The sequence below is a fragment of the Balaenoptera musculus genome, chromosome 19 (assembly GCF_009873245.2).
Source record: "Balaenoptera musculus isolate JJ_BM4_2016_0621 chromosome 19, mBalMus1.pri.v3, whole genome shotgun sequence".
Classification (NCBI taxonomy): Eukaryota; Metazoa; Chordata; class Mammalia; order Artiodactyla; family Balaenopteridae; genus Balaenoptera; species Balaenoptera musculus.
In genome coordinates this window covers 18769703-19013495 of record NC_045803.1, presented here as the reverse complement: position 1 = coordinate 19013495, position 243793 = coordinate 18769703, and the positions used below count along the sequence as shown (strand labels likewise).

The 243793-nt window shown below is 49.1% G+C and overlaps 5 protein-coding genes and 1 non-coding gene across 9 annotated transcripts; 4 read left to right on the top strand and 2 right to left on the bottom strand.

The window, feature by feature from the left end:
• The first annotated feature begins 410 nt into the window (after positions 1-410).
• GPATCH1 (G-patch domain containing 1) lies at positions 411-39337 on the top strand. Its single transcript, XM_036834928.1, has 20 exons — positions 411-752; positions 5936-6070; positions 8757-8842; positions 11053-11213; positions 11811-11908; positions 12434-12492; positions 13205-13447; positions 14520-14667; positions 17904-17983; positions 20593-20797; positions 22749-23045; positions 24021-24199; positions 24469-24596; positions 25597-25733; positions 26073-26239; positions 28006-28219; positions 31832-31939; positions 33919-34016; positions 35467-35615; positions 39056-39337. The coding sequence occupies exons 1-20, from the start codon at positions 680-682 to the stop codon at positions 39084-39086; spliced, it is 2796 nt and encodes a 931-aa protein (XP_036690823.1). The 5' UTR covers positions 411-679; the 3' UTR covers positions 39087-39337.
• Positions 39338-40781: 1444 nt separating this feature from the next.
• On the top strand, positions 40782-85212 carry WDR88 (WD repeat domain 88). Its single transcript, XM_036832319.1, has 11 exons — positions 40782-41096; positions 53242-53352; positions 57935-58023; positions 59083-59146; positions 61710-61848; positions 63224-63353; positions 71546-71733; positions 73807-73889; positions 75401-75469; positions 83019-83111; positions 85039-85212. The coding sequence occupies exons 1-11, from the start codon at positions 40782-40784 to the stop codon at positions 85210-85212; spliced, it is 1455 nt and encodes a 484-aa protein (XP_036688214.1).
• A 2072-nt stretch (positions 85213-87284) lies between these two features.
• TRNAT-AGU lies at positions 87285-87358 on the top strand. The gene has a single exon. It is a non-coding gene; the product is annotated as a tRNA-Thr (tRNA).
• A 19115-nt stretch (positions 87359-106473) lies between these two features.
• LRP3 (LDL receptor related protein 3) lies at positions 106474-118619 on the top strand. Of its 2 annotated transcripts, none has more exons than XM_036834753.1 (7): positions 106474-106777; positions 108695-108742; positions 114021-114195; positions 115570-115784; positions 116245-117361; positions 117612-117744; positions 117969-118619. In XM_036834753.1, the coding sequence occupies exons 1-7, from the start codon at positions 106705-106707 to the stop codon at positions 118551-118553; spliced, it is 2346 nt and encodes a 781-aa protein (XP_036690648.1). In that variant the 5' UTR covers positions 106474-106704; the 3' UTR covers positions 118554-118619. The 2 variants fall into 2 exon arrangements, with proteins under 2 accessions (XP_036690648.1, XP_036690649.1); XM_036834754.1 differs by having other exon boundaries at positions 106475-106777; positions 114057-114195.
• A 985-nt stretch (positions 118620-119604) lies between these two features.
• SLC7A10 (solute carrier family 7 member 10) lies at positions 119605-135258 on the bottom strand. Of its 3 annotated transcripts, none has more exons than XM_036834755.1 (11): positions 135005-135258; positions 125837-126041; positions 123584-123735; positions 123198-123323; positions 122966-123119; positions 122083-122206; positions 121897-122000; positions 121450-121546; positions 121099-121248; positions 120303-120480; positions 119605-120010 (listed from the first exon to the last, which is right to left on the bottom strand). In XM_036834755.1, the coding sequence occupies exons 1-11, from the start codon at positions 135153-135155 to the stop codon at positions 119709-119711; spliced, it is 1743 nt and encodes a 580-aa protein (XP_036690650.1). In that variant the 5' UTR covers positions 135156-135258; the 3' UTR covers positions 119605-119708. The 3 variants fall into 3 exon arrangements, with proteins under 3 accessions (XP_036690650.1, XP_036690651.1, XP_036690652.1); XM_036834756.1 differs by having other exon boundaries at positions 119830-120060; XM_036834757.1 differs by lacking the exon at positions 119605-120010 and having other exon boundaries at positions 120395-120480; positions 121099-121264.
• A 59033-nt stretch (positions 135259-194291) lies between these two features.
• Positions 194292-197002, bottom strand: CEBPA (CCAAT enhancer binding protein alpha). Its single transcript, XM_036834596.1, has one exon. The coding sequence runs from the start codon at positions 196747-196749 to the stop codon at positions 195682-195684; it is 1068 nt and encodes a 355-aa protein (XP_036690491.1). The 5' UTR covers positions 196750-197002; the 3' UTR covers positions 194292-195681.
• Between the last annotated feature and the right edge of the window lie 46791 nt (positions 197003-243793).

Genomic DNA, 243793 nt, shown 5'->3' with positions numbered 1-243793 from the left:
ATTTTATTTTTCTCTTTATTCCTGTTTTCCTCTGCCCCCACCACGCTCCCCCCTTTCCTTCTCCTTTTCTTTTAATCTCTTCTTCCTTTATTTTCCTCATTGACCAAGTGTTGTCCCAAGCTACCTTCAACGTGGGCATCAGGGTTCCCCTGTCTGAATCCTTTCAGAGGTGTGGAAGGGGACTCCAGTTACGTCAGCCTAAGGGTGACATATACAGAGTGCGTGTGTCTATCTGGGAGTACAGGCAAGTTCCCGCAGATGGCAGGGGAAGGACTGAGGGGAGCAGGGTCTGCCGGCAGGGGAAGTGGGGGAAGAGCACGGACCGGGTTGGGGAGGGGTGTGGGGTGGGCAGACTTCGCGGAGAACCACCCCTGCAGCTCGACAGCGGAGTGCCTTCCACCTTCTCCCAGGCGCCTCCTCCTGACCGGCACATGGTGGAGCTCGGATGGGATGTCGTGGCAGCCAAAGCCTCCGAGACAACTCCTGCCGGGGTCCGCCTCCCACAGGACGGGTTTGAGAACCACCCGGCGCAGATCCGAGAGAGGCTTGCCGGGCGGGGTGAGCACTTTCCGCCACCTGCGCTTAGAGCTTCGCTGCGGTTCGCGGAGATTAAAGCGCGGAAGGCATTTTGCCCATTGAGGCCTCCGTAGCGAGGGGGCGAGGCCCGGAAGGGAGCAGGATGGCGGCGCTGGATGGGGACAGTGACGAGGATTTGGTCAGCTATGGGACGGGCCTGGAGCTGCTGGAAGAAGGTGCGGGCTACATTCGTCGCCGGGGCCTGTGGAAAACAGGCCGGGGGTCCAGGATTCGGGGCAAAAACGCACAACTCTGTGCCAGACCTTGTCTGGCACCGGGGGAAAGGCTCGCCTGCTACGGGCTCTGGGAACAGCGATCGGAGAGGCGTGCACTGTGCTTGCGGGGTGCTCACGTTTTGCAGGGACGGATGGGAGGCCCGGAGGGATGGGAAGAAGAAAGATGACAAACAGGCTCGTGTGAGAGCGGGGGTAGGGGAAGAGCGGTGGTCAGGCAATGTTTTTCCTAGGAGAGGACGTTTGAGCTCAGCCTTGAAACAGAGAAAGGAAGCAACCGTACGAAGATTTGGGGGAAGAGCATTTCAGGCGAAGCGAACAGCAAGTGCAAAGGCTCTGAAGTCGGAGCCAGTTTGGCAAATTGAGGGACAGGTAGGACTGATGTGGGTGGAGCAGACAGCACCAGGGGGAGGCTGGTAGAAGATGATGTCAGAGGGGGAGGCGGGGGTTGAGCCTTAGTTGGTATGGTCAGGGAGTTTGGATTTTAATACTAAGTGTAGAAGAGTCATGGGGGAGGGGGTTACACAAAGGAGGGGTATATTTTTCAGATTAGTCTGTCCTCGATTTTGAGGGTAGGCGGGTTGGGGGTGGGTAGGAGTGAAGCAGGGAGATTAGCAAAAAGAGGCCAGGCGATGATGGTGGCGGTGGTTAAGTAGTGGTGAGTTGAGATGTGCTTTGAAAGCAGAGCTGACCCGACTCGCTGGTGGAATGTGGGGGTGAGTGCAAGATGAAGCAAGATTCTCCCCTGTGTTTCTGGTCTGATCCACTTAACGACTTGATTTGTTTCGTAAAGCATGTATTAGATGGCTAGTAAGGTCTGATGGCAGTGCTAGCCCTGTGGGAAAGACAAAGGAAGTTTGGTGGGGTAGGAGTTATTTGCAAACTCTCCTTTTTTCCTACCCTGACCACATCGTGTCAGGTTGGTTGTCCTTCTGGGACGTTGCCCCTGATTACCCTCTTATTCCCTACAAACAGGTCTAATCATTAGAAGCTTATGCCAGATGCTGGCCCTGTCCCTACTGTCTGCTTACAAAAGACAGAGAAATGCTAGTCTCCTGAAAGCTTCTTATGTGTTTAACGACACCCCTTGCATTTCCTCTAAGACATCTCTGTACCACACTCAGTTTTCTAATAAATTAAGTTTAAAGTCCCCTCAACCCTAATTTGTTGGAGCTTTCTTCAAGCATGGGACCAGAGTGTGGGTAGACTGGGGCCATTATTAGTATGTCCTTCATTTTAGACTGTATTTCTTTACCACAATCTAAGCTCACATTAGCTTTATTAACAAACACATCATCCCATGGTCTCAAGGAATTGGTTGACAAAGATTCTTAATTTGAGGGGTTTCAAATCTAGTTGAGAACAAAAGTATGAGGTTCACAAGTGCTAAAGTATGTGATGTAGAGAGGAAATAACCTACACAAGCTAACAGGGAAACCTGAGAATGCAGGATGGGACCCCTTGAAAGCTGGTTAGAATTTCGGTATGCAGGAAGAGGACAGGGTTAAACATGCATGGGTGGAGGTTATTACAGCCCTGCCAAGCAGGAGTTTGTGTCATTTCTATATTTCTGGTCTCACAGTTGTTTCCTTGTGAAGTGACATATTGTAAGTCATCAACTATTTGACCTATATTTTTCTAATTCTTCCTGTTTTGATGGTGTATAAAATCTGTGATGAAGCCTAATGGTCTAGCCAGGCTCTTGAAGTAGAATGGACTCCCCCCCCCACCACCCCGGCCTACAATTACCCTTTAACTTCTCAGTACTAGGTGTTTTTGAGGATTGATCCATTGTTTCATAAGCACTTTGAAGTTAAAACACACTCTGACTACATTTTACAATGTAACATACTAGACCAATAATCACTTATACCTCCTACTTTGAAGTTCTAGTGACAGGTTAGACAAACATTGGTAGAGGGGGGACTCCATTACTTAATTAAAGTTGCTGGCCCTGACAGAAAGTTTTATTGGGTAAGAGAGTGGCTGGTCTGTTACACACAGACTCATAGACACATAGGCCCTCTGGCCTGGAAGCAAGGTGCCTCAGTGCTTATCTAGTCTTCCCTTAGATACATTCACTTGGCTGTAGAATTCTCCTCATCGCCTGCTCATCCTGCACTCAGATTAATTTAGGACCATTTACTTCTTCCTTGATGTTGTGACTCGCCCACTTAAAACTATCTGTGGCTCCCAGTCACCCACAGGACATACCCCAGACCCTGCAGCACTGCTCCAGGCCCGCTGCACTATCTGCCCTTTTGGTTCCATCTTCCGTGCCTTCCCTGTCCTCCAGTCAGACTAGACTACTTTCTCAAACATCTGACCTTCCCCTTTTCGACCTCCTGTTTACTGTTTACTGATGGAATTAATGCCTCTGTGGGGAATTGTGTCCCTATGTGCAGCTATCAAATGCTGCTCACGCCTCTGGGTGACTCTGATGTTGTGGACCTTGAACATTGTCAGAACAGTTCCTATACATGCAGGTCTCCTCTGCTGGGCTCGGAGTGCCCTGGGAACAGGGACGGAGTTGTATTCAGTTTTCCACACCCAACATCTAGAACAGGGCTGCTTCCATGGTAAGGCCCTCAGTAAACTAATGGTGGGGAACAAGTAAAGGACAGAATGGGTTGTGTCCCTGACTTGGAGGCAGAGTTGAGATCTGATTTCAGCTTTGTGCTTATTAGCTGTGGACCTTAGGGCACTTACTTAATCAGAGCATCCTTATCGGGGTATGATAAATGAGATAATACTATTAGTAACAGTAATTATAATAGGGCCTGGCTAAAATGCCACTTCCTCCCCGGAGTTTTCCTGTGCTGTGGTTAGAGGCAGCTCCTCCTCCTCAGGAGCCCTGTGGGACCTGGTCAGCCACACCGCTTGGCCCTCATCATCTGCTGTCCGGTTCTATCTAGTTGTCTGCAGATCTTATCTCCCCTTTCAGCTCAGGAGTACCTGGAGAACAGAGCAAGAACAGAACCTCGCATTGGCAGGACCTGTCCTCTCTCCCCTTAACCCAGTGGTTCTCAACCAGGGATGAATTTGCCCCGCTAAGGGACATTTGGCAATGTCTGGAGACATTTTTGGTTGTCATGCTTTTTCGGGATGGGGGCGTTACTGGCATCTGGTGTGACAGGCTAGGGATGCTGCTAACCACTGAACAAGACAGTCCCCCACAACTAAGAATCATCCAGTATAAACTGTCAATAGTGCTGAGGCTGAGGAGCTCCACCTTAGCCAGGAATCGTGCCAGGTGCACGTGCAGTAAAGGAGCATGTGTACTGTATTTTCTAAGAAATGGTGAAAATCTTGGACTGTGGGACCTGAGTTGTAATTCAGTTCTTTAGAATGAAATGAAATTGTAGTGATATTAACCAAGCTTTGCCATGGCCAGGGGCTGTGCTCAGTTCTCTGCGCGTGGTTTTTAATCCTCGGCACCATCCCACAAGGTGACTTCGGTTATTATCCTAATTTTATAGTTGTGGAGACTGGGGCTTAGAGAGATCAAAAAACTTGCCTATAATCACAAAGCTAGCAAGTAGGAGGGTAGGGGGATTTGAACTCAGATCTCCTGTCTTCAGAACCCTCTTGATTACCCTGCTGTGAGTTATATTCTAGAAATGACCTAAAGCCTCCGTAAGCTACAAGTAAGAATTTAGGACTATGAGGCTAGACATTTCTTTACTTTTTGTTCCACTATCCAGAAATAGTAACTGGCTTAATTATTGAAGTAACAGGTATACATGGGCTTTAGGATACATCTTACCTACTATATGTACTACTATTACTATAACAGCAATAGGAGCTAGGGTACTTCCCTGGTGGCCCAGTGGTAAAGAATCCACCTTACAATGCAGGGAACGCAGGTTCGATCCCTGGTCAGGGAACTAAGATCCCACATGCCGCGGGACAACTAAGCCCGAGCGCCACAACTACTGAGCTCGTGCGCCTCAACTAGAGAGCCCGTGTGCCACAAACTGCAGAGCCCACGCACCCTGGAGCCCTGTGCCACAACTAGAGAAGAGAAAGCCCGCACGCCACAACTAGAGAGAAGCCCATGCACCTCAACAAAAGACCCTACGTGCCGCAACGAAGATCCCCGTGTGCTGCAACAAAGACCTGACGCAGCCAAAAAAATAATAAAACATACGTAAATAAAATAAATTAAAAAAAAGAGCAACTAGTACTTTAAATGTGTTTATTGTGGGTCCCTCTTTTTGCTAAGCACTTTACAGGCATTATCTGATCCAATTTGCATAACAACTCTATGAAATAGATATTACTATTAATGTCCCATTTTACAGATGAGGAAATCGAGGCACAGAGAGGCTAAGATGACCAAAGTCCCTAGTATAGGTGACCAAAGTGCTAGTAAAGGTGGGCTTAGCTTTAAAATCCAGAGTGCCATGACTCTCAACCCCAAGCGCTTAACTACTTCTAACTTGCTTTCAGTAGTGAATGTTTGAAAATAACTTGATGGTTACTTTTTGTTTTAAATAGATTCAGAAGTTTTAATTAGAACTGATAAAATTAGGCAGTAATTTGTGTCATGAAACTTGAAACCTAAGGAAATTTTTAGGTGAGCCTAAAATGTTCTAAGTTCCTTTTCGCTGGTGTTATTTAGCACCCCAGCCCTTTTCAGCCAAGTAAGTAAAGGAATAAGCTTAAAGAACAGTAATTACGACATCAGGAAAGTCCCAGAAATAAGGAAACTCAAGATTTGGGGAAAACGGGCAATGCCAATGGAAAAATTCTGGAGTCGGGGATGCTGTGAATTTCCAGAAGAGAAAACCTCTGCACACCATGTGCCACCCCAGCAGCTTGCCTACTTTACTGCCAGCAGATTTCACCTCCATCTCTGAACCCTTCGCCCTATAACTCAGTTTTCATAATGGAATTTAGTGGGAAAAGCAGGCCATTTTTGCTAAAACATATTTCTAATATAAATAAGAGATACTGCTTTCTAAACTACATCAGCTACTAAGGTCTAGGAATAGCAACTTAAACTTGTTATATTTGAAGTTACAAGAAGTGAACAATGCATTCTGTTAAAGAAATGATCTTTTCCTTAAATCCTCTCTAACCCACCATCACCTTCTGTCCCATTCAAAATATTACTTTTTCAGGTGAGAGACCAAAGAAACCAATTCCTCTTCAGGATCAGACTGTCAGAGACGAAAAAGGAAGGTATAAACGATTTCATGGAGCCTTCAGTGGAGGTTTCTCTGCTGGTTACTTCAACACCGTTGGCTCCAAAGAAGGTAGGATTTCCCTACTTGTAGCTACTATATCGCTAAAGCAAATGATTGAAATACCGCAGGAGTTTTGCTCCCCTCCCTCACCTCTCCCTTTTAAAAAAACTTTTAAAAACATTTTAGTACATACGCTGTAGTCTTTTGTGTTCTTTGAATGTTTGCAATGTTTCCAGAGACAACTTGTGTGTTGTTCATTGATTACAACCTGAAGGTGAGAGAGTTTTCTTTGACTTTAAAGAAAAAAAATAGATAACGTCATAACCAAATGATTAAATGATAATAAGGGCTTCTGTTTTATACTGTATCTTGCCACACACTCAGTGCTCTCACACAGATGCACTCAGGTAATCATCGTCTCACATGACTCCGTGCCTAAGGAGGGCAGGTGTCCCAGCTGATTTGTGGCTGAGGACCCTGCGGGTCCCAACACTGGGTTCCACAGCGTCACTTGTCAGTACATGTTCTCCACCTGGAGAAAAGTCAGTCACATTCTTCACATTATGCAATACAATAAATTCTGTATTGTTTAAAGTAATGTATGTTGGGAATTCCCTGGCAGGCTTCCACTGCAGTGGGCACGGGTTCAGTCCCTGGTTGGGGAACTAAGATCCCACATGCTGCGCAGCACAGCAAAAAAAAAAAAAAAAAAAAAAAAAAGGAATGTATGTTTTTAAAAAACATTTTAACACAGAAACTGGAAGAAAATGTCTTATGTATATCAAATACGAATGAAGATGACTGATTAACTCACATAGCAGTTATTAAGAACAAGATGAACCAGATCTTTTGTATATATTTTTAAAAGTAACTCATACATAACGATGATAGTAGGGACTTCCCTGGTGGTCCAGTGGTAAAGAATCCGCCTTACAATGCAGGGGGACGCGGGTTCGATCCCTGGTCAGGAAACTAAGATCCCACATGCCGCGGAGCAACTAAGCCCACGTACCACAACTACAGAGCCCACGCGCCCTGGAGTCCATGCGCCACAACTAGAGAGAAGCCCACGCGCCACAACGAAAGATCCCACATGCGGAAACTAACACCCAATGCAGCCAAAAATAAATAAAATAAATAAATAAATAAAAATAATAAATCTAAGAAAAAACGACGATAGTAAAATAAAGATGAAACACAATACAAGAAAGGGGTGGGGGAAGGCATGTAAGAAAAATAATTAGGATAAATAAGATGGTTAAAGTTCAGTATCCAGAATGTATAAAGATCAGTTCAATGAACAAATGATCAAAGTATTTGAACAGTTTACCCCAGAGGAGATAGAAATGCTACGTGGAATATTCAGCCTTATTATTAAGAAAAGCAAAGTAAGGTAACTAAGGCACTATTAAAGTAGCACACTTATTAAAATGTTAAAAATGGCAGTAGAATTTGTGAAGAAAGAAGTACACGAATACATTGCTGATTGTTATAATTACGGCTGTGCTGTATATTATAATTGAAAAGTAAGACCAGCTCAAATGATTAGTCATCACAAGTAGACTGTGATATGTTAACACACTGGAGTATCTCTTTACCATTAAGAGTGACAGATTCAGGTCCTGTGCAGGTACAGGGCAAAGACTATAGACATCCAAAGTGGAGGAAAGTGCTGGGCCAGGGTATCGCCTGGAAGAGCTGGTCTTCACTGTCCTGGGGTTTCTCCCAAGTTGGCCTACAAGGCTGCTGTACCCACCTACCAAGAATAGGTCTGCCCCATACTCCTCAGCTCCCCAGGACTCTGGTAGGAAGTCAGAAGGAGGTGTGCCACTCTTAGAGAAGACTAAAAAAGTGTATCTTAGGGCTTCCCTGGTGGCGCAGTGGTTGAGAATCTGCCTGCCAATGCAGGGGACACGGGTTCGAGCCCTGGTCTGGGAGGATCCCACATGCCGCGGAGCGGCTGGGCCCGTGAGCCACAATTGCTGAGCCTGCGCGTCTGGAGCCTTTGCTCCGCAACAAGAGAGGCCACGATAGTGAGAGGCCCGCGCACCGCGATGAAGAGTGGCCCTCACTTGCCGCAACTAGAGAAAGCCCTCGCACAGAAACGAAGACCCAACACAGCCATAAATAAATAAATAATTAAAAAAAAAAAAAAGTGTATCTTAGAGGGTTACAGATACATTTGACCTCTGGGGCATTTTCTCTCTGTAGGCACAGCACATGCTTGGTTACCATGGGTGGGGAACAGGGGTGTTAGTTATAGGACTCAGGTATTTGATGGAATTGGGGGCCTGGTATGGTCATCGCCTGCCCTTAGAATAACCAGGTTGAATCCTTTCATGGCTGACTAATGTACCCTGACATACTGTTTCTTTGATGTGTTAGTATGTTGGTGTATATTGCTGTCCTGGTGGTCTCAGAGTGGTCCTGCCTTATAAGGTGACCTTGCATCTTTTTTGCTGAGATCTACTTGTGTTCCTTTCACAGTTTAACTTTCAGTGTATTGTTTTATTTCTCTTGGTTGCAAATTCTTATGGGGAAACCTTACTGTATCCACTAAGTTCTGACAACAGGGCGTATGGGGGTTAATAAGAAGTTTATGTGGCCTAATTGTGTCTATGTGAGCAGTGAGATGAGAAGTAGCTAAGAGTTTGTAGTTATTGGAGGTTTCAGGTCCACATGTGTTACTTAATTATTTGGTTATAAACCAAAATACCATCTGGGATTGTAATGTTCTAACCTCTTTTCTTTCAAGGATGGACACCCTCTTCCTTTGTGTCTTCACGACAGAACAGAGCAGACAAATCTGTTTTTGGTCCCGAAGATTTTATGGATGAAGAGGTGGGTGTGCAGAACTTTAACTGCCAGTTAGCCGGTGAGATGTGGGTGGTTGGTTGCTGTAGCACCTTCTCTCTCCCCAGAAAGTTCAGTGTACGATTTCCTCTTTGTTTGTAAAGACTTTATCTTTTTGGTATTTGGACTCCATAGTGCCCTGTACATCAATGGATTCTTGTTCGTTGGCATAGTGCCTTAACTGGCTGGTGCCAGTTTCTAAAGTCAAGAGTGTAAGGGGGGACTTCCCTGGTGGCACAGTGGTTAAGAATTCACCTGCCAACACAGGGGACACAGGTTCGAGCCCTGGTCCGGGAAGATCCCACATGCTGCGGAGCAACTAAGCCCGTGTGCCACCACTACTGAGCCTGTACTCTAGAGCCTGCGAGCCACAACTACTGAGCCCACATGCCACAACTACTGAAGCCCGTGCGCCTAGAGCCTGTGCTCCGCAACAAGAGAAGCCACCACAATGAGAAGCCCGCACACTGCAATGAAGAGTAGCCCCCGCTCGCCGCAACTAGAGAAAGCCTGCGTGCAGCAATGAAGACCCAACACAGCCAGAAATAAATAAATAAATAAATAAAATTAAAAAAAAAAAAAGAAAAGAGTGTAAGGGGAAGGTCATATACAGGCAAATTTACTTGAAAAAGCCCCAAGTGCCCCAAAAGTGCAGTGTCTGTCAAGCTGAGTCCACAGCCTTCCATGGTGACTCTTTTTCTTTTTTTAATTTTCCACATAATTAAAAAAAATTTTTATTTTATATTGGAGTATAGTTGATTAACAATGTTGTGTTGTGTTAGTTTCAGGTGTACAACAAAGTGATTCAGTTATACATATATGTGTATCTATTCTTTTTCAAGTTCTTTTCCCATTTAGGTTACTACAGAATATTAGATAGCGTTCCCTGTGCTATACAGTAGGTCCTCTTTTAAATATAGCAGTGTGTACACGTCAATCCCAAACTCCCAATCTATCCCTCCCCCTCCCCTTGCCCCTTGGTAATCATAAGTTCGTTCTCTAAGTCACAGTGACTCTTAACGCACACTGCAGTTTAAGGAGGAGTGAGTGACTAGACTAGAGAAAGGAGTGAAAGAAGCCCTGTGCAGGCATCTGGGCACCTCGTTAAAGTGACCATGACCGTCTGCTTCTTAGGGGTAAACGGTGGGGGGTTTCTAAAGTGGTCCTACCGGCCTGCAGCCTGGGCTACATTTTCTGGTAAAATTAAGCCTCTCTTACCTTAAAACCTAGTCATGGGTTCACTTGTGATAAAGATTAAGTAAAATACCTACCTGAGCATGTTTTAGGCTTCAGGTAAGTGGCAAGGGGTGGTCCCCTTCCTGTTTGACTAGCAGAATCTATGAGGAAACATATCTCATGGAACAAGAAGTCCAGATGTCAGCAAGGCCCTAGGCTCTCAGGTATCTTCTGCACGCCAGCTTGTCCTTCCACGATCTCACCTCACTGTTGCAAGGTGGCCACAGTAGTTCCAGGTGGCACATCCAGGATGACATTATCCAGTGGGAAGGAGGACTTTCTTCTTGGAATCTTTCCTTGAGAGCAAAGAAACCATCTGGTGGATTTTCCCTCACATCGGCTCCAATGAATTGTTCTACAAGCCCGTTCTTAAAGCAGTCCCTGGTGAGGAAAATGGGATCAGGATGACTGGCTTAGGCAAGATGTTAGCCCCACTCCCTAACCCTCCCCTGCCCCAACACATCCCCCCCAGGACATCACTCCTGAAAGGCATGGTGGTGCAGAGCCAGGCCGGTGCCTGGACAGCATCAGGGCTCCGTGGGGAGAGCGGAAGGGGCTGTGGCTGCTGGACAGACAGCGGATGGTACTTGGCTCTAAGCCTGGCACAGAGGTGCTCCCGAATGCTTGCTGACTGTGCCTCTAAGACCTTTCCCCCCTTCACACTGACCTTTGAGGTATTGTCCAAGAAGAACAAAGAACAGAACACTTACTTCCTGTTTTCCTAGCTTGGCAGTGCCTGTTGTGGCTTCACTGAGTGGCCACTGTCCTGCCCCTGTCCTCGGGCACTGGCCTTAGCTTATCCAAAGTCAGGGCGTAAAATCAGCTGCTCTGTTGATCCCTAACTCAATTTTGTAGTTTTAACTTTTTTTTTTTTTTAAAGTAATAAAGCTGTGTAATGTATCATGTTTAATCACTTTCCAAATAATGTAAGTCATTCTGTTTGAAATTTTTTTTTTTTTAAGGATCTTAGTGAATTTGGGATAGCACCTAAAGCGATTGTTACCACAGATGATTTTGCTTCTAAAACCAAAGATCGAATACGAGAAAAGGCCAGGCAGTTAGCAGCGGCTACTGCCCCTATTCCTGGCGCCACTTTGCTTGATGACCTCATAACACCAGCGAAGTAAGAAGAATTTAATTCTGGCTTTTCTGATCTTGGCATCACTGCCTTGCATATATGTGATGATCTTACTTAGGGATAGTTGGGTTGCAAGTAGGAGAAGCCCTCTCAGCCTAGCTTGAGTACAAAAGGGGATTTTGCCAAAAGGACCTTGCGCTGTTACCACATGGAGTGCTCTAGAGCTCCAGGCAGTGGCTGTGTTAGTGGGGCTCATGGCAGCTGGAGAGCTATTAGGAACTGGGGTGACTTCCCTCCCAGCCCCTGCCTCACAAGCCTTAAGGGCTCTCTCCTCATTCTGCCCTCTTTCTGCATACTTCCTTGTTCTGCTCCTGGGTATGTGGCCTGTTGTGGCAGCCTCAGACCATCATGGTTTCCCAGGCCACATGCTTGGCATCTATGTGCCCATCCCAAAGGCCTGGGAGAGGGGGCATCTGATCAGCTTCCCCAGGTCCAGTCAGCTGTGGTGGGAACAGCAGGGCCATGCAGTTCTAATAGGGATGGGGGAAAGGGCTGAGGCATGACAAGTATATGAGCTGCTTATTTCCTACTGTTTGTTAGTGTTTTAAAAAGAAGTTCATTTTCAATGCCTTGATATCCTAGGTTATCTGTTGGTTTTGAATTGCTAAGAAAAATGGGTTGGAAGGAAGGACAAGGAATTGGTCCTCGAGTAAAGAGAAGACCACGCCGACAGAAACCTGGTATGTGTACTGATTGTCATTAACTCTACAGCAGACTTTTTGATGACTGCATGTTTCTAGAAGTAAGATTGCTGGGTCAAGCGGTGTGCACGTATTTTAAGGTTTTTTGTGTGTAATGCACAATACCTTTCTGGAAGGATTGTACTAGTTTACCTTCCCACCAGCAGCATATGAAAGTTCTTGTTTCCTACTTTTACCAAAACTGTGTTATAGCTTAACATGATTATTTTCTATTATTCCCGTCCCTTGGTCTCCCCAGCCAGACTGTGAACTCTTGGAGGCAGCAGTACTTTCTTTCGGGTTCTCTGTGGTTCTGGGCAGTAGTGGTTACTCACCATGTGCATCATTGCCAGAGGGCAGGTGGGGCAGGGACTGGTGGAAAACAATCCCTGAGTGTTCAGTGTCCGACTCTAAAGCTGTAGCGTCTTTTACAGGCTCAGCCGTTTACCCCTGAAGAGTGTCAGTGAATCAGGTTTCTGTAATTTTAGTCACCTCTGACTAATGCATTTGAAATCTCTTTTATAGATCCTGGAGTAAAAATCTATGGCTGCGCATTACCCCCTGGAGGCTCTGAAGGATCTGAGGTATTGTATGGGGTGATTGACCTTCAGTTTGGCCCAGTAGCACCTGTTACTTTATGAGCGTGAAATTTAGGTTCGGAAAATTTTAGAAATCAGTCAGATCGCAGTATAGGGAAATACCCATACCCTAAAAATGTCCTCATTATGTCAGAGACTGTATTTAGCAACATCCCAGCCCCGTAGATGTCCCAAGTCTGTTCAGATTCTTAATTTGGAATTGTTTGTCAGAAATAGGCTCACAACTAGAAAACAAACTTATGGTTAGCAAAGGGAATAGCGGTGGGGGCCAAGGGGGAGAGATAAATTGGGACTTTGAGATTAACATATCCATACTACCATATATAAAATAGGTGAACAACAAGGACCTACTGTATAACACAGGGAACTACAGTCAATATCTTGAAATAACCTATAATGGAACAGAATCTGAAAAAGAATATATATATATATAAAACTGAATCACTTTGCTGGGCACCTGAAATTAACACAACATTGTAAATCAACTATACTTCAATTAAAAAAAGTTTAAAAAAAATGGAGTTGTTTGTGTTAGTATCGTTTGTTCAGGGGCTTGATTTAGTCATTTGTAATAGTGGAAACGAAAGTATGATAATTGTTCTGTTTGGAATTAATCACTGCATTTGAAAATAGTATTTTACAGGCTTTAAACCAGGCAGTGACTCACCTTCATTCCATTTTGAAACACTGAAAATAGGAAGAAGATGATGACTACTTGCCAGAAAATGTGACCTTTGCACCCAAAGATGTCACACCTGTGGATTTCACACCTAAAGATAATGTACATGGACTGGCTTACAAGGGCCTGGATCCCCACCAAGCACTGTTTGGAACTTCAGGAGAACATGTTAATCTTTTTAGTGGTGGACCCGAGGGCACCAACAATCTTCTTGGAGATGTTGGAGTGAATAAAGGAAGAAAATTGGGAATTTCAGGCCAGGTAAAAATGTTTCTGTTTTATAAACAGGGAACCGTTGACAAATGAGAATTCTTGCTGTATTATATTAGCCCCATAGTAAGCACTCATTATTCATTGACTAAATGAAGACCTTAAAGTGGTTGTATTGTCCTTAGGGGCTTGTCCGAAGACATGTAAAGCACACTGTCCTAATTTGAATATGTGTTCCTGAGACCCTGTGACCTAACGTGCCTGGTGGAGTTTGTGTGTGAGGAGTGAGAACTGCTTTCCCACACCCCTGCGGGGCTGAGCAGAAAACCACACTCACCTCTTTGATTTAGTTAATATTTGGATTACAATCTGCCTCTCCAAGTTCAGGTCCAAGTTGTACTTCCTCTCCGACTCTTTCCTAGTGCTGCAAGCCCTAAGTCAGGAACCTGGGTGTAAGTTTTACTTTTACCAAAGGACCTTGGTAAAAAGACTTACTTTTTACCTTTGAGGAGATGGAGAGCTTTTCCTGATTGCCTGTCTTCTCAGATTGATTCAGAGTCTATTTCCTAAAATAAGTTCAGAGAATGGTTACTTTGTCATTTCATTTGTACCTTTTCTTTCCTTCACATGTTTTTTTTTCCAATCCTTTTAACAAAAAGTGATATTTGTTCTTCGCCATTTCCCACAAAGATTAGGAGTTCTTCTAGCAGCCGTTAGAGTAGCGGTGGTCTTCAGACCCTGGTCACCAGCGCTGGCACCAGACCATGTTGTTCAGTAGATGAACATTCTGCCTTTCTCCTTTCGGAGGCCCCATTTCTCCCCCTGCACTGCTGCTTGGGTGTCTTCTCCACTCCTCTTCCTGCACTAAGACCCAGACCCGTGGCTGCTGCTGAGTCTGGAGGACAGCTGCAGCGCTGGAGGCATGACATTCACTTCTGGTCATTGTTTTCCAAAAGACTTGGATACGTGTGTTAATCTGGGGCTCCCATTCGCTTCTCTCTTGGTGATCCTGAAGTACTAATGTGGTCTGATCAGGCCCATCCTTATAGTAGCCTTATCCTTCAGTGCAGGCAGGCATATGCTAACACGTATAATGGCTCAGTGTGAAATCTTGGTTTTGAAGGCTTTTGGTGTAGGTGCCCTGGAAGAGGAAGACGATGATATCTACGCCACGGAAACTCTATCCAAGTATGATACCATTTTGAAGGATGAGGAGCCTGGAGACGGACTCTATGGCTGGACAGCACCCAGGCAATATAAAAATCAGAAAGGTAATTCCATGGACCCGCAACTGATGGTAGACCAAGTGTTGGGACATTAGCCTCCGTGGAGCAGGGAGTTGTTGGTCGAAGATGCAGAGTGAGGAACAAGTGGGGATCAGAGAGGCCCATTGTGGGAAGTAAGACAGAAGTGGGATTTAGACCAGTTCAAGGCCAAAGCCAACTGTCAAGACAGAGTCAAGTGGGGAGGAGGGAGGGGCCTGGAATCAGGGAAGGAGCAAGTGTGTGGACACGTGCTTGCTCGTGTTGCAGGTCAGAGCTGACAGTGGGTCAGAGGGACGCACTCCCAGCTCAAGGAACTGGGCAGGTAGCCAAAGCAGGTCAACTGAGGCAGCAGGTCAGGAGGCCAGGCGTGGGAACCAGGTGGTAGGTACACAGAGAACCTGCAGCAAAATGGAGATTGGTGCCCAGCTCATCTCATCACTTAAACTTATCTGGTTCCTAAGGGGCTCTTGTTGAGCTAGGAGATGAACATCTCTTGACACACCTGGAATTTCAAGTCAGAGTCGTATAGTGATTTGGATTCTATGGTTCTAAGTAGAATTTCAGTTTTTCTTTCCAGAAAAGGTATAGGAAGGAGTCAGTAGGTATTAATGGCATGTGATTTTGATTCAGTCAGACCTGGATTTGAGTCTTAGCTCTCAATCAGACCCAGATTTGAATCCCAGCTCTCTACTGCCCAGCTGCATGACCATGGGCAAGGCTTGTAGCCTCTCTGGGCGTCATTTGTAAAGTGAGGATAAAATCCACTCTGGGGGTCATTGTGAGGATTAAATGGCATCACAGGTTTGGCATAGTACCTGCCTCAAAGACTGAATAAATGGCACCTACTGTAACAACCACTTAAAGTAAGGAGGTGAGAGTTCAGATAAAATAATCTATTTAGATGTTTTTAGCTATAGTCAGATCAAGTTTGATCTAACTCTTATAAAATACATCTAAATAATCTAAGCATCACTCCCCAAAATGATGCCAATTTTACATTTCTAGAAGAGAAAAAAGCAGGTGAGAAACAGACTTTAGTTTGCTTAATGGCTGTGAGCACAGACTCTGAAGAGAGATTCCCTGGGCTCCCGTCCTGGCTCTCCCCATTTATCAGCTGTGACCTTAGGCAGGCTGTTCAGCCTCTCTGTGCCTCAGCGTCCTTGCCTGGGCAATGGGCACAGCAATGGCTTACCTATCCCACGGAAATTTAATGTGCGTAAAGGGCTTAGAACGTGCCTGGCACACAGCAAGCACTCTGCAAGTGTGAGCGGCCTCTGTCGTCATCGCCACGAAAAGAACCCAGGGTTTTACACGAGGTGCTGGGCGGGTGTGCACCCAGACGTTAGTAGATGTTACCTCTGGGTGGGAACTAGGCTACTTTTATTTTCTTCCTTTTGCTCACCTATATTTTCAGATTTTTCTACTAAGACTATGTATTGTTTTTATAACTTAAAAGAAGATATATAATATATTAAATTAATGTTATTTTAATTAATATTATAGCTTATATTAACGTGTTAGTTATTACTTACACTAACTATATCAACATATTAACACACATACTATATTACTAATATTAATATAATGTATTAATTTATAATAATTATTAAGCTATAATAAATATACATATTTAAATCTGCCTTCTCAGCCAAATCTTTGGCTTTTCCTTTGTATAACACCTTTGCCCTGGCTGATTAATCCCAGCCCTTCCCCCATCAAGCCTGGGTTGGTGCCTCCCTCTGAGGTCCCCACCCTCTGCTCACGCCCTCTCTGCCACAGTTCCCGCTCCTACCCTTAGGGTCACAACATCTATAGTTTTGACCTTACGGTTTTTCACTGAGTGAATCTATACGTAGCCAGTCTCCATGGCTGATTTTTAAATTGTTCTTGTTTTTTTTCCATGATAAGTAGGGCTATAGTATTCTCATGGCTCTCTCTTTGTAGACATTTGTTTATTTCTTCATAAAGATGAAATTGCTGTTTGTTTTTTTTTTAATTAATTAATTTATTTTTGGCTGCGCTGGGTCTTCGTTGCTGCCTGCAGGCTTTCTCTAGTTGCGGCGAGCAGGGGCTACTCTTCATTGCAGTGCGCGGGCTTCCCATTGCAGTGGCTTCTCTTGTTGCGGAGCACAGGCTGTAGGCGCGAGGGCTTCAGTAGTTGTGGCACACGGGTTTAGTTGCTCCGCGGCATGTGGGATCCTCCCAGACCAGGGAACAAACCCGTGTCCCCTGCATTGGCAGGCGGATTCTTAACCACTGTGCCACCAGGGAAGTCCCAAATTGCTGGGTTTTAAAAGAATACAAAATTCGAAGAATGTAATTTAATCCTATATTACCCTACAGAATTTTAGGGACTTCCAGAAGCTGGTCCAAAAGTTCTACGTCAGTTGAAGTGCAAAGAATGAGATTGTGGGGAGGGTAGTTACAGGGCAGTGCTGCATCTTAAGCGGCTGAAAACCTCAGTGCCACCTGCCCCACGGGCAGCCGTACCTGCTTCAGGGTTCAACACCCAGCTTGTGTAAGTGCTGGTGGTGATGTAGCATGGGCTTTTGGCAACAGAAAATGCAGTTCATGCATATGGATTTTCGACATAACCTCTATGTGCAGAAAATCCTTGAGAATCAAAGGGGTTGTCTCCACGACCAATAGATCATCCCTGGCTGCAAGTTAGAGGGTGTTAGTCATATCCTGAATTAGTGATCTTTATCTCTCGTTAGAATTTCAGTTGAGAAAAAGACAAAAGCACCTTTTAATTGGTCCCACAGTTAGATTACAGGCTGACCTGGTTGTATTGCCTTTTGTGTCTTACTTGGATGGTTGCTAAAGAAATTGGGAGGTCATGTCCCCATGGTTCTTCACCTAGTTTTAGAAATGACTCTTTCAAAGTTATTTTTATTTTTATCTATACTTGTTCTCTTGATGGTTTTTCTTGAGATCTTTTACTCTACAGAGTATATTCTTTGGTGCCCCTTAGCATAGGACCTTACGTACTTTTTCTAAATAACGATGTTGAGGTGCCATTGTTACCTGGACAGCCTAATCAGCCCAGGGCGGTGTGGTCTGGGCTACCAGTCACTGAGTCAACAGAGGTGTGAGGGCTTTACATGCCATTCTTTCCTCCCTTTTACTGATTGCAACTATGACATGTAGTGTTTATATTCTCGAAGATAAAAAACTGAGGTCTTTTGTCTTATTCTAATTTTCTCTGCCTCTGGAATTAATCAAATGACATCATTTTGTAGAATCAGAGAAAGAGCTTCGCTACATTGGCAAAATTTTGGATGGATTCTCCTTGGCTTCTAAACCTTTATCTTCTAAGAAAGTAAGATTTTTCTCTTTCTTTTTTTTTTTTAAACTGATTTAGCACTTAAAATATTTGCTGCTGCGTAATCTGAGTTATTCCATTAACAATTGAAAAGGTAAATAAATTCTGCTAACAGAAAGCAACAGTCTGTTTACTAGTGGTTGTCCAGGGAAACATATTCTGCACTGGAAATGTCAGTTGGTAGCCACATCGTGTTCAAAACATCTAACTGCTAATCTTTTAAATCCCAACTTCAAGTGAGTGGTTATTTCCATTAAGGAAGAATTACATTAGAAGCTGGTGGGAGAATGGAATTGATCTAATCCTAGGGGCAATGTAACTTAAAGAAAATTTCAAAGAGCCGTAACAGCCCACGGTCCCAGCTCCTCCTGGGCACCGTGGAACACATTAGCTGCTGTGGGCAGGGCTCCCTGGGCTCCTTGCCTGTGCCGAGCGGAAGGGAGAGAAGCTGGGAACGTGTGGGTCGAGTCCTGGGGAGAACTCCTCATGCCTTTCCAGGTAGTTTTGTTTCTGTGAGCCTTTCTACAGCTTTGGCCACGTGGCTCTTTAACACCCAGCAGAGTCACGTGTGCTCACAGGTTAGCATGGGTGCTGGTAGCTCAGGAGGGGTGCCTGGCCCTTTGCCTCCTTGGCATCCTTGTTTTAGATTGTTCCACACTTTAATGGGCTTTTTGATTTTAACTCAGCGAACATTTGTTAAGTACCTCTGTGGCTTGGCCTGCGGTTCTCCGGAAGCAGGGAGGCCAGGAGCAGCGCAGCCTGAGAAACCACATACGTTATTACAGCAGCTTTGATTTGTTTAGTCGTGATAGTTAATGTGCTGTAACAGAGAGCAGAATATGTTCAGAACAGTGTTGGGCACATAGTCAGCCGCTGTTATTTACCAGAAATGTCATATTATGTCAAAGGAGAATGTGAGTTTTTTACATGTATGAAAAGGGAGCATAAAAATGGTTAAGTACTCATTCAGCTTAGGACTCAAGGGTAAATAGGACTATTTAAATAAGTCTTGGCCCCCAAGTAGCTCCTGCTTATCGAGGGTGGCAGACAGACAAATGCACTGTCGTGGCAGAGTGTGTAAATGGAGATATGGGCCCTGGAGGTTCCTTGCTGGCATAGGGCTTTGGGTGTGAACGATTCAGAGCACGGCTGTGTTCACTGAGCCTTTCACAGAGAGGCAGGTTTTCTAATATGTGGCTAAAAACCCAGCCTTTGGATCCAGAGGCAAAACAGAGCAGTGATTTAGCAGAGGGATTGAAATGCTTTGAATCCGATGGCGGATATTAAGAAGAGTCGTGTGTATACACCCCTCCTATCTGCCATGCTCCTGTGGGTTTTTTGTGTCATGGTAACACGAGAGTGTTTGCTGGCTGACTTGGGAGTTACGTTTTTCAGAGAAGGCGGTCAGGCTAAGATGATAAAAAAATGAGATTTCCTAACAATGATAATAGCACTCTTTCATGACTTTCATTGGACCAGGTGCTCACCCCAGGCTGCACTTTACAACCACCTGGGAAGCTTGGGAAACTCCGACTGCAGCCGACTTTTCTGTGGGATGGGACACAGGCATCAGCATTGTTAAACCTCTCGAGTGAGCGCTGTGTGGGGCTGAGAACCACAGCCAGAGAGTGTTCAGTGCTTCACTGGTTACAGAGCTCAGAATTCCAGGTAGCTGAAAAATCTAGAAAACAGCTTAAATAGGACTGTCCATAACTATGTGTTTGTTAGACCAAGAGCAAGGGAGACCATTTAGAGCAATAATTTAAAAATATCTAATACTTTCTTTTAGCTTATCTGTTCTACCATCATTAATACCTGAATTTCCCAAATGTATTTCAATTTCACTTCAGTCAGCTTTTGAATGAAAAATACCTTGGACCAAAAAATAAGGCCTGAAACTCCAATTTGGAACTGAAACATAACCAAAAAAAGAATTCTGAATTTATTTATTAAAAAAAAGTTTTTTTTAAAAACCTAATGTGATTTTAAAAAATTAATTAAGTAGTTAATTAAGGCTGTGCCGGGTCTTAGTTGCGGCATGCAGGGTTCTTAGTTGCGACATGCGAACTCTTAGTTGCGGCATGTATGTGGGATCTAGTTCCCCGACCAGGGATCAAACCCGGGCCCCCTGCATTGGGAGCACAGAGTCTTACCCACTGGACCACCAGGGAAGTCCCAAGAATTCTGAGTTTAAAAGTAACTTATTTAAAGTTATTCTTTTTATTTAAGCTGTGAATCATACTTTTCTAAATTTTCTGATTCACAATGGGCCAGTTTTGCACGTGGGCCAGTAGTAGTAACTATAATTATCATTATTGTTCTCATATAAAACATGCGTGTTAGCATCTCTGAGTAGAGTGGTCAGGGGTGATATTTAAAATGTGTGGCCACGAGAACAGTGTGGTTCTGGTGACCCTCCAGATCCAGGACGGATGTTGGCGGGGCACCTGGGCAGGCTGTTCCCGGTGCTGCCTCCCTGCCAGGTGCTAGCCTGGGAAAGGGTGGGGTTAACCACGCTCACAGGTAATGAGTTTTCTTGGTTAAATGAAACATGATCACCTTGCAGCCTGTATGTTCTGAGTTTTGTTTTGTTTTGTTTTTGTAAGATTTATCCACCACCCGAATTGCCAAGAGACTATCGACCAGTGCATTATTTCAGACCTGTTGTGGCTGCAACCTCAGAGAACTCCCACTTACTTCAGGTATTATCAGAGTCAGCTGGAAAGCCAACACATGACCCAGGGACACATAGTAGGCACCAACTGAATGCCTCCAAGCGGGGAGAGTTGCTAGGAGAAACGCCTATTCAAGGTACGTGCCACAGAGAAGATTAAAATCATTACATTTATAATAATCTGAGTTATCCAAATCAAAATGGAAAGTCATTTTCCCACTGAAATTTTTTACATAATTTTGTACTCCCAAACTGTGGAAATAAAATTGTTTATTGTGAACGGCGTAGTTAACAGTGTACACATCCTTTACTTGTTGTTTTCCCACCATCAGTTGAGTTGTGTCATTAAAATTATAAACCCAGTCTTAAGCGCAGCAGTTTTCAGACTTTTGATAATTGTCCGAAGAATGAAGCAAAGACTAGGGCCATGTGTACCTTCACTTTTTCTGCACAGCCTGGGAACGTATTGTTTTTTTTCTCAGGGGAAAAGGGTACTCTTGCTCTTTTCCTGAAAGCCTAAAAGGAATGAGTGTGTCTGAAAGGATGGATAGACGTGGAGAATCCCCCTGTAGGCTGGAACCGAGAGACCCACTATGAGAGGTGGACTTGCCGTTTGGGAGCCTAACAGGTGCCTCAGCTACAACAGACCAAAAGAGAACTCTTGGTTGCCCGCTTCCTTCCCCAGAGTCGCTCTTTCTTCAGCTTTCCGCTTCCCAGTAAATGATACCACCAGTGACCCACTGCCTGGCCCAGAACATAAGAACCCTAATTCTTAGCTCCTTTCTTTCCCTGCCTCCCCCTCCCTACCCAGTCCCTCAGCAAGTCCTCTCAGCTCTACCCTCAACACGCGAGGGGACCCCTTCCACTTCTCTTCATTTCCGCTGCTTCTACCCTGGTCTCGGCGCCCATATTCTCTCACCGGGATCATTGCAGCAGCCCTTCATCGGTCTCCTTAGTTCCCTTCCTTTTTCTCTGCAGCCTGTTCCCTTTAACAGCAGCCAAATGTATCACTCCCCACCTGCCCCCACTAAAACGCTCCAGTACTGCTCACACTAAGGAAGAGTCCAGACTGCCCGCAGGGCCCTGTGGACCCCACCCTGCCTACCTTTCAGACCACAGCTTATACCACTTTCCCTGAACCCCCTGTGGTCCAGCCTCATGATTCTCCCTCCTGCCCTCTGAACCTGCCGACCATGATGCTGCCTCAGGGCCTTCATATTTCCTCTGCCTCTCTTTTCTCTCACATTTTGGCTTTTTTTTTTTTTTTGGCCACGCTGTGTGGCTTGTGGGATCTTAGCTCCCCGACCAGGGATTGAATCTGGGCCCTCGGCAGTGAAAGCGCGGAGTCCTAACCACTGGACCGCCAGGGAATTCCCGGCTCCTTCTTTTTACTTAGAACTTACCTCAGATATTATCTTTTTAGAGGACCTTTCCAGGCTTTCCCTGCCCACTGTTTAAGCTAGTTGTCTCTCCCTCTGCCCCCGTGACCAGCCCTCTCACATAGGTCACCCTGTTTTTTTCTCCCCACAGTCCTCCTCTTGTGCTGGTCCTCTGGTGTTGATTCATGGTTTCTTTAATGTCCGTCTCCCTCACTAGTGAGAGCAAGACCTCATCTGTGTTACTCGCCCAGCCCCAGGCCTGGCAGTGGGTGCTCAGTGAGCATTTCTGACACGCGTGAGTGTTTGATGGGTAGCTGTGCTCTGAGCCAGGGCTTGTGCTGGGCAGGACCATGGAGATGGTGGTTGCCTCAGACTGGAGGTCCGGAGTCTGGGATGTCAGGTTCCTCATTCTAGGACCACTTACTGGCGTTACAAACATCCAAGTACTAACCTCCACTTTTGCCAACTATAAAATAGGTGTGTCATTATTTTATTACTGTCTAGTTCACAGGGATAGTATGAATACAGATGAAACACTAAATGTAAAATACTCCAATTACATAAATTACATAATTACATAAATTTGTCATACTGGGATCAAGACAACAGTTACCTAAATTTGTGATATTGAAAATGTATGTAGAGAGATATGTGAGTATAGATGTCTTATGATACTTTTCATCTCTTGCTATTATTGTTTCTTTTTTAGGGGCACCTACTTCAGTGTTAGAATTTCTGTCCGAAAAAGATAAAGAGAGACTCAAAGAAATGAAGCAGGCAACTGACCTTAAAGCAGCTCAACTCAAGGCCAGGAGTCTGGCCCAGAATGCCTCTAGCAGCAGACCCCAGCCCTCCTCTCCAGACGTCGGACACTGCTCTTGGCACATGGCATTGAGTGGTGGCACAGCCCCCGTAAGAGCCAGCAACTTCAAACCTTTCGCAAAAGAGCCAGAAAAGCAAAAACGATATGAAGAGTTTTTAGTAAATGTGAAACGGGGTCAGAAAGGTGGGTGCTAGGCCTGGGCCTCCCACGTGTCATCAGTGGTAGTGTTCTTGCTGTTCTGACCCTAGACCCAGATTCAGAATTGAGGTATCCTGCTCTGGCAGTGTTTTACTTTGCCCTGCTGTGAACACTGTAAAGATTTCAGGCCCTGGCTCTTGACTTGAGAAAGCAAGAACAATTAGTCTGTGTTTCTCTGTATCTCGGGTCCCAAAGATAGCAGTTTAAGTAGAGAGTGTGCCTTGGCAGTGGCTAATGCTAAATTACAGACCATTTACTGTTTGCAAATGCTTGACTTCTGTGTAAGGGTTGCATTTCCTGCCACGAGAACAAGGTCATTTCCCACTCTATCTTAAGATCCTAACCATCTAGCTCTAAATCATAGTCTAAAATTTAAGTTACAAAGATAGTTGGCTGTTGAACCCTTACATGGGGAAAAAGTCACTCTATGATCTATGAAGTAAATATGGCAAGATTGAGGCAAGAGATTGCTCTTATATGCAGTAGTCCTTGTGAGAGCTTGTCAGCAAATTAGAGGGGTTGGTTTTCAAAAGCAGATCTTTGTGTACTGTGCCTTAACTCCCCACTAAGATTCCACACCCCTAGTGTTTACATGTTAAATTAAAAAAAAAAAGTTAGAGAAAGGAGTGTTTTCTGCTCAAACTTAGGAATATAGTTGGGATGAATTTTCACTGTCTGGGACTGGTTATAAGTTCCTTGCTTTGAAAATTTAATCAAGCATTAATCCCCAAATGTTTTTCTCTGTTATATGCAGTAGACAGAATTCAATAAAAGCATCATTTTGAGGGAGGGAGCAATATTACCTGCCAAGTACCTCCCGCCATGCTCTTAAAAACCAGGATAATGATTATGTGTTTCCTCTGGTGAAAACTACAGGGATACAGTGGTGCCCACTAGATGTTCTCCTTTAAGTTCTCCATTTTTCCTAGGAGTGAAGCAGTTTCTTGTTCTCTACCATAGATGCTCTGGAATGTTGTCTTGATCCCAGTATGACAGAGTGGGAGCGACGCCGTGAGCGGGATGAGTTTGCTCAGGCAGCCCTGCTGTATGTGTCTTCCCATTCGACCTTGTCCTCCCGGTTCACTCACGCCAAGATGGAAGACGATTCAGATCAGGTGGAAGTCCCTCGGGACCAAGAGGTCTGTCGCCATCATTCCCTATGTGGTGAATTTTAAAATTAAAACACTGTATAGCCAAAAACGTTAAATCCCTCATTGAAAAGATCAAAATACACATGGCACTGTAGAATAAGAAATGGCTTTATGCTTTTAGCTTCCAGTGTACTTTAGCAGAAATGTAGCATAAGCTGTTTTGAAATTTTGGAAGATTGTTTGCAAACTTGTAAATGGAAAAGCAGACAGGTCAGTTGTGTGGCCACTTGATGAAACAGACAACTGTCTTTTCCCAGAATGACGTCAGTGACAAGCAGTCAGCTGTGAAGATGAAGCTGTTTGGGAAGCTTACCCGAGACACATTTGAGTGGCACCCTGACAAGCTTCTGTGTAAGAGGTTTAATGTCCCTGACCCATATCCAAGGTAAGTTGGATAAACCTGCCCTTACATCAGTACTTATTCCCCTGTATTAAAGCTAACTCTCCACCTACATATTCATTTAAATTTCCTTTTTCTAGATGAACTTACTTGTAAATGCTTGGAGCTGCAGACTTTGCAGATTTAACTTGTATTAATTTATTACTAAAAAAAAAAAAAGCAGACATCCAGGTAGCAAAGATAGGAAACTCAGATACACCAAGTTACAAAAACATAATGTCTGTCTAATTTGCCACCTTTTTAATCACACACAGAGAGTTTACATTTAAAATGAAACTTATGTTTTCTGATTCTCTATACAAGTTCAGTACCTTCTTATTTGATTGTGAACACCACAAGAAAGCATATACAGTTGAATCAGAGACTTTGTCAGAAAATTGAGGTATATTTTTGGCAGTGGAACTTTTCCTTCATGGAAATCCATTGTCAAAGTTAAATTCTAGGGCTTCCCTGGTGGCACAGTGGTTAAGAATCTGCCTGCCAATGCAGGGGACATGGGTTCAAGCCCTGGTCTGGGAGGATCCCACATACCGTGGAGCAACTAAGCCTGTGCGCCACAACCACTGAGCCCGCGAGCCACAACTACTGAAGTCCATGCGCCTAGAGCCTGTGCTCCGCAACAAGAGAAGCCACGGCAATGAGAAGCCCGCACACCACAATGAAGAGTAGCCCCCACTCACCGCAACTAGAGAAAGCCCGCGCGCAGCAACGAAGACCCAACGCAGCCAAAAATAAATAAATTAAAAAAAAAAAAAGTTAAATTCTAGCTCTTACTATAATAATAAAAAACTCATGGCTCCTAAAGTCAGACGTTCCAAATTCTAAAATTGCTTTGAGAAGCAAAAACATCTTAAGGGACCTTTTCAGCCAAGTAGAAGAGCTACTGGTGAAAAACATGAGATGGACAGCCTTATAGGAACTGGATTTTATCCTCACAAGTTGTTATTAAAATTATTTATATATATGTTTCCTTTTCAACCCCCAGTTCAACTTCAGTTGGCTTACCAAGAGTGAAACGTGACAAATACTCAGTCTTCAACTTTCTGACAGTCCCAGAGACAGCTTCCTCACCTGCAACTCAAGCATCAAGTGAAAACGTTCCGCAGCACCAAGGTCCCGACAGTGAGTAGGCCTTCCCCAGGTCCATGGTCTCAACCCCTAGCCTGTCGGGAAGACAGAAGTAAAGGGTCATCTTGTCATAGGGGTACATGTAGTGTGAACTCTCCTTCCATTAAAAGAATCGTTCATGTGAATACATTAGCTCATGCTGAAGTGGTCCAGATACACACTGTTTTGGGTTGGAGCTCTGCTTCAGCATCTGCCACATTCCCAGCACATTGCACAGTGCCTGGACCATACATAGTAGGCTCGCTGATGTTCCTGAATGAATTAAAGAACCATAATGCAGAGCTTGCCTTTTGCTTGCTAATTCTAATGTTAGGTCTGTGTCCTACCTTTCAGAATCAAGAAAACCATCCAGATGGGATACATCTAAACAAGAAAAGAAAGAAGATTCCATTAGTGAATTTTTAAGTCTGGCTAGATCAAAAGTTGGTCCACCTAAACAAGAGTCCAGTCCATTAGTAAACAAAGAGGAAGAGCATACAATGGAATCAGTCTCAGATAAGGTATTTGGGGCTCTCAAGTTCTCTTTGCCAGGCTGACTGTGGCCTTTGCCTCTCCCTGTGGTGATGAGGTTCTCATCAGGAACCTGTGGCCCCGGCATTGGGAGCACGGAGTCGTGATCTTGATACTTTTGAAGATTACAGGCCAGAATTTTGTAGAATACCCCTCAATTTGGGCTCATCAGGCGTTTCCTCAGGATTAGATTCTGGTTCTGCATTTTTGGCAGGAACACCTCAGAAGGGATGCCGCTGTGCTTTTGTTGTGTCCTGCCAAGTAGAACACGATGATGATTTTTCCCGTTACTGATGTTCACTTTGATTATTCGAGTAGGGTGGTACCTGCCAGACTTCTCCACTGTGAAGTCAGTCTTTTCCCCTTTGTAGTTAAGTACTTTTATTTATTCATTTCTTATTAATTTGTACTTTATCTTTAATACACATCTAAGAGCTTTGAAATATATAAATACCCTGTCCTTCATCAAACTATTTATGTCACTGTGGACCCACAGTTTCCTATTTTATCCAGAGGGATAATTCAGTACTATCATTATTTATTTTAATGCTCCAATTGTGCTAGTTTGGTTAGTTGAAGCCCCTTCAAGTTGGCTTCTGTGTCCCGTTGAAATGTCCCTTTTACGCTCTGAGCATGTCCTCACTTTCTGGGCACAGTAAGATGTTCTGGCCTCATCTTTTTATTTCTCAGCCCCAGCTCTAGAATCAGTCCTTACTCCAAGGTGTCCTGGTTATTTTTAGTGGGCAATGGTATGCTTTTCTTCCTTAATTTTTTTCTATGAAAAGGGTTTACTTTAAAATCATAAATTCCACTGTCTTGTATCGGTTTTCCTCACATGCGTATTTGTAACTCTGCTTCAGAAATTGGAGGTGGTGTGGGACTGGGGAGGGACCCCAGGCTGAGAGCAAGGAGAGCTGGTGGTAGAGTCCAGACCCACCCTGGGCACGTAGCATGCGTGCGTCGTTGACAGAGCCTCTTGTCGCCCCTGACCCACGTTCTTCAGTGGTAAAATGGAAGGACTGGAGTGGGTTCTGATCTAGGCCAGTCCTGGTCTCTCTTGTCGCTGCTGTTCACACTTAGCACGTTAGATCACCCCATGTCTGTCTGGTGATTAGCTGTTAGGATGTGGGAGCCATGTCTTCTTCATACCTTTGCTCCTTGTTTATAGAATGGAGTGTATACAAAGTCACTGCCTCTTTATTGGCGAACCTGACTCTCCACACCTGGGGTGCTTTTAGGAAGGGTGACGTGCAAGTGCAGAGGGGAGCTCCAGGACCATTTTGTTGGCTTGTTCTCGGTGCCCTCCCCATTGTGTGGAGGCCCCCAGTTTTCTCTTCAGCACTTTTATACGAGTACACCGTCTTCACTGCCTTTCACGTGGGACCTCTGAAGGCTCGGATAGACTTTTGAAAACAGGACAGAGGCACTGTGCTAGTCCCTACTGCCTTTTTCTGGGTCCTTTGCAGTTCTGATTAATGACCTATTTCCGTGTGTAGCTTCAGCTGCTTCTACCAGTCAGCACAATCTACAGGTGTTGAGTCAGAAGCACCACAAAAATGATGCCATGTGAGTGATCATTGTTTAGTTAGGCAGTGCGTGGGTGTGGAGACCCACGTTAATGAGCACAAACATAAGTATGTGTGCATATGTATGCGTGCGTGCGTGTGTGTGTGTGCACGGGTGCCATGTTCTAGAACATGTGGCTCCTTTCACCCTTGCTTCTTCATTTCTGACTGTTATTTCACTGTTAATACAGGTAAACAAAGGTGTGGATTCACAGACTGAAGGAGAGGGTAGCCGCCCATCCATGGACTTATTCAAAGCCATCTTTGCCAGCTCCTCAGATGAAAAGTCTTCATCCTCTGAGGATGAGCAAGGCGACAGTGAGGATGATCAGGAGGGTACCCGGGAAGCCGACGTCAAAGGTTCCCAAGAGACTGACTTGGTGGAAACGTCATCTGTGGCACAAGGTATGTCAAATACTTTAGACTTTGGGATCTAAAAAAGAAAACAGTGATGTTTCTAGAGAAGCTGCTTTCTTCATTTAGTGTGTAATTTGGGACCAGGATAATTAGCAATTGATGATTTTTTGATGATGTTTTAATCTTTTGTATTTTTTAAGTTAAAAAAAGTTTTATTTAATTATAGTTAATTTACAATATTATATTAGTTTCAGGTGTACAACATAGTGATTCAAAATTTTTGTAGATTGTATTCCATTTAAAGTTGTTATAAAATATTGGCTATATTCCCTGCGCTGTACGATATATCTTTGTGTCTTATATATTTTATACATAATAGTTTGTATCACTTAGTCCCCTACCCCTCTTTTACCCCTCCCGCCTTCTCTCTCCCCACTGGTAACCACTATTATGTTTTCTATGTCTGTAAGTCTGTTTCTGTTTAGTTATATTCATTCAGTTGTTTTATTTTTTAGATTCCACATGTAAGTGATTACATACAGTATTTGCCTTTCTTTGTCTGAGTTATTTCACTTAGCATAATACCCTCCCAGGTCCATCCATGTTGTTGCAAATGGCAAAATTTCATTCTTTCTTATGGCTGAGTAGGATTCCATGGTGTATATACACCATATCTTCTTCATCCATTCGTCGTCTGTTGATGGACACTTAGGTAGCTTCCATATCTTGCCTATTGTAAATAATGCTGCTGTGAACATTAGGGTGCATGTATCTTTTCAAATTAGAGTTTTCGTTTTTTTTCTGGAAATATACCCAGGAGTGGAATTGCTGGATCACATGATAGTTCTATTTTTAGTTTTTTGAGGAACCTCTATACTATTTTCCACAGTGGCTGCACCAATCTACATTCCCACCAACAATGTACAAGGGTTCTCTTTTCTCTACATCCTCACCGACATTTGTTATTTGTGGTCTGTTTGATGGTAGCCATTCTGACAAGTGTGAGGTGATATCAAAACCAGGATGACGGAAAAAAAAAAACACAACAAGATTTATACAGTGGTTGTCTTTTCATTATGTTGATGGTTTCCTTTGCTATGCAAAAGCTTTTTAGTTTAATTAGGTCTTATTTGTTTTTCAGTTTTTAAAAAATATTTATTTAGTTATATATTTATTTATTTGGTTGCACCAGCTCTTAGTTGCAGCAGGCAGGCTCCTTTGTTGCGGCTCCCTGGCTCTGTAGTTGCAGCATGTGGGCTCCTTAGTTGTGGCATGCGGACTTTTAGTTGCGGCACGCATGCGGGATCTAGTTCCCCAACCAGATACCAAACCCGGGCCCCCTACATTGGGAGTGCAGAGTCTTACCCACTGGACCTCCAGGAAGGTCCCTTATTTATTTACTTTTGCTTTTGTTTCCTTGCCTTAGTAGACGGATCCAAAAAAATATTTCTATGATTTATAATCTTTTGTATCTTTAAATGGGGTGGAGCAGAGTTCTTTTTTTTTTTCTCTATCTGCTATGAATCTCTGGTATATTTTTAGGATGTAAAGATGTGTTTGATAATATTGATTTTCCTACTTATCCTAGTTGAGAAGAATTAAAAAATAGTAAAATTTTCATTTAAAAAATAGCTTCTTTCTTTTTTTAACCTGGTTGCTGATGAGGTGCCAGGACTAGTGGAAGACATTTGGTCATGACATATACAGGGTTTCTTCCTGCTTTTCCTCTCTGTAGGGCAGATTGTATGCTCTGGAACAGCCATCAGATGGGCATTGCCTGGCACATAAGTAGCACTTGGTAGACGGTGTCTGTTCTCGTTACAGTGAGTCTAACACTTGGTTAGTAGCCTGTCCTATTTGTTCTGTTTACCCCAGCCAGGAGTTTGGGCATAGGAAAGGAGGCTGTCTGGTGCTTGCAAGGGTGGGAGACTTTTCAGATGTTTGGGTGGGTGGACAGAATTTCCCGTCTCAGTTTTAGATTGTTCTGCCTGCCCCTTTCAGTCTGTGGTGGACTTGGGTTTAATTTCTGAGGGCCTTTAACCAAAAAGTTACATAGAGATATAAAATATTGTTTGTTCTTAGGTGATTGCAAATGTCAGCCTATTTCTTTCTTTGTGAGAAAAAAACAACTTATTTTTTTATTACAGAGTCATATATTACTTGAAAAGTTTAAAAATATAGAAATATAGGGACTTCCCTGGTGGTCCAGTGGTTAAGAATCCGCCTTCTAATGCAGGGAATGCGGGTTCGATCCCTGGTTGGGGAACTAAGATCCCACGTGCCACGGGACAACTAAGCCCGTACGCTTCAACTACTGAGCCTGCACGTCACAACTAGAGAGCCCAAGTGGTGCAGCTACTGAGCCTGTGCGCTCTGGAGCCCGTGCCACAACTAGAGAGAAGCCCGCACGCCAAAATGGAAGATCCCACACGCCACAACTGAGACCTGACGCAGCCAAAAAAAAAAGAAAAGAAATGTAGAAAGCTTAAATCTCTGGGAATTCCCCCTTCCCCAGAGATAACCACCATTAATGCTTTGATGCATATTTTTTCGGACTTTCCCCATCTTCCTCTCTTCTCTCTGAAAACCTAATCATCTCTTTTTAAAAAACGAGGTTATTGATGTGAACACGATAATTTGTTTGTTTATATTCAATTTTTCTCCTCTTTGATGATTTATTTTGAGTGAAATGAAGCCTTCTGAACTGGGACATAGTCTTACATCCTGTTTTTTTTCCTTAATTAATTAATTTATTTTTGGCTGCGTTGCATCTTCGTTGCTGCACGCGGGCTTTCTCTAGTTGCGGCGAGCGGGGGCTACTCTTGGTTGCAGTGTGCGGGCTTCTCATTGTGGTGGCTTCTCTTGTTGTGGAGCACGGGTTCTAGGCGCACGGGCTTCAGTAGTTGTGGTGCGTGGGCTCAGGAGTTGTGGCTCGCAGGCTCTAGAGCACAGGCTCAGTAGTTGTGACGCACAGGCTTAGTTGCTCCGCGGCATGCGGGATCTTCCCAGACCAGGGCTCAAACCCGTGTCCCCTGCATTGACAGGCGGATTCTTAACCACTGTGCCACCAGGGAAGCCATACATCCTGTTTGTTTGTAAGTCTTTATTCTCCTGAGATGGCCCTTCCTCGAGGTTGTGTTTCTACCTTTTATTTTTATTTATTTGTTTATTTCAGTTTTTGTGATACTGTATTTAGTCATCTTGGCTGGCTTAATCACATTGTTGTTTTTATTTTTTGGCTGTGCCACGCGGCATGTGGGATCTTAGTTCCCTGACCAGGGATCGAACCCGCGCCCCCTGCATTGGAAGCGTGGGGTCATAACCACTGGACTGCCAGGGAAGTCCCGATGGTGTTTCAACCTTTTAGGTCTCAGGTGATGTGGAGTGTGTGCCACAAGTACCCTCGCCACCCCTGTGGTACAGCCTCTGGGGCACCTGCTTGCAGGTGCCCTTGTGTGGCCGACATCCCAGCTCAAATGTCCAGGAGGTCAGAGATTGGGCCCGTGTGTTCACTGCTGTGTCCTCAGCACCTGGTGTGAGCTAGTTATGCGGGGTGCTGACGAAAAGCACATGCTATCTGGTAAAAACAGACATTAATTGAAGACTCAAGCACATTAATATTTGGCATGTATCTAAAATTAATATCCTGGTGTTTTTCAGCTAGCGAGCCAGCACCCCAGGAGCCCGCACCCTTCTTCCCGATTCAGAAGATACAGATAGATGAAAGAGAGGAGTTCGGCCCACAGCTGCCTCCCGTGTTCTGCGCCAGTGAGTCGAGAGCTCCTTATGTCATCTGTTTGCATTGGGGCCAGAGTCTCTCCTAAGATAGGACAACTCTAACCACATTGTTCTCTCTGCCAGCGTAATCCAGCATGAGGCTGACCAAATATATATGTTTGTTTCTAGTTTATCCGTTCTCAGCCACGTTTGGAAAATCAGTGCTTCCACCTCGTGCCTAAATGATAGCTGTTGCTTTTCAGCCTTAGAGTCCTTTAATTTTTTTTTTTAACTTTTTAACAGATAGGGCCCTAAGTATCTCAAATTTTGTCACGTATAGAGATAAAAAAGTAAAAATCTAGGGCACAAAGATGGGATAGGAATTGTAAGGAGAAGGATATTCTGAGACTTCTTTATACTTTGGCTAATGTAGCAAATAAAATAAAACTAATCCTTTCAGAAGGAAGTACAGCTCCTCCTCCTCCCCCGGTATCTGTTACCAACTTCTGTTCAGTCCCAGCTTAAACTGACATTTCATGTTAAAATGTTTAGACTGGTTGGCATCTCTTTGAAAGCTGAGTTAACAAACATCTGATAATAGAGCCCAGATATAGAAATGACATAAAATTCTATTATCTACTTTATAGTTTCCTGTAGTGCCCACATATGCATATTGGCTTGGTTAATTAACCCAGCCTTCAAAGAGATGAAAGCAGAGAGGAGTCAAATGTGTGAAGTTTTGAAAAATTGTGGTGAATGTATTTCTCATTTGTGTAATTATTCAGATCTTTAGTTTAAAATAAGTGTCGGCACTTGAAAGCTAAGTTACTTATGCGCATTTCCCAGACGGTTCTTGATATCCTTGTAATAGTTGATAACTTAATTTGGTCTATGGGCTATTTTCCAAAAACTAGCATCAAAAAAAAAAAAGTTTGGGGAGGTCAACTTGGGAAATATTTGACCAAACTGTAGGACTAGAAAATTGCAGGCATCGGTTAACTGGGTTTGGGAAATAAACCATCCTCCTGAAATACCTTGGAATTTTTCTTTAGGTAGAAAAAAGTTGATTTAATGACTTACACTGTTTCTGCTATAGATAATTTTCTGCTGGTTTGATGACCTGGAAGTTAATGACCTATGAAAATGTTTTGGTTAGAATTTGGAGGTGGAGAAGTGGAGCGCATGCAACTTGTTTAGTCTTTTTTTTTTTTTTTTTAATTTTATTTATTTTTTTATACAGCAGGCTCTTATTAGTTATCCATTTTATACATATTAGTGTATACATGTCAATCCCAGTCTTCCAATTCATCCCACCACCACCACCACCCCGGCCACTTTCCCCCCTTGGTGTCCATACGTTTGTTCTCTACATCTGTGTCTCTATTTCTGCCATGTTTAGTCATTTTTAATGATCATGTACATTATGTTGTTTTGGTGCTAATTTTTTAGTGTTTCTGCTTATAAGACAAACTCACATGAAATGTGCTTTTGTAAAGGGTGGACGGTGTCAGAGGGGTGGACAATTATGTGCCAGATTCTGGGCTATGGGATTCATGTGCACGGTCCCATCTAATCCTCTCTGTGTCCCCAAAAGGATAGGGATTCTTATTTTCCCCATTTTTCAGACAGGAAAACAGACTTGGAGAGGTTTAGCAACATGCCAAAGACCACAGACCTGCTGACAGAGCCAGATTCAGACTCTGGTCTATCTCTGAGTTTACCTGAGGATGTTAAATGACAGAAGGCTTGTAGGCATTCTGGTCTGACTTAATCTTCATCTGGCAGATAAGACTGTGGCCAGACACCAGTTGGATCACTCTGGTCTTAGGTTGAGGTTTCTGGCAGTTTCTAAATATAGATCTACAACGTGATATGCTAATCTGCTTGTTTATCAGTGAGACAGGGCAGGAGTTCTGCCTTAATGGTAAACATTCCGTCTACGGAATCTACGTCAGATTCCTAACTCAGTAATTTAGCCTTCTTTTCCCCTACAGTCTCCAAGTAATGTCTTTATTCCATTCGTGTTTCAGATGCTCGTCAGAAACTTGAGGCACCTCTCAAAGAGAAACATAAAAAGAACAAAGAAAAACACAAGACCAAGAAAGAGCACAGACGGAAGAAAGAGAAGGTGACTTCTGGGTGTACCAGGATCAGTGTGTGGGGTCAGACGCCCCTGCTTCTGTCTTCTAGACCAGCTTCCAGGGGTGACCCATGAAGCCAGTCAGGAAGAGATGGAGGCCACAGGTCTCTCTATACCTTGACAGAAATGTTGATAGTCAATGGAAACCCTCGATTTTCAGAAAAACTTTGTTTTTTTGTTTTGTTTTGGCCACACTGCACGTCATGCGGGATCTTCCCTGACCAGAGATGGAACCTGTGCCCCCTGCCGTGAAGTGCAGAGTCTAACCACTGGACTGCCAGGGAAGTCCTGTTTTTCTTTTAGACAGAATATTTTAATTTATTCAGTTGTACTTAAAATTTTTTTTTTTTATTCATGAACATTAAAAAGTAGGAAAAAAGGACATTTAAATACCTTAGAGTTGAGAATTCCCTGGCAGTCCAGTGGTTAGGACTCTGGGATTTCACTGTGGGGGCCAGGTTCAATCCCTGGTCGGGGAACTAAGATCCCGCAAGTTGCTCGGCCAAAAAAATAAATTAAATAAATAAATATCTTAGAGTAATGGTTGAGTATTAAATAACAGAATAGTTAATTACTGTGTTTAATAAAACAATTGTTTTTAATAAAATAATTATTTAGATAATGAATAAAAGCATTTGATATTGATTATCATTCAATATTAAAGGAAGGTATTAGTTTGAACATTTCTCAACTACTTTGTCATCATTACAAATAGAGATATGGGTCTGTAGCTTGCCATTTGAAGTGATGGACACTTAAAGAACACTGTTGACACCGCTGTCTCAACATCCGTGTCTTCTTTTGAGTTATGGCACAGGCTTTTAATTCAGTTAATGTTAGTGCTGGGTACCCACAGTGATCTGGGTAGTAGTAGAATTGATTAGAAACAGTTCCTCTTTGGGCTACCAGAAAAAAGGATTCTTGAGCATGGAAGGTAAGAGAAGTTCCCCTGGAGTGAAAGGAAAGAAACTGGTGCTGACAGATTTGAAAACCAAACTCAAGTGTTTGTCACTGGCACAGTATGTGCTGTTCTCTGACCTTCTACCAGTTTCTTCTTTGTGCTTTTCCAGGGAGCTTGCCACCCTGATATGTGGTTTGTCACATATGGCTAACAAAATGGAGCAGGCAGGTTCACGGGAGGGGACGGGGTCACCTTGGATGAGATGGGGGCTGAGTGTCATGATGGGGTCCTGCCTGTGCCTGCTTGGTTCTGCTGTGTCTGTCGCCAGAAGATCAATTCTGTGAGCATATGCACGGTGGAGAGTGTGCCCAGTTGTGTGTCCTGGTCTGTCCCACACCAGGCTAAAGCTCCCCCAAGTGAAGTTTTTTGTTTTTGAATGACTCCAGCAACCAGATGCCTCATTAGCCTGCCACTGCGCGGAATTAGGAAGGGAAACGCCCATTTGTTCTCCTTGATTTGTTTATTTATTTATTTCAGAAAAAGAAACACCGGAAGCACAAACACAAAGGCAAGCAAAAGAATAAAAAGTCAGAGAAAAGTAGTAGTTCCGAGAGTACGGACAGCAGTGACAGCCAGAGCGATGAAGAAGGGGCCGCAGACCTGTCACCCCAGGAGCTGCTGAGGCGGTAGGCGACAGGAGACAGTAGGCTTTCAGAAACCCTCAGAGGCTCGTTGAAACCTTGCCGTGTTTGCTTAGAGGGAAATGTCAGAAATGATAAATTTGTGCATTAACTCGGCTTTTTAAAAAGTGAACTTTTAATTGCATAAGTAATATGTAAATATATTATCATTGTGAAAATTCAGATCTTACAGATAAGGCTTGAAGTGGCCCGTGACCAATTCCCCAAATCTCTCTTCTCTCCTCAGTAACCTCTGTCATCTGTTGCTTTGTAACTCTGAAGACTTTTTTGCGCAGCCACACACACACACACACACACACACACACACACAGAGGTACACGTGCATTTTGTTGCACATTTTTAATATAAATAATATAACTTTATGTAGCATAAATCTAGAGGGAATGAACATTTAGAAGGAATAAATATCACCAAATTGTTTCCACAAGTGGCTCTATCCATTTAAATTATGAAACCACCTTGTTATTACATCAGTTACAAACAGCGCAGAGATGTTTGCCAGCCTGGTGGGTGAAGAATGGCATGTCATCTTCATTGCATTTCGTGAATCGGTAATGAGGCTGAGCAGCCTTTCCTGTGTGTCTCAGCCTTTGCCGTGGGCTCTTTTGTGAATAATGTGCTCCTGTCCTTTGCACAATGTTCTGTTTTCTGTTAGATTTTTATACTGGTTTTTAGGTGCTGTTTTCACTGATTTTTAGGAGTTAAAAAATAATTCTGGATATTAATCCTTTGTGTTTTAGAGTGTTACCTGTTACATGACTTTTAACAATCTTTGTTGAACAGAAACTTTAATTTTGGGAACACTCAGTTTTACGAATTTTTGTGTTGTCGTTGGTATGTTTTACATTTTGTCTTTTTAAGGCCTTCCCTAATGTAAGATTTTGTGTATGTATATAGACTGTTCTCATGCTTTTGTAATTTTGTTTGTGTTTAACCTATTTGAATTGTTTTATTTTCCTTTTTTTTTGTGAACAGAGTAGGGCAGGCATCCAACTTACCTTTCTCCAGATAGATGGCCGGTTGTATTAGTAAGAGTGAGTAGGCGAGCTGCGATGAAAAAGAACCCTCTCAATCCAGTGGCACAGCACAATGGAGCATAAATTAAATTGAGAAAGTTACTCAGGATCCCAGTTTGTTCCACTCTAGCATGTGGCCCTCAGAGGAGCCGAGGGGAACGGGTTGGAGGATGGTCTTGGAGGTTGTTATGGTCCTGCCTGGAAGTCGCTGTCTTCCTTCCCCGCCAGCCCACGGGCCGGAGCAGCTGGGTGGCCCTGCCCGACCAGCACAGGACCAGGTAGGGCAAGTCCAGCTGTGGGCCCAGGGTGATGGGGGACACGGCAGGCGTGAGCCCTGGCCACTCGGCCCCACCGGTGCTCTGGGCTGTTAAGGGAGGTGTAGCTTGATCAGATTCTAAATGCCTATGCCCATGTGGATCTGTTCCTGGATTCTCTGTTCTGGTTTCTTAGACATTTTTCTGTTTTTTCATCCGCCCTGTTTTAATTACTCTGGCCTTATAGTATATTTTGCCGTCTGGAAAGACAAGTGCCGCTGCCTTGTTCTTTTTCATTTATTTCTTTAGAATGGACAGGACCTTCTCATGGTTCAGAAACAACAAGGATATGAGCATTTCAGTTTAATCCAGAGCCCCCCTGAAGCGGCTGTGTTGGTTCACGTTTCCCTTTCCTCAGGGCGCGTGCCAGTGGTGATAGGGCCGGGCCAGGCACTGTGAGGCACACCGTGGGTGTGGGCTCGTTTAGTCCTCACACAGGCTGTGACTTGTGTCCCCTCCTCTCACAGGCGGGGAAAGCAAGGCCCAGGGAGGCCCACTGACCCTCACCAACACCTGATATTCTCACCCTTGACCGTTTGGGGCCATGTGATGAGTCATTCCTGCGGGGAGGCATTTGCACTTGCACACGTGGAAGCCCTTCAGTGCCCATCGGGAGGGTGTGGTGGGGTGGGCTGAGCACAGCAGTCAGAAAATGTGGGCAGGTAGCTGTGTGCTGACTGGCATCTAAAACTTACCATTTAGAGACCGGAAGCTGCAGAACAGTGTACATGCCTGGTACTGCTGTCCTCAGGCCTTTGGATTTCCCCGCATGCACATGTGTGTACATCCTTGCGTAGAAGAGGGCTGGAGGGGTTCTTACACCCCTGAGAGCACTTACCTCTGAGGCGGGGACTGGGATAGAGGGAATGCAGCATCGGAGGTGTGAAATGTATTTAAATATTACTCTTGTGGTTGCTAAAGGTATAGTTTCCATAGCCCCTCACCCCTAAGCTTCCTAGGTTCTCCCCAGGGAGCCTGGAGGGGCCCCTCCATCTTTTGTGCCCCACTCCACCCTGTGTATTACCTGTCTGCATCTGTCTCCTGCAAGGGGCATTCTGAGGGTCACGACAACATGGGTCTTACTTGCATCCCCAGCGCCTGGCTGAGGTCTCACTCTTGTCAAGGGCCCCTGCTGCTTTCCTTCAGTGACGGCACAGCCTAGTTCTGGATGGACTTGCAGTCTCCCCCTCCATCCCCTCCCTGGCAGACACTGATCTTCCTCCTGTGCCTGTAAGTTAGCTTTGCCCATTCTAGAATTTCACAGATGTGGAAACATACAGTTAAGTACACTCTTTAGTGCATTCACACTGTAAGTTCCCAGCTCCGTGCATGTTCACTCCCTGAATATACCTAGAGCAAGGAATAAACCAGCACTCCAGAAGCCCCTCCCATTTAGCATCCCCACCCCCGCCCCACAAAGGTAACCACTCTGGCTTCTATCACCACTGATTACTCTTGCCTGTGTTTCAGATTTATTTAAGGGACCCATGTACTATGAACTCCTGCATCTGGCTTGTGAGATTCCTCTGTATTGTCGTAGCAGCAGCTGGTTCGTTCTCATTGCCATAGAGTATTCCTTTATGGGATACACCACAGAGTACTCATCTGTTCCGTTGTTGGGGGCATTTGGTTTTCCACTTTGGGGCTGTAGAGCACGGATCTAGAGTCAGTGTGACCCAGCTCTTCTTGGTGAGTAGAGCCGCCATGAACATTCTTGTGTGCACGAAGCTGAGATTTAAGACTGACGGCTCGGGAGCTTTTGGCCCTGGAGCAAACATGGTTTTGTTTTTTGTGTTTTTAGTTCCTTCCCAAAGGTCATACATGAGATAGGTGTGTGCAACCAGGATTAGAACTTGCTTTTATAAATGGGTCTTAATATGAGATGTGGAGGAGTGAGTCTCTCTGTGTGTTTTGGGGGGAACAGAATCTTAAGAGTGCAGATTAAACGGTACTTTCTTTCATGGTGTGGGTCATCCTCTGTATTTTGTGCCACTTTGCCTCAGGGAGAGGCCTGGCGTTCTTCTCCCGCACTGAACTGTTTGGTTTTTCCGTTTGTATCTAACTTTCCTCCTCTCTCTTTTATTTCCTTTTCTAGGCTGAAGCGTCTTCCTCTAAGGAGGCAGTAACTGAATTCTGCCCTGGCCTGTCCCAGTACCAGATCTCCTCCCAGATGGAAGTTCATTGGTCACTCAGTTAATAGATTGTACAGATTGTATTTATATGTAAATTTTTGCTGTAAAATAATTTTTTTAAAACCTTGACATTTCAAAGCTTGCCTTGGAAGGTTGCTGAAATTGATTTCTATTTTTAACTTAATCTGTTAGTGTCAGAGGAAAAAACTCAGACTGTACAGTTTAATTAAAATGGCATTTTTCTATTTTTTTCTTGAGTTTTCATTTCCTGAAACTTTAAAAAAGAATTGAAAAGCAAAGGCTTTTCTCTGGTTTTGTTGTGAAGAAAGCTAGGTTCAGATAAGGACAGTCTGACTTACTTAAGGACCCGTGTGGGAGGGAGGTGGTCGCTTTCCCATGTTTTCCTGGGGAGTGTGGTTCCTCCCTCATGTGGTTGGTGCTGGTGGCCAGGAGCCAAGTGGGCAGCACAGTACCAGGATCCTGGCAGGTGGCCTCAGCCTCTCGGGGTAGATGCCACCAAAGTGTCTGAGAAAAGCACTGGGACCAAGAGTGGAAGAGTGTGTGCCCACACCCTGGGTCACACAAGCTCCAGGTCTTTGCACTGCAGCCCTGGGTCCCTGCTCTGAGGCTGCCTCATCTGCCCTCATGAGACCTTTAGAAAAAGTAGAGTGCAGAGGTTTTTTTCCATTATCAAAGTAACATCATAGAAAAATCAGAACAATTGTAAAAGGAGAAAGAAGGAAGAAAATCACTTCTACTTCTACCCCCCAGGGTTGACAACCCTTGCTCTTTTGTTATAATTCCATGCAGTCATTTTCTAGCATTGAGTCTGCTCCCGGACAAGAGGTGACTTTTTTTTTTTAAGTGTTTTTAAAAAATAATTAATTAATTAATTAATCTATTTTTGGCTGTGTTGGGTCTTTGTTGCTGTGCGCAGGCTTTCTCTAGTTGCGGCGAGTGGGGGCTACTCTTTGTTGCGGTGCATGGGCTTCTCATTGCGGTGGCTTCTCTTGTTGTGGAGCATGGGCTCTAGGTGCACGGGCTTCAGTAGTTGTGGCACGCAGGCTTCAGTAGTTGTGGCTCATGGGCTCTAGAGCTCAGGCTCAGTAGTTGTGGCGCATGGGCTTAGTTGCTCTGCAGCATGTGGGATCTTCCGGGACCAGGGATTGAACCCATGTCCCCTGCATTGGCAGGCGGATTCTAAACCACTGCACCACCAGGGGAGTCCCAAGAGGTGACATTTTGTTCTTTGGTATTTCATTGGCATTATGACCGGTATTTCCCTCACATGCTTATATATTTTGTGTACCTACCCCTAACAGCTGCATCTTAATTAATCCTGGGCACATTCTATAATTTATGGACTGTTTCTCTGTTGTTGACGGTGAAGTGGGTTGGCCAGGAGACCCCTACAAAGGCAGAAGACACACAGATCATTCCGGGAGGCGGAGCCAGGAAGACCCTAAGCGAGGCCGCGAGGATGGAGCTGCCGGTTTCACACACTTGGCCTCATTCCTTTTACGCCCAGAACTAGAAGTCCATTTTTCTGTGGCTAACCGTGTTGGGCGTTGAGCGGAAGCAGCGAGATGTCCGGGCTCAGGAAGGGCGCGTGGGTCCCAAGGTGGGGGCGCGGGGGCGCGGGGGCGCAGGCGCGCGGCGCCACCGTTCGTGGCCAGGCCCGGCTCCGAGATGGCCTCCCAGCCCCCGGGCGCCCCCAGCTCCGCAAAAGCCCTGGACCAGGATGGGAAGACAGCGCTCCAGAGAAGTAACGTGCAGCTGTCCTCGCTCCACATCCGAGACGGCTCGCACCGGCCCTGCAAGCTGCCCTGGGTAGCCCTGGTCAGGGCCTGCGGCCGCTTCAAACTCTCACTCTTAGAGGCGCGGCGGGGCCGGCTGCTGCCCTCGCTTAACCCCCTGGCCGTGGGCAATGACTTGCCACCGCCGGAGAAGCACTGGATGCCTGAGAAGGCAGCGTTCTGGGGCGACCAGGAACCCCTCTCCAAGGTCAGAACCGCCCCCAAGGGGAGGGGGTGTGGCTTGTTCCCAACGGGTGGGGAGAGCTCAAGAGCCGGCAAGGGGACCTGGGAGGGAGCCACCTGGCTTGCTGGGACTGGGCCCAGTCCCCTGCCCCAGGCACACCTAGTGGGCAAAGTGGCCCACCCAACCCAGACCCTGTGGGCTCCGGCTGAGCCTCCCAAATGTCCCCATGGTGACACTCCCAAGTGCATGCCCTGGGGTCAGTGAGGGAGCCCTGTCACCCATGAAACAGCACTAGAAGCAATAGAAAACTTAGAATAATAATAATACAGAAATAAAACCCCCCAAACACTACTTTGTATTCTAAATGATATTTGAGAGACAATGCATTGATGAAAAGTAGGCCGGTGGCTGGGAAGAAGAAATAATCTGTGAACAGAGAGAAGTCTTGGGGATGAAAAAGAGGATTTCCAAACGAAAATCCTCCATGGAGGCTTTAAAATCAGAGCAGAGAACTGGAACAGGAAATTAGAAAACAAGCTCCTGGGATTCTCTGAGAACTCCGAGAAAAAATATAAAGGAACAATAATTATGAGAGAAAAGAGAAGAGGAAGGCAGGGGAGATGCAGAAGAGCCAGTAAATATATGAGGTATTGGGGTGAGGGGAGAGAGCAGGAGGAGGAAAGAAATACAGAAGGAAACAAGGAAATCTCCCTGGGCTGAAGAAAGACTGGCGTGCGCATGTGGAAGGAGATGGTCAAGTTCACTGCAAGATTGGAGGGAAATAAAACCTACAGGTGGTGAATGCCTGCACCGCAAGATAGGAGCAAGGCTGTCCCTTTTCCAATGCAGATGGAAAAGCCTGCGATCAGACTGAGAGGGAGGCTTCTCCAGCTGTCAGAGGACCTCGCAGCTGAGTCCACAACTGGGCCTGTCGAATGGCTGACTGTCTCGGCCAGTCCACCACAGGGGTGCGTTGGGGTCTCTGTGCTGAAGTCTGTTTGGAGAGAAAGCAGTGTGTGCCAGTGCTTTGCTTGCTTTTATTTGTGACAGTTATTCTGATTTTTAAGTAAAATTAAAGGAGAGCATAGGCGTTGTATTTTATTTCTGTTCTCTATAGAATACCCCCAAGATCCAAATTCAATAGATAAAAAAGGTTTGTGGGCATTTTTTGTTTTTGTTTTTTACAATTAAGTGTCTCCCCACGGACATGGTGTGTTCTCTATGTGGTTGTCAAGGGGGAGGGAGAGTGGGGGAAGGATGGATTAGGAGTTTGGGATTATATATAGAAATGAATCATTTTGCTGTACACCAGAAGCTAACACAACACTGTAAATCAACTATACTTAAATAAAATAAATTTTTAAAAAGAGTCTCCCTAGCACCCCCACCCCCCCGCAACTACCCTCTTTCCCTCTACGGAGGCAACAAATGTTTCTAGTTTCCTCTGCATACTTACAGAATTATTTTATGCACATACCAGCACATACATGTGTATTCTGACCCCTCCGGTTTTTTACATAAATGGAAGCACACCTTAGACCTCTTCTGCACCTGGTTTTTAAATTTGTTTTTTTAATTTATTTTAGAGATCTTTCCATATTTAAAAAAAAATTATTTATTTACTTTGGCTGCACCAGGTTTTAGTTGTGGCACGCAGGATCTTAGTTGTGGTATGCATGAGGAATCTAGTTCCCCCAACCAGGGATCGAACTTGAACCCGGGCCCCCTGCATTGGGACCGTGGAGTCTTACCCACTAGACCACCAGGGAAGTCTCGAGGTCTCTCCATATTAGTAAGGAAACAGCTTCCTTGTTCTTTTTTTGTGGAGAGTATTCCATTGGCTGGCTGCCCCCTGATGGATTTAACCAGTCTTGGGTGCATGCACATTCAGGTGGCTTAACATTGTTTTTGGCCTGAGGTTTTTATGATCCATTAGGTTAACAGAAGTTGAGAAGTTATATAAAACTCTGGGAGAAAAGTTTGTGACCTAAAGTATTCTCTGCCTGGCCAAACTGCTGGTCCCTGATGAAGCCAACAAAAGGACATTTTCTTCAGAGCTGCAAAAACTCAGAAAGGATGCCTCTCGTTGAGGAAAAAGTTACTCAAGGGAATACTCTGGCAAACAACAAAAAAGTCAGAATTAAAAACTGGAGTAAGAAAAAGCAGTTTAGAGTAAACAGAGGGGAGCAGTGATTGAAAACAGTACACCTTGGAAGTGTTTATACAGCAAGGTTAATGCAGTTGTTTAGCTCAGTGAAAATGTTAACAAATGATCTTTTGACGTGAAGGTGCACAATGCAAGAATAATAATGTTCCAGATGATTTCATCCAACAATCTGAGATGGTTTGCTAAAGAACATTCTCAATGATAATTCTTCATTCTTGGCCTGAAAAGGCACACTCACACATGGATGTGTCACAAATTTTAAAAATAATTAGCTCAAAACCTCTCCTTGGCTCCCTGGCACATTTAAGAGGAAGTCAGGAGATCTGACCATGACCTTCCAAGCCACTTCGGCTCTACCTCATCTCTCTCCTCTTCCATCTGACTTGCTGACATTCAAGCCCGTCAGTCCGGCCTCCGGTGTCCTCGTTTTGTCCCCCTCCCCCCGAGGGGGGGTGTGTCTCTCCCTGCCCTCCGTCTAAAGCAGCGCTCACCTGGCTCAGGCCGTAACCTGGCATCGCGTGCCACCTGTCAGTGGCTGCCCCCATCTCCCACCCTGGCCCCTGAGAGCAGGAGCCCGCCAAGCGCACTCCTGGTCTGGGGTCTTTGCTCCCCGGTTCCTGCTGCACCGCGGCACCGCGACCAAGGCCCGGCCAGGGAGGCGCAGGCGGATTTGTAGAACATATTTGTGGGACGCTACATATATCTAAAAAAGAGCTCACATTTTTTGCTTTTACAAACATCGGACTGTCTTCTATATGCTATTTTTGTTAGGGCCTCGGACAATGTACCTAGAGTACAAGAGTGTGGAACTTCTCTGCGTGGCTCCTGGGGCTCCCTCTCCATAATGCACCCCAAAAGTACTCTGCCCAGAAAGGTCCGGAAGGGGGTGGAGGGATTTCCCCGCTCTTGCTCTGTTTTCCCATACCAAAGTTCTGTTTTTGTGATGAGAAAAAGAACGAAGCACCGAGAGCTTTGCCTAGAGGCGGAGACAGCTGCCGAGCAGGGAACCGAGGGTCGGCTGTCTCGACCCCAAGGCGCAGGCTTTGGCGGTGGAGAGTGGAGCAGACCAGTGACCGGGTCTCGTCCTGGGCCCCGCAATCGGCCAGGGCTGCAGGCAGCCTGCTGTCCAGGCCCCGCCCCCTGACCCGCCCCGCCCCGCCCCGCGCCGGCCAGGCCCCACCCCCTGACCGGCCCCACGCCTGCCAGGCCCCGCCCCCTGACCGGCCCCACGCCCGCCGCCTGGCTCAGTTTGCCTGCGCCCCCTGGCGGCCCAGCCCCGACCTGGCGCCTCGCATCTCGTCTCCTGGCGGCCCAGTTCCTGTCCCACCTCTCCCAGCTACCTAGAGCCGAAGGGCCGGCTCACTCCCGCCTTCCCACAGCCCCGTGTTCCCCACAACCCCGAAACCGCTCCCCTACCCTAGACCCCCGCCTCCCCTCATCCCTGCACCTCGGACTTCACTCGCCTCACCCCAACCTTGTCCCGCCATCCAGAGTTCCTGCATCCGTGGGGGCACTGACTGGCGGCAGAGCCTCAGATCCCTCCTCCCAGCACTGTCAACTTAAAGAAAAATGCAGTGTAAAAGTTACCAGTTCACTTTTATTCCTGGACCTTACTGCGGACTGTAGCATGGGAGACAACCTCTCAGATAGCTCTGAGGGACGGCTCCAGAGAGGTAAGGGAGGAGCCAGGGTATATGAACTTTTTGCCGGGAAAAACATATAGTCAAGCATAGAAAGCTTACTGCTAATCACAAAGAACAGACATCTCAAGTTAATGATTTTAGTGCTTTTCTGTGTATGGGAAGAAGACGGAAAAACTGGGATCATTTAAATGTTCCTTAAGTACACGTCTTAACCATGTAGGGGCTATTGTATCCAAAGCACAGAATGCTTCCTGTTTTTCTCTGTCTTGAATTCCCCTCAGGTGCACTGTCTGTGGGCCACTGCAGTAGCTAATGGCTTGATCCTTGTAGAACTGGAAGAGCAGGCAACATTTTTTTTCTTTACAGTACCCCTACATCCTGGACACCTCCCTACCCCCTGTGTTGATATTAGTAATTTGTGTTCTCTCTCTTTTTTTCTTAGCCTGGCTAGAGGCTTATCAATTTTATGGATCTTTTTAAAGAATCAGCTTTTGTATTAATTGATTTTCTCTATTGATTTCCTATTTTCAATTTCACTGAATTATGCTGCAATTCCGAGTATTTTTTTTCTCCTACTTCTTTTGGATTTAATTTGCTCTTCTTTTTCTGTTTTCTTAAGGTGGAAGTTTAGATGATTGATTTTAGATTTTCCTTCTTTTTTCATGTATGCATTCAATGCTATAAATTTCCCTTTAAGCACTACTTTCACTGCATCCCACAAATTTGGTAAGTTGTATTTTCGTTTTTGTCTAGTTCAAAATATGTTACAACTTTTTGAAATTTCATTTATTTATTTTTGGCTGCATTGGATCTTCATTGCGGTGCCTGGGCTTCTCATTGCATTGGCTTCTCTCGTTGCGGAGCTGGGCTCTAGGCGCGCGGGCTTCAGTAGTTGCAGAGCGTGGGCTTAGTAGTTGTGGCTCACTGGCTCTGGAGTGCAGGCTCAGTAGTTGTGGTGCACGGGCTTAGTTGCTCCACGGCATGTGGGATCTTCCCGGACCAGGGCTTGAACCTGTGTCCCCTGCATTGGCAGGCGGATTCTTAACCACTGGTGCCACCAGGGAAGTCCCAAAATACGTTAAAACTTCTCTTGAGATTTCTTCTTTGGCCCGTGTGTCATTTAGAAGTGTTAGTCTCCATGTATTTTGGTATATCCCAACCATCTTTCTGTTATTGAGTTCTTGTTTAATTCCGTTGTATTCTGAGAGCAGACATTGTATGATTTTTGTTCTTTAAAATTTGTTAAGGTGTGTTTTATGGCCTAGAATGTGGTCTATATTGGTGAATATTCCATATGAGTTTGAGGAGAACATGTATTCTGCTGTTGTTGGATGAAGTGGTCCATAAATGTCCATTATATCCAGTTGATTGATATTGTTGAATTCCTCTGTATTCTTACTAATTTTATGCCTGTTGGATCTGTCCATTTCTCATAGAGAGGTGCTGAAATCTCCAACTATGATAGTGGACTCATCAATTTCTCTTTGCAAGTTTAGTAGTTTTTGCCTCACATAGTTTGATGCTCTGGTGTTCTGCACATGCACATTAAGGATTACTATATCTTCTTGGAGAATTGACCTTTTTATCATTATGTGATGTCTCTCTTTAGCCCTGATAAATTTTCTTGCTGTGAAGTCTGCTCTGTCTGAAATTTTTGATAGTGTTAGTATGGTATATTTTTCTTCATCCATTTACTTTTAATCTATATGTGTCTTTATATCTAAAGTGGGTTTCTTGTAGACAACATATTGTTGGGTCTTGTTTTTTGATCCACTCTGACAGTCTCTGTCTTTTAATTGGTGCATTTAGACCATTCAAAGCGATTGTTGATATAGTTAGATTAATAACTACCATATTTGTCACTGTTTTTTATTTGTTGCCCTTGTTTTTTGAATTTTTTTTTTTTTTGGCCATGCCACGTGGCTTGCATGATCTTAGTTCCCTGACCAGAGATTGAACCCATTTCCCCTGCATTGGAAGCACAGAGTCTTAACTGCTGGACCACCAGGGAAGTCCCTGCCCTTTGCAGTTTTAATTGAGTATTTTATGTGATTTCATTTTCTCTCCTTTCTTAGCATATCAGATGTACCTCTATTTTACTTTTTAAAGTGGTTGCCCAAGAGTTTGCATTTATAGTTTACATTTATATTTAATTCAAGTCTACTTTCAATAGCCCTATACTGCTTAATGGGTAGTGTGGGTACCTTAAAGTAACAAAATATTTCTAATTCGTCCCTCCTGTCCCTTTCATTGCTGTCATTTATTTCATATATACATATATATGTAGTTGCTATTATTATTTTGAACAAACTATTATCTGTTAGATCAATTAGGAATAAGAACAATTCAAGTATTTCTTTTACCTTCACTTTTCTCTTTTTTTGATGCTCTTCCTTTCTTTATGAAGATCTGAGTTTCTGACCTATGTCATTTTCCTTCTCGCTAAAGAACTTTTAATGTTTCTCTCAAGGCAGATCTACTGGTAACAAGTTTCCTCAGTTTTTGTTTGTCTGAGGAAGTCTTTATTTCTCCTTTACTTTTTTTTTTTTTTGGCTGTGTTGGGTCTTCGTTTCTATGCGAGGGCTTTCTCTAGTTGTGGCAAGCGGGGGCCACTCTTCATCGATGTGCGTGGGCCTTTCACTGTTGCGGCCTCTCTTGTTGTGAGGCACAGGCTCCAGACGCGCAGGCTCAGTAGTTGTGGCTCACGGACCTAGTTGCTCCGTGGCATGTGGGATCTTCCCAGACCAGGGCTTGAACCCGTGTGCCCTGCATTGGCAAGCAGATTCTCAACCACTGTGCCACCAGGGAAGCCCTCTCCTTTACTTCTGAAGGATAATTTTGCAGGTTACAAATTTCTAGGTTGATGATTTTTTTCTCTCAATACTTAAAATATTTCAGTCTATTATTTTTTTAAAATATATATATTTATTTATTTATTTTTGGCTGCGTTGGGTCTCCGTCGCTGTGTGCAGCGAGCAGGGGCCACTCTTCGTTGTGGTGCACGGGCTTCTCATTGAGGTGGCTTCTCCTGTTGCGGAGCACGGGCCCTAGGCGCGCAGGCTTCAATAGCTGTGGCACGCAGGCTCAGCAGTTGTGGCACACGGGCCTAGTTGCTCCGCAGCATGTGGGATCCTCCCAGACCCGGGCTCGAACCCGTGTCCCCTGCATTTGCAGGCAGACTCTCAACCACTGTGCCACCAGGGAAGTCCCCAGTCTCTTCTTACTTGCATGGTTTCTGAGGAGAAGCTGGATGTCAGGCTTATCTTTGCTCCTCTATAGGTAAGGTGTTTTTTCCTCTGGCTTCTTTCAGGATTTTTTATCTTTAATTTTCTGTAGCTTTAAAATGATATGCGTAGGTGTAGTTCTTTTTTTGCATTTATCCTGTTTGGTGTTCTCGGAGCTTCCTTGATCGATGGTTTAGTGTTTGAAATTAATTTGGGGGAAATTCTCAATCATTATTGCTTCAAATATTTTTTTCTGAAAAAAAAAACTGTTTTCTGCCTCTTAGTATTTCTCGTAATTTTTTTTTTTGATGGGCAGACATGATGTACTAGGTAAAAGGAGCTGCTATAAATAAGCTTTTAATAATGTGGTCGCAAGGTGTGGGGTGTGGAGAAGCATTCTACAATCCTATGATTAGGTCTCTGTCTTTTAGTGAGCCTGTGCCTCTGGATTGTGAACTTCACATGTGCTGTTTAGTCTGCAACCCTCACCCCTCGCTTTCATGTGGAATAGGATGGCTAGAGGGGGCTGGGGTTGGGTGTTTCCCCTTCCCCAGGACAGTTAGTCTCCGATAAAATCCAAGCAGGTTCGGCTCTGGTTAGTTTCTCCTGAGGGCAGAGCTTAAGAAGAACAGGATGTTGTGGCATATTTCAGGATGGTTCCTTTTCCCTTTCCCTGCTGGAAGCACGAGGGGACTTTTCTCCAGCTTTCACTGTGAGGATTAGGACTGTTCCTGGAGGTAACACTCACAGAAGTGGGGGGGACCCAGTAACGCAGCTCTCCGAGTTGTCCACACTCAGCCTTCCGCCATTTGTCAATTACAGTTCAGGTTTCCCTATCCTGCCGTTGGTGCCCATGGAGGTTGCTGCTCCTGGATTTCTGCTCTGGTAACTTGGAATTCTTTGTATTTGCCTGTCTATCTCTCCAATTTGGTGGGCAGCCATTCGCCTTGTGACCTCACTTCTCTTATGGATCTAAGAAGAGTTGTTGATTTTTCAGTTTGTTCTGCTTTTTCCTTGTTGTGACGATGGAGTGGTGACTTCCAAGCTTCTCACATGCCATATCAGAAGAAGTCCTTCATTTCTTTTTTATTGCCTAGTAATATTCTATTGTGTGGATATGCCTCATTTTATTTATTCATTCATCAGTGGATGGTCACGTTTGGATCGTTTCCAGTTCATCTTTTCAATTTTTAAAAAATTGAAGTGTAGTTGATTTACAATGTTGTATTAGTTTCTGGAGTAGAGCAAAGTGATTCAGTATATATATATTCTGAATATATGTTGTATATATTCTTTTTCAGATTCTTTTCCATTAGAGTTTATTACAAGATGTTGAATATAGTTCCCTGTGCTATACCATAGGTCCTTGCTGTTTATTTTATATATAGTAGTGTGTATCTGCTAATCCCAAACTCCTAATTTATCCCTCCCCTCCTTTTCATCTTTGGTAACCATAAGTTTGTTTTCTATGTCTGTGAGTCTGTTTCTGTTTTGTAAATAAGTTCATTTGTATCTTTTCTTTTTTACATTCCACATATAAGTCATATCATATGATATTTGTCATTCTCTGTCTGACTTACTTCACTTAGTATGATAATCTCTAGTTCATCCATGTTGCTGGAAATGGCATTATTTCATTCTTTTTTATGGCTGAGTAATATTTCATTGCATATTTATACCACATCTTCTTTATCCATTCATCTGTCACTGGGCACTTAGGTTGATTTTATGCCTTGGCTATTGTAAATAATGCTGCTATGAACACTGTGGTGCATGTATCTTTTCGAGTTAGAGTTTTCATCTTTTCTGGATATATGCCCAGGAGTGGGATGGCTGGATCATATGGCAGCTCTATTTTTAGTTTTTTGAGGAACATCCATACTGTTCTCCATAGTGGCTGCACCAATTTACATTCCCACCAACAGTGGAGGAGTGTTCACTTTTCTCAACACCCTCTCCAGCACTTATTATTTGTAGATTGTTTGATGATGGCCATTCTGACTGGTATGAAGTGATACCTCATTGTAGTTTTGATTTGCATTTCTCTAATAGCGATGTTGAGCATCTCTTCATGTGCCTGTTGGCCATCTGTATGTCTTCTTTGGAGAAATGTCTGTTTAGGTCTTCTGCCCCTTTTTTTGATTGGGCTGTTTGTTTTGTTGTTGTTGTTGAGTCATGTGAGCTGTTTGTATATTTTGGAAATTAAGCTCTTGTCAGTTGCAGCTTCATTTGCAAATATTTTCTCCTACTCCATAGGTTGTCTTTTCATTTTGTTTATGGTTTTCTTTGCTGTGCAAAAGCTTGTAAGTTTGATTAGGTCCTATTTGGTTATTTTTGCTTTTATTTCTTTTGCCTTGGGAGTCTGACCTAAGAAAACATTGCTATGATTTACACCAGAGAATGTTTTGCCTATGTTCTCTTCTATGAGTTTTATGTTGTCATGTCTTATATTTAAGTCTTTAAGCCATTTTGAGTTTATTTTTTGTGTATGGTGTGAGGGAGTGGTCTAACTTCATTGTTTTACGTGTAGCTGTCCAGCTTCCCCACACTACTTGCTGAAGAGAATGTCTTTTCTCCATTGTATATTCTTGCCTCCTTTGTTGAAGATTAATTGACCATAGGTGTGTGGTGTTTCCAATTTTTGATTATTATGAATAATATTTCTATGAATGCCCATGTTCAAGTTTTTATGTGGACATTTGGTTTCATTTTTCTTAGGTAAACACCTAGGAGTAAAGTTGCTGGATCATAAGTTCACACATATGTTTAAATTTTGAGGAATTGCTGAACTATTTTCCAAAGTGGCTGCACGATTTTACATTCACACCAGCCCTATATGAGAGTTCCGATTTCTCTTGTTATTGTCTGATTTTTTGATTACAGACATTCAACTAGGTATAAAGTGGTATCTCAATATGTTTCTTTGTTTGTTTGGTTTGTTCTGTTTTCTATATTTAGGTACTATAATCGAATGTCTTTTTTCCCCCAGTTTTATCGAGGTATAATTGACATACGGCACTGCATAAGCTTAAGGTGTACAACATAATGTTTTGACTTACATACATCATGAAATGATGACCATAATAGGTTTAGTGAGCATCCATCATCTCATATAGATACAACATGAAAGAAATAGATAATATTTTTTTCCTTGTGATGAGAACTTTTAGGATTTACTCTCTTTACACAATATGGTTTTGATTTACATTTCCCTAATGACTTAAGATGTTGAGCACGTTTCCAAGTGCTTATAGATTATTTACATATCTTTTTTGCAGAAATGCCTGTTCATATCATTTGCCTATTTTTAAATTAGATTGTTTCTTTATTGTTGAGTTTTAAGAGTGTTTTACGTATTCTAGATACAAGTCCCTTACCTGGTATATGATTTGCAAAAATGTTCTTCCGTTGTATGGGTTGTTTTTCACTTTCTTGATTGTGTCCTTTGAAGCACAAAAGTTTTTTATTTTGATAATGTCCAGTTTATCATTGTTGTTGTTTTTGCTGCTGCTGCTTGTGCTTTTGTTGTCATATCTAAGAAACCATTGACTAATGCAAATTCACAAAGATTTACACCCATGTTTTCTTCTAAGAGGCTTGTAATTTTAGCTCTCACATTTAGGTCTTTGATCCATTTTGAGTTAATTTTTGTATATGGTATGAGATAAGGGTCCAACTTCATTCTTTTGCATGTGGATATTCACTTGTCCCAGCACAATTTGTTGAAAAGATTTTTCTTTCCCTTTTTAATTATCTTGGCACCCTTGTTGAAAATCAAGTGACCAAAAATATGAGTGCTTATTTCTGGATTCTTAGTTCTATTTCATCCATCTATATGTCTATCCTTATGCTAATACTACACTGTCTTGATTACTGTCTCTTTGTATGTTTTGAAAAGAGTTTTGAAGTTGGAAATTGTGAGACCTCTACCTTTGTTCCTTTACAAGAATTTTTTGGTTATTCTGCTTCCCTTGAGTTTCTGTGTAAATTTGAGGATTGAGGTAGGAGGTAGATGGGCCCCTGGGCTGAACAGCTGGTTTTTGTCAAGTGGAATACAATCGAAGCTTTGTTTTCCCTGGACACGCCAAGGACGAGGTTAATGGCAGGAGCTGGCAGGAGCTGAGCTCTGCTGGAGTAAAGAGATAAGATGACCACTCCTGAGGTCAAGGAAAACTCCCTGACTGCAAAGGTGCAGAAAGACTCCTTGGGGGTCAAAAAGGAGGGGCCACCACCCCATAACAGGTGACGCCAAGCCTCCACAAGCCTCTACGCTGGAATCCATCTTGACAAAAAGATGTGCACGCATGTTGGGGAGTGTCCTAGAACAAGTCAGATGTGGGAAAAGAAGTAAGAAAATTGGCCAAAGATGTGGAAGAACTGCCCCTATATAAATGACTTAACCACCTCTTTACTGCACTTTTCCTCATTAGGGAGGATGCCCACAGTCTTTCTCTCCAGGTGTGTATTTCTGCCTTGCTTCTGTCTTAAATGAACAAACTGTTTCTCTGTGTGCTTTCCCACTTGTTGCCCTATGTCTCTAATAATAAACTTTGGGCCTGTTTTTACAATTTTTGCCTCTTTGAGAAATTCATTTTTCAAATGGGGCAAGGGCCAGGGGAACTTTGCTTCTAGCCTCTAGCCCCTGGTGGTCTAGCGACTAGTATTCCTGGTTTTCATCCAAGCTGTCCAGGTTCAATTCCTAGGCAGGGAACTAAGATCTCTCTTCAGGACCGCTCACTGCTGTCTCTCCGATACCAGGATCAGCTTGTCAATTTTAGAAAAGAAGTCTGCTGGGATTTTGATGGGATGGTGTTGAATCTGTAGATCACTCCAAATACTTTGGAGGGTATTTTCATAAGAATAGTAAGTCTGCTAATCCATGAACATGGGTTGCTTTTCCATTTATTTAAGTCTTTTAAAATTTATTTTAACAATGTTTTGTAATTTTCAGAGTATAAGTGTTACACTTTTTTGGTTAAATTTATTCCTATTTTGATGCTTTTGTAAATGCAATTTTCTTCTTAATTTTTTTTCTGGAGTGTTCATTGCAAGTGTATAGGAATACTATTGATTTTTAAACTATTGATCTGGTATTCTGCAACCTTCTGAACTCATTCAGTCTATCCTTTTTTCAGATCCCATTTAAAATTATGAGGGGACACCAGCACATTGTGAGTTCCTGCCACTTCTGTGTGGATGACACAAAGGTCCTCAGTGGCTCCTATGACTGCACCGTGAAGCTGTGGGTAGGTGGCCCAGTGTTAGGTGGAACCAAAATGTCCCATAAGCTTATGTCTCCTCTTGTGGAGAGTTCCCCAGTACTGAGTTCCCAGACATTCAAGGATCCCAAAGATTTGGAGAGACATTTCTGAGCAAAGTGCAAGAAGAAGAAGCAAAGTGAGGGCTCACCCTAGTTTCAAGTCACCAGAGAGAGATGAGGTTAATGTGGCAGCTGTCAGCCTGTTAATTTGGAAACAGTGGGAGCAGGGATGGAGACCGCTGGACCAGGAGCTCACCACCTTTTGTTAGAGGCTGTGCCTGAGACCCACCTGGGGTCTCTGAGCTGTGTTATCTCTCTGGGTCTCCTTCTCATTTGGAATATTCAATTCCATCCACAGAGATGGTATTACGGCTAGGCCTAGGTGATCACAAGAGGACAGAAAAGTGGCCAGACCTGGGACCTGTCCATGAAGGGTGATTGGGAGAGGTAGGCCTGAGCACAGGTCAGTGCCACAAGGGGCAGGAAGCAGGGGCAGAGGAACAGGGATGTGATGGTCAGATGAGGTTACAGAGAGGTGGCCACCAAGAACTCTTCCAAAGTCTTCTGGGCGTAGCCAGCAGACCCTAGTGGGCCTGCTTGGGGGCACTGCTGGTCAGTCAGGAGGGGGTGAGGAGGGAGCAGGGCTGGGAGATGGCAATGGCCATCAGGGGCCAGGCCACAGATGACCGTGTGGCTGGGACAGGGCCCACTGGGAAGGACAGTCAGTTCCGAGTTTTGCTGTCTCATCTGGCTTCAGGGGCAGGAGGGGGACAGGGCGGAGTGAGTCAAGGCTGGTTCCTGGGTTCTGGTTTGGGTAACTAGGTGGAGGATAGCTCCTTACCCTCCAGATCACCTTGGAGGAGCATCTTCTGTGTCATCTTCTGGGTCTTGGTGGGTACCAAGCCAGGCAGACTAGGCAGGAGGGTCTGGGGACTATCCAAGTGGTTCAGGCCCCACATCAGTGACCTACCAGCTGTTTGACCCTGGGTGGTTACATGACCTCCTGGGCCTCCCTAAACCTCCCCAGGCCTCACAGGATCAGCTGTGTGCTGGGGCCACCCCAGGGCCTGCCTGGCACATACCAGGTCCCGACAGACATCCACTCTCTCCTATTCTGTGGCCCTTATCCACCCCCCATCCCCCCACCCAGCCCCATGATCTTCTTGTTGGGAAAACCACTGCTTCCTCTGGGAACCCTAAGCCCTATCCCAACCCTCTGGGATGACTGAGAAGGCCTGGGGGTGAGGGGGTCTCTGCTGGTTGTCGTCACCCAGAGGGAGGGGGAATGGTGACTTTCCAAGTGTGCATTTTGCTTTGTCATCTTCAGATGCTTCTCATGTTCTTCTCATCTTTTGAGTCAGTGGAAGGACTCTCAGGTGTTTCTGTCTATTTTGGCCAGAGGGCTTCTGTCTCTATAAGGGGACATCTGCCTGTTTTCTCTCGTTGTCCCAAGATTAGGGACCATCCATCAAGATGTCCTTGGCTCCCCACAGCGGCCTCACTGCCCTTGCTCCCTGCCTACTCCGTGCCCCATCCAGGACACTGTCACTTCAGCCTGCCCAAGCGTCCTCAATACCTGACTTGCTCACAGCCCTACCCCCTGCCACCACCTTCTCCAGCTGCCCCTTCCGTCCCTCTGCCCTCCTTCACACCTCCACCCCTAGTTGCAGAATCACTAGTTCTCTGGTCTCCCTGCCTTGGCTGCCCCTCCAATGGTCCTCTTTCCCCCTCCTGGCTCTCTTTTCCCCATCTTTTTCTCTGCTCCTGCCTCCTCCTGTGGCTCTCCCTGCCCCAGCGGCAGCTCGTGGCGCGAGCCCTCCCTCAGGAGATGACTAAGCCATTACCCCGCGCATCACCTTCTCTGTCACAGTATCTTGGGCAAATGTCTCCTTGCCTCTCCCTTCTCTCCTCCACTATCATCATCTCCCATCTCCAGTCCTTCCTCTCAACCCACCCAAAGCCAAACTTCTGGTTTAATCTTTTAAAAAGGTCCCTTTCCCCTAACTGCAGATCATTGTGAATAATTTAGAAAGACCATAGATGTATGAAGAAGCTGAGAAAAAATTATCCTTAATCCTGTGCCCAACCTCTCTCTAATATGGTACATCTCTTTCCAATCATTGTAAAAAAAAAATCACTGGTAGTTTTTCTCATACCATGACGGTAATATGGTTTTTATCACCAAAATACATAAAGACACAAAGAAGAAAAAAAACCATCATTCCGTGAACCCTGAGTTAACTACCATGAAAATGTTGGAGTGTAGCTTTTCTTTTTCCTGTTCGCACATGTACACACACATTTATGAAATTGAAACCATACAGAAAAACTGTTTATATAATCACAATAAACTTGGGCTACAAATATTGTCACATCTCCTTTATGTTTCTAACCACTTATTAGAACCCCTTCCTCCCCATTCATTCAAAGTCCAACCAACATCCCCCCTTAAATTATCTGAGTCCACAGAAAGAATTCCTGGTTCCAAATGCCCGGTGAAGGGGGAACTGTCTTTGTCTTCTCACACCCCTAGCCAATGGCGCATTTATTTCAAGAAACATTCAATACAAAACAGAGGCATTTCCACTGTCTTTGGAATTCACTAACAACATCTGGCTTGTATTGCCGTATATTGAATATCTCCTGCCAAATCATTCATGACTGTGCACATTTTCCAAGAGAGTTATCTGTCCATGGTTGCTATTCCTCCTCTTGGCCATATGGCAGCACTACTGAATACTGAACCTGCACAGTCCCATGGACATCAGTCCATTCTAGTACTGCCCTTAACTGGCCCGGGGCCCTGCACAGACTGCCGTGGGCCTCAGCCCCAGGCCCCACGATGATCATTTTCTTAGTTCCCGGACAATGTTTGTCCTAGAGCAACACACCAGCCAGGGAGGCTGGATCACAGGCTGTCAGAGCCAGCCCTTTCTTCCCAAGCCATGAGGCTTGTGAGCTGGGCCTCCAGCCTGAATGTGTCCTGCTCCCATGAATTCCTCTTTGGGATCTCTTCCTGTCGGTGGGCTTTGATTAAGGCCTGCTGGGTTCACCCAAACACAACCCCACCGTTTCAAGTTTCATGGAGCAGGGGTTGGGAGACTGGGTCTGTGCAGAAAAGAGTTCGCACAGTAGGCCTGAGACTGCTGTCCTTGGAAAGGCCCACTGGCAAGGCTGGCCTTGGCTGGCATCTGGGAACTTGACTGGTAAACAGTGTTCTATAATCATATGAATCTTTCCCTAAGTGATAAAGGGGGCTCACAGACAGTTTGTGCAAACCACGTGGTTGATGCTGTACACCGGCTCTCCTCCTGGGAGTATGGAATTTTGGTGCATGCTGCAGAGTGTCTGTGTGACCAGACCCCGATAAAAACCTGGGCCCCGAAGTTCAGGTGCGTCTCCCTGGTAGACAGCACCTCACACATGTTGTTACAACTGGTTGCTGCAGGAATTAAGCATGTCCCGTGTGACCCACAGAGAGAGACTCTTGCAAGCAGTGCCTGGTTTCCTCTGGACCTCACCCCATGTACCCTTCCCTTTGCTGATTTTGCTTTGTGTCCTTTGGCTGTAATAAATCTTAGCCGTGAGCACGACTATATTCGGAGTCCTGGAGAATCACCAATCCTGGGGGTGGTCTTGGGGACCCCTGACACAGGGTCCTTTGCCTCCCAGCAGGCTTGGGGTCTTCATGCAAAGTGGTCTCTGCATGTCAGGAAGAATTGTCCCAGGCCTGCCCTGGTCAGGCCAAAAGCTCCCCCAACCGGGCACCATAATTTCATATAACAGTGCAAGGCCTTTCTATGAATTCACTGTCTTACTAATAACATTTGTTTCAAGGGGACTTTCCACCCCTGCTTATCCTGAAAAGCTGTGGACACATTTCTTACTGAAAGTATTTTATCTCTGCCACAGCACATACCCTTCGCTTTGGTACCCCGATTGTTCCCATCATATTGTCAGTTACTACCCTGCTCTGTTCTCATTGTATTCTGCAGTTATCTCCCTTCAGTGTGATCCGTTGCTTGGGCCCCACTGTTGGGTGTGCTCAAATTTGTTTTAACTGCCCCCTTTAGGTGGACACAGACTGTTGCCAGTGTGTTTGCCGTCTGTCCCCTATAACACGTGACAAACCTTTTTCACGCATAAGTCTGACCGCAACTCAGATTATTTCCTTAAGAGAGACCCCTCAGGATAGAATTGCTGGGTCAAACAGTGGGAACTTTTAAAAAGTTCTTGAAAGATCTTGCTAGATTTTGTGGTGCCTCTTTGGCCAGTAGAGAATGAGAAAATTACCTGTTTGCAGCTCTGCCCTCAGAGCCGCCTGTTTCCATCGGCCACTGTGGGATCGAGGACGAGTTTTCCGGGGATGCCGGCAAGGGTGTCCTTCCTGCTTTGGGAGTGGAGGGGAAGTCCTTTTGCCCCTCTGAGCTGGGTGAGAGTCATAGGACAAGGTTCTCAGGTTCTCAAGGTTCTCAGACAAGCCCAGGGCTGATGCTGAACTCAGTCACAGCTTCAGCCGACGCCTCAGTGACCTCTGGCCCTCTCCCCCTCTCTCCCGCTGATCTGAGGATGCCGTGGATGGATCTATTGTTCGGAATTTTGAGCCGGGGCCCGGAGCTCCTGTTTTAGAATGCAGCGTCACGGCTGACAGCAGAAGGTGACTTGCCCTCATTTTACTCTGGTCAGGAAAGTGAGAGGGAAGAGCATGCAGCACACAGCACGCCCGGGACAGTTCACTGTCTTTTAAGCAAATACCCAACCTTACTCCCATATATCGGTCTCACGGTTCCCATCTTTTGCTGTGAGAATCAAGTAGATGTGATAACTCTTTGAAAATTTAAAATGCTAGAAAGGCAAAATTTATTGTGGCTAAAGCCAGTCTGAATGTTCTTCACGGAGTTTATTTCCTGCAGTCACACCTGTGCACTGGGTCAGCTGCAAGGCTCACTAGCGATTCAGTCCAGGACCTCATTTCACAGGGGAAACCGAGACCCAGGAAGCAGAGGCAAGCCCAAGCTGTCACCTGGGGAGCGTCGGGGCTGGGAGGCAGCCTCTGGGATGCACTTGCATTTACCCCTCACGCAGATGTGAGACGGTCCTTTAAAAGGGGATTTGCTTTAAAGTGGATTCACTTTTATCCTGAGCAGCAGCTACAAAATTAGTCTACTAGTGAAAACTAGTGAGGGAATTTAAGTTTCATGAGAATTTATCTTACATAGAGGACAGAGATTGTCACAGAAACATGCAATATAAGAAGACAAGGGTACACATATTATTTTACTAAATGTACAAGAAAGCATTTCAGAATGAGATGAGCTATGAAAGTCTTTTCCTGTAAAAATATAGACAAGTGACCAGAGAAAGAAGTGACTGATCCTTGTGAGTTGTAGCTCCTTCTAGAAGAAGACAATTACAGAACAGAAGAAATGATACCTTTAACGCCCCAGATATAAAAGAACATATTTGTGTGACCGAGGGATTAAGGAAGAGAATGGTGCTGTGGTGCCTTCTGTGTTAGGGGCTCTCTGTTTTCACTGAGAACCTCTGTTCTCCACGGGGCTCATGGAACATCTTTAGGAAGATTCAGGTATTATTTGCAATCTTGGTCCTAAACTATAGAAATTTTCTGTAAAAATTTCCTATTTTTTTTTTCATAGAAACCACAGGCATACTAATCTGGGTCATAAAGACCCTATGTTTGTCATTTTATTTCCAGAATTATTGCAGCATCTTATGACAAAACAGTGAGGGCTTGGGACCTTGAAACAGGCAAGCTGCTGGTACGTATCCTTTGCCCTAGTGGAGATATCACAGCACAGGGTCTTTTTGTAAAATTAATTTTTATGGGAGTATAGTTGCTTTACCATGTTGTGTTAGTTTCTACTGTACAGCAAAATGAGTCAGTTATACATATACATATATCCCCTCTTTTTTGGATTTCCTTCCCATTGAGGTCACCATGGTGCACTCAGCAGAGATCACAGCACAGAGTCTTGACTGGGCCTTAAGTGGCCTTGAGCTGGGCGTGGAGTGTGAAGAGTAACCAATCTTTCAGGGAAGGAAAATTTTCTCAGGGACCCAAAATGATGGAGGGTGGGCTTCAGGGAAGGAAGGCTTTCTGAAGCAGGCAGAAGAGGGCTCTGTTTGAGGGGTGGGGAGCATGTGGAAGAAGGGAAGAAGTGGAGGTGGGGGTGGGAGTGGGCATTCCAGGCTGAGGGAACTGCATGGGAAAAGAGACCCTCCCCTAGGGATGTCTGCTTTTGATGGGGCAAGAAGCAGACCTGAGGCCTTGGGACAAAGGCCATGCACGTGGCCAAAGCACCAGGCTTCTGGGCCCTTCCCAATCTGTTCTCCATCTAAGAAGGTACCACCATCCATCCATCCAAACTGGCCCGAGATCCCCCTCTCTCTCCTGCCTGGTACCCAGGCAGCCCTGACCCTGCTCCAGGGGCGCCTCAGGGTCTCCTGTCCCATCCCCACCGCCCTTCCCCCAGCAGCTTCTCATCACTTCTCCTCTCCCTTCCTCCTCTTTTCTCTCCTTAAAAAAAAATCTTCCTTCCTGGTGTGACGATCAATTTATATTCATTGTAAACAATTTTTGGAAAGACAACATAAGCCAAGTTCAAAAAAACAAACACAAAAACCTTAAAACAACTCCCAGAGATTACAGTTGACACCTTGGTGTCTCTTTTCCTATACACATGTTAAATGTGAACACGGGCAAGTATATTCTGTTGACAACATAGTGTCATTATATACTAGCAGATATACAAGCATCAGTTACTCCTGACTTTGAGCATTTTCCCAAATGTTTATTTCTAATTTATTTATTTGGCTGCACCGGGTCTTATTTGCGGCATGTGGGATCTTGGTTGCCGCGTGTGGCAACAAAGTTGCCACATGTAGGATCTAGTTCCCTGACCAGGGGTCGAACCCCGGCCCCCTGGGCCCCCTGCATTGGGAGTACTGGACCACCAAGGAAGTCCCTATTTTGTTTTTAAATAAGTCCATTTGTATCATTTTTTTAGATTCCACATATAAGTGGTATCATGTGATATTTGTCTTTCTCTGTCTGACTTACTTCACTGAGTACAATAATTTCTAGGTCCAGCCATGTTGCTGCAAATGGCAATAATTCATTCTTTTTTATGGCTGAGTAATATTCCATTGTATATTTATACCACATCTTCTTTATCCATTCATCTGTTAATGGACTTTAGGTTGCTTCCATGTCTTGACTATTGTAAATAGTTCTGCTGTGAACATTGGGGTGCATGTATCTTTTTGAATTAGAGTTTTCATCTTTTCCAGATATATGCCCAGGAGTGGGATGGCTGGATCATATAGTAACTCTATTTTTAGTTTTTTAAGGAGCCTCCACACTGTTTTCCATAGTGGCTGCACCAATTTACACTCCCACCAGCAGTGTAAGAGGGTTCCCTTTTCTCCACACCCTTTCCGTTTATTATTCTGATGATGGCTATTCTGAACAGTGTGAGGTGATACCTCATTATGGTTTTGATTTGCATTTCTCTAATAATTAGCGACATTGAGCATCTTTTCATGTGCTTTTTGGCCATCTGTATATCTTCTTTGGAGAAAGCCCTGGTTTCTTTTATGACCTAGTCACACACTATCACTTCTGCCATACTGTATTCAAAGAAATGAGTCACTAAGTCGAGCCCACACTCTTGGGGCAGGTAATTAAGCTCCAGCTTGTGGAGGGAGGACTATCAAAAATTGGTGGGCATATTTAAAAACCTTCACAAGGGCAATACCATAATTTAGAACGTACAGAGAGATCCTCCTTTCCTAAATATGTTGAGTAGCTCTTCGTCCCAAGGGGCTGAGGCTGTAGGGTCTTGTCCACAGGGCAGACATTCAATAAACACTCACCAAACTGAACAAGAAAAAAGTTGGCCGGGGGAATTCCCTGGTGGTCCAGTGGTTAGGACTCCACGCTTTCACTGCTGGGGGCTCGGGTCCGATCCCTGGTCGGGGAGCTAAGATCCCACAAGCCACTTGGTGCAGCCAAAAAAAAAAAAAAAAAAAGAATAAGGTCGGCCATTACTAGAACCTTCCTGCCAGTTCTGCTAGGTGTTCCCTATCCTTGTTCATCTGTCCTAGACACACATTAATTACATTTATTAATTAAAAATTAATTCATGAAAACTAAACAAACAAAAATTCAGTTCCTTATTTGCGCCAGCCTATTACAAGTACTCCATGGCCACACGTGGCCAGTGGCTGGCATACTGAACAGTGCATAGAGAGAACATTTCAGAAAGTCCTGCTGGGATGCTGGGCTAGAGAGAAAACCTTTGGATTGTCGCCCTATTGCAGTGGAAGCTCAGTCATGAAACCTTCATAGTCTCCTGTAAGTTTTCCCCCGATGGTAAATACGTGGTCTCAGGCTTGGATGTGGACCGTGGAATCTGTATAACAGATGCAGAAGACACCACCACCGTGTCCCACATCAAAGGTGAGTTTGCGTGGGCTCCCTGCTCTGTTCTGTCTGTGGTAACAGCCACTTGTCACTTGACAGACAGTGACTTTCGATTGCTTTATTTGGTGAAACTGCAATACTATGAATCACATCATTAAAGATGGGACATTGATTGATAAATGCACAGGCAGTTAAAACTAAGACTGCTTAAGGCTTTTCCGTTCAGTCTCCTGCTTGTAATAAATGAAGCAGTGCTCTGCTCCAACCTCACATGGACATTTAAAGCCCAATTCTTTATTGAGTGGAGTCCCAGCCTTCTTAACATTTTTATCTGTAATTTTTAAATATAAAAGTAATTATCACAATGATTATTAATAATGCAAGTAAAGTATTTATTGTAGTGCTTTACAATGCTGATGATTTGCAATATTATTATTATTAATTGTCATGTAGAAAGAAACAAATTCAGGCAATTAGAAAAAGAACAGAATGGCATCTACTGAAAAAAAAATCATCGTATGTCAATTTCCTGGTTGTAATCCTGTATAATGATTAGCAAGATGTTATCGCTGGGGGAAACTGGGTGATGGAATCTCTCTGTATTATTCCTTACAACTGCATGTGAGTTAACAGTTATCTCAAAAGAAAAAGTTAAAAAGTACGTAATCATTGTAAAAAAAAAAAATTTGTAAGTGTGTAAAGTAAAAAGTGCAAGGCTGCCATACCTGTTTGCACTCCTTCCTGGAGGTACGTATTATTAACAGTACATTGCTGGGTGGCCTTCCTGTGTGTGTGTGTGTGTGTGTGTGTGTGTGTGTTTGCACACACACAGTACTACTTCCCACATGCATTTAATGTATTTTTATCAACATGGAACCGTGATAGGTGCACTGCCCCACAGCTTGCATATTCCCCTTAATGTATCACCTCACACTCTACCTCTCCTCACGCTCGGAGTTCTAGCTGCACACCATGCCCCTCCATGCTCTGTCCCCACGCCGGGCCTTGGCACATGCTGTTCTTTCTGCCTAGAACACTCTTCCTTTCCTGCTTCCCTTGATGACTTTTAGGTCCCTTCCTCGACCTCTCGGGGCTGGGCCAGGCTTCCTTCTGCTGGCTGGGAGCCATGGCATATGCTGCAGATCATTGCCTGCTCAAGGGTGTCTCCCCATCCACCTGGGAGCTCTGCAGGGGCAGCGGCAGGGGCAGGGGGCAAGGGGCAGTGCTCCTTGTCCAAAGCCTGGTTCACAGCAGGCACTTTGTGTGAGTGCATAGTCCCTTGTGAAAGCCAGAGTTGCATCTCTGTAACATTGTCGCTGTCTAGGGGAGCAGGGTGAGCCTCTGCGTCCCTTGCAGCCTGTGGCCCAGAGTATGGAACGCACGGTAACGAGACACTTTCCCTGTGCCTCAGATCATCATGGGATGTCGGTCACAGCATGCTGCTTTGACCCAGACAGCCAGAAGGTGGCTTCCGTCTCACTGGACAGGAGCATCAAGATCTGGGATGTGACATCCCAGGCCACGCTGCTCACCATCCCCAAGTGAGGAGGCCCTGGGAGGCCGGGCAGCATCCTGCAGCGGGGAGGTGGGTGGGAGTCCCCAGTCATGCCCTCCTGGATTCGGCCTGTGCCCCTTTGGCTCCCCAACTGGTGTCAATGTGGGGCATCTCCAACTATGGTCCACTGGCGCTGTGAGGAGGCTGGAGATGGAGAAAAGGAAGGGGACAGACAGGCAGGGGGAAAACACTAGCTGTGGCCCGTGGGCTGGGATGGCCCTCAGATGCATTCATTTCAGTGTGAGCCAACACTGGTAAACATTGTGCAGTGTCCCACTCCCACCGCAAAATGTGGATTTCCAGCATCCCATGTAAAATGGGAAGATCTGATAATCCAGGGCCTGCAAGGGTCACTTTGTCTGTGGCCACTGGCGCCAGGTGGGTGGCCAGCCCTCTCCAGTGGGCCTCGGAGTCAGGATCCCAGAACGTGCATATGCCCTGTCACCCTGCCCACTTGGCTCAGTTACGAGCCCGGCCGGCTTGGACCAGGCTTTCCCCTGGGGGTCTGGCCCGGGGTTAAGAGAGTGCAGGTTCTCATCCTGGGTGACCTTGGACCTTAGTTTCCTCACCTGCAAACTGAGCCCAGGTAAGGTCTGCACGAGATAACACACAAAGGTCCTTAGCACAGGCTGCATAGTGGGCGCTCAGCACGGGCTCTGTTACCAAGGGTGACTCCCGTGGACACCGGGGTCGGGAGGGGCCGTGGGACACCTGCCCTGCTCCTTAGACCTACTCCGTGGTGGCAGCGAGGAGGGTGACACAGCAGAGGCGGCCGCAGCTCCAGCTGTGGGTGTCACAACCCACTCCACTTTGTTTCCCCAAGGACGGTGGAAAGGGAGCTAAGGAAAATGTCTGTTGGTATATTGGATTGACCCACATTTGTGAATTTTCTGGAAATGTAGCTTTTAGCAAGAAAATATAGAGACAAGGATTCTCAGGGCTACAGGACAGGGCTGGCTTCATCGCATGAACCTCTGAAGTTACACAGGGCCCCCCACACAGAAAGGCTCACTCTTGATTTAATGCTCTGCCGTTGATATCTTGAAATTCTTCATTTTTGAACAAGGGACCTCAATTTTTTATTTCAAAAATATGTAATTTACTTTTTGAAAATGTAAAACACGCAACACAGTACAAAATTTAAAAGGTACAAAAGGATATATAGTGAAAAATCTCTCTCTTACCTGTCTCGTAACCATTGTTTCTCCAGAAGCCGTCACTTTTCCCCCTTCTTTCCTGCCTGCTGCCTGCCTTTCTTAACAGCTTTATTGAGATATAATTCATACACATCATACAATTCACCCATTTCCAGTGTACAATTCAGTGGTTTGGGGGATATTACATTATTATTTTTAAAATTGTGGTAAAATATAGAATTTTAACCATTTTAAACTAATTTCACTGACATTACATGTACAATATTGTGCAACCATCACCACTTTCTATTTCCAAAACCCTTTTATCACCCAAACAGAAACTCGGTACCCATTAATAATAATTCCCCACTCCCCCCAACCCTAGCCCCTAGTAACCTCTATTCTACTTTCTGCCTCTATGAATTTGCTTATACTAGATATTTCATATGAATGGAATCATACATTATTTGTCCTTTTGTGTTGGGCTTACTTCATCTAACATAATGTTTTTGTTTTGTTTTTTTTCACATCTTTATTGGAGTAAAATTGCTTTAAAATGGTGTGTTAGTTTCTGCTTTATAACAAAGTGAATCAGCTATACATATACATATATCCCCATATCTCTTCCCTCTTGCATCTCCCTCCCTCCCACTCTCCCTATCCCACCCCTCTAGGTGATCATAAAGCACCGAGCTGATCTCCCTGTGCTATGCGGCTGCTTCCCACTAGCTATTGATTTTACATTTGGTAGTGTATATATGTCCATGCCACTCTCTCACTTTGTCCCAGCTTACCCTTCCCCCTCCCCATGTCCTCAAGTCCATTCTCTAGTAGGTCTGCGTCTTTATTCCCGTCTTGCCCCTAGGTTCTTCATGACCTTTTATTTATTTATTTTTTTAGATTCCATATATATGTGTTAGCATATGGTATTTGTTTTTCTCTTTCTGACTTACTTCACTCTGTATGACAGACTCTGGGTCCATCCACCTCACTACAAATAACTCAGTTTCGTTTCTTTTTATGGCTGAGTAATATTCCATTGTATATATGTGCCACATCTTCTTTATCCATTCATCTGTCAATGGACACTTAGGTTGCTTCCATGTCCTGGCTATTGTAAATAGAGCTGCAATGAACATTGTGGTACATGACTCTTTTTGAATTATGGTTTTCTCAGGGTATATGCCCAGTAGTGGGATTGCTGGGTCGTATGATTGTTCTATTTTTAGTTTTTTAAGGAACCTCCATACTGTTCTCCATAGTGGCTGTATCAATTTACATTCCCACAACAGTGCAAGAGGGTTCCCTTTTCTCCACATCCTCTCCAGCATTTATTGTTTGTAGATTTTTTGATGATGGCCATTCTGACTGGTGTGAGATGATATCTCATTGTAGTTTTGATTTGCATTTCTCTAACGATTAATGATGTTGAGCATTCTTTCATGTGTTTGTAGGCAATCTGTATATCTTCTTTGGAGACATGTCTATTTAGGCCGTCTGCCTATTTTTGGATTGGGCTGTTTGTTTTTTTGATATTGAACTGTATGAGCTGCTTATAAATTTTGGAGATTAATCCTTTGTCAGTTGCTTCATTTGCGACTATTTTCTCCCATTCTGAGGGTTGTCTTTTCGTCTTGTTTATGGTTTCCTTTGCTGTGCAAAAGCTTTTAAGTTTCATTAGGTCCCATTTGTTTATTTTTATTTTAATTTCCATTTCTTTAGGAGGTGGGTCAAAAAGGATCTTGCTCTGATTTATGTCATAGAGTGTTCTGCCTATGTTTTCCTCTAAGAGTTTGATAGTGTCTGGCCTCTCATTTAGGTCTTTAATCCATTTTGAGTTTATTTTTGTGTATGGTGTTAGGGAGTGTTCTAATTTCATTCTTTTACATGTAGCTATCCAGTTTTCCCAGCACCACTTATTCAAGAGGCTGTCTTTTCTCCATTGTATATTCTTGCCTCCTTCATCAAAGATAAGGTGACCATATGTGCGTGGGTTTATCTCTGGGCTTTCTATCCTGTTCCATTGATCTATATTTCTGTTTTTGTGCCAGTACCATACTGTCTTGATTACTGTAGCTTTGTAGTATAATCTGAAATCAGGGAGCCTGATTCCTCCAGCTCCGTTTTCCTTTCTCAAGATTGCTTTGGCTATTCGGGGTCTTTTGTGTTTCCATACAAATTGTGAAATTTTTTGTTCTAGTTCTGTGAAAAATGCCATTGGTAGTTTGATAGGGATTGCACTGAATATGTAGATTGCTTTGGGTAGTATAGTCATTTTCACAATGTTGATTCTTCCAATCCAAGAACATGATATATCTCTCCATCTGCTTGTATCATCTTTAATTTCTTTCATCAGTGTCTTATAGTTTTCTGCATACAGATCTTTTGTCTCCTTAGGTAGGTTTATTCCTAGGTATTTTATTCTTTTTGTTGCAATGGTAAATGGGAGTGTTTTCTTAATTTCACTTTCAGATTTTTCATCATTAGTGTATGGGAATACAAGAGATTTCTGTGTATTAATTTTGTATCCTGCTACTTTACCAAATTCATTGATTAGCTCTAGTAGTTTTCTGGTAGCGTCTTTAAGATTCTCTATGTATAGTATCATGTCATCTGCAAACAGTGACAGCTTTACTTCTTCTTTTCTGATTTGGATTCCTTTTATTTCTTTTTCTTCTCTGATTGCTGTGGCTAAAACTTCCAAAACAATGTTGAATAATAGTGGTGAGAGTGGGCAACCTTGTCTTGTTCCTGATCTTAGTGGAAATGGTTTCAGTTTTTCACCATTGAGGATGATGTTGGCTGTGGGTTTGTCATATATGGGCTTTATTATGTTGAGGTAAGTTCCCTCTGTGCCTACTTTCTGGAGGGTTTTCATCATAAATGGGTGTTGAATTTTGTCAAAAGCTTCTTCTGCATCTATTGAGATGATCATATGGTTTTTATTCTTCAATTTGTTAATATAGTGTATCACATTGATTGATTTGCGTATATTGAAGAATCCTTGCATTCCTGGGATAAACCCCACTTGATCATGGTGTATGATCCTTTTAATGTGCTGTTGGATTCTGTTTGCTAGTATTTTGTTGAGGATTTTTGCATCTATGTTCATCAGTGATATTGGCCTGTAGTTTTCTTTCTCTGTGACATCTTTGTCTGGTTTTGGTATCAGGGTGATGGTGGCTAACATAATGTTTTTAAGGTTCATATATGTTATAGCATGTATTAGAGTTTCATTCCCTTTTATGACTGAACAATATTCCATTGCATGTATATACCACATTTTGTTTATCTATTTATCTGTTGAGGAACATGAGTTGCTTCTGTCTTTTAGCTGTTGTGAATAATGCTGCAATGAACACTGGTGTACAAATATCTGTTCAAGTCCCTGCTTTCAATTATTTTGGCTATATATCTAGGAGAGGAATTTCTGGATCATGTGGTAATATTATGTAAAGCTTTTTGAGAAACTGGCACCTTGCATTTTAATCTTGCACTGGGCCCTGCAAATTATATAGCTGGTCTTACTAGAGAAGTTTGAAAATTCATAATCTCAACTGATTTTGAAGCTTGCAAGGAATAAACACAAGTACTTTGTTATAATTTTTTTGCATCAGTTGTCAAACATAATTTAGAAAACTCAAGAGGAGAAGGAAAATCTATTGTATTTACCCATACTTTTGCTTACCATGTTCTGTTTTCTGGTATTCCAAGTTTCCTTCTTTCACCATTTTCTTTCTGTTTAGAAAAATTTCCTTTAGCTATTCTTTTAGGGTAGGTCTGAGGGCAACAAGTTCTCTTTGTTTTCCTTCATCTGAAAATGTCTTGATTCCTCCTTCCATCCTGAAGGATATTTTTTGCTGGATATAGAAATCTGGGCTGACAGTTCTTTTCTTTCATCATTTGAAAACTGTCATATCACTTTTTTCTGACCACCGTGGTTTCTGATGAAGAATCCACTGCCGTTCAAATTGTTTTTCCCCTATAAGTAAGGTGTCATTTCTCTTTCGTTGCTTTCAAGATTTTTTTCTTTTTCTCTACTTTTCAAAAGTTTAATTACAATGTGTCTGTGTATAGATTTCTTTGGGTTTATCCTACTTGGGCTTCACTCAGCTTTTTGAATCTGTCCTTTGCCAAATTTGGTAAAATTCTAGACAATTTATTTGATTATTTTTTCAGGTCTATGTTATTTCTCCCTTTCTTCTGAGATGTTGATGACCCAAACGTTAGGTATTTTGTTATAGTCTCACAGGTTTCTGAGGCTCTGTTTTCTTTCAGTCTATTTTTTGGATTGGTTAAGTTATATTGTCTGTCTTCATATTTACTGATTATTTCCTCTATCTTCTCCATTGAGGGTTTTTGTTGTTGTTGTTATTGTATTTTTCAGTTCTAAAATTTCCATTTGGTCATTCTTTTTTTTTTTTTTTTTTTTTAAATTTATTTATTTATTTATGTATTTTTGGCTGTGTTGGGTCTTCGTTTCTGTGCGAGGGCTTTCTCTAGTTGCGGCAAGCGGGAGCCACTCTTCATCGCGGTGCGCGGGCCTCTCACTGTCGCGGCCTCTCTTGTTGCGGAGCACAGGCTCCAGACGCGCAGGCTCAGTAGTTGTGGCTCACGGGCCTAGCTGTTCTACGGCATGTGGGATCTTCCCAGACCAGGGCTCGAACCCGTGTCCCCTGCATTGGCAGGCAGATTCTCAACCACTGCGCCACCAGGGAAGCCCTGGTCATTCTTTATATCTTCTATTTCTTTGCTGAGGCTTTCAATCTTTTTGTTTATTTCAAGCACGATTATAATTGTCCATCAAAGCATTTTTGTGATGGCGACTTAAAAATCCTTGTCAGATAATTCTAACATCTGCGTCATCTCAGTATTGGCGTCTGTTGACTCTCTTTCCCGTCATGTTGAGATTTTCCTGGCTCTTAGTATGATGAGTGAATTTCAGTTGCATCCTGGGCATTTTGAGTGTTGCATTATGAGACACTAAGTCTTACTTAAATCTTCTGTTTTAGCAGGCTACCTCATTAGAGCTTGGCAAGGGTGGCAGTCTAGACTTTGCTGACAGTGGTGGGGATGGGATTGCAGTTTTTCCCAAGATTTTTGGCTGGAGTAAGGCAGACATTGTGTAAAGGTTTTCTGTCTTACTAGGCTATCCCTTTGGCTAGGGAGAACAGGCTTTTCTTGGGAGCTTTTTATCCAGTCCTTATTGTTTTGGGGGTTGCAGACTTTCCCGGTACCCAGTCTAGGATATAAGAAACAAAAAGAAAACTACAGGGACTCAACAGCATGCCATCCTTGGGTCCCAAGATCCTTAGCTGGTCTGCCTTCTCTTCTCCACCTTTTGCAGTCTTCTGTTTGCTTTATAAATGCCCAGGGTTGTTAGCTGTACTTTTTTTTAAAAAAATAAATTTATTTTATTTATTTATTTTTGGCTGCATTGGGTCTTTGTTGCTGTGTGTGGGCTTCTCATTGCGGTGGCTTCTCTTGTTGCAGAGCCAGGCTCTAGGCAGGCGGACTTCAGTAGTTGTGGCACGTGGGCTCAGTAGTTGTGGCACACGGGCTGAGTTGCTCTGCGGGGTTGCTCTGAGGCATGTGGGATCTTCCTGGACCAGGGTTCGAACCTGTGTGCCCTGCATTGGCAGGCGGATTCTTAACCACTATGCCACCAGGGAAGCCCCTGTTAGCTGTACTTAACAGGAGGAAAGGGGAGCAGTACACTGACTCCATCTTATCCAGAACGCTTTCCCCAGACTTTTGTACTAAGTAAAATGGTCTTTTATGATATGTGGAGTTTATCTGAAATGAGAGCCTCATCCTGGAAAAGAGAGAGAGCCTTGGTTTAAACCTCAGTGACAGTCTCTGGATTCAGAGGAGGGCTTGTTATTCATCTCCAGTATATGCTGGGATGGTTCTTGCCCCACCAGGCACTGGGATTTGGACATTTTAAGCCTGGACACCCCTGGGAAGCTGACATTTCTTCTCCTTTGATCCTACTCAGTTTGTGAGCTTCAAAGAACTAAAAGACTCTAAAACTCTGACTTGAACTCTAGAAAACTGTTTTGTTCAAACTTTTCTTCATTTAGATGAATTGATATTATAATCCAGGCTACTCAGAGATGCTCAATTATGTTTATAAGTTTGCTTGAAAACTCTGTTTGTAACAGGAGATGACAGTCACAGGGAAAATACTTTGAAGATCATAACAAAACAAAGAAAAGCAAAATTCTGACAATTTTTTTCTCTAAAAAAATAAGACATTTAAAAATTGAGAATGAATAACCCCAAACTTTATTAATTAAATGCCCAATATTAAAATATGCTTTAGTGACACTGAAGACAGATAAGGAGAAGGGGAAAGGAAAAAAGAGAGCATTTGGGGTGAGGAGAAGTAGGGGGAGTGAGTGAGAGAGGAGTGGGAGAGGAGGATGGGTGGAAGGAGCCATGCGCCCACGTCTGGGAGAGAAACGAGGAGGGAGGGAGAGCAGGAGAGACCCACTTTAAACCTGAAAGGCTGTTAGTCCATTAACTATCAATCACTGACAACTTTTCCAGCTGCTCTTTTTCCTCAAGCCTCAAGCAGCTCTGAATAGGGCAGTGGTTCTCAGCCAGGGGCAATTTTGTCCCCCAGTGGACATTTGGCAATATCTGGGGACATTTTTTGGTCGTCACAACTGCGTGTGGAGGCTACCAGCATATAGTGAGTAGAACCCAGGGATGTTGCTGAACATCCTACAATGCATAGGACAGCCCCCTACCACAAAGAATTATCCAGCAAAAAAAAGTCAATATTGCCATTATTGGGACATCCTGGAACAGTTTGACATAGAGTAATTATTTAGTAATTAATTTTTAGTAATAAATATTTAGTAATTAGTATTTAGTAATAAATATTAGACCATTTAGGCAGTGATCAAAGGAATGATGTCCATGAGGTCACAGGGGATCAGCTCCAATGCCCCCTCCACTCACCTCCCCTTTAGCGTGTCCTCGGATCCTCCAGGAGTGATGTACTAATGTATGCACCCTTCCATATATGTTTCAGAGCACACACCAATGCAATCTCAAACTGCTGTTTTACCTTCAGTGGCCATTTCCTGTGTACAAGCTCTTGGGATAAAACCTTAAAAATATGGAACGTCCATACAGGGGAGTTTCGAAACCGTGGAGCCTGTGTGACTCTGATGCAGGGTCATGAAGGTTCCGTGAGCTCCTGCCACTTTGCCAGAGACAGTGAGTAATTAAATGTGGAAGGATTCCACACCCGTGGGAGTGCTGGGGTAGATTTCCTCACATTCCATTCATGTGGACTTTCCTTAGTATAAAGAGGTGATTTCCAATGATGCCAGTGGAGAGGGTGGACTTATTTTCCACGAGAACAGAAAAGCCAAGAGGGAGATTCATATGCACAAGTTTGCAAATGATGGAAACTCAGTTTGATATAGCTTAAGCAACAAGATAAATCTATTAACTTTTTTTTAAAAAATCTATTTCTTTTATTGTTTTTTTTTCTTTTTAATATCTTTATTGGAGTATAATTGCTTTACAATGGTGTGTTAGTTTCTGCTGTATAACAAAGTGAATCAGCTATACGTATACATATATCCCCATATCCCCTCCCTCTTGCGTCTCCCTCCCTCCCACCCTCCCTATCCCACCCCTCTAGGTGGTCATAAAGCACCGAGCTGATCTCCCTGTGCTATGCGGCTGCTTCCCACTAGCTATGGATTTTACATTTGGTAGTGTATGTATGTCCATGCTACTTCTCACTTCGTCCAGGAGCTGGTCTCCCTTCAGGAGGGCTGTGTCCAGACGCTCGGACAATGCTCTCAGGAAGCCAGCCCTTCCGCTCTATCCTTCAGCTCAGCCTCTCTCTCTTGACCTTTCTCCTCAAGGAGGCCAAGATGGCCTCTGGTGGTCCAGGCCAACAAAGGTCCTGGCCACTGGCAATCCTAGAGAAAGAGAAAACCTCTTTCTGGTGGTGCCCGCACAAGTCCCAGGGAAGACTCGCATTGGCTCAGCTGGGGACACATGCCCATCTCTGAACCAGCCCCTTTAGCAGGGGATGAAAGGCTCTGATTGGCCATGCCTGCGGGACTTGCCCATCCTTAGAGCTGGAGGTCAGAGTCGGTACCCTTTGAGCCAGAGGCACTGAGAATATGTGAGGGGTGTTTCTGCATGGGACATTGGGGAGCTGTTTCCAGAAGAAGGGGCATGGATGTGACCAGGAGCCGTGCCAGGAAACAGCCAGGGGCAGCTGGCCCCAGTGAGAGCTGTGACTGCTCCTGACACCCAGGAGCCAAATGTTATTACTATGCAGTCCTCGTGGGGAGTGGGGCTTGCTCTGTGTGTCAAGGGGAGTACCCAGCCAATATGCACATAGTCAGGGCCTGGCTTGAGAAACGTTTCCCTCTTCAGAAGCAGCCTCTGTGTAAGTCAGACCCCGCTGTGAGGTGCCCCACCAGCTTCTGTCCTTGGCATTATAGGTTTCAGAGTTGCGTATAGTCAGTCAGTCATCACTATTTGCGGATTCTGTGTTTATGAATTTACCTACTGGGTAAAATTTATTTGTAAGCCTAAAATCAATACTCCTGGCACTTTTGCAGCCACCCATAGATACATGCAGAGCGGCAACAAGCTTGCCATGTGCACACGGTCCCAGCTGAGGCTGAACAAGGCGACCCTCCGCCTTCTTTCAGTTCTCTTATCATAAGGTGTCCTTGTTGTGATCTATTTAGTCCCACTTTTTTGCATTTTTTGCTTTTTGTTGATGATTTTGCTGTTTAAGGGGGCCCCCCAGCATAGTGCTGAAGTGCTGTCTAGTGTCCTAACTGCAAGAAGCCTGTGATGTGCCTTACAGGGAAAATACACGTTAGATACGCTTCGTTCAGACATGAGTTATAATGCTGATGGCCATGAAATCAATGTTAATAAATAAGCAATATGTATCAACTAAGGTGTCGTTAAACAGAAACAGACAGAAAACAAGGTTATGTACTGATGGGTTAATGAAAATGTTGTAACCAGAGGCTCACAGGAACCTAACCCTCCATTTCCCCTAAGACCAATCATCACTCATTGAGTGTTTGTGATGACTTTGTAGAACGCAACTACCATGAATATCGAGCGTCAACTGTAATTGATTGGGGGTTGTTGAGTCACACCCGGAAGGGGTTTGAGTGTCCTCAGAGTGAAGCCACGGTGGCACCTCACAGATGCATCCGCAGCCTGCTTTGGCCTCACCAGAGGAGGAAACAGTTTGTTGAGGAAGGTGACCCCCTGAGACTCTTTCATTTTGTGTTCCAGCCTCTTTTCTTGTGTCTGGAGGGTTCGACAAGACTGTGGCTATTTGGGATGTAGGAGAAGGCTACCGGAAGCTCTCCTTGAAGGTACCAATGCCAGCCTCAGATAGAAGATCTGAGCTTCATTCTTCATTTCATGCTGGGTGCTGGGTGCTGGGGATACAACAGTGAGACAGACCTAAATGTTCACAATGGAGCTGACACCTCTGTGGGCAAGGTCAGACAAGCAAATCCTCAATAGTGATGAGTGACACAGAGTAGCCACAACAGGGTGATATGATAGAAACAGACTCCAGGGACTAATGCACAGTGGGAGGGCCTCTTGGAGAAGGTGGCATTTGAGCTGAGAACTGGATGGCAAAGAAAGGCTGGATGAGTGAGGATCTTGGGGAAGGGCGTTCCAGGAGGAGGAAGCAGCAAATGCAAAAACTCCGAGGAGGGGCAGTGTCTACGAACAGCAGAAATTACTGTGCATGCATAGAAAGCTGTGGGGCTCCAGAATGGTGGGTGTCAATGGTGGGTGAGTACTTTTGGCTGCAGGTTAGAGGAGACTCAAAGTGGCTGTATGGTAAAGAGATGGATTGTCCAACACAACGAGAACCCAAAGGTTAGGCAGCCCCAGGATTGGCTACTTCAGTGCCTCTGTTCCAGGTGCCCCCACCCCAAGACTTCTGCATACCCCTTGGTCTTGTGATCTCATGGCCGCCTTTGGCTGTGAATGCTTGCATTGATGACTCTTGGTTTCTCTATTTCCTGTGACCCAAATGTGGACTGTGTCCCCTTGATCACCATAACATTCAGGATCCCAAAGCTGTTCTATCTGACCCTCTTCTCTGTGGGTTCGGAGAGGCAAGGGGAGTTTACATCATAGCACGTGAATGGCTTAAAACTGAATGTTCAACCTCACTGTGGTTAGAAGTCCCTTTGTGTTCCCATCAGGCCATTCTATCCTCCCTTCTCCTCTCCTCTCCTCTCTCTATTCTTCTGCCCTCCGATTCCTGTCCTTTTGTTTTGCGCAGCAGTTTAACCTCACTGTTGCTCCCTTCCCTCATACCACGCCTCACCATTCACCTCTTTCCATTAGGGGAAGGCCAAAGAATGAGACAGATGCTGACACAGAACTCTGACATCATTAAGTGTCTGAACCAGCAAGTGTTTATCTCCTCTAAACTCCTTTTACCCTAGGAAAATAACCCCCATTTATTTAAGCCACAGTGGGTAGGTTTGCAGTTACTTGAAGCCAAAAGCTCCCTCACCAATAGGATTGCTAAGTGGTATTTCCTAGAACAAAGAATATGCAAACAAAAACCTGCAAGAGGTGCTCTGGGACCAGCTGGGAATATAATTTTTTTTTTCCCCATTGTGCTAAGCACCAGAGTACTATTTTTAAAAACTCATATGGTGCTGTGATATATACATGAATCCCAAGCTTTTACACTTTGTACTCCACTTTAAATATCGTGGGTGAAACCAGGGAAGCACAATTAATTGCTCTTAAAAGTAAGCAACGTTGGATTCTTGACTTTGTTTTTTGGGTTTTGGTTGTTCTTTCAAAGGTTTTTTTTTCTAGGTCCTCTTAAAATTCTACTTTTCTTCAGGGCCATAATGACTGGGTGATGGATGTTGCCATTAGCAAAAACAAGAAATGGATCCTGTCTGCTTCAAAGGTAAAAGTGGCCAACCTTTGAGTGACTTAAAATCTCTATCACATTTGTGAGAATTGGTGTTAGCAGAAGTGCATTGTCAAGTAAAACTCCTCAGTCTGAAGGACCGAGCAGCTCAGTCTGAAGGCCACACCTGGCCAGGCCGACCCCATCCAGGAAGCGGGAACGTGGGAAGTGGGTCCTTTGCTCATATGGGAAGTTGCCAGGTATTTCTTTGCACAGTTGTCATTTGAACTTCATTGGAGCAGGGGCCTGTCCAGACTGGTAAGTGATGGAGCCAACAGGGGGCCTTGGAGGGAAAGGGGTCAGCTCGTGGGCAAGCAGACCACCCCGAGGTTCCAGGTGTGTTTTCCCTCGCTACTCACTGCATCCTGGGATTCCTGTGCCAATGGCACATAACGGACAGCCCAGGATATCCTGAGGGCTGTCCTTCATGTGTGAGCACCAGAGAAGTGGGGTACAACCTTGTCCCCCAACCTTTGTTAGAGCCATCTCATTCTCTAGGCTGGGGGTTTCTAGCTATATAAAAATGTGGGCAAGACTCTGCCTGCCATGATCAATTTCTTAGAGAGCCAATGCAGGATACCGTCACACCTGACCAAAAAAACCCCATAATATTATAATACATAATAAAAATTATATGCCAATGTGTTGTTGCTTTAGCATAAAAAATATGAAAAATATTGTCAATTATATCTCAGTAAAGCTGGAAAAAAGTAAAAATACAAGACAAAGTATCAAAAATGAGTGTTTATTTGAAATTATGTCTTATTTACTTTTCTGTTACATAAATGCTATTATTTAAACAAAAAAACAACAGAACTAGTCAATAACAGTGATTAGTAGTAACTGATAGTAGGATAATTAAGCAAATATGGTTAAGAAAAATATATTTTATAATGTTTCTTTCTGTCTTTTGATATAGCAATTTACTTTGACTTTAAAAAAACTTTGTTGGTTATTTAAATTTTATAGGCTATATTATATATGTATTAATATTATGTATCTTAATATTTATGTATTAAGATACATAAATGTAAGACTTAAAAAATTGAATATAAATACAGTAAGATTGGTTAAACAGACACTTTATGTATTTATTTTTAACAGCTTTATGAGATATAATCGACATGTAACATTGTGTAAGTTTAAGGTGTACAAGGTGTTTATTTGATACACTTATATATTGCAAAATGCTTACCACCGTAGCCTTAGCCAACACCTCTACCGTGTCATATAATTAGCATTTCTTTTTTGTGGTGAGAACATTTAAGATCTACTCTCTTAGCAAATTTCAAGTGTATTATACAGGATTAATAACTATAATCACCATGCTGTACATTAGATCCCCAGAACTTGTTAATCTTATAATTGGAATTTGTACCCTTTGACCCAATATCTCCCCATTTCTCTCAGCCCCTAGCCTCTGGTAACCACCACTCTATTCTCTGTTTTTATGAGCTTGTTTTTTTTTAGATTCCACATGTAAGTGAGATCATACTGTATTTGTCTTTTTCTGTCGGACTTATTTCACTTAGCATAATACTCTCAAGGTTCATTCTTGTTGTCACAAATGGCAGGATTTCCTTCTGTCTCATGGCTGAATAATATCCCATTGCATATATATACCACATCTGCTTTATCCATTCATCCACTTATGGATATTTAGGTTGTTTCCATACCTTGGTTATTGTGAGTAATGCTGCAGTGAACATGAGGGTGCAGATATCTCTTTGAGATCCTGCTTTTATTTCTTCTGGATATACACCCAGAACTGGGATTCCTGGATCATATGATAGTTCTATTTCCAATTTTTTTAGGCACCTCCAATACTGTTTTCCACAGTGGTTGTACCAACTTACATATTCCTACCTACAGTTCACAATGGTTCCCTTCGTCAACACTTATCTCTTGTCTTTTTGATGATAGCCATTCTAACAGTGAGGTGATATTTTACTGTGGGTTTGATTTGCGTTTTCTTAATGATTAGTGATGTTGAGCACATTTTCATGTACCTGTTGGTCATTTGTATGTCTTTTTTTGAAAAATGTTTATTCACTTCCTCTGTCTTTTGTTGTTGTTGGTATTGAATTCTATGAGTTCTTTATATATTTTGGATATCTGACCCTTATCAGATATATGATTTACAAATATTTTCTCTTTATGGTTTCAGGTCTTATGTTTAAATCTTTAATCCATATGAGTTAACTTTTTGTGAGTTGTATAAGATGGGGGTCCAATTTCATTCTTCTCTATGTGGTTATCCAGTTTTCCCAGCACCACTTATTGAAGAGACTTGCCTTTGCCTGTTGAGTATTATTTGCTCCTTTGTCAAATTAGTTCACTGTAGGAACTTTCCTGGTGGTCTAGTGGCTAAGACTCTGTGCTCCCCATGCAGGGGACCTGGGTTCGATCCCTGGTCAGAGAACTAGATCCCACACGCTGCAACTAAGAAGTTCGCATGCCTCCCGCATGCCGCAATGAAGATCCCGTGTGCCGGCACAGCCAAATGAAAGAAAAAAACATTAGTTCACTGTATATGTGAGGGTTTATTTCTGGGCTCTCTATTTTTATGCTAGTACCATATAATTTTGACTACTATAACTTTGTAGTATAGTTTGAAATCAGGAAGTGTGATGCCTCCAGGCTTTGTTCTTCTTTCTCATGATTGCTTTGGCTATTTGGGGTGTTTTGTAAGTTCACACAAATTTTAGGATTGTTTTTCAATTTCTGTGAAAAATGCCATTGAGATTTTGATAGGGATTATCCATAGGTGGCTTTGGGTAGTATGGATATGATAACAATATTAATTCTTCTGATCTATAAACATGGAAAGATATCCTATGTTCATGGCCAAGAAGACTTAACGTTGTTAAGATGTCATTACTACCCAAAATGATCTACAGATTCAACACAATCCCTATCAAAATACCAATAGCCTTTTTCACAGAAATGGAAAAGTTGATCCTCAAGTTCATATGGAATTGCAAGGGGCCTGAATAGCCAAAACAATCTTGAACAAGAAGAATAAAGTTAGAGAACTCACACTTCCCAATGAAATACTACAAATCTATAATAATGAAAACTGGACAATATAGATCAGTGCAGTAGAATAGAAAGCCTGGAAATAAACCCTCACATATGTGATCAATTGAGTTTCAACAAGTGTACCATGATCATTCAATGGGGAAAGGACAGTCTTTTAAATAATTGGTGCTGGGAAAACTGGATATCCACATGCAAAAGAGTGAAATTGGACCCTTACCTTATACTATATACAAACATTAATTCAAAGTGGATCAAAGACCCAAACTTAAGAGCTAAAACTATAAAACTCTTAGAAGAAAACATTGGGGAAAATCTTCATGACTTTGTCATAGATATGACAACAAAAGCACAGGCAACAACAACAACAGCAAGAAAAATTGGGCTTCATCAAAATTAAGAACTTTTGCACATCAAAGGATACTACCAAGAAAATGAAAAGACAACCTACTGAATGGGAGAAAATATTTGCAAATCAATTATCTTATAAGGGGGTAATAATAAAATACATAAAGAACTCCTAAAACTCAACAACAAAAAACCAAACAACCTGATTCAAAAGTGGGCAAAGGACTTAAACAGATATTTCTTCAAAGAAGATATACAAGTAGCCAATAAACACATGGAAATATGCTCAATATCATTAGTCCTTAGGGAAATGCAAATCAAAACCACAGTGAGATATCACTTCACACCTACTAGGAGGGCTATAATAAAAAAAAAAAAAAGGAAAGTAACAAGTGTTGATAAGGATATGGAGAAACTGGAACACTTGTACATTGCTGATGGGAACGTAAAATGGTACAACTGCTCTGGAAAACAGTTTGGCAGTTTCTCAAAAGGTTAAACATAGAACTACTGTATGACCCAGCAATTCCACTTTTGGGTACATACCCAAAATAATTGAAAGCAGGAACTCTAGGAGATGCTTGTGCACTCATGTTCATGGCAGCATTATTTACAATAACTAAAAGGTGGGAGTAATCCAAGTGTCTGCTGACAGATGAATGGATAAACAAAATGTGGTATATCCATACAATGGAATATTATTTGACCATAAAAAGGGAGGACATTCTGACACATGCTACAACATGGTTGAACCTTGAGGAAATTATGCTGAGTGAACTAAGCCAGTCACAAAAGGACAAGTACTGTGTGATTCAACTTATATGAGGTACCTAGAGTAGTCAAATTCATAGAGACAGAAAGCACAATGGTGGTTACCAAGAGCTGGGAGAAGGGGAGATGGGGAGTTATTGTTTAAAGGGTATGTAGTTTTTTGGGGGAAATGATAAAAAGTTTCAGTTACAGATAATGGTGATGATGACACAACATTGTGAGTGTATTTAATGTCACTGAATTATACTTACAAATGGTTAAAATGATAAATATTGTTAAGTATATTTTACCACATTAAAAAATCCAATAACGACATGTTTCTTTCTGTTCCATAATACAGTAGGAGATTTTTACTTTTATGTTTCCCAATAATATTTCTCTGAACTACCTTCAGCCTTTAGGACATCCTTCTTTTCTTTTATGTAGTAGTAAGACTAAGTGCTGTCAAATGTAAAATTCACGATGACTTGCAGCTCTGCTCTTAGCAGCCCACATTTCATTGATTCCTGGTGTCAGCCCAATGTTATGACATCAAAGTAAATACCCTCTCAACAAAAGCTGTTGAGCATGGAATACTTAGGATTTTACTTATAGCAACAACAAACTTTTAGATTTGTAGGAATTATTTTCCAGCTCTCCAAAAATATCCAAATATACCAAGTCTGAAAGCTTGTTTTAGTAGAACAGGTATTTGTCAGTCAGGTTCTCTGCTATGATAAATTCATCATATAGGCTCTCCATTGTCTAAAATGTCCATTATTTTAGACACTCTGAAGTATTACATTTGCTGTCATCGTAAGTCAAATCTCTCTTTCTCAGGGAAATGGTTTTAAAGCACAGAGGTAATTTGAATTTCTGATAATGAAGTTGGATTCCAAATAAGTTATAGTTTTAGTTAAGAAATTGAGAATGTCCTGTTAAACTTGGCTGTCCTTCTCTGGTAATTTTTTAAAAAGTACTGAAGCTGTCTTATTTCCAAAAAATGAATCTTTTTTTTTTCTTCTTTTTTTGGTTATGCCGCGTAGCTTGCGGGATCTTAGTTCCCCGACCAGGGATTGAACCCAGGCCATGGCAGTGAAAGCACCAAGTCCTAACCACTGGACTGCCAGGGAACTCCCAAATCATTTTTTCACTGTATGAGTTTTTGTAACAACCTACAATTCAGGTGAGGTCACTTCATCCTTTTTTTATGCTTGTTGTGGCCTCTTTAAAGATTATAAAACAGTTTTGGGAAACAGTATATAACTGTCAGTGTTATTGTAATCCCTTTCTCCATTCTCATTTTTAATGTATTTCAAAATTACAGGACATTCTTCTTGTCCCACATTTAAAAAATATGATTTTATGGCAGGCCAAGATTTTAACATCTTCTCTAAGGCCAGCAATGATAATAGCCATCTTGTAGACATATATTTAGGGAAGATATCTTCTTCCATTTCTATAAAGTCATCATTTTTATTAAGTGCTTCTGCACATTTTGAGAAAGGTGAAAACTGACTAAAAACGTTTATTAGGAAAGACCCAACACCACAGGTAAGCAAATCACACTCCTTTTTAGGATGTGCAGGCCATTTAGCAGGTAAGATATTTTCATTTACTTTGGTAAGAAGTTAATGGACTGAATGGAATTTGCCAAAATTCACATTTGCACTGTCTGCTGAATATGTAGATAGATGAGCAGCGTCTAGTCTGTATTTGCATAAGATGTCAACATGCTTTTGTTTTATGTTGTCTGCAGTTTCATTAAAAACTTCACAGAAATCAAGAAGATGATTTGAAACTCCACCTTTTGAATCAAAGTATCTAAGAGCTAGGGGGAACTTTGTTGTTGTTGTTGTCTATCATGATTGGACAACTCACTTGATATACTGTAGAAAGTATGATTGTTGATAAAATCTGACAGCTCTATACTGTAAGGGCCAACATATATGTCACCAGACTTTCTCCTTTTGTTCTTCCACAGGATGTTTAGTTGCAACTGCCAAATCAGGAAATGTAACATTACTTACTGTGTTCGTTTTTTAATATTATTATTACTGCTATAGTAAATCACCAGAGACTTCACTGCTTAACATATATTTAACATCTTACAGTTCTGTAGGATAGAAGTATCCCAATTTCTCATTGGGATAAAGTCAATGCGTCAGTAGGACTTCCCTTCTGGAGGCTCTAGGGAATAATCCACTTCCTTGCCTTTCCAGCTTCTAGAAGCCATCCATATTCCCTGGCTTGTGGTCCCTTCTTCCATCTTCAGAGCCAGCAACATTGTATCTCTCTCTGCCTTTCTTCCATTGTTGCTTATTCCTCTGACTAAAACTTCCACTTTTAAGGACCTTTGTGGTTATGGATAATACAGAATAATCTCCCTATTTTAAGATCTGATTAGCACCCTTAATTCCATCTACAACCTTAATTCCCCATTGTCATATAATCTAACGTATTCCCAGGTTCAGGGGATTAGGATGTAGACTTCTTTGTGGGGGGGTGGGGGGGGAGAACATTATTCTGCTGACCACATTCAGCTTCATAAGACTAATCAAAGGAATGCTGAGATAATGGATTTGAGTGGTATTCCCAAATTAATTCAGTGACCACTATTTTCTAAGGAGCATAGATGTCTTTTTTAAAAATTGATTTTATTTTTTTAGAGCAGTTTTAGGTTTACATAAAAATTGAGCAGATCATACAGAGGGTTATATATAACCTCACCCTCCAGTTGCCACTTGCATTAAGTGTGGTATATTTATCACAATTGATGAACTAATATTGATATATAATTATTAATTAAAGTCCATGGTTTAAGTTTCACTCTTTATGTTGTGTGGGTTTTGCCAAATGCATGTCATGTATCCACCATCACAGTATCATACAGAACAATTGCACTGTCCTAAAAACTCCTTGTGCTGCACTTGTGCTGCATCCCTCCCCTTCTTCCCCAGAACCCCTGGCAACCACTGACCTTTTTACTGTCTCCATATTTTTGCCTTTCCCATAACGTCATATAGTTGGAATCATACAGTATGTAGCCTTTTCAGACTGGCTTCTTTCACTTAGAAATATGTATTTAAGGCTCCTCAATGTCCTTTTTGTGGCTTAACAGCTCATTTCTTTTTTTTTTAATCACTGAATAATATTCTATCACATTAATGTACCACAGTTTGTTTATTCTCTTATTCAGGGACATCTTGGTTGCTTCCAGTTTGGGGGACGTGGGACTTCCAGTGCTAAGGCTGGGATGGTGCTAGAGAAACTGGGACAGTTGGTCACCCTAACTGTCCCTCTGCAGGTCGAAGTTGTCCACATGTAACCTGGATGCCATGCCCCTCCCTGGGTCATCCAAGCCTAACGAGCCCATTTTGTGACTGCTGGATTGTTTAACTTGTTTTAGGATAAGACCATGAGACTATGGAATATTGAAGAAATTGACCAAATTCCTTTGGTAATCGAGTACAAAAAGGCCCGGGGCTTAAAGCTGAAACAGGTTGGTATTGGGTAAAATGAAGCCTAACGAAGGCTTTCATTAGTTCTCTCTACAAATTTATTCTTTGAACACACTGGGCAACTGGGGATAAAACTATGAACAAACAGATGGACATTTCTGCCCTGAGGAAGCTTACATTTCTAAAAGGGGAGACAAACAATGAATAAAGAAATTAGAAAAATCTGTAGTAAGTCACATGATGATAAGTAATTTGGAGGAAAATAACATAGGAAAGGGAAACGGGAGTGCTGGCAGTTGCAGCATTCTAAAGGGTGGTCAGGATAGGTCTCATTGAGAAGGTGACATTTGTTCAAAGACTTGAAGGTAGTGAGGGAGTGAGCTGTGCAACTCTTTGAGGGAAAGAACTTCCCAGCAAAGGGAACAGCCCATGTGGAGACCCTGAGGCAGGAGTGAGCAGGGTGGGTGGGAGGAGATGAGGCTGGAGGGAGTCCTGGAGAGAGGCTGGCACACAGCTGGACCCCGTGTGGGCCTCCTACGCTCCTGCAGCAGAACCCCGGCCAGGTCCCCAGTGCCCCGTTTCCCATGGACGAGGCTCAGGTCCCAATTCTCTAGTGGATGATCATGGTGGGTACATCTTCTGCTTCACCAGGTACAGCCAGGGCTGGCCCTGGGCAGTGGAGGCCAGTCCCTGCTGGGGCCTCGCAGTACAGGCGCCTGGCTGCCACCTAAAGAGGCTGAGGAGTTCCCTGCTGGGCCCTTGTGAATCCTGGAGCTCCCCAGGCCTGTCTCCACTCAGAAGGCCTGGCTGGGAGCCACTGCTTCTGGGGATGGCTAATTGGAGAATGGCACCGGGGGGCAGGGAGGTGAGGGGTGGGACCCAGGTGGAAGCCCGTCTTTGTGGCCAGCTGGTCCTCATGGCCTTTGTGGCCATGTCGGCCCTTAGGCGCTGGAAGCTGCCTTGGTACAGAGCAGGGCTTGTGTCCTCCACCTGGCGTGGGACCCAGGAGCTGCTTCCTCTGAGCTCTGCTGTTCTGGGCTTGGGTCGTGGGAAATGATGCTGTAGAATAAGGCAGGTAAAGGATTGAATTTCTTTCTTACAAAAGAAAGAAAAGAAAGAAACCTACCTGAAGCTGTAGCAAAGATGAGCTCGCTGCATTTGACTTGCTGTGATTCAATACGAGAAACTTCAGAGGCCACACTTCCCAGAAGACCTGCCCTGGACGGGGTTGACCCCGTCTCTCCTGCAGGCTTTGGTGCCCTGGAGCGGGCAAGAGCGGCAAAGCACAGGGGCTTGGAGAGCCAGGGCAGGGGCTTTCCGCCTGCCGGCTCGTCTCAGGGGGACCACGCTTTGGTGGGAGCCCTGAGAGACCTCTCCCCATGGCCTGAGAGCCCACCCCCTCGTGTTGCTCACTTGTTGGTGGGAAAATGTTGCAAGTGAGCTGTGCCGCTGTATCCACTGTCCTCTCGGTGCTTCAGCTCAAAGACAGAGAAGGATGCTCAGCACCTTCATCATCTAGAAAAAAACTCCTGCTTTGTTCAGAAGTCTTGCCTACTTGATTCTCAAAAGTCAGGTGTCCCCAGGATGTCAGGGAGTTAGGATAGCCCCTCAGCCCTGTACTTTTGCTCTGCACAGAACAGGGGGTGAGGTTAGACACCCACCCCAAGTCCTCAGCACTGTCAAGTGGCTCTCCACTCCTCCCCGCCACCCTGGGACCCCACAGCAGGGGACATGAGCTGCAAGGACCTGCATAGCTTTTGAGAGGGAAGAGAGCGGGAAGCCTGTGCTTATCCCCTCTCGGTGGCCTGCAATTTCTACCCTTGTGCGCTTAGAGCCCCAGAGAGGGGAGGCAGCTCTTGCCTTGGCCCGGCCCAAGGCAGTTGGATCAGGGGGGAGAATTCTAACTGCATGCCTTGATCTCCTCTGATCAGCACCTCCTTTCTACTCTTCTAAAATATTTCATGTCAGTGTGAAGAATGTGACAGGCCTTTCTCCATCTACGAAAGTGACATCTTTTCTGAAACAGTCACCAAATGTGTGTTCTGCCGGATCGAAGCAAAAAACTTGTCAATAGAGGCCTCACCATCATCAGAAGGGGAGGTCTCACGGTCAAGGGAGTGCAGCCGGGGTGAGGATGGTTGATGGCCACTGGAGCCTTTGGGTGACTTGAGCACAGGCCACCTGTCATATAGGTTTCGGGGCTCTGCACAGGCCTTTCTCTGGGGCCCCTCCCCAGCAGGTGGGCCTGTCAGACTGCGGCAGGGGCCACGCTCTGGCTGGGCTCCCACCACTGTGCTGCCTCCTCAGCTCCACAGCCCCTTGGGGATCCCTCTGTCTTTAGTTTACATGCAGAATAAATATAGATTCTTTTGGAAAACAAGTGTGCATGTGAATTCTAGAAACATTTTTGCTCTTTCTAAATTCTATGTCCTGGTGTCCATCCTGTCTCATTTTTGGAACACATTCTGGTGTCTGGATTTGCCCTGTAAAGCAGCCGCAGCCTCTGAGGAAGGGTTTGTTGAATGAAGAGGAAGCTGTGTAGCTCCATCTGTGGAGGGGACTGTACCATGGCACTGTGGGTGCCTCCCTGGCTAATGCCCCCAGATGGCCACTGCTCAGAGCAGAGGAAGGTCTGGTTAGGCAAGTGGGTGGTGGGCATTTCCATCACAGAATGCTTCTTGCTCTCCACCCCGTTTCTTTACTTTCCAGAATGCCCATGCATGTGTACAGCCTCCTTCCTGCTTCCACGCGTACAATGTAATCAGCTACTTCACAAAGAGCAAGGTATCAGTTAAACGTGAAGGGCTCCCTTTTCCATTTGGTATGGCTTACAGGATCTCCATCAGATATCATTAGTATGCCGCTTGGTCCTCTTTAAATAACTTAGTTGCAGGACTGATTTATTTAATGTTAATTGATTGGCATCCTATAATTCTGCCCATGAGCACCATAACCTGGTAGTCATTGCTTGGGCGGCTCCTGTGCTTGGTGCTACCCTCCTTAGATACAACCAGGATGACTGCCCACCTTCAGCAGGCTGTTCAGTATTTATCCATTAATTTACATGAATGATGCATGAACATGGCAAAACTCCACTGCATCAGCCTCCCAGCAATTGGGCTCTTTTTGGAAGAGAAGTCTTATCCCTTCTCTGGCACATGAAGACATACATAGATGTATTCTTCCTCACTGCTGTGGAGGATGTCAGGCCTGCATCCACTGTCCCCAGGGACGGGCAATTGGGTTGCTTCTCGTTTTTTGCTATTACAAACAATACTGGAGTGAACCTTCTTGTGTACATACTTTTGCAGAGACTTACATTTCTGTGGATGAGGCTCTCCCACTGGAGAAATCGCTGGGTCAATGGATTAGCAGGTTTTGGTTTTGTTGCTGCTCAAAGGCACTCTAAAAAGTGTTGTGACGAAGTGGCTGATGTGTCTGAGTGAGGAGCCCCAGAGGGGCAAGTGAGACGCCTGAGTGGGGAGGGCTTTGCCTTTCTCTGGCAGCGGAAACCTCCCACGTATGGCGTTGATGCTCTAAGGCCAGCGGCCTGGGCCCCTTTAAGCTCTTGATCGTTCAGTGCCTGCTCAGGGTCTCCTCAGTGCCTCCGGACTCTCCCCGTGCTCAGGGTCCTTGGAAGAGGCCCCACTGAAGCTATGGGTCTGGTTTCCACCGGCGGGCGGATGAGCCCCCAGAGCTGACGGCGCCGGAGACCCCGGTGGTCAGCGTGCGGCCGAGGAGGGCAACCGGCCTCCCAGGCTGAGGGCGCCAGTGTGATGGGTCCGACGCGTGGTCACTGCGGGACCACGGCCGGGTTGAGCCCTGATTCGACGCTGGGGAGCCGGCAGCCCGGCCGCGCTAGCGGGCCCTCGATCTCCGGACTGGGCCGGGGCTCGGCCTCGCCGGACAGCTTGCGTCAGTTCTGGAGGGCCGAAGACCGGATCTTGCGCGAGCATCCCCCAAAGATGGGCCACCCTGGCTCCACGCCGGGGGCGGACACTACAACACTGGGAAGACTAGCCCGCCCGGGCCCGCCCACTGCTCACTGCCCGAGCTTCCGGCTTCCGAGTACAACTCTTCGGTCTAAGCCGCCTGTGACGAGACGAGGACCTTACACAGCGCATGCGTTAGCCACCGACAAACCTTGTGCGCGTGCACGCAGCCTATACAGTAAATGGTGATGGGGAACAGACTCTCGCGGTAGTTGTGCGGGCGGCGCCGTGGCTTAGTTGGTTAAAGCGCCTGTCTAGTAAACAGGAGATCCTGGGTTCGAATCCCAGCGGTGCCTCAACCGAGCGTCTCGGCTCTCTTTTTACCCACGCCCTCTTTTGCTCTGCGCCCCTACCCAGTTCCTCCTCGCTTTGAGGGTGTGAGGGGGAGCTTAAGAAGCCAATTTAATCCCCCCCCTGCCCGCGGCGGTGTGGGGCGCTGGCCCTCCTCGGAGTCAGCCCCTAGGGTTTCCTTGAGCTGCGGGGCATCCTTGACTCGGCCTCCGGAGCAGAGGGGACGTCCCCTGGAGGCGGCGCGGGACTCCCCGGGTGCCGTGGGAACACTCCTGGGGTTAGAGATGCCCCGCAGGGCGAGCAACCTGCCCAGGTTCCTACGCCGCTGCGTTGGGAGGCCGAGCCCGGGCACTCCTCCGTCGATTTCTTCCGGAAGCGGCCGACTGGACCTGACACCTCTCACATAGGCCTGCTGACTTACTCCCCTCTCTCCAGCCACGCGATCCGGATCATCATTCCCCACATTGAAGACTGGGGCTTGCAGAGGTCAAGTGAGGCCCAAAGTCACGGGCGCCTGGGAGAGCGGAGGATTGAACCCGGCCAGCGTGACCCTCAGGCTGATGAAAGAATGAAATTTCCAGGGAGGGAAGCTGGAAATTTGGGACTCCCTGTGCCAAATTTACAGCCGGCTTCTGGCTGAACTCTAAGGCCCGGGGCTGCATAAGTAGACGGTTGTGGGTCCTGACCCAGAGAAATTGCATCGGAGTCTCTGGGGGTGCAGTGAGGCATTGGAATTAAAAGTTACCCAGGAATTCTCATGTCAAACGAAACAAAATTCAAGTCAGATGCAACAGGACAGTCCCAACGAGCCGCAGAAATTGCAGTTACGGTATCAGCCTGTGTTCCCAACAGTCAGATCACCTGCCACAGAAGCAGCTCCTTTCTCTCCGTCTCCCACGGGTCTGAGTTTACTGTGTGTGTGTGTGTGTGTGTGTGTGTGTGTGTGTGTGTGTGTGTGGTTTCCTCCCTCTTCTTTGGGGGTCAGTTCTTGCCCTTTGCAGCTTGATTGTTTTTGATCGGCGTTGCACAGGAAAACCTGTAGGGATACTTTGAAGCTCTGCATTTCTGTTGGGAGCGTCCTCCTAATCCAATTGGAGATGAGTTTATTGGTAATAAGGCTTGAATCATTGTGGCGCTGGGTTATTTTGGTTTTTTTTTCTGGCTCATCTTTACTGCTAGCCTGAGGTATTCTAGGTCAGTTTTGAGCATTTACCTATTAGGAGGCTAAGGGGAGATGTTGGTTGTGGGTGTGAGTCTGGGTCTTAGGGAGGGTCAGCTGGAGAAAAGCATTTGCGGGTCACCAGTCTTGCGTGCAGCAGTTAACTTTGAAGGTGTTGCAAGGGTGAGCACTCCTGGGCAGTGAGCAAAGGCAGAAAAGACAAATAGACCCAGGGTTGAGTCCACCCCTCCTTCTTTTCTTTAAAAATGCCATGCTATTCCTGCTTAGGGCCTTTCTGCTTGCTGTGCCCTGTGCTTGGAATGCTGTTTCCTGCGCCTTTTAAAGAAATGGACTTCAGCAAGTGTATCACCTCTTTGGCAGGCCTCCCCTCACCATGCTCTGTCCAGGAGTCTCTGCCACCCCCCAGGCCAGCGTCCAATACCTCATCCTGCTTATTTCCTTTACAGCCTTTTCACAGTCGAAATCATCTTGTCTATTGTCCATTTTCTCAAAGAGAATTAAGCCCCGAGAGGTGGGGAGCCACATATGTCTATTTACCTAATGGTTCTTGGAATATAATAGGCATTTGTGGACACATGACTTTTTAAAAATTGGTCACATTCTCTTGATTGGATTATGCATTTTGAGGGTTTTTTTGGACAGCTAGCCTGTCTTTTCAAATGCTGGGTTGTGCAAATAGGGATATTGAATGATAAATTTAATTTTAAGGGGAAAAGAAAGATAACTTACAAACCAAAAAGAGATATCTGTAATACATATGAGTAACAAAATAATTTTTGGCAGAGGAAGGGCCCAGTGGGGTTAGCAGAACAGTAGAAATTATGTCATCTTATCAGAATTAGAAAAGTCAGGTTATCAACAATCCAAGTATTTATCCAAGAAAAATTAGTATTTAGCAAGAGACATTAAAACAATATCCACAAGAAGACTTGCACACAAATGTTCACAGATGCTCTAAGTACAATAGCAAAAACTGGGACCAGCCCAGGTGTCTGTCATAGGAGATAAACTGCGGCCTATCCAGGCCATGGACTTCTACAGAGTAACCAAAAGGAATGGACTTCTGATACTTACATCCATGTGTATGAAATCTCACATTGGGCAGAGTAAAACAGTACAGAGTTTATGATTCCATTTACATAAAACTTGAGAAAGTACCAATTAATCATAGGGACAGTAGATTAATGGTTGCCTATATGGTGGAGGGAGTGACTGAGAAGGGGCACCAAAAATAACTTTTTGGGGTGATGGCAGTGCTCTTTATCTTGGTAGGGGTATGTATTTATCAAAACATTTATTTATTTATTTATTGTGGCAATCTTTGAAAAAATTTTATTGAAGTATAGTTGATTCACAATGTTGTGTTTAATTTCTGTTATACAGCACAGTGACTCAGTTATACATATATATATTCTTTTTCATTATGGTTTATCACAGGATATTGAATAGTTCCCTGTGCTATACAGTAGGACCTTGTTGTTTATCCATCCTATATATAATAGTTTGCATCTGCTAATCCCAAACTCCCAATCCTTCCCTCCCCCAGGCAACCGCAAGTCTGTTCTCTATGTCTGAGAGTCTGTTTTGTTTCACAGATATGTTCATTTGTGTTGTATTTTAGATTCCACATATAAGTGATATCATATGGTATTTGTCTTTTCTTTCTGACTTACTTTGCTTAGTACCTCTAGGTCCATCCATGTTGCTGCAAATGGCATTATTTCATTCTTTTTCATGGCTGAGTATATTCCATGGTATATATATATATATACCACATTTTCTTTATCCATTCATCTGTCGATGGACATTTAGGTTGCTTCCATGTCTTGGCTAATGTAATTAGTGCTGCTATGAACACAGGAGTGCATGTATCTTTTTGAATTATAGTTTTGTCTGGGTATACGCAGGAGTGGGATTGCTGGATCCTATGGCAACCCGAGGTTTTGAGGAATTTCCATACTGTTCTCCACAGTGGCTGCACTAATTTACCTTCCCACCAAGAGTGTAAGAGGGTTCCCTTTTCTGGGTGTGGCAAGTTTTGAGGGTTACCTCTAGGGAGTCAAGAAGTAAAGCCTGGTGCTTAGTAAGGCGGCCCCCAGTTAGCCAGTGGTGGCCTTTTATCTCTAGAATACCTTGGAACTTGATCGGGGGAGGGTGTCCGGACTTCCAGTGACTGTCCAAAGGTAAGCTTGTTAGGTTCTTCCACTAATAAAGTGGTGGCAGCTACTGCCCAAAGGCAGCCAGGCCAACCTCGGGCCACAGAATCTAGTTGTTTGGAAAAATAGCGTAGCTGCTGTATTAAGACTCCCAGAGCTGTCCCCTGCTTTTCAGCCATGTACAAAATGAATGGCTTTTTAAAATCGGGGAGACCCAGAGCAGGAGCATTAGCAAGGGCCTGTTTGACACTATTAAAGCCTTTTCCTGTTCCCCAGTCCAAAGTAATGGTTCTGTATCTGGGCTTTTAGTGGTTTCATATAGGGGCTTAGCCATTAGCCCAAGTCCTGGGATCTAGATTCTGCAAAACCCTGCCATGTCTAAAAAGGTACGGAGATGTTTCTTTGTCTTTGGGGCACTGAGACCTAATATAGTTTGTTTTCTATCTTGAGACAGCTGTCTTCTTCCAGAGTTTATAATGTAACCCAGGTATTTAACTTGTTGCTTTGAGATTTGTGCCTTTTTCTGGGAGACCCTGTAACCCTGGGTCCCAAGGAAATTAAGAACTTCGATGATGTTCTCATCTGAGGCTTCCATGGCAGGGCTACATATTAATATATCATCCACATACTGTAGAATAGCCCTTTCTTTTAGGCATATTTCCCTTTGTTCCTTTCCTAGGGCCTGGTTGAACAAATGTGGGTTGTCCCAAAACCCCTGTGGTAATATTGTCCAGATGTATTCTTTCATCTGGCCCGAGTGGGAATTAGTCCACTTGAAGGCAAACAGATATTGTGAGGGGGGATGAACTGGGATGTAAAAGAAGGTATCCTTGAGGTCGAGCACAGCAAACCATTTAGCATTTTCAGGGACTTGGGCTAGTACGTTATAAGGATTGGCCACAAGGGGGTGAATAGGGACCATGACATCTTTTACTGCTGAGGTCTTGCACCATCCTGTATCACACATTTGGCTTAACTGGCAGAGTAGGGGTATTGCATTGAGACTGACAGGGCACCAAGAGGCCATGTCTTAATTATTTATGAGGGGTTGTAACCCCTTTTTTCCTCTAACCTTATGGAGTATTGTCTCTTGTTAGGGTAAGTGGCTTCTGGCTTAAAGCTAATTTCCGCAGGTTGGGCATTTATGGCCCTCCCAGGGACTCCTTTGTCCCAAACTGTAGTTATTCTACTGCTTGTAGAATATGGCTGGGAATAGGCCCTTCCTCTTCTTGTTGATCTGCCTTAGCCGGGGTCAAGACAAGGGGCTGCTTGGGGCCTCCTAACCATAATATGGCCTTGAGGGAGCCCAGAAGATCTCTCCCCAGTAGTGGGGTAGGACACTCAGGCCCAACTAAAAAGCCATGTGATATCAAATGCTGCTCAAATTGGCAAGTGAGAGGCCCAGTAAAGTACCGGGTGCGAGGCTTTCCATCGACACCCGTCACTGTGCAGCTTTTAGAGGAAAGAGGCCCAGCATGAGAAATCAGGACAGAGTAAATGGCTCCTGTATCAATTTTAAAAATTGATCTTCCTACCTGCTACATCAAGGACCACTGGGGCTCCCTGATGGAGATAGACATCTTATGGGAGGAGCTGCCAGAATCCCTGGGCTGCCTCAGTCTTCCAGCATGGCCATCTCAGGAGCAGGAGCCCCCCTTCCCCTTGGGGACCGAGGGCATTCCCATTTCCAATGACCGGTCTGTTTGCAGACTGCGCTTGGCCCAGGGGGCTCCTTCTGGTACTCATGGGCCCAATGGCCGGTTGACTTGCATTTGAAGCATTCCCCCTTGTTGGTCTCATCTCCGGACTGATGGTTGAACCTCCTTGCACCCTTTGGGTTGCTCTGAGGTTGCAGGGTATGGCTGACAGCAATGGCTATCAGTTTAGCTTGAACCTTGGCCTGCCTTTTTTCATGTTGAGTTCTTTCCTCCTCCTCAGTTTATTGTGATTATTAGATATCCCAAAGGCTACCACTAGGAGTTGTGACATAAGGGTTTGTGGGCCTAATTGTAACTTTTGGAGTTTTTGCCTAATATCAGGGGCAGACTGGCTGATAAAGTGTTGTCCCAGTAGGGATTGACCCTTGGGAGTGGAGAGGTCTCTGTTAGTAGATTTTCTAACAACCTTCCACAAGCTGTTCCTGAAAGAGAATGGGTTTTTTCTTCCTCATGGGTAACTTCTTTGACCTTTTCATAGTTGACTGGCTTCCAAATGCACTTTCTCATTCCTTCTAATAGGCACTGGACCTTGTGATTCCTGACCCTTTTCCCCCCAGGGGATTATAATCCCAAGTGGGCTCCTGATTTGGGACTGTGTCCCCACCCACATCATAAATGTTGGATTGGTCCCTGGTGAGCTGGTCAGCGTGTCCCCGCCAGAATTCCTGGGCTGCCTCAGAAAAAGAGAATCTTTTGCTTCTCTTCATGGGTACAGCAGGTAGAAAAGACAATTTGGACGTCCTTCCAAGTTAAATCAAGGGCCAGGGTTAGAGCTTGAAATCCTCCGTGAATCTAATCCCAGAGGTGTTTCTTCTGACTTAGAAGGGGACACTCCCGTGTTAAGCAATCTTGAGTCCAGGGATCCGAGTCAGGGCACCAAGGGCCCTAGACTGATGCTGATTTATGTTAAGGTCTCCAGCCAGGTCACTGCCAGTCTTGTAGGGAGAAGTAGATCTAGACTTCCCAACAGAACTGGGGGGGAGGGGGAGGCAGAAACGTGTAGAATGCTGAGGAGCTGAGGACCCAGGTGGGGCTCAGGTGGAGTCTGGACCTGGGGGCTAGGTTGGCTGGTGGGTTCGGGCCACCTCCCAAGCCCCCTCTGGGCCCAATTCCTCCTTCGACTGTGGCGCACGGAACCACCAAGAATGAACTCTCCCACCTCGTACTTGATCCCGAAAGACTCAAAGCTCATTTAATTGTACACTTAAGATGTAAGTATTTTACTGCATGAGAGTTAATCTCAATTAAAATATTAAAATCATCAAAGTCGTGTCAGCAGCAATCTGGATCTTTACCCCAGTCTGCCCCAGCAGCTCCATGCAGATTTCACTCTTCTTGCCTATTGCCTGTGTCCTCATGGCAGGGCCAGGCCTCCATTTGGGGGCTGTGTTATCACCCCCTATTTCTACCTCCTGTGTAATTCCAGCTTAAGGGGCTCCAGATAGGGGTTCATCTGGGCCAGGAGGACAGAGATGTACACACCCCATTAGCTGCTTCCTGGGAAGGGTTTCACATTTAATGATCATGTGGAGGCCTCAGCCTTGGGGATGAACCCGCTGACAGCCTCTGGGGAAGAAGCCTGACTGTCAGGGAAGGGCCCAGAGCTAGGTCTCCACTGTGCTGGGTTCTCAGCTGGGGGAGACAAAATCAGTCATGAATTTCTCTTACCCCAGCTCTGCTCAATCATGTGGTTATTTTCATCAATCAAACTGTACTGTTGAATGTATTTGTACAAATTGTAAGATTTTATTATTTAACTTAATAGGTAACTAATATAGAAACAGAAAAAAACATTTCACACCGCATTATATTTCTTATAATTAATTAGATTATATTTTAATACAAAAACTCATCAAAATTTCACTTAAACTCAGCAAACATGAAGTATCTACTAGGCGTAGAGTGATTTATTTACTGTGTGCTCTGGGAGCTGTAACATGAGGTTAGAAGGTCTGGGTGGGGGGCTAATTCAGGCTGGAGGGGCATTAAGATGGGGAGCAAAGGGCAGGTGTAAGAATTAGTGTGGGCTGGTTTCCAGCCTTGATGTTTTTGTTCCTCACCGGTCTGTGCCCCTGAGATACTCCATCACTTCCCTCTGAACAGAGAGTGGCTTCTTAGAAGGCTGTTGCAATCAGTTATTTATTTTGTTTTATTTATTTTATTTTAGTTTTTAATTGAAGTATAGTTGATTTACAATGTTGTGTTAATTTCTGCTGTATAGCAAAGTGATTCCATTATACATGTACGTGCATTCTTGTTTTTATATGCTTTTCCATTATGGTTTATTACAGGACATTGAATATAGTTCCCTGCGCTGTACAGTAGGACCTTGTTGCTTGTATTTTAAACAGTAAAGCGGTACCAAGTCAGCCACTAGCTGTGCTTGCTCTGCTATGTGCATCAGATTACCTGGCATACCTGTGTGTACCTGGGACTGAGTTGCATCAAGGAGCGTGGGAACCTTGCTTTAAGGAGGGTTCTGGAGGCCGGTTGATGCTCCAGGGAGCGACTCTGCTGATGAATTCCTCAGCAGAGCTTCCTCGGGTCAGCCCCAAGGGCACATAGCTAAGGGTGGCCTCAGAGGTGGAGGCCATCCTGGGATGGCTGCCAGGCCAGTGACTCAGTAAATTCATACCTATGAGAACCAAGATCTGGAGAAGGCCAGGCTGATCAGTTTCATGGTGGAGGCGCACCCCTGATTTCCCTCTTTCAGTGAGTCCCAAAGCTCTTTTTCATGCATGACAGTAAAGAATTTTGTTTGAATTACCATAACTTATAGAACAGAATATAATTATATAAACCTATTCATCAAGCAAGTATTTCTAAACCGCGTTTTCTAAGTTTGTAAAATATCATTATAGAGCTAAGAGTTTATTCTCGATCACAGCACTTCAAAATGAGATTGGAGGTAAACAAATGAAGAGATCTGTAATTATGAGACCTGTATTATTTCTTTACATTCTAAAATGAACAAATTTGTAATTAGCGTGTAACAATTTATTATCTACATAAACACGTACAACTTCTCCCAGTAATTTTGAGAGAATGCTGGATTTTATATTCACAACCAACCACATTTACTGTTGCATCTTACAGTCTATAATTTTGGTAACAATTTTAAAATAATAGTATAATTCTTTCAAACTACATCCAACACTCAAATGCTAAACAAGCAACATGGTGGAACAGAACGTGCAAATGTAGGTAGCAGTCTTTGACAAAGGGACCAATGGATTCTGACAGATAAAGTGGGTGTAAACCAAGCATGTGCTGCTGGCTGGGTTTTGTTTCCTGGTATTTTCATCAGTGTCTTTTGGAGGCGGGTCCAGTCGAAGGAGACGGTGTCAAGGCACATGGGACGGAGGGCATGAGGGCAGCCTGTGTGGCAGCTCAGAGGACCGAAGCCCTGGCGGGAAGGGAAGTGACCTCTCGGGTGGGAGCCCAGCACCTGGTCCCTGCGTGCTCCTTAGGACTCCTTCCGCTGAAGAAAAAGAGAACTTGGCTGGGTCCTGACCCTGGGAAGTCCCTGGGTGGCGCTGGCTTCTGGTTGGGTGGCCTAGGCTCTCCAAAATGCTTCAGGACCTGCTCATTCTCCATCCCTTGGCTCTGCTTCCCTTGGGGTTGCCTCCATTCCAGATGGGAGGGGAGTTGGTTGCTAGCAGCTCCAGACGGACATCCTGCTGCCCCACCAGCTCAGGGTAGAGTTTCCCCAGTTTCGAAATCTTGGGCTGAGCTTTGTGAGCCAGAGATGGGCCTCAGGGCTTTCCTGGGTGAGATGCTGTCACCCGGAGGAAAAGAGGGAGGGCTGGGTGGGCGAATCCCACAGTGTCCCCTTGGGGCCCTGGCGACACATCAGCGTCATGTCCTGAATGACTCGAGAGACCTTCTGAAGGGACAAAACCAAATCAAACCAAACCCAACCAAACCAGAGGAAAGAAGATGCATGCAATGTGATAGTGTTTATTATGCTTAAAAAACAAACCCAAACTCAAGTGATGTATTTTCTATGGTACGTACACATATAGGTATGTTAAAAAACCTTTTTTTTAAGGGTCAGAAGGGTAGATATGAAATTCATTTCAGTGTTTACCTCTGAAAAGGTGGGGAGGAGACTGGAATGAGGCATCAAGAGGGCTCTGACTTTATATATACTAGCCTAAACTAAACTTTAAAATTTAATTCAATAATAATTTGCATATAACTAAACAATCATTTACATATTTTTGGTGTATAGTGTTGAATTTTGACAAATGCATGAAGTTGTGCAACTACCTCCACAATCATGATGAAGAAGTTTCACCACCCCCAAAATATCCCCTGTAGTTAACCCCCTTACAGTAGTTAACCCCTCCACAAATCCCAGCGTCTGGAAACCGTTGATCTACTCTCCACTCCTAGAATTTTGCCTGTTAGAGAGTCATATAAATGGAATCATACTGTATGTAGCCTTTTGAGTCTGGTTTCTTTGGTCCATGTTGCTGTATGTATCAGTAGTTTGTTCCTGGTTTTCTGCTGAGTGATATTCCACTGTCTGGATGTACCACAGTTTGTTTACCTTGTTGAAGGAGATATGGGTTATTTCCAGTTTGGGACCATTATGAATAAAGTTGCTATAAATATGCAAATACAGATTCATGTGAACATAAGTTTTCACTTTTCTAGGGTAAATACCTATGTGTGGGATTGCTGGGTCATAGGTAAGTGTATGTCTCACTTACCTATGACCAGATCAGAAACTGCACTCTTTTCCATAATGCTTATGCCATTTTGCATTCCCGTCAGCAATGGATGAGAATTCAAGTTCAAGTTCTACCACGTTACCAGCACTTGGTATCGCCAATGTTTTTATTTTAGCTGTTCCAATATGTGTGGTGGTTTCCATTTGTGGTTTAAAAAAGACTTTTTATTTTGAAATAATTTTAGACTTACAGAAGAGTTGCAAAAATAGTACGGAGAGTCCTTCCTCAGATCACCAGTATTAACATATTACATAATTTGGTGTGTTTATCAAAAAAAAAGAAATTAATATAGGTGCAACACTGTTAACTAAACTGCAGACTATATTCAGATTTCCCTAGTTTTTCACTAAGGTCCATTTTTGGTTCCAGGATCCAACCTGGATCTCACATGGCATGTAGTCTTCCTCTCTCATTAGTCTCTTCCAGTAGGTGCTGGCCAGGTATTTCGTGGAATGTCCCTCAATTTAGATTTGTCTAAATTTTTTTCATAAATGGACTGAGATTATGGGTTTTGGGGAGGATACCATGCAGTATTTTTTTTTGTTTGTTTTTATTATTTTCTGGCTCTGCCAGCTCATCTGTGTATTCTCAGTCCCAGCCCTGGACAGTTTTCCCCAGGGACCCCTGGTTCCTTGTATTAGAGAAGAGTATTTAGAAACCAAGTTCTGGGTGCTGGGTGAGCTCATTGCTACTGAGGTGTCACTGCTTCTAGGCCCTCTCAGCAGACAGAGCTAGGGAATTCTAAACATGCATATATACATATCTATTTTCTGTCTGTCTGGGTACATACTGATACTTTAACACATGAGTTCATACTGATATTTCTAACTGCAGTCCAGCACCACAGTGTTCTTTCTTGCATTCCCCCCTTGCTTTTTTGGTAACTTCATTCTCAGTCAGTGAAAAACCTGTCTCTCTCATTATCTCCAATACATTTACTTATTTGTTCAACTCTACTAGACATGTAAAATGGTTTCAGAATCCATAGCTTGTACCTGTTTGAGAAACAAATCTGCCAACCAGAGCACAGTTTATATACAGTTCTTTTTTTCTTTAGTCTTACAGTATCTAGTCAATATACACTGTCTTAGCTCCTTTTTTCTTCACCAGTTTCAGTATGGTTAAACCATCCATTTGTAAACAAATTTATTTGTCACAGTGTGCATTTCATCTTGGATTCCCCTGACATTCTGGGTGATTTCTAAATAATTTTATACAGTAAAATTTACTCTTTGTGGTGTACAGATCTATGGATTTTTGACAAATTATACATGCTGATTTTCCAGTGTTGAACCAGCCTTGTATTCCTGGGATAAACTCCATTTAGTGTCCTTTTAATATATTGCTGGATTAAATTTGCTAATATGTTGTTGAGGAATTTTGCATCTATGTTCGTGTTGCATATTGGTCCATGGTTCTCTTTTCTTGTAAATTCCTTTTCTGTTTTTGGTATCAGGATAAATCTGACCTCATACAGTGACTTGGGAAGTTTCCCTCCTGTTTTGTTTTCTTGAAAATGTTGTGTAGAATTGATATGATTTTTTTCTTAATTGTCTGATAGAATTCACCAATGAAACCATGTGGGCATGAAGCTTTCTTTGTTGGAAGGTCTCCATTACAAATTCAATTTAAAAAATAGATATAGTACTATTTATTTCTTCTTGAGTGAGCTTTGGTGGCTTCTTATACATACATTAACCATACATTAATCATACATTAAACATATTTGCAATACAATCAGCAATCCCACTCCTAGGTATTTGCCCAAGTGAATTGAAAACTTCTGTTCACACCAAAACCTTTCAATTCAGAAGCCCATGGTAAGTTGTAGCACACACTATAGGAATATCTAGGAATGGCTCCTGCTTGATGCCAATTCCTAGGGCTTCAAGATCAGACAGCCCTTGGCTCCCAGTTGAATAAATTAGGTCTAAGCATATCTATGTGGATAAATCTTGTAAACATAACACTGGATGAAAAGCAAGTTGTCAGAGGATACAGCAATATGTAACCACTTAAGTAAAACAATATGATACATTGGTCATGGGTATATACTGTCTAGTAAAAGTATAAAATTGAAGAGAAAGTATGTGTACCAAACTCAGGCTGGGTTAGGGATGGAGAATGGGATGGGGCAAGATTCTCTGGAGGTGATGACTGATTCCAAGTGATGCTGGATAGACTCCTTTCCTAGGAGTCCCATAAGTTGGGACTTATGGAATGAGAGATTGGAGACACAATAAAAGAACAGTATTTCTGTAGGCAGCCCGAGCCATGCTGCCACCTGCTTCAACTCAAGTCAGTAAACACCCGCTAATTACCTACTAGGTAGGTGTGAGCAGAGCTGCCCTGGATGATGAGGATGTAAAAGGTAGCTTAACATCTCTAGGGAGGAGCTGACAGCTTAAGGACACAGACAGCCATGGAAATAAGACTGTAAATAAGACAAGAGGATGATGTGTTCAGCCCCAGAACGCTGTTCGAAGTACAGAAGAAGCAGTGAGGTGGGAGGGAGTTTTATCTTCCTCTGGGAGGGCAGACAGAGTATAGCTGGCCTGGGTTCTGAAGACTGAATAGGAGTTTTTCTGAAGGGGGTGCAGTTGGTTAATGGCTAGTATTTACTGAGTGCTTACTCTGTGCCAGGCACTGTTATAAGTGCCTTGCGGGTATCAGTGCTTTGAGTTCTTACCATGATCTAGTGAAGTAGGTACTGTCGTGGTCCTATTTATAGATGAGGAAACCAAGGTTCATAGAAGTTAAACCTGCTCACGGGGGGAGTGCGTGGGGAGCCAGGTTGAATCCTCCGCAGGTTGACTCCAAAGCCTCTGTGCTTAATCATGCCCATCTTCCTGCTCGCGTGATGTGGGATACGGGATGTGTGGGATGACTTCTAGTGGGACTGGGACGATCTGGGTCAGGACTGTCACATCCTGCCGTGAATGCTATTGAACCACGACGCCAGGATGCTACTCTCCCTTCAGTTCTTCTCCAGTGTTTCTCATCTGATGGAGGAGAAAATCTTTGCTTTGAAGCTAGTGTGTCTTGAATGCTCTAGCCTTCTTCCTAACTCTCCTTGGTGGAGATTAATAGACAGAAAGACAGAGACAGAGAAAACAGGGATGCAGGCAACAAAATGTGCCATGTTTTGTTTGGGTCATGCTTATAGTTATACTTATATAGAGATAACTTAAGTAAATACTTAAGTAAAATGAAGTGGGAATACTTAAGTAAAATGAGTTGACTTAAATACAACCATTAAGTCCATAATACCATGGTAGAAGAGGGGTCCTCTGAGCCCTGGCGAGTGAGCAGTACTGCACTAGGCTCTCCGTGTGTCCCCCCGGAGTCCTCGGAGCTCTAACAGGGACGTGTGGCTTCCCTAGGAGCCACCTGGAGCCCCTCAGTGGGCTGATTTCATCTCCTACGCGTGCTGGAAGTGAGCTTGGCCTCCACTCTCTTGACCTTGACCACGAAGGAGACACTTTGGGATGTGAGGGCTTGTCTCCATGGCTTTTCTAGTCTATCCTTCCTGCCTTGGGTTTCCCAGATCTGCACCCGTGCCTCTGGACTCGGGCTCTCAAACTGTCACCTTTATTCCTGCGGCAGCAACACAGTTAAAGAACAAACAGTATCTGTTAACCCACCTCGGGGTTCTGATGTACTTTGCTCCATTAATACTTTAGTGAGGTGGACTGAATTGGATTGATTCTCCCCCAAATCAATATACAAATGATTATTGTTTCAGGGCACTTCTGAGTGGTTCAGCAAGGCTGAGGGGAGCTTTCTGATTGAAAATTGGAACCACACTCCTTGTTCAAAATTACAGTGGAGAGGGTTATGTAAAGTAAGGGGGTGACCTGGCACTAACCTTTTTATTGCAGTAAAATCTTTTTTTTCTTTTTGGAATGGTGGTTTTACGACATACTTCATACTTACTATCACTGTTCCAGGCCTATAATTTGAAAATTACTGCTCAGTACTGAAGGTGAAATGGTTTTACTGCTACTATTCTATTATTCTCTTAAAGTTGGAAGAACCAGCAATGGCTTGGAGAGTGTCTATGGCTAGATTCGCTTTGCCGTGCTGAGCCCATCACCAGATGTGTCTGCAGATGTGGCCTGTCATTGGGCCGTGGCTGGGATGCCTGGGCGTCACACAGGCTGGGGCAGGTGCTCAGCTCCGAGCCCTCCTCTTCCCCCATCACCCCTGGCAGACCAAGGTTCTGGGAGGTTCCAGTATTGAGCCACACTAAATCCAAAGCAGCAACTCAGGCTGGCCCACTCACCCCACAGAGCCCAGTGGAAATGGTGTCACCACCCTGAACTTTGCCAGTTTATTTTTAGTAGTTTTTAATTGTGGTAAAATACACATTACACACAATTTACCATTTTAACCATTTTTCAGTGTGTAGTTCGGTGACATTAAGTACATTCACATTGTTGTGTGACCATCACCACCATCCGTCTCCAGAGCTCTTTCATTTTCCCAAACTGAAACTCCGTACCTGTTAATCAATGACTCCCCATTCATTCCTCCCTCCAGCCCCTAGCAACCACCTTCCTACTTTCTGTCTCTATAAATTTCACGACTCTAGGCCCCTCATATAAGTGGAATCACACCGTATTTGTCCTTTTGTGACTGGCTTGTTTCACTTAGCATAATGTTCTCAAGGTTCATCCATGTTGAAGCATGCATCAGAACATCCTTCCTGTTTAAGGCTGAATAACATTGCATTATATCTATATCTGTATCTATCTATCTCTATCACATTTTGTTTATCCATTCATTTATTAATGGGCACTTATGTTGTTTCTACCTGTTGGTTATTGTGAATAATGCTGCCATGAACACGAGTGTACAAACATCTCCTGGAGTTCCTGCTTTCAATTCTTTTGGGTATATGCCCAGAAGTGGACTAGCTAGATCATATGGTAGTTCTATATTTAACCTTTTGAGAAACTGCCAAACTGTTTCCCACAGCAGCTGCACGATTTTACATTCCCATCAGCAATGCACTAGGGTTCTAACTTCTCCACATTCTCGCCAACACTTGTTATTTTTTCTTTCTTTTTGTAATAGCCATCTTAATAGATGTAAAGTGGTATCTCATTGTGTTTTTGATATTTGTAGTATTTTTAATGCAAATAAACCTTAACTCCCTTTCTCTAAAGCTATTCTTTCTCTTCTTGCTTCCTCTCCTGTCCTTCCACAGTCTTATTTCAAAGTTGTACAACATTAACTGCTGTTCAGAAATCCCACAGTTGCAGGTTTTCATGTTAGTTTCTATATAAATGGCTCACATTTTAAAACATCATTTGAGAAACACGGATTTTAGTGTATATGGGAGCAAAATAGCCATAGAGAAGGCCCTGTCCTGTGAGGCTCCTCTGCTGGGTCCCAGAGGGATCTTATAAAGCGTCAGAGGATGGTTGCTGCCCAAGGAGAGACTTATCTTTTAAACCTTTAAAGAATGTATTTATTTATTTTTGGTTGCACTGGGTCTTTGTTGCTGCGCGCGGGCTTTCTCTAGTTGCAGCGAGTGGGCGCTACTCTTCGTTGTGGTGCGCGGGCTTCTCATTGGGGTGGCTTCTCTTGTTGTGGAGCATGGGCTCTAGGCACGCGGGCTTCAGTAGTTGTGGCACGCGGGCTCAGTAGTTGTGGCTCGCGGGCTCCAGAGCGCAGGCTCAGTAGTTGTGGCACATGGACTCTAGAGCGCGGGCTTAGTAGTTGTGGCTCGCTGGCTCTAGAGCGCAGGCTCAGTAGTTGTGGCTCACGGGCCTAGTTGCCCCGCGGCATGTGGGATCCTCCCAGACCAGGGCTCGAACCCGTGTCCCTTGCATCGGCAGGCGGATTCTTAACCACTGCGCCACTAGGGAAGGGAGAGACTTATCTTAAATGAATACAGAACAATCCCTCCACCACTGGCTCGAGTGAGTGGCTGGCCTCAGGTGCTTGGAGTGCTTCTCTCCAAGGGGGCCCTGGACACGTGGGGTCAGTCAGAACGTCCACACACTGGATGGGCTGCTCACAGGGCTTAGAACATCTCTCCGAATGCTCTCTGGCTCTGCTTTTTGACTGTTCTCCTGGCCAAGAAGGAAGAGTAGAAATTAGCTCTGGGAAGGGTGGAAACGTTCTGAGGCCAGAAAGAGTTGGGTGGAGAGGGGGGCTTGGAGAGGTGGTAGGCAGGGCTAGTCCCACAGGATCACAAAGCTCAGGTTAAAAACTTTGAAGTCCGACCTGGAGCATTTTCTGCAGGGAGCATGGTCCACTTTGCATGTTAAAAATGTGAGCTGTTGATTGGGAGGCAGGGGACCACGTAAGGAGGCCCAAGAGAGAGGAGATGGTGGCTGGGACCAGGGAGGTGGCCATGGTGGTAAAGAGAAGTGGGTAGATTCGAGATACATTGTGGGGACGAGCTATCAGGACTTAGTGATGGATTGGCCTCGGGGGATTGGAGTAGAAATTATTGACTCAGTAAATGATGTGGCCAGAACTGAGCTGGGCACCATAGGGAAGGTGCAGATGGCCGAGTGGGAGGTATCTGGACAATGAAGAGTTTGCCCGCCTGGAAGTCACTTGCAGTAAACCTGGACCAGGTGGTCATAAGCCCTTGTTCCAGTTTGGCTTGCCAAAGCCATATTTGGCCTTTGATCCTCAAAGAAATTAACTATTTGAGATCAAGAAAGACAATTACCAGGAGTTCCATGGTGGTCTAGTGGTTAGGATTCGGCGCTTTCATTGCTGTGGCCCAGGTTCAATCCCTGGTCAGGGAACTGACATCCTGCAAACCGTGCAGCATGGCCAAAATAGAAAAAAGAAAAAAAAGAAAGACAATTACCATCCAACTTGGCATCCTCTACATAGTGTCCAGCAACCAGCTGGGTAAGAGCCGGCTTGAGTTTGTGCCTGCATTTTGGTGAGTGGGTTCTTCCAGACAGGGATTTATGTGGGACACGTCCATGCCCCTTCCTTCTCCTCTCTGCTTGCCCTCTTCTCCTCACTCCTGGAGCAGGTTGCTGAAGGCCTCAGTGGCCCACAGGCTGAATCTCATGAGACGTGTGAGGGACAGTAGCTTTGCTTCCTCCTAACTGGGAAGGCCAGCTTCCTGCCAGGAGGACCTTGATCCCCCGCCTGGATCTCTCTGCCCCGCTGCTCCCTTGTCTGCCCCAACCAGTCTGCATGTTCTCAGGGTCTGTTACTTGCATCACCCTCTTTCCAGTACTAAATTCTCCAGTAGCTGGAAGATTTTGGGTTGTGAGGGACACAAACCTCCTGGATACAAACAAGCCAAGGTAGAATGTTTGTTAAAAAGTTGAGGGGGACCCAGTGACTGCAGCCAGGGTGTCGAGTCCTCCCGCAGAGATTAGGCTGCCAGGAACTGCTCCAGAAGTAGTGAGAAGTGTTGGGGGAGAGGACTGAGCCAGGGTTACACTGGGGACCCCTAGCGAGGCCCCTGCGTGGGGCGGCAGCCTCTAGAGGGCACTAGACCACTGTGAGACTAAACCGGAAAGGGGTATCAGATAGCTAAGGTCTCAATATGGGCAGGGGGACTAAGTTTGTGCCAAAAAAACCAGTAATCAAGATAAGTCATATTTTAAAAAATCTAAATGCAAAAAAAATTCATGCTGAACAAATTATCAAAAGTTTAAATAAAGTTAGGTTGTTGTTGTTTTATGACCCTGCTCTACTGCGCAGTGGGAAGGGTTGTTTCCAACCGGCCTGAGGTTCCCGAGCTGCCTGTCCCCTGCTGTGTGGGTTTCTAAGGGTTGACAGCAGGGTGTGAGCAGATTGGGCAACTTGGAGCTTTATATATAGCCATGTTTTCCCACTTGGTTCAAGATATTTGATATTTGATAGTTTGGTAAGTGTATATAGGGGGCTCACATTTTTCTTTTTGCTGCAGGCTCCACTAGGACTCCCCAGGGCATTCATTGGCCTCAACCCTGGATTCCTTATAGAGCTTGCAAAATATACACCGAAGTAGAAAGCATCTTCAAATGGAAACAAAACTGCAGACCTTCACTGTCAGTGTCCCAACTTCTGCTGAACATTTTTGCTGAGCATAAACGCCCATTGCAAGGCGGTCAGCAGCCTGAGGAAATTCTGAAACCAAATTACAGCAGGCTAGTGCTCTTTACCATAAATGAGTCATTTATCCCATTATTTGATTTTTAAACCCTTTAATACATCTCCCAAGAAGAAGTCTGCTTTGGAAAAATCACCAGAAGAATTAGAAGAGAGAGAACAAGGAAAGAGAGAAAACCTAAAGTTGGTTTTTTTCCCAAATTTTTAAAAATTAAAATCCAGTTGGCCTGCACAGTGAAAATGAGTTAGTTGAGTTACTCTCTACCTTCCTTCCTAAACAGGGAAAATCAAGGGGGAGAGGGGTCCTGAGCCTCCATCAGGGCAGGCGGGACAGGCTTTGCCAAGCCTCCCACGCCAGGGAGGGAACCTTTGGGGACCTCTGGTTTCACATCAGTCTCGGAAGGAGGGTTGGCCCTGCTTAACCCTATATAGCCTCCTCAAGCCGTTTCCTCGGTTTCTGCTTCTATTGGGCCCAGAACTCTCCCAGACGGGGCCCCAAGCCTGGGAAACAGGCCTCCTCTCCATTTCCCAGTGCTTGTCGGGATGACTGGCTGGGCTCAGGGCCTCTTAGAGTGGTCACCAGTGTCCCCTCACAGGCCTCGCTCTGCGCAGAGCGATTCATCTCAGGGATGTGGCAGGGCTTCTTGGGCTGTAGCAAACGAGGGGGGCAGGTCGGAGTGGCAAGAACCTCACGCGGAAGACAGGCCTTAGTCCTGCTCCACCACGCGCCGTCCTGCCCTCAGCCCCTAATCAGCCCCGCGTAGCCCCTTTCTCTGCCACCCTCTTCCCTCCCCTCCCATCACAGCCGGCTCCGGGAGGGATCGAGTCTTGGGCGGGGAGGAGGGCGGCTCGGAGAGCCAGGCTCAGGGGCCGGAGGGCACGCACTGGCCGGGGGCCGCCTGCGCGGAGCTGTCCAGCACCCGAGGCGGGGCGCGCGCCCCCGGCCCGCCCCAGCAGCCAGCACCCGTCCTGCCAGCGCCACTGCGGCTCGGCGGGCACGTCACGTGGCTGGCGCGGCGCGGCCTCCGGGCTCAGGCGGGCGAGGGGCCGGGCGGCAGGACCCACAGACCCGCTGACGCTCCACCGGCGGCACCGGCCGGGAGGGCTGGGAGTAGCGCGGGGTGGCCGAGGGGCGCCAGGGCCGGGCGGGCTGCGCGCCGCGGGGCATGGGCGCGCCGGGGGCCCCCGGGCACAGGCCGGCCGCGGCGCGGCGCCCGGGGCGCGGGGGCAGCGGCGGGCAGGGGTCCTCCCTGGCGGCCGCCGCTGAGCCCCCGCGGGGCCCGTGACGCCGCGGCCGATGTGGCCCCGCGCGCGCTGCGGGCCTGCACCGCCGCCTCACAAAGTCGCCGCCGGAGCCGCCGCCCGCACCCGGGCCGCAGCCGCCGCGGGAGCCCGAGCCCAAGCCCGAGCCCGAGCCGGAGCCGCAGGCGCGGGGCAGGAGGCGGCGTCCGCGGGCGGCCGCCCGGCCCCGGCATGGAGAAGCGGGCTGCCGCGGGGCCGGAGGGGGCGCCGGGCGCCCGGGCACAGCTCGCCGTCGTCTGCCTGGGTGAGTGGGCCGCGCGGGCACGGCGGGGTCTGTCCCCTGCCTCTGTAGCTCCGCACCTCTCCCTGATCGCACCCGGGGCGCCCCTCTCCCCCGGTTGCGGCTGGAGTTCCCAGAGCGGGCACTGCGAGAGCTCCCGCCGGAGGCCGCGGAGACTGCGGCCCCCAGGACCCCGGCCTGCTGGGGTCGTAGGCCTGGGAGGGCGCCTCCGGCCGCGGAGCCCCGGCTCCCGCCCGGCTCGGAAGAGCGTCCGGGAGCCCGGGTGAGTGGTGCGCAGGGCGGCCCGCTGTGCAGGCGCCTGGGGTTGGCAGGCAGTGGCTTTCTGCCTGGGCTGCCCGTGCTTAGCCTGGTGGCGATGGGGGGTCGGGGGCCTCGGGAGCTGCGGACAAAGGCGAAGCCAGCTGGGCTGGGGCCGGTGGCCCCCTCAACAAGGAACTATTTCCTGCCCAGAGTGGGTTGGGGGCGGGAGCTAGCCGGAGCCGGGTCAGGATGCCGGGCAGGAGGCAGCTGCTAGAATGACTCCTGTTTTCCCTTTGTGGCTTCTCAGACCCAGCGGGGCAGGCCTCATCAGCCCAGGTGGTGTGTCTGGGGAGGGCCAAGGGACCCATCCAGGCCTGGCCACCCCTCCAGCCCTACCGGGAGTTTTTCTGTCCACCTTTCCAGGGCCTTGTGTGGGGGAGAAGGGAAGGAAGGAGTTAAATCCTCAAGCCACATGGCTCCTTTATTTACCATGATGAAGGAGGGAGGCCATTATCTAAGCCTCGGGTCATTAGGGGACACCCTATGGTGTCATTAGTGAAGGCTCTGGAACCCCAATAGGTTGGTTGAAGCCACTGAAATGACAGTAAAAAAGAAGCCTGTTCATTTTAGGTTGCACCCTCCTCTACCCCCAAGAACCCAGGAGCTGGGGGAAGGCCCCTGCTTTAGCTGTGTGAGCGGGTCTCAGTAAAGGCCACAGCCCCCAGAGTGCCCACTCCCCAATCTGTCAGTGGTCACGTGCTGCTGGGTGCTGGGCTTCCCCAGGGAGCAAGGCAAGGGGCAGACCCTCTGGCCTTCCCAAGGCCCTCCCTGCCCAGATGAGGCATAGGCTCTGCCCAGCAGAGCCTGGGTGTACTGCTAGGGGGGCAGCTGGCCCTGCTTCCTCACCAGATGGGGGCTGACCCCTGCAGAGATGCTCTCTGCTTCCCTTGGCATCCTTGATGTTGGGGAAGGAGGCACCCTGAACCCCTGGAAGTTGTTTGCCCATATCTTCCGTTCCCATAACCCCTGCGGGAAAGCAGTAGATGAAAGCAAAGGGCAAATCCCATGGTGGTGGGTACTTGAAGGGGTAGGTGGCAGGCAAATTCTTTGCCTCTCTTCTCAAGGTCAGTATGGCACAGTGAGGAGGACCTTGAACCCTGTTAGCTGTGAGTGCCTGTAAAATGGGTGTAATCAGAACTGTTTCCCTCCCTCCCTGGCTGGAGAGGCCCCTCAGAGGGAGGAAGCCCTACAGGGTGGTAGGAGCCCCCTTGACAAACAGGCCGCCTGCCCAGGTTGAGCAAGGGCCTCTCTCTGAAGGATGGTCCAGGCCCATGGTTCCCAAGCCTGAGAGGAAACAGAAACACACCCGCTCACAAGTAAGTTGGAATTCCCAAGTGTGGCAAGTGGCAGGAGCTGTCTGGTGCAGTCGGGCTTGCACCCTGCTCTCTTCTGCTCTGGGTGTTCAGGTGGGTGCTGAGACCCCGAGGTTCTCGCTTCTGCCCATCCCAGCAGGACTGGGGTGGGAGCACAAGTCTGTGTGGCAGCACTCTGGGCCTTACCCTGCGAGATGAAGAGAACCAGCCTGGAGTTTGGGCTGTGTTGTCCTGTGCCCCAGGTGCTTGAGCCCCAAGAGCCACGCCCCTCCCCCAATCCACTGAACTCTCTCTGTGTCTCCCGCAGTGAACATTGTTCTCACCGGGCGGCTCAGCAGCGCCGTTCCTGCCTTAGGTGAGTAAGATGCTTCTCCCCTTGCTCCTTTCCTCCCTGCCCTCCTGGCTTAGTGACCTCTGAGTACCAGCCTTCAGGATCCTGGCTCCACCCCTGAGGTCACCTGGCCTTTTTCTACCTCAATCCCTGGGAATCTTTTCTGCATCACAAAGGAGCTGTTTGGCATTGGGCAAACTTACACCTCTCTGAGTCTCAGTTTCCTGTTCTGTAAAATGGGTGCAATAACAGGCCCTACCCCAAAGCCTGCTTATTAGGGTTAAATGGGCAAATGAGGTAAGGTGCTCAACACAGCGTTGGCACATGGTGGCCTAATACCACTAGGAAACTGTCACAGCCCACACAATTGACGGATTGTGCTTCCTGTAGGCTGTAGGGTTCCCAGAGGGCCATGAGGCGCCATGAGATGCCTGCCTGCTTTAAAATTATACCTGGGATTTAGTTGATAAAGATATGGCTGAGTGACAACACCGAGAGACCAAAGCCATTGATGGAGGGATTTATTACTTATGTGTCTTGTGAGGAGGGCACATGCCATGCCACATAGGGTCACAGGGGAAATACCAGGTTTGGTCGAGGCAGACATAGGAGTGAGGGGAAGGCCTAGGCCAGAGCCTTGATTGGAGTTTCAGTGGGAAAGGCAAGGCAGGGCAGCGGAAGCAGCTTAGGATTGGCTAATTTGAATAATTCCCGAGGGCTCTGGGCTATGGGGGTGGCCTCTTGGTGCCTGGTACCTGACCCTGGGATGAAATATTGGCTTGGTGTGTGAGTTAGATAAGAAGAGAGTGAGGAGACTCAGCCTCGGATCAGCCAGTCTGCCCAGGAAAGACCAGTTTCAGGCAAACTGGTTTGCAGGAGAGAGGTAAACACTTTGGCTGATAGTTTGGCCCTGTGGTTAGTGGATGCCAAATAGACATATGGAGTCTAAGAAAACACGGTTAGAACTCCGCGGCTGCCTCCTGCCTGTCCGCGTGGGTCCGTCCATCCACTGGCCGTCTTTGTGCTTGGGCCTAGTGCCGAGCACAGCGAAGGCTGCCAGGAGCGGGAGGGAGGCTGAGGCCGTCAGGAGCATTTGTCCTTTGCTGAGGGGGCTGCCAGGGGTTGGCGAATGCACAGGCCCAGGCCCCTGTGGCCCTTGGTGCCACTGTGAGACATCTTAAGGGCCTTGGGAGCTGGAGTCTGGGGGTCGCGGACTTGTTTGCTGTGTGCTGAGCTGCATCGTGGGGAAGGAGGTACCTGGGATTTCTAGTTCTGCTCGGGGCCCGGCTCGCAGCAGAAACCCACTGAGGCCGGCTCAGGGAGAGGGCTCTCTGCTGGCTGCGGTCCCTGGGATGGGGAGGCTCAGGGTCCACAGAAGCTGCTCTCACGGGCCCGTCTGTCAGATGCATCCTCAGTCTCCCTTCTCCCTGCCCACCAGCTCCTGCTCCCGGCAGCCTGGTCTCCTCTGCTGACTCTGCTGGCCCAGGGCCCTGCCTTGCTCAGCACTGAGCCAGCCTCAGCCCTGCCTGGCGTCCTGGCCCCCACAGCTAACCACCCAGTCTCCCCATCCTCATTTCCAGGAGACGACTGACTGGCCTCACCTGGGTCAGGTGTCTGTGGCTATGGTAGAGAGTGGGCATGGGGGAAGGGGACCTGAGGGTGTCAGGTCTTACAAATGTGAGCCCAGGCCAGCCCTCCTGCTGGTGTAGTGGGTGGACATGTGGCTAGACATCTAGAAAAGAAATGCTCCAGGGACAAAGTCCACTCCTAGAGCCAGGAAAGACAGCCATCCAGGTCCACCCTCATGTTTGGCTGCCAGCAGGGTCCAGCTTGCCTGTGCCTGGAACCCCCTGGTGTCCTGTACAGCCACAGGTGGTGGTCTGGGCCTGGGACTGTCCTGGAGCCCATCGCTGACCCTCTAGCATTGCTGAGGGAAGTGGAGACCAGTTTGTGCTGCCAGAGGTGTCTCCCTCCACCCAAAGCTTCACGCTGCTGCAGTTTTCAGGGTTTCCCTGCGATTCCTACTGAGGAGCCCAGATCATCACTGTCTGGCCTGCCCCTTCCCAGCCCTCACTGGGCTCAGACCCCCCGGAGGGCCCAGCTGGGCTGCCCGGGAACCTCACAGGTTTTTGCCTCTCAGACCCCGTCCTGCCCCAGGTTGTCAGGCACTAACTGGGTCAGACCACCCCAGACTCTGGGCTCTGCTGTGTGGCCACTGTGACCCGGCGGGGTGGTGAGCCTGGGCAGGGTCTTCGGCTGTTCTCCCGTCACCTGGCAGCTGCGCCCAAGTGCTTTGGTGGGGCTCCAAGCTCCCTGTCGTTGGTTACAGCAGCAGGTTGTCCGGAGTAACGATGGCCTCTGGAAACCAGATCTGTACGCTGCGCGCCCTCAGGCCTTGCTTGTACCCTCTCAGGAGTATTTGACGTCTCTTTGGACCAGGAAAGAAGGACACTGGTCTAAAAGTGCTCAGTCATCCCTTGCCCCCTTGAGCAGGCCACCTTGACCCGAGGGCTGAGCAATCTTCTGCCCGAGTGAACATAGGTCACCCCCAGTTAAGCTCAGACAGACCTCTCTGACTGCCCCCAAACACCCCCCAAGACCCTCCACCCTGCATCAGTATCTCCCAGCTCCCCTTGCTGCCCACCCATCATCACACACCCCATCACTACCCTCACCTCCCATGGGCATCCCCGCTACTCAACCCAGCGCACACGTCTGCCTAGAGACTGCCGCTTCCCCAGATCTCCCAGCCACCCTGAGACAAGCAGCACCCACTGACTCCATTTCACTGATGGACAAGCTGGGGCCTAGGCTGCAACGGTGTATCTGGCAGTGTGGACCCCAGGACTGGATTCACGAGGCTCTTTCCGCTGCCTGTGCTTGGGTCCTGGGGTGGTGGTAGAGTGCGGGTGAGGCCTGCCGTCACAGAAACGAGATAGCCGGGGGCCGGTGGTCTGAGCTGATGATGCCCTCCAGGCCCACGGCCAGGCAGCGTCCAGTCTGGGGCCCTGCACGGACTCTGGCCTCCCTCCTGCTCCACGGTCACTTTGCATGGGCCAGGCCGACGGCTGCAGAAACCATGGTCTCTGTGGCCCCCTTTGGAGAAGAATAAACAGTGACTGCGTGACACTGCTGCCCGCGACGTGGGAATTTCTGGGGCAGCCAGGGGGCACTCAGGGGTGAGGCTGTTTGGGGGTTGTGTTGTCAGGGGCTTTGCTGAGAGGCAGAGCTGGGCTGGCAGCTGTCCAGTCATCTGCTCCCGACTAGGCTGGTGGTTGGAGAGACAGGCTTCTCTACTCATGAAAGAAGGGCCAGACACAGGTCCTCGCGGGCCTGGCTTTCCCTGGCCAGTGTGGGAAACCCGGCCTCCATGAGTGCTCCATCCCATAGGGGAAGCCTCTGGGCCAGGGTAGGTATTGCTTTGCCTCAGGCCTTGTCCTGGGGGCGGAGGGGACAGGGGGTGACTCCCACACTGGCTGGTGGAGCCTCCAACTCCAGGTGTAACCTCTGCTTTAGAGACTCAGTGTGGGGGGAAGATGTGCTCCCAGCCCTGCCTGGGAACCTCCCACCCAGCACCCTGCAGGAGGAGAAGCCTCTTCTGGGTTTCATAACCTCACGCCTCCCAGGGTGTCCCCAGGTCAGCACCCAGCGTCTCTGTGAGGCCCATAAAGCCGGCGGCCTCACCCGTCAGAGGGAACACGTTGCTCAGGCCCCTGGCCGCCCCTCCGTTTGTTTAGTCCTTACCCTCCTGGGCTGTGAGAAATCTGAGGCTCAGGGAGGCTGGCCTCCCAGGCCACACTGAGTGCCAAGCGGAGAACCCTGGCTGGTACCTCGCCGACCCACGACTGTCGCTCTGATGGCGACCTGAGCGTGGTCAGCCTCGCTTTAGGGTCAGGGTGGGTGTTTCTCTTCTAGTCCCCTGATGCTCCTGTGAGCCACCGCTGGGGGCTAACTCCCTGCTAGTCACAGTGTTGGATCACCCGGACCTCCGCGTGTACCCTCCTAAGATTGTGGGAGGTGGCTGGAGGGCTTTCACTCTCCCTTCTGTACCCAAGCCCTTTGGGGTTTCAGAGTCTTGTTGAGAGCTAGCAGAGAGACCCTACTTCCAGGGCAACGGTGGAAGGGGCCAGGCAGTGGGAGAGAGGAGGTGGTATTGCTGGGCTCGGGAAAAGCGTCATCATTTGTCTCCCCGAGCCTCAGTTTCTCCATCTGTATAATGGGCCCCACCTGTGCTGCCGGCTGTTGTGAAGATCAGATGAAGAAGTATGACGGCGGGGCTGTGAGGGGTGGGGGCAGCCAAGCGCAGGGCCTTCCTGGTCCTGGGAAAGCCAGGGCACACCGGGGCAGGGTTTGCCGCCTTCAGGCTGGGTGGGCTCAGCTGGGAAGCAGAGGGCACGTGTAATGACGTGGGTAAAGTGAGGCCGGTCGGGCTGGGCATAGAGGCACTCATCACCCGTGCTGGCCGGCGTGATGCCCTGAGCTCGGCCCTGACACGGTGTACGGTGGACACTTCATCAATGCGTTGGCTCAAGGCTGGCAGTGAGAGGCTGAGCCCGTTAGAGGACCAGGGTGGGCCCTGGCTTACCTGCTGTGTGGCCATGGGCAGCTCACTTACCCTCTCTGAGCCTCAGTTTCCTCATCTGGTTACAACATCCACCCCTGGTGGCTTCCCACTTAGGCTCAGGATAAAACCCAAATGCCACACAAGGTGCCATCAGACCCAGCCTGCACTTCCAGCCACCTTGGGACATCGGGTCCTCCTTTCAGGCCTGTTTTATAATCTTCACTTCACCCGGGGTATCTGCAGAGTCTGTCTGCTCCTTCCCCAGCCGGTGAGCTCCACAGAGCCAGGCTTTTGCCTGTCTTACGAGCATGCCTACCGCTTGTGCTTGCCATATAGTAGGTCTTCAGTAAATATGTGTTGGGTGAGCAAAGCCCCTTCCCTCCCGGGCTGAGGCCTGTATTTAGTCAGCCCCGGGGTGGGAGGAGGGGGACAGGCAGGGAACCATAGTGGGTCTGCCTGCGCCTAGGGCTGCAGGATTCTCCACTGAGGTGCCAAGGGGAGTTGGTGGGCTCGCTCCCAGCCCTGCCGGGGATGAGGGATAAGACCTAGGCTCTGGGGCACAAGGTGGGCCCTCCTTGGCCCACGCCATACACACCACTTCCATAAAGTCTCGAGTTGTGGCCTTCCTCTTGGCCATGACCACCTTGGCTGGCCTTGATCCCACCCCGGGGAAGGCCTGTGCTCAAGCCATGGGGCGCTCAAGTGTCCCCCGCCCTCACTACCCCCTCCCACCCAAAGGTGAGGCTAGCATCTCTCAGCCTCCTCTCCTGACAGCCGCCTGCAGCGGGAAACTGGAGCAGCACACGGAACGACGCGGTGTCATCTACAGCCCAGCCTGGCCCCTCAACTACCCACCGGGCACCAACTGCAGCTGGTACATCCAGGGTGACCGTGGGGACATGATCACCATCAGGTATGGGGGCCCCGGGGGTGTCAGAGGGAACCGATGTGGGCCTACACACACTGAATGTGAGTGTGATGGTGTGCATGTGAGTGCACGTGGCAAGCACAGTGACCAGATGTGTGTGCACATGTGTGAGCACTCACGTGTGCTTGTGTATGTGCGTGAGCCCCATCTGAGCAGGTATAAAGGACAGGGGTGTGTGCATGTGTGAGCACGTGTGTGGGTAGGTGTGGGCACGAGTGAGCAGACGTGTATGTGTGCAAGTATGTGTGTGTCTACATGTGCACACGTATGAGTTGTATGCATGTGGGTGCATGTGAGCGTGTGAGCGTGGGCCTCTGGTGCTGGCTGCCCAGACCTGGGCCTCGTCCTGCCCTGAGCCTCTCTCATGGGCTTGCGGGGCTGTCCGTCACCTCAGGCCTGCCAGGGAGGGGAGCCCTGGGACTGGTGGGCATGGCCCAGCTGTCTGTGAGGTGGCAGAGGTGTCCTGTCTGTCCTGCAGGGGTGGCTTGAGGCCAGGCTGGCACTGAGCCCAGAGCACGTTTTCCCCAGGGGCCTTGGGGTGGTCTGGGCAGGAAAGGGGACCAGGCAGGAGCCCAGGCGCTTGAGCTGCAGAGGGAAACGGGGTGAGGTGATCAGATGGTGGAACTGAGGCTGGACCCCTGGACTGGGGAGGTCATGGGGAGTCACTCTCCTAAATGCAAAGCCCAGAAGCCACCAGTTGCTCCAAGGCACAGGGGTGTGATGGGCACCATCAGGGTCTGGGCCCGTTTCCCTGTGGCCTCTGGGAGTCTCTTCAAAGACTCCACCCTTCCTGGCCACCTCTAGAGTACTCCATGGCTCTGTTTATCCCATAGCCTGGGCCAGGGGGTCCAGGGCCAGTGTTTCTCCCCAGGTGCTGAGCTGTGCCCCAGCCCCATCCTAGGCCAGCCCGGTGCGCACGGGTCCCCTCAGTGTACAAGCCTGGGATTTGTGCAGCGTCTGTCCCAGCAGAGCCAGCACGGTGGGGATCTGAACCCTTGGGCCTTGTCCTTCAGGGGAGAGTGTAAGTGGAGGGAATTGCCTACGATGGGGCTCCTGCCTCCCCCTCCACTTCGGCCTTGGGTTGGGGTGCCGTGTGCGTGTGCGTGTGTGTGTGTGTGTGTGTGCGCGCTGACCGAGGGTGGAGAGGCTGCACTGGGGCTGACGTGACCCAGGCTGTCCACGCTGTCCTGATTCTTCATGGAGCCACCCTCAGACCCCTGGAGGGCCCACCGAGCAGCTGGGAGTGGAGGAGAGGAGGGACAGTGGGGCTGGCTGTCCTTGCCGTGAGCTCAGGCATGACCGTTCCCTGCTGGTCCCCGGCCACCCACCCACGTCGGCGGCCCTCTCCACCCCCCGCAGCTTCCGCAACTTTGACGTGGAGGAGTCCCACCAGTGCTCCCTGGACTGGCTCATGCTGGGCCCAGCGGCCCCGCCCCGCCAGGAGGCCTTCCGGCTCTGTGGCTCCGCCATCCCGCCCGCCTTCATCTCTGCCCGGGACCACGTTTGGATCTTCTTCCACTCGGACGCCTCCAGCTCTGGCCAGGCCCAGGGCTTCCGTCTCTCATACATCCGAGGTGATGCCGGTGGTAGGGCGGGCAGGGCACCTCAGTGTCTGCACATGGGCTCCTGGGGGGCCAGGGCGGCACCCTCCATCGACCCACCCCCTGCAGGGTCTCCCCCAGCAGACCTGTCAGTTGGAGCCCAGTGTTGGGATGGAGACTGGTCATGGTGCTGCCGCAGGGTGCCTTGGAGCCCCTCGAGGTCACTGACCCTGCTTCATAGACTTGGCCAGAGTGGGGAGCTCACCCCTTACCCCAGCTCAGGTCAGGACCTGGGCCTGCCCTGGCATTTGAAGGGTCTCTGCCCCTCAGTTGGCCATGGAGCGTCCAGGGCCCTTCTCCTTGGATCCTGCCTCTCCCTGGACCCTGCAGAGGCCCCGCTGGGATGGGGGCACCACACGCCGGCTGCTGGCCCCAGGCTGAAGGGCAGCTCTGCTTGCCCCTGACTGTCTCTACTACGCACTTCACCCCACAGGGAAGCTGGGCCAGGCATCCTGCCAGGCTGACGAGTTCCGCTGTGACAACGGCAAGTGCTTGCCGGGCCCGTGGCAGTGCAACACCGTGGATGAGTGCGGCGACGGCTCTGATGAGGGCAACTGCTCGGCGCCCGCCTCCGAGCCGCCGGGCAGCCTGTGCCCCGGGGGCACCTTCCCCTGCAGCGGGGCGCGCTCCACGCGCTGCCTGCCCGCCGAGCGGCGCTGCGACGGCACTCAGGACTGCGGCGATGGCTCCGACGAGGCTGGCTGCCCTGACCTGGCCTGCGGCCGGCGCCTGGGCAGCTTCTATGGCTCCTTCGCCTCCCCAGACCTGTTCGGTGCGGCCCGCGGGCCCTCGGACCTTCACTGCACGTGGCTGGTGGACACGCAGGACCCACGGCGCGTGCTGCTGCAGCTGGAACTGCGGCTGGGCTACGACGACTACGTGCAGGTATACGAGGGCCTGGGCGAGCGCGGGGACCGCCTGCTGCAGACGCTCTCCTACCGCAGCAACCACCGGCCCGTGAGCCTCGAGGCCGCCCAGGGCCGCCTCACCGTGGCCTACCACGCCCGTGCCCGCAGCGCCGGCCACGGCTTCAACGCCACCTACCAGGTGAAGGGCTATTGCCTTCCATGGGAGCAGCCGTGCGGGAGCAGCCGCGAGGGCGACGCGGAGGACACAGGCGAGCAGGGCTGCTTCTCGGAGCCGCAGCGCTGCGACGGCTGGTGGCACTGCGCCAGCGGCCGGGACGAGCAGGGCTGCCCCGCCTGCCCCCCCGACCAGTACCCCTGTGAGGGTGGCAGCGGCCTCTGTTACACGCCGGCCGACCGCTGCAACAATCAGAAAAGCTGCCCCGATGGCGCCGACGAGAAGAACTGCTTCTCCTGCCAGCCGGGCACCTTCCACTGTGGCACCAACCTGTGCATCTTCGAGACGTGGCGCTGTGACGGCCAGGAGGACTGCCAGGACGGCAGCGACGAGCACGGCTGCCTGGCGGCCGTGCCCCGCAAGGTCATCACCGCCGCGCTCATCGGCAGCCTGGTCTGCGGCCTGCTACTCGTCATTGCCCTGGGCTGCGCCTTCAAGCTCTACTCCCTGCGCACGCAGGAGTACAGGTGGGCGGCGGGGCCAGAGCCTCGCTTTCCTCCTGTCACTGGAGCGAGGCCCTGGGCTCACTGTTCGTACAGCTGTGGGCTTGTGAGCTGGGGCTCGGGCCATCCACACGGGGCTTCTCGGGTCTGGGCAGCTCAGGATGTCTGGATGGAAGGACGGGGTCCCACGTCCTGCTGAGGAGCCCCCGTGGGAGGCGGGAAGTGGGGGGGTCCCCGCAGCCCCGCCATGCTGCCCTTCTGCCCTTGCTTTCAGGGCCTTTGAGACCCAGATGACACGCCTGGAGGCTGAGTTTGTGCGGCGAGAGGCACCCCCGTCCTACGGGCAGCTCATCGCACAGGGCCTCATTCCACCCGTGGAGGACTTTCCCGTCTACAGTGCGTCACAGGTGAGCCAGAGGGCGTGAGACCCCACCGGCCAGACCTCGGAAAACACCCAAGACAGGGAGGCCGAGGGGCATGCGGCCAGGCTGGTCCAGGGGTCGAGGGAGGCGGGAGATGAGGCCTGGACAGGTGACATAGCAGGCCATGGCCGGGGAGGGGACAAGTTGGTCTCTGGGTCCTCGGGGGTCGTGCTGACCTCTGCCCCCTCAGCCGCCGCCCCACCCTCCAGGCCTCGGTGCTACAGAACCTTCGCACGGCCATGCGGCGACAGATGCGCCGGCACGCCTCCCGCCGCGGGCCCTCCCGCCGCCGCCTCGGCCGCCTCTGGAACCGGCTCTTTCACCGGCCGCGGGCGCCGCGCGGACAGATCCCGCTGCTGACGGCTGCGCGCACCTCACAGACGGTGCTGGGTGACGGGCTCCTCCAGCCGGCACCGGGGGCTGGCCTAGACCCCCCGGCACCCCTAACAGACACAGGCAGCCCAGGGGCAGCTGGGGAGGGGCCCCCCGGCGCCCCTAGCCACACACCGGAGGTGGGGCCTTCTGCACCTCCCCCCTCGGGCCTGCGGGACCCAGAGGCCAGGCCAGTGCACAAGGACAGAAAGGCCGGCAGGGACCCTCTGGTGGACAACCCAGCCCCTGTGGACATGCCTCGGGAGTCCTGCTCGGCCCAGGGCCCTCACCCCCCGGCCCCCACTGCCGGCAGCACCCTAGGCCCCCACCCACCAGAGCCACTGGGTGTCTGCAGGAGCCCCCCGCCACCCTGCTCCCCAACGTTGGAGGCCAGTGACGACGAGGCCCTGCTGGTCTGCTGACCCGCCGGACACGCTGATGACCGCCACAGCCCCGCTTTGGAACCAGGGAATACACAGTCGTTTCTACCCTGCCTCCGTGTCCTTCTTTCTTACGGAGAGGCCCACCCAGAAGCCCAGCCAGCTTCCTGCATCAGCGCCCTGGCCCCCCGCTGGGCGTGATGGGCAGGGGACTGCGGGGGTTGAACGTGGGACGAGGGTGGAGTGATGAGCCCACCCTCTGCAGGGCCCCAGGGTACACAAGATACCTTGGGGCCCATGCCTACCTCCCCCGACTCTATTCTGGGAATCCTTTTCCAGAGAAGCGAGAGGGCCAGGTCAGGGCTCCCTGGAATGTTTCCGGTGACTTCTCCCTTCATTCACCCTGTGGGGCACCAGAGCTGTCTCTGGACTGAACAGGGACATGGGTACATCAGACCTAGTCCATGGTGGGCGCTCTGGTGGCACTGAACCCTCCTCCGTCCTCCCAGCAGGCCCCGGAGGAGCTGGGCTAGGAGACTTCTGCCCCCAACCTCATGCTTGTGGGGTCAGCGTGGGCCTGGCTAGTTGATGCCCTTTGCACTCTGGCTGAGGGGTAACTCTCCCAGGCAGTACTGCAGGGCTGGGAAAGTGGGCACAGGGTAGAGAAAGCCCATGGGGTCTCTTGCAGGTCCTGAGGCCCCCGGAAGATGTTGCTTGATGCTTTCTCAGGGGGCAGAGGCTGAGGCACCAGTTGCCAGCAGGCAAATCCATCCTGTTCTGTCTCAAAGCCTCAGTTTTCCCACCTGTAAACCAGGGCCAGGCCGTGGGCTTTGAAGTCCTGACACTCACTCCGTGGGGATTTATGGGAAGAAAGGCAGTTCCAGCGGGAATCCCAGGCTCTCCTGGGTGACTGAGCCTCCAGCAGGTGTTGCAGGGCCTGGGGGAGGGGCGCACCCAGCGGCTTCCCAATCCTCCATGTCCCTTTGGGGCAGGGGTGGCTCCGGACCCCAAGGTGCCAGCCCCGGAGAGGGAGTGCCTGGCTGAAGCGGCAGAGCCTCTGAATGCCAAGGGCCTCCTCCTGGGCCGGCCGGGCCCCCTTCTCCAGCCAGCTCCACGCGTGCCCCCCACGAGGGGTGCCCACCACCGAGAGGTGCCCACCAGGGACTCACCTGAGATAGGTACACCACCAGCCCTGTTTTATTCGTAGACCTTTCCAGGAAAAGCTAGCGGGGAAGCGCTGACAGGGGACCCAGTCCACATCTTCAGGGCTTCCTTACCACAGGCCTCTAAGAGTCGGATCTCTTCTTTTCCCCAGGAAAGAAATTTTTTTTTTTTTTTTTTTTTTTTTTTGCAAAAACACCTCCTCATAAACAACATGTAAACAGAAACAGCTGCTTCAAGGCTCCACAAATGTCTCATTGTGTCTTCAAGGGCTTGTCCGTGGCGGCGGGCAGTGGGGAGGGCTGGCAGGGACCATTTTCCTCCTCCTCCGGGGAGCCCTGGGGGTAGACCACGAAACACAGCTCCTGGCCCCAGCGTGTCATTGACTCTGAGGACAGACAGACAGGCCGACAGATGGACCCTGGGGTCTGACCCTGTGGGACAAGGTCCTCAGGGAGCTGCTCCCTCTGCGCATGGGACCTGGACACTTGGGCCAAGCCACGGGGAGACATTTGGTGGCGGTTGGGCCCCTTGTGGCCACCGTAGCTGCCGGGAGACCCCGCTCTAGGGAGAGCCCCCAAGAGGGCTCCATCTCCAGGCCCCGCCCCGTCGGGGAGCTGCCTGGCTCACCTGTGAGTCTGTGCACACACTTTGGTTTGCTTCTCCAGAACACTCCCAGGAAGAAAATGGGCACCCCCGTGAGGATGATGATGACGCCCACCCCGCACACCATGGGCTCCGAGATGAAGCTGAAGACCAGCAGGAATGCCCAGAAGACCAAGTATGCGATGGGGACGAGGAGGTTCACCTGGGGGAGAGCGAGCGGCAGTGCCAATGGCGCAGGACCCCTGGCTCTCCTGCCCCACCACCCCGGGGGTCTGAGGCCCTTTCCCCCCGCTCCTGGGAGCTGAGGCCTGAGGGGCCCCCTTCTGCCAGCAGCCCAACGTGGCCGGCCAGTTGGCCAAATTGTTGAGGGTTTGTCAATTTCAGCGGCTCTGAGCTCCACACAGCGACTGTATGTGGACTTGCCACTCGCACTCAGCTGAAGATGAATGATTTTTGGGTGTTTCACGTTCCAGGCACTGAGCACTTCTCCAGCTCAAGGATTTATATGCAAACGGGAGGACTTTTCTTTTAGCTCGGTTTTGGGTCTTCTGTTTTCTGTGGGCTCGTGGAATCCTGTGTGACCGTAATGTCTGAGCCTTATTTTCCTGTCCGTGAAGGGGGAGTATTCACAGCACCCACCCCACGGGGCTGCCTTAAGGACTGGATATGCCAGTGCACAGAGGGCCCTGAGCAGGGCCCAGCACACGGCAAAGGCTGGCCTCACCATCGCTGCCATCGCCGCCCCTGGTGCCCAAACGGGTAAAGGGGTGGCCCTGACTGCTTCCGGCACGTGGGCTGGCTGGTCCCCTCCGGGCCTCACCTTGATGGGCCTATGGAGTGCCGGCCACCTCCAGCGCAGCACGAGCAGGCCCAGGATGGTGACGCCGTAGCAGAGGTAGTTGATGAAGGACACATAGTTGATCAGCGTGTACGTGTCTCCCACAAGCATGATGACTGCCGTGGCCCCGCCCTGGGAGAGGACTGGGCTGAGGGCTGGCTCCCACCTGCCTCCTGTCAGCCCAGCAGGGGCCCTGGGCCTGCCGACTCGGGCCAGGAGGTCAGCGAGCCCGGCCCTCCCGCCCCCACCAGGGCCAGGCCTCATCCCTGCCATTACCCACACTGCTGCGTGGCCCTGGCTCCCCGCCTCGCGAGCCTGGGTCCCCCAACTTACGCAGACGAGGAGGGCAGGGATAGGGGTGCAGTGTCTGACGTGGATCATGGCCAGCAGGCTGGGCAGGTGCCCCTCTCGGGCTCCAGAGAAGCACAGTCTGGGGGGTGGGGACAGAGGTGGGTGGGAGCCATGAGCCCAGCCTGGGCCCTTGCTGCTGGCCAGATCCCGACCTCAGCTCTAGCCCTGATGGCCCTCTTGAGCTGTCACCTCCGACTCGCTGCTCTGGGCTCCAGCAGCCCGAGTGGGCAGTTCTTCCCCTCATCTAGCCCGCCTCCCTCTTGCTTTCTGTTCCTCGCAATTGGGATCAGACATCTGTTACCGGGGAGTCCCAGCTTCAGGTGGGCCCCACCGGGCAGGACTTCACTTCCTCTGGCCCCCAGCACTGCTCGTGTGCACCAGGGCAGCTGCCTTGCCTCACCTTGACCACCCTCTCCCCAGTCCAGTCACCTGGAGGAGGTGAACAGGTAGCCATTGATCCCTCCGAAAGTGGAAAGTGCCACGGAGACGGGCATGACCCAAGCAAAGTAGCCCAGCAGCTTCTCCCCGAAGGTCTGGGTGGGCACAGAAGAGAGGTGGTGCATGAGGCGGGGCGGGGGCCGGGCAGGAGCCAGGACCAAGTGGGGCCCCACTCACCACGGCCACTGCGTTAGAGGCCAGCAGCTCCTGGGGGGACATGGCAGTGAAGTAGGCGACATTGGTGAAGGTGTACACGAAGGTCACCAGGGGGATGGAGATGAAGATGGCACGAGGTAGGTTCCTGGGGACAGTGGTGCAGTGTGTCAGCATCAGCCCTTGCGGGGCTGGGGGACGGGGCCTCAGGGTGGTGGGGAGTGGCAGGGGACCCAGCAAGGGGAGCAGCTTTGAGCCTCCATCTCCTGGGTCTACTGGAGGCCTTGGGGCAGCGAAGGGGGCAGCACTGCTGTCTGTCTCCCCCCTAGTCCCCAGCCCAGCCACAGGCTGGTGGGAGGAAGGGCAGATGGAGGAGGGGCCACTCATATCCTGGGGAGGGGGGCGGATCTAATGTCTGCACATGAAAAGGACATTGCATTCAGCCAAAATCAGCCTTGAAAATCCTCAAAGCGCCCTTAGAGCTCAGTCCACAGACCAGGGTCCCCTGGGGCTCCCATCAGCCCCAGCTCCAGCTGTAACTGTTCACTGTCAGGGTCCCAGCTGAGCATCAGAGGGAGCCATTGGCTTCATTTTTAGGGACCATGTTGTGTGCATATGTGTAATTTTTGGCCAAATGCAAATAGCTGGATCCATTTACAGCAAGACAATGATACTCAGTGTTTCTGAGGCCCAGCAAGGGGCCGTGACTCATCCACAGCCATACAGAACAGGGTCAGGCTGGAACACAGGCGTCCCGGCTGCCTTTCCAGAGCCATTCCCGGTGGGTAGCAGTGTGGTCAGGCAGACGACCAGAGCGGCCAGAGGTGACAGCGGCTCTGTGTGGGGAGGCTGCCTCTCCCACCCCACGCCACACCCCTTCCCAGGGCCTGGCCGGAGCCCCACTCACTTCCGAGGGTCCACCAGCTCCTCGGTGACATAGTTGAGGAAGTTCCAGCCGCTGAAGGCAAAGGAGCCCTGGAGGAAGGCCAGGGCCAGGTGACCCACGGATGGCGTCATCCAGAAGTCGAAGGCGTTGCTGGGCCTCAGCTCCTCGAAGTGTCCTGGGGGTCCGGAGGTCAAGGGTCAGCGTCGTCTCCCTGGCCCTGTGCCCAGCCACCCCCCCCACAGCCCGGCCCTACCTTGGAAGATCTGGACAAAGCCCACGCCAATGATGAGCGAGAGGGCCAGCAGCTTCCCGCCGGTGAACACGTCCTGGATGCGCGTGGCCCAGCGCACGCTCGAGCTGTTCACCCACGTCAGGAGCACTGAGGAGGAAGGGCGGGTGTCTGGGTGGGCAGGCACCCGAGGCCAAGCCCCCCGAGGTGGGCCACAGCCAAGTCCAGCCCGGGCTGCAGGAGGGCGGTGTCCCCTGCAGCAGCCGGAGTGCCAGAAGCCCAGCCCCTGAGGCCGACTTCACGGGGACTGACAGCTGGAGGGACCTCCCCCCAAAGTCCCCCCACGGGGGCAGGGAGCAGGGTGGGCCCTGGGGACAGAGGCCCAGCCCGGCCCCACGGTGGACACTCACTAAGGCAGGCCATGGAGAGCGCACGGGAAGCAGCGGCCGGGGGGATGCAGTTGGGGAACACGGGCTGCAGCACGTAGTTGGAGAAGGTCATGGAGATGACGGCCAGGCTGGTGGGGTACATGATGAGGACGGCGCTCCAGAGCAGCAGGAAGCTGGAAGGAGTGAGGGCCCGAGTGGCTCAGGCCTCCCGGCACCCTCCCAGCCAAGCGGGCCCAGATGTGTGGAGCGGGGCTGCACCCTGGGCCCCGGCACCCAGGGCTGCTGTGGGGGCCAGATACCAGCTTTGGTCCAGGGAGGCAGGGCCAACCTTGTCGAGGTCTCTGCTCTATTTATGAACTGTTTCAACAGAGACAGTGTTCAGCACAAACAGCTACGGGCTGCCCTCGGGCAGGTGTGGAGAGAGACTCGGGAACCAAGCGCTTTTCTAATGGCCACCTAGTCCCCGGTCGCAGGCTGTTCCTGAGCTGGGGTGGGCTGTCCCGGGACCTCCAGTCACAGCGCCAGCTGTAGTTCTCAGCAGAGCCTTGTGGCTGCAGGTGGTCGACTCTGAGCTGTAATCCCCGAGGGACCGGACCTTGCAAAGACCCCTGGCTGGGGTGACAGGGATTTATATCCCATCTGCCAGAATCTCACCTCTGCAGGGTGCCCACGTGGGAGTGAGGCCCGACCTGTTCCTGGGGGCTCTGCCTGCACCCAGGGGAGTGCCTGTCCGTGGGGGTGGTCCTAGTCCCCTGTCCGTCCCAACTTGAGGGTAGGGATTGCCTCATCCAGGGACACCAAGCTCAGTGGCTTCCTCTTGGTCCTCACCTTTGCTCTGTAGCCCTGCTTCCTTACCTCTTGCTTTGCACCACCTCTCCCCCTTTGGCTTCTGGGACATCCTAGCTCCGTGACCCTCCTCCCATACTGGGTGCTCCCCTCTGCCCACCCTCGATGCTGGGTGCCCTTGGGGTGGGTCTCGGGTCCTCCTCTCCCTCCCATCTTCTTGAGTATTCCGCCACACAGCAAAATTCTTCTGCTTTCTCGGGTCCCAGGCCCCTTTGAGGACCCTCTCCCCAGAGGAGAACACCAGGGCCCCATCCTCCACTGCCCTGTTGAAAGCCCCTGACCACATGCCTCAGAACCAAACTTTAAATACTTCAGCCTAGACCTTTCCTCTGCGCTCCAGATCCCCCACCCAAGGCCTGACTCAGCGTCTCCCCAGACATGCCACAGACCCCGCCTGTGTGGCAAACCCCAACCTAAAATCTCCCTCTCCCCATCCCAGGAACCACCATCTATGGAGTCTCTCCAAGCCTCTCCCTCATGCCACACTGGCCACCACGTCCTCCCAATTTAGACTCCTATATGGTTCTGGAATCTTCCCGTACCTTTGTTCTGGCCCTCAGCATGGCTCAGCTGGATAGCTGCAATAGCTTTGATGGCCCTCCACCTACAGGCTGCCCCGTCCCCGACAAGCCCCGGCACCTACGATGGATCTGACCTCGCCTGTGGCCGTGGCAGACAGACCGAGCTCGCCCAGGCCACCACCCTCTGTATGTGCTACCCCTCCTCACTGGTCAGCCAACAAAACCCCACCCTTCCTCCAAGCCTTGGCACAAATGTGGTTTTTTCTGGGAGTCTTCTCTGGGTGGTGGGCACCCTGTTCTCTTGGCTGCTGGGTTGCAGCCTCTCACATATCTTCAAAGCAAGGATCCTCCTGGTCTTAATCCCATTTGAAGGATTATTTCCCTTCCGTACTGTAAGCAACTTGAGGCCTGGGATGGATCTTTTTATCATTGCGTCCTGGCCCTCAGCACACAGTAGGTGCTCAGCTAATGTTCACGGTGAATAAAGGAACATCGGGAGCTATTTAAAGGGGACCTCTTGCACGGTGTTGATAGGCCTATCATGCCCCCCATCCTGCATTTAGTTTACTAACGTCAAGGTGTCCCTGACTGGATGTTGGCATGATCTAGAGGTTTCCATAGTAAGGTCCTCCCCACCCATAAGCACCTGGGTGGGGAGTGGGGCTTAGAGGAGCTCTATTTAAAAGGAAGCACAGAGAGGTCAAGGGGCCAGCTGGAGTGGGGTGGGCATTGGTCCCGCCCACCCGGGCCTTAGAAGGCTGCCCAACACCTCCCCTTCCCTCCATCCACTCCCATGACCTCCCTGCGATGTGAGAAGCAGAAGAGGACACCGGGGTCCTGGGCCCGGCTGGTCATCCATGCTGGAGAGGCTGTCCCCACCCCACAGCTGCTGGTGCCCCACACTCACCCAGCCAGGCCCCCGAAGATCTCGGTGACATAGGCGTAGTCCCCACCAGACTTGGGGATGGCGACTCCCAGCTCCGCGTAGCAGAGTGAGCCCAAGGCAGTGATGCCCCCACCCAGGACCCAGACGAAGAGGGCCAGACCCACGGAGCCACAGTGCTCCAGGACCCCCTTGGGGGAGATGAAGATGCCCGAGCCGATGATGTTTCCTGTGGGGGGGAAGAGGGGGGGAGGCATCAGGTCTGGGTGCCCCCAGCAGGGCAGCCTCTCTCTGCAGCTCCAGATGCTGCAGTGAGGAGGGGAGCCCGGGCTGCTCCCTCAAGGAGGAGGGTGGGCCTGGAGGCACGTGGATGCCATGGGTCCCTCAAACCCTGCAAGTCCCACTCTGGCCACCTCATCTCCCCTCCCCAGCCCCTGGCATGGGGAGTGGCACTTTGTCCAGACAGGCTCCCCTGCCAGAGATGGGTCCTGTTCCGAGCTCCTCTGCCCCCAACTAACAACCATGAGGTGGGGCAAGCACAAGCAGTGGCAGAGTGGCAGACGCTCCTGTGCATCCCCACAGGGCCCAGGCCCAGCCCCTCGCCCCTGGCCAAGGCCTCCAGGCTTGTCAGCCTCCAGCCACCTGGCTTCCTCCCAGCCTGGCCAGGGCTGTCCACCTAAAGCAAGACTTTGACCATGATACTCTCTTGCCACCTTCCTATTGGCCGAAATCCAAACTCATGCAGTGGCTTGGGGACTGGCACCTCCTCCATGAAGCCCTCCTTGACCACACTGGTAAGGCTCCTCCTCCCACTTCACAGCCCCAGACCCTGCTCCGTACTTGATTTCTTTACCTTCCATCTCCTCTTTTCCTATTAGAGAGCCCTTTGCCTGCTGGGCTCCTCCCTGACCTAGGACCCATGCTGTGGACACAGACTTGGAAGAGACCTGGTTTCCTGGCATTGTTAAAATGTTTCAGGTCCTGGGCAAGGGTCAGTGGGGTGAGGGAGAGGAGCTGGTGCATTTTCAGGGGTGGGGGTTGCTTAGCAGCCATCGCTGAAGGGATGGGGTGGATGAAGGCAGGCTGGCAGGACTCAGTTGGCTCAGCCTGGGGTCTGGACACAGATGCCTCTCCCTTGGGAACAGCCCACTGGTTGCAAACAGGGGTCACTGCTTTAATCCTAGGACCACAGTGGGAAACTCTGGCTGGGGCTCAGGAGGCCGGGAACCTCTCCCCACTCATGTCACCTCTTGAGTCCCATCTATACAATGGGACTGTTGTGAGGATTCAGCGAGGTACTGTACGGGAAGCCTCAGCTCATTCACAGCTGTATCCAGATGTCCTTTGCATCTTTGTGTGATTCTGTGTGTACCGTCTGCGACCTCACCTGGGGCCTCCAGCACACAGTTGGTGCTCAATACACATCTGTTGAGCAAACTACAGCATGAGTGAATGGCCTGATGCCCAAAGTGGCACCAATGCCACTGAAGGACTGACCTCCTCCTCTGTGAAGTGGGGGGCAGCAGTCTCCACTCGGCCCTCCCAGAAGGGGACTGTGGGCAGGAGCAGAGGGGGAGGCTAGCTTCCAAGGCTTGGGTGCCAGTGGAATCTGCCAGGTCATGGGTCACAGAAGGCCTGGCCTGCCCCTGGGCTGAGTCTGAGTTTTGCAAGTATGGGCACTGTGGGGCACTCATGGGGTCTGGGAGCAGAACAATGGGAAACGCTCAGAGGGCCAAGCTGGGGGCTGCAGAGCAGGTTCCCAGGATGAGCAAAACGCTGAGCGCCCACTTAGTCCGTCCTGAGCTCCCTGGCAGTTAGGGCAAAGTGGGCAATGTTCTGCGTTACCCGGGTCTCATCATCTGTGCAAATGAATCAGGTCACATCACTGGTGATTTGGACTAGGGCCTGCCCAAGAGGAAATAATCCCAGAACCCATAGGCCACATGAAGAAAAAAGCAACACTGCTGGGACCCGGGGCTCAGCCCCTCCACGAGATGGCCCCACCTGCTGGGGCCCTGGGGGGGAGCACAGGTCCATCAGGGCAGACCCTGCCTGCTCCACCTGCCAGGCCCACAGGCGGGTCTGGACGAGGACACAGCTGGGGCCGCCCATCTGCATGCGTTCCCTGTCCACAGTCCTACCCCACCCCCACCCGGCCGGCACAGATTTCCAGTCTGGACGGCCACGACGCCCCACTTGGTTTTCTAGTCACGTCCCAGGAGCCCTAAATACATCCAGATAAGGAGGAAAGAATTCCTGTCTCCCAGCCCCAGAGGTAAGCTGTGCCCTCAGCTCGCTTCCAGGGAGAGAGAGGCCGCTTCCTTCATCTCCCACGGGGCCCAGGGCCTGGGTGGGCTATTAGGCTTCTAAAGAGCCTTTGCGTTTGCTCTATCCGGCAGTAGAGCCTCTGTTCTCAGGACCTGGTGGAGTGGGATTTGCCAAAAGCCAGGGAGGTTGGAAGCCAGTGGGGGCTGGGTGGCCTTGGAAGGAGCTGGGTGCATCCAGGGCCCTGAGCCACCCACCCCGTGGGGACGCCCACCACCGTACACAACTCAGCCTGATGGGGCCTCGCGGGTGTAGCCCTCGGGGAAGCCACACCTGGCACCTGTCCTCCAAGGCTGGGATTTGAAAGGGACACATCACTCGTCTGTGCCCAGCGGCTGAAGACTCGGGGGATGGGCCGGGGGTGAGGACTGCTATTGTTTTAGACACATGGCCACAGGCTACAGTGCAGGACTTCTCCCCACGTGGCTCAAAGGAACACATGTGCCAGCAGGTGTCTCTGAGCTCTCTGGGGGCCTCTTCCTCTGGGCCTGGACAGCCTCCAGCACCTGCCTCAGGTTTGTGCTGGAAGGTGGCAGAAAACCCCATCGAGGTCCACTGGCTGCTCTTGGCACCACGTGGGCTGGACGGGGCTCTGCAAGGAGCAAGAGGGGCGGTAGGCTTGGGTGAGGGGCAGAGGGCCGGGAGGAGGAGGGACGCTGCTGAGGACGGGCGTGGGCGTCTCCAGCATTGAATGATTTCAGGACGTGTGGAGAAGGGACCACGGGGCTGTAAGGCAGTGCTGCAGGGGAGCCTGCCCATGCCTCCTGGTGGTGGGTCCAGGCCTCCCTTCCCAGCCCTCATGTTCAGGTCCAGCAGAATCAGCTCTGCCCGACTGGGTGAACTGCAGTGGACAAGCCCAGCCCTTGGGGCATCCTGCTCTGGAGGAAGAGGAGGAGGGGCAGGCACCACAGACTGTGGGATGGGCCGGGAGATGTTGCTGAGCACCTGGTCAGGTGTCTGACTGACGGCAGGTGATTGACGGCAGGCTGGAGAAACGTGGGTTCCGAGACCTCCGTGTTCCCGTCCACCCAGTGGGACGGCTGCTCTGTGGTCCCTGCAGGTCCTTGGCAGGGCCAGAGCTCCCAGGAAGGTGGGTGAGGATGTGAGTCCCTCAACTAGGGGGCCCCCCCTCCAGTCTCCTCCCGCCCCTCTTCCCTCAGGCCAAGCTGGGTGGTTTTTATCACATTAAGATGTGTGGCCTGATGGGGCTTACCCGGTCCGTCCGTGAAGGAACGAAGAAAGAGCCATTGTTGCCCCGGCTGCAGCGGTGAGTGCTGACCTATTTCTGGGAGGCATGAGCCGACCACGGAGGTCACAGGGGTGGACTGCGGAGGTCGTGTGGGTGGAAGGGACCAGTTGCCCTCGGTGTGTGTGTGGGGGGGGGATGTGCAGAGTCGGATTTGGGGGAGGGGCCAGGGAGGTCCTGTCAGGCTGCTGGCACCACCCCTCATCCCTAGAACACTTTCAGGAGTCTGTTGTGTGACCTCAGGCCCGTGCTGCTCCCTGGGCCTCAGTTTCCCCTTGTGCCAGGAAGGGCCACTGGGCTAGGGGGCAGCAGAGGGCTGGTGCAACACTGACTTTGGCTGAGGCACTGCTGGGCGGGAGGGACGCGTCCTGCACATCTGCACGGGGCCCAAGGAAACACAGTTTCTGCTTGGGGCCCTCTGTCCCGCACTGTGGCAGGTCTCTCCCCAGCTCACTGGCTTCCCAGAAGCAACGCCACCCCCAGTAAGCCCTCCCTGATCTCCCATCCTGATTCCTATAACCTGGCCCCTGCTCCTCTCCCCTGGTACCTGGAGTATGGCCAGGAAGTGACTCCTTTATTTGCCATCCTGGGTGGACTCTGCATTCCCAGAGGGCAGGGTCTGTGCCCTGGCCTGCTGAGATGAGAAGTCCAAGCCCCCTAGAAGGACAGGGAGCCCCCGGGACCTAGGTCCCCTTACACGCGTCTGGCCTATACCTGCCTCTTCAGCGAGCAGGGCCCTGGCGGGGCCTCCTCCTGCCACGCTGGCCTGCTGGCCTGGCAGAGAGTAGCTCAGAGCTCCTGGGCCTGATCAGGGGCTGGCCATGGGCCAGGCCTCCTTCTCTCGCCCTGGGCAATGCGTCCCAGCACCTCCCTGTTAGGATGTGACCCATGAGGGCTCTGGGGAAGAGCTCCAAATCCCCGTTGGTAAGTCCCAAGGCCCCTGAGGCCACGGGCAGGGCCAATTACTAGTTGAGAACCCCTACATCTGGGTTCGAATCCCAGATCCCTCATGGCGGGGGGCTGTGGACAAGGTACTTCACTCTCTGAACCTTCTTATCTGTAAGATGGGGAGACGAGGCAGTGATGTGGGTCTGTTCCCACACTGCCTGCTACATCAGAGGCCCCAGGAAGTGCTTATGGGTCTCACTATAGTCATCTACCTTGGAGACACCCCAGGCCACCCAAGCTGGCCTTTGGATCTGAACCCTATGGGACCTCAACACCCTGGGGTCAGCGGCCAGAGCCCTGCTTTGGGGGCCCTGCTATTGCTCTGGGTGAAGCCTGTGACTCCCAGCACAGTGTCCTTATGGTGAGCATGGCAGGCCCCCCTCTAGGGGGACAGCAGTGCCCGCTGAGGTGTTGGCAGAACTCCAGGGAGGTGAGTGGGGACGTTTCCAGGGCATGCCTGGAATTGCCAATTGGTCAGCGTGCGCCTCCGGCCTAACCCACTTTCCTTTCGAGAGAGGGATGACCAGGAGTGTGGAACTCTCTCCCCGGGACCTGCTCATCTCACAGTCTTCCCAGGTCAATTAATGGCAAACCATGCTCCCAGCTGCTCAGGCCCCAACCTGCTGTCACCCAGACTCCACTCTGCTATACCTTGTGTCCAGTTCAACACATTTGGCTCAATCTTCCAAACACACCTAGGACTGAACCTCCTCTCAGCACCTCCACTGCTGCCACCCTGCTCTGAACCACCATCATCTCTTACCCAGGTGACTCAAGTACCCTCCCGACTGGGCTTCCAGCTTCTGCCTCTTCTGCCCACAGCCTCTTCTCCACAGTAAGCCCCAGGCCATGCCATGCCATGCCACCACATCCCATCCCACCCCACGCCATCCCATCCCATACCATCCCATCCCATCCTACCCCATGCCATCCCTCTTCTGCCCAAAGCCCTGACAAAGAGAAAAAGGCAAAGTCTTTACTGTGGCTGCAAGGCCTACACAGACTGCACTCCATCTCACTCCTGACTCATCTCCTACCTACAATCCTCCCTCCTTCATTTTCTCACCTTAGCACTTATCATTACCCTGGCAGCTAAACATTCAGCTTGTTTATCTTGCTTGCTCTTTGACTTCCATGCTGGAATGTCAGCTCCAGGAGGACAGGGATTTTGTCCGTCTTGTTCCCTGTTGTGTCTCCAGCACCTAGAACAGTGCCCAGCACTGTCCAGTACCTAACTGTTGAATAGATGAATGAGCGTGACCAGAGCTAGCAGGCCCCATCCGTGTAGCCAGAGCTGCTTCAGCCCCCAACGGTGTCTTAGAGCACACCAAGGGCATCTGACCCTGGGCTGGTTGCAGCCTCAGGTCCCCAGTTTCCTCATCTGTAAATTGGGGCTATGGTGAGGTACAGACAGCCTCCTGTGTGGTTTTATGTCCCCTCAGGGTCCTGGGGAGGATGGGTTGGGGTTCTGGAGAGGGCTATCCTCTGAGCAGCCCAGCACCTCCAGCCCCAGAGACAACGGAGGGACCTGGCCATGGCTGGATGAGTAGAGATTGGCTCCTAAGGAGACAGGGTTCATGAAGGGGGTCCCTGAGTCCCAGAACATACTTGAGCCTGATTCACAAACATGGGCTGGATATTTAAGTCAAAGGGAGAGAGCGAAGGACAGGACAGTCTGGTCAGCAGACCTGGCTGATTCCCACTCTGCTGAACCCAGGCACGACCCTTCCTTGGGTGTGGATGGGGAGGGAGCTGGTTGTGGTCCCTGAGTCAGGACAAGAGACCCTGTACATACAGCCCTGGGTGGGGGTGGGGGAGTCAGAGGCTATTTCTCTGTCCACCTGTTTGTTCACCTACCCATAGTAGAGTGGGGAGCTCACTAAATCCTGGTTGGATGAGCTCCCAGCTCAATCCTCAACCTTCCCCCATCATGGGCTCTGCCTCTGGCCCCAGTTTTGCCCTGCACCAGAGCAGTGTGAAGAAGGGCACTGGATTGGGAGAAGAGTCCAATTCTGGTTCCAAATTCCGAGTCCACCACTTGCAGCACTGTCATCTAACTTCCAACCTCAGTTTCTACATCTGTAAAATGGGTATAAAAATTCCCATCTTGCAAGGCAGGCAATCAAATGAGATAAAGGGAGAACATGTTTTCATAATGTAGTAAGGTGTGTTTTTCTGAATAGGTATTGGATGTGGTGATGTCTTGCACAGTCCCTGCCCCAGAAGGCTCTCTTTCCTCCAGGCTGGCCCGTTCCCCTCCAGGTGTGCTTGCTGCAGCCGGCAGGTGCTGTCCTAAACACATTTTAGGTGGAGTCTTGTTCTAGCCCAAAGCCCTTTTACGTCATTCCATTCCTACTCCTCAGCCTGGGGCAGGAGTTACAAGGGGAGAGAATTATCGGATCTTCTGGGAGGATCTATTTGGAAGTTTTGGAGATAATAAGCTGCTATCAAACAAGAAAGATTATGGAGGAAGCTATAAAGTTTTCAAGACTTTTAAGGCTAAACTATGACACTCAGCAGACATTTTTTACTTTGACCAGGCTCCCCAGGGCAGGAAAGTGGGGAAAGATGTGGGAGTCCGGGCTCCTGGAACAGTGAAAGGGCAGGAAGTGGGGGCTTTCAGGGCATCAGGCTGGGGAGGGCAGTGCAGTGATTCAGCCCACCCCTGCCTCCTCTGTCATCTGCCACCTTCTGGACCAGGTCCATCTTCCCCTTGTCTGTCTCCTGCCCAGCCCAGCCTCCTGCCTGCTGAAACCCCTCAAGGCTTCCCAAGCAGGCTTGTAGGACCACCCCTGAGTGTCCTGGGCTGGAGTCAGGTCATCTGGGTTCTGTTCCTGAGTCTGCCACTCTTGGCTAAGTCACTCCTAACCCCAGCTCAGTCCTCAAGGCCTGAAGCCAAGGGGGCAGTGGACCTGGAACAGCAAAAATGGTATGAAAAGTGGGGGAGCTGTAAGGGCAGAGCTGCGCTGCACAGAAAAATTCTTGCAGAATTAGCCTCATCCACTCCCACCATCACCACCAGGGCCCTCTTCTTTTGAGGAGAGAGGAGCCAGCAGCCTCTGCCTGACCTAAGGGGGATGGGATGCGGGGAGGAGGAAGAGTAGGAATACAGCTCGAGGGTGCTGGGTTTAGCTGAGGCAGCCCAGCAAGTACCACGTCTCTCCCTGCACCTGCCGGGCACTGTAGCTGGCTCCAGACACAGTCAGCCTCTTGACCCCAAGGCCCACCCATGATGTATGGGCTTCCTCTTCCTGGGGGCACAGCTCCTGGAGAGGGTGTGGGCCAGGGCAAAGCTCTAACCAGTACCCTGGCCAAATCCCTGGAACCAGCCCTTCCTCCCAGCAGTCAAGCAGGGGCACTCTTGGCCAAGAAGGTCTCTGGACCGGATCGGGACCAGCTCCTAGAAGACACCTTTCCAGGTGCAAGTGGGTGAGACAGAGAGGTACCTGCACAGGCGCTGTGTGCTGGGGCAATTCTCAGTGCGAGTGCAGGGGATGACCAAGAGCTAGACCCCAACCTTGGCCCAGGAGCTCCCAGTGTGGGGGCAGAGGAGGAGGAGGTGAAGACACCAGTCTGCCCTCCTGAGCCCCCAACTTTTTCCATCTCCAAGGGTCTGAGGATGGGTGGGCAGTGAATGCACAAGCAGCACCCACTGGCTGGGGCGGGGAAGACTGGGCAGCTGGTAAAGTGAGAGCGGTCAAGACCCTTGCCATTCATCCTTCCAGCCTGTGTCTCCTGGGACACAGGAGATGGAACAGACTTCTCCCACGAGGGTCTCTGAGGCACCTGGTGTGGATACAGGCACAGGTCTGGGTTAGCCAGTTCCTGAGGCATCAGTGTTCTTGACTTGGGACAGAAGGCGGAAAACCCCACCACCGTTCTCACTGTGCCCTGAGCCCTCTGCCTACCCAGAAGTCCCCAAATGGGGGCAGGATGCACAGACTCATTCTCAGGTGGGGAAGCTGGGCTACAGAGTGAGAGGATGCAAATGGGATCCCAGCCCAGGAAGCAGTTGGCCTTTCGAAGGCTGGGTCTGCCCACCCCAGCTGGGCCTCCCCCGGTCACTGGCTGCTCCTCCCCCTCCGCCAGGGTCCTGCTGCAGAATTCTGCACTAATTATATACTCCGAACCGATTCCCCTCTGGGCTGGCTCTCCCTGTCCAGGCTACCCACAGTCCTTCCTGCTTGCGAAGAATAAATCACTCACACTGCCCGGCACCTGGACCCTGCACACAGTAGGAACTCAGTTTAAGCCACAAGACCCAGAACTTGGGGCCTTAGCGGGGGTCAGCTTACCGAGTTCCCACACTTGCAAGACTCCTGCACTCAAGGCAGGACCACAGCCATCTCCATGCTATAGATGAGAAGACTGAGGGCAACTGCCTTGCGGAAGTCCATGGCGAAGTAAAGGCAGGAGGAGGATTCCAGCTGTGGATGGGACCTCCACCTCCTTCAAGCGCAAAAATTCGGGGCACTTGGGGAGGTGGAAACAAGAAGCCCTGTGGCTGCTGTGTGAGGGAAGACACCGCAGGTGCCCCGGGCGGGCATCCCCTCATCCACGTTCCACCGTCTCAGACCGGTAGGCGCGCCCGGAGACGGGTGCTCCTTGCTCCGAACCGCCGTGAGCCTTAGGCCCTACCGCCCCAGGCACCCGCCCGCCCCGCGCCCGCTCACCGATGATGATGGTGCAGGCGCTCACCAGCCCGATCTCCTTCTTGAGCGCCACCCGCTCCGAGGCGCCGGGCCCAGGGCCCGGGCCGGGGGAGGGCGAGGGAGCAGGGCCCGGGTTCCCGCGCCCGCTCGGCTGCTGCGTGTGGCCGGCCATGTCGCTGTCCCGCCGCGTCCCAGCTCCCTGCGCTGCCCCGTCTGTCCGACCAGCCGCCAGTCAGTCCGTCCGTCCGGCTGTCGGTGCGCGCCGCTCTCGCAGCCCGGACAGCGCCCACAGGCGGGCGCATGCGCTGGCGCGGGGCCCTGGCCCCGAGCCCCGGCCCGCGGGGACCAGGGAGGGGCGGAAGGAGGACCGGCCAGCAGCCCCCTCCCCCACCTTCCTTAAAGGGAACTCCCCCCCCCGTGGCCCCCACCCTCCCAACGCGGGCCTAGAAGGAAGGAGAGGATTTGGGGCAGACCTAGGGAGAACTTCCTGGACCCAAGAAGGCCTAGGAAGAAGGCCTGGGGTGGGGGCGGGGGAGCAGGGCTCAAAGGCAGGACTCTCCCTGCCCTCAAGGAGACTGAGGAAGCTGGCAAAAATAATAGCCGTCTGTGTACTGAGACCTGCTGTGCGCCAGAGCTGCCATACTCCTTAAATCCTGGCACGGACCCCTAGAGTGTGTGTACGGGCAGAGGGGTGGAGATTGGGCTCACTCTACAGGGGAAAGCTGAGGCCCCGGGATAGTAAGGAAGGTCACAGAGCAAGTGGCAGGGCCGAAGTGCAAACCCTTTCTGATGCCTCCTTGGCTTCCAGACGCTGATGGGGGTGTGTGAGGTATAGCTCTCGGAGGGGTGGGGGCTTTGTCCAGGATCCCCTGGGGTCAGGAGACCCTAAGCCCCATCATCAAAAGTCTGGGGAGACAGGGTCGGGGTGAAGACTCTGGAGCCCCTAACCGTCATCCAGAGGGGACCCAGTGACTTGTGGGGGTCCTGGAAGGGGTTCTGCTCTAAACCTTACCTTCCCCCGCCCTCCGCCGCCCAGCCCGGCTCTGGACTGGGTCCGGCAGGTTCTACGCGCAGACGCCTGGCCACAGAGTCGGGGCTCAGTGGACTAGAAATCGGGTCTTTGGCGAAGGCCCCTCGTCTCTTGAGTCTCTTCGGCTCAAGAGACGAGGCCACCTCAACTGCCCCGGAGACGGGGAGAAGGGGCTGTGGCCCCTGGGGTCGCAGGAGCAGGTAGGGCGTGCAGGGTCCGATGGAGGCTGCCTCCTCCTCCTGGAAGCCGTCCGGACTGTGCAGCCGGGCCGGCGGGACAGACGCAAGGGGGGCCGCGTCGGGGGCCACCGGGGCGGCGGGCGGGGCGAGCCTGGCACTGTGCGGCCGGCGGCGGAACAGCCTTTGTCCCTTCCTGGCGGCCGCCGCGACGCGCCGTCCCCTGCATGTGGATGAGGCCGTGCCGCGCGCCCCGTGCTTCCCCCGCCCGCGGCCTCGGGGCTTGCGGGGTGGGGGTGGGGGTCGCCCTGGTCCGACGGGCGGACCGGGGGTTGGGGCGGGGTCCGGGGTCGGGTCCCGGGCTGTGGGAGGAGCATCGGGGGGCGGGCGTGGCGGTTCAGGGGGGTTGCGGGCGAGGGCGACCTTCGAAGTCGGGGGCGGGGACTTGGGAGTAGGAGCGGGAAGACCCTGGGGGGACGTGAAGGGGGAGGCCGCCCGGCGAAGCTTCAGCCCTTGCGCTCCCGTCGTCGGAGTGCGGCATTCTTGGCGCCCTCCGCCTCCCGCCCCAGAGACGCGTTCAGGCCGACTCTCTTAAAGGAGACTGGCGCAGGCGTGGGGCGGGGGAGGCGCACGAGCTGTGCAGACTCTTAATTGTCTTGGGGGGTGGTGGGGGGGGGTCTGACCCGTTCACTCTCCGCACGCACTTGCCCTTGCAACGCTAGAGTCTGTTGGGAGAGGGTCCTGCCGGGGCTGGTGCCCCCGGGGGTTGGTGGTTTTCGAAGGGGAGCCTCTCATGGCACCTGAAATGTGTAGTCAGTGTTTGAGGAGAAGGGGTGACTCTAGGGCACTGCACAGGATGGAATTTGCATGTTGTTTTCCAGGCCCACAGTTCAGGAGGTGATTTTAGTGGCATAAAGTAGAACCTGCAAACCCTGATGGGAACACAAGATTGGTTTACCATCCGAAAGACAAGCAGTAGAAGTCACCACATAAACAGGAAGAAAAAAAAAGGAAAACCATAGGATCTTCTCAACACATTCAGAAAACAGCCTTCCACGTTTTAAACAAACCAAAAAACTCTTAGCAAATTAGACATAGAAGAGAACTTGCTCATGCCCTCCTGCAGGCCTGCCTCTGTCATAGCTCACTCTGTAGGTTTGTGAACCTTGACACTGTGCATCGCCCCCTCACACCCGGCACAGCTACTTTAAAAAAAAAAAAAAAAAAGAAGAGAACTTTCTCAATCTGATAAAGGTATCTTACCAAACCCCCAAACCCTCCAAGAAACAAAAAACAACAAACAAAAGCCCTACAGCTAACATTGTGCTTAATGTTGAATGCTTTTCCACTGAGACTGGAGATGAGAAAGAATGTTAGCACTCTTCTCTCTACACCACTGGGCTGGTGGTCCTCGCTAGTGCAATAAGGCAAGAAAAAGAAGGAATAAGGCGCAACCTTTTAATGACCAAAATCTGGAATACTGACAACACCAAATGCTGGTGAGGATGTGTAGTTACAGGTGTTTATTGCTGGTGGGAATGCAAAATGGTATAGCCACTCTGGAAGACAGTTTAGCAGTTTCTTACAAATCTAAAATACTCTTACCATACAACCCAGCAATCGTGCTCCTTGGTATTTACTCAAAGGAGTTGAAAACATATCCACACAAAAACTTGCACATGGATGTTTATAGCAGCTTTATATAGAATTGCCAAAACTTGGAAGTAATCTAGATGTCCTTCAGTAGGTGAATGGATAAATTGTGGTACATCCACGTGTGGAATAATACTCAGCACTAAAAAGAAATGCACTATCAAGCCATGAAAAGACACGGAGAAAACTTGAATGCATGTTACTAAGTGAAAGAAGCCAATCTGAAGAAGTATGAAGCTAGGAAAGGAAAATATAAAACTGTCATTTACATATGAAATGATTGGGTAGAAAATCCAAAAAAAATTTATAAACAAACTTAAGGTTAATTAGTTAATTTAGTAAAGTAGCTGATTCTAAAACATATATAAAGAAGAACAAAGTTGGAGGACTTACACTACAGTTAGGGAGACAGGTGCAAGGATAAACAAATCAACTAGGAACAGAATAGAAAAAGAAACAGACCCATCCATCTATGGACTCCTGTTTTATCACCACAAGGTTGACATCGCAGAGCAGGGGAGAGAAGTGGGACAGACTTTTCAGTAAACGGTGCTGGATCAATTAAGTATCCATATTGGAAAATAACAAAAAAAACCCTCTTCATCTCTACCTTACACCATACCCTAAAACCAATTCCATGGATGTGCGCATGAAAACAAAATGTATATGTGAAAGGTAAAACAACAAGGCAGCTAGAAGAAGACTTAGGGGAAAGAATAGATTCATTTTCTTACACAGGACACAAAAAGCATGAGTAAAAAAGTGACAAATTGGACTCCATTAAAATTAGAAACGTCTGTTAATTAAAAGGCATGATTAAGAGAGGGAAATGTAAGCCACATTTGAGAGAAGCTATTTCAATACATACATCTGATAAAGGACTTGTATCTTAAAAATATGAAAACTACAAATCAAAAGGAAAAAGACTTTAAGTAGGTGCTTCACAAAGGAGGATGTCCAAATGGCTGGTAAGCTTTTGAACAGGTGTTCAACCTCATTAGTCATCAGGGAAATGCAAATTAAAACCAGAATGAGATACCACTGTGCATCCACCAGAGTGCTTAAAATTAAACACCAGCGTCAGCAAGGATGTGGAGCTACCTGAGGCTCTCATACGCTGTGGAGGGAGTGTGCATTGGTGCCACCAGTTTGGAAGACTATTTGGCAATATTTCTAAATCCCTATGGCCCAGCCTCTCCGTTCTGTGTCAGACACCTGCTGGGTACCACCTCAGATCCTCCAGCCTCACCTGGGAGGCCTTGGTTACGTTCTCTTCCTTTTCAAGTACAACCTGTGGACACCTCCCATCACTCTCCCCTCCCCAGGGCTTCTCTGCTACCCCTTGAGGCATGAGACAGTGAGGGATGAAACTGGTACCCACAAATTTGTAACCAAAAATGCAGGTGAGTTAGCACACTTTGGCCTGTCTTTTGACGATGGCAGGTGGAAGCCAGTGGACAAATTCTCCCCCATTCCTCATCCCAGATGGACTGTCATGAATCCTATTCATTATAAAGCCTCTTGCAAGAGGGTCCCAACAGCCCAGCAATCAGATGCTTTTGGCACCAAGCTGTGGTCAGTTCAGAAACTCATCCTTGTATTGGCTCTCTTGTCTTCCCTGCCTCACCCCCTTTCCCCTCACTCTTGATTCCCTGTGATTGCACCCCCTGATTGAAAAGCACCACCTAAGCTTTTGCCTCGGGCTCTGTTTCTGGAGAGCCCGGGGCTAAGATACACTCCCAGGTATATACCCAACAGAAATAAATACAGCAATGCACTGAAAGATGTTTACAACGTTATTCATAGCACCACTTTTCACGATAGCCCCAACCCAGAAACCATTATTAGTAGAATGGATAAATATGTCAGAGTACATTCAAATCCTGGAGTCCCGTACTGCAAGGGAAATGAACAAACTACTACCACTACCAGGTTGTGACCTGGATAAATCTTATAGACATAATATTGAGCAAAAGAAGCCGAATATGATATAAAATTCTGGGATAATCTCATTCATGAGAGGTGCTAAAATGGGCAAAATTAATGTATGATGCTAAAAGTTAAGATAGAGGTGCTCATTGGAGGTGGAGACTGGAGAGGGGCACCAGGAGAGCTCTGGGGTGCTGGTCATGTTCTGTTTCTTGATCTGGGTGCTGGTTATACGAGTATGTTCAGTTTGTGAAAACTCATCAAGTGGAACACTTAGGATTTATACAGTATTTTGTATGTAGGTTATGCTCACTTGAACAAAAATAGGACATTGAACATGTCCTTTCAGGGTCCCTGGGTGGGACAGGATCCGAGTGGGGGGGTGGTCCTTGGGTCTGTTCTTTCTCCGCCAGCTCCTCAAGGTCATTGAACCTGCTTGGCGCCCCCATACCTGTTCTGGCCTTAACTCCCTTCTGTTAACTCACATTCTAACCTAGATAGCCACTCAGGCAGCCTGTTTCTCCTTGGTTTCCACTACCCTGATGCCAAGCCGCTCCCTAATTCTCAAGCTAAGCAACTCTTTGCTGATGGTTCTTGGGAACCCCTCTCTGTTTCTGTCTCGTGGGGCTCTCAGCCTCGGACATAGTTGCTGCCCCTTCGTGTTTCCTCTCTCCCCTCTCTGCACCCTCCCTGGACGGCCACTGCTCACGTCCAGCCCTAACACTGGTAGGCCCAGGGCAGGAGTCCAAATGAAAGCTCCACATGCTATATGCCTAAATATTTAGTGAAAGTCCCCTCTTCCAAGGTCACTATGGAGCAGAGAGTGGAGAAAGCACAGTTATGGGGAAACCGGGCTGCTTGGACACTGTCCTTGGTGATCCGGGGCAGCCAACTTTAAATGAAAGCTTCGTCTCTTTTTCTGGTTTCTCAGGGCGGAGGCTATGACTGCCCCCCTACATGCATGTGCATGTGTGTGTACACACACACACACCCCACCACCACTCTTAGCCCAGCATCTTCTGACTTGGGGGGCCCTTGTATTACACCTGTTCCTCTCCCGCAATTCTCCTCTGTGCAATTAGTTATCAAACTTTAAAATATTCTGTGAGACTGAAATTTTTAAAAAACTCTTTGTATTTGGTTCTGGTGACATTCTGGATCTGCATGGTGTAAGGGTCCATGGCAGGGACCACCTTGCCCAGGGCTCAGTCTGCACATTCAGTGCTTCTAGAATGATCAAATGAAGAGTGTGTCACCACACCGAGCCATCACCCACTCCCTCCTGGGATGGGGACCCAGATCCCAGTGTCCACTCCCAGAGCTCTGACGGCCTCCATCCTCCACACCATCCTCCCCCGCCCCAATACACTCTACCACCCACCGTATCCTCGAGACTGACTGACGACAGCTTCTTCGCCACCCCAGCGTTGCTCCAAAATGCAAATCAAATCCTCTCCCCCATCCCAAACTGTCCCTGCTCAATGCAGCCCTGGGGGTGAGGACCAACCCCCTCCACGGAGATGTTTCTGTGGGGAGACCATTTAACTAACAGTCCAAACGGGGACCCTTTTGAAAATGCAAAGGGGTGCTGTTAATAATTACAGCAGGATGACAGGTGTAAACCAGATGCCTGAGCAAACTGGGATGTGTGGTCACCCTCTCGAAAGCCACTGTCCCTGGCTCTGCATGCTCAGATGTCAGTCCCCACCTTGCCTTGCCCATGCTGGCTGCCTGGCCCTGCAGCCCCTCACACACAACTTCATGCTCACGTGCATCCCTTGTGAGTCAGCCTCCTCACCACCTTCTCCAGGAAGACATCCTGGTCCCCAGACGGGACCACGAGCCTCTTCTGTGCCCACCTCGCCACCTCTCCTTACCGCTTCTCTCCCCGCTGGGCCAGATGCTCCTCAAAGGCAACCTGGCCTTCCTCCCAGCATAGTCCTCAGTGCAGGTTCCCAGGTGTCTGGCCTGGGAACTGAGAGATACAGGTTCTAGCCCCAGCTCTGCCCCCGACTTCTGAGCTGGATGAGTCACTGAACATCTGTGAGGGGGAGGGAGCGGGGACGGGTTCTCATCCCTCAGTGCCACAGCTGTCCTGGGGGGCAGCTTGCCCAGGCCCTGGGGTTCCTGGGCCTACTAGTCAGAAGAGGGAAAAGGAGGGGACGGGTGACCTGTTGGTGAGTCTGGGACTCTCGCGTCCTCCTGTGTCACCCCATGTCCTCCCCTGAGACCCTCATAAGCACAGCCCTGTGCAGCCCCCTGTAGGTGGGGTGGGGACCGTGGGTAACAGGAACCAGTAGAGAACATGAGAAGCTGGGGCTTGGGCCTCTGCTCTGGAACTGGGCTCTCCTCTCCCTTCTGGTTGTCCCAGCACCAAATCCTACGGGGCCAGCCTCCTGAACCTGGACCCTCCGCCCTGGGCAAGGACATCTGCCATTCCAAAAGGCGCCACCAGAGGGCAGCCTCCCTCACCAAGAGATAGACCCTGTGGCCTGCCCCACTCCGCCATCAAGGAATCCAGGCCCCTGGCGGACCCTGTCCTAAGGTGTTGGCCCGGGCTGGCCAGGCTTCTTGGGACCAGAACCTAGCCTCTCTTGGGACCACTGGAGTTAGCTAGGAGCCAGGGAAGTCCTTCCCAAGGGCTGCCCAGGCTCCCTCCTGTTTGCTGCCTGAGTGGGGAGCCTTGCCTCCTGGCCCTAGAGATGCAGGGGAGGCCCCGGGGGCCGTAGGTGCTGGCCTGGGTCAGGAAACTCATAGTGAAACCAGAGAGATCTCGTAGTGAAATTCATTCCGCGCAGCACACCTGCCTCGGGGCAGGGCTGGGAGGGACTGGGAGGCGATAGAGCCTCTGCTGTGGCGGGAGGGCCCAGAGCCTTATCTGATGGGCCCTGGCCTTTCTCACAGCTGAGCAGAGCTGCCCTGACAGGCCGACCACGGCCTGGTGGGCAGGGGCTCTGCAGGCCCCAGGGGCCCAGCTTCCCACATGCCCAATAGGCAGGGAGGCAGTGAGCCTGGGAAAGGTGCGGGCGGAGGAGTGGGTGCAGCTGGCGAGGGGTGCCCAGGCAGGCCCCTCGGAGACCCGGTGCCTCAAAATACCGGGAAATGTCAAAACCAGTTACAAAACATTGGGGCAATCTAGGCGTGTACTTGTAACGAACTAATGCTTTTAATGTGAAAACAAGACTTTGCACGTCACCAGATACTCTTTGGATTTGAGACACATCAGCCCCTGGGACACTGCAGGACCTTATTATTCCACGAGTGGGGACTGTCCTCCGTCTTGCGGGCGGCTTGGGGACCATGCGTGGAATGTCACTGGGGGACCACACAGAAAGTCTGAACATGGGGCCCTGTGGACAGGACGGCTCTCTGGGGGCCCCCCACCACCTGGATCCCCCTCCTGGGGGGGCACTCCCTGTGCTGACTGGTGCCAGAGCTGGTGGGGAGGGCAGGGGTCTGACGCCCCTGGGTTGTGGACGGTGATCCACTCTGGAGAAACGCAGGCCCACCTACTTTTCCAGGGACCCTGTCCAGATGGGCCTGCTGGATCCTGGGTGCCCTCAGAAGGGTCCGGGGAGGAACCGTCTCAATGTCACAGGGGTCTCCCAACCCCTGGCCCCCGGCCACCTTCCTGGGACCACCTCTTTGGGCCCAAGACACCAGCCACTCTTGGTGGGCAGGGCTGAGGTCTCCATTAGGGGAGGATTCAAATCTGGCCTTGCCACCCATGTCCTGATATGAGTCACCAGTGGGGCTGGGAGCCTCAGGCCCACTCAGCACCATCACCAAGGGCCCTCGGGACCAACGGCTATTGGAACTCTTTCCCAAGAGGAAGATGGCGCGTTCTCTTGGGTCCATCTTACAGGGAGGAAGACATGTGAAGTGGGGATTCTCAGGGCCTCATGGGTGGGGGTCAGCTTGGCCAAGGGTGGGTCCTGCTAAGAGGGAGGTGCTGGCCTAGCCAAGCCATGGGATAGGATCAGGACATTGTCTGGGGGGTAGATGGGAGTGGGGCCGGCAGTGTGCTGTCTTCCCATTTTCTTTTTTTCTTTTTAAACATCTTTATTGGAGTATAATTGCTTCACAATGGTGTGTTAGTTTCTGCTGTATAACAAAGTGAATCAGCTATATATACACATATATCCCCATATCCCCTCCCTCTTGCATCTCCCTCCCACCCTCCCTATCCCACCCCTCTAGGCGGTCACAAAGCACTGAGCTGATCTCCCTGTGCTATGCGGCTGCTTCCCACTAGCTATCAGTTTTACATTTGGTAGTGTATATATGTCCATGACACTCTCTCACCTCGTCCCAGCTTACCCTTCCCCCTCCCCATGTCCTCAAGTCCATTCTCTACATCTGCGTCTTTATTCCTGTCCTGTCCCTAGGTTCATCATAACTTTTTTTTTCTTTTTTTTTTTAGATTCCATATATATGTGTTAGCATACAGTATTTGTTTTCCTCTTTCTGACTTGTCTTCCCATTTTAAAGGTGGAAAAGCTGAGGCACGGAGTGGAAATAATCAGCCCAAGGTCACATAGCTGATAAATGCGGAGCTGGGATAATCAGATCCAGAAACTGCAACCCCTGGGAGGCGTGGGCCTCCTGGTCCTGGGGCTCCTCACCCGCATCCTGCCCTGGGGTCCCTCCTGGCACTCAGCCCAGTCTGTCGGTTTGATGGGCAGAGACCCTGGTCTGCTGATGGCCCTGCTTGGACCCACAAGGCTTCTTCTTCCCAGAGCTGCCTGTGGTCTTGCAGGGAGGCCCCCAAATAGGTCAGAGGATGTTTGACCCCTGCTGTGCTCTCACCAGGCCCTGGAACCGCTCACACCTCCCTCAGGGAGCCACTCGCAGACCCCTGCCCTGGACTACACTGCCCGGTTCTTCTCTGTCCTGTCCATGGCCCCTGTCCTCCTTCTGCCCCTGCGATGCCCCCGGGGCTCCCTCCAGGGCCACCATCCCTCACTCAGTGATTTGTGGTCTGCAGTTTCCACTCCTCTCTGCCCCACCCTAAGGCCCAACTCCCCTCAAGCCAATGGTCCCATGGGCAGTATCCAGCATCTTCCTTTGTGCCAGGGCCCCTACATTTCCTTATCCAGGGGGGCACCCTCATCTGCTGCTTGGGCAAGAACGCTGGGGCTTCCTCGTCTCTCCCCTATCCCCCACCTCCCGTGAGCACTTACATCTGGTCAATCCAGTCAGATTCATTGCCCCTTCTATAAAGAATCTTATAATTCTTGCCATCCCCAAATAAAATTCATAGATAATATAACCTACAGTCATAATTTTTAAAAAATCAATATAATGACCTATCTTTAAAACAAGGGAGAAATAAATGGAATGTAATTTATAACTTCAAATGTGTATTTGATTTGAAAAATGCTTGCGTATGACCTACAGAGGACTCAGATACTGGTTGTGTAGCATCGTCGAGGCTGTAGCAGCTGCAGACGCAGATGGGTCAGAGCATCCTTCCAGGCTCAGATGGCTGCTGGAGCCACGGCTTAGGGATGCGGTTTTCCAAAATGGCAAGCAACTCTTGGTAAATGTCCAAACGAAACAAGGTTCCATTTTCCTTAGATTGCTGCATCCCTAGGAAATTCTGTATTTGGAAACCAGGTAAAAAGAAAGCAGGTTCCGGACTCTGATCATTACCAACAGGGTTTTCACCTTGGCCGGGACTCCTCGGCCTCAGTACTACTGACGCGCTCTTGTGCACTGTGGGATGTAGGTGGCACCCCTGGCCTCCACCCACTAGATGTCAGTAGCACACCCAGCCCAGGTGGTGATGATCGGAAATGTCTCCAGACTTTGTCAAAGGTCCCCCCGAGGGGCAAAATCACCCCCAGTTGTGAACTACCCGCCTACCCGAGTGTCCGGTGGGATCTTCAGACACTGTGTGGGCACAGGATGACTTGCTGCTGGGCAGGGCAGCCCTCACACCCAGGCCCCACCGACAGTGCCAGTAGCACCCCCATTACCACAACACCCAGTTTCCCCTCCATTTCTCAAACACCCCGTGGGAGAAGCACAGCCACTGTGAGGGCCTCTCACCCACCTGGTTCTCTGATCCGGGGGCGCAGCCAGGCCGAGAAGCCCCTTCCCCTTGCCCGCACACACTGTAAGACCTGCGTCCTGATTTCTCCCTCGGGCCCCGTCACCACTGCCTCACCGGCCCTTGTAGGGACATCTGGCCGGCCCCCGCTATGGCCCCCAGGGCCCCCGTGCTCCAACCTTGCCCACCTCGCCCCTCCTGCCTCTCCCTTCCAGTTCCTCAGGGTCTCGTCCTTCTCAGTGCCGTTTCCTCTGCGTCATTACCCTGGAATTCCGTCTTCGGCCTTGGTCTGGAGGAGCTTTCTCAGCCCAGGTGTCTTCTCCAGGGAGCCCTCCCTGACCGCCCCCTCCCCCGCACGGCCTGGGCCAGCGTTTCCTTCCAGGTGTCCCAGCCCCCAAGGCAGCGTCCGCCCAGCACACGTTTCTCACCTGCCCCCGCCCCATCCCCAGAGTCTGGCTCCACGAAGGTGGCATGGCTGAGACTGCGACTCAGTTCAATCCTGGTTTCATCTGCTGAGGCCTCCAGTGCCCACCCCACAGACTGGAGGAGGCGCCTGCTGAGGGGCAGGCCTGGGAGGCCAGTGGGTTACAGCCCTGGGTGGGGCGGGCGGGGGGCACCCGGAATCTCGTCTCCCTGCCCGGAGCTTCTGCCCCTTCTCCCACAGGATTGTGGGAGGGTGGTGGCTAGAAGCGTCGGGGGGACATCAGAATTTCTCTCTCCGAAAGTGTCTACTGGGGAAGGGCTGCTGCAGTCTAAAGTGGAGCTGGGGCTGAGGACGAGCACTGGGGGGGCAAAAGGGACCCCAGTCCAGCTCCTGGCATCTACCCCTTGAGGAGCAGGAACTTCCAGCCCCTAAGGTGTCCCTGGGGCGTGGAGCACCGGGCACAGGCGGCAGCCAAAGGCATCCTGAGCTGGCCTTCACTTCAGTCCTTGTCTCCCCACAAGCCTGCCCGTGCCTGAGCAAGGTTCGTGCCCTGCAAGCAGGCGAGGGCCGTGGGCAGCACAGGGAACGGCTGCAACCACCCCTACTTGGCCCCCCCTCAGCCCTTGGCACCCCATCCCGTCCTGTGGGTGCCTGGCTTCTGGGACACCTCCTGTCTGCGGTGCAGGGACTGGAGGCCAGGCCGAGGGGGTTTGGGGAGGGGTGCGCTGATGGGTGAGGCCATCTCCAAGCAGGCAGAGCTGGGCGCACAGCGATGAGAGACGCCCGGGTCCGGGGAGGATACAGGAGGTGGAGGCCCTGACACTCAGGAGCCTAGGAAGCGAGGCGCCAGCAACTCCTGTCTCTGTCAGCTCCTGTCAAGCCTCAGTGCCCCCAGCTGGGAAATGGGGAAAATGACCTCTGCCCTCCTCTCCTGGTGGCCATTGCAGGAGAAGGCTGGCAGCATACCTGAAATGGGTCCCTCCAGCTCCTCTGAGTCTGGGGTCCCAGGCCCCAGGCCCCGCCCTGTGCTGCTGGCCACGCATGCCCCGTGCCTCGGTTGGAAGTGTCCACCAGGCCTTTCCCCCAGCTCCTCGGGCTTCTCTCAGTGATGCAGGCAGCCTGGCCCTGGCTCAGCTGAGGTATCTCTTGGCTAAGGCAGACGTGCCCACTCCTGGGCCTGGCCTGGCTCCCAGGCCCCTTTCCTCCTCCTGGCGTCCTCAAGGGTCACCGCGCTCATTCGTGCGGGCGTTGCCCATGGGCTGGTTCATCCTGGGCTTCTGGTCAGGATGGTGATCTCCTGGGTTCTTGCTGGTTCTCGACCTTGGTCTTGTGCCCCCGCCCTGGTTTGTTTTTATCAGCAGTATCTGTGACGCCCAGCGGGAGGGGATGGGCAGGGAGCCCAGGGCGTCACTGCAGTCTCCCCTCCAGGCCTTCCTCCCCAGGGGAACTAGCTGGTCATGGTGCACCTGGGTGGGTGTGGGGAGGCTGGCGGGTGGGTGCCGACCCCTGGTGGGGCTCCGGTGAAGACCCTTTGCCTGGAGGGCCCAGGGACACCCCATGGGCCCCATGTGGCTCTGTGACTGTGTGTGGGAGGGACGAGCCTTGAGAGGGGATGTGAGAGTGAGCGTGTGGGTGTGGACCCGGAGACAGGGATCGTGAGAATGTGAGTGGGTGAGACCAGGGGGCAGGGGTGCCCTTGCTGTCTGGGACATCCCCTGGGGAGAGAGTTCAGGGAACGGGGAAAACAGTGTATCAGGAATGCTGGCCACTAGGTGTCACCAGGAGCCCAAGGGACAGATGAAAAGCCCCAGGTGAGGGGCCAGAGCCCCTCCCACGGGCAAGGGGCGCTCCCTGGTCTGTCAAGGCATCTGAGCGTTCACTAGCTGTGTTTAGCCTGTGGGGTGGCACTGCCCCCTCCAGGAGGAGACATTCTCCATGGAGGCCACCTTGTTCCCACCTCCTACCCACACAGACCCAGCTGAGGACAGAGCTAGTGAGTGGTGGGGAGGCAGCACCAGCTCCCGGCCACCCGGCCCCTCCCTGGCGCAGCTGCCTTGCTATGGGGGAAGGGGGAACCTTTTTGCCAGCGCTTCCAGGTGAGCACTTTGACTGCACACTGGCCTGCCTGCCAGGTAAAGGAGGAGGGTAGAGTCCCACTTGCCCCTGCCTGCCTGCCCCTGTCCAGCTCAGCAGTTAGATTCCCACAGCCCTACTCCAGCCCTCTCAGGCCCAGTCCCCCCACCCTCTTGCCATGCACTCACTTGTGCAATGCTCGGCGAGGACCTACTGTGTGCCAGGCGCTGGGGATGCAGCCACAAACAAGACGACTGGACTCCACCCCACGGAGCTTGCATGCTACAGAATGCTAAAGTCTCCCATAAATGAACCAGAGAATTTGTGATGGGGACTCTGTCACACAGGAAAACAATCATGGAGGAACTGGGAGGGCCATGGGGGTGGCTGTTTTGGAGGGTCCAGGGAGGGCTTCTGTGAACAGGTAATGAGGAGGATCAGTCATGTGAAAACTGGAGAGAAGAGCATTCAGGGCAGCTGGAACAGTATGTGCAAAGGTCCTGAGGCAGGAACAAGCTGAACCTGTTATTAGTGAAACACCTAGGCCTGTGTGGATGGGATGCAGTGATAGAGGTTGGAGGGTGGGAAGAAACAGACTACAAAAGGCCTCGGGCTACATTGTCGTCTTCTCCCCAAGGACACTCGATGTGGAGAGGTCCTCGGGGGCTATCCCCTCTGCAGAGCAGTGGAGCCTTCCTGCTGGGATGTGGCTGAAGGGCTTTGTCCTACCTGGGGCTGGTAGTGGCTGGTAAGGAGTGGATGCCACAGCTTGTGGTGGATCCAACAGGACCTCATATCTTTGTGGTCTGAGAAGCAGTTAAAACCCCAGAGGGTCTTTCCCCGCTGGTTGAGGGCTCCCCAGGGCAGGACAGGGCTGGTCTGTCTCCAGGCTCCTGGATAGTGTCTTCTTGGCTGGGAGCAAAGTCAGAGGGAGTAGGGCAGAGGGAAGGGCACCAGAGTTCCTGTCTGGAATCTCTCCACCTCTGAATGAATGAATGGGGATGAGTGGGTCAAGGCTGTCCCCATCCCTCCTGACCTTCTCTGGCCACCGCAGGACCACCCTTGGGCCTTAGCGCCCATCCGCCCCGGCACAGAGCCAAAGGCCTAAACCAGGTGTGTCTGCCCCAGAGGTCCCCAGACTTTGTCATGCTGTGCTTGGTGTGTTGTGGCCATACCCCCTGGAGGGAATTATAGGGAAATGGCCCTCATGGGGAGGTTCCTAGGGCCAATCTAAGCTAGAAGTTGTCGGCCAGGCTGGGGCCAGGCTGGGGCCATGCTGGGGCCAGGGTGGCAGAGCCACTGCCCACCGCACCTCTGGTCCCGCTTTACGCCCCTGTGAACCATGTTCTACATCCAGCAAATCACATTTTATGACTTCAGGCAAACACAGCAAGGCGTGAAATGCGGGCCACGTGGTGTGCCCCATGTGTTATGTGCAGGCACTGGGAACATGCAGGCGGATGCAGGAAACCACATGGCAGGGTGGGACCAGCTGTAACTGTCCTGCTCCCTCTGGGGCGGTGGGGAGCTGGTGGGCTGTTGGGTGGAGATGCCCTGTTATCAAGGTCTCCCCGTGTCAAGGCCCGAGCGGTGAGGCAGCACTTGCCCTGGGAGCCCCTCACATAACATGCCCTTTTATCGGAGGGCATGAACTCAGCCCTCGCCAAAGGGCTGGGCCCCAGGGGACCGCAAGGCTGCCCAGCTCTGAAGTGGACCCTCTCTCCTTTTTGCCTCTTCTGGTTTCCAAGAGGTATTTAAATCAGAACCCAACCTAAAGTAATATTGTACGCCTGGCAGGAGATAATGGGGTTAAAGCCCAATGAATTGTTCTAAAAGCAGATCTAACTGAGACACACTCATAAATAGACTCTTAGAGCTGAAAGGTCAAAATCAGCCTGGAGATTTAAAATAGTTTTGGAGAAATATCTTCAAAAGTTCAGTACTTAAAAGCAATGCTCTTTTGAGGAGGAAGGTGGGAAGCTGGGAGCATCAAATTTTGGGAATCCCTGGAGAGACCTGAAGGAACCCCAGGGTTCCTTAGCTCACAATTTGAAAACCATGCATATCAATCCACTGCTCCCTGCAGGGAGGAATCCATTGAGGCGAAGGGGACCCCTTTCCGTCACGATGGCTTATAGAGCCAGTCTGCAGTACCTATGTTCCCAGCAGGGGTCACTGCTAGGAGGCGTCCCCTGTCAGGCCTTGGTGGCATCAACGACAGCTCCAGACCCCAGTGTGCCACGTGCCTCTGCCTCAGTGCCAGTGACCTCGAACCTAGGTATGCTCTGAGCCAGGGGCCACCACATGCCTTCCCAGTGGACAGAGCTGCCCTCTGGCCATGCTGCCAGCTTGGCTGGGGTTGATCAGAAGCCCTCAGCTCTAGGAGAGCTGCCAGGGCCAGGGCCATAGGGACTGGTAAGGGTTTCTGGCTAAGCCCGGATCAAGCCATTCCAGGGGACAGCTGGAGTGTCTCTCCAGTCAGCGCCTGGAAGGGGGCCAGCCCAGCCCCGGGCCTGAGCCAAACACATGTGAGTACACGCAAACGCACACACACAATGCTCCCACGTGCACATAATCACACACAGTTCACTCATGCACAATCACGTGTTCACACACGTACCCAGTGCACATAAACTCACACAAATAACATGTGCACACATAGCCACAAGCACATGGATGTACACACCTGCGAATACACATGCGCACACACACAGGCACACACACACTCCCCTCTCTCTCTCCCCAGGCAGGCTCCAGGATGGATGGAGAAACACCTGTGGGTCCAGTCTGTTTGGGGTGAGTTCAGTTTGGGGAGGTGCCCTTCATCCTCTTGGTCGCGGAGGCTCCCCAGCTCCGGGCAGGCCTTGGCCCGGCCTGGACTTGTGGATGTGTGTGTGGGGGACGAGTGAGGCGGAGCTGCGGTGTAGGGCCGCCTCTGGGAGGGCTCTGGGCAGAGGCTGGGGCGGGAGCGGGGTGGATGCACTACATCTTTCTGGGGAGGGAGCGAGCTGGAATGGTGCCTGCATCCCACAGAAGCCAGCTGGGTATAGGACCCGAGGTGGGGGGGCTGCCTGATTCTGGGGTGAACAGGTAAGACTAGGGGAGGCTTCTGAGGGTCACTGCAGCTGTGTACCCTCCCCCAGGAAGCCAGCCCGACCCTCAGCCTGCAGTTCTCTCGAAGAGGATGTTGGGTTTCTTGACTCCTCAGTTCCCAGCTCCCCCAGGTTGGTCGTCTCAAACCTGTGAGGGCTTCGGGTGCTGGAGCACGCAGCTGCCCAGGTCCCTGTTGTCCCCCTGGCCACGCAGACCCAGGCATGTTGGACCATCAGCCCAAGGATGATAACGGAAATCACTTGTGGTATGACAGTTGGTCCCCTGCCTGTCGAAGGACCTGGCGCCATGAGAGGGGCTCTGTAGCCCCCAGCCCCGCAGCCCCCAGCCCCGCATCTCCAGGAGCCTGCTCTGGGGTGGGCTCTGCTGAGTCCAGCTTGCTGACCACCAGCGCATGTCCATAGCCCTTGGCAGGGGACAGAGTTCTGTCACCTCCCCCACCAGATCAATACCTCCAAGCCTGCTGTCAGCAAATCTTTGACCTCTGACCCAGCCATGCACTGTGACCCCTGAACCTCTCGGCATTTCCACCAATCCTTGCCCTGGTCTCTGGGGTGGATGAGGGGTGACCCATGGCTCCAGCCCAGGCTGTGAGGGGAGGGAGTGTGAGGCCCTCAGTCTCCACGGCCCAGCCTCTTCCCTTCACTCCACACTCAGGGCTGCGGTCAGCGGCTGGCCCGGGGCAGGCGGGTGGCCGGCTCTGCAAGGGGGCCCTGCCAGGCAGGGGAAGATGCTGGGCCTTGGAGCTGAATACGCAAGAAGCCAAGGGCTGTGAATGAAGGATTCGAAGGTTCCTTTCTGGGGCCCAGGGGCCTTTGAGGTCCAGCCATCAGGGAAGGGACTCTGGGCTTCCTATCTCCTATCTGAGGCCTACTAAGGCATCCCCCTACCCTGCCCCCTGCAAACTGCTGTGCATCAGGCCAGGGACCTGAGGCTCAAGACCCCTACCCTCGACATGGTCCTGGCTGAGAAGGGGGCTAAGACCGGAAGGAGTGCAGCTAGGGATGGCTTGTAGCCTACGTTGGCCCCACCTGCCCATAAACCTCTAGGGGATGGAGGGACCCTGGCTTCCCCGTCCAGTGGGTCCCCTCCCTGCAGCCATCCCCCTGACCAATCTGTGTCCCAGGTCTGTGTCTCAGCCCTGAGCTGAGAATGAGGAAAAGGCTGCTTAGAGCCCCCTACTGAGTTACCTGGGCTGGTCCCCTTCGGCTCAACTGGGCGTGTCACTGCTCTGGCCACCCTGTCCTACCCACCCAGCCTCCTCCAGCCTTGGGGGTGTTTAGCCCATTGTCCCATTGAAATCCCCTGTGAACCCTGGGGGCCTTATCCCCTGAACCACCCTGGGATGCAATCTGGGGAGTCCTGGGCTCCCAGGCAGATACTGCTGTCACAACACTCAGCCCCCAGAGGGTCTGGCCAGGACAACAGAACCTGCTGGTCACTCACCGTGTGACCCTTACCTGGTTGCCTTTCTTGGCACCTGGAGTGTCTCCACACTGGCTCCTGCTTCTAAGAGGGGACCTCCTCCCCCACATGGGTGTTCTGACGGGGCCATGGGGCCCAGCAGCCCTCTGTCCTGGGTCCGTCTGGGTCTGCAGTAGTGGGAGGGGCGATGGCCCAGGAACTCCAGCAATGAGACCTCCCCCCAGGAGAGGAAGAAGAGAAGGGGAGGCTGAGGAGGACAGGAAGTGGGGAGAGGAGCAGAGAAGGAGGATGACCAGGGGCCGCCCACTAAGACGGGAGATGCAGGCGAGGAGTGCATGGAGGTGGGGAGACAGAGAGGCAGGGAGGAGGGGCACGCCCGGATGTGGGCTCAGGTGGGCCTGACCCCAGGGTTGCCTCCCTGGGGCATTCTCAGGTGCCAGGAGGGACGCGCCCGGCCTGGGATGGAAGACTGGTTGTGCTGGCCCAGGCTGGCAGGTGCGTTGGCAGCAGGCCCTGAGGTCGACGGGTGGGCTGGGGTAGGGCTGGGGGACCCAGGAGGCCCCACCATAGCGTCTGAGACCCACCTCCCACACTTGCATTGGCCATGCCCTGGGCCACAACTCTGCCCGCCAGTTCCTTCTCTGCTTGGGACCTGGAGCAGTCAGGTGGAAACAGCCTGCCTCAACCCAGCCAGGGGGTCCTGGATTGGGGGAGGTGGGGGCACAACAGCAGTAGTGGTCGCCATGTGCTGGGTGACCCCTCTTCGCCCGCCATGAGCTAAGCTGGTGCGTGGTCACCCCACCCAGACCCCGGGAGCTGAACCTGAGAAAGGGGAGGGACTCACACAGTACACTCAGGGGACAGAGCTGGACTTGAACCTCAGGCAGGGAGTTTCAGGGCACCAGGTGGGAAATCCTGCTGCAAGTGCAGACACAGTTCGCCACCGGTCTCTGGTTGGCACATGGCTCTCTGGGTCAGGGCCAGAGAGGGGAAATGCGCCCCAGGCTCACTGGGCCCCTGGGGCTTTGGGCAACATCCGGGTGGGTGCAGATAGTGCCAGCACGCTGGTCCCTGAGGTGCCTGCACCCTGCACTGCACCCCCTGTGACGTGGCCGCACGGGGAACCCAGGTCCTTCCTGATGACCACTCCTGGGCTCCTCAGGCTCCCTGTGGAGCTGCAGACTCTGCACGTGCCTGATGGTCAGCCTCTCAGACACAGGCACACAACACACACAAACCACACACCACACACAGACCCACACACCACACACAGACCCACACACCACACACACAATCACACAGATCCACACACCACCCACACACCACACACCACACACAGACCCACACACCACACACAGACCCCACACACCACACACAGATCCCACACACCACACACACAACCACACACCACACACAGACCCACACACCACACACACAAAATCACACAGACCCACACACCACCCACACACCCACACACAGACCCACACACCACACACAGACCCACACACCACACACAGATCCCACACACCACACACAGACCCACACACCACACACACAACCACACACCACACACAGACCCACACACCACCCACACACCCACACACCACACACAGACCCACACACCACACACAGATCCCACACACCACACACAGACCCACACACCACACACACAACCACACACGACACACAGATCCACACACGACACACAGACCCACACACCACACACAGACCCCACACCACACACAGACCCACACACCACACACAGACCCACACACCACACACACAACCACACACCACACACACAACCACACACCACACACACAATCACACACCACACACAGACCCACACACCACACACAGATCCCACACACCACACACACAACCACACACCACACACAGACCCACACACCACACACACAACCACACACTACACACACAATCACACAGACCCACACACCACCCACACACTCACACACCACACACAGACCCACACACCACACACACAAAATCACACAGACCCACAAACCACCCACATACCCACACACCACACACAGACCCACACACCACACACAGATCCCACACACCACACACACAACCACACACCACACACAGACCCACACACCACACACACAACCACACACCACACACAGAATCACACACCACACACAGACCCACACACCGCACACACAGCCACACCACACACAGACCCCACGCCACACACAGACCCACATACCACACACAGACCCCACACCACACACAGACCCACACACCACATACACAGCCACACCACACACAGACCCCACGCCACACACAGACCCACACACCACACACACAATCACACACCACACACAGACCCACACGCCACACGCACACCCACACACCACACACAGAATCACACACCACACACAGACCCACACACCTCACACAGACACACACGCCACAGATACCCACACCACACCACACACAGCCCCATACACCACATAGACACAGACACCACACACAGACCCCAATACCACACACAGACACACACCACACAGACCTCCATACCACACGCTAACACAGACACCACACAATGCCCACATCACACATACCACAGTGATACAGGCCACAGACACACACACCATACACAGACCCACACAGCATACACTGACACACAGACCACACTGATACGGCCCACAGACACCACACACCACACAACGACACAGCCCACAGACACACACACAACCTGATTGACCCTGCCCCACCTGCCACACGCCCCGCCCTACCATGCACACAGGCTCACAGTGCCAGCCAAGTCACCCTGCAGGAGCCCTGGGGCCACGTAGCCCTTCCCCCGTCCCCGAGGTTCCTCAGCCTCCACTTGGCAGAAGCCAGAGCTCAGGGGAGGGCAGGGTGTCCTCGGCTGAATGCCTGATGGGAGAAATTCAGAGGGGAAGCCAGGGCTTCCAGGGGCACTTCCCGCGGGGCCAGGACTTGTCGGGGGCTTTGGGTGCACTCAGGGGTGGGTGACTGGATGCTGAGGCCTGAGGCTGGGGGATGTCCCCACACTTCCTGCATCCTCAGGGTGGGGTCTCTCACCTCCTTGGGACTGCTTCTGCCACCCCCCCTGGGGTATATGTGGGCCCAAAGAGGCCCTGGTCTTTGACTCCACCCATACCCCTTCATAGCAGATCTGGGGTGTCCTGCTGGGCCCCCACCCTGCTGCCCTCCTGGCTTGGAACACAGGAGTTCAAAAGGAGGGGTCCCGACATCTCGAGCCCAGAACAAGGGGCTTGGCCCCTAGGGGTCACCCGTGGCCTGGGCCAAGACCCACCACCCGCTCCAGGGCATGAGGCCTTTCCCAGACCCTGTGGCCAGGCCAGTCTCGGTTCCCTGAGCCTGAGCTGGTCGGAGCAGAGGTCCCATCTTGAAGAGCAGGGCCTCTCACACCTCTGACCCACTGCGTCTGCCTGACATTCCAGCACTGGAGCCGGATTCTTCTGCTGGAAAGTGCCCAAGGCTCTCCTGGGCCGTTTGTGGTTGGGTGGAGGGGGTGGGGTGCTGACGGCAAGTGGGGCCTGGGTGAGGGGGGCTCCTAGGAGGAGTGGGTTTTCGCTAGTCCTGTGGGGATCTTCCCAGAGGTCAGGCGTGGTGGACAGTGGGATTCTGAAGCATCAAGGCTGCCACTCCCTCCCTGGCTGGGTCCCAGTATGGTGGTGACAGGATAGCAAAAGGCGGAGCCAGTGTTGGGCCCCGGCTCACGCAGTGTGCCTTGTTGCACAGCTGCCTGCTGACACTGCTGCCCCCTGAGAGTCACCACTGTCTCCAGTCAGTGCCCACTAGGCTTCACTGCCAGCAGCTCCCTGCCCAGTAGAAGGCCTAGGGGAGGATGCAGAACTGGGGAGCCCTGAGGGTGAGGGACCCCCTTCTCTCAGGAAGCCCCCCTGCCTGGGTCTGGTTGGACTCTGGCCCTCATCCCAGTCAGCAGCAGGCCACCGTCTCCCAGCCTCAGGCTCTGGCCCTTGTGGAGGCTGGCCGGCCGGCCTGTTCTGGCAGGAGTCATGTTCACAGTCAGGATAGGATGAAAATAGGAAGTGGTCTCCAGTGCCAGGCGGGTGCCCATCTGCCATTCTTCCCGGGTGTGGGGCTGGCAACTCCCAGGAAGGAAGGGCCTTAGTCACCCACCAACGGCTGTCGGGAGCCCTGTGCCCAGCCTCTGGGGAGCGCTGCTGGCCTTCCAGCTGGCTCAAAGGCCCACCCTGCCGGGGCACGCATTAGGAACCAAGCCATGCTGAAGGCATCTGCTCCTTATTCCTATTAATCTTCCCAGGACCCCCGCCGGGCAGACCCATGCTACAGATAAGGAAGCTGAGGCCCAGAGATCTGCTCAGGGTCCCACAGCCAGTAGCTGGCAGTGCCATGACTTGAAGTTGGGGCTATTTAGGCCCAGGGTCTGACTGTGAGGACAGTGAGGTCCAGCCTCCAAGGCCTGGGCCAGGGAGCAGCTGGGAGGGTGAGGCTGAGTGAGCCCAGCTGGGTAGGGAGTCATCAGGGTGGCCTGCGGTTTGGAGTCAGTGGCTGGCATTGTCCACCCCCAGTACCCTCTGGGTTTTCAAAGTCACTCCCCCCACCCCAAAGCATTTGCCTACTGTGTGCCCTGTGTTGTGCCAGGCACTGGGAACACAGTGGTGAGCAAGACGGGCTCAGCCCTGCCTTTGGAGAGCTGACATTCTGGGAAGACACGATGATCAAAGAGTAAACAAATAAGGATATGACGTAATTTCAGCTTTTGAGAAAAACCATGAAGGACACGAATCAGAGTGATGAGGGAGATGAGAGTGGCTGTGGGGTTTTAGCTAACGAAGTGGGTCAGAGGTGATCTCCCTGGGAGGTGATACTTGAGCCAAGACTTGAATGACAAGAAGGGGCCAACAAAATGACTCTAAGGGGGAAGTGTGTACCAGGCAGAGGGAACAGTGAGTGCAAATGCCCTGTGGCAGGAACAGGTCTGGAGTATTTGAGGAACAGACAGGAGGCAGGGTAACAGTGGTTCCAAGATGCAGGCCACACCCCCCACGCAGATGACCACGGATCTGAGTGGGGCTGGGTATCTGTCCTTAGCCCTGTGTTGCCAGTCAGGGAAGCTGTGCTGGGCCTCACAGTGGGTGGAGAATTCCTGCCTCTGAGGATTCATATGTGGAGTCCTAGAACTTTTCCTCCATGTCTTCCCAGAGAACAGGTCAGGAATAACAGGAAGTGATGAGAGCTTGACTCCACCACAATAGAAGGCTGATCCATTACCCTCTGTGCTCCAGGTTGACCCACAGGACCCCTTGACCCCATGTCTCAGGCACTGAGATGGCAGCTTCTCAGAGTGATCCTGGGGTAGTCGTAGGCATTTTGAACCTCCAGCTCCATTACAGCCTTGCCCTGACCAAGGGCATCTGGGGTGTGGCCGAGCCTATGGACAGCCTCTGATGAGTGAGCAAGGCATACTTCCTGGCCACCCACCAGGGAAAGGGAGCCATGGAAGACTTGTGTGGGAAGCACAGGTGAGTTTATACTGATCCTGGGGTGGGTGTCTCATAGGGAAAGAACATAGAAATCCAGATAAAGATAATCTAAGATAGTTCATAGGGAGTTCATGGAGGAGAGACATTGCATCTGGTGAGGGATCAGGGCAAAAGAGGTAGCGTCTGGGTGGAACACAAAGAGTAGGTCAGGTGGAGATGTAGAGAAGATGTGGCTGTGCCCAGAAGCCAGCATGGCTCCAGGGCTAAATGTGTCACTTTTGACCTCACCCTCAAAACCTTGTCAAAACCAGACATAGAGCTGGCTTGCAGGGCTTCTCTTACTACTTTCTCTTGTTCTTTTCTGGAACAGTTTCTGACCTTGTCTTTCACTACTTTCCTGTCTAAAGTGTCCATCAGAAGTGAAGCCATTCTCCAAAAGGCCAGATTGGCCCACCTCCCCACTCTGTCCCCCCACCACGATTGTTTTGGAGACCCTCAGTCCTACTCCTGATCCCATGAACACTATCTTCTCACCACAGATCCTGCCTCCAACCACTTCTTGTGTCCCAATTCTTTATTTCACTCCAGTTTAGTGGGGTATAGGATTCTTGGTGGAAAGTTATTTCCCAAAACACCTGGAATATATGATTCTCTAGTCTTCTGGTATCCATTGTTGCTGAGGAGAAGTCTGTTGTCAGTCTAATCATCATTCCTTTGTGGTAACTCCTCATTTCTTGCTGGTACGTTTAAGATTGTCTTTTTGTTTTTAATGTTCTGTAGTTTAACTATGATGTGAATTTCTTTTTATTTACCCTTCTTAGGACTCAGTGTGCATCTTCAATGTGAGGACTCATTCTTTAATTCTGGAAATTTCTCAACCTTTAGGTCTTGAATATTTCCTCTTTTCACCTTCTGGAATTCCTATTATATGCATGCTGGACTTTCTTGGACTATCTCATTTTATCCTCCAAGAGCCTTTGTATCTTATTTTTCCTTGTTTTTATGTCTTTGTGCTGCATTTCATGAAATTTCTTCAGCTGTGTTTTCCAGTTTTCCAATCCCCTCTTCCACCACAGCTAATTTGCTATATAATCTACCCACTGAGATTTTATTTTATACTGCAATGACTATTTGATTTCCTTTGAAATCTATCTGTTCTTTGTTTTTAAATAATATTTTTATTATGTCTTCCACTCCCTCTTCTATCTCCTTAATAATTAAAAAATTTTATAATGTAGTCTTTTTCAAATTGTTCTAGTATCTGCATTAAGATCTCCTGCTGATGCAGTGGCTTGCTTTTTTAGGTCATTCATAATTTCTTTTTATTGTGAGCTCATCTTCACCAGGGATTGTTTTTTCTGTGGAAATTGCTCTGGGTGGAAGTGTCCATACAAAGTGGGTAGAAGTAAGTTTCTCTCATGGTTCTTTATTGGTTTTTATGTTAATTTCTAGACTTGAGGCTGTAGAACCCCTGGATTTTGTACATTTGAATTCCACACTTATTTATAGCTCTGGCTAGGGTTTTGGCTTCTCAAAGGTGACTCCTTTTTCCCAGCCCATTGTCCCAGGAGGATGGAAAACTTCACTTCTTGGGTCAGCTTTACAAGTCTTCTTTGTTTGGGGCAACCCTTTCAGCCCTGGGCTTTACACGAGGATGTCAGTTCTAGCACACCACCTTGGGGAGTCCAGGACGCATATCATGGCCCTGTGTTCTGCCTGATTCTGTAGCTTTTCCCAACCTTTCTGGTCGAGGATGCTGAGTGCCTCTAGGTGACTCAATGCCCTCCCCAGTACATCTCCTTGACCTTCCTTTGAATGCAACTTCCCACCTTCACCATCCCCTTTCCAGTCCCAGGGCTCCCCTTTCTGGCTCCAGGTTCTGTGACACAGTGATGCCCAGAACCCCAGAGGGGGCCCGATAGCACAGACCCCTCAGACAAACACACCCTGCAACTCCCAAGAGCCCCAGACTCTGACAAATTACTGTCTTTTGAATCTGTGACCTTCTAGCACAAAACTGTAAAACAGGCCAAGTGAGACTTGGAACATTCTAGCCATGGAAGCCAGGGCCTTCTCAGGTACCTAGATCACTGGTTATCAACCTGGGACAATTTTGTCCTCCCAGGAGATATTTGGCAGTATCTGGAGACAGTTTTGATTGTTGTGACTGGTGGTGCTGGTGGGGAAATGTTACTGGCATTTAGTAGATAGAGGCTGGGGACGCTGCTAGATATTCTACCATGCACAGGACAGCCCCCAACAACACAGAGTCAATTATCCAGCCTAAAATGTCAACAGTGCCACTGTTGAGGAACCCTGATAGCCTCTTCTTCCCTTTCTCACAACTGGGTTCTGAATCCCCAGGCGCCGAGCCCTATTTCTGTGATGGAAGGGAGGGGTAGAGGAGCAGCCTGAGACCCTGACCCCAGGGTATTCCCAGTGAGTGGGACAGAGGAGTCCTAGGACCAGCCCCAGGCTGAGAGTGCATCTGGAGGAAGAGTGAGTTTCATCAGACCCAAGGGACCCCGGATGCCCGGAATGTTCCCAGCTCGCACACAGAGTTCATCTGGGTCTGCCCTGTCTGCCCACGAGGACTTCTACTTGGCTCCCCCCGCCCCCTGCAGCCCGCACGCGCCAGCCACACACTCCCGTGTGATGTGGGGAGCAGGCCCCGTGTGATGTGGGGAGCAGGCGTGCGGTCGTTGGAGCAGGCCAGGCCCTCCTGGGAGGGGGTGAGGACATATCTCTGGTGCCATCTTTCCTGTTCTGATAAATAACTGATCTGTGGTTGAGGCAAGAAGGTCACCTCTGCCCAGGGAAGCTCGGGAACAAACCACTTGTGACCGGTGGGAAGAGCCCAGGGTGAGGGCAGCGGGAAGTCTGCCTTCCCTGGCCACCAGGCTGCTGGGGGCAGATTTCAGAAAAGGGAAGTGCTGAGCTGGGGCAGCGCTTCCTGTGGTCGCGGCAGTCAGGGCATCAGGGCAGGCATGGCAAATCAGAGGGGCGGCTGCCCTGCCCCAGGAGGAGGCGAGGTGAGCCTTCCTGAGCCGGCCTGGGCCGGGGGACCTCATCTAGGCAACCTGCTGCTGTCCTTCGTGGGTCAGGGCTGGGGGCCCTGGGAAGAAGGGACTTACTAAAATGCCCATGCGGCCATGGGTCCCCTGTTTGGGGATCTCCCAGTGCTCCGCTCTGCCTTCAGAACGAGGTCCGCCAGGGCTTGGAGATTCGCTTCTTGCCCCTCATTATCTCCAGACGCTGCCCATCCAGCACCTGCTCACGCAGTTCCTCGGAACTGACGAAGGGCCTCCCCAGAGGCCTGCTGCCCCTTCCCCTCTGGGAACCCTTCCGCCCCTGGCCGGGCTGCCCTGTGGAACCCCCTTCCTCCCCAGGACCTGAGCCCAGAAGCCTGTGCAGCCTGCCCAGCACCGATGCTGCTCAAGCGGGCGGCTGTCTGCGTCCTTCCGTCTCTTGTTAGGGAGGCGCCAGGAGTGGGGGCCAGGGAGCGAGGGAGGTGGCCGGGCCCCCATAGCTCCTGGAGCCCACTTTCCCTCCTCCGAACGTCACAGAGCATGAGCCCAGGCTCTGACCCCCAAGGAGAGCTGGGCCTGGGAGGGGAGCTGAGGGGAGAACGTGTTCCCTCCGCTCCCAGCCCGGAGGGCGGCCGGCCCCCTGTCCCCATGGTCCCAGCCTCCTGCCTCTCAGTTGAGTCCCTCCCACCCCACCTTGACGGTCCAGCTTCACTCCAGCCCCACCAGACCTCAGCAGGATACAAATAACCCCTGGGGTGCTCCTCCGTCCCTTCTGCCCTGGCTGAGCCCTCGTGCTGGCGAGCACTGTGGCTCGATCAGCCCCACAGCCGTGCAGCCTACAGCCCCGTGTTCCTCCAGAGGCTCTGGGGGGTGGGTGGGTGTGCGGTACGGGGTCTGGAGCTGTTGCCCCTGCCTCCCTGCTCCCAGCTGGGGTCTGTGCCAGGCTGGGGTCAAGTCAGCAAGACCAGCCCCCGGCTCTGACCCACTGTGTTCAGGCTGCATGGGCAGTGCCTGGGAGGCCAGGTCAGCCCACCCCGCCATCTCTATTGACCTTGGGTCACCTCTTCTCTCTTTCTCTGTCTCTCTTAGTCTCTTCTATTTTTCTCTCTCTTTCGTAAGTCTGTGCAGCCCCCGGGACTCCCAACCCCTCTCTACCTATATTTATACATCTGTCAGTCTGTCTGTCTTGCTCTCCATGTTTCTCTCTCCTTATCTCTCTTTCTCATCACCCTACCCTGACCCCGGCTCCTCTGCGTCTGCCTGTGTCTGTCTCCATCTCCCTGTCTCCCTGCTTCTCTCTCTGTCTCTCTCTCCTTCCTCCCCCGCCCTGTCTCTCTCCCTCCAAGCTCACCCCCGACCCTGATCTTCCTGAGGCTCTGCGGTCCAGAGCCCCTGCAGGCAGCTCGGCCACAGCCTTGGCAGGACACGCTGGGGCATTTCTTAGTCCCCCATGGGCCCTCATCCTGCTATCAGCTGGAAATGAATCAGAGATTAGGAAACGGGGGAGTCAGGCTGTTATCGCCTAGCGCACGTGGAGCTCTCAGCTAATCTCTGGTGGCCCTGGGTTCGAGAGGAAATGCAGTTGCAACACCGAGCTCTTCTTACCGTCACTGTCATGTCTGAGGCTAGGCGGTGGGGGACATGGGCGCTAGGTTGGCAGGGGAGAGGGAGAGGACTGAGGGCCAGGTCTCAGCCCCTGGCAGGTGTGTGCACACCCACACGTGCACACATGCATACGTGCACACACACACACATACACAGGAAGCCTCCTGGACCTTTGCACACTTCCCCCGTCGCCAATCTTTGCACCTCATCCTTCCACCCTCCTCACTGCACGGCTTCTCAGGCCCTGCCCCAGGCGCCCTGCAGCCCATTCTTCTCTTAGCAGACAGGGTGGCCCCTCTCCTAACCAAGCCCTCTCACGGTTCTCAGGACCAGCGCACTGCCGTCACAATGGCCTCCAGGCTTTTATGTCCAGCTCCCGCCCCACTCCCTGCCTTCGCCCTCCACTGCCCCTCAGCTGTCTTTGCTCCTGCCACCCTGGCCTCCTTACCCCTCCTCTGTGCCCCAGCTTTTGCACATGCTGTTCCCTCCACCTGGAACACTTTCCTCTCTCACCCACCTGGCCGACTCCCATGTGTCACTCAGCTTTCATGTCACTTCCTCAGAACATCGAGGGTCCCCATTGGTCCCCTGTCTCAGGGGCTCTGGCCTCCCACGCTCTGCCCTCATGGCGTGGCTTTCCCATCACCACTGAGTTATGCGTTTCAGGGGTGATTCCTTGTGAACCGCCCACCTCTCACCAGACTGGGTGTGATGAGGCTGGGACCGAGCCCTCCACCACCCATCCAGGACCTGGCCCGGGACCTGGCACACTAGACAGCTGTTGAATGAACAGAGACACGGACATTCGCAGGTGCACACACAGAGAAACACACAAACACATCCACGGGCAATCCACGGGAACTCTCACATACACAGACACCCAGCCAGACTCACAGACATGGGCTTGCAAACCTACGTACACAGAGAGACACAGAGAGACCGAGACACGCACACGTCCCCACTGTCCCCTGTGCTTCTCATCAGCCAGGGTGGCCTGGCTTATGGGCGGCCCCAACCCTGCCCCTCAGGTGGGACCCCCTGTCTGTGGGGTCCTCCTGGATTCTGTTGCCCTGGCCTTGGCTTCAGGGAACCCAGGGCACAGCCTCCCCAAGCAGGATTCTCTGGGCCCTGGCAGAGAAGTATTAGTTCTTACAACAGGTAGCTTTCAGGCCCTATGCGTAGTACCATAGCCAGCGTGAACTAGCACGAGGGTTAACAGTGGGAGCACAGCATCAGCTAACCTCTTACACAGCATTTTAAAGAAAGTTGACAGTCCAGGGAAGAGATCGGAGCAGCACACACGAAGATAAAGCTTGGTATTTTTCTCAGCAACGTTTTGCTTTCGGAATCACTGCTGAAGTTAGCCTGGTTAGGGTTTCTGTCCCAGGCTCAAGGAGGTTCCAGCTGGAAACAGGCAGTCGTGGCGGCAGACGGGGGTAAGGGGTGGCAGGCCGAGGAGAGGGCAGGCCCTCAGGCAGAGGTGGGTGGTGAAGGCAGACGGCAGGAGGGCAGCAGGCAGGGCCCAGAGACGGTGGCATGGAGTGGGGAGGGCCTCAGCTGGCTTCGGCTGGGGCATCTGGCCCCAGGAAGCCAGAAGAGGTGAGGGGCAGAGACGGGCTTTCATCCCTGCAGCAGGGAAGGGGGTCTTGAGGCATTGAGGCAACTCGTCATCCAAAGCACCTCCAGGCAGCTTCTCTGTCTCTAAGGTGGCTTTTGTCATCATCGCCACCCAGCTGAGAAAAGCAGTGAGGCCTCCTTGGGGTTCCGCTCACCTCTGAGGGTCCCCACGTCAGTCCTTGCCTGGTGAGAGCCTGCTTCTCGGTTGTCACCAGCCCTGAACGAGAAAGAACTAGTACCATGTGTGCTGGACCCCTGGTGGGGGAGGAAGACCCCAGGGGACGGCTGCTGGGACCTTCTTTCAAATCGAAGGGCATCTTCGCAGTTACCCCCCATCTGACCCTCTGCCAGCCAGACACTACCCTCCCCTGCCCGAGAAGGGTGCTCTTGAATTCTCCGTCCCAGGCAGCCCTAACAGCTTCTAGGCCCCTCTATCCCGATTTCCAGTTTCCTCCATCAGGCCCAGGCCTTGCCCTTCCCCAGACCCCACGTTTCCAGATGTATTGGCGGGAATGGTGCGCTCTGGGGAAGGCAGGAGGGGTTTCCGCAGCACCCAAGTCTCTCGTGCACCGTTTCCTTGTCCCCCGGGGGCTGGTGGCTGGCCTGGCGTCTCTCGGATGGAAACACTGAAGACTCCTAGGCTGATCTGAGAAACGTGAGAACAGGGCTGGGAAAATCGGCCGTTTTTGTGGTTTGGGGGTTTGAAGCAAGTTTCACAACTGATCTCCCAAGAACACGGTCCAGTCAGATGTGCTCCCCGCCGGGGGGCCCATTTCCCTGCTGGCTCTGGTGCTGACCGCCTGCCTGGCTGGGTGGCGAGGGGAGGGCTGAGGCTGAGGCGGGGGCTTCGCCCGCCCACCCCACCTGTTCCCCGCTTTCCCTCTTTAGGGGATGAGCACGAGGAGATGAGAAGATGGAGCCATTTGGGGGGTTCTTGTGGCTTCTGCCTCATCCTTTGGCATGGGAAGAGGTATCCGCCTGGCACCCTTCTGTCCCATCCTGGAAATCTTTCTAGATGCCTCTGGGGCAGCCGTACCTTTTACAGCCTTCATTTGCGGGGACAAGACGGCCGATAATTTCTTCTGTTGCCAGGATCTTGGGCTGGGGCTGACTAGCATGGGGTACCGGAGGGAGGTTCAGGTGGTTCAGGGAGAGAGTGGGGACCCCAGGGAGGCACACCCAGCTCACCCTGGATCCCCAGAACTTCCATTGCCCCCAGCCCCTGCCTCCAAGTGGCCTGGCCCCCCAGCCTGTCCTTCCACTCTGGGAAGTCCCAAGCTGCCTCAGGCTGGCCAGGGCAGAACTGAAATTGGTGACATCTGCCTTTCTGGCCCCTTGGCTCCAGCCCCCCCCCCCCCATTCGCCCCAGAGTCTTTCTGCAGGAGCCTCCAAAGCCGGGAGCAGCAGCGGGTCTTGCCCTCCCTGAGTGAGCGACGCCCTGCTGTCTCCCCCCCCCGCACCGCCCCCCCACCCTGGCCCGGGCCCTGCGTGAGCCAGACACCCCCTGGTTCTGGAGGTTGGCGCGTGATTCTGTGCACTGCCGTCCTCTGCTCAGGGGCACAGTGTTCTCAGACATTCCATCTCCCACCCCACGCAGCAGAGGGGAGACTGAGGCAGCAGAACATCGTGCCCCAGGACGCGGGCTGAGGCTGTGGTACGTGTGGGGCAGACCCCCGGCTTCCCGCCTCCGCTGAGGGGACCAGGACAGTCCTGAGTCCAGTTACCAAGTAAGAGTGTGACTGCAGACTTGCCACGTCCCGCAGGGCGGCTGGGAAAACAGAGCTGGAGCTGGGAGTCATCAGAGTCACGGCCAGGGAGACGGCTAGTCGCATGCTTGGTCAGGGGAGTGGTCAGGTGACCACACAGACAGGGTGGGTTGGGGAGAGTCAGGCCAGCCTGGTGGAGAGTCCCACATGACCCTGCGCAGGGGCCAGGGAGAGGTGGCGTGGCCAGACCCAAGTGTCTGGGTGAACAGGGAGATTCGAGCAGACCCACGGAGACCTCTCGACCAGGACCAGATAAGCCTGGACCATTGAACACAGCCAGGTGGACGATTAGCCAGCGTCTGAGAACCCCGCAGGGAGTCTGCCCTTTGGGTGGGTGTAGCTGGGCGGGTGAGCCCAGCGGCACCGGGGTCAGGCGGAGACATGCAGACACGGCTGCCGCGCGGGACCCAGGAAGGCTGGGGCTCTCTGGGAGCGTCTGCTGGGTGCCTGTGTCCCCCTCCCGTTCCCTATCCATACCCCCCCCAGCTTCCTGTTTCTGTTTTGGGGCCGCAGGAGCTTCCTCTTCTCATCACGGTTCAGAATGGCTCGCTGCTCTCAGCTGGAGGCCCAGTGTGAGGCTGGTCACCCCAGACCAAGGGACGGCAACAGAGGGAGGGAGAGGGGGGCTCTGCGCCCCTGGGATGTGGCGGGGCCCACTGAGATGTGGTCCTTCCCACAGCGCTGCAGCTGGAGCCCCTGACAAGGCTGCCCCAGCTCCTCGGGGCTTCTGCCGTGAGCACTGCTTGAGGCCAAGGTGGCTGGACCCCGCTTGCGTGACCTTGCACAGTCACCGTGGTCCCTTCCTGCCTCAGACAGAGGACCCGGAGGGTTTCTTACCCTCCCCTTCTTCCTGCTTCCTCCCAGGCACACTCGTACTTGACACAGGCTCTCAGGAGCAGCACCACGTTGGCCCACGGTGCGCACACACACACACGTACTCACACACGCACACGTACTCACACACGCATGCTTGTGGCCCCACCAGGAGCAGAGCTGCAGCCTCCTGGATGCTGAGGCCTGGCCTTGTGTGTGCATGCCTCGGTGAGTGTGTGTGTAGGATCCAGTGGGGTGTGCACACGTGTATGTGTGTGTGGGTCTCTCTGGGTGAGCTGGTTTGGGGGGCACCGTCTCTTCCCAACCGCATCCTGCGGGCTGGGGATGCAGCCTCTCCCCCGAGTAAAGCTGAGTTGTGTCCTGCCAAGTCCCTGAGCTCACCCTCAGGAGGCACAGGGTGAGGCAGTGGGCTTCCCTCCCCCTGGGGAGTCCTTGGGTGTGCTTAAGGTGAGGGTGGGGGGCGTGGTCATGCACAGGGAGGGTGCCCAGGGCAGTCCTCAAATTGCCACTTTGGGACCACCTTGATCCACTGAGGATGTGAGATCATGCGCACCTCCTGAGCACCCTGGGCCTGGGGTGGGGCGTTGGGGCGAATGTGGGCAGCGCTGCTGAGAGGCCGGGCTCGCGTCCACCTCCCTGCTCATCCAGCTGACCGACCGGGGATGGAGCTGAGGATTCAAATGCTTCCTCCCAGGGGCTGGGGCAGGGGTCAAGGTCAGGACAATGCCACTCCACCAAAGCTTCCACTCCAGCATTTCCTGAGCACTCGCTACAGGCCAGGGGTCTCCTTCACTGTCTGATGACCAGTACTGTCACCTACAGATGAGCAGGCTGAGGCCGTGTGGTCAGGAGGCTGTGGCTCCAGGACCCAAAGCTGGTGACCACGCTACAGGGGTGCACACCAGACTCAGGGCCTGGCCACCTCCCTCCCTGGGGACGGCTCCACAGGGAGATAGCATAGGGAACTCAAGAGCCCAGGGTCACCCGGTTCCACTCCTCTGCACCTGGCTTGTGTTGCCCTGAAAACTGAAGGGAGGCGTAGAACAAACACTCGATGATTGTTTACGCGGAGGTCTCCAGGCCATAATTAAGATGCCGAGAATCAGGCCTTTATCGGCCAGGTACCTTGAGCAGCCTCCGAAGGGGAAACATCCCGGAGCATCTAATGAAGGAAAGTTGGACGGGTTTAAAGACTTTTTTAAACCGTGAAGAATAGGCTTTTGTTGCCAGCTCCCCTCTTGTGGCAGCCTGCCTGGTCCCTGGACTCCGGCCAGGGGAAGGACCAGCCCTTGCAGCCCACGCCCTGCTGGGCTGAGCCCCTAGGCCCCGACCACCAGCTGGCTCCTCCTTTTCCACTGGCACTGCTGGCTGTGGGCAGGGCCCCAGGTGTGGGGTCCTAAGGATGCCCCTCCCCTGCCCTCAAGGCCCCACCTCACCCTGCCAGATCCTGACATCCGCCTTTGGTGGGCACCGCTGCCAGCCTGGAGCCAAACCCAGGTGGGGGTGGAGTGGGGCTGGCGATGAAGGATGACCTCTGATTGACCAAAGCCCTGCATTACCTGGCTCCGTGCCACCTCCACCAGGTCTCGGCCTGCCCCTTTCTCAGCCTCTGCACCTTTGCTAAAGCTGTTCCTTCCACCCGGAATGCTTTTCCCTGTTCCTTTTCCCCTAGCAAATTTCTACTTATATTTTAGGACTTAGCCTGGGCATCACTCCCCCGGGGGCCTTCTCTGCACTCCAGACCAGGTTCCCTGACCCTCCTCTGTATCCACTCCCGGCTGAATGGTCGGTCTCCACACCCCCGGGTAGGTGTCCCCTGAGGGCAGGTCTTGGGTGTCAGGCCAGCCCTGTGCCTGACACAGAACTTGTAAGTGCTTAGTTCCTGAAAGGGAAAAAATAAAAGGAGAGTGAGCAGGGGACAGCCATGCCACCCAGTGACAGACGGTAAACCCTGGAGTCCTCACGGCCGTTCTCTGGCGGAAGAGCCTTCGTCCCATGGTACAGAGAGGGAAGCTGAGCGCTGGGAGCAGAGGCGATTGGCCCACAGCCAGTCGGATGGTGGGTGGAGAGTCTAGGGCAGTGAGCAGCAAACTTTCTTTGTAAAAGGCCAGACAGTACATTTTTTAGGCTTTGTGGGCCACTTGGTCGCAGTGACAACTATTCTGCTGCCACTGCGGGGCAAGAGCAGCCACAGACGGGGCATACACGAAAGGGTGTGTCTGTGCGTCAGTAAAACTTTATTTACGGATTTCGTATCATTTTCATGTGTAACGAAATACGATTCTTCTGTTGATTTTTTTCTAGCCGTTAAAAAAATGTAAAAAATCATTTGCTCACAGGCTGTATAAAAACTGGCAGCAAGCCTGATTCAGGCTGGGGGCTGTGGTTGGCTGATCCTTGGTCCAGGGTGAGAACAAAACTCTGCCCTCTCTGAGACCGGCCTGGTCAGTGGTCCCTTGGGGCCCCCATTCAATCATGGTGTGTGCTCAACAAATGGAGGGAGCGAACGAAAATGAGAGAGCTAACTAACCAACTAACCAGTTAACTAAGCCCTTATCTCCTGGGTTCAGAGTAACCCCCTTCTCATCTCTGGGCTTCTTTAGACCTGACTGATCCCTTGTCCCCTGACCTATCCCACTGACCTCTTGCCCAACCGCCATCTTTCTGACCTCTGGCCAGGCCTCTCATCAACCTTCAAGCTGCCCGAGGTGGTGAAGAGAAGCCTAGGAAGTGCCTAGAAACTTCTAACGGGCACTCATCACTGCCAGGCTAAGGGTGCTGCCTGGCAGAGGAGCCCGGGGTGGCTCTGCGTGGTAGGGAGAGGGCTTTGGGGCTGAGAGGGGTTTTGGCTGCACCCTGGGGGTAGGGCAGTGTTGTCCGGGCAGGCGGAGGACACATTCCAGACAAAGGTTCCAGGGGTAAGAGCTGTCAGAATGCACGGCCACAGTAAATCCAGGGGAGTTGATACAAGGGGCTCCTCTCTGTACAGGGCTGGGAGCAGCCAGGGCAGAGCTTAGTCCCATCAGGAACAAAGGGCATGGGCCCCAATCCCGGTCCTAGCCCTGACCCACTCAGCTGGGTCTGCCCATGTGGTGTGAGTGAACCAGGAGGCCCCACCAGGAGGCCCCAACATGCCTGCTGTAGGCCTGTCCCCACACCTGACACTTGGCCCTTTCTATTTCAGACTCATGAGTTTGGGTTCAGTATTGCCCCGTCTCGGTCATTCATTCACTCAACAAACATTGGTGCGCCTCCTACCGACTACCCGCCGGACAGACCCCCTTCGGGATTCAAAAAATACAGACAAGGTCCTTGTTTCATGGGACTGACAATCCAGCAGGAAGACAGATAATGGACAAGCAAGTAAGGCCAAGAACAGGGCCATTTCTAAGAGCACGAGGAACTGGGAGTACTGCATAGCAGGACAGTGTTACTGGGCAGTGACTGGGGCCTGCTTCAGGAGGGCCTCCCTGGGGCGGGGGCAGTAGATCCCAAACCTGATTGAGGAAAAGGGCCAGCCAAGCAAAGACCCAGAAGGAACCACAGTGCAAAGTCCCGGACAGGAGCAAGCTGCTTGAGGGACAGCCCAGAGGGAGGGGCAGAGCGACAAGCATGGGGAAGGGAGGTGGCCTGGCCACGCAGGACCTTACAGGACACTGTGGGGAGGGCAGCGGACATAAGGGCCTGGAGAGCCTTTGGGAAGCCAGGCCAGGAACATGATCAGATTGACATTTGCAAAGATCCCTGGGTGCTGCTGAGGGCGGGAACTGCGGGCAGGACACCTGTCCCCAAGTGCGCTGGAAGGCTGGTGTGTGGACGGGAGTCTGGGTCCTACGGGGAAGTCAAGGGCTGGGTCTCGTGCCGGAGCAGGCGCAGAAGGCTGGGCGAGACGTGGGCGGTGGGCAGGCCCTGCGACTCCGCTCTTGGCCTGGCTCTGGCGTTGGCTTGGCGCGCTGCAGCCGGGGAGCCGTGTACGGGCACGTCCCAGGGCTGCCCGCCTGCCACTCCAGAGGCAGGAGCCTTGGGCAGGCTCTCAGCACTGCGGAGTGAGGCGGGTGGCAGGGTGGCAGAGGCCTCCCTGGGCCGGAAGCCAGCCCAGAGGACCGAGAGCCCCTCCACCCTCACCAGGCTGTCGTCCATCTGTCCAACCGCTCCGTAACAAGGGCCCACTGTGCGCCAGACACAGCCCCATCCCAGGATCTGTCTAGCCAGGCAGACCTGCAGGAAGTGAGCGTCTGGTCTGATGGGTGCACCACCTGCATGAGATGGGTGCCCTCTCCCACAGCAGGGTCTTGGGCACCTCCAGCCCCAGCCCAGTCCCAGCTGAGGGGTGTCAGCTGCTGCCTCTCCTCCTCCCAGTGCCCATTTCCCCGGTGGTGCCAGGACATCCAGGGCAGCATCTGGCCCCAAAGGCGGAGCCCTGTGTGAGGTTCAGGTACTCAGTCCTGGTCTCGAACTTCCTAGGCTGCCAGGCGTGTGCTCCTGGGCACCGGGTGGCTGGTGTCTTCAAGGGAGGACACCAGACAGTGCGAAGGTCACCAGTCAAGCAGAGCAGAGTAATGTGTGTGGGTCTGCGTCTGTGTGCGTGTGCAGGGGTTTGGGGGCAGGAAGGCCCGTGTGTGCGTGTGTCTGTGTGTACACGTGTGAATCTGAGGGTATGCGTGTGCGTGCAGGTGAATGGTGAGGATGCACGGGTTCTTCTGTATCTGTGTGCGTGTGTGTGTATCTGTGTGCATGTGTGTGTATCTGTGTGCGTGTATGTATCTGTTTGTGTGTGCGTGTGAGACTGTAAGTGGTGCAGGGGCTACGAGTGTGTGTGCATGGTGTCTTCGTGTATACGTGTGACTGTGAGCGCATGAGGAGGGTCTGTGTGCATATCTTTGTGAGTCTCAGTGTGTGTGTGTGTGTGTGTGTGTGTGTGTGGTCTGCACTCCTGGGGCTGGTGTGGCTCAAGCCGCGTCCCGAGGCCTGTTTTCCTTCTCCCCTGCCCTCCTTCTCAGCGAGTGTTGACTCAGGGAGGGAACGGCAGCCTTAGTTCAGGATTTCCTGGTTGGGCAGAAGTGGTGTCTTGAAAAGGGAACAATTGTATCCCGAAGTGGATGCTGAAGGGCTTGGGCTGTGCAGTGCTCCGTGGGGCCCAAGGCCGCACGCCCTCCCGGACTGGGTTTCCAGAGGCAGCTGTAGAAACGCTTTGCCCCTGAGTGGACCTGTAGGACTTGCCCTAAAACCCTTCCTGGTGCTCCGCGGATACACGGGAGCCACCCAGGCTGTGGGCTCTGGGCCTGGATGCCCCCTTTACAGCCTGGAGGGGAGGATGGCACAGTGTGAGTGAAGGGCACCTCCAACACCCCCAGGCTCTGGCTGTCCTAGGTGCCCCGCCAGGCTGGGCCAGGATGTCTGGTTCCCCGGCCCATTTATCCCTCCACTGGCCCCATCCACCAAAGGCTCAACAGATAAAAATGAAAAACTTCTGAGGCTGATTGTCTCAATCTAAGAGTGAGTGAAAAGTCCCAGGAGAGCTCTGCCATGCGGGGGCCTCTCTGAAGCATTGCCTGTCTCAGGGGGTCCAGGAGCTTTGGCCCCGCTGGACGCTCCTGAGAAATGCAGAGTCCTGGGCTGCAGACCTGCTGAGTCAGCCCCTGGGCTTCAACCAGGTTCCCTCCAGGTGCTGCTGTCACCTTGCAAGAGAAGCACTGGGTGGTGACCCGGCCCTGTCACCCCAGTCCCCCTGGTGAGACCTGTCTCTTGGGTGGGATGAGGGCAAGGCCACCCGGGGCCAGGAGGCTGAGAGGGTGGGGCTCTGGGAGGCCTGGCTGGAGCCAGAGAGGTGGGCAGCCAGCCCTGCCCGTGCGCTCACTCCCTTCTCCAAGCCCAGTGCGAGGGCCAAAGCTGCAGGACAAAGTGGGGATTTGTGGCCCAGAAGCTGCTAATTGGGCTACAGCTCCTCTGTCAGCACCTGCTCCCTGGAGAGGGAAGAAGCCTCCCCAGGGCACAGGGAGCCACCTGCCCTGGCTCGTTTGGGACATTGATGACTAGGAACTCAGCTGTCCCTGCGCAGGGTCAGCACAAGCGACGGTCCCGGAGAACTTCCAGCTCAGTCCTCGGGTGCCCTTCCCCCTCAGATACTGCCACCAAATCTGTCCCCTGCCAGAAAAACAGGCTTCACTCTGGCCGGAGCTGGGGAGGAGGGTGTCAGAGGTGCCGGGGGCTGCAGAGGCAGTGCCTTTTCTGGCTGAGGGGCGGGGAACGCTCCAGGGCCCCCCTTGCACAGGGTGGCAGCAGGGGGCTGGGGGGCGGTGGTAGTGCCTGGGCTCCGGTCTCCGGCCTCTACCACACCGGGCAGCCACGAGCCGGGTGGCCGTTAATAATTAACCCTGGGCCTGGGCCTTGACCTCGTGGGCCTCTGAGTAAACAGGCCTTTCTGGCCAAGCGTCCTCAGCCTGGCTGGAGCCCGCTGGGCCCCTCATGGCCTCTCCACCCCTTGACCTCTTCTGGCCTCGTGGGCCAGGCCCCCCCTGCCCCCTTCAGCTGCAAGTTGCAGCAGCAGCCAGTGGTCTGGATGCCTGGGCCTTTCTGACCCCCACCCCACATCGGCCTACCACCTTTTCCTGCCCCAGCGCGTATTCTCTCCGCACATTTCCCCCCCACGCCCCTGGCCTTTAGGTGAGGGCCTCTTCTCGGACTAGGGTTTGCTGATGGAGTGTCTCAGCCCCTGCATCAGCACTGCTAGGACCTGTTGAGCCCAGGGCCCCCAGCACAGCCTCCAGCCCATCAATGCTGACCTTCTGTGATGTGATTCGTGTGGACACTGACGTTTGGGACCTGCATCCCAGGTCTGACCGGTTGGTCTGGGATGGACATCACAGGCCAGTAAATCAGAATCTCCCAGGCGGGCAACATGCAGCTTGGGCTGCATTGAACACCCCTGTGTAGACAGTCAGGATCAGCTGTCAAAAGGCTCCTGTTCTAGTTCCAACTTTGCGCCGTGTGACCCTGACCCTCTGGGCCTCAGTTTCCCCATGTGCACTACAAGAAATGGCACAGAAATCCAAGGCTTGCCAGCTCCAGGATTTTAGACTGCATTCTGTTTTGGAGGGAGACCTAGGGCAGGAACAGTGCAGGCCCCACCCTGCCCCAGGTCATCACTCATGGACAGAGTCATCTGGGCCAACCGTGTTCCTAGCTGCCATCATCTACTTTCTTCCTCTAGAGCAGCCCTGGTGCTCCTCTGGGGAACCAGCCCTCTCCTTCTCTCAGGCCACGTGGTTCAGGCAGGGCTGCTGCAGCCCGGGCCTCCGGAAGTGGGTCACATGTCCTGGGCCTGCCCAGTGGGTGTCAGCCCTGAGACTTCTGCTGGAAATACTGGGAAAAATCATTTTCTTTTTCCTAGGTGGCAAAGCAGAGGAATGTGAGCCTAGAGGCTGTCCTGCTGGGAGCCTGCCAGAAGGTGGAGGAGCACACAGGGTAGTAGGGCTGGGAGAGGGACACGGATTTGCACAGCTGAGAGCCAGCTGTGCCTGAAGCTGGTACCATCCTGGGCTTTTCCATCACAAGAGCTGATAAATTTCCTTTCTGCTCAAAGCAACGCAAATTGGGTTTCTTCCCCGATTTGCACATTCTCACACCTGACTCAGACCATGCAGAGAAGATGCCACAAACACACACTAGCTGCAGGTACACACACTGCTAAACTTCTGCGTAGAAAATGTGAATGAAGACCAGGTCCAGTGAGGGAACCAGCCTGGCTGTAGCGAGGGGGTGGAGGGAGGAACTAGTGAGCACGAAGGAAGGGTTGGGCCAGGCCAGGTAGTGACAGGCAGAGACCTTGGTACCCTGGGCTCTTGGGAGCCACTGGAAGTTCTGGGTGAGGGGATGATGGGCAAATGGGCGAGGCTGACAGGCTGGAGCTCACCAACAAGGGAACGAACGTGAACGTTTGTGCTTGTGTGTCGGTGTGTGCCACACCGAGCTTTGCATGCAACAAACATTCTGTGGCCCACTCCGGGAGCCTTTGAGAGGAGCCAGAGGCCTGGAGCTGACTCTGCACGTGAGTGGGTCAGAGGCCTCTGGTAAGTCAGGCCCCTCCACCTGCGGCTGTGTGGTTCCTGGGAGCCCAAGAACCACTTGAGTTGGGGGAGCCCAGGGAGAAGGGGCTGCGTCTCCTGCTCCACAGGGTGGGAAGGACGTCTGGGAGGGCCTCTGGAGGGTTGCCCCAGGGCCACCAAGGAGGGCTGCCTCATGGGGCTGGGCTCAGAGAGAGGCCTTGTTCTGGTGCTCGGCCACGCCAAGACTCTGGGCAGTCGAGAGCCTTAGAGGCAGAGGGCTTCAGAAACATGTACACACCGTACACACACACACACGATAGCACACAGATGACACACTCACAGATGATGGCCATCTAGTGTGAGCCCTGGGGTGGGGAAGGTGGGGGGGCCTCTGTGTGGGTGGGAGCAGGGGCTATAAACAGGGAGCCCCACCTCCAGGGCTCCTGCCTGACTCCTGGGCTCTGGCCTGGAGAAAGCCTCTTTACTAGTAGTGGGACCCCCTGGACAGGGGACCTCTCCAAGCTGCTCCTCTGGTGCTCTTTCTCTGTTCCTCTCCCTTTCCCTGCCTTGGCCGTGGCCTCTTTCAGCCCCTTCCCCATTTTCAGCGCTCCTCTGTCTATTGTTCTCATTTTCTGCTGCCCGGAAGGGGGAACCCAGGGGAGGGGCTGAGCCTAGAGCTCGGGCTCAGGCCCCTCGGTCACTCTGCGCAGCTCTCATCTTCACGCTGCTCCCTGCCCTGCTTCCTTGCTCTGGCCAGAGCGTCTTGCCCTTTGTCCTGGAACTGCCAGCACCCAAGGGGGCCAGTAGCCTCGCCTCCTCCCCCAGCCTTTGCGGCCCCTGCTCCTCTCCTGGGAGGCTGGCCAGCAGGCTGGACCGTGGGGAGGCCACAGAGCCAGGACACGTGTCCTGGCCCCAGGCAGAACCCGAGCCCTGGCCGCAGAGCCACACTGGCCAGGCCCAACTCTGTTGCCTGAAGTTCCCGGAGCAAGTAGAGGGCAAGGCTCCTCCACTGGGTAGTGTGGACCCCCGACCCACTCCAGGTTGGGAAACTGACCCCAGCTCGGAGCAGGAGTCCAGGTGAAGCAAGATGTGGGATGGCCCCCAGCAGAATCGAGGTCCAGCCAGCAATAGCCCTGTCATCCCCCTCAGTGGGGCCTCAGGGAAGAGCCTTCCCTGGAAGGGGAAATGAGAAACAGGGATCCTCTCACAGCTGTGGATCTAGCCAGGGTGGGAGCTGACACAGGGGCATCCATTGGGAGGATGGGGAGGAGCGTCTTCCAGCCTGGGCAGTCACTGTCCTGGGGCCCTTATTGTGCTCAGTGCTGTCATTCAGTCCAGAGCCTGCTGGCACCCACCTCCAGGAAGCCCACCTGGGCTGAACCAGAAGTGGGAGGACCCCTGATCAACCGGCCTTCTTCCTCATCAAGCACCTAGACCAGGACTTGTCCTCATCATGCTCCTTAGGCTAGAAGTCGCAGGAACAGGGCTGAGTCCTCCACTCTTGGAAGACCTAATCTGCCACCCCGCCTTCTTGGGCCTCAGGGCTGGGCTGGACACTGGGAGCCAGGGCTGCACTGGAGATGCCCCGACTTGACATCTCAGAATCCAGGGCAAGGCCCAGCTTCTGATCACCAATGGGCTGGCGTCTGAGCAGGGCCTCTGCAGAGAAACCCTCAGCCCTCGCTGGGCCCAGAGCTGCAAGTTGCCATGGCAGATGAGCCCGGACAGTGTCAGGAGGTGCCAGGAGTTGGAGAAAGGGCAGGTGGGGGCAGTGATCAGTGTCTACCATGGCTGCCTGGGTTTGCCTCTGGCTGTGCTTTTCCCTCTAGGAGTCTCAGCTAATAACTGGAGTGGGTTGTGAGGTAATGTGCATATGTGCCCAGCCTGCTGCCTTGGAACAAACTTAGCCTTCAATCAATGTAGCCAATTAGCCTTGTTCAGGTCAACAGGCTCAGAGGGCTGAGAATCCAAGCCATTTCTGCAGACTTGGGCAAGGCCTGCCACCAGGCAAAGGGAAACAATCCTGACTAAATCTCCCCTTCCTGGGCCCCAGTCTCCTCCAGGCACAAACATGCACTTGTGTGCGCAAGCGCGCGCACACACACACATATATGCGCGCGTGCACACACACACACACACACACACACACACACACACACACACACACCTGGCTTCACTCCCCAGGACCCAACCACCTGCTGGAAAACCAAAAGCTGCCTTTTCAAAATAATGATTAAGAATCAGCATTGACTATTCAAATCGAAACTCCCCAAGCCCCTCTCTGGGGTATCAGCTCCTCTGGAGCCTGTGGGTAAAAAGCTCTTACCATAGTGGAAAAAGTAGTGTGCTGAAACAGAAATCTTCCTCAATTTAGCTGAGTCATTTTCTTATGGTTAAGGAAGTCCAGGTCGCCTCTGGCCCTTCCCCTGATGCTCACGGCCCAGCCAGCCTGGGGGACCCCAACTCACACTCGCCCCGTGCCTGCTCCCAGCTAACCCCAAGGTCCTCCCAGCAGAGCCCTTGACGGTAAGATACCCCAGCCCACCTGCTGCCTCCCGCAGCTGCTTTCTGCTCCTAGGTGGGAGTCCAGAGCCCTGGAGAACCAGGAGCCCAGGTCACATCCCACTGTGGACTGTGGGCTCCAGTGGCATGAGAAATGGGCAGCTCTCGGGGGGCTGTGCTCTGGGTGCTCACTGGCCCATTGTTTGGGCCCCAGGGAGGCTTGCTGCAGCCAGGGGGTGGGGCCTCTGTCTCATCCTGGATCTGGGGCGCCTGAGCCCACGGGCTGAGATGCCCAGCCCAGGAGTGGCAGGTTCCTGCCCAGCTTGGGCTCTCAGTTCAATGGAAGCTCGTGATGGTTGGTGCCCCTGCCTGGCCACAGGCTACTGCCCCTCCCTTGGAGACCCTTAGGAAGCTTCCAGAGGCCGTGCTCTGGGAAGATGGAGGGGTGGCGTGGGCAGCCACCTGAGTGCCGTGTGGGGCCCTGAATGCGCCAGTTGCCTGGCAGGAAGGGGAGGCCGGCTCTACGGGCTGGGTGTTCTCTAGGTGTGTGTGTGTGCCACGTGCCAGAAACCAGGGGCCTGCTGGGATGGCCCTCCAGCCCAGCCCTGCGCTTCCGACCGGGGTGCTCTTCCTGGGCTGTCTGGAAGTCAGCAGGAGACGTGAAGCTGCCCACTGGTCTGCCCTCAGGCCTCCCTCAGCTGCCATGGGTCACGTGCTGTCCGGGCTCCTCTTCCTGCTGAGAAATGGGGATGCCGATGCCCACGGTTCAGGACTGTTGGGAAATGAAAGGAATGGCAGAGTGAGAGGGAGCCAAGAGACCAAGCCCCAGGGTGTGTGTGGGGTAATCGAAAGCCCTGATGCACCTGGGGGAACAGAGGACACCTGTGCTTCACTTGCAGGGTCCCAGGGGCAGTGAGACTCAGCACCACTCTTTGCTGGCCTGGGGAGGAGCAGTGTGGCCTTGAGGGCTGGGGCGAATCCCAGCTGGGTGTTTGAGGTCACCTCGGGAGCAACCCTTAGCCTAGAGTAGCAGGGTGGGGAGGAACCAGCCAGGCATTACCTGTGTCCCGGGATCTCTGGAGAGACTGCATGGCTTGGAGCGGGTGTTGGGGCCCACGTGGGACCCCAAACCGGAAGGATCAGGGCATTGCAGCAGATGCCAGGGAGGCCCACCTCCCTGGAGGGCCCCTTGGCCCATCTCCATGCCCAGCAGGCATCCGCTGGCCTGGCCCCGGGGGCTGTGTGGACCAGAGTCATCCCACACCCACTTGGACTGGGTCCTCCTGAGGCTCTGGCAGCCAGCGTTTGGGAAATTAGGTGAGGGGGGTCTGGGACGAGGGTGAGGAAGGGAACAATTTATGTCTAAAAGTCATCCTGAAATTTTCAACATATTTTTTATTTTTCAAAACAAAAGCTCTACACGTGCTGGGGGGTTGGGGGTTGAACCTAGCTTTGTGGGAAATGAGTCAGACGGCCATAAAATGTGTTTTTCTGAGCCGAGGGGATTATTTTACATCTTGTGGCATGAAGACACTGAGAGGAAGCCCTCCTCCTTGTCCCTGGCAGGGCTCCCCACTTGCCAGCCTGGGCCACGGTGCCCCCCTCCCTTCCTGAGCTGGGGCCTCTCACCCTAGCAGAAGAGATGAGTGCTGTGCTGCTTCTGACGGCCTTGCTTCTCACCTCCCAGGCCTCTGCCTCCCTGACCTCACTGCTCATTCTGTTCGGCAGGAGGGAGGCTGGGGAGGGGGGCAGCCTCATGGTGGGTACCGGCTTCCCCATCTATAGTTAGAGAACCTGGATGAAGTCCAGTGGACCTCGGGAGCCTCCTCCCTCTCCTCCCGTGGGCAGGCTGGTGTGGGACCATCCCTGGAGCAGCTGAGAAACTTGCAAAAGCGTCTGCAGGCCACTGGTACTCAGTGAAAGGCTCTCCTTCCCCACCATCAAGCAGCATCCTTGAGTACAGGTGACAAGGAGTGTGAGGGGTCACCTGTTCCTCTGGAGGTTCTTCCTAAAGCCAGAAGGGCAGGAGTCCTCTCCTAACCTCCCCTACGTAGCCAGCACCCCCATCCCCTCACCATGCTCCTTCCCCCTCCCCCAGCTCTGGTCCTAGGGATCAGGAAGCAGAATTCCCACCCCAGGGCTGGAGGCCTCAGGAGGGCTAGGATCAAGGTATTCCAGGGGCCCATGGGGGACAGGAGCCAGTGACCCCAGAGGCCTCGGGTTATACCTCTCAGCCTCTCATCTCCCCCCAGGTAGGTGTTGGGTGGGAGCAGTACGGGGGGTTTCTGCCTGGAGCCCCTCTGAAGTCTCTCTTGGGACAGCTGTCCATCGCCACGTGTGTCCCCAGCAGCCCCGCCTCCATGGGCTAGAGTCACAGATCTCAAGGATAGCCTGGAGCCCAGAGGACCTGTGTTGCCTGTGCGGAGAGGTTGCTGGTAGCCTGAGGTGGGGCAGAAGTAAGGAAGGGATCTGGGGCCCCGATCACAACAGCTGTTGCCAGAAACCCCCCACTTGCCTCCCCCAGGGTGGTGAACTTGCTTTTTCTCTGGAAGCAAGGAGTCACCCTGAGTCGTCTTCACTCTCCACGGGCTCTATTTCTTTCAGGGACACCGGTACAGTGGACACCAGCTGTTTTTTGCCTGCCTCATTTTCTCTCATTCCAGCCCAAACACCTGGATTTTCCTCGGAGAACCTCCCCCTCCCCCACTCTCATTCCTTGCAGTATGAGTGAGGCTGGCTCCCCGTCCCAAAGGGTTTATGGCAGGGGTAAGAACATGACTCAGGATTGGCCAACTAGTGTCTTCCATCCTCCTGGAGATACTAGCTGTTCAGTGAGGAGCTATGGTCCAAGAGAATCTAATTCCAGGATTTCTGATGGAACTATTCAAAAACTGGAACTTCCCTGGTGGCGCAATGGTTAAGAATCCGCTTGCCAATGCAGGGAACACGGGTTCAATCCCTGGTCCGGGAAGATCCCACATGCCGCGGAGCAACTAAGCCCGTTCACCACAACTACTGAAGCCCACGCGCCTAGAGCCCGCACGCCACAACTACTGAGCCTGCGCTCTGCAACTACTGAAGCCCGTGCGCCTAGAGCCTGCACACCACAACAAAGAGTAGCCCCCACTCGTCACAACTAGAGAAAGCCCACGTGCAGCAACGAAGACCCAACGCAGCCAAAAATTAAAAAAAAAAAAAATTGAAGCTCTATTCTGGGTATCTGTTTGGAGGCCTTGGGTCACTGGGAACCTCTAACAGGAGACTGAAGGCAGCACAGAGGATGGCAAACCAGGAAATGCTGTGAGAGAGGACTCTTGATGACATAGTCAGGCTGCTGGATCCAGCTGTGCCTGAAGACACATCTGGCCAAGTTTTGTCCTCCTCACTGCACTTGGCTCTATGCCTGAGTCCCTGGCACAGAGGCAGGATTTTGGGTGAGATGTGCCAGTGTCATATGCTCCTTTCTCCTTAGATCACTCAAGCTAGGATTCTGCAAGCATTTGGAAGCCTGTTACCTAGAGCTAAGGACCAGCCTGGCGTGAGGGCCCGGTCAGAGCAACCAGCACAGAGCTAGGCCCGCCAACCATGGAAGCCTAGGTATGTGGGTGAGAGGGGAGTCAAGGGCAACCCATACTGCAAGTGGCTCCCCACGGAGACCTCCTTCAGGGGTAAATTTGGGAGCAGACTTCATGGGAAGTAGCTTATGATTTTCCAGTTATTAAATTTAGAAAAAGAACCAGCAGGATGCTCTTTTGGCTTCATCTTTCTATCTGTCCAACGGGCGCCTTGACTTGTCAAGGGCACTGAGAGTGGAGAGTTAGTTAATTTTGTTAGACGCACGTCGGCATTTCTAACAGTGGAATGTAAACTCCATGAGGGCAGAAGTTCTGCCAAGTGTGGCTCATTGCTGTGCCCTGGAGCCGGGGAGGGTAACTCAGTAAATACTTGGTGAATGAAGGAAAAAGCTTGGATCCTGTCCCTCCCGTGCTTGAAATCCTCTGATGGCTTCCCATTGTCGTTAAAATATGAAAAATCTAGATTTCCTTGCTCTACCCTATAAGTAGGGTGACCGTGTCATTTATTGAATAAGCAGGGGTACTTTGTGAGTCAAAGGGGATGCTATAAACAGTTATGCTGGGACAGGGGAGTAAGCTAGGGCTGCTTCATGTCATCTGGGACGTGGGGCTGCCCCACTCCAAGGCCACCAGCGGGTTGGTCTCTGCCCAGCTCTCCGGCCTCATCTTCTGCCCCTCCCCCTCATCCGGCTCGCTGACCCTCCCCCAGACCTTTGCTCTGTTTCTCTACCTGGAGAAGTCCTCTGAGTGCCTGGATCTTTCTCATCACCTTGGTCTCCCCTGAACACTGCTTCCCCGGGGGGCCTTCCCTGACCACCTCCCCACCTCCACCCAGGCAACCTCTGCCACGAGGATGCGTTTCGTTTTTCTTGCCTTCCCCTCGGCTCTGTGCCCGAGTGCCCAGCACAGAGGCCGGCGGGGAATGGGCAGAAATGAACCCAAGATGTTTGGGAGCCCATTTCTCAACATCTGTCAACCTCTGAGTAGAGGCTCACATTCCCAGCACACATCTCCAAAGTGAAAGTGAAGGGAAGGAGCTTCAGCTCCGGAGCGAGGCGGGGAAGCAGGAGACAGAGGAGAGGGAGGGGAAGAGCAGGGAGAGGGGGTGTGGGTTCTTCCGGAACCGCACTCAGCACTGGGTCCATCACATCCACCCCAGAAATCAGATGCACTTTGACCCCCGCCGCTCGGACACTTCTTTTAAGAAGTGTCTGGAACCTGAATGTGACTGCGGATTGGAAAGCAACGCCTCTGGAACTCCCAGCGGCCAAACAGAAGACACCAGATATGTTTATGATTTTCCTAATTACCTCTGTCCTCTCTGATACTGGGGCTCTATAAAATTGTCACAGCCGTGGTTGTCACTGGGCTCTGGCTCACCCTGCACGCACGCGGGTGTTTGTTTATGGAACACAGATGGCGGCAGGGCCTTCATGTGGCTCGGACACCACCCCTTTGGCTGCCACGAGGGACTGGCCCCTCTCCAGGATTCCCAGACAGATTTGCTTCTCCAGATTCTTTAAAGCAAAAAAACCTGAGTATTGATGGTCACTCAAGGGTTCTTGGCAGAAAACCAAACTCAGCCTGGATGCTTCCAATAGAGGGGTGTTAACAAAGGGACCATTTGTGGAGTGTGACCCGGGTTGAGGGAATCAAGGAGGGATGTCAAGGTCCCCAGAGACTAGCCACAGCGGCAGTGGTCACCAGCATAGGGCTCCAGGGGTGAGGCAAGGAGTTCGTGCTGCCAGAGCCCCGTGAGAACTGGACCCATGGAGGGCAGAGCACAGGCTTACCCGAGGGGGGCTGTAGTCTTGTGGACATGCAGATGGGGTGCTGAAGCCGAAAGAGAGCAGAGATAAAACGCCCCAAGCTCTCTCTTCTTCCTCCCTCTGACCTCCGGCTGGTACCTATCATTGGCCAAACCCAACAGGAAGCCAGAGGCCCGGGAGGTCCTCAGTGTGGCCCACACAGGCCAGACTCCCAGGGCAGAGAGGAGGTGTCGAGTGGACCCGAGAGCAAACCAGCAGGATCCGGGAAGGCATTCTGCGACAGCTCTGTGGTCAAACTTGGGGGAAATCCTTCTTCTCTTATCCCCGAAACATCTCTTGAATCCGTCCACCTCTGTGCCGCAAAGCCCCCTCACTGGCCTCACTGATGCCCTTTCCCATCCCCCACACTTCAGCAGAGGGATGGTAACAAGCAAGCCTGACCTTGATGTTCTCCACGGCTGTTACTGCTCTTGGCATATTGACCAAAGTCTGAACCCCTGCTTGTGAGAGACTGATCGTCTGACTCAGCTGCCCTCCAGCCTCACCTCTCATCCTCCACCCACCGTGCCAGGTACGGTGGCCACACTGGACGTTTTTCGGTACCTAGAATGTCATGCTCCTTCCTACTGCTGAGATTTGTATATGCTGTTCCCTCTGCCTGGATTCTCTCCATCCAGCCCCCGACTGCTTATAAATCCCACCGATTCTTCCGATCTCAGCTTAAAAATCATATCCCTCAGGGATGACTTCTCTGAGCCCACGAAGCAAGCAAGGTCTCCTTCTCATCACTCCTGAGTTTCCTTACTTCGCAATCCTCATCACAGCAGTAATTAACTAATCAACTGAGTAACTCTCTGTTTATTGTCTGTCTCCCTAGAGAGACGGTGAGCACCACAAGATCCCCCTCTGACTGTCTGGTTTGCTGATCTGCCCAGCACAGTGGCTTCCGGGCACACACTAGACACCTCACCAATGCTTGCTGAGTGAATGACAGAGAACTTCCAGCTTCCAGTAATCAATGGCAGGCCAAATGATTTGGGCCCATCCTCGCACTGAAAACAACTAAAAATGCTGGATAAAATTTTAAAAACATTAAAAGCACTGAAGAGTTGGCAGTACCAAAGGGAATTGCCAGGCCAAAATTGGGGGGAACAGGAATCCAGACAGGTAAGCAAGAGGAGAAGCCACTTTTTTTTCCTTGAGGCATTGTCTGTGATACCAACAAATTTGAATTTTATTTTGACGGCCTCATGAAATGAGAGAGACAGAAATCAAATCTCAGGGCTCACACAGGTGGGTCCATATAATAAGACACCATCCCACATTGATGTGGAACTCCAAAGTGCTACACCATCAGGATATGGGTGAACCAGAAGTAGACCAGCCCTCACATGATCTTGCAATCTAAGTCTCATCTCCTAGGTGGGCTATCCTTAAAGGTGGGTTAAGGTGGTCCTGAACTAGTAGTATTCCTCGATGTTTGGCAGGAGCAAATAAAAGTGCTCTCAAGTGGAAGGTACTGTTGTGATAAATCAAAAATTTTTCTTGCAAACAATTTTTTCTAAAACAATGACGTGAACATAGTCAAAGATCAGACACACAAGAAAATAAGGCACTAGAGCAAAAACTAGAAGAATCAACAGAAAACAGAAATAGACCCTTACGACGCAAATTATTAACTATGAAAGAACTGTGCATATCACGTTTAAAGAAATATGACTTGCTTAAAAATAATTGCAGGGAATGGGAATCTATGAAAAGTAACATAGCACATCTGCAAAAGAATCAAGTTGATGTCTAGATGTGAAAACTACAATAACCAAAATTAAGAACTCCAGGGACAGGTTTAATAGCTGAGGAAACACAGCTGAGAAGAGAATTAGGAAATTATAAGAGAAGTCAGAAGAAATTATCACAAATGTAGCACACAGAGACAAAAAGAAGACAATATGGAAGAGGTCATATGAGATAAAGAGGAAGAGAAGGTGTAACATATGATTAATATTGTCCCTGATGGAGAGGAGAGAGGAAATGAAGCAGAAGCAATGTTTTAAGGATTAACGGGTAAGAATTTTCTGGAACTAATGAATGAATGTATGAGGGATGCACTGAACCATTTAATGGTTAGTTGTGCTTTGGTAACACAGCTCCATGTTTCAGACAACCCAGGGCTCGAAGAATACTGATGAGAGATTCTGGACCCAGTTTGCTCTTGGCCAAGGGCCATGATGTTGTACAATGCCAAGTTCAATACAGCAAAAGACACAAGAAACAGGTGAAAAATCAACTCTTGCCTTTCCCCTGCCTCTACAGTTCACCCCTGCCTTCTTAGCAACTATTTGGGCAGCCCTGAGATGACCACAGCTTCAGCCTCCTGTTCCTTCTTCCCTCTTGCAGGCCTTGCTTACCAGTCACTGGGAGATAGCAGAACGCCATTCCCTAGTCAACTGGGGGTGCAGTGGCATGGGTGGGTGTCCTACCCTGATTCGGTACAGATGGTGACATCCTCCTCCTAGATACTATGTCTCTTCTCTCCTCTGACCCTGGTCTCCTTGTGGCTGGGCTCCCATCTCAGCCCTCAGGGGTGCTTGATGGAGACTTATTGACTCACTGGCTGATATGGTCTGATCCCGGCTCGGGTGGGGGGATCTGAAAGAGGAGGTGATGCTGGAGTGTCCCTTTGCCACAGCTGAAGAAATCTTGATGATGCCATCACCACCTGAGGGTCCTTCAACCCCAGGCCCCAAGATAAGCCAAGGAGCACTGATGTCCCTGATTGTCCAGCCCGCCAGCGTCACCTACAACCTGAATGGCAAGGATCTAGAAGCTGGGATCCAGAGGCAGGAGGAGAAACACCCAACCCTTGATCCTGCAGCCCTCTGGCTTCCAAGCCTGAGCTCTCTTGGGCAGGAAAGTGACCTGGCTGGCAGGTGGGTAGTTTGTTTCTGACTCACCCTCCCCTCTCCGCTGCCAGGTGGCCCGGTCCTGGTCCTGCTCAGTGTGACTCGTCCTGGGATCAGGTTCTTGTGGTTGCTCTGTTCTGCAGGGACACCCATTCATCATCTTGCTGCTGGGAACCTCGGCACACCTCTCAGACACGCTCAAACAGAGAGGCCGCCAAACCTGGGATTGGTCACACAGCAGGTGTGTGGTGAGGCGAGGACACTTATGGTCTCACGCCTCCGGTGGGTGGGGATGCAGACCCATCCCTTGTGTAACCATCTCCCCACCCCCAACAGCAGGTCCCTTCAAACCACTGTGCTGCGGGGGTGCCATCCTGCGGCTTGTCTCAGGCGCAAAGCAGAAAGAGATCTCTCAGGCCATGATGAGTGAAGATGGGGGATGGGTCTTGCGGGCCCCCTAACCTGGCTCTGCAGTGTCTCTGGCATGCCATTCCAATTTCTGAAATTCTCAAAGATGTTCCAAACAACGTGCAGTTGATTTAATTTAAAAAATTAAAAACTCAAGTAAATTAAGTTGAGGAATGTTGGGTGGAGGCAGGGGAGGGGGGGGGGAGGGTGGCATGGAATGCAGCCAGTAAGGAGAGGCTTAGGAACACACGAGCGTTTCACTCCCCTGGGTGGATTTGGGCTTGGAGAGGGTGAAACTCTCCCACTGGATGCGGAGTGTAGGGGGGCCCAGGTGCTGATACTGCCCCTGCCCTCGTCTCATCACTGGTCCTGGCAGCCTGGGCTCCTTGGCGAGCATCTGGGCCTCCGGGGAGCCTGGGGTGCAGCCCGGTTGGCGAGTAGAGAACAGGAGAGAGCTGCTCTCCTTTCTAGTTCGGCTCACACACACACCCTGGGCAGTGCTGCCCCACATGATTACATAAATGGCACATCGCTCAGGATGCTCGTCTTGCCTCTGACACAGTTCGGGCTCGGAGCCATTGACCCCAGCTCCCCTCAGCTCAGGGTCCTGGCTCATGACTCACGTGCCTCTACCTCTCCCAGAAGAGATGCTCCTCAATTAGAGGTCGGGCCGTGGTGAACATGGGAATCGCTCTTGGGAGGACCCTTCACCCCTCCCGGGCCTGAAAGCTCCTCCAGCCCAAGGCTCCGAATTGGCGCCGAGGTTGTACGCTCACGGCTCACACCTGTACCTGTGCCCACACCCCATGGTCACCCTCTCCCCAGGGAGTTGCCCCCAGACCGGACGTGCCCTCTCTCCTTTCCAGCACCAAGCCCAGCTGACCTGGCTGTGGACGACCCATCCCTGCTTCCCTCCCTTGACAAGTGGCAGCTAACTTCTTCCTGTGGTAGAGGTGTCCCAGAGGAAGGCTGCCTTCCCTCCTCGCCTGAGGAGTTTGCTCATTAACCCAAATTACTCTCGTGGTGGCATTCCCAGCAGCCAAGCGAGAAGCAGGGTAGGTTCCAGAGCTCTTTCCTACTGGTGGCCCCAGCTCTGGGGAAGGCTTCCTCACCCCTCCAGGACCCCAGGGGCTGCCTTGGTCGTGTGAGCTCAGCCAGGCCGTCCCGCAGGGCAGAGGCCAGCCTCCCTCCTCACTTCCTGGGCTCGAGCTGGGTTGGCAAATGGGAACCAGCTGGTTGGCCAAGCGCCGCTGTGACCCAGTGGGGAACTGAGGGAGGCAACGGGGCGGGAGGTGTCCACCCCCCGACAGACACACAAGTGTACCTTCCACTCCCATCCATCAGTAATGGGGGAGGCAGGGCCACCCTAGTCGCTGAGGTCCCAGCCTCCCAAATGGAAAGGAGTTAGTGGCGAGGCCCAGTGGAGCAGGACTGGGGGTCTTTCAGGATCTGGGGAGGCTGATGCCCCCCAGATGTGAGAATGCTTGTCCTCACTGACCAGGACTCATCCCCTGGGATTCTGCACTGGTATCAAGAATCTGTTACTGCGACAAGCACAAGGGGCATTCTTGCCTGCTCTGTGAGAGCAGTGGAGGAGGGTTTGACCTCCGGCTCAGCCTTCAAGGTCACTGGCAAGAGGGTTGTGCACCCTGGAGGAACTTGTTAAGTGTTTCCTAAGCAAATGGAAGGTATCCTGGAAAAAAGAAAAATCTAAGCAACAGTAAAATGACTTCAGTAACTTGGTTATTCTGGGTACAAGGATTTTGCCCTAAATTATCCAGATGACCGTCTCCTCCCAGGAGAGCTTTCAGGGGCTGGGCGTGGCCTCTGTGCCCACTTCGCCTCCTGCCCTAACACACAGCGATGGCAATCTCCTTAGACTGAGCCAAGCGTCTCACAAGCTTTGCCTGTTTACCTTTCACAACAACTGGATGATGTGGGGTTAGTTTTGCATATGTTTTGCATAAAAGGAAACGGAAGCCGGGAGAAATGAAGAGACTTGGTGAGGGCCCCACAGACAGTAAGAGGCAAAGCCAGGAGTTGGTTCGTGCCGGTGCCACAGGCACACCTCCCGTGGCCCATTCCGATCACAGGATGGGAGAAAGAGGAAACTTCTATTTATCACGCGTGAACAAATTGCTTTCCTGTAGCACCCAGCTCAGCGGTGGGTGCGTCATGCCAGGACAGCTGGGCTGGATGCATCTGCTCAACACGGACCATTGACCTACTATGTGCCAGGGCTCTGCAGAAGAGCACTGTGGTCTTTAGCCCACACTCACTGTTACTGGCCCCAGGCGAGTGGCACTTGCAAGGCTGAATTAGATGTATAGTTAAGCAGTACACACTCGAGTGTCTTCCAGTTGTCCTAGGATAAATCCTTTGTCCTGTGGACTCCTGGGTTAAGGCCAATGAAACTGCTGCCAGGTAAGGCTTATTCCCTATAAATCAGTGGGAATGTGGTCACACGAATTTTAACTATCAGATTAAAATCAAATTAGTGGGAAAATTTGGAACAAATTGCCTTCAAGTACGTGAATGAGTCTATTTCTAAAACGTTGCCGCACCAGGCAAAATAGTGAAGCAAACACATTTCCTAACAGCGCGTAGACACCGTGGTGTTCGGAGTGATTTGTCATGCTGAGTCACTGTAATTGCTCCAGCAAAACTGAGGAATCAAATAAAACGTGTTTGCAAATTGTAAATCACTTGAGGAGGCTACTTCAGACGGGTCCAAACCTGACTTTGAAGGCCACAGTGGCTCCCTTTGGGGCAGGCACCCCAGCCCTGACATCCCTCGTCCACGGTCTCTGGGTAGGGGCTGTGCTGTCCCATCCAGCCGAGATGACTGCCCAGAGTGTGTGCAAGAAGGGCCGCCATAAATCAGCCACGTTTCCTCACCAGCCAGAGCAGCTCAGATTCCTGGGGGCACCGGGGAGAGGGGAGAGCGCTTAGGTTGGCTGGGAGAAGGGGCGGACTCGCTAAGGCTTCCCTGTCTGGGTAGGGTGGGACCAGGGGCTGCTCAGGAAGGACAGGCTTGCTTTCTGGTGAAAGTCTGGCTGCCACTTGCCAAGAAGCAGAATTATTTTCGTATCCAAGAGGGCTTGGGACTGGCCCTGATGGTTCCCTTTCAACCCTGTCTTGGTCATCAGGTGACGTGTCCTGGCCCTAGGCCACCACATTTGGTCATTGATGTTCCCACTCTCGGGCCATAGTCTGTCAAAAATGACTGCCAGTCATCCTAGAGAGACACAAAAGGGGAGACACAAAGGCTGATAGACCTTTACAGCAGAAACGCTGTGGCCCCAGCTGCCCGGCGTCTCTGAGCCGCCCTGGCAGGCTTGGGGCGCACTGCACTGCCTTGTCCTCCTCTCCCCCCTCCTCCTGGAATCCCACCTTCTCCCTGTACACTCCCCACGAGCATGACCATCTCATTGGGGCCTGGCTAGACCTGGTGGTAAGCTAATCACTCAGAGGTGTTGAGGATTATCTAGAACTGGATAAGTTACCTTTCTTAGGATTCTTGCATTTAAAAATTAACTTTGTAGAAGCAACAATTCCCCTAAAGAGGGCCGGCACAGTGGAGTCTTATCTCCGGTGCCCTTGTGTTGCCTCCCAACCCTCAAACCCCTGCTTGGTGGACCTCAGGCCAACCCCACAGACCCCTGCATGAAGAGGAGAGGGTGTGGATGCTTTTTAAAGGGGAGAGATGAGTTGCAGAGAGATCTGTGCTTTCAGACACACGTGTTGAAGACCTGCTGTGGGCCAGACACTGGACGTCCACTGGGGCCAAATTCACCCAGAGGCCAAGAAAGGCAGGATCCCAGGCGAATTCATGTGATTTGACTCCCGGAGCTCATGGTGACCTTGGGGAGAACAGTTTCCAGGGGGGGTGAGGGTGAGGGTGAGGGTGGAGGGTGGGGACGGGGAAGGAGAAGATGAAGTTCGGAAAGTGACTCTTTGGGTATGTAAGAAACAAAGGATGTTTGTAAAACACAAACTCCCATCCCAACTTGATGGATATAAGAAAACCACATCTTTAAGTCCACGCTGGGTGGGGCTCCAAACCATGGTGTGAAAAATGGGGCTACGGAAGACTCTGCCTTGGCTCTGCCTAGAAGAGGCTTCAGAGCAGCAGAAGGTTCTTTTCCTGTGGTTCTCATTCAGCCCCTTCTGGGTCCCACAAGGCCGCCAGGCGGTATGGACCCCTGCTCCCCTAGCAACCATGCCAGCTTCTGAGAGCTCAGCTGGTCCTGCCAGAACTGCCTGCCATTCTGTAATCTAAGGGGAGCCCCTGGGGTTCAGGCCCCACTAGGTCCCCAACCCCAGTGGGGACCCGCTGTTCTCAGGTATGGGCAGTAGGTTTGGACACCGCTAATGAAGAGGAAGAGCATCTTTGGGAGACATGCACCTGGGGAGGTCTGTTTCAGATGGGTGGGGTCAGAAGGCTAGAAAAATAATAAATACAAATAAAAGTGAAGAGAAGAAAAGCTCTTGGGTGCCAGAATGGGGCTGGCCGAGGCTGTGGCTGCCTGGGTAATGGGTTCCACATTTGTCTGGCTCTGTCTACAATGACCAGGATCCAGGATGCACCGTGGGCCGTTGAGGGGCTAGAGGGGACAACCCAGCTGTGGCCAGACCTAGGCATACATGCTCTTTGTGATGGCCCCATCCCTGGTTAGCCACAACGCGGCTGAGACCTTGCTTTAAGCTCACGCTCCAGCACCCCAGCCTCCCCCCGCCCCCGCCCACAGCCCCTGGGTCCCTGCCGGCCTGCACAGATTGTTTGCGTTATTAATGCCGTTTTCCCGGAGATTCCATCTGGCTTTTTAATTGCTCTGGGATGGGGCTAGGATGCTTTGATAGTGAATTGGTATCTTTCCTGTGTCTCTGCTTACGTCAAATCCTCCATCCACAGACAGGGGTATGGGGGAGGGGGAGAAGCAGGGATGTCCAGAGAAGGGAGATAGCACAAGTCTCTCACAGAGACAAGAAATCTTTCAAAGGTGCTTGTGGTTTAGTTTCATTTAAAGAAGAGAAGAGTGGGGACTTCCATGGTGGCGCAGTGGTTGACAGTCTGCCTGCCAATGCAGGAGACACGGGTTCGAGCCCTGGTCTGGGAGGATCCCACGTGCCGCGGAACGGCTGGGCCCGTGAGCCACAATTGCTGAGCCTGCGCGTCTGGAGCCTGTGCTCCGCAACAAGAGGCCGCGATGGTGAGAGGCCCGCGCACCGCGATGAGGAGTGGCCCCCACTTGCCGCAACTGGAGAAAGCCCTCGCACAGAAATGAAGACCCAACACAGCCATAAATAAATTAAAAAAAAAAAAAAAGAAGAAGAGAAGAGTAAAGCCTTGCCCTTCCCGCCAGCACAGGAAAGAAAGAAATGGGATATCGCCTGTGCCCGGGGCGAGGATGCTGCCCCATGTCTGTGGAAGGCCCGAGGGTGCCTGGAAGGTGAGGCTTCATGGCTGAGCAAGGTCCGGGTTTCTGCTCCCCCTTGACCTGTTCCATGAGTGGCTTCCCGCTTCCTCCCCCCACTGCCCCCTCTCCTCCCATGAGGAGCTTTTGGAGGAGGCCTGGCAGGTTCCTGCCTGGGAAGGAGGGAGCGGAAGACCTGGGAGGGGCAGACACTCCTCACCAGTCCCAGTGGCTCATCACGGGTGTCAGGGCCAAACCCCATGTTCACAGATTCCCAGGAGATCCAAGAGATAAGGGTGACATTGTGACACTGCTCAACCATTAGGAGGCATCTGGTGCAAAGGGACGCTTCCCTCTCTCCCTTCTGCCCTTGCTCCTTCCCTGGAGGCTGGCTCTCCTGAACAGTGCTTTCAGGGGACACTGGGCTCGAGTGGCCTACTGAGGACGTGAGGTCCCTGTTGCCTCCCATGGGAGAGTACAAGAGAGAGGCATCCAGGCATGTTGGACTTGGTCCATGGCCAGGTCTTGGTCAAAGCTGCTGCCTCCAGGAAGCCTTCCTTGGTGGCCTCTATTCACACTTTGAACTTCCCCTTATTGCCCTGTCACACTTGAAGCTCATCTTGGGTCCACAAGGCTGTTCATTTCCCCTGATACACAGTAGGCATCCAGTAAATACTTGGGGTGTGTTCGGTGCCAGGCTCTTGAAGTGGGTCTTCATGAAGGCTGCAGTCGGGGGGGGAACCGTGGGGAGCCCTTCAGGAAGCAGTGGGTGGCGAGGAGCCACCCACTTGGGGACCCCTCCGGCTGGGCAAAGAGCACGTGCTGGGCGGGTTCACCCCATGCTGCCCTCTCCCCCCAAGCAGGCTTCTCTGTCTACTGGGGACCCCACTGGCCCCATCCCTTTCCTGGGGCTGACTTGTCCCCAACAAAGCCTGCCTTGGACCTCAGGATCTGCGGCAGGAGCGTTGCCCTTTTGTGAGCTGACAGCTTTGAAAGAGGAAACCCCTGGAGATGGGACAGTGGGACAGGAGGGGGAGGAGTGAGGGCAAGAGGGGTGCCCCTCCCCCACTCGTCTTGGGATCTGTTCTGGGGGCAAAGGGGGAAGCCGAGGCTTGGCCCCCTCAAACAAGAAAAACTGGAATTAGCACTGAACTCAGAGAGGGTTTGCTGGGGCCTAGCAAGCTGTGGCCTGCCCCAGGCCTCTAGGCAGGCGGTGGGGCTCTGCGTCCTTGGTTCCCAGGCGGCGGGGCAGGCTGCCTCCTCCTCACCGGGGCTCGCGGCCTTTCTTCCGCCAAGGGCGGCCACGGGTGAGGAGGAGGGAAGACACCGGATGGACAGACAGAGGGCGGCCGAGGGGGTGGGGGAGTGGGGCGGGAAGGGGGCAAGTCACCCCGCTAACCACACAGGCAGGTGAAGCAAAAGCTTTCAGAATTTAAAAAGAATGTGTAATTTCTTGAAACGGTCACAGCCCGCATTGGCATATACTGTCAGCTGCTCAATTGAACGCTCTGCAGGTGAAAACAGAAGGTAAAGGGTTTTGCCTTTTACCCTCAGAGAGGGTCAACTCTGAAAGCCCTGCCAGCCTCCTGGGTTACCTCCCCCCAAGGCCCTGTGCTTTCAGGCATAAGGGCGTGCCCTCCCTTGGTTGGCCATCACCGCTGCTAAGGGGGTTCCAGGTGCCTGTCCTCACGGGGCGGTCATTGGAGTGGGGGGCTTGGTCCAGGGTGGGCACAGTGGGGAAGCAGATGCTGGGGCTGTCTCCTTGCCAGGCAGTAGGTGAGGAAGGGCCAGACATCCCGCGCAGGCCTGTGGTGGGTCCTCCTTCTTGGGTGGGCTGGGGCAGGGCAGGTGAGGAAGGCTGGGTAGAGGTCTCCCTTCAGGGCCCCGCTGGGATAGGCTGCAGCCACATGGGCCAGAGCTAGCGGGGAGGGGTGGAGGGTCCTACCGCTAGTGGCCTCTACCTGGCCGCCCACGGTCCCGCCGGAGGGCTGGGGCAAAGGAAGGTGTGAGCAGCGCTGCTCCAGAGCTGGAGCTGTCAGTGATCTGGAAGTAAGTGTGGTCAAAGGGCCCTTGGAGCCTGGAACCCTGGGGCAGGCCTGCCCGAGTCCCAAAGAGGCCGTGGCAACTTCAGGCAGAGGGCCCCCCCTCCGAGTCCCTCTTCTCCTCCCAGGGGCTGAGGAGAGGCCACACCAAGGCCCCGTGACACCCCACACACCCCTCCCCCTGCCACACGCCCAGAGACTCTTCAGGCTCTGGCATTCTCAGCTTGGAGCCTCGTCCTCCTTCTGCCATTTATTTGCCTTGGTTGGGAGAAGTCACCCCTTTAATGTAAAGAGGGGCTCGGGATGGGTGGAGAGCTAATGAAAGTCAGGCTCTCAGCCAGAGAATATGCTGTGATTATTTACAAATGTGACCTGGCCCACAGAAAACCTTGGAAGTAGCTTTTCTGGTTTTAAAAAGACACCAAAACTGACTTTGATATGTTTATATTATAGATATAATACATAAAACATCTAGCATGAAACTCTATGTTCTCCCCAAAGAAGAGAACCAAGCCAGCCTTCCCTGCTCCCAGGCCCAGCGATCTGATCTGTGAGTGCTGGCTGAGGCCGCCTCCCTTCCAGACCGGGAGCCAGGGCCTCTGCGGGGGACAAAGCTGTGGGCAGCCCGGGCTGGAGGGGACCGAGGCCCACAGCTACCCCCAGGGAAAGCTGAGGGGAAAGGGGAAGCCCACCTCGCCTCTTCGGTTCCCCTGGGAGCAAAAGCAATCCCAAAACCAAAAGGAAAGAGAGCCACAGACCCTCCCTGCAGCTGCTGACGAAGAGTCTCATTTTGGCAAGTATCTGAGCAAAACCAAAACAAAACAAAAACCAAATAAAATGGTGGTTTAGCATAGACGTGCACATTCACATTGCACAAGGCACCGCTGGGACACAGAGAGGCCAGATACAAGTGTTGATATCGGCTGATAAAGCAAAATATTTGGAAAGCTTCTCATAACTTCGGTCCCTCTGGGATGGACTGATTGTGCTTCATGTTTGTATGGCAATGCTGGCGACATACAGTACAGACAAGGCTGATGGTCCCAGTGTCCCTTCACCACCCCCCTACTAACCCCCAGACCAGATCTCTAGGTTCCCCTCTCCCACCAGGCCACCCATGAACATACGTCCTCATACCTAACCCACGACCTGGCTTTCTGATCTGACTGGGGGCCGGAGGCTCCCACTGGTCACCTGGTGACGCCCATCTCAGTGAGTTCTGCCCAGAAGAGCCCAGCCTGTTGCAGGCTGGGAGTTTAGAGGCAAGGAACTAGGGACCCTCCACCTTCATGTAGAACTAGGGGAACAACCTTAGGTTCAAAGCCCCAAGTCCCTGTGTTTCCTCCCCTCCAAGGATAGGCGCTCAGGAGCGGCTGGGGCCGGCTTATCGGGATCTCTGCTCCCTGAACCTTCCTCCTGCCGGGGGTGGGGGGGGCCTGCACCCCTTCTTCTCTCGCGGGGCCAGGAACCCTCCAAATAAAATGACAAGGCACATATTTGCTCCCCCTACTCGGTAGGAATCGGAGCCGTGAGTTTGCGTTTCCAAGGCACAGGGTTATTCCTTTAATACTAGAGTTGCCGGGCTCCCGGCTCTGCCCCACGGCGCTTCTCCTCTCTGTCTGACCCCTCATCTTAGACGCACCGTGTCGGGCGCAGAGGAAGGCCAGGGGCACGCGCGGCAGGCCAGGCTCTCAGGCTGCACCGGAATCTCCTAGTCCTGGCTTGCGCGGCTCGGGCAGTCTTGAGATCCGGCGACCCGAAACCACTCCCTGGGTCCCAGCCAGCGGCCGGCCCAGGGCGGTCCCGCCGCCGCGCGCCTCACGCGCAGTTGCCCATGGCCTTGACCAGGGAGCTCTCGGGCAGCTGGCGGAAGATGCCCCGCAGCGTGTCCAGTTCGCGGCTCAGTTGTTCCACCCGCTTGCGCAGGCGGTCATTGTCACTGGTCAGCTCCAGCACCTTCTGCTGCGTCTCCACGTTGCGCTGCTTGGCCTTGTCCCGGCTCTTGCGCACCGCGATGTTGTTGCGCTCGCGCCGCACCCGGTACTCGTTGCTGTTCTTGTCCACGGACTTCTTGCCTTTGCCCGCGCCGCCGCCGCCGCCGCCCGCGCGGATGTCTGGGTGCCCGACGGCCAGCCCCTTGAGCGCGCCACCGGGGCCTGGCAGGCCAGCGGCGCCGAGCGCGGGCGCTGGGTGCGGGCTGGGCACGGGCGTGGGCGGCGGCGTGGGGTGGCCGGGCTGCAGGTGCATGGTGGTCTGGCCGCAGTGCGCGATCTGGAACTGCAGGTGCGGGGCGGCCAGGTGAGCGGGCGGCGGGTGTGAGTGCTGTGGTGGCGGCGGCGGCGGAGGCTGGTAGGGAAAGAGGCCGGCCAGCGCCAGCTGCTTCGCCTCGTCCTCCTCGCGCGGCTCCTGCTTGATCACCAGCGGCCGCAGAGCCGGCGCCCCGACGCGCTCGTACAGGGGTTCCAGCCTGCCGTCCAGGTAGCCGGCCGCCGAGCAGCCGTAGCCCGGCGGGGGGCCGTGCGCCCCTCCGGGCATGACGGCGCCGCCGGGGCCCACGGGGGCGCCCGGGTAGTCAAAGTCGCCGCCGCCTCCTGCGGGGGCCGCGGCCGCCTTGGCCTTCTCCTGCTGCCGGCTGTGCTGGAACAGGTCGGCCAGGAACTCGTCGTTGAAGGCGGCCGGGTCGATGTAGGCGCTGATGTCGATGGACGTCTCGTGTTCGCAGATGCCGCCCAGCGGCTCCGGGGCGGCAGGTGGGGCTGGGGGCTGCGCGGGGCCCGCGCCCCGGAGAAAGCCAAAAGCGGCGCTGCTGGGCGCGTGCGGGGGGCTCTGGAGGTGGCTGCTCATCGGGGGCCGCGGCTCCGCCTCGTAGAAGTCGGCCGACTCCATGGGGGAGCTAAAGTCCTCCCGGCATGGCGAGCCTCGGCGGCCTCCAGCCTGCGCGGGGCGCCGCTGCTGCCGCCGCCCACCCGGAGCCCCTACTCGCTCGCGCCCGCTCGGCTACCGGTCGCGAATGGCCAGGCCCGCGCGGGCCCCGCATTTATACCGGGTTGGTGGTCGCCCTCTAGTGTCCAAACCCGCCGTGGACCTTCGGCGACGACGGAGCAGCACCTCCTGGGTCTTAGCGCCTGCGGTCTGCAGAGGGCGGCGAGTGAAGCGAGAGCGCAGCGCTGGCGGGGAGGGGCCGCGGTGCAACGCCCACTACCTCCCGCGCCGCCAGCCGAACCGCGACCGGCGCGCGGTGCCCCACCCTCGGCAGAGTTGTCGTCCCCGCGCACACGTGGTCGGTGGTAGGGCCCCCTCCTCTAGCCTCCGCAGGGCACCCAACTCCAGCCAACGGTCGGGGAGTCCGGGAGCACCCAGGCGCCGCGCAGGGGGGTGGGATTGGTTGGGGGGGCCGGGGGGGCAAGTCTTGGTCTCTGAGCTTCTCTGGCGCGGACTCGCTTTAAAAGCTAGAACTAGTCCTGTCCGGGTCCGGGCTCTCTGGAAGGCGGCGGCGTAGAGAAGGGGTGGGGGGCCGTTTGGGACGTGCGGCCCAGCGCACACTGCCGCGTGGAGAGGCCGAGGGCAGAGGATTTTGCGACTCTCTCTGATCTCCAGGCGTCCTCACCGACTCCGCGCAAAAGTACCTCTCCTCCCGCTCCGCCCCTCCCAGTACTCCGGGGTCCCATGGCCTCGCGGTGCAGGGCGCTAGGACCCCGCGGGGAGCGGAGGGAAGGAGAGGCTGCCGCGGCCCGGCTGAGGACCCGGCTGGTCCACCCGCCTGGGCTGGAAAACTTTTTCGTTTTGATTACTTCTCCTAGCCGGAGCTCTAGGTGTTGCTAGGTGCACGGAGCTGGCGCTGCTACCCGGCGCGGGGCCGCCAACTTTTTCCTGCGGGACGGGCCGAACTGGATTCCCCGGCTGGGGTACCGGGGCGAGGGGGGGACGCACAGAGGGAGGAGGCGAATTTGACTCCCAGACTGGGATCGCGAAGCGGGGCCGGCGGTCAACGGAGTTGGAATCCACAGCCTTCTCCCCTACGCCCCATTCAGGTGCTCTCCAAGGAGGGAGCAGGGGTGTCGAGGGAGTCGGGGCCTCCGAGTCTCTGCGGCCCAGGGTCCGAGCACCTAATGAGAGAACCCTGCAGGGTGGTTCGCGGGGCGCTGGGTCCCCGGAATCCTGGGGAACAAGGCGGTCCGGCCCCGGTGACCCCTGGGCGCCATGCCGCCTCCGCACTCGCTGCTGCGGGGGGAAGGGGTTCAAGGCAGCGCGTTTCCCCAGCCACGTGGCGCCTCGCGCGTTCTACTTCGGGATCGCGGGGACAGCCGGCTCCCAAGGGGCCTCGTGGGCCCGCAAGTCGCTCACGCCTGTACCCCCCATTGCCCCTTACGGACTAAGTGCCCTGAAGCCCAACGCCGCCTGGGTGCTGTTTGGAAGTTTGCCTGCTTGAGAATCGCCGGGCTGCGCTGGTCAAGACCCCTTCCGGACAGCGGCCTTCAAAAGGCTGGCAAGACGCCACAACCGGCCCAGGAGCCCTCAAGGAGGCGCAGCGTAAAAGCAAGGCCCGGGGAGGCTGAGCTTCCACTGTGGTCACATTAAAGAAGCAACCTCGTCTGGGGAACGCATACTGTGCTTTAATCAAGTTCCTATTCAACATATTCCCAATGATTAATGGCCCAACTGCTTCAGGCTTTGGTCCAGAGCTTGATGCTTTTGGACTGGGGGTAAAAGTAGATACATTAAATAAATAGCCTATGTGAGCTGAGGAGCTCTGGGCCCGGGTGTAGGACCATTTATACACCGTGCACCTGTGGAGACCTGGAGGGAAACCCAAAAACATGGCATGGGATTTTCATTTTTGCTGCAGTGCTAAAAATAACGGTCTGCTCCAGTGCAGGAACAAAGAAAGGGCTACGGAAAGTGACCTGTCCTAGCGTGTACACCTGCTCTCCTGCACAGGCAGCAGGAATGTGTCCTCTTAGGATCCGAGGAAACCGCAGAGGCTCCTGGGGCTGGAGAAGTATTGGAATAAGGCCTTGTCCAGCCTGCAGCTGCAGGTCCTCCCATAGAAGAAGCAGAAAGCTCCCCACGAGGCCAGCTCTGTGCAAGGTGCCTAGTGCCCAGAGGTGAGTGAGAAGTGGCCCCTGCCTTCTCAGAGCTCTGGGCACAGCTGGGGAGACAGACAGGTTATCACACAAAATCTGCTGAGAGACAAGGGCCTCCTCACAGAGGAGGTGATGCTGAAGGAGCAGGAAATGGAACTGGGTAGAGGCATGGAGTCCATTAATTCATCAAATGTCTGTTAGGAGACACAAATGCGGATGAAGGATGAATGTGCTGTGACAAAGGGATGTCCTGCTCTAGCAAATATGGCTTTGGAGGAGGGTGTAACCAGCTTCGTCTGAGGAGGTGCTATGGGCTAAATTGTGTCCTCCTCAAATTCATATGTTGAAGTCATGACCCCTAACGTAACTGTATTTGGAGATGGATTTTTCAGGAGGTAATTAAGGTTCAATAAAGTCATAAGGGTGGGGTCCTAACCTGATAGGATTGGTGGGCTGATAGAAAGAGGACAAGAGGGAAATTCTCTCTCCCTCTGCCCCTTGTGAGGGCATAGGGAGAAGGTGGCATCTGCAAGCCAGGAAGGGAGCCCTCACCAGAACCCGACCATGCTGGCACCCTAATCTCAGACTTCCAGCCTCCAGAACTGCGAGAAAACTCATTTCTGTTGTTTAAGCACCCAGTCTGTGGCATTTTGTTATGGCAGCTTGAGCTGACTGAGATAGGAGGTTGGAGAGGGCTTCATGCAGGAGTGGACCTTTGAGCCCCAGCTTGAAGGATGAGCAGGAATTTGCTGGAAGGATAGGTGCCGTTTGCGGAACGGCAGGTGCAAAGGTGGAGCAGCTGCAAGTGCAAGGCATGTTCTGGTAACAAAGGACAAGGCGTTTGACGGGCTGGAGCGCAGGGATTGCTGAGGAGGGGCCTAGATAAGGCTGGATCCACAGACAGGGCTTGGTTCATGGCCAAGGCGGCTCCAGGTGAAGGAGAGAGCCTCTCAGGCTTTTGCCGTCCAGCTTTTAGCAGGGGAGTGCTGTGATCCAATCTGGGTTCCTGAAAGGCCACTCTGGTAGGGGCTGGAGAGGGGAGGGTGGATCAGATGAGAAGCAGTGGAGGCCTGAGGCCCCAGGATGGGGGATAGAGGGCAGGGACGGGTTTGAACGAAATGTCAGGACTTGGGAGACTGGGTGGGGGCTGAATGCCTGGCTTCTGGCTGGGGTCACCATCCCCCAACATATGTGATGCAGGGAAGATAGAGGGTCCCCTCCAAGCCCCTGGGGGTCTTGGGATCTCACCACCCACAGGACACCCCCTGCGTGATTTGCGATTCTGGAGGAGAGGACCATGACCCAAGAACAGCCGCTAGGATCCACGTCCATAGTCTAGTTTTTCCTTTGAGGTCTAAGAGAACACCTTGGGGTGCGGAGGAAGCGGTTTAGAGGGCAAGTAGTGGGTTTGTGGGTGGGCTGCGCAGAGGTGAGGGAGAGTCCTGGGGCCTTCTAAGCCGTGAAACAAGAATGGGCTGCAGAACCTGGGGGAGACCCCAGGGTTGGTGGAGCCACTTTCCCTGGGAGGTGCCCACGGCTGGAAGGGGGCTGTGGCCTGATAGGACACGTGGGCAGCCAGCGTTTGGCTGGAACGGGAGGGAAATGGCTTGGGAGGGAAATGGCTCTGTGGCTCACGCTCGGTTGAGGCAGAGCCAGTAAAAAAAAGAAGCTCGTAAATCTGACCACCTTTACGATCCTTCTGCTTCATCTTAATTGATGGCACTTGGCAGTGCTTAAGGAGCGAGTAGAGGGAGAGCTTTCTCATAAGCCCTGGCCTCAGTGCGCTCGGCAGGGCGGCATGGGGCAGGGACCCCCCAGCTCCGAGGCCACCAGCTCAGCCGGCCTGACTTCTGCCACCGCATGAGCCCGGGGAGAGGAGAGGCGTGCTCTGGCTCTACTTTTGACAAAAGAGAAAATCAGCCACAGAAGTGAAAAAATGCATTTCGTAGGTGTGAATTATGCTCCAAACAGCTCAGGAGGGAAGGCTGCTGAGCCGGGGGCGGGCAGGCTGGGTGGGGAGCGAGTGGGCGGGAGCCCTTCCCTCCATGAATTGTGGTCCTGAGTTTGGGGTGCTCTGGAATGGAGCCTAGTTCCAGAGTCGTTCACAATGCTAACCATTTTGAGAAGACAGAGCGAGGAAGTTTTTATTTTCCTTTGATTCAACCTTCCTAATGCAACGCATCCAAGAGATTAGTACCTACGTTTGAAAATCAATTGAATGCTGAAGAGCAAAGCTGGAATAAACCCTTCTGATTTAGTTTCTAACTTTATCTACAGCTAAATGGTTGTAGGATTGGTCACTCCAAAGCAGGACTAGTTAAGATAATTAATAAGGGCGAATTAAGATAAAAGACAAGAGCTATATTTTCAGTCACAGTTTGCCCTCTGGCTAATATAGGATATCTAATAGTGATTCAATAAAATACTCTCAGAGACCTTCCTAGAACTTAGACAAACAAAACAAAACACCAGTTACTTTTTGTCAATACAAATGCACTGGCTAGTGAGTTTTATACTATTCGTCTTAGCTTTAGGTATTGACAGGTAAAGCATATGAACTCAGTGGACAGTCAACCAAGAGTCTAGTGTTTCTTACGAACAGATTCTGGGTACTTGGAGAAGACATTCTTATTACTCTTAGATTACGTGTTCTATCTCACAGGAGGTCCGGTGGTGTGTGGGATTCCTCAGACCTGTTAAAACCCCTACTTCAACACTCACTAGGGTGACCTTGGGAAAGTTATTGAATATCTCGGAGCCTTTGTTTTCTTTTCTGTAAATTGGGGGCAATAATTCACTGTAGTGCATTCTCAGCTTGTTCTAGGACAAAGCACTGAGAAGTCACACGGAATATTACAAGGCATAATTAATTCTGTCACCATGAGCTAGAAGTGATTTAACCGTTAGGAAAGATGACTATGTATGTATACGTATGTATACCATCTGAAATCACAACCATGAGTACTCAGGTCCATAAAAAATCCACGCTGTCAGATTCAGCTGTTTCCAGTTTTCTCTCAGTTTTCATCTACTCTAATGTGTATGGGGTTTGTTATGTTTTCTGTTTATGTGCTCGCAGCTGCTGGCAGATGAGCGGTAGGAGACAGCAAAGATTTTAGAAAGAGAAAAGTTGAGTCAAAATAAAAGATTCAGAAAGTTCTATCCATTATCTTAATTTTGCTTAGCGAGTTGGGAAAAGTCCTTTATGTTGGTAAACCCCTTTGGCAGATAACGGATCCCAGAACTAGTCATCGAGCATTTGGGGGACACGGCAGAAAGCAAGCTGTGGATGTGGGTGGGCCCACCACCTCGTATTATTGTGGGATCCGGAAAAAGATTACAAATGGCAGCCCCCATACCATCTATTTAAACATTAAAAGTTATCAATCAAATGCAGAAACTGTTAGATAAAATATGTTCTACCTTTCTGACTTGACAAATAAATCTTCGCAACGTCCTAGAAGGCCAGATTTAAATTTAGAACTGGACTCTGGGACACGGTGGTGCCGGGAGAGCCAACCACCCCCTTCTCTTCCCACCCCTTGTGCCATCCCCCACCAGAAGGGTCCTTAGTCAGCCGGGTGTAGGTTCCCAGCACAGGATTCCAACGTTACCCATACCCCCTGAAAATTTCCCTCCTCCCGTCACCCCTTGATCTAGGGGTGTGCACACTGCCAAGTGCCTGGAAAAGCGGCCCGTGAGGGCCCAGGCAGCTGGCTCTGGGCTGTTCGGGCAGGAAATTCCTTGGCCTGTAGGGTCCTCACCCAGAGGGAAGGGAGCAGTCAGAGGAGGGCATGAGTGGCGCCCTCTAATGTCGAGGATCCAGCTTGAGGGTCCCTCTCAGGGGCCCCCATACCTGAGTTGAAGGATGATACGGGGGAATCCCCCAGGCAGGGTCTCAGCACCGTGGCGGGGCCGGCACCCATTCAGTGCAAACAGGACGGTGTGATACCACTGCTTCTGGCCTTGTCTGGAGGCCCCAGGCCCTGCTTCTGTGCAAGGACATGTCAGCCAGCAGTAATCCCAAAGCTGTATCCCAGTCCATGGCTTCTCTCGATCTCACTGCAGACATCCTGGTCCCACACTCTCTCACCTGGACCACACAGCAGGCCTCTAAGTGTCTCCCCGCTGCCCTCCTTGCTCCTTGCCCCCCAGCTCTCCCCCACGGAGCAGCCTAAGTTACCCTTTAAACATGCAGTTGGATCATGACACTCACCTGCTTCACCCTCCCGTGACCGCCCGTCGCGTGTGGAAGAGGACGTGCCGCATCTCGGCCTGACCACAAGGCCCTGCAAGGCTTGGCCCTCACCTCTGCTTACACCTCAGACTCTCCCTGGCTGCCCACTGGGCTCGCAGCCTCGGGGCGCTGCGCTCTGCTCTGCCGGCTCCCTGGAATGATCTTCCCAGATGTCGGCAAGACTCCTTCCTTCCTGTCATTTGAGCCGCACCTTCTCCAAGAGGTTCCTCTCAGGTACGCGGTGCACACGAGCCACCTCCCCCATCACTCGTTAGGCCATTGTGCGTTTTACTTTACCCTCCTGGAAAATGGTCTTGTTTACTCATTTGACTTGTTCCCTGTCTGGCTTCCCCCACTTAGAATGCCAGCTCCACAAAGACTGGACCTTGTCTGTCCTGTTCTGCCTATTTCCAGAGCTAGAACAGGCCTTGGCATATGGTAGCGCCTCAAATATTTGTTGAATGAACACAGAATGGATTCTATTCAGGAAAACTGCTACCCGGCCACCCTCCCAGAGCTCAGTTTGTTCCCAAGCCTAGGAGGGCAGCTCAAGGGTGGGCCCAAAGGATGCTGGGGAAGACCCAACCCCCCTGGGTCAGGGCTCCCCAGGGCAGACCCATCTGGAGCCTCCTGAAGCTGTGCCAGACAAGACTGCCAGGGCTTGGAGAGTCTGCTTAGTGCCTCTGAGCTGACTCGGAGGAAGTCCCCCTCAGGCACATGCAGCCCCCAGGGGTCTGGCTGAGCAGAAAGTGCCTTTGTTGGGAGGAAAAAGGGCTCCTTTCTCTGGAGAGATGCAGCCAGGCCAGGACACAAGGCTTGGTGAGTGGAGGCCTCCTGCATCGGAGGCGTTTGTGCAGCGCAAACTTCTCAGCCCTGCATGACGACCCTGGACCTCTCCCTCCACCTTGGCTCCAGAGCGCCTGCTATCTGTAGGGCACTGCTGGGTGGGGGCCCCAGGAGAGCAAGACTTAGTCCCTGGAGGTGACTGGACATCAGATTCACCTGGGAGAACAGGCCGGCCTCCTGCAGGCCCACGCAGGAGGCAGGGGCTGGTCCAGGTTGTAGACCAGACAAGCGCACTTCTCGAGAGATGGGGTGAGGCTCCTTGGAGCCCACTTCTGTGCACCCACCATTTTGACCCCATTCTTTGTCTTTGCTGATTCCAAGGACTCATGCAAGGTGCATCTTAAAAAACAAAACCCCTTAAATTAGGGGAGAAGACAAATCTTTTGAAAATCAAAATGAGTTTTTAGGTGCTGGCTCGTGAAGGCCTCAGTTGGAGCCCTTTTTCCTTGGGATTAGGTTTAGCAACTCCCTTCAGTCTAAGCACCCCCAAGTATGTATAAAACGTCCCCCAGGTGCAGACACTGGAGCTACAGGAGGAATGATCTGCATACAGTGAGCTATTTGATAGGTCTCCAAAGGCCTTATCTGTTCTAGCCCATTAGCTGGGGCTGGATTACTCCCAAAGGAAGCCATATCTGTGGTGATATACTGTCAACTTACAGAGTTAAAAAACTAATTTGCAAAAGTTACCATTCTTGACATCCAAGATTAATCCTTAACTGAAAAAAATCAAGTTACAGAACAGCATGCAGCTTCCACTTTCTGAGGAAAACATTATTTAAATACATATTGTTGGTGTATGGAAAGCAGTTAGGAGGAATACACACCAAACTGTTAACAGGGGCGCTGCCTTGGTAGGAAGAGAGATAACTTGTACTTTTAAATTTACACACTTATGTATATTGGACTTTTAAAAACAGATGAGTATATATTTATGGCTTTTATAATTTTATAAACTATAAAAATATTTTAAGTCACGTACATTTTATACTTTTATAACTTTTATAGTTTTATAAACTATAAAATGTTTTAAAGTCACTTTAATTTACTCTGCAAACATGTAATGCCATAATGGATAGCATAGTTTTGTAAATTACTTCAAAATGCTTTTTAATGAGCATACTTTCCAAATAAAAAAAATCTGGAAACATGCTCTAAGAATGAATTGTTCCTGATTTATGAATTTGCTCATCTGAAGAACCACACCTATAGACACAGAATCACATCTAGTTTTACATTTAACAAGTCTTCTTTACTTTTTTTTTTGCCGATAATTCAATTCAACTTTTATTCTTTTTTTTTTAACTTTTTATTTTATATTGGAGTATAGTTAATTAGCAATGCTGTGATAGTTTCAGGCGTACAGCAAGGTGATTCAGTTATACATATACATTCTGTTTCAAATTCTTTTCCCATTTAGGTTGTTACATAATAAGGTCATCTTTACTTAAAATGAGGAAAGCTCATTTATTTTAGAAATTATATATATAATTTATATATAAAGAACTTCTACAAATCAATATGAAAAAGAATCACAGTCCAAAGGAAAATGAGCATGGTCAGAGAGTTTATTAAAAAAAAAAAAAAAAAAAAAACAGTAAGTGCAAATGGATTTTAAACATGTTTAAAAGTGCTAATACTCTGAATAAAAGATATACATTAAAACTACACCAGTTGGATAGGTGTAATGTGCTGTACTGATAAATGGGTAGGGCAAACAGCTAGGATTGTATATTGATTAATACAATCTCTTTGGAGGCCAAGTTAGCAACGCCTATCTAATTTGAAAGTGTTATTAACCTTTCACCTAGTAATCTCACTTACAGAAATTTAATCTCATGAACTCTCATATGTGCACAAAGAGGTACATACATGGATATTGACCAAAACATTGCTTAGAGTCGCGAAAGACTGGAAACAATGGAATGTCTGTCTATTAATATAAGACTGGTTAAATAACCATGGGATAGCTGGTTAATAATCCTCTGTATCTCTGTTAAGAAGAAGGAAAATCTGTCTATGAACACATAGAGCTCTGATATATTCATTCATATATACATATGTATAAAATACACTTGCATACATGTGGATATGAATATATATTATACATATACATATACACCCAGTGCAGTAAATGTGCTTCCATTAGTGTAAAAAGAAGGAAGGTCTACATGTATGCTGTCTTTGTCTAGAACATCTCAGGAAGGGGGCATAAGCAGGGAAACTAGAGAGGAAATTGCAAATGGGTGAGACTTCTTATTATACATAAAGATATATAAAAGAATTAAACAGTAATTAAATAATAAGAAACTGGGATTGCTCCAAAAATCCCAAATCATATGACTGCTGAATAGACCCTGAAAACACTAGCCTTAGGATAATGAGACAGGGATTTAGTTTAGTTTTCATATACTTGAACAGAAATAAATGACAATAAAAGCCCAAACAATACTTTATTTTCATTTTTGTCACCAAGAAAATCTATAAACCAGTCAGTTACAGTGAAACTCTTTTATTCAACATAAGCCCATTTCCCCCAAATATGGAATTGAGTTTCCTGTCCATATTGATTTAGCAGTTCAGGGACTGCAGGCGGGCAGGGTTACCCCTTTCCATCCCTCCAACTGATTTGTCTCTACCATTTTCAGTCAAAATTCCAAAGGTCACTTGAAAAGCACATAACCCACTAAGCTTTCCAGACACTCCCTTTTGGCTAGATAACCCTCCAAGGCCCAGATCCCAATGTAGAGTCCTGGGAACCAGGGCAGCACTGTTATAAACCCTTGTCTACTTGGCCAAAAATTGGAGGTGACACTGAACAAATTGAAAGTTTCAACAAGTATATCTTTAGAATCCAATTTTTATTATAATAACTAGAAAATCTAGCTTACTTTCCAAATACCGTCATTTTATCATAGTCAAGGTGCAATAACAGTTAAACGAAAACCAGCATGAGTCATGCTCGCATAAAACCGTCTACTTGCAGAGTTTGGCTTTTCTCTAAACGGGGAAAACTCAAAGTCAGGCAGCATAGAAAGGGGTTGTTCGGGCCTCTTACTGGGAGAAATTATTATAAGAAAAGCAGGTCACATGGAATCTGCCCAATGGTTCACTGACATGGAATGTGCACATCAGTTGAACCCTTTGGTTGCCCAGCCTCCTTCGCGGCTGGGATGAGGCATGAGAGGAAGGATCTGACAACACACACGCTGGTGAGAGCCGTCAGGGCATCAGTGAAAGGTATAAGGAGCAGGTGCTGCTGGGCTTCACTCTGGGGAGGCCAAGAGACAGCCAGTGTCCGGGGTGCTGTGGGCATTGTTAGCAGCTGCACTTAAAGCTGGCCCCCATACTGGACCCTCGGGCCCTCCTAGAGATGTTGCCAACTACCTAACATCCTCTTGAACTCTTCTTGGACTTCATTCTTGTTAACTAGGGTGGATTCTGTTGGTTATGCCCAGCTGGGATAAGCCTCTGACTTGGATGACTAGCAAGGACTGGGTCAAGATCAAAGTCATAGATGACTCCTTCCACCTTCTCCCTCCAGCTATGGCCTTGGTCCTGAAAACTTGCCCTCATGGCCAGGGCAAGCTGTGTCTTATAGCCAGACTGAGAAAAAAGACGGGCTGTAGAGTGAACAGCCCTTGTGAATGCCACTCATGTGCAGTGACTTTGATAAACGGCTTAATCTCTCCTGCTAAGTTTTCTCATCTGTGAAATGGGGATAACAAAGCCATCTTCCCCATAGAGTAGTTGTGAAAATTAAATAAAATAACCCATGAATTTAATAGTGCTTAGATGAATGTTGAGGATTAGCTGTCCCAGTAAGGAAATAAAATGAGACTAAAGTGTGGGGAGTTAGAAAATCATATTATATGGGATAAAAATAACAATCCCTTTTAACAGTGAGATCAGGGATTCCTAGCCATTTTTTTCTGACCATAGACTTCTTTACAATCAATCAACAAAATCCAGTGATATCCAACTATAAACTCTAAACAAAATCTAAACATTGGCTATCTGAAAATGATGGAGAATGAAATGAAAAAATGAAAATGAAACAAAAAAATGAAAAAGAAAAAAGCAGGCAGACGCTGGAAAGAAGTTGACACTTGGAAGAAAAGGACATCACAAAGTTTCTTTCTTTTTAAGTAACATTTAGCCTGAAGGTAGGCCCCAGTGTATGCGTGTAGGACAGCTAAAAGTCTGACAGAAAAACCTGAATTATTATTGGTTTGATGAGGGCAACCACAGTTACTGGAGAGTGAGGAGAGGGGAATCCAAAAAAGGAGAGAGGGAGCCCAAATCTCCGGTTGACACCTAAGCTGCAAATAGATGGGGAAGACACAAAGCAGCCAGATAAGGCTAAGAAAATTGCACTTAAATTTGAGCTGCTACCCACCACAGGGGAGAGACAAAATTTACAGTTTGAATTCAGTCAAGTTAACTACAAGCTAAAATCTAAACCAATTTTCTTCAGAGAAACATAACAGAATCCAGAGACTCTACAATGCATCATTCGTAACATCCAGGATACAATCAAAATTCCCTGATATACCAAAAAACAAGAAAACACAACAATCTAAGAAAAAAGATAGCCAATGAAGACCAACTCCAAGATGATTCAGATACTAGGACAGCAGACAAGGATTTAAAAGCAGCTATTACAACTATGCCCAAGGACATAAAGGAAATGTATTTGCCATAAATAAAAGAACAGAAAATCTCAGCAGAATAGTAACTATAAAAAAGAACAAAATGGAAATTCTCAAAATTTCTCAGAAAAGCCAATATCATAAATGAAAATTTCAATATCATATACAAAATCGCTGGGTGGCTTTAAGAGCAGAAGAAAGATTACAGAAGACTTAGTAAAGTTGAAGGTAGATCAATAGAAATTATCCATTCTGAAGGACATACACATTAAAAAAAAAAATGAACAGCACTTCAAGGACGTGTCGGGTAATATCAAAATGTCTAACATACATGTAACTGATGTCCTAGAAGGAAAAGAGAGGAAAAATGGGACAGAAAATGTTTGAAAAAAGAGTTTTAAGAAATGGCTACATTTGGTAAAGGTGTAAATTTATAGATTTAAAAAGCTCAGGATACTCCCAAGGAGGATTTTAAAAACAACAGCAACAGCATACCTGGAGACATTATAGTCAAATTTCTGAAAATGAAATAAAGATAAAATCTTGAAAGTAGTCAGAGATAACAACACATTGTTATCTCTGTGTACAGGGGGACAAAGTCTCAAATAACCTGAGACTTCTTTCAGAAACAAAGGAGGCCAGAAGACTGGCACCACATCTTTAAAGTACAGGGGGGGGGGGGGGGGGAACCCCTGTCATTCCAGGATTCTATATTTAGTGAATATATCCTTCAAGAATAAAGGTGAAAAACAGATTTTTAGATTAAAGGAAATCTAAGAGAATATGTCAACAGCAGACTAGCACTACAGGAAATGCTAAAGGAAGTTCTTCAGATGGAAGGAAAATGAAACCAGATAAACACTCAAATCTACAGGATGGAATGAAGATCATTGAGAATGGTAAATAGGTGGATAACTATAAAAAATTATTTTGTCATCTTAATTTCTTTAAAATACAAATAATTGTTTAAATAAAAATTATAACATTGTATTATGGGGTTTATGATGTATGTGGATGTAATAATTATAACAACTATGCATGAAGGACAGGGGATGTAAATGGACCTACATGGTTGCAACCTTTCTACATTTCATGTTATAAACTCTTAGAAGATTGTGAAAAGTTAGGGATGTATTTTATAACTTTAGAGCAGAGATGGAGAAGGAAGCATGGTTTTGAAAGATACATAGGAAGCAGTATAGTGAGAATTTGGCAACTCTGGATCTAGATGATGACACACACTGATATTTGTTAACTCCCATAAGCTGAGTCTCATGAAACCACTTGATGAAGTGCTACTTTATTCTTATTTCTCATAGAATAATAATAACACCATAACAAGATCTACCATTTTAAAAGTTCATTTTATTCAATGCAATCCCTAACAGAATCTCAGCTGGTTCCTCGTAGAAATTGATGCACTGATCATAAAATTCACATGAAACTCAAGCAACACAGAATAGCCAAAATAATCTTGAAAAGAAGAACAATGTTTAGAGAACTTACACTTTTTGATTTCAAAACTTACCATGAAGCAAAAGTAATCAAGATAGTGTGGTACTGGCAGAAGATAGATGTATAGATCAATAGAAGAGAATTGAGAGTCCAAAAATAAACCCATATCTCTATGGTAAATCAATTTTTTTATAACGGTGCCAAGACCATTCAGTGGGGAAAGAATAGTCTCTTCAACAAATGGTGCTGGGACAACTGGATATCTATATGCAAAAAAATGAAATTGGACCCCTATCTCACACCATATACAAAAATTAACTCAAAATGGATCAAAGACCTAGATGTAAGAGCAAAAACTAAAACTCTTAGAAGATACCATAGGGGTAAATCTTTGTGACCTTGGATAAGGCAGTGGTTTCTTAGATATGACACCAAAAGCACAAGCAACGAAAGATTAACAAATTCAACTTCATCAGTACTAACAAAATTTAACAAAAAATTAACAAATTTGACTTCATCAGAATTAAAAATTTTGTGTTTCGAATGACACTATTAAGAAAGTGAAAAGACAATCTATACAATGGGAGAAAATGTGTGCAAATCATACATCTGATAAAGAGTTTGTATCTGGAATATATGAAGAACTCTTACAACTCAACAATAAAAGTAATCTAATTTTATTAATTAGATTAATAATTAATGGGCTAATTATTAAATGTTATTCAGATTAAGCATTTCTCCAAAGAAGATATACAAAGGGCCAAAAAGTACATGAAAAGATGCTTAACATTTTTAGTCATCAGGGAATACAAATCAAAACCACAATGAGATACTACATCACATCCACTAGTAATCAAAAAGACAAATAATTTAAGTGTTAGTGAGAATGTGGAGAAATTGAAACCCTCATACGCTGTTGGTAGGAGTGTAAAATGGTGCAGCCACTTTGGAAACGTCTGGCAGTGACTCAAATAATTACACATAGGTATATCATCTGACCCAGCAATTCCACACCTGGATATATACCTAAGAGAAATGAAAATACATGTCCACACAGAAACTTGTACATGAATATTTTATAGTAGCATTATTGATAATAGCCAAAAGGCGGAACCAACCTAAATGCCCACCACCTGTTGAATGGATAAACTAAACAAGGTACATATATCCATCCAATGGAATATTATTTGGCTATAAAAAGGAATGAAGTATTGATACATACTACAACATAGATAAACCTTGAAAACATTATGCTCAGTGAAAGAAGCTAGTTACAAAAGATGACATATTATGTGATTCCATACATATGAAGTGTACAGAAAAGGCAATTCTACAGAGACAGAAAATGGATTAATGGTTGCCTAGGACTGGGGGGGATGGGAAGATTGGAAAACGGGTGATAGCTAAAGGCTTTTTTTTTTTTAAATTTTTATTGGAGTATAGTTGCTTTACAATGTTGTGTTAGTTTCTACTGTATAGCAAAGTGAATCAGCTATATGTATACATATATCCCCTTTTTTTTGGATTTCCTTTCCATTTAGGTCACCACAGAGCACTGAGTAGAGTTCCTTGTGCTATATAGTAGTTCTCATTAGTTATCTATTTTATACATAGTATCAATAGTGTATATATGTCAATCCCCATCTCCCAATTCATCCCACCTCCCCCTTCCCCCCTCGATGTCCATACGTTTGTTCTCTATGTCTGTGTCTCTATTTCTGCTTTGCCAATAAGATAATCTATACCATTTTTCTAGATTCCAAATATATGCATTAATATACAATATGTTTTTCTCTTTCTGACTTACTTCACTCTGTATGACAGACTCTAGGTCCATCCACATCTCTACAAATGATGCCATTTCATTCCTTTTTATGGCTGAGTAATATTCCATTCTATATATGTACCACATCTTCTTTATCCATTCCTCTATTGATGGACGTTTAGGTTCCTTCCATGTCCTGGCTATTGTAAACAGCTAAAGGCTTTTTTTGAGGGTGAAGAAAATGTTCTAAAGCTGATTACAATGATGGTTGCACAACTCTGCAAATATACTAAAAACCATTAAATTGTACACTTTAAGTGCATGAACTGTATGGTATGGGAATTATGTATCAGTAAAACAGTTACCAAAAACTATACATATATCGATACAAAACAATTTTTAAAGTTCATTTTGTTTTGAATTTTCAAAGTTATATAGCTTATATATATATATTTTATGTTTAAGAAATTCAAAATATAGCAGGGTATAGAGGAAAAAAATCTCATTTACCTTCTTATTCTAAACTTTTAATCCTACTTTTAATCCTGAGAGGAAGCCACTTATCAGTTTAGTACAAATCTTTCTTCACACTTTTCTTTGTGTTTGCTTATGTATCGGGTTGGCCAAAAGGTTCCTTCATTATTTTCCCATAAGATGGCTCTAGTAGTACTTTAACTTCATCGAAACAATTTTGTTAGATTGTATGGTGACAGCTGTCATATCAGTGTGCCTTTAAAAAAAGACTTATCAAAATTAGTGATTTTTTGTGTAGTCATTTTAATATTGAAGATGGAAGAAAAAAAGCAACGTTTTCGGCATATTATTTTAAGAAAGGTAGAAATGCAGCAGAAACACGAAAAAAGATTCGTTCAGTGTATGGAGAAGGTGCTGTGACCCATCGAACACGTCAAAAGTGGTTTGCGAAGTTTCGTGCTGGAGATTTCTCGCTGGACGATGCTCCACGGTTGGGTAGACCAGTTGAAGTTGATAGTGATCAAATAGAGTCATTAATTGAGAACAGTCAACTTTACACCATGCGGGAGATAGCCGACATACTCAAAATATCCAACTCAAGTGCTGAAAATCATTTGTACCAGCTTGGTTATGTTAATCGCTTTGATGTTTGGGTTCCACATAAGTTAAGCAAAAAAACCCTCCTTGACCGTATTTCCGCATGCAATTCTCTACTTAAACGTAATGAAGACGTTCCGTTTTTAAAACAAAATGTGATGGGTAATGAAAAGTGGATACTGTACAATAATGTGGAACGGAAGAGATCGTGGGGCAAGCGAAAGGAACCACCACCAACCACACCAAAGGCCGGTCTTCATCCAAGGAAGATGATGTTATGTATATGGTGGGATTGGAAGGGAATCCTCTACTATGAGCTCCTCTATTATGAAAAACAAATGATAAATTCCAACAATTACTGTTCGCAATTAGACCAACTGGAAGCAGCACTCCATGAAAAGCGTCCAGAATTAGTCAACAGAAAACGCATAATCTTCCATCAGGATAACGCAAGACTGCCTGTTTCTTTCATGACCAGGCAAAAACTGTTACAGCTTGGCTGGGAAGTTCTGATTTATCCACCATATTCACCAGACATTGCAACTTTGAATTTCCATTTATTTCAGTCTTTACAAAATTCTCTTAATGGAAAAAATTTCAATTCCCTGGAAGACTGTAAAAGGCACCTAGAACAGTTCTTTGCTCAAAAAGATAAAAAATTTTGGGAAGATGGAATTATGAAGTTGCCTGAAAAATGGCAGAAAGTAGTGGAACAAAAGGGTGAATACGTTGTTCAATAAAGTTCTTGGTGAAAATGAAAAATGTGTCTTTTGTTTTTATTTAAAAACCAAAGGCACTTTTTGGCCAATCCAATATGAACATAAGTTGTAGATATATAATTTAGTTTTGTAATTTAAAAAATAAGAGGGCTCATGCTGTATGTATTCTTCTGCTGCTTGCTTTTTTTCAGTTAACGTTGTGTTCTGGAAATCCTTCCATATTATTATGTATAGATATTCCTCTTTAAAAGTTCTGCATAGTATTCACATCGTATTGCATTAGTAAAGATTATGTAGGCTGAATATTTAATAGTGAAATTGTTGGGTCAAATGGTGTGGGCTTTACAGTTTAACAAATACTGCAAATTGTCCCCCGAAAAGGGTGTACAATTTCACACACCCAACAATAGTGAATACATATACCCTTCCCTACACCCATGTAAGCAATGTACATTATTAATACTTTAAAATTTTGTTTGTTTGATATCTCGTTGTTTTAACTTCTCTTTTCTTGGTTACTTATAAGGTTAGTTGAATATGAAATTCCCTAACATTTTCACCCTGAATTATTTTTCTTAGGATATCTGGTATATTTGTTACACCCCTTTTTAAACTTTTAAAATTCTGTTTATCCTTTTATGTTGATTTTTACTTTGTTTTGTCCATATCTCCTGTAAATAGCAAATAGCTAGGTTTTCTTGATTGTAATTCTAACAGAATTTACCTGATCTGAGAGCTGGAAAAAAAGGAAACTTGCAAAACCCAAAGAGTTTGTTATTGACAAATCGCTAAGACTAATGTTATTTAAAAGTCTATCTGTATAGCTGTATATTAACTTTGTTTAGTATATCATCATGTTTTGCTGTAGAATTGAAGTTTTAAAGTTTGTTTATATAGTACACTCTTGGTTTTATTATGAAGAATTCCACTTGGTTATTATGATGGTTTTAAAACTTGCCCACAAATTCTTTGACCCTTCTCTCAAAAAAGGTGAGGCCTAATTCTCCTCCCCTGGAATATGAGCTGGCCTTAGTGACTCACCTCTAACAAACAGATTGAAGTGATGCTGTGTGACTTCCAGCTTCCACCTGGCTCTTTTTCTCTTGGGATGCTTGCCCTTGGAACCCAGCCACCATGTGGCGAGGAAGCCCAGGCCACATGGAGAGGCCCACATGGAGAAGAAATGAAGCCTCCAGTCAACAGCCAACACCAACTGCCAGACATGTGAGTGAAAAGTTTTTGACACTTTCAACTGAGGCTCCAAACATCGGGAGCAAAGACAGGCCACCTCCCGCCACTGTACCCTGCCCCAATTCCTGCTACATAGAATTCACAAGCAAAAGAAATAGTTGTTTTATGCCACTACACTTTGGGTAATTATACAGCCATGGTAAGTAGTATATTTATTAATAAAGATAGTTTTAGAGGTATTCCTCACCACCTTCCAGTTGGGGTGGAAAAGAGAAGATAACCTCGCTCAGAAATTTTATTATGTTTCTCTAATAACTCATTCTTCAAATCCTCAATGAGATATGTTTAGCACCGTTTATACCATCTTCTTTGGGGTTTTCTATTTCTGAATACAATTATTTCTTTTCTCTTGCCTTTCTTCCCCTTCCCCGCTTTTTAAGCATCTTTTATTTTCTTTGAATTAATAGGTTTTTGTTGTTGTTGTTCCATTCTTTCCTTCTGGGGATTAGAATATATAGACAGTATACGTCTTCTATTCTTTTTAGGATTATGATTACATTTAACACACATTTTCCTTCAATAACTAGAGGTAATCAGTATCTATTTCCTCCTCTGAATGAGATGAAGAACTTAGTGGACTTTCACTTCCCTCCTCTCTCTCTTCACTCCCACCTCTCATGTTTATAATCAGCTGAACTTGAGTTTCAGACTGCCTTCAGACTGCCTTCAAAATAACAGCCAGTAATTAGTTATACTTAATTATAAGCACACCCTTTACCCCCGTTCTTTGCTCATCATTGTCTTTAGTATCACATATATCTTTCATGGATTCATTTTTTGACTTGCTGGGAAATTTTCAGGGATGTGTCTGTGAGTGTAAACTTTATGAATCTTTGGATGACTGAAAATATCTTTATTTTGTCCTTTCCATTTGAATGCTTGTTTGACTTGGTATAGAGCTCCGGGTTCAAAAATTAAACTTCTCTTGGAACTATCTATCCGTTGCTCCAGTGTTTTCTAGCATCCAGTGTTGCCAACAAGAGAGATACGGTGCTCATAGGATCATCATTCCCTTTTGTGTGATCTGGTTCTCTCTCTCTCTCTCTCTCTGTTTTGGAAACTTTTCTCTTTATTTTTGGTATTCTGAAATTTCATGAGATGGGCTTTGTCTTCACTCTTCTTAGCAATCTAAGAACTGGTTTCTTTCTTTCACTCTGTAAATATTTCTCTCTCTCCATTCCCCTCCTGCTTCCCTTCCTGCCAGCATCCCCCCCTCAACTCCCACCGGACAGGACCCCTCTCACCTTCCTACCGTCTAATCTACAGGCTTCTCACATCTGCATCCTCTCCTTCACCTCCTTCTATTGTGCCAAGGGAGGTGACCTCCTCCTGCCCTAAGTCAGGCCCTTTCCCCATGCTCTGGACCCATTCCTCTCACCTTCTCAGCACCCCACCCCCATCTCATTCAGCATTCAGTCGCCCTCTCGCTCTATCTCCCACTTAAAAAAACAAAACACCTCTCTCTTGACTCCACACCCTTTCTTCACACCTCCCTATTTCTCACTCTTTATTCACAACTGAGCTTCCTGACAGAGTTGTCTCTATATGCCATCTCTACTTCCTCACCTTTTATGAATTTTCCAACTCATTCCAATATACTCACCACGCTCCCACACGCTTACTGAAACTGCTTTTAGTAAGGTGCCTTCTGGGCTCCCAGATTCAATAGTCTCCTTTATCGGCACCTCCTTTCCCCTGGCTTTAAATACCATCTGTTGAATTTTTGCTGCTTATTTCCAAATTCGTGTCTCCAACCCAGACACCAAGTCTGAGCTCCATCCTCCAACATCTCACCTCTCCATCTGACTGTTTCACAGGTGGCTCAGAGTTGACAAGTCTCAGACTGAATCTTGTTTTCCTTCTGAACTCCCCTCCCAATCAGATCCTCCCATCCAGTGATTTAAGCCAGAATCCCAGGAGTTAAATCTCTACATCTCCATCTCACTACTCCGTGTCCGATCTCTTAGCATAATCTACTGACAATATTAACCCTTCATTATGGCTCAAAATGTGTCTATCAACCTCTCCTTTACCCACAGCCAGTACCCTAGTCCAAACCACCACTGTCTCTCACCTGGACCACAGTCATGTCCTCCTAACTGGGCTCCTTGCTTCTAGTACTGCTCTCTTAGTGCATTTTCCACCCAGCAGCTACAGGCATCCTTTCAAAAACATAATCCAGCTCATACCTTCCTTTTGCACTTAAAATAAATCTTACAAGGCCCTGCATGACCCAGCTCCTGCTTCATCTCTCCAGTCACGTCTTACAGCCATTCCTCAGTCCCATCCCCCGCACCTTCATTCATTCAGGGACTCTGGCCTTTCACACCAACAAAGACACCTAGGCATCACTCTATTTTGAAGGGAATTAGCCCGTTGAGGAGGAGGTGAATGGTGGGGCAAGGTGCCCAAGGAAGCAGCAAATTGGATGCATTCTCCTGTGCCATGACAAATGACATTTCATTTTCTGACTCAGGACTAGGGGTGGGGAGAGGCTGAGAGATCTATAATGGGAAAGTACTTGCAATACACATGGCAGATGAAGGGTTAAAATCTTCAATACACGAAGACCCTCAGTTTGGGAAGAAAAACAATCCAATAGAAAAATAGAGAAGGTATTTAATAGGCTTTTCAGAGGAAGAGAAATTCAAAGAATGAATAAACATGTGAAGAAACTGAGGTACCTTTTTAAAAGAAAAAAAAACACTCATCAGATTGGAAAAAATGAAAGAGTGGCTGGTAAGAATACATGAAATCAGACACTCTTGTACATTGTTGGTAGAAACGCGAATTGGAGCAATGCTTTGGGGAAATGATCAGGCAATGTTACTAACAAAATAGAAGATTATTCCCTATATCATGTTAAGTAAAATAAGAAGATTCAAAATTCTATCAACATTACTGCAAGTCTGTAAACATGGACTAAGCACATAGACAAGGACTAGAGGATATCATGGATGTACACAAACCCATGAGACTGTGGGGAATTTTTGCCTTGAATTTTTGTTGTTAAAATAATATTGTTTTGTCTGGGACTTCCCTGGTGGCACAGTGGTTAAGAATCTGCTTACCAATGCAGGAGACACGGGTTCGATCCTTGGTCCAGGAAGATCCCATATGCTGCAAAGCAACTAAGCCTGTGCGCCACAACTACTGAGCCTGCGCTCTAGAGCCCGCGAGTCACAACTACTGAGCCCGCGTGCCACAACTACTGAAGCCCGCACGCCTAGAGTCCGTGCTCTGCAGCAAGAGAAGCCACCACAATGAGAAGCCCGTGCACTGCAACGAAGAGTAGCCCCTGCTTGCCACAACTAGAGAAAGCCCGCGGGCAGCAACGAAGACCCAACGCAGCCATAAATAAATAAATATATTTTAAAAAATAATAATACTGTTTTGTCAATATTGTAACTTTTAAAAAACACATATGGTGAATCCTGGAAGCAGTGATTGTTTATGGGTTGGAGGTTAATTTGCCTTGAAGTTCATTTAAAAGTTTTCAGGCTACTCTTTGGGAAACCAGGAGTTGAGGATGGGTTGGCGCTTGACCAGCTGTAGAGCAGTGGACGGTGTGGCAGCCTTGAGGCCTGGGAGTGCTGGATGGATGGAGGATGGAGACTAGAGGTGAGCCGGGAAGTTGCTGCCAGACGCTATAGATAAGCCTGGGGAGAGGATCAGGTCTGGGGCAGAGGAGAATGATGCAGGTTCAGAAAGCAAGTCAGAAGAAGAAACCACCGACTGGGTAAGTGAAGGGGAGGAGGTGTGAAGGTGATTCCAAAGGGCAGGAGGGGTGGCAGGGCAGCCACTCAGCTGGGGAGGGAAAGCTGTGGTGTCAGGGGAATTTTTCATAGGGGTGGAGTGGGAGGGGAGGAAGAGTCTGAGTTGGATTTCAGGCATGCTGAATTTGAATTTTGAGAGTTTCCTGAAATAATTGGGAATAGGGAAATGTGAAAATGACAAAGTTTAAAATATATATATATATCTCTCTCAAAGAAGCCAGAGACTGAACATTCTTCTGTTACTTGATTGATCTGTAGAAAGATTGAACTTTCCCTCCAGTAAGACACACTTCTTTCAGCAGAGGGAGTTCCAAAAATAGTACTTCCTCACTTTCTGGTGAAACCATTCCTCATTTTGTATAGCTTTATCTTAATATATTTTTTTCGTCTAATATTGAACTCAGATTCTCCTTTTTAAGTCTTTGCCATATTGCTAGTATATTTTCCCTTTTTAAAACATTCCTTTTCTTAAAAGAAAAATTCCCTTGTTGGTTTTGTCCATATTTGTAAACAGTGGACACTGATGACCCAAACTACTCCTTGGAGCTTTCGTCTTTGCTCTGGACCAATTCCTCCATTCTTTTAATAACTTTGGTTCCTCTTTGGGCCCTGCCAGCCTTTTCTCTACATACTTGTGGTAGAAAACAGCCCTAACTAAGCACAGTTTTCTGGGTGTGGCTCTACTGTACTTCCCTCATCTGGGCAGTCATGGCTCCTGCCAGCTCTTTCAGGTTCTCTGACACTAGGTGGTCTGTGACCTTCTCTTCTCTGGCACTAGCTGGTCAGTACCCTCTGCCACAGGTTATAGATCTACATTTTCCAAATCAGATGTGAGCATTAAAACATCCCAGCTCACCTATTAGGATGGCTATAATAATTTTTAAAAGGAAAATATTAAGTGTTCTTGAGGATGTGGAGAAGTTGGAACACTCATGCATTGCTGGGGGGAAAGAAGAATGGTGCAGCTGTTGTGAAAAACAGTATGGAGGTTCCTCAAGAACTTAAAAATAGAATTACCATATGATCCAGCAATTCCACTTTGGGGTATATAACTGAAAGAATGGAAAGCAGGATCTCAAAGAGATTGTTCTACACCCAGGTTTATAGCAACATTATTCACAATAGCCAAAAGGTGGAAACAACCCGAGAATCCATCGATGGATGAACGAATAACAATGTGGATGAATGTGGTATTTCCATACAATGGAATATTATTCAGCCTTAAAGAAGAAGGAAATTCTGACACATGTTATAACCTGGATGAACCTTGAGGACATTATGCTAAGGGAAATAAGCCGGTCATAAAAAGACAAATGATGTATGATTCCACCTACATGAGTTACATAATAATAGAGTACTCAAATTTATACAGACAGAAAGTAGAATGGTGGCTGCCAGGGGCTGGGAGGAGGAGGGAGTGGGGAGTTATTAATGGGTATAGAGTTTCAGTTTTGCAAGATGAAAGAGTTCTGGAGATCGATTGCACAACATTGTGAATGTACTTAACACTACCAAACTGTGCACTTAAAAATGGGAAATTTTGCATTATGTGTATTTTACCAAAATAAAAAAATTGGGGAGGAAAAATTTAAGAACGAGAAAAAGAAGTAGTGGAGCTAGGATCCAAATCCAGGTCATCTGATGACAATGCCTGCTCTTAACGCTAGGCTACGCTAGTCCTGCAGGTAAGGGGACCCATGCGCCTTAGAAGGCAGATTATCCCCCTTTGAGGTCTCATTTCCCCAACACAAGCAGTTTATCAGTGGATTCCTTATATGTACATTCAGAGCACCTCCCCCTGCCCCGCCCCTGCCTGGAGGTGTTTGTCTTCTCATGATTGGTGCCCCAGCAGCCAGCTGGCTGGGCCAATCAGATTTAAGAAAAGGAGCACATCCTCTAACACGTATTAAAGTTGAAGCTTTGCAAGTGGCTAGCATGCAGCGTTGGTACCCACCCCAAGGAGTTCGCTCATCTTTATTATTTTGTGTTTGTTTGGCTCCCTGATGTCAGTATAAGTTCACCTGTACCTGAGGGACCCTTGTTCCATGCCTGTGCTCACAAAAGCTTTTCTATGTGGACCAAGAATTCTGTATTTTCATTCTTTTACCTAATACACTCTGTGAAGGTAGAACTTTGTCTTGTACGTCCCATAATATTGCCACCATCTCATACATGAGAGGCATTTAAAAAAGAACAACTTTTAGAAATTTTCAAACTTCACAAAAGTAGAGAAAAGAGTACAATGAACACCTGTGTACCCATCCCTCTACATTGACATGTTGCCATTCTTATTACCTAATAAGCATGTAATAAATATATAGTGAGATAATGGCATTAAATGGATATTGTCCAAAAACTGAGAATTTTAAATTAGATGTAAAGGAAGAACTTCTTGGGAGAACTTCTTGGCAGGTACACTCAGTTTTTTAATAGGTGACATTATGGAATACACTATTTCTGCTTAGCTAAGCCAGATTTCACCTTTCTGAGATCATTTATACCTAATTCTGCCTAATGATAATAAACAGATGGGCTAAATTAGCTCTAATGTATTTTCTCATTGTGTTAAGTCGGAATGCAGCAGGGTCTTTGTTTACAAGCAACAGAAACTGAGTCTGGTTAACTTAAACCAAACAATCTGTTGAAAGGATTTGGAGAAGCTCATGGAATCCAAGGAAAAAATAGAATAACCTTGTAAGGGAGACCATCCAGGACAACTCCAGGGCTCCAGAGAGCAAGAACTAACTGACCATCTATTCCGGGTGCTGCTGCTGTTGAGGTGAATCAACTCCAACCGCTCTCTGACCTTGTCACTCCTGTCACCATTCGGATTCCCAACAGATGACATCAGTTGCGCTAGCCTGGGTCATGTGGCCACTCATACGTTCAACCAATTACTATGACTCCGATTTGGCCAGGCCAGGCTGGTACCCCAAAGAAGAATCTTGTACTAATACCAAAAGAATAAAGAAGGGATAACAAGGATGAGCAGAGTCTACCCCAAAGTCCCAATAGCACTTCTTCTGGGCACACCTGCCAGCTCAGTGTGTTGTGAATTAATTTGTCTTATGTAGCTTCAGATATGGCTTTAATTTTTTTTTTAATGTTAAGTAGTTTTAAACTAACCCCTAAAATACTAACACCCTCTGTGATATTGCCTCTCTGTCCACCCAGACCTTTTGGAGAATGAACAGTGTCCAAAAGAGTAAAAATCCACTCCATCCATTTTTACCCCAACTTCAGTTTATTTATATAACTGGTAAATGTTTGGATTCTATATGCAAATAACTTTCTTTTGGCAAATCAAGTTATATTTTCCTATTACTTTACTAATAATATCAAAGTCTTGTCATCCTCACGTTTGACTGTTCTTTAGTAAGTGGTGGACATGACAATGGGATTCTCTTTATGACTTATGTGATGCTCTGTTCAAAGACTACTCTTGTGTGAGATCCTAAAATGAATACTTAGTAAAGAAAATTTCTGTAAAGTGAAACATTCTTTTTCCAAAAAAAAGTGTTTGAGCTTCATGCATTTTTAAAAGAACACTTGTAAATAGATATTTTAGGGACAGGAAGTAGAAGAAACTGAATTAGCAGAATAATTATAAAAATTTTCCATTTTCGTTTTCTATGTCATTACTCAATCTAACTTTAGTCCTCTGGTTTCTGAACTCAGATGGTCTTTAAGTCAAACATTTGTGGACTGGATTAAACACTTCCAATTATGATGAACATGCATTTACCCCATCAGTTAAAATTGGAATTGTTCCAAAGAAGATTCCAGGTTGCTGGTAGAATCTGTTGTTCAGAATCCCTTTGTGTTGTTTCTTTTCCTTTTCATGCCTTTTTTTCTTTGCTTATAGATATTTACTTTCAAAGTTTTTTCAAATCTTCTTGTTGTAGACGTTCTCAGGGAACATTTGCTCTATTCTCCTGGCTTCAGGCAAGGCATCTAAACTCACTCTGATCCTTCATTACTTTATTCACCACTATCTAGGTTCACTATTTCCAGGATGAGCTAGACTTGGCCCATCATACAAAAAAGAATACACTGAAATGCACAGCATTATAGGGTTAGTTCCATGAAGGGTAAGACTATTGTGCCACTGGTGAGAACCATGGATTCTGGGGGGATGAGGTACCGAGTTCCTTACCCACCTGAGAATCTCTAGACAAATGGATAATTTTATCAACACATTATTTTAGTCTTTACATTTTCCATGAGCTAGCTTCTCCCGTTGTGCCACCCACACATTGGCTGATAAAACCTGGTTCTTTTGGCTGATGCATGCATTCAGAAACACAGGCTTGGGCCATTTTAGACCAGTGCTGCCCTATAGAAATAGAACACGAGGCACATATGTAATTTAAAATTTTCTGATAGCTACATTTAAAAAGTTAAAAGAAGTAATTGATTAATTTAAATTTAACCAAATATATAAAAATATTTTGGCATGTAATCAATATAAAAAATTATTACTGAGATATTTTACAGTCTTTCCACCCCAGTTTTATTGAGATATAATTGACATATAACACTGTATACATTTAAGGTGTGCAACATAATGATTTGATACATGAGTATGTTGCAAAATTTTACAGTCTTTTTTCATACAAAGTATTCAAAATCTGGTGTGCATTTTACACTTAGAACACACCTCAATTTGGACACTAAATTTTTATTGGAAATAACTGATATGTATTTAAATTTCATAAAATTGACAGTTAAAAGTGTACCAAAGTATTTAAAAGATTTCTAGTTGCTGAATCAAGTACTAGTTTTAAATTTTAAATATAAATTAATTAAAATGAGATAAATCAAAAAATGTAGTTCCTTAGTTGCACTAGCCACATTGCAAATGCTAGTTTTTTTGGACAGTGCAGCTCTAGAGCCTTGTTACTCAAAGTATGGTCGGGGGTCAGCAGTATCACCTGGGACCTTGTTAGAGATGTAGTCCCACTCTAGATCTCAGAAGCTAGTTTCCCAGGATTCAAATGCACATTAAAGCTTAAAAAGGATGCTCTAGACCAGTGGTCAGTAAACTTTTCCCATAATGGGCCATATAGTAAATCTTTAGGCTTTGTGGGTCACAGATAGTCTTGCTTACATGTTCTTTTTTGATTTTTTTTTTTACAAACCCTTAAAAATGTAAAAATCATTCTTAGCTCATGGACCATACAAAAACAGGCTGCAGGCCACATGTGGCAAAAATAGGCTGCAGGCCATAGTTTGCTAATCCCTGTCATGACCACATCTTCTAAAAGAACAAAAGAATCTTCAGCCCTTTCTGGTGGCCTAGTTACCTGGTATATTCTCATTATTACAAACAAAAAAAGATAATTAAAAATCTATCGTGAATTTTACAGGGCAAATTTGCCATTACCTATCCAAATGTAGAGCACATACCCTCTGACCCACACATTTCCACTTCTAGACATCTATTCTACAGAAACACACAATTACACACATACACAGAGAGCATAGCAATTATATATGTTCAATGATATTCATTGCAGCATTGTTTGTAAAAGCAAAATATTGGAAATGCTGTAAATGTAATTTACCTTTTAATGCAGTGATTTAATACAGTGATAACATAATAGAACCTTTTGAAAGAACTTTATTTTCTACATCTCAACTGAAATTGTTTTGTTCTTCTTGTGTGTATGGCTTGTCAGTTGTACCTATCATCACAATTAAACTAATAGATACTAGCTTGCCATTAATAAATGTTCTAATAAGTTATGACATCTCCTTTACCACAAAACACTGTAGAGTTGTTAAAAGAAATGAAGTAGGGCTTCCCTGGTGGCCCAGTGGTTCAGAATCCGCCTGCCAATGCAGGGGACATGGGTTCGAGCCCTGGTCTGGGAAGATCCCACATGCCGCTGAGCAACTGGACCCGTGAGCCACAACTACTGAGCCTGCGCATCTGGAGCCTGTGCTCCGCAACAAGAGAGGCCGCGACAGTGAAGAGGCCCGCGCACTGCGATGAAGAGTGGCCCCTGCTCGCCGCAACTAGAGAAAGCCCTCACACAGGAAGGAAGACCCAACACAGCCAAAAATAAATAAATAAATAAATAAATAAATAAAATTTTTTTAAAAAGAGAAAATAAACTTGTTTAAAAAAAAAAAAAAAGAAATGAAGTAGATCTACATACAATAACATGGAAGTATGTCCAGGATATGTTGCTAATTGAAAATACAGAGAGTTGCAGAACAGCATGTTCTTACTTAAAAATTTGAAAACACACATGTGCAAACACGCACACACACAACCCAAATTAGTTCAGTGATCACCGCTGTGCAGTAAGAGTTGGGAGAAAGAGGTAGAAAGGACAGCGAACTTTCACTCTTTGCTTTAAATCTTTCTGTATTATAATAATATTTCAACAGGCATGTACCATCTCTGTAAAGCTCCTACCTGTGCCTGAAGGAGAACCTTAACTCCTGCAGCTGCAGGGCTGAGATTGCTGAAAATCAAACACAGAATCTCATCCTGTGATTGGCTGAATTACAACACAAGCTGAACTCGCAGCCTGCACTTATGGCAAGGGGAGATCCCTACCATCAGTTGACAGAGGAAGAGAAGACTTGGGCCTGGTTTATAGATGGTTCTGCACGATATGCAGGCACCACCTGAAACCGGACAGCTGCAGTGCTACGGCCCCTCTCTGAGACATCCTTGAAGGAGCAGTGAACGGAAGTTTTCCCGGTGGGCAGAACTTTTAGCAGTGCACCTGGTTCATTTTGCTTGGAACGGTTAGATGTGCGATTCTACTGATTCATGAGCTGTGGCCAATGGTTTGGCTGTATGGGCAGGAACTTGGAAGGAACATAATTGGAAAATCGGTGACAAGGACATTTGGGAAAGAGGTGTGTGGATAGACCTCTCTAATGGGTAAAAAGTGTGAGGATATTTTTATCCCATGTGAATGTTCACCAAAGAATGACCTCAGAGGAGATTTTAATAACCAAGTGGATAGGATGACTGGTTCTGTGGACACCAGTCAGCCTCTGGAGACCCCTAGCCACTCCTTGTCATCACCCAATGGGCTCTTGAACAAAGTAGCCCATGGTGGCAGGGATGGAGTTCTGCATGGGCTCAGTGACATGGGCTTCCCCTCACCGAGGCCAGACTAGCTACTGCCACCACTGACTGCCCAATCTGCTAGGAGACCAACACTCAGTCCTGGATGTGGCACTATTCCCGGGGGTGATCAGCCAGGTACCTGATGGCGGGTTGATTGCACTGAACTGCTTCCATCATGTAAGGGGCGATGTGTTGTTCTTACTAAAGTAGACACTGTCTCTGGAAATGGATTTTCATTCCCTGCACACGATGCTTCGGCCCAAACTACTATCTGTGGACTAACAGAATATCTTATTCATCATTCACACAGCACTGCTTCTGATCTAGGAACTCACTTCACAGCAAAAGCAGTGTGGCAATGGGCCCATGCTCATGGATTTCACTGGTCTTACCGTGTTTCCCACCATCCTGAAGCAGCTGGTTTGATAGAATGGTGGACTGGCCTTTTGAAGACTCAATTACAGCACTAGCTAGGTGGCAGTATCTTACGATGTTGGGGCAAGGTTCTCAAGGGTGTAAATGCTTTGAATCAACATCCAAAATATGGTGCTGTTTCCCCCATAGCCAGGATTCACAGGTCCAGGAATCAAGGAGAGGAAATGGGAGTGGCACCACTCACCATTACCCCTGGTGGCCCACTAGCAAAATGTTTGTCTCCTGGTCCTGCAAGTGTATGCTCTGCTGGCCTAGACTTCTTAGTTCCATGGGAGGAATGCTTCTACCAGGAGACACAACAATGATTCCACCTGGTCATTTTGGACTCCTCACGCCTCTGAATCAACAGACAAAGAAAGGAATTACTGCACTTGTGTTGACTGGGGTGATTGATCCTGCCTACCAAGGGGAAATTGGACTGCTACTGTACAACAGAGGCAAGGAAGAGCATGTCTGGAATACAGGAGATCCCTGAAGGCATCTCTTAGTATTACCGTGACCTGTGATTAAGGTCAATGGAAAACTACAGCAACCCAAATCAGGTCGGACTACTAATGGCCCAGACCCTTCAGGAATAAAATGTTTGGGTCACCCCACCAGCTAAAGAACCATGACCAGCTGAGGTGCCTGCTGAAGGCAGAAGGAATACAAAAAGGGCAGCAGAGGAAGGTAGTTATAAATACCAGCTACAGCCACATGGCCAGTGCAGAAATGAGGACTTTAATTATCATGAGTATTTCCTCCTTATTTTAAATCATATTTTAAGTTAAAGGTTATCAAGGAGAAGAGCAAACATCACTCAAGGACTTTACCTCCTCTTCTGGGGAAGGAGGTTTTTAGTTTTTTGTGTGTTTTTAGTTGTATGCAGAATTGTTGTATCATATAAGGTGGAACTATGACCTTGTTATTGTTTTTATTTGGAGCTAAAGTATGGTTTAAGAGATCCTTGTGGGTGCCAAGTTGACAAGGGGTGTACTTGTGGTTGTTAATTTTATGTGTATGAGGAGAGAGAAAAAATGGGAAATACAGAAAATAATGTAAAAGACATGTTAAAAATGTTTAACATCATATAATTGGGGTCCCAGAACAAGAGGAAAGAGAGAAATGAATCCCAAGCTAGGTATATACAAAGAAAGCCACAGCTAGGTACATCATAGTGAAGATGTTAAATTTAAAACAAAGAGAAATCTTAAAAGTATCTAGAGAAAAAAGACTCATTCTCTCCAAAAGAAACAATGAAATTGACAGCTGAGTTTTTGATAGAAAGGATAGAAGGCAGAAAAAAACTGAATAAGATCTTTAATGTGCTGAAAGAAAATAATGGCCAGCCTGGAATTCCAGATCCAGTGAAAATAGGCTTCAGAAATGACAGTGAAATGAAGAAATGTTTAGACAAAGAATAAGAAATGTTTAGACAAACAAACATTTAGAGAGAATTAGTTACTTGTATACTCACTCTAGAAGAAATGCTAAAAGGAGTTATTCAAGCATAAGAAAAATTATTCCAGAGTTAAGGGCGGAAATTTAGGAAGGATTAAAGAGTGGCAGAAAGAGAAAATGTGTGTGTAAATCTAAGTGAATACTGATTGCATAAAACAAAAATAATGACTTATGGGGACTTCCCTGGTGGTCCAGTGGTTAAGGCTCCGCGCTTCCATTGCAAGGGGGCACAGGTTCGATCCCTGGTCGGGGAACTAAGATCCCACGTCGGGGAGCTAAGATCCCACATGCCGTGCTGTGTGGCAAAAAAAAAAAAAAACCAAAATAACGTCTTATGAATCTTATAGACACACAGAATAAAAAAATATATGACAGCAATATCACAAATGGTGGAAGGGGAATTTACCACAGCAGACCCTGAAACAGAGATCTGAGTTCAAACCATTTATTTGGGGAGTTAACCCAGGTAATATCAGTATGGGACTGGGGAAGTGAGGTCGGGTAGGGAGGGAACCAATGCAGTGTGTATAATCTAGCAAAGTATCACCAGGGGTAACTGGAGCTTAATCCTGTTTGGAAACTGTGGGACCAGAGGAGATCAGGCACCTCAGAGTTAATCCCACCTGAAGGGCAAAGAAGCTGGGATATTTATTCGCCATTTCTGATCAGTGATTCGTTGAGGACTACTTCAGGGAGTTTTAAATTTCTGGGCACTTCTAGCCTGCTTGGCACTCAGCAGCAAAAGAAGCCCTCAGGCCAAGTTGGGTCACAGATGCTGGGAGTTGTCAATTGTGCCAACATGCATGGAAATGGTGCCAAAGAGGTTTAGGTGGGGCATAGAAAGCATACACTACTGGAAAAAAAGGGAGTTAAAAAATTAAAAATTTAGTTTTAATCATCCAGGAAGAAATAAATGTACTAATTTACATTAGGCTCTAATAAACAGCAGATGCATATTGTAATCTCCAGATTTTAAAGAGTAAAATAATGTGGATTTGACAAGTTAGTAGAGGGAGAAAAAGGATTGATAAAAATGACCTGTTAATCCAAAAATGTTAAAAATTTGAAAAAATGAACATAGGAGAATGGAATGAATTGAAAACAAATACTAAGATGGTAGATTTTAATCTTGATGTATCATTAATTGTGCAAATGTAAAATGATGAACTATTCCAATTAAAAGACAAAGATTAGCAGATTAAGTAATAAAGCACAATGCAACTAAATGTTGCTTACAAGACACTTTCAATATAGGATACAGAACAACTGAAAATAAAAAGTTGGGAAATAAAGACAGGACAAACATCAACCAAAACAAAGTGGGTGCAGTTATATAAATGTCAGACAAAATATATGTTAAGACAGGAAGCATTACTAGGGCTAAAGAAGGATAATGAGAAAGGAGTCAATCGCCAAGAAGATATGATAATTTAAATTTATATGCATTTAATAACACAGCCTCACTATGTATAAGGCAAATGAGCAGAACTAAAAGGTGAAAGAGACAAATTCACATTCAACGTGAGAAATGTTTAGTGCATCTCTCTCAGTAACTGATAGGACACACAGAACCAATAGGATATATAAGATGTAAACAAAAATAACAAACTTAATCCAATTAACACATATAAATATTGCTCCCAACATCTGCAGAATACACATTCTTTTCGAGAATACTATAACATTCACCAAAATTGGCCAGATTTGGGGCCATAAAGCAAATCTGGACAAATTTTAAAGGACTAAAATCATACAGAATATGTTTTCTTATTATAATATAATTAAGCTAGAAATCAATAATTTAAAAAAAAAACACAAAACACCCCAAATCGCCAGTTCCAGAAATTAAGAAACACTTTAAAAAATCTAATGAGTGAAAGAAGAAATTGCAATAAAAGTTAGAAAATATGTTGAACTGAATGATAATAAAAATATGACCATTAAAGTATTGGGTGCAGATAAAACTGCTTTTTATACCTTAAATGTTTAAGTTAAAAAGAAGGCTGAGGGAATTCCCTGGTGGTCCAGTGGTTAGGACTGGACTTTCACTGCCATGGGCCCGGGGTTTGATGCCTGGTCAGGTGACTAAGATCCCGCAAGCTGTGCAGTGCAGCCAAAAAAAAGAAAGAAAAAAAGAAATGGTAAATACATGAATAAATATTTTTAAAAAGAATATTAAAAAAATAAAAACGTTTTAAAAAAACAAAAATAAAGAAGGATGAAAATCAATAATGTAAGTATCCATTTCAAATGCTAGAAAAAGAACAGCAAGTATATAAACCCAAAGAAAGTGGAAGGAAGGAAAAAATAAAGATTAGAGTAGAAACCAGTGAAATTAAAAACAAATGTATATTAAAGAAACAAAGACAAAAATTAGTTATTTGAAAAGAATATTGAAATCTATAAACTTCTCGTGAGACTTATCAAGAAAAGAGAGAAAAATCACAAATTACCATTATAAGACTGACAAAGAGGATATAACAGCCAATCTTCAGACATTAAAAAGATAAGAAGATAAAAATTTGTATGCCAATGAAATTTAGAAAAAAACCCCACAACCTACCAAAGGTGACAAAAGCAGAAACAGAAAAATCTGAATAAACTTGCATCTATTTAATAAATTGAATCCATGATTAAAACCATCCCACAAAGAAAACTCCAAGTCCAGATGGCTTCACTAGTGAATTTTGCTAACCATTCAAGGAGAATAAATATTTATTTTTCGGGGACTACTTAAAGAGGGAGCACTTCCCAACTTGTTTTATGAGGACAGAATAACCTTGATCCTAAAACTGACAAGGATATTATAAGAAAAGTATAAGCCAACCTCTCCCATGAATTTAGATGTAAAAATCCTAAACAAAACATTATTAAACTAAATCCAGCATTACAGAAAAAGGATAATATACAAAGACCAAGAAATAAAAGATTGGTTTAATCAATTGATATAATTTCACACAATCACTAAAGGAGAAACTCATGGGATCATATCAATAGATGCAGAAGAATCATATAATAAAATTCAATACATTCATTGTAAAGATTCTTAGCAAACTAATAAAAAAATGGAAACATCCTTTTGCAGGGTATCTAAAAATACCTGCAGAAAAGTGAAATACTGAAATCACTATCAGAAATTGGTAACGAGAAGAATACAGATCTTCCTCAACTTATAACGAGATTACATCCCAGTAAACCCACTGTAAGTTGAAAATATCATAAGTTGAAAATGCATTTAAAATACCTAACCTACCAAACATCGTAGCTTAGCCGAGCCGACCTAAAACATGCTCAGAACACTTATATTAGCCTACAGTTGGGCAAAATCATCTAACAAAAAGCGTATTTTATAATAAAATGTGGAGTATCCCATGTAATTTATTGAATACTTGTACTGAAAGTGAAAAACAGAATGATTGTATGGGTACAGAATGGTTGTAAGTGTATTGGTTGTTTATCCTTGTGATTGCATGGCCGTCAGGGATGACCCTTGGATTGCACTGATGCTGCCCAGCATGACAGAAGAAATGTCTAACCACATATCGCTAGCCTGGGAAAAGATCAAAATTCAAAATACTGTTTCTGCTGCATGCGTATCCCTTTCACACTTTCATCAAGTAGAAACATCATAAGTGGAGCCATGGTAAGTCAGGGACCATCTGTGTAACGGCTACCACCACTTGTATTCAACATTGTGCTAGAGGGCTTAAGCAATGCAAAAAAGCAAGAAAAGAAAACAAAAGGCATAAGTATTAAAAAGGAAGAAATAAAACTGCTATTATTTACAAACAATATGATCGTATACACAGGAAACCCAGAGAATCATGGATAAATTGTTAAGATCAATAAATAAGTGAGACAAGGTTATGGGACGCGAAATCAACAAACAAAAATTAATTATGGGACTTCCCTCGTGGTCCAGTGGGTAGGAATCCGCACTCCCAATGCAGGGGGCCTGGATTCAGTCCCTGGTCCAGGAACTAGATGCTGCATGCATGCCGCAACTAAGAAGTCTGCATGCAGCAACTAAGAAGTCAGCATGCTGCAACTAAGAAGTCGGTATGCTGCAACTAAAGATCCCGCATGCTGCAACTAAGACCCAGCACAGCCTAAATAAATAAATAAAAACTATTTTTAAAAAAAGAATTAAAAAAATTAGTTATATTTCTGTTCAGCAACAATTAGACAATAAAATTGTAAAAGTGACATTTATAATAGTATAAAATAGCCAATAACTAGGTATATATCAAATGAAAGGTATAGAAGACTTCTGCAGTGACAGTAAAAAATCATTATTGAGATAAAAAAATATCTAAGTCAATGTAAGGATATGCCATGCTCATGAACTGGAACACTCAATTTTGTAAATGTCAATTCTCTCCAAATTCAATGCAATCCAAATAAAAATCCCAGTAGATGTATAGAAACTTGGCAAGCTGATTCTAAATTTATGTAATACAAAGTGCTAAAAATAGCAGAGACAGCCTGGAAGAAGAATGAATGAATTTGGAGGATTTATTCTGCCAGACGTTAAGACTTACCATAATGTTAAAATAATGTGACAGTGTGATATTAGCACAAAGATAGACCAATGAACAGAACAGAGAGTCTGGAAATAAATCCACACACATATAGATACTTAATTTATGATAAAGATGGCAAATGCAGAACAGTAAGGAAAGGATGGCTTTTTCAATAAATGGTGCTAGATCAGTTGGGTATCTTCAGGGGGAAAAACATGAATCTTGACCACTACCTCAGATCATTCATAAAAAAGAAGTCCTGGACTTCCCTGGTGGCACAGTGGTTAAGAATCCGCCTGCCAGTGCAGAGGACACGGGTTCGAGCCCTGCTCCGGGAAGATCCCACATGCCGTGGAGCAACTAAGCCAGTGCACCACAACTACTGAGCCTGCGTGCTGCAACTTCTGAAGCCTGCATGCCTACAGCCCGTGCTCCACAACAAGAGAAGCCGCCACACTGAGAAGCCTGAGCACTGCAAGAAAGAGTAGCTCCCACTCGCCGCAACTAGAGGAAGCCCGTGCTCAGCAATGAAAACCTAACGCGGCCAAAAAAAAAAAAAATCTGCGTGCTGTAGATCTTAAAAAAAAAAAAAAGAATTCCTGTCATATCAGTGATCTAGTTGTGAAAGTTAGACAATGCTTCTGGGAGAAAATACAGGAGAAAATCTAGATTACCATGAGGTAAAGCTGTTTTAAATAGAACACAAAACAAAGAAAAAAGATCGATAAATTGGATTACATTAAAATTAGGAACTTCTGCTCATCAAAAGACATTATTAAAAGAATAATAAGACAAGCCACAGAATGGGAGATGACATTTGCTGACATATGTCTGACAAAGGACTTAAACACAGAATGTGAAAGAACTCTTACAAATCAAAAAAGATATCCCGGGCTTCCCTGGTGGCGCAGTGGTTGAGAATCTGCCTGCCAATGCAGGGGACATGGGTTCGAGCCCTGGTCTGGGAAGATCCCACATGCCGCGGAGCGACTGGGCCCGTGAGCCACAACTACTGAGCCTGCGGGTCTGGAGGCTGTGCTCCGCAACTAGAGAGGCCGCGATAGTGAGAGGCCCGCACACTGCGATGAAGAGTGGCCCCCGCTTGCCGCAACTGGAGAAAGCCCTCGCACAGAAACGAAGACCCAACACAGCCAAAAATAAATAAATTAATTAATTAATTAAAATGAAGTGGGAAATGTTCCTTCCTCCTCTATTAAAAAAAAAAAAAAGATATCCCAATAGAAGACTTGAATTGGCACTTCACCAAAGAGGATCTCCAAATGGTCAATAAACATAGAAAAATTTGCTCTATTTCATGAGGTCTCAGGGAAATGCACATTAATAGAACAATGAACTATCACTGCACCCTCCAACCAGAATGGCTAAAATAAAAATGATTGATAATACCACGTGTTGGTGAAGATGTGGAGTGGAGTGCTTTGGTTTGCTAGGGCTGCCGTAACAAAGTACCAGAGACTGGGTGGATTAAACAACAGAAATTCATTTCCTCACAATCCTGGAGGCTAGAAGTCCAAGATCAAGGTGTCAGCAGAGTTGGTTTCTTCTGAAGGCCTCTCTCCTTGGCTTGTGGGTGACCATCTTCTCCCTGTGTCTTCACATGGTCCTTTCTCTGTGCGTATTTGTGTCCTAATTTCCTCTTCTTCTAAGGACACCAGTCATTGGACAATAGGCCACCCTGATGACCTTATTTAATTACCTTTTTAAAGACCCTATCTCCAAATACAGTCACGTTCTAAAGTGCTGGGAGTTAGGACCTCAACATATGAATTTTAGGAAGATATAATTCAGCCCATAACCTGGAGCAACTGGACCTCTCATATACTGGAAATATAAATCGATGTAATTGCTTTGAAAAATGGTTGGACAACATGTACTAAAGTGGAGCAGACACGCCTCCTGTGCCCCAGGGATGATTCATTTCTAGGTGGATATACAACAGAAACACAGACATTTGTACATCAAAAGACATGTACAAGAATGTTTATGGAGACCTTCATAATCGCTTCAACTGGAAACAAACCAAATATCCACAGTGGATAAGTGGATAGATAAATTTTGGTATATTCATGCAATAGAATTCTATAGAAAAATAAAAATGATCTATTGCTACTCCCAACATAGCTGAATCTCATAAACATAATGCTGAGTGAACGGAGCCAGACATGAAAACGTACATTCTGTACAATCTATAGAATTGCATTAACTTCAAGTTCAGAACTAGGCAAACTACTGCATGGTGTTGGAAGAAGACGTAGGATAGTGACTGGGGGTAGGGAACCACCAGGGGTCTTCTGTTCCTTGATCTGCGTCTTCACTTTGTGCAACTTTCCTCAGTATCTCAGGTCATTAAAGAAAGCAAAGCACCTCAGGCCAGCCTGATACCGGTCTGCAATTGATTTTTAAATCAGCACCGAGGCCAGGATGTTGCAATGTCCCTATTGTCTGTCCATGCCAGGTAGGAGGTCACAAATAACAAATCGGCGTTTTTCTCTCGGAGCTGCTGACTGCATTTGTAATACAGCTCCTCAGCAACAGTTTGGAAAACTTCTCGCAAAAGACTACACTTCCCATGGTCAAAAGAACATTACACTGACTATTCTTAGAAAGAGGAGCTTAGATAAGGGACTGCTTTTTATTATGGAATTGAGAAGGGATTCAGAAGAGAAAACAACTTGCTTAAACAGAACAAGAACAGAGTCTAGCAAATTTACCCAGACACTGTCTTGATCCCAGAAGGATCAAAAATGAATTTTCAGCACAGATCCCTCTTAAGGACTTCGTTTCTTTATTCCCAACTGATTATTTAGCTGAACTGGGGCATTCGGTGTCCCAAAGCTAGCTGAGTTTGCAGTTATCATTCCCAAACCCCTCTCTTCTCCTCTCTCTGCCTGGATACCATGGAGACCAGTAATCAAAAGCAAGGTTTCCTCTCCTCTTCCATATCCCATGGGGCAGAGTTGAGCACTCAGAGCTGCAGCTTTGGATTTCTCTAGTTTCGATGTAACAGGAAAAAAAATTGAGCTAACTGGAGAGTTACCCTTGGAACTCTGAAGATTTGGCATCTGTGTACCTCACGTGGTTCTGGGAGAACTCTGTACCAAAACCAGAATTTTTTTTATGACAGTCTCAGTTTTATGAATATCCCAGTAATTGCAGGTGGGGATTTCCTCCTACCCTGGTGACTTGCTGGCACAGTGCCATGACTCTTTTGCTCTTCCAGGCTCAGGAGAGCAAAATCCTGGCTCAAGGGAGCTTTTGGAAATAGGTGTGGTGGTTACTAAACCCATATACAACAGTACACACTCTATTCCCAGGTGTATCCCACTCACTCTTGTTCGGACCTGTTTTGGATCGATAGGCCCCTTTAACAAAAATAATTCACTAAGTATGAAATTTGAGTGGGTTTCACTTAAATTTCAAATCAAAAAAAGATTTCCCTGCAGGGACAAATGTCTTGTTAAGAGAAAGGAACTTACTTTTTTCCCCAGCATACATCTGGCTGCCTCTCTGAGCACATATCCTATATATAATCCTCGAAAAGAAGGGCGGGGAGGAGGCGCAGAGACATTTCCCAAAAGAATGACTGTGATTATATCTACCATACCATGTCCTAAGAGAAGAAAAAAACCGAACCTGTCAGTTTTCAGAGTAATGTGACACCTGTAGAAAACCATTCTAGATCATTTTGTTCTCATGGCACATTTTGGGGGCTTTGATTCTCTTGGACTCTCTAAGTCTACCCCCACATGGAGCACCTCACCCAAGCCATCCTATTTAGATGCACTCAATCCTATGCCCAGTCCTCCTTACACTTCTCCCCTCCACTTTCCCCCCACCTTTTCATATAGTGTTCAGTTTATCTCTGTTTTCTGTCTATTGTTGGTGGTCTGTCTCCCCCTGCTAGAAGGTGACACCAGGAAGGCAGGGATCTCCCTCTGGTTTGTTCCCTGGTGCATACTAAATGCTGGGGACCATCCCCTGCACACAGTGAGCACTCAATAGTTGTTGACAATTTGAAAATTCAGCACCATAATTAACCAAGTGCCAAGCCTTTTCACCTTCTTGCCTCAAATCACACTACATTTTTTGATTAAAACGTCTTTGCTGTTATCCAAAAAAGATACTGCAACATATTTTCCAGACAGAATTGGGTTGCACTATCTCTTTTCATCATACCGTTTAAAACAAATTATTAATGAATGCTAGTCTTCTAATATCAAGGTCTAAAACTCCTGGAAATTAAAAAAAAGTATGTATGTCACACACACATACTCTATGGTGTAAAGCAAATTGGGGGTTAATCGAAGATTCTCTAAAGGAGAACTTAAAGACAAAACATATTTGTCCTTAATCAAGGCATGAAGTGTCTGTTTGAGGAACAGTGCACGAAAAGTCCATATCCAATTACAATTGTTAAAACTTGTATGTTGGATGCCTGGTATGTACCAGATGCTTTGCCTACATTACCTCTAATTTTCCCAGCAACCTTTTAAGGTAGGTATTAGCATCCACATCCGTAGATGAGGAAACTGAGGCCCAGAAAGGAGAAATAACTGGCTCAAGGTCACACGGATCTCAGATGAGAACATAGGTTTGCTCAACCCCACAGACACTGTGCTAGTTCTCCAGAAAATAGTGTGATGTGACTTTATGAGATACTCACATATGTCATTGGTTTCAATATTCTTAGTCAACACATATGTTTCGAGGAATTGTTATGTTCATAGCACTGTGTCAGCTTCCTTGGAGATCGCTGTAAGAAGCTTGCCATCTCGCTGGGAGATACTCATGAAACCCGGGCAGAGGATGTGACGTGACGAGTGGGATCCACGCAGATGCGGTGGGAGCGCTGAAGAGGAAGAAGCCCTCCTGGGCCGGGCTCCCAGAGCCCAAGCACAGGCTGGCCCTCTGCCTTCTCAGTCAGGTCGGGGCCGCTGGCTGGGTCTGGCTGCCCAGCTGCTATCCGGACCCACAGTGCACCTCAGTTCTCAGGAGAAGTGACCTTTCCCCTACCGCGTGATCTCAGCACAGGGGTAACTATAGGTTGCTGCCTCACTCGCATTCCAGCCTCTGTGGAAGCTGGAGAGGCAAATGCTTCCTCTCTCCAATGATGGGGGGAAGCCGGGAGGCATGGGACCCACACTCGGCCAATTGCAGGCCAGTTGCCCGTGACCTTGGATCTTTTTTTAACTTTATTTATTTATTTTAATATTTTTTGGCTGCTACGAGCGGCATGCAGGATCTTAGTTCCCTGACCAGGAATCGAACCTGCGCCCCCTGCAGTGGAAGCGCGGAGTCTTAACCACTGGACCACCAGGGAAGTCTCCTTTTATATTTGCCGTGACCTTGGATCTTGAGTGAATGACGCAAGGATGGCGGACCATCTGCTGGCAGTAAAGACTGCGGTGGACAGAGGCCAGACTGAAGCAGACACCTCCTGATTGGGCTGCTCCAGGGATGAGGAAAGTGACACATGTCCCTGAGAGCAGGTTTGTCTCCCATCAGGTCTGAGTGCCCACGAGAGCTTCCCGTAAACCTCCCAGTAGTTGATACAGTCCTAAATTTATTGTCCAATCTTTACTGGAAAAATCTATCCTTTTCTTTACCCTTTTCCCCTGCACTTCACATTGATGGATATAGTTCATGAAAACAACAACAACAACAACAACTTTCTAGGGACAATCATCACTGAATCAGAAAGTGAAATCTGCTTTTAGGAAATTGTTGTTTACCTGCTCCGATGCTTTCTCCACAGGCTGAAGAGTGTCTGACGCTTACCTAATGAAGTTGAGAAATTCAGTGTTTTCTTCATTCCTCTGAAGTTACCTGAAGCTTAGTAATCAATCACACAAGAAGCCACCAGGAGTCATGGAGTCACGGGAGACGTTGGGCCGTCCAGGTAGAGGGGGCTTTGGCTGAGGTGTGGAAGAGGGTGATGCCAGAGTACTGGATACCCTGCTGGTTTTGCTCTGTGGGATGATGCAGGGAGAGGCTTCCCTGTATTTTGGCTCAGAACACTGGCAAGATCTCAGGTGCAAAACCACAGCACCATGCCTGGTCCTGAAACCATGAAAGAACTAAGCCTAGGATAACCCACTTACTGGGTGAATGCTATACATCTCAGCACTGTTCATTACCTTCCACAGTGCGACGGGCTAATTCACAGAGTATATTTTTAGAGCACACCTGTCCCTTTAAACTCTCTCCCGTAGTTACAGTGCAGAACTGGAACTTGAATTCACCAAAGCCAATCATTCCAGTTCCTTTTTCTTTTCAACTCGGAGTTTTTCATTTAAAAGTTGTCATGGGAAAAAAAAAAAAAAAAGTTGTCATGGGAAAATAACACAATAAATCCCTTTAAGTATAGGGAATTAGGGCAATTACTGACATTTTTAAGAATTATTGAAACATTTTAAAGTTTTTTGATTTATGTTCTAAAGGACATAAGTAATCCTTTTTTCTTTTTGGAAGGGCTTCAGTTAATTTCAAGAACAGACAATGGCACACAGACTGTTCAAATCTAATTAATTATCTGGCTGTGCCCACAACAGTCATACCTTCAAAACACTGTGGTTGTAGCTAATCATCTGAGATTCTCCCACACTGAAATAATTGCACACACCCTTTTGGCCCATGACAGATATATGTATGGGGTGAATTACAAGAAGGGAAGGTGCACTCCCAGAGGGAGATCGAGTTATGTGTGTTTATTAGTGACTCATCAATTTAGTCATGCATTAAATATTCAATATCTGATGTAAAACATTTAAAATCCTGAGGTAGTTCCTTGAAGCAAAACTATACAAGTCAGGTTAACCAATCACATTAGCAGCTTTGTACCATAAATTAAATTAGAAAATCCCACAGCTGGGAAGAGCAATGGGGGAAAGATCCCAGGGATGGTGTGCCTCAGAAATCCACGGGTGAACAAACCCCGCAAGGCTGGGTGGTAAGTTTCTTTCAGTTTATGATCAACAGGAAGCTGAAGGCCAGTCACCTTCGGCCACTAGAGACAATAACCCTTGCCCAGTGTCATTCACTTGGAGTTGATTTACTGCTTCATGTGTACATCCAAAAATGAGCAGAGAGTTTATGATTCATTCTCGCATTTAACCTAAAAACTTTACTTTTCCACTCATTGATAAACTTTAACACATAGGAGAAAAGAAAAAATACTTGACCCTGAAACTTCTCTTGGAAAAGCTATTTAGGTTACGTGTAGTGAAGCAAAAGATCAAATGTGGCAGCCACACATCAATCATTGCTGAGACCAAACCCTTTCTATTTCCGCATATAAAGACGTATTACCCCATGTTTTAAAAAAATACCGCAAGTCTTATCAGAGTCACAGTTGAGTAGTGGTATGTAGGTCTGCAGTGCAAACACAAAAATAAGTGCTAAAACAGGCCATGACATGCCAACGTGCCCCATCAGATGTGTGTTTTCTTTCACATAGAAGTTTGGAATTCACCACTCCAGGGAAAAAAACTGCTTGTCAGTCCAAAGCCTGGACACCGATACTGGGGGCCAGTTCAATGATAACGTTCATGTGTGACTCAAGTGGTTTCTAAAAGGCAAGAGAGCATCCCTGTGAGGCCCAGGTACTGTTGCCCTGTTTCCTACAGCTATCAGCTATGATCAAGGGAAGCTGGTTTCTTCGGAGGAGGACGTCCTGTGTGAGGTAAGAGAGAGGTGCGTGGCTGAACTAAGGTGTATTAACAGAAAAGCTGGACTGAGCAGGCCAAAAGATGGACTTCTACACGGTTTTCATTGATGATTCGAGGGAAATCGGCGTTTGGACCTGAATGTCTGAGAATTACTGCAGTTCTGTCAGCAGGACCTGTGACTTGTCTAGGGCTAATCTTCCATTTTCCAGTGCCCGATATGCCAGGCAAAACTGAAGTTGGCATTGTGTGCCCCCGACGAGGAGGACTCTTCCAGCACCAGCTCCATCTCTGAGTTGCTCCACTAGTTCCAAAATGCCCCCAGGTTTTTGCCTTCACCTTTTCAGCCACCAGAAAAAAGAAATTTATACTAAGGAACCAATTGCTGGTGAAAGGTTAATTTGTGTGTGTGTGTGGCAGGGGGTGGGGGTGGGTGCTCATTATTCTAGTAAAAATAGTACCAAAAAAAAAAAAAAAGGAAGTGTAGAGAATCCATTTAAAACAGGAGCCAAAATTTCATAGGACAGGGAAAAAAAGATATGATTAGGGCTTTGCCTTGAAAATTAAACAAGCATTACAAAAAGTTTTATTTTATATTTCAGAAAATGGGTTATAATTGCAATCATGAACAGTTCTTACAATGAACAAAGAATGAGTCAGGTGGTGCTGGGGGAGGTTCTGTTTATGATGTGTGCTGACACTCGTGGATTTCCCTTTAGACTGTCACAGTGTGAGGACAGAGAAGGTGACTTTATTAAGTATCCCAAGAGCCTCCCTTTGCTACTTAACTCATTCTCTTTCATGTCGGTATCCTTTATCCATCGATTTCCCTCCCTCAGTTGTTAACCTGTCTGAATCGTGCCCTATCCACCTCTGACAATGGCTTTGCTTGTGATACAAGCAATCAATATGACTTACACAGACTGTGTGAAATCTGGGCTTTTTTTTTTTTTTTTTCTCAATTTCACTTCGTGGTAGATCTGTTGTATGTGTATCCCATTCCATTGCCAAGAAGACACTGACCTCTCAGAATGGTAACATGAAAGGCAAAATGGCTCCCTTGTTGGGTCAGGAGATGTGTAAGTGAGGGTTTATTTTAACCATGGCCAACCCTTTTACCATGGCCATTCATATTTCCACATTATGATTACTTCAGATTCCCTGAGCAACTTCATAAATATCATATTTCAGATAAAGAAATCCCCCTTCTACTTCTCAGAACTGAATGATCGCCCCTTTATTCTTTTCCAATAATACAAACCTTTAAAACTGTGAATTTTCCAGAGTAACTAGATCTATATTCTCAAAATTTAATATGTACTTTTCTATAATTATTTTCTAAGCATAAGTGAAATTGCCATTTTTATTATATCCAAAGATTTGTTACACCCAAAAGATTCTTAAAGACTGTTTTGTTTTGATTTATAAGTTTGATTATTATGTTGATCCTTTTTATTTATCATTTAGTTTTATTGCATTGTGGACAGTGGAAGTTCTGTTTTGGGGGAATATCTTCACATTTCTTTTATTGCCTAATGTAAATTTGTGTGTGTGTGTGTGTGTGTGAGTGTGTGTGTGTGTGTGTGTGTGTGTGTGTGAATAGTCCATGGGCATTTGGAAAGAATGCATGTTCTTTGGCCAATAGAGCATTGATATATTTTATCTATTAGTTCACAGTTATATGTTATTATTCAGATCTTCCATGTTTTTTTAAAATAACAAATTTATTGAGGTATAATTAACATACCATGCAATTTACTGACTTAAGGTATACAATTCAGTGTTTTTTGGTATACTCACAGAGTTGTACAAAAATCACCATATTCTAATTTTAGCCTAATTTATCAAAATCAACTTCAGATTTATAATGATTTAGTTCTAGTGGAATATAGAAACTTCACTCCTAAAAAGCTCCACTCCACCTCCTCTTTATGCAATTATTCTTATAAATATTATGTCTTTTGTCGACCTAAGATAGATTGCTAGATATTTCTTCAGCAAAGATGAGTGTATTTGAGATCAGCAGAGAATTGCAATTCGGGGTCTGCAGCCATGGCGAGCCACATGCAAGTCCCCACACAGCAAGGAAAGAAGAACATCTTTATAGAGGGGAAAAGGAAGTTGGGAGGGCTCTAGTAAACAGACAGTCCATGCCTCTTCATTGGCTGAGTCCTTGCCAGAAAAAAGAGGAGTCTTTGTTCTTCCTGTTGGGCTCTGCTATTGACACAGGGCATGAGAGCTCCCCCTTCTGGTCTATCGACACTATTTAATTGAGGTTTCTGATTATTAATTTTTTACACTTTATATGTTAAAACCCAACAATATATTATTATAATTAACTTAATGTAGTATCATATATTTTAAAGAAACAGAGAAGAAAGGAAAGCAAGTATATATTTATAGAGCTGTTATATTACCTTCTTACCCTTTCTTTTCTATTCATTTATTACTATAGATTTGGGTTGTCACCTTGTATGTTGCCTTACCCCAGTATAGCTTTGCTACCACCTTCCTTCTAGGTAATGTTACTGTCAAATATATTGTATGTCTGTATGTTATAAACCCAACAATACAATTATATTCACATTGTTTTATAATTCAGTTTAGGGAATACAGGAGAAGAAATATACAATTATGTATTGTTTTGCAATTACTACATAATTACCTTTACCAGCACTCTCTGAGTGTGTGTGTGTGTTTGTGTATTCAAATTACTGTCTGGGGTCACTTGCTTTCTGCCTGAATATTTCTTGTCATACAAGCGTGCTATCAATAAATTCTCTCAGGTTTTGTTTATCTGGGAATGTCTTTCTTTTGTCTTCATTTTTTTAGAGAAAATTTTACTGGGTTTAAGATTCATGTTTGACAATATTTTACTTTCAGCACTTTGAATATATCATCCCAGTGCCTTCTGTTCTCCATTGTTTCTTATGAAAAGTCTGCTGTTAATCTTACTAGGGAGTCTGTGTGTGATGAGTTGTTTTCTTTTGCTGCTTTCATGATTTTATCTTTGTCTTTGTCTTAAAACATTTTAACTATGATATGTGTGAGTGTGAATCTCTTTGTTTATCATACTTGGAGTTGATTAAGCTTCTTGGCATACACACACACATATAATGGTGTGTCACATTTTTCTGAGGCTCTGTTAGTTTTTCTTCTTTATTTTATTTTATTTTTTTACTCTGTACTTCTGATAGGATAATCAATACTGACCTATCTTCAATTTCACTGATTTTACTTCTGCCAGTTCAAATCTTTTGTTGAGCCTCTCTAGTGAAGTTTTTATTTTAATTATTGTACTTTTCAACTCCAGAATTTCTCTGTTGCTGTTTAAGTAATTTTATCTCTTTGTTGATGTTCTCTATTTAATGAGACAATGTTATCCTTTCCTTTAATTCTTTACGTATGGTTTCTTTTCATTCTTTGAACATATTTATAATAGCTGTTTTGGAGTTTTTGTCTGCTGTTTCACCATGTGGGTCCCTTCAGTTCCATGTATTTTTCCTTGGCCTGTCAAAGAATAAAGGTATATTAAAGTATCCCACTAAAAATGTGGTTTTGTTCATTTTTACCTTTTGTTTTTAACTTTTTACTCTATAAAATTTAATGCTGTTACTATAGTAAACACATAAAAGGTTTTTTCTGCTATAGGGTTATTAAGTATTAAGCAGCTACAAATTAATATTTGTAAAATATGAGTTATAAATAACTATTGACATAACAAATATCAGAGTATGTACCCATCAAATTTAAGAAAAATAACATTATCACCAACTTTTCACTTTGTATTTTGAAGAATGATTTTGGAGAATTTATATTACTAGATGTAAAAACATCATTTTACCATAATATGACAGTGTGATATTAGCACAAGGGCAGACAAACAGACTAATGG

Excerpts from the sequence above, each read along its gene's own strand:
- GPATCH1 (XM_036834928.1), top strand. The coding sequence starts at position 680 with ATGGCGGCGCTGGATGGGGACAGTGACGAGGATTTGGTCAGCTATGGG. Across the intron at positions 8,843-11,052 it reads AAGATTTTATGGATGAAGAG|GATCTTAGTGAATTTGGGAT; the intron begins GTGGGTGTGCAG and ends TTTTTTTTTAAG. Across the intron at positions 31,940-33,918 it reads GCCTCCCGTGTTCTGCGCCA|ATGCTCGTCAGAAACTTGAG; the intron begins GTGAGTCGAGAG and ends TTCGTGTTTCAG.
- WDR88 (XM_036832319.1), top strand. The coding sequence starts at position 40,782 with ATGGCCTCCCAGCCCCCGGGCGCCCCCAGCTCCGCAAAAGCCCTGGAC. Across the intron at positions 53,353-57,934 it reads ACTGCACCGTGAAGCTGTGG|GATGCCGTGGATGGATCTAT; the intron begins GTAGGTGGCCCA and ends CGCTGATCTGAG. Across the intron at positions 59,147-61,709 it reads TTGAAACAGGCAAGCTGCTG|TGGAAGCTCAGTCATGAAAC; the intron begins GTACGTATCCTT and ends GCCCTATTGCAG.
- LRP3 (XM_036834753.1), top strand. The coding sequence starts at position 106,705 with ATGGAGAAGCGGGCTGCCGCGGGGCCGGAGGGGGCGCCGGGCGCCCGG. Across the intron at positions 108,743-114,020 it reads CAGCGCCGTTCCTGCCTTAG|GTGAGGCTAGCATCTCTCAG; the intron begins GTGAGTAAGATG and ends TCCCACCCAAAG. Across the intron at positions 117,745-117,968 it reads CCGTCTACAGTGCGTCACAG|GCCTCGGTGCTACAGAACCT; the intron begins GTGAGCCAGAGG and ends CCCACCCTCCAG.
- SLC7A10 (XM_036834755.1), bottom strand. The coding sequence starts at position 135,155 with ATGGCCGGCCACACGCAGCAGCCGAGCGGGCGCGGGAACCCGGGCCCT. Across the intron at positions 123,324-123,583 it reads GCTCTCCATGGCCTGCCTTA|TGCTCCTGACGTGGGTGAAC; the intron begins GTGAGTGTCCAC and ends CTTCCTCCTCAG. Across the intron at positions 121,249-121,449 it reads TCCCTGCCCTCCTCGTCTGC|GGCGGGGCCACGGCAGTCAT; the intron begins GTAAGTTGGGGG and ends GTCCTCTCCCAG.
- CEBPA (XM_036834596.1), bottom strand. The coding sequence starts at position 196,749 with ATGGAGTCGGCCGACTTCTACGAGGCGGAGCCGCGGCCCCCGATGAGC.